General features: G+C 48.9%; 3 protein-coding genes, 2 long non-coding RNA genes and 1 pseudogene across 6 annotated transcripts in view; 4 read left to right on the top strand and 2 right to left on the bottom strand.

The window, feature by feature from the left end:
* ELF5 (E74 like ETS transcription factor 5) overlaps positions 1 to 14,631 on the top strand; it is a 26,309-nt gene extending 11,678 nt beyond the window's left edge. For both annotated transcript variants that reach the window (XM_066251256.1, XM_066251257.1), the window contains exons 3-7: positions 5,792 to 6,025; positions 9,112 to 9,162; positions 11,556 to 11,624; positions 12,579 to 12,774; positions 13,225 to 14,631. In XM_066251256.1, coding sequence (XP_066107353.1) covers positions 5,792 to 6,025; positions 9,112 to 9,162; positions 11,556 to 11,624; positions 12,579 to 12,774; positions 13,225 to 13,321 — 647 coding nt within the window. In that variant the 3' untranslated portion in view covers positions 13,322 to 14,631. The remainder of the gene's footprint in view (positions 1 to 5,791; positions 6,026 to 9,111; positions 9,163 to 11,555; positions 11,625 to 12,578; positions 12,775 to 13,224) is intronic.
* Positions 14,632 to 21,997: 7,366 nt separating this feature from the next.
* Positions 21,998 to 52,207, bottom strand: CAT (catalase). Its single transcript, XM_066251260.1, has 13 exons — positions 52,040 to 52,207; positions 44,253 to 44,424; positions 43,097 to 43,207; positions 41,828 to 41,958; positions 41,282 to 41,386; positions 40,577 to 40,702; positions 38,771 to 38,962; positions 37,800 to 37,952; positions 33,670 to 33,811; positions 29,835 to 29,968; positions 24,426 to 24,533; positions 22,996 to 23,079; positions 21,998 to 22,703 (listed from the first exon to the last, which is right to left on the bottom strand). The coding sequence occupies exons 1-13, from the start codon at positions 52,103 to 52,105 to the stop codon at positions 22,638 to 22,640; spliced, it is 1,590 nt and encodes a 529-aa protein (XP_066107357.1). The 5' UTR covers positions 52,106 to 52,207; the 3' UTR covers positions 21,998 to 22,637.
* Positions 52,208 to 52,346: 139 nt separating this feature from the next.
* LOC136318646 (uncharacterized) lies at positions 52,347 to 58,949 on the top strand. Its single transcript, XR_010728106.1, has 3 exons — positions 52,347 to 52,710; positions 54,485 to 54,603; positions 58,033 to 58,949. It is a non-coding gene; the product is annotated as an uncharacterized lncRNA (long non-coding RNA).
* Positions 56,281 to 57,173, bottom strand: LOC136327176 (thyroid transcription factor 1-associated protein 26 pseudogene; annotated as a pseudogene).
* Positions 58,950 to 61,919: 2,970 nt separating the features above from the next.
* Positions 61,920 to 86,737, top strand: LOC136318647 (uncharacterized). Its single transcript, XR_010728107.1, has 3 exons — positions 61,920 to 62,187; positions 64,029 to 64,157; positions 85,247 to 86,737. It is a non-coding gene; the product is annotated as an uncharacterized lncRNA (long non-coding RNA).
* A 12,892-nt stretch (positions 86,738 to 99,629) lies between these two features.
* On the top strand, positions 99,630 to 280,773 carry ABTB2 (ankyrin repeat and BTB domain containing 2). The gene is made up of 17 exons (XM_066251255.1): positions 99,630 to 100,990; positions 232,963 to 233,109; positions 239,860 to 240,073; positions 258,858 to 259,010; positions 260,339 to 260,504; positions 263,483 to 263,572; positions 264,089 to 264,190; positions 266,163 to 266,259; positions 266,505 to 266,640; positions 270,495 to 270,724; positions 272,428 to 272,606; positions 273,052 to 273,157; positions 273,368 to 273,470; positions 274,286 to 274,376; positions 277,176 to 277,244; positions 277,818 to 277,931; positions 279,210 to 280,773. Exons 1-17 carry the CDS (start codon positions 100,108 to 100,110, stop codon positions 279,405 to 279,407), a joined length of 3,078 nt encoding a protein of 1,025 aa, XP_066107352.1. The 5' UTR covers positions 99,630 to 100,107; the 3' UTR covers positions 279,408 to 280,773.
* The last annotated feature ends 5,618 nt before the right edge of the window (positions 280,774 to 286,391 follow it).

Genomic DNA, 286,391 nt, shown 5'->3' with positions numbered 1-286,391 from the left:
TGATAAATCATGCTAATTGCAGTCTGGCTGTCTAAGTCGGGCCTCCTCTGATCCAGACTGCCCGTCTCCCCCTCGCCAATCCCTGTGTTCCCGTTGTTCTGATTGTCCTTTAGCTTGACTAAGACCCCAGTACAGAAGGCCTCACTTCCCTGAGATCAAATGTAGACCCAAAATAACAACCAATAACAGGTGGCATATTAAAAGCTTACTATCATCCAGATAACTGAGTTAAGTTTTTTATATTCATCATTTCTTTTCCTTTTCAAAATTCCTAAGAGGTAGGTACTATTATTATTTCTCTTTAACAGATGAAAAAAGCTGAGGTCCAGAGAGGTTAGGAAACTTTGTTAGGATTGCACAGCTAATAAGTTGAAGAGCCAGGAAGGCTCATCTCCGCAGCCCAAGCCAAGCTCAGTTACAACTCCCATTGGAAGGTCCCTTCTCTCCAGGTCAGTTGACAGAAGCCTAGAATGAGGAACGGGAACAAGAGACTGGCAGCTTCATGTAGCTTCGCAAACTTTCCCATCTGTGCTTCCCAATCAGCGGAGGGGAAAGGTCAGGTTCTCCTGCAGAGGCTCTAAGGACATAAATCTCTAAATTCAAACTACTTTTGCAATCCACAGACTTTGCATTCTGCTGCGTGTCTATTGTGTTGTAAATTTTAGAAAGTCAAAAATCTCCCCGCAAATTCTTGCGTTAAGTGAGGCTCCAAGAAAATGAATAGTGTGGGTTCCAAAATTTCTGTACAGGAAGGGCTTAGGGGCAGCAATCCAGTTAGGAGGGGTGGCGAAGGGACTTGCCTGGAATGTTTTAAAGCACCTTGTATAAGACTGAGAAGACATTAGAGGTCCGTAACAAAAAATGGAGGTGAGAGATTAATGGAGCCATTCTCTGGCATTTCCACCAAAGATGCTCAGGCGTTGTCGTGTGGCTTACACACCCCTGTCACCTGCTGTTCACGTGGGGACTGAGCACTTTCCCTTCCACCCCAGTGTCAGAAGCATCATATCCTGACTATGAAACATTTGACAATGTCACACGAACTCACCTGTGTCCCCATATTTTGAATAGCATTGGCCACCTTATTCATGATCGCAGTACAAGGACAAATTAGCATGGTTAATAATATAATGTCCTCATTTTTTATAAAGAAAATAAACCCAAAGCTCTGGAAGGGAAAAAAGCTGTTGGCCCACACACATACACACACACACAGGTTGTGGTGGGAGGGAGAATGTTAGACGTATTTGAGGACATGCATTTAAAGCCCTGGTATGGATAGCCCCAATATTAACAAGTTAAAATGGATTGTATTTAATGAGCATCTACTATGTGCCTGCCCTTGTTCTAAGTGCTTTCTATGTTTGGATTCACTTAATCCTCTCAAGAACACAATGAAGGAGGTCCTATTACTCCTACTTGGCAGATGAGTCCCAAGAAGGCAGGACCACTAAGTGTGAGACCACATACCTTTCCAGCCTTTAGGCGGAATCCAAATAGCAGGAGCCCTGGGTTCAAGTTCCAGGGCAAGGGTTTTCCAGCTGCCTGTGGAGCTACGCAGGGGAAGCCAGCTAGCACCTTCACCTCAACTCCCAACAGAGCAATGCTGCTTTTTCCCAAATATATTTTAATTTAAAGAAAACATTATTTAATGAAAAATAAAATTTAAACTCTTAGCACGCCCACTCTAAATAATAATCTCAAAGGAGACAACTGTCCAAAAACGTGTGAAGTTCTCCATCACAAAGTGACTTCCAGGAGGGTCCAGCCTATGAAAGAGTTTAATTGGTCATCAGAGTGTTTTTTTTAAGAAGTTAAATAACTTTTCAGCTCCTAAAAAATCCTGAGATCTCACATAACAATCTGGACATGGCAACACAGGCCCAGCCTCCTGCACGGCAATGGCCAACTGGAGTTGAGCAGCAACTGTTCACTTGGCCTGAACTTTCCAATTCTCACTGCCCCCCCCCAGGACCCCTTCAGGCATGGACATTACCTGCTGACCCTGTGGGCATTTGAGTATGCCAGCCCAGCTTTCAAAGCTCAAGTCCTCGTTCTAAATGCGAATGTGTCCCAGGTTATAGCACCGCTTGTCGGAATTCTTCCAGAATCGTGCCTTTTAGCGCCTCCGTTCTTCTTCCCAATGCAGCTGGCCCTTTAAACAGGTGCCCTGACCCACGTGTGCTGGCAGGCCTGCTGCTTAAGAGTGGCCTGTGGACACTTGGATTAAATCTACCAGGTACTGGATGCCACCTATCTCCAACCGGTGGATGGTTATAGAAGGGCCTCATATCTCAGCTTCTCCAAAAAGTGTAGCTCATTTTATGAGGGTATCAGCCTTTTTCCCTCCTGAGTTCATCTCTTCCAAGTAACAAAAGGGTCTTCTGCGGGTCCCTTACTATGGTTGCAGATCTCGTTATCATCCGTCTCTCTCCTCCTTTTTCAGATTTTTTTCAAACCTAGATTTTATATATGCATATAATCTGTCTTCCTCCAAACCTTTTTTAGTCAGCCTTTAAGATGTGTATCCAGCTTGGTCCTCCCCAACCCAGAAGAGTGATGGGGTACAAAGCTCCCCCAGGCAAAGAGGGAAGAGTTAGCATGGGGCTAGTCCCTCACTGACTAGCATGCAACCTCCCAGAAGCTCCCTGTCCTCCCCTGCAGGGTGGGGCCAATAATCATCAGTCCTTCGGCCAGTCCGATAACCTCCTGGAGCACCCACACCCACCGTGGGCCAGGCCTGGCTCCAAGCCCTTCGGATCCTGGCTGAACCAAGCAGAGGTGGCCCCTTCACATGGAGCACAAGGTCTGGACAGGGAGCGAGGCGGGTGTGAATCCTAATGAGAAGGCCGCCAAGGCAGCTGAGCAGGGAGGGGAAGACTCTGAGGGTGGGGATAGGCGGGAATGAGTGAGAAGAAGGCAGGTGAGGACCTCGTCTTAGGCCAGGGGAAGCGCGGGAACAGCTGCTGAGTCAGCGGGCGATGCGGGGTCACAAGGGGTGAAGCAGGCCTTCCTGTCCTCTGTCGGAGTCCCCGCTGTGGTCCTCACTCTCATAAGGAGAGGACTGTGGAGACACGCCACTACCCAGAAGCACCCCATGTCACTGAGATCAGCCATGTTCTCTCAGCCCCCTGGGCTGTTGGAAGCACTTCCCTGGGGAGGGGAGCCGCCATGCCTGGCCCTGGCCTGGCTCTCCTCCAGGGGCTGGAGCCGCACACAAAGCCTGCTCCATAGGGAGAGCAAAGGAGAGCGCCTCGGAGCAGGGGCCTGTGCCAGCGCCCCCGCCCGGTATCAGCGCCCGCCACCGCCCGGGCATCGCTCCGAACTCCTTCAGCCCTCCTGGCTTCCAGAAACAGCACGGCCCTCTTCACATGCCAAAAAAAAAATAACAAGGGGGTGGAAGTGGAGAAGGCAGGGGATGGGGACCTGGAGACACCTTTCGGTGAAAAGGAGTGAGCTGTCCCCTCACTGCAGGGCACCAATAGCCATTTCTGCCAGATCTTAGCTCGGGACCCAGGGGGCAGAATTTCAAGGCTCATGAAAATCCCTTGTCAGAACGCCAGGAAAGGAAAGGGCCCTTTGGATTCCTCACGTCAGAAGTCAGTCCGTACATGAAAGCACACATCCAACTCAGGAGGTGGCACTATTTTCCCAGGGGCCCTGCGGACCACCAGCTGCCTCCCACCAGCCGGGGCCAGCTCCGGCCAGTGGGCCAGTGGCCCAGGGAAGGGCATCGCCACACCAGCCCCCTCACTCGCCTCCCCACCAGGTAGAGGCAGAGACATGGGCCTCGACCACCTGACACAATGTCAACCCTTTCATCCACCTGCATACAGAATTTGGATTAGAGATTTTAAATAAATTTAAACAAACCTATTATTTAAGTTTGACTGCCCCTCAATCCACTCCAGGGGAGGAAAATGAACTTCTGGGAGGGCTCTGAGTTTTAGGAGGAGCTTCCGTTTTCTTCCTTCCAAGTAGCGCAATCATCCCTATGTGGGAGGATGTGACAACCTGGAGAAGCTGGCGTGTGGGGGTGCTCAGGGAGCGGCACCCAGCAGGGCAGAGGACCCCTGTCTTTCCTGCCTGATAGAGGCACCACAGCTCCACTGGGGACAGTGGCAGCAGATGCAGATTTAAAGGGGGAATCGGAATGACCTCCTTGCCGTTTGCTGTGGAGACTAACCCGTGCGTGACCCTTTCTGTCCTCCGCACAGCCTGAGCCAGTCACTGTGTCATCCTCTGCTCACGCCTTTCTCCCCAGGCCTTCTTCTTGCTGGCTCTCCGACTACGGATCTCCTCTCTTTCTGTGCTGAGCCTCTGAGGGCCCGTCTGATGGGATGGGAAGAGTAATGACTTTCATGTTCTGATTGGGGTTCAAATCCCAGCTCTGCCACACACTGGCTGTAGGATCTTAGAAGCCAGTCCTCCATGACCCTCCAGCTGCTTACTTGTGACCTCCCAAGGGACAGAGACCAAACCTCTTATTTACCATGACTCCTTCACACACTGTTTCTTGCTTTACATATATAGTAGGTCTTTAGTGATGATCTTAATAACAGCATTAAAATCTTCCAGGCTCTGTTCTAAGTACTTTTATATATATTAACTCATTCAATCCACAGAACAATTCTATGATGCAGGTGCTACCATTATCCCCATTTTACCAGTGAGGAAACTGAAGCTCATTTATTGAATGAGTGAACACATGAATGAGCAGCATGGCACTGCAGGAATTATTTATGTCAAAGAGCTGACGTGGTGCCTCACCTCTTCTGTATCCCGTGTCTGCCACCCTTTCTGTTTCTCCTGGCATTGGAGCATGGCTATTCAGCACCTGATCTCTGCCTTGGGCCAGGCATAGCCACTTCCCAGCCTCCCAGAGAGGCTGGCACCCACCTCTGTCTGGCTGTGTACAGGGTTCCTTTGAAGGAATGAAGGGGCACTGGTCATAGGATAAAAATTCTTTCAACCACCACCAAAAAAATAAATAAATAAAAGGCAACCAACGACCCCATTCTCCCTTCCCGCAGAGGAGTCAGCTATGGTGTCCACTGTCCGTAGGACTCTGGGCAACGTCTCACCAGCCCTCGGGCCTTGGCACAAAGTGGCCAGAGGTAGCTCACAAACCAATAGCTAGCACTGGCAACTGCCCACAGAGCAGAGGGAATCAAATCAGCTTCAAATGGTGCCTGACACACATTAGCCCATTTAATGACTATGGAACTGATTGATAATTTTCTGTGTGCCACACAGCCTATATACATGAACCCCAAACTGCAAAACAACCCTGTACATTGGGCATATTATCCCCATTTTACAGATGAGGACACTGAGGCTTAAGTTCCTATGGACCTGGCCCAAGTGGAAAATGGCAGAACCAGGATTTGAACCTAGGCTTGTCAGGCTCCAAAGCCTATGATCTTGACACCACTTGTCTGAAACTGAATCATTGAATGGCCTTGTTCTTTCTCCTTCTGTACTAACTGCTCTCTTTCTAGGCACCAGAACTAGGCCTGGACACTCTCAAGCCATAACTGAGTTTCTCACCCCAGGCATTCCCTCCCCTGCCCTAATGTCCCCCTGTAGGACCCAGTCCCATCTGGTTTTTACTGCAGAAGAAATTATCTGGACCCCAAAAGAATATCCCAGGGTGGAGGCCCTTTCAACTCACTGGACAAGGGATGAGGATGTTATAACCAGAGCTCCTTCGAGAGGGGAAGGGAGGGAATTCCCAAAGGGTCTCCTAGGGGGCGCCATCCCTCACTTCTCTCTCCTCCCCCCGGTGTAGCCTGCGACTCCTACTGGACGTCCGTGCACCCCGAGTACTGGACGAAGCGCCATGTCTGGGAATGGCTCCAGTTCTGCTGTGACCAGTACAAGCTGGACACCAACTGCATCTCCTTCTGCCACTTCAATGTCAGCGGCTTGCAGCTGTGCAGCATGACGCAGGAGGAGTTCGTGGAGGCTGGCGGCCTCTGCGGCGAGTACCTGTACTTCATCCTCCAGAACATCCGCGCTCAAGGTCGGTGTGTGTGTGTGAGGGCGGGCCTCCAGGGGCGGGCAGGGCCAAGATGGGGACCCAATGCCCTCGGCATCCCCGCCATGTGACTCCCACAGTGGAATCTCCTTCACTGGGACTTTCTGTTCCCCAAAATCCCCTGTTCACCAAAACCCCTCAGGAACTGGATCTAATCCTCTAGAATTGGAGATTGTCAGCAAAATGGAGCAAGTTACAGGAAAGCAAGTGAAGCACATTTTTCAAAGGAAAAGAAAAATAAAAGCATTCCGAGACCACGCAGGAACCAGGCTGATACAACAAAATGTATTAGGTTCATAAAATCGGCAACTAGAAAGGGTGAACACAGAGAGGTTTCTGCTTGACCTTTCATTAAGCGGAAAGAGAAGGAAATTAGTCATTTCCCTTCCGATTGCCAGAGGAGCCAGTCTGTCATTTGGTCTTAACACATTCCTAATAGGGACCAAACAGCCAGAAGGTGGCTCGAGTCACATAGATAACGCTTCAGCCTGCTCTGCAAAAGTACGATGTTGGACAAGTTTTTTAAAGCCAGAAAGGTTTTTTGGGGGGACATATAATTCTATATCCCCGTGTCACAGATAAAGGAACGGGGTGGGGAGCCCCAAGCAGTTACGAGACTTCTCCCAGGTCATGCAGCCAACAGGGCTGGTGTGTGGAAAGTCAGTACAGAGCAGGGGCTTTAAGATCAGAAGGGCCTGCACCCCAATCCTGGTTCCGACACCTCAGACCGACCACAGGACCTTGCTGCATCTCCACTGCCCAGTCTGTCCGATGGCATGAGATAGCCCTTCACAGGTTTCTTGAAAGGAATCTGGCACAGCAGTTAGGCACCCCAAACCAGTAAATGACAGCTGTTCTTGTCATTGTGAATATACCCAAGAGGCAGACATTTTCTAATAAATTAAAGGAAACACATCTCAGCTCAATTTTAGGTAAGATCTTTCTAAAAGTTAGCACCTTCTTTTGAAAAGGCTGCTTCAGTAGATACCAAAGACCGGAAGCCCCTGTCACTAGAGATAATCAAGCAATCTAATAGCCCCCTGCTTGATGGGGGGCTGGGGCGGCCTTCCTGTTTGAACAGAAAACCAGAGACCTTCTGGGTCTAGGACCCTTTGCCCTTCCCTTGATGGTCACCCATCACGAGAGCCTGAGGGCAGGAGAGCTAAGGATGGTGGCCCTCGGGCACTGCTCAGCTTCCACCCTGAGAGCTGTGACCCACCAGGAACACAGAAGGAACAAAGACAGCTGCTGTCCATTGGTATCTATTCTCTGCTTAACTATCACCAGTGACAGTGACCTGCCAGGAGCTGGGAGCAGAGACTGGCACTTAAAATAAGGTCTCCCCACAAAGAGGCAAGTCTGAGCACCTCACGGTAGCTCAGGAGGAGTGTGGGGCTCCATTCAGAACCCCTCTGGGGGATGACATTGCACAAGGGTCCCAGGGCCATGGAGAGCGTCTGCCATCCTGGAGTAGAAGGCAGCTGGCACCGCTAGCCGTAGCCAAGTGTCTAGTCAATCAAGGTCATCTCTAGGCCCCAGCAGGCCCTGTGTTGGGGCATCTCAGCTCAGGTACCTCCTCCCTTTCCTGGTTACACAGGAAAAAACAAATAAAAACAAAGCCGTCCTTGGTCCCATTACCTCAGTGTCTGAGCAGAACAAATAAGCTAAAAACCAACTGTTTCTGAAACGGGCCATAGTTGCCTCTTCCTAGTCTAAGGAATGTCTGAAGTCACAAAGCCACCTGGAATGGTGGAGTTTCCGGCTTCAGACCAGGGTAGTTATGATGAGCAGTAAAACCCTCTGCTCCATTCCCAGATTCTTCCTTTAAGGTTCCACAAATGGGAACGTGTATTGCGTATTGAAATAAGTGCATTCTGACCGGAGTTCACAGTGCCCCAAGGGTACGTTACTTTTCTCTGTTATCCTGGACTGGTTGATTGGCGCTGTTTTTCATCCTCAGAAGCATCTTCATTTTGGACAATCAAGTATAGGGTGAACCGGTTGTTACCCAGTTTAGGCTTTCTATTACCCCCTAGATTAGGGCTCAGGCAGACAAGGACACAGAACGAATAGTTACTGACAAGGGGAGGAGCTCAAGGGACTGTAAGGCATGACAACGTGCTGTCTGGCTCAGTAGGTCTCTCAGCAGGATTAAAGGGCCGGAAACATGGGACACTGGTCCCTGGAAGGTGAGGTCAGCAGGAGAGGCAGGGGGCGGAGGGTAGCATTCACAGCGGAGCAGAGGAAGAGTCCTTTGCCAGTCCCCAGCCTGTTCTCTGGCCGCCTTTGGACAGAGTGAGCTGAGGGGCCCTGGCTGACCAGAACCAATCAGAAAATGGCACAGGGAATAAACAGTCACAAGCGTGCCAACCCTGTGCCAGGCTCCTTAGTAAATGGAAATCGGTCCTCACTCTGGCAGCCAGTTAGAAAGCAGGTGTTCTTTGGCTGCTGTCATGAAAACATGATCTGAAACTCGTAATTCGCCTCCAGGAGTCCACCTATGTTTCAGAGAAGCAAGCCACGGCCCAGCAGCCTCCCAAATCCTCCTTAAATCCTCGTCTCAGGTGGTGAACTCCTTGTGGCCTCCTATGTCCATTTTCTCCTTTGACCAGCACCCAGCAGGCAGTCAAATCCCTGAGGAATTAGAGGCCAAATCACAGACTCTTAGAGCCAAAGGGGAGCTCAGTGGTGGTCTGTCACGTGTTGCCCGGGACTGAGTGACTACACGAGGCTTCGCAGGGGTCAGTGGCCCGGCCCAGTTTGGAGCCCAGGCCTCTTGGGCCCAAGCCAGGACTCACTCCCCAGTGCCCACTCAGAAAATCTCAGAGGCTGCTGGGACATCTGGCCCTGGGGTTTTCTCCAGGTGGCCTTTGAAAACAAAAAGATTGTCACCTCTCAGGGGTGGCTTCAGAGTGGCCCTGTAAAGGCCAGGTGGTCTCCAAAATCCCTTCAGAAATAAGTGCCCCGCAGAGGAGGCAGTCACTCCCCCTCTCCCCGGCACCTCTCTCCAGGCCTGGCCGGGGAAGCCGGGATCGCGGGGTATGAGCTCCGCATTTCTTCTTCTCCCCCAGGTTACTCCTTTTTTAATGATGCTGAAGAGACCAAGGCCGCCATCAAAGACTGTAAGTAGCCAAGTTCAAGCTGCCCAAGGCTCTGTGAGGCTGCTATTGGGCACGTGAGCTTGATCGTATTTTTAGGACCACACGAAAAGGTTGGTGGCCTGACACTAGCACAGACTCGGAGCAGAGAGCGGGAAAGATGTAGTGGACAGAGCCGGGGCCCTGGGCCAATGATTCCTTAGCCTAGCCCGGGCTCAGTTTCCCTATCTCTAACATGGTATGTGTGTTCCAGCAACTGTGCATACAAAGTGCCTGGCATGTGCCACAGCCCGGACGCTCCAAAAACTGGTATCCGTTAGCAATAATAATCGTAATTACTAACCATTAGAGCCTTGCGGTTGACAGTGTCCACAAAGAATCTGAGCTCAGTAAGCAGCTCAAGTTTATAATTATAGGTGGTGGAGGACCTCAAATGGCCTTGTTCGTTCTGAAAAGCAACCCTCCCTGTTTCGTTCTTGCAGATGGAGCAGGTTTAGGACAGGGGACTTCGGAACTTTGATTTTTTTAATGATGATGAAAGCTGTTAGTAACTGAGCCCCACGCAAAGGCTCTGGCCTGGGGACCAGGCTGTGGGTCCTGGGCAGGCCCCTTCCCTCCTGGGCTGTAGCACTTTCATCTGCAAAAGGAGGACAGGGTGTGTGTGCTCCCCAGAGGCGCAAGCTGAGGGGCAGACGGATGGATGGTTTCTTAGAATTTATTTTTCTCTCTTTAAAGTTCCAAGCAATAAACTGAGGATTCAGATTATTTGGTTAATAAAGGATTTTTTTCAGAGTTTTAGTGCAGGAAGACAGGCCCATGAGCAACGTGCTATGATGGGCTTAGGCAGGCGCCCTGTGCCCCACAGAGCCCACATGCCGCCCCAGAGCTGCTCTGCACTTCGTGTGAACAGAGCTCCCGCAGAGCTCCCTGCTCCGCTGCAATCCCTCATCTGTTCACAGCCACCAGGCTGGGCGTGGGGTGCAAACCCCACCTTTCACCACCCAGCCCAATCCAGGCAAAGGCCCTGGAATGGAGCCCACCGAGGCCCAGGGACCATTCCTGAGTCTGAGGCCCAAGACTGGAGCTCAGGGCAGGCCCTTGCTGTCTTTTCTAAGCAGCAGCGAGTTTGGCCTGACCACCCCTTTCTCAGGGTCAATATCTCCACCTATAAATGGGTGGCTATCTGTCAGTCTGCCTTCCTCACAGCATAGGAGGATGAGGAGCCAGGAAGGATTCTGTGTCCCGTAAGTTCTTTAGAAGGTGTTGCTTGAATACATAGCTAGCCACAATTAGAGTCAGTATAATAATAACAACAAAGCAGCTAGTATTTATTGGGTGCTTACTATGAACCAGGCCTTGTACTAGAATCTTTACAGGCCCTGTCTCGAATACAGGCTTGTCTTATAATCCTATAAGACAAGTTCTAGCATCATGCCCTTTTCACAGGATATAAACGAAGGCTTAGCAGATAAGGTGACAAGCTTACAAGATGACAGGTGACCACCGGGTCTAAATCTGAAGCACTGAATTGCTTTGCTTCCTTCATCCATTTCTTCCTTTCTCTTTTCATTCATTCATTCATTCATTCATTCATTCATTCATTCAACAAACATCTATTGAACACCTACTACGTGCCAGGCCCAGAGCTAGGCACTGGTCTCTTCGCTTTTACCTGTGTTCCTTCCCGTCTGCTCTCCATGCACTAACCAGAGGGGTCTTCTTAAAATGTGAAACTTGCCAAACTTCGAAGTCTTTGCTTTACTTTTAGAATAAAATCCCAAGTTCTGCAAAGAAGGCCCTCCATGGTCTGCCAGCAGCCGGCTTCCCAGGCCCTGTCCCCCACCACTCTCTCCTGGGCACACTGTGCACCTGCTTCATTGACCCTCCCTCCATGCTTGGCTTGCACATGCTGGAACTCTCTGTCCCGTCTCCTCGTGTGGCTCCTCCTCACCCTTACGCTCAGAGTGATTGTCTCCTTTTCATGAGGCCCTTCCGGACCCCCTGTCTACAGTAGGCACTTCCGTCCACTTCACTCTCTATCCAATCTCTTGTTTCCTTCACTACACTTAGCACCATGGGCCATTTGTTTGTTTTCAATTATGTTTCACCTTGGCCATTAGTCCTTAAATGCCACATGATCAGGGACCAAGTCTGTCTCGTTTGCTCTTGTGTCCCCTGCTCTTAGCACAGAGCTCAGAAACTGGCACAGAGCAAGTCCCCGGTGTTGAATACAAAGTCTCCTTAAAGACAAAGTCTCAGGCATCTTTGCACCTCCCACCTACTCATTACCCCCAAAGCGCCTAGTATGGTGTCTTCCACTGCAAAGATGTTCAATTAATATTTGCTTGTCTGGGTGTGAGTGAGATCTGAATGTGGCTCTTGACTGCTTCTGACTGCTGTAAATCTTTCCTTTTCAGATGGCGATTCTGGTTGCTTGAAAACAAATGGCATCAAAAGTCAAGACTGTCACAGTCATAGTCGAACAAGTAAGCGTAGACACACCACTTTTCGTTTCTAATCTCTTAAAACCATGCATGAGACAAAGTAATCTACTTTCATGAGCTTTGAAACTGAATGTTCAATTAGGACCCGTTATTTCCCAAAGAAAGTATAAAGAAATTGACGATTTTTATAAATGTTATCAAATTCACATTTATTTCTTTTTTGCTTGGAAATGGTGCTATAGGAATTTTGATGTGGAAGTAAAATTTTCTAACCATGTCCATTTGTCCTGAAGTACTCAGGGAGAATCGGAAACACCACGTGTTGGCAATTGTTAGCTTTTCCCCGAACTAAGACAGATCTGCCCGGCGCAGAGCCAGCCTTCTGGGCTTGGTTCTAGCCACCAGATATGTGTTAAATCATAATCCTCTAACCTCTGCTATGAAGTGGGTACTGTCATCATCCCATTTTACAGATAACTAGAGGAATTACGGTTACAGGGCTAGGAAGAGGTGAATTCATGACCCAATCCCAGGCCGTTGGACTCCTGAACCAGTCTTCTAAAGTGGAACAGGAGAAGTACCAGTTTCCATGGAAAATATAATTGCAGCACTGGCTCACCCAGCCTGCTGTGGCTGTGGGACCTTCCTACAACCATACTGCTTGTCAGAAAAAAGAATGAATTATTTGACAGTCATGGCATTAGTTCCCTAAGAATTAGTCTGTGGTTCCACAGAGCGAGGACAAGGCCGTGCGCCAGTGTTGCCCGTCAGTGTGGGTTTGGTGGCCCTGGATGCCGGTTTGTAATTGCTTTACTACAAGACAGGTGTTTCAGAGCTCGGTAAGGTTTCCAGCAGAGCATTCCATCATACCTGTGGGAAATACCCCCCCACGAAGCAGCAATTCTCATGGGGTAATGAGAAGTTGTACAACTCGTCTCATCTTTAAAAAAAATGTTTGTTTTTTTTTATTTAAGTAACTTTTTTTTCCTTCAAAAGGCCTCCAAAGTTCTCATCTATGGGAATTTGTGCGTGACCTGCTTCTGTCTCCTGAAGAAAACTGCGGTATTCTGGAATGGGAAGATAGAGAGCAAGGTATTTTTCGGGTGGTTAAATCAGAAGCCCTGGCAAAGATGTGGGGACAGAGGAAGAAAAACGACAGGATGACGTACGAGAAGCTGAGCAGAGCTCTGAGGTGAGTCCGCCGCCCGCAACGCCACGAGCCTCCGGGCACTTACATAACACGGCCAGCCACAGCCCAGTGAGCTGTTCCTGCAGCCTTCTTCTTGACAATCGAAAGGTCATGAGACACTCTGGCTCTTAGTTACAGGTGGGATTATGGTCTGTAAACGGACACGCCGTCCTTTTCATTCTTGGCCATGTTCCCCGGGGATCACTGTGAATCCGGGCACACACACACACACGCACACACACACGCACAGAACACGCTTTGAACTGAATGTGGTTGAGGTGCAGTCTTCAAGATGTCTGGGAAAGGTTTAAGTGTAAGTTGATAACAGGGTGTGAAAATACCAGAGTAACCAAAGACCAGCCTTGGCACCTGAGAGTGGGGAGTGATTAGACATTCTGTTGTTGTCCCAGGGTGCAACCCCCCTCCCACTTTCTCTCCTGCTGTCTTTCTCAGGTACTACTATAAAACAGGAATTCTGGAACGGGTCGACCGAAGGTTAGTGTACAAATTTGGAAAAAATGCACACGGGTGGCAGGAAGACAAACTATGACCGGCTCCAGCGTCTGGCTCACGCTATGGATTTGTCCTTTAAAACAATCAGATTGCAATAGACATTTGAACGTCTTGGTTTTCGTTGTTTTTGTTTTTGTTTTTTAAACCTGCAAATGTGCCGATAAAATTTCTCCCCATCTCAGCATACATTTGGATTCAGAGTTGTTGTTGTCTACTTGGGGGTAATGGCAGCAACCCTTAAGGAATTTTCTTTTTTTTTTACCCGAGGGGAGGAGGGGGTGGTCTTTCCTGGTACCTTGAGCAAACATCACTTCCTTCTTCAAGAGGTGCAGGACCACATCAGCCAGTGCATCTCAGAGAAGAAATGGCCCCGTTCTGCCTCTAGACTCACCCGGCGCTCCCATCCCCAAAACTCACAGGTTTCCACACATTTAACTTTGGCAACTCACAAAGGAAAAAGGTGGTTAGTTGGTAGTTAATTCATAGGAGGGGGTGAGAGGTGGGTAAGACAAATGTGCTGTAGATTTTAAATCATTAAAGTCAAAGTCCATAGAGAAGTTTCTTGTTTGGTAAAAGAACCAGGCCATCGAGCTGGTACCCCGCCGGGTTCAGCATAGGTGAACAGTAAGTTTCCTAACTGGAGCATCTCTGCGGCCACTCGGCAAAACTCCCGTGGTCGCCCTTCCAGAGTAACACGCTTAAAAGGAGACACATTCCTAATTCTTGCTGAGTTTATTGCTACCCTCTTCTCCTCCTGATGGGGACATCAGATAGGCAGAGACACTTGCATCCATGTCCAAATCACCGCTGTTTCTATCACCCAAGCTGTCAACACAATAAAATTGTAATTCATTGATTTTGTCCGTAGCTATGATGTTAAACCTTTACAGAACTGGAAGTGTCCTGACAGCTCTGTAATGGCCAATTAAATCATGAGTCTCTTTTGTTTTGTCTTCCTACCTGACATGCATGCAAGCTCCAAAACACATATTTCCTTGACAAAAATAGCGACAGTGAATTTATACCACCAAATGTTCACGGGTTCGAGTCTGCACTGACATGATCATCAGCCACTGGTAGGTAAGCCATTAGTGACCTACAACTAGGTGGGCTGCCCGGGACTTCCGTTTCCCCAGAGCAGGAAGCTTTGTGTGGCGAGGCACTGAACCACACATAATACCGGCTGAGGACCTCCATGCTTCGAGGACCTCCATGCTTCGAGTTTAACTTCAAAAGTTAACTTGTTTAAAAAAAAAATGTGAATTACTGTAAAATAATCTATTTTTGGACTCATGTGTTTTCCAGGTGGATATAGTTTGTAAACAATGTGAATAAAATATTTAACATGTTAAACTGTCTCTACTGTTAAATTCAGCAAGGCATGCCCAGCAAAGCACTGACAGCCTAAACCCTTTCTGGACCCTTCCACTTCCTAGCTTTAGGAGTTGGAGATTTTTAAAGTGCCCCAAAAGTTGCAAGAAATATATGCAGTAATCTGAACAAAAGCACGGGGCAATGGGGCCTACAAATATGTGTTTGTTTGGTATATACACGTACGCACACACAAATTTTTGTTTTTTGTTCTGAGGTTTTGTTTTGTGTCTTACTCTAACTTAGTTGCCTTGCTTAAAAATCAGGAGATTGCCCTGGCCGGTTGGCTCAGCGGTAGAGCGTCAGCCTGGCGTGCAGGAGTCCCGGGTTCGATTCCCGGCCAGGGCACACAGGAGAGGCGCCCATCTGCTTCTCCACCCCTCCCCCTCTCCTTCCTCTCTGTCTCTCTCTTCCCCTCCCACAGCCAAGGCTCCATTGGAGCAAAGATGGCCCGGGCACTGAGGACGGCTCTGTGGCCTCTGCCTCAGGTGCTAGAATGGCTCTGGATGCAACAGAGCGATGCCCCAGAGGGGCAGAGCATCGCCCCCTGGTGGGCATGCCAGGTGGATCCCAGTCGGGCGCGTGCGGGAGTCTGTCTGACTGCCTCCCCGTTTCCAGCTTTGGAAAAATAAAAAGAAAAAAAATAAATAAATAAAAATCAGGAGATTTACAGAAAAATCTAGTTTTCTAGCTTCTTAAAAGAAAATAAAATCAGTTCTGGCAGGACGAGTTTCCCTGTGCCTGGAGCTAAGTGGAACTGTCCCCTTGGGCAGAACCACTAGTCACCACTTTCTACGCCCTCCAGAGGCTCAGCTGCGTTCTTGCACTATTGTGGGTTTGTGTGTGTGTGTTTCTTACATCTAGAAAGCCTGTACATTTTGAATTTTAGACCTGTGCCCTGGCCACCTAAAGAGGTAAATACCATATTAATGGACTGGGTCAAAGCTCACAGTCCAGTTGAAAGAGATTGTGCAAGAATTTGGAAATTAACAAAGAAGAGAGGAACTGGGAATTTTCAGGCAAAGAACTTGGCAGAAGCAAGCAGCTCAAGGGATCATGGGGACTGAGGTGGGGGCAGAGCAGGCAGCAGTGGATGGGACCGAGGGGTAACATACCACCTAAGAGACACTGTCCCATCCCCAGAGGGGACAGCAGGCATTTCAGAGGAAAAAAAAAAATTGAATCCCTCTGCTACTCAAGAAGTTTTCATTTTATAAAACCATTAAACCAGCATCCTTTGCATTAGTTTCCTCGGGCTACCCAAGACAAACTGTGACTTACAACAACAGAAATTTATACTCTCACAGTTGTGGAAGCTGGAAGTCTGAAATCAAGGTGTTGGCAGAGCCGTGCTCCCTCCGTGGGCTCTCGGGAGAGCCCTTCCTCACCTCTCCCTGCTTCTGGAGGCTGCAGGCGTTCCTTAGCTTGTAGCTGTAAAACTGCAGTCTCTGCCTCCAGCTTCACAAGGCCTGCCCCTCCTGCTCCTGCTCCCCTTTGCTCTCTTAGGAGAACACATCATTGGGTTTAGGACCCATCTGGATAATCCAGCATGATCACATCTCAAGACCTTTAACTTAACGACACCTGCAAAGACCTTTTTTCCAAAAGTCACCGTCACAAGTGCCGGAGGTTAGAACATGGACATACCCTTTGGGAGACCATCATTCAGCCCATTGTAGCCTTTAAAACGTGGGTTTTACTTGCCTGACCTGTGGTGGCGCAGTGGCTAAAGCATCGACCTGGGACACTGGGGTTGCTGGTTTGAAACCCTGGGCTTGTCAGGTCAAGGCGCATACAACAAGCAACCAATGAACAGCTAGAGTGAAGTTAACTACTTCTCATCCCACCCCCTGTAAAATCAATAAACAAAACCTTTAAAATAAAACATAGTTTCATAGTACAATTCATTTAAGAAGAGAAAATGCCAAGGACTGTTCAAAATACCACATTTTAAACAAATACCAAAGCAAAACAACAAAAAATACAGACAATGCAAAATTCACTTCTCAAACGGTCAAGCGAGGGAATCCGTGTGTCCCTGGCAGAAAGGACTGCAATGAAACTTTCCTTAGCAAACTTTCCACATGTTAAAAGATTGTTTAAAATTCTCAAAACTCCAAGACCATACAGAACTGTTTTAGTTCACCTCTGCTAACCCTTCACATCTTTAAAACCTCTGAAAAGAATTTTAAACCTTCAATTTATCTTACAGAGGAATTTGGGCCTTGGCTTTTTGGTACTACCATTAACTAGATGCAAAGAAATGGCCCAGTGAGTAGCCTGCTGTTTCTCTCAGAAAAGGGAGTGCTGAAAAGTTCCTAAAACTCATTTCCCTGGTTTCATCGCCACAGGGGTCTCCCTTGTGCTGTATCTTTATAGTTCGACCTTCCCTCAACCTTAGCCCTGACGACCACTGATCTATTTTCCATCACAGTATTTATGCGATTTCAAGAGTGTTATATAAATAAGATCATGCAGTCTGTAACTCAGTATCTTTGAGGTCCATCCAAGTCACTGCGTGGATTAGTCCATTTGCTCCTTTCTGTGGCTCAGGGCATTCTATTGCGTAGGTGCGCCACAGTTTGTCACCCATCTGCCCGGTGAAGAACGTCTGGGTTATTACCCGTTTTAGGGTGTTACAAATAAATTCCTATGCTATGACTATGCCTGTAAAGAAAGAGAAACTCATTTCCTTAGAAGAGATTACAAACTAGAGTGAGGCCCCTTTATCAGATAAAGGAAAAAATTAATGTGTTTTTTTAAACCAGAAGTCTGACATTAAATTTGAAATGTAGGTAATTGTTCACAGTGCTTCTAAAAGCCCAGACTAAGTTCTTCTTTCAGAAGAGCAAATAAAAGAAATACCAAGAATTTAAAATACCAAGAATTTTAATTTGTGGTGGACCAGAGGTAAGTGAAATATCTTTTAAGATGAGGAAGTAAGACATGAAAACATGTCCACACAGAAACAGGTACACAAATACCCACTGCACTATTCATACTCGCCAAAGGTGGAGACCACCCCAACATCTCTCCACTACAAATGGGTAAATAAAACATGGCCTATCCATACAATGGAATATCATTGGGCAATAAAAGAAAATGTAGGCCCTGGCAGGTTGGCTTAGCGGTAAAGCATCAACCCAGCCTGTGGAAATCCCAGGTTCGATTCCCGGCCAGGGCACACAGGAGAAGCGCTCATGCTTCCCCACCCCACCCTCTCTTCTTCTCTTTCTCCTTCCCCCCATCCCACAGCCATGGCTCATTCAAGTAAGTTGGCCCTGGGCGCTGAGGATGACACCATGGCCTTGCCTCAGTTGCTAAAAAAAACTAGATTGCCAAGCAATGGAGCAATGGACTCAGATGGGCAGAGTATTGCCCCCTAGTGGGTTTTCTGGGTGGATCCCAGTCAGGGCACATGTGGGGGTCTGTCTCTGTCCCTCCCCACCTCTCACTTAATAATTAAAAAAAAAAAAGAAAGAAAATGTAGTACTGATACATGCTACAAGAACCTCGAGAACATTATGCTAAGTGAAAGAAGCCAGTCACAAAAGACCGTGTATTATATAATTCCATTTAAACAAAATGTGCAGAGTAGGAAAAATCTAGACAGAAAGTAGATTCCATTCATAATGGCCAAGGGTGGGGGGCAGGGTTAGGTTGCGGAGAATAGTGAATGGGCACAGGGTTTCTTGGCAGCGGGTGATAAAAACGTTCTAAAATTAAATGTGGTGATGATTGTATAACTCTGTGCATATGCTAAACACCATTGTACCATACAGTGTAAGTAGGAGATTTATATAGTATATGAAGTACATTTATCTCAAAAAAGCTGTTATTAAAAAAAAGAAGGTATCAATGATCAAACACTATGGAGGCCATGTAAGACCAGAAATAAGAACAGACCATTGCATTATTTTAACTGTGGTCAGATATACATAAATTTATAATTTTAACTATTTGTATATAGAGGTCAGTGGCATTAAGTACACTCACAATGTTGTGCAACCATCACACTAGCCATCTCCAAAACTTTCTCATCTCCCCAAACTGGAACTCTGTGACCATTAATCAACAATTCCCTACCTCCCCCTCCCACAGCCCTTGGTGACCAGTATTCCCCTTTCTGTCTCTGTTTTTTCGACTCTTCTAGGTCCCTCACATAAGTGGGAGCTACCATATTTGTCCTCCTGCCTCTGCCTTATCTCAGTTGCCATAGTACCTTCAAGGTTCATTCGCACTGTATGTGTCCAAGTCTTCTTCCTCAATGAGGCTGAATACTATTCCATTCGTCCAGCTGTACCACGTTTTGTCTATCCATTCATCCATCAGTGACCAGTGAGGTTGTTCTTATCTTGTGGCCATTATGAATAATGCCGGAATGGACACGGGTGTACACATCTCTTCAAGTCCCTGCTGTCACTAGCTGGGACCATACAATTTTAGTGGCAGGTAAGTCATTGGTGACTTTGGCAAGGGCAGCCTGGACTGGCGTAGGTTTAAGAAACAACAGAGATGGTGGAGGTGGCAAGGTAAAGGCAACTCTTTGAAGATATTTTTCAATAAAGGGGCAGTAATGGGAGAGGCCCATGAGAACCAGAGAAGATCTGCACTGTAAGAGTGACACAGAAAGAAGGGAAGAGCTGACGGTGCGATAGGACAGGGAGAGTCCCGGAGCGGCCGGCGGCAAAGGGCAGTGCGCCGGGGGCTGAGCGTCCGTGGGAGCAGAGCCATCTGTCAACCACACGGAGCGAGGCGCACCTGCTGTCCGTGCCGGCAAGCTGGAGGGTTTTGGTGGAGGAGCAGATGAGGCAGTTATTTTATCCTTCGTGAAGTAAGGAGCTGAGAGGGAGGAGAGACATGTGGGAGAGTCTACTGAGGAAGGGAACACAGCTGTCCACACGGTGCCAAGGGTCCACTTGAGGACTGAGGTCAAATTTGTAAAAGGCCGGTCAGTAGGGCAGTGTTTGCTCCAGCCACAGTCATTCTGGTGCAGGAGCTAAGCAAGAGTCTGGGTTCTGGAGTAAATATGACGTTAAACTATAAACTCTAAACAGAGCGAGAAGGGAAGTGACGGCATGAAGAGGGTGATGCCCAGTGAACTAGTGCTGAGGCACTGACGGAGGGGAAGTCTGCACTACATCATCCAGGTCTGTTCACACGCACACGTACACGCACACGCACACGCACGGGTAGGGTCCATTTCCTCACGCTCTGACTCTGGACTCGGCCGTGTGACTTGCTTTGGCCCATACCGGTGAGCGTGACACACAGAAAGGCTTGACACACACCTGGACTGCCACTGCAACCCCAGTTTCCTGAGAGGAGAAACGGGAGGTTCCTTCTCTTTCATCCCTGCACTTTGCATCAGTACTTCATTACTGGCTGGCCACCGCCGTGGGTCCCAAGCATGCTAATGTCACTTAAAAGGAATACAATTGGACAGTACACCCCAGGAAGTACAACCTAATCGGGGAAGTTAACCTCATCAGTACTTATCTTTGAAAATTACAAAAGAGGTCTCCAGAATAAAACTGGAGGCACTTCCACGTGTCAGACTTTTATACATAAGAAACATGGTAGATACCTGTGATCTTTAACTATAGACTTATTTTTACACTACAGAATAGAACAGAGCAGAAAATTATCTCAAATATTCGGTCTTTCTGTTTATAACAAATATTCAAACCTCCTTCCCGTTGTCAAATTATATTAATTTTTATCAGTTTATCTTATATATTTAATACTATCAAGAGATATAAATATAGTAAAGTTACTACTGTATATTGAAAGAATTCACCATTGGGTACAAAAGGATAAATTTACTTCCTATGTGTGCAAATATGACAGTTTCCAAGCACACTCAAACACAGGAGGAATTTGGGCAGGAGAGTCTGACAGGAGAATAAAGAAGCTGTAGCGGAAAGACTGCCAGTGTGTTTACTAGAAAGACTGGGAATCTGTTTACTAGAAAGACTGGGAGTGTGTTTACTAGAAAGACTGGGAGTGTGTTTACTAGAAAGACTGGGAGTCTGTGTTTACTAGAAAGACTGGGAATCTGTTTACTAGAAAGACTGGGAGTGTGTTCACTAGAAAGACTGGGAGTCTGTGTTTACTAGAAAGACTGGGAATCTGTTTACTAGAAAGACTGGGAGTGTGTTTACTAGAAAGACTGGGAGTCTGTGTTTACTAGAAAGACTGGGAATCTGTTTACTAGAAAGACTGGGAGTGTGTTTACTAGAAAGACTGGGAGTCTGTGTTTACTAGAAAGACTGGGAGTGTGTTTACTAGAAAGACTGGGAGTGTGTTTACTAGAAAGACTGGAAATCTGTATTTACTATTTACTAGAAAGACTGGGAGTCTGTGTTTACTAGAAAGACTGGGAGTGTGTTTACTAGAAAGACTGGGAGTCTGTGTTTACTAGAAAGACTGGGAATCTGTTTACTAGAAAGACTGGGAATCTGTTTACTAGAAAGACTGGGAGTCTGTGTTTACTAGAAAGACTGGGAATCTGTATTTACTATTTACTAGAAAGACTGGGAGTCTGTGTTTACTAGAAAGACTGGGAGTCTGTGTTTACTAGAAAGACTGGGAATCTGTATTTACTATTTACTAGAAAGACTGGGAGTCTGTGTTTACTAGAAAGACTGGGAATCTGTATTTACTATTTACTAGAAAGACTGGGAGTCTGTGTTTACTAGAAAGACTGGGAGTGTGTTTACTAGAAAGACTGGGAGTCTGTGTTTACTAGAAAGACTGGGAATCTGTATTTACTATTTACTAGAAAGACTGGGAGTCTGTGTTTACTAGAAAGACTGGGAGTCTGTGTTTACTAGAAAGACTGGGAGTCTGTGTTTACTGGTGGTCGCAGGGTTTCCTGAAGCCCAAGGTTCAGGGCATTCTTAGGAGTAAGTACAAACTGGTTTTGAATATCTAGGGTGAAGGGGACAAGGATTTAAGAAATACAGGTTTTCATTTAGTACTCAGAATTTAACTTTAAAGTGTTTCACTTGATTTTCAAGCATGATAGGCAAATATGGGTTTTAGAAAAAAACTTGTGTTTCTGAGCCCTTATTTTTAAAAACTCATAAGCAGATAAGGAGGTAAGCTAATGGAAAAGAGAGCTAAGTAATTTTCAAAGGTGGGAAGTTTGCTATTTCCACTACCGAATTAAAATTCCGTTCCCAGTGTCTAAAGGCTACTGGCTTAAACAAGCTACACAGTACCCTCCTGACTTGGCATTTTCAATTTTAGGGATAAGCCCCTGAAAACAGATGACATTCAGATTAAGAGTCTGGTGGGACACTCCAAGTTATACAGAGCCAAAAGAAATCGAATACCGTTCTTCTTATGTATAAGATTATTTTATTGTAAAAATGTAATAATTACAAATCCATCTGTTGAAAAATCAGTGCTGTATTAGCATAAGTGTAATTCCAAGTTTTTAAAAAATCTGATCAATTCCAAGCAGAAATAAGAAATAAGTATAAGCCATGATGGTAATGAAGTTGTTTTCAAAAGACAGTAAGGCATTAAGTAACTTAGAAAAATTAAAATTTCTGAGTGGACTAGATTACCTTTACCTTTTCTTCTTATATAATCACAACCATATTTTATATAATAGATGATATGTAAACATACTAATTTCACCAAGATGTTTTCTTACCAAATAAAATTATATTTCTGCTGGAAACTTTCATTCTAGTCATTTTAAGCGAATAATCCAATCAATTACCAAAACCAAATACATGCTTCTTTAAATGACTGCTAAGCCCTAACCTTCATTTCCCCCTAGGAAAACAGCATTAAAGCCACTACTATATTACTGGTTACAGAAGCCTGGATTATCATTTTAAAGACTTGCATTTGTGCCTCCAGCACAGAATAATCTTCCATCCAGCGATGAGTGGATTACCTGCGTGAACACCATGCTATGCTCCATAGGCAGAGAGCAACGTGGCCCCAGCCCAGGGCCCCGAGCCTCACAGGTTAGACTTCTCCCTTGCAGCCAAGTGAGACCCATGCTGCACAAAGGTGTGAATTGTGCTCTGTTTTAAAAAAACAAGACAGGGGGGTTAATTAACTCACTGGGCAGCAGCATCCTGTTTTTTATCCTAGCTTTAATGGGTGCTCAAATGAAAATAACAATTCAGAACTCATTCACTTTAAACTATCTTCTATTGTCCAGAGCAGGGGAATTCTATCTCAGATATGTTTCTCAACAGCTGCTTAAGAAATCTAATAGCTGTCCCTGAGGAGAATCATCCTAAAGGGAAACCAAACCACGCCCTGTCTAATGCAGGACACGCATGCTCTGCTCAGCCAGGCCGCCGGGCTCACCTTAGGCTTCTCAGCGTTGTATTTGTCCAAGAGAGCCTGGATGCGGGCCCCATACTCAGGGTGGACATCACTGAAGTTCTTGACCTGAAAGTAAATGTAAACATCACCTTAGTCCCTACCAGGCTAGTCCCCAGTGTCTGTCCCTGTCTCAGGTGTCACTCCAAGGGAGGAAGGACACTTCCGCGGGAAATAGGCGGCACAGCGATTAACAACACAGAGTGAGACTGGGCATCCAGTGAGAACTCGGACATACACTGAATAACCTTAGACAAGTCATTCTTTTGAGCGTGTCCACCTCCCCTAAGATGAGAAAGATGATTTCACTCACTTCATAGGATATTGTGAAAAAAAATGCATACGAGACAAACTGCAGTGACTGCAGGGAAAGAGCTGGCCTCCGAGTAACTCAAGTCACAGAGGTCCAGACACTGCCTGAATTTAAGGTGAAAGTGTACGAATTCCACACACCTCAGGCAGGAATTCCCAACCAGGAAAAGGGTGGGCGTCATAAATCCATACGAGATCTTACAGCTTTAATGCCAAGAGTTGGCTCCTCCCCTGCCGTCTCAATCACTCTTACCAGTAAGATAAGATACAACCCACCCAGTTAGCTCACAGAGCAATGTCAGCTCTCTGCTGGAGAGGGCAGTATGTGACAGTGCCACAAAGACTTAAAGGAATATTTTTACATACACACTCATGAAAGACAGTTACAAAGAGCTCTGCCTACAAAGAAAGCTGGTACTTGTCTCCGGACCTTCAAACACATCCCAGACAGCTGCTAGTCCAGCTGCCCTATGGACGTACAAGCAGCAACCAAGAGACAAGGAAATAGCAGTGTTTCCTCATTTTACAAGAAGTTCACCGCTGTGGCGGACCAGGAAACCACAAGTGAGGAAACATCACACAGCACAAGCGCTGCCATCAGAAATACCATGGCACCTTAGCTCAAAAGTTCCGCCTCAGTTTTGGAAGCAGCCCAGCTCCCACCCCTGAAAATGTGCAAGTTTCAGTTGCTTCTGAAAGAGGGTCTGTATCATGATATTACGTGGTTAGGAGGGCTTGGAACCACAGCAATGTATACTCTGAATTTTTTTACTATCTAAATTTGAAACAAAATTGTGACAGGACCCACATTTTGATATTGAATATTATTCTCTTGCAAAGAACTTGGCCACAGTCAAATTAAACAGCATAGCAGAGAATTCACCCTAAACTCAACTAAATAATCACACATTGGACAAAGAGCTAAGGTCAGTGAATATGCCATATTCACTGGAGAGAAAGTAATCAGAGGCTGATTGGGGCTTAGTTAAGTCCACTTAGCTCAAGTGAAATAAAGGACACCTGTCCTAAGGGTTCTCTCACACAGCTGCACTCTCTTCTCCAGCCAGCAGATGTCACCCTTCAGCTTCCAAAGCATCACTCACCGCTTTCCTCTGGATGAAAAGCTGTGCGTCCTTTAGGTGGCCGGCAATGTTCTCACACAGGCGTCTCCTCTCCTCTTCATTCAGTACTTTGGTATAGAACGTTCGCACCTGCTCAGTGAAGATACACAGAGTGGGAAAAACCAAATAACCACTTGATCACAGACAAAATCACCCCCTGTGCCATTTTTAAAATGAGAAAGTGAGACTTCCCATTGCATGTCAGTTTTTAAAATTTAAGAATTATTTTAAATTATACTTGAAATCATCATTTGTGTTGAATTCTTCACCTTTTATTTTTTCTTTTAAGCAAAACAGAAGGAATTCAACTGTTGATAATAGCTTATAACTGCTATTTAATAATGTCCTTTGTAGTCAATGCTTATAAATCTTATATAAGGCAATATAGCCTACAGCTAAAAATCCCATCACATTCTTAATTCTCACAAGTCCAGAATGTGCAAACTATTGTCAAATGTACAATTAGCACAAGACATACTCTATTCAATTCACCCAGAGCCACAGAAGAAAAAAACCCCAATTCATTATTATAGCCATAGTTATTCAAAAGCCAAGATATGTTGAGAAGACAGATGTTTGTAGTAATATTTTCATTAGATTGTTAAGTTTGCCTCTAAAATGAATAGCAACAGATTAAAATGAAAAATAGGAACTAAGTATCGGGTATGAGTCCTAATAGTCTCTTCTCATTTCTGAAATCAACCATTTCTAGGATATAGGTATATTTTTATTCTAACATCTTATTCATTCATTCATTCATTCAACAAATACCTATACTATAGCAGGTGCTGTTCTATTAATGTTTTTAAAGTCCAAATATATTCAACTATCCAAAATACCAACTTTATAAAATAGTCTGATAGTCATAGGTTTTTTAAGTCATTACAAAATAGGCCATAACGTTTTTTTAAATTTAAGCAAAGTTTATGATACAAAGTTTAAGATTCACATTTTGCTATTAACATAATCCAATCATATTATTGTATAATGGGATTTCCTCAGATCTGTCTCCAATTCACTAATTTTTTCTTCAGATGTATCTAACATTATTTCTTTTTATATATACCCACTGATAGCTCAACCACATTATTTTTAATGTAATTTTTAATCTAAAATGTATGTGAGAAGTAGAAAATAGACCTACTACATCACCTCAATCTACCACCTTGAACTAAAAGAAATTTGGTCCTGCCTGACCAGGCAGTAGTGCAGTGAATAGAGCACTGGACTGGGATGAGGAGGACCCAGGTTTGAGACCCCGAGGTCGCCAGCTTGAGCACCGGCTCATCTGGTTTGAGCAAAAGCTCACCAGCTAGAACCCAAGGTAACTGGATCGAGCAAGGGGTTACTCGGTCTGCTGAAGGCCCATGGTCAAGGCACATAAGAGAAAGCAATCAATGAACAACTAAGGTGTTGCAATGCGTGACGAAAAACTAATGATTGATGCTTCTCATCTCTCTGTTCCTGTCTGTCCCTGTCTATCCCTCTCTGACTCTGTCTCTGAAAAATAAAAATTAAAAAAAAAAGAAATTTGGTCTTGCAATTCCAATGGTGTGCTGCAGCCATAAAAGCAAACTATCAAATTTTTAGAAATTCTGTGAATAACCTGTTAAATACAGCCATTACTAACAATTAAGTTATATAAACTTACAAGTAAATAAATTATATTACAAATAAAAGTAATAAGCCCTCAAAACATATCATTTCCTAATAAATACATATTACCTATATTCTTGATATTATTTGTGTCTACTATTATCTCTATAGTAGAAATACCATATAAGAGTGGAATAGTGAACGTCACTTCCCAATGCCACAGGTTAAGTGACATCATGTTGGTAATTTGAAATCATCTCTAGGGAATATTTTCATTATATGAATTAGAGTTGTTCCCCATTCTTACCAACACTTGGTATGGTCAGTCTTTTTAATTATAGTCCTTCTGGTGTATAGCTAATGATATTTCCTTGTGACTTTATTTTTCATGTCCCTAGCGAGGTAAACCATCTTTCTGTATGGTTTTCAGCTATCTGAATATCCTATTTTATGAATGCCTACGCAACTCGTTTGCCAATTTTTCTATTCATTTGTCTGTATTCTTCTTATTGCTCTATAGTTCTTTATATATTCTGCACGAGTCATCTGTTAGATAAAATGCAGATACATTCTACCACTCTGGGGCTTGCCTTTTCAATCTCCAAATGGTGTCTCATAATGCAGAGAAGTTTGTTTTCTCTTCATGAGCTAGTCTCGATAAGATCTACTGCTCTATGTTCCAATTTACTAATCTCTTCAGTCATCTTTAATTTCCTTTAAACTCACTTACTAAATTGTTAATTTCAGTTGTTGGTTGTTGCATTTTCTAGTTCGGTATGTTCATTCAATTCTTTTTTTTTTTTTTTTTTTTTTTTTTTGTATTTTTCTGAAGCTGGAAACAGGGAGAGACAGTCAGACAGACTCCCGCATGCGCCCAACCAGGATCCACCCGGCACGCCCACCAGGGGCGACACTCTGCCCACCAGGGGGTGATGCTCTGCCCCTCCGGGGCATCGCTCTGCCGCGACCAGAGCCACTCTAGCGCCTTGGGCAGAGGCCAAGGAGCCATCCCCAGCGCCCGGGCCATCTTTGCTCCAATGGAGCCTTGGCTGCGGGAGGGGAAGAGAGAGACAGAGAGGAAGGGGGGGGGGGTGGAGAAGCAAATGGGCGCTTCTCCTATGTGCCCTGGCCAGGAATCGAACCCAGGTCCCCCGCACGCCAGGCCGACGCTCTACCGCTGAGCCAACCGGCCAGGGCTCATTCAATTCTTATTGTATAAAGTTCTCTTGTTAAATTCTCCACGTTGCCATCTATTTTCTTGAACATATTAGTCACAGTTATTTTAAAACCTATATCTGACAATTCCATTATCTGGATCTCCAGCAAGTTTGTTTCTGTTGCCAGGTTTGTATTTTTTCCCCCTTGGTTTCAGTCATAAAGCATTATGTCTTAGGTTTTTCTGGTAACTTATTGAATGCTGAACATTTGATATAAAAAAAATGTAGAGGTAATTTGAGGCTCTACTTTTCTCCAAAGAGTTATGTTTGCTTCTGGTACACAATTAGGATAAACTGAGATCATCTTAATCTAGTTTGAAACTGAGCTGATCCAAAGCCATGTCTGTTTCTGTGAGGGTAAGTGTATTTCGAGTATTCCTTCACTCTTAAGCATGGCTTGTCAGGGATTTCAACTGAAAGCCTGGATGTTGCAGGCATCCCCAAACTACAGCCCGTGGACCGCAATTTGCCCCCCTAAGGCCATTTATCCAGCTCCCGCCGCACTTCCAGAAGGGGCAACTCTCTCATTGGTGGTCAGTGAGAGGAGCACTGTATGTGGGAGCCCTCCAATGGTCTGAGGGACAGTGAACTGGCCCCCTGTGTAAAAAGTTTGGGGACCCCTGAAGTCTAAAGGCCTCCTCCTCAGCAGGCCCGGAACTCCAACATTTATCCCTCCAGACCCATAAAAATACTGTAAACTCTGCTCAGCATCTTGGCCAATGCTTACAAAATTATAAATGCCTTATTAGAAAGGACACCTAATGCCAAGCTCACATCTCTGCACTACTTTTCTGTCCTAGATCTCAGCCCTCAAATCCTTGCTGCTTTGTTAGCTTTCCAAAGCCTTTAAATAGATGCTTTCTGTATTTACCTCGCTTTCCAATATCTTTCATGAAAGGATAGGCCTAATGCAAGCTAGTCTGCCATAAGCCAGAAGTGGAAGTCCAAGTGAATCACTTTTAAGAGTATAAATCTGGACCTTCTTATTTATTTCCTACATGAAATAAATATAGGTTTATGCTACAAACTGAGCAGCAGTACCATGACTGCTTAAAAACATGAGTTCTATTTAATGATGAGAAAAATCTCTCAATAAAATAAGTAGTACATTTTAACCCTTTGAGTGGTACAAACATTCATGTATGTCCTCATGCCTCCTGACCATCCAGATAACAAAAAAATTTTATTTTAAAATTGTAAGGCAACATTAAAAAAAGGCAAATGTATGTTCTTGTTTCTATAAATTGGTTATCAAACAAACATGATTTTAAGTTAATAAAACTGTAACTGGACCTTTCATTTTTTGAAAAAAACACTCACTCCCAGGTGTAAGCGAGCATGGAAAAAACTCACTACTCAAGGGTGGTGTGTAAGCACTAGGCAAAGTCCTGGGAGGCAGGAACTGTAGTAGCTCACTCAGTCTCGCCTGCACACCGGGAATGATGCAGTTACTCTAACAGGCCTTTCAGATGTTAGACTGCAACTAAATATGGTTTGTATCCAACAACAAAGTAACTTCTGTTTTATATACACATATATGTATACTCACAAATGCCTTTCAAATAAAGTTATCTTCCCAGTGAATTAATTTATGTATATATTTTACTTAGAACCCATAGCTACAAAGTGAGAAAGCAGAAATAGGTCCTATTCTCATTTAAATGATGTTAAATACCAACTAACCAAGCAGAGCTTTAGGACAACTATACTTTTAACTATATTTTTTCCCTTATGTGCGGTATAAGTCACACTGAACACTTTAAGGAGGTGGCTGCCCTTCAAAGCCAAAGGGCCTCTTTCACTGCAGCTACTGAAGGAACAGTCCTCAGACAGTCACGGGTCACTGGAAAGAGGATGGAGACAGGACCCAGGGCAGTTAACTACAGGCTGGTCAAAAGCCAGTGAGCCAACCTATAATGAAAAGATTAGTCAAGTCAATCCGATATCCTCCCTCTGGAATCGGGTATAGAAATATTGAGAGAAGCAAAAGAGGTTCTCTTCCCAAAAAAATGTAATATAGGGAGAAAGAAGCCATAAAGAAGCGAAGCCATGATCACAGCAAAGCCACACAATGTTAAGACAGAAGCTATGAGGCCAAGAGGAGACCAGCATTAGCTAGCAGGAACAGGCGGAGAGTAGCAGAGTCACGAGAACGGTGCGCCCCAGAGTGGGGACGCCTACACGCCTGCCACTGCGGCTCCTAGAGCTGTTCTGAATCCAGCTCCAGTCCCTTCAATCTGTCAAGCCTGCCCAGATTCTCAGATGTGGCTGCACTTAAGCCTTATTTGCCGGTTTCTTAGATTTCCATGAAATCACTTCTTCCCCAATGGCCCCACCTTCTCCCTTCAATAACATCTGGGGGAACTGAAATGAGTCATACCGTGTACTGAAAGAGCAGAGTAACACAATTCTTCAACTCCACCTAATGAAAGGACTGCTTTATGATTAGCAATGTCCTCCTGAATTTAACGTTAGGCACATCAGACATGTTGGGGGGGGGGGGGGGAGGGGATAGGACAGCAGACTCTGAGAAGTGGAATGAGTAAGTGGCTCCCACAGCAGACAAGGAAGCTGTTACCTGAGAGACGTTATCTTCATCGGAGGAGTCGTAGCGCCGCGCTTCCCCAGAGAACCGGGCGCTGTGCTCCAGGGCGTACCTCGGTTGCTGTTCTGGAGCACTGAAGCTGTTGGGGTAGTAATTGGGAGCACCATCTTTAAGACAAACCACACAGACTCACTTAGGGAGATAAAAGATGGAGAAAGTCTACAAACAATGCAATATGAAACAAATTCAATTATATGAATGTGTATGTATACACATATACACATACATGATATATACACATACATATTACAAGTTGTACACATGTTATATTTAATGTACCGTATTTACCTACAGGCAATACTCAGATTCTTAGAGAATACTGCCATCTTCCAAACGCTTGCCTGGGCTGTCTCACTCTGGGTCTTAATGAAGAGATCTTGAATTCCCTTTGAACACTTTAAATGAGCAAATCTGTGAAATCTGATGCCTGCCAGATCCCCAAGGATCTTAAAAACAGGCCCTGACCAGCTGGCTCAGTAGTAGAGCATGGGCCCAGCATGTCGATGTTCCAAGTTCGATTCCCAGTCAGGGCACATAGGAGAAGTGAACATCTGCTTCTCCACCCCTTCCCCTCCCCCTCCTCTCTCTCTCTCTCTCTCTCTCTCTCTCTCTCTGTCTTCTCCTCCCACAGCCATGACTCAGTGGGTCAAGCACATGGGGCTAGGGCATTGAAGATGGCTCCATGCAGCCTGCACATCAGGCACTAAAAATAGCTTGGTTGCTGAGCAATGGCCCTAGATGGGCAAAGCATTGCCAGTAGGGGGCTTGCCAGGTGGATCCCAGTCTAGGCACATATGGGAGTCTGTCTGTCTCCCCTCCTCACTTCAAAAAGAAGAAAAAGAAAAAAATCCTCAGGGATCTTATCTCTCCTTTATTGATTATGGCTTTATTCTATTCTAGCTTCACCTTTCTCTCCACAGATAAATAAAACAGGAATTTTTAAAGCTCTGCTATTTCTAGTATGTTAGTACTCATTTATCTGGACAAAACACCTTTTTATAATCACTTTTTTCCATTCTGGCATATTTATTTTTCTAACAATACTCTGCTCTGATATTTGCAGAAGCTTGAATTACTTGAACAAACATTGCCTAAAATATGGCCTAGAAACATATTGAGTGGTTTGAACAAACCAGTCTGGGGTTGGGAATTTTACCCAGCACACTGTCAGAATAGATTGATCACAGAGTGGATACTCAAGAGGTGCCTACTAATCACATTTATGAAGGTACCAAGGGCTTGCAGAAAGAGGGAGGACAGCATACTTTTATGGAGTCCAATCACCAGCTCAAGAAATTCATTCCAGGTCAATCACGTCTATACTAAAAGTAAAGTGCTCCAGCCACCACAGTGGTTTTCTGCATTAAGTGTTAGCTCTTTGAAATTTGCCTAGTTGAGTAATTTTTAAATTCTATTTCAAAATAAGCTCTGGCCTTTACTCAAAGTGGGAGTTGTCTTCAAGTCTTTTGTGTGTGTGTGTGTGTGTGTGTGTGTGTGGCAGAGATAGAGAGAGTCAGAGAGAGGGACAGATAGGGACAGACAGACAGGAACGGAAAGAGATGAGAAACATCAATTCTTTGTTGCGGTTCCTTAGTTGTCCATTGATTGATTTCTAATATGTGCCTTGACCGGAGGGGGGGGGGTGGCTACAGCAGATCAAGTGACCCCTTGCTCGAGCTAGCGACCTTGGGCTCAAGCTGGTGAGCCTTGCTCAAACCCGATGAGCCCGCGCTCAAGCTGGCAACCTCAGGGTCTTGAACCCCGGTCCTCCGCGTCCCAGTCCAATGCTCTATCCACTGCACCACCGCCTGGTCAGGCTTCAAGTCTTGACTACTGGGAACAATTAAACACTTTCATTGAACTTTGAGAACACAGTTCAAATGCTTTACTTTTAAAACAGAGGCATAGGGTATATATATCAAATGCATCCATAAGTAGTTTTTCATATGTATACCACTATAATGGTAAACAAGAATGGTAAGCAATTACTTATTAATGAAGTTCCAAAATACACATGAACTTCTCTGACTCTTCGTAAGTGAACAATCCTCAGTAACAGCCAGACTCAATAACAGAAGGACCAAGGAATAAAAATGAAAACAAAATCTCTTTAGGAAAAAAACACTGTAAACAGATACAAGAAGTATCAATTACTTTGAGCAATAATACACCCCAGGCCTCTATAAACCTCAGAGAGCAGAAATATGGTAACCACCTAATACAATCAGTTAGTGAGCAGGTAAACTTGTTCAATACATGGATAAGGCTCAGTGATAAGGTAACAAATGCACAGCCCAAAATTATATACACAAAATAATCTTAAGTCTGTAAAAAATATTCACAGTTGTGGCCTTTGGTTGTGGGACTATAAATGTGTTTCTCTTCTCCCTTCTCTTTTACCTTCTAGTTTTAAATTTTCCTTTAGGGCACATGTACTATTTTTTTTTTTTTTAATTTTATTTATTCATTTTAGAGAGGAGAGAGAAAGGGAGAGAGAGAAACAGAGAGAGAAGGTGGGGAGGAACTGAAAGCATTAACTCCCATATGTGCCTTGACCAGGCAAGCCCAGGGTTTCGAACCGGCAACCTCAGCATTTCCAGGTCGACGCTTTATCCACTGCACCACCACAGGTCAGGCGCATGTACTATTTTTTATCATAGAAAAGTTAACTTTATTTGAATGCAGACATCTAGGGCTATAAATATAACTGAAAAGTAAAACTTCTGACGATCAGTGTAAGTAGCTTATTACTAAAACACACGTCCTAAATAGGAAAATAAAAAGGTTAACTAAGATCAACACTAAACTGTGGCACATTAAAAGGAAAAACATTATTTAAGCATTCCCTAATTAGAACAATTAGAAATAGAAGTTGTTTGTACATGGCACATAAAATGTAGTTAGAAGAAAAAAGACAAATTTGATAAATGAACTCCAAAAAACAAAATGCAGTAGTTCTCATCTCACCATTGAATCGCATGAATTCAGCTACAGTCATTTAGCAAAGCCCGGTGGGGGGAGCCCTTGATTAGCTGCAGATCCCTTATTTCCTCACCTGCCCCACCCCCTCCAAATTCTAGCCAGCCTTATTCCTCCACAGCCCTGGCAGAAGTATAGAGAAACTGAAGATATGAGCTCTTGGCTTTTGACTTTTGAGATTCTAAGTCCTAGTAATTTAAGGAAGTGTCCACTTGTGAAGAGTCTTTAAAACCTAACCCCTCTGTCAGATGCTACTGTAGTACAGTCACTGTGAAAGCTGTTTCTCCCTGCCTTCACCATAAGATGGAATAGCAAGTAGAAATCAGAGGTGGAACTCGCAACAAAACATAAAAAATAGTTAAGTCTGGAGAGTTAATAGTTAACACTCAGGCAGTTTAAACCTTCACTGCCGGGCAAAAATTATGTGGTTGGCAGGAGCACCTGTAGAGCACCGTCCCAGAGCGGGAGGCCGGGCCAGACTGAACACACCCGCCGGCGGCCCCGCCCCTCGCTCAGCAGCACCCTCGCGGGAGGCTGGGGACCAGACTGAACACACCGGCGACGGCCCCACCCCTCGCTCAGCAGCGCCCTCGCGGGAGGCTGGGGACCAGACTGAACACACCGGCCGGCGGCCCGCCCCTCACTCAGCAGCGCCCTCGCGGGAGGCTGGGGACCAGACTGAACACACCGGCTGGCAGCCCCGCCCCTCGCTCAGCAGCGCCCTCGCGGGAGGCTGGGGACCAGACCGAACACACCGGCCGGCGGCCCCGCCCCTCGCTCAGCAGCGCCCTCTGCCCTCGCAGCTGGGGGACAAGTGTCTCAGACCTACCCTGGTTGTTGTCGAGAACGGTCATGGGGCCGTCACGCTGGTAGTTGGCCACTCGAGTACGGTAGGGACAGTTTACAGGGATCTGAAGATAGTTGGGTCCCAGGCGGTGGCGGTGAGTGTCAGGATAGGAAAAAAGGCGGCCCTGCAGACACAAATGAAACAGATACTGTGTGCGGTAACAAAAGGAAGCAAACGTCTAGAAAACCAACAGTATAGTAAATTATATAAAAAGCAACTCTCATGTTCATTCTAATTAGTGTCAGAAACACTTCCAATCTCTGAGACTTTATAGATATAAACAGTTGCTACACAAGGAAAGCTATGGTTCAAGATGATGACCTACATACAGTACCACAGATCCTGAATCAAACATTAAATTAAGTTACATATTCACCAAGGCAACATGGCAAGCGTTTTAAAATTTCTGTTAGTGTTGAAACAAAAAGCTTTAACTCTACATTAATCTTAGTAGCCAATTATCTAAATATTCTCATTACTCAAAGCTCTACACTGTGAGCAGTCTTCTCTCACTGACTTTACAACTGACTTTGAATCTGAAAGAGTATTATTATATCCCTAACACTATGAGCCAAAACAAAAATCAAATTGAATAAGGGAACTTATGCAATTATTTTGTACCAAATCACCCATACCAATGAATGCTGAATCCAGTCTCATTGTTCTGCCAAAACTTTGCTCTTGGCTGTGTGACTCTGCCAACAATACTGAGAGAATCATTTCAAATAGTCTAGGGTAATATTTAGATGACTGGTCATGCAGTCATGATGGAGGCGAGGTCCATTAATAGTTTGGAAGCCGATTGCCTCCTTTAGCTCAAAATAGACTAAGCTGTGTTGTAAATTTACCCACAGGACAAAAGATACTATTAAGTCATATACAGCTCCTGGATGTAGCTTCTATCATTTAATTACAGGTGAAGAGCCACGGTTGGGAAATGGGCACAGCAAGGCTACACCCTGACTTCAACTTGAATCGAGGTCGCACCCTGGGCCCTGAGCCTGAGCCCTCGCTGTACCCGGGTCAGCAAGCAGAACACAGCTCCCTCGCTGAGCAATCAGGCCAGTCCTCCCCTCCTGGGACACTGCAGAAAGTGGGAGTGGAGAGAGGCACCTGCACCATCAGGCACTCGGGACAGTCTCTCAGCACTTTACAGTAGTAGACCAGTTTGTCTTTTACCATGGTCTGGCTTAACACTTTGGATAACACAGTTTAAAATTTAGTAACATGATCTTGTTGAGAGGTAACTGAAAACACTGTCCATTAATATACAACTATAATCCACAGACGCTCACTTGTTCTCATCGGAGTAATTCCGAAGTCCTTCTAACTGGCTCTCCACTCCCAGTACCCCTCCCACACATTATTTTACACATTCCTGCCAAAAGAGTCTTCCTAAGGCCCTACGCAGGTTACGCTACTCACCTACTCAGAAATCCTTAAGTGATTCTTCACTGGTCACCAAACAGCTAAATAAGAATGACAGCCTTTCCCTGCCTGACCCCTAACATACCTCATGGCATGAGTATTCACCACGGAATGATCTAAGAAATTGCAGGACAAACTAGGCGCAGAACTGACATCTTGACTGAACCTAACAAAGCTCTTTCAAACACTTTTTTAAGTCAATTGAAAAATATATATATAAATACAGCATGTGAAATTTACAATATGTTTGCCACAACTGAAATTAATACTAATACTGTAGTAATTATACAATTCATTTATAATGTAATTCACTAATTATAGGATTTCCACTTATCCTTTTTCAGAGTTCTCCTCCCCATGGTTTCTGTGAGATGCCTCGCGCACCTGTCGCGCCTGAGGGGGAGGGCCCCGCGCCCCGTCTGCGGCTGAGGGGGAGGGCCCCGCGTGCCCGTCCTCGGCTGAGGGGGAGAGCATGCATTTGCCATGTGGTCCTTTCCCTGGACGCAGGCCTCCATCCTATGCTTCAGTGCTCTTCTAAGTGCATGATTCAGTGCTGCTCACTGCACCAGGTAGTCCCAGAGACCCATGGTGACCTGGGTTCTTTTGAAAGCTTTTGGGTGACCTTTTATTCCTGAGCCTGTTCCCCCAACATCAGGGTTATGCAGTCTTAGCTCTCCCCAGGACAATCTAGTGCCTTGGCAAATCCCAGTAAACACTGCTTCACACAGTTAAACTCCACTCCAACCTCCACATGGACGAGGCTCAGGGCCCAGGGTCACACTGTCTATGCTTCTTCTTTCAGAGTGACCACTTCTGTTTATCCTGTACATGGACAGTAATCTGCTCGACTTCCCTTTGCTATCCCCGACCCCCAGTTCCTTCTTCTATTTATCACCAACCAGAATGGTTCCACTTGATAAATACTAGATCACATTCTCAAAAATAAAGAAAACTTTTCCTAGAAGGGACAATTGTACAAACTTCTACTCAAGCATTAAGGTCCCCTATATCATATGCTCAATGTACCCAATCCTATTCCCTCTACTTTAGGAGAGAGTGACTGTTTACGGTTTAAATTCACCCAGCACAGCCCACCTTTTTGCCTACATTCATGTCCTTCTCCTGCCTCATTTTATTTCTGTGGAAAACTGAAATCCTATCCATTCTTCAAAAACCATCTCGCCCCTGGCCGGCTGGCTCAGTGGTAGAGTGTCAGCCTGGCGTTTGGAAGTCCCGGGTTCGATTCCCAGTCAGGGCACACAGGAGAAGCACCCATCTGCTTCTCCACCCTTCCCCCTCTCCTTCCTCTCTGTCTCTCTCTTCCCCACTCACAGCCAAGGCTCCACTGGAGCAAAGTTGGCCCTGGGTGCTGAGGACGGCTCCATGGTCTCCGCCTCAGGTGCTAGAATGGCCCCAGCCACAACAGAGCAAAGCTCCAGATGGGCAGAGCATTGGCCCCTGATGGGCGTGCCGGGTAGATCCCGGTCAGGGCACATGCAGGCGTCTGTCTGACTGCCTTCCCACTTCTAACTTTGGAAAAATACAAAAAAAGAAATAAAAAGAAAGAAAGAAAGAGAGAGAGAGAGAGAGAGAGAAAGAGAAGGAGGGAGGGAGGGAGGGAGGAAAAAAAAGCCATTTCAAGGGCTGCCTCATTATAAAACCCAATTTGGCATCATCCTCCCAGCAGACAAGATTTCTCCTGAGTCACCACAGAATCCTGACTTAGGTGACAGTTGTCTTGTGTTTCTGTATCTGTTATAGCAGCCAGGACAGTCTATCATACACAAAGGCAAGCATTCAATTTTTATTAGTTAATAATATAACTGAAACTAATAAAAAGCTTATTTTCTATTTAAAAAAAAGCCTCCGATGTTCTCAATGTCAAAGCAAAAAAGTCATCAAATAAACAGGGTACTCTTAGCTTGCCACCAAGGAGTGACGCCTGAGCTGGACCCATGCGGCCACAGCAGTGGCCAGGGGTCACCACAGTCTGACCCAGGGTCCGACCTTTACCTCCTGTTTCATGACCACTGTCCAAAAACATAAAAGACTGATTTATTCAATAATTATTAAGCCAATTATTTTCCTACTGATGTCTAGTCTAAAGAATTTCCACCTTTGTACACTCAAAAGAACATACTGGATGGAGAGTGATGAAAAACTACCCAATGCCTAAGAACATTACCGAGACAAATGGTTAAATTAACCCACGGCCAACACAAACATAGTCTCTCATGTCTAGGTCTCTTTTTACAGATGGAAAAATTCAAGCATCAACATGGAAAAGGAAATGAATAAAATGACACTGACCAATATGTTACAATTAATTTAAAATACTCCTGTCAGTTACAGACTGAACAAAGAGTGCTTTCTTTACAAATTATCTGTGGCATTTTCTAATATAACTTCTTTTAAATTAAGGAACTAGATGTCAAAGTCTTAACATATTTTGAGGAACTTGACGATGAAGTTGGTTTGCACTGTAATGCCCATCTCAAAATGTTTCAGTAAGTCCCATTGAAACTAAGGACTCAGATTAATTTCAGTTTAACTGATGTTCTAGTCAGTCCTTCATACAAAGATCGTACCACACTACACAGTGTGTGCTTGAGTCTGTGTGTGTGTGTGCTCATGCGCACTTGCGTGTACTCCTCCTTCAGCACCTCTCAATCCACCAGGCTTACCTGGAGCATTTTGTCAGGGCTGGCCTCGATGCCAGGCGGCATGTTGCTTGGGTCAAAGGCCAACTGTTCAACCTCAGCAAAGTAATTTTTTGGATTCCTATTTAAAACCAGTTTACCAACTGGGATGAGAGGGTAGTCACTGTGAGGCCAAACCTAAAAATAATGGGACATTCAAAATTACCAACCAACTGAAGGAAATTAAAGTATTCACAAAAATGCCATCTTTCAAATATAATGAAGCCAATAAGAATAAATGAAAGTAATAAATGATAAGAAGTTAAGGTAGCCCTGGCCAGTTGGCTCAACAGTAGAGCATCGGCCTGGAGTGTGGAAGTCCTGGGTTCAATTCCCTGCCAGGGCACACAGAAATGTCCATCTGCTTCTCCACCCTTCCCCCTCTCCTTCCTATCTATCTCTCGCTTCCCCTCCTGCAGCCAAGGCTCCATTGGAGCAAAGTTGGCCCTGGGCACTGAGGATGGCTCCGTAGCCTCTGCCTCAGGTGCTAGAAAGGCTCCAGTTGCAATGGAGCAAAGCCCTAGATGGGCAGAGCACCGCCTCCTGGTGGGCATGCCGGGTAGATCCCAGTCGGGTGCATGTGAGGAGTCTGTCTCTCTGCCTCCCCATTTCTCACTTCAGAAAAATACCAAAAAAAAAAAAAAAAAAAAGTTAAGGTAAGTGCATTGGTTAATCTTTCACAATAGTGAACAGTAAATACTGACACTTTCACTGGTCAAAAATACATCAGCTTTTCAAAATTTATTCCCTGTTAATAACAATGTATCAAGCCACCTAGGTAAACTCAGTGAGCTTACAGGAAGTGGAAGTGAGGCACTAGGGAACACTGCTCCATAGTGGCCCCACTGCATTTTGCCCATGACTTCCCTGCCCTGATGAATGCTGGATGGAAAGTTGTTAAAATTAGGTACAAAGAGACTTAAAAAAGAAAATAATTTCCTTGTTAACTGACTTACCTTGGTAACATCAAATGGATTAAATGAACAAGTTTCTGCCTCCTTAAATGTCATGACCTGGATGTAAGAAGTCCAGGATGGATAGTTGCCTGTGGCAATGGCATTAAAAAGATCCCGGAGGCCATAGTCAGGATCTTCCTGAGCAAGTTTTGCTGCATCTTCAACTGAAAGGTTTTTGATGCCCTGGTCAGTCTACAGGATGAAAGGAAAAAGTTCAAACTGAAACTTATAGGCACAGTTAGCAAACTCTAATTCAGGGGTCCCCAAACTTTTTACACAGGGGGCCAGTTCACTGTCCCTCAGACCGCTGGAGGGCCGGACTATGTGCACACTGCACATATCTTATTTTAAAGTAAAAAAACAAAACGGGAACAAATACAATATTTAAAATAAAGAACAAGTAAATTTAAATCAACAAACTGACCAGTATTTCAATGAGAACTATGCTCCTCTCACTGACCACCAATGAAAGAGGTGCCCCTTCCGGAAGTACGGCAGGGGCCGGATAAATGGCCTCAGGGGGCCACATGCGACCCGCGGGCCGTAGTTTGGGGACCCCCTGCTCTAATTAGTAATTCATTGCAGTATTATAAGTAACACTACTCAAAGACTGGATTGCCCCTCCAACAATAATCCCACTGTTCAAATCTGACACAACTATGAATTTATCAAAAAGAAATTTTACTTAATTATTCTGACTCTTTTCAATGTCCAGGGAATCCCTCTATACAATTCATATTTAAAAGTAGTCCTATATTGCCCTTTTTGTAGTCTATATTATTTGCATTTTTAAAATTATTGACATATAGTTTATTTTCTATTTTTCCCCCATATAAAGAATGCTGGCCCTGGCCAGGTAGCCCAACTGGTTAGAGCATTGTCCCAATATGCAAAGGTTGCAGGTTCGATTCCTGGTCAGGGCACATATAAGAATCAACCAATGAATGCATAAATAAGTGGAACAACAAATCAATGTTTCTCTCTCTCTCTCTCTCTCCCCCTCTCCTTTCCTTTTTGTAAACAGTATTTTTTTAAACTTTTCTGACATTTGTAATTGATTTTACTTATTTGCCTTATTCACAATACATCCTCTATAAATGCTAAAAAATGGATGAATAAATTAAAATGTTCAGACATATTTTGACAGTAATGATGAGACAGGTATTATAATAGAATGCCCCAATCCTGCCTTAGTCCCCTCCTGGACCCCAAAGGAGATCTCTATTCAGAACAATGACTCAGGGCAAAGCATACTACTGTTTGCTAAACCTTAACTCTAAGCTCCAACTAAGAACTCTAGAAACGTAGGCTAAACCAGGCAGAAATCTCCTTTGCCCTAGCCTGGAGGCCTGTATTATCTCCTTATATTTAAGCCCAAATCAAAATCTTAGCTCTTCCCTCTTCAGGAAGTAAAGAATGTCATTGGGCACCCGCCAGCACCAGAAACATTAAGCCAGAAAGCCGGCACAAGAGGAGCATTTCCCCAAATACGCATGGCAGTTTCCAGGGTCCAGAAGGAGAAGAAAGCTTAACTATGGACAGCAGCTATGTTGTCTCACCCTCTGGCCACATGAAGAGACCAAAAAGAGACCACACACAGTTCTTCTAATTTGGCAGTGAAAAAGGTGGTGAATAACAATATACTCATGGCACTAATCAAATAAATCAATGCTTCTCATCCTTGGGGGTGGACGTAAGGGAAAGGCTAGACAGGCCTTGATCTTTTTGACCTTTGCTCAATACTCAGAAGTAAGGAGATGGGGGTGGTGGGAGCCTTTTAACTCTCACCCCAAAGGCAACATGTACCTTATGATGGAATTTGCAATAAAACGCCTCTCCATTCCCATTGACCAGCTTGAAAGTATGTGATCCAAATCCATGCATGTGCCTGTGTCCATCTGGAATCCCACGATCACTGAACAAGAAGGAAACCTAAGGAACAGAAAAATAAAGCCCTAAATCTTTCTGTTTAAATCAAAACATCCTAGATTTTTAAGACACTTCTAAATTTCCAGAACGTCCCTAGAATGGTACATACTAGCCAAGTGTTACCATTATCATCATTTATTTTTTAAAAAGGAGAATTTTAAAGCAGAATGATAGATAAATCATTAACTTCATGGCTCAAAATTTTATAAAGAAAAGCTAAAACAAATATAAAAACTAGCCTAAATTGTTATTCAAAATGTATTTTAATAGTAAAATTTATTTAGTATTACTCTCCCCTCATTTCCCTAACATTGCATACTAGATAAAAACTTGAATCCTTAATATTGCTAAACACCAATTGAAACGTTTCTAGCATTACTTAAGGTCTATGAATGGGGGAAGATTAATAAAATTGGTCATTATAAAGCTATTCAAGATCAAGAAATCTAAGGAAGCCTCCCAAAAGGAAAGTGAAAACCTAATTACAACAAAATCATCAAAACTAGAGAAACACATTATGAGGCATAATTCCTGTTACATCACAGGTGATACACTATAACTTAAGGAAAAAAGTGTTCCCACCTGATGCAGAGACTCAGGACGCAGGCTCCAGAAGTCCCAGACCATGTCGGGATCCTTCAGGTGCGTCTGAGGGTTTCTCTTTTGGCTGTGGATAAAGGACGGAAACTAAATGGAAAAAAGAGAAAATAAAAAAAACTAGGTTGACAGGAATTATGGCATCCTATAGTACACAATACCTATTGCTAGGTTTATGAGTTATAATTCTGAATATCCTCCAAGAATTTTAAATTGCCAAACCCTAAAATAAAATTTACCTTCTACCTGTTTTTTTTTTTATTTTCCATGCTCTGCAAGGAAAACTGAACCATTCCCATTGTCAGTGAATCCTAAAATACCAAATCCAAGACCAATGGTAACTGTTATAATTTGATCTTATAAAAAGATATTAAATTCAGAAAAGTGAGTTTCAAAGCACAATCCCTCCGACCCAAATTCTCTTCTCTCTGCCTTTCCCAGGAGTTCCCCTTGATGTCAACCTATACAGAGTATTAGAAATCAGTTTAACTCAATAAGTATTTGCAGACTGTAAAAAACTGTATCACATACCAAGATGGCATCCCTGATGAAGAAAATGGGGGTGTTATTCCCGACAAGATCCCAATTACCATCCTCTGTGTAAAACTTCACTGCAAACCCACGGGGGTCACGAACTGTGTCAGCTGAGCCCGATTCTCCAGCTAGAAGATTCAAATGGGGAAAATGGAGCAGAAGCAGAGGACTTTGCATCCAAGAAGCCTAACGTCACAGAGAACATAGGTATCTAGCCTCTCTGATCCATTTCCTAGCAGTAAATTAGGTATTTAAGTACCAGGGTTATTATTTCTACCACCCACAAGCTAAGCTGCTCCACAAATCAAACAAAATAATTAACAGAGTAGTAAGAGAGCACAGGCATACCTCGTTTTATTATGCTTCGCTTTATTGAACCTTGTATCATAGTGTTTCATTTTTTACCAATTGATGGCAAGACCTTCCACCAGCAAAAAGATTATGACTGGCTTTATTGTGATATTGCTTTATTGTGGTGGTCTGGAACCAAAAGCACAATATCCAGAGATATGCCTGTATATGTAATAACAGCTAAAAAGACTATCCATTCAACATAATGAGAAAGCTTTGTTCAAACAGGAAATTAAAATAAGAGAAAAGCAAAATTATGAAGATTAAGGTAGTGAAGAAAGAGAATAAAAGTTATCAAAATTATGAGGTTAACAGAAAGAAAATGAGTTAAAATATAGGTTCTTATTCTTAATTTCATTTATATTTGCATTCCAAAGTATTTTAGAAGTGCATACTGATTGAAACAGAATCAGAATCACAACACTGTAGTGTGTTAAAATGGAGGACAATCTAATTCTTACTAGCTCTGCTACACAAGAAACATCACTTAACCTCTCTGAAATAGAAGGAATCCCACATTGCAAAGTAAATCTACAGATCAGCTTACAGCTAATGTCTGTAAAGCACGGATGGCACAGAGTCAGTTCTCAATAAAGGGCAGCTGTTATCATGTTATTGAATAAGAGCACCAACCCCATGCTTCCGTTTAAGGCAACCACTTGTAGAAAGTTCTTTCGAAATGTCACAGAATTGCAGAGGTGGCCTCAGCGTAAGTGTGATTTCCTAAGACCTCAACAAACAGAATTATATGTGTTTTCCTACATATTTCAAAAAATAGTCTTTCTACTGTAAAACCTAGCTATAACTTGGAGAAGTGCTTGTTTTCTATCTTCTAATAAGGTTTTCTTAAAAGTAAGTTATAAATGCCCCCAAATAAAGTACAGGAATGCCAGTCATGAAAACAGACAGACTTACCAACAGTGGAAAATCGAATTGCAATGGGAGTCTTCTTTCCAATATGCTCAAACACCTTTGCCTTGGAGTATCTGGTAATGTCATGTGTGACCTCAAAGTAGCCAAAAGCCCCTACGAGAAGGACAAAGACATCCTCATCATGAGACCATCACTCAGACTATCAGACCCTCAACAGGCATCTAGGTAACAAGAGAAACGAACGGTTTAGCAATGGCGTTCTGGGAGCTTCCAAAACCATGGGGTTAAGGGAGCTGTCCAAACACAACATGATGAGAGCAAAATTCAAAGCCCCACTGTCATTCAGTGCTAAACTGAGCTGGAGTCAGAGGAGGAGGAGATGAGCGGGGCGGGCACACTAGCCAAGGTTGCCCCAAGGACACAGGGCTGGGAGGGCCCTGAAGGACAGGCATGACCTAGGAGAGAAAAAGAACAGAGAGGAGAAAAGAAAACGCAGGGAAAGAAAGAATAAACACTTAAGAAGGACACCACAGAGCCAAAAACAAACTGAATAACATATCAAAGTCATCATGGAAAAGCCATGCAAAACAAACAAAAATAACTGGAATAGATGGAAGAAGAGGAAACAAAGAAATCAGGAAGTCCTAACTGGGAGTCAAAGTAAGCAGCTAAGAGAGAAACTTTTTCTTCTTTTCTCCCAAGCTTTCCTTTTCCTATTGAGTTTTTAGCTTTCTCTTAAACACCACCTCTATCTTTTTTTTCTGTAATAAAAGAAACATAAAAGTTTTACAGAAGTTTTGGACAAAACAGAAAAAGGACCACAAACGCACCACCCCAACACCATATGCTCAGTTCTGCACAGCCCATTCCTTTATTCCTTCAGGCAGTGCAGCAGCAAACCCAGTTACGGGTGCAGTATGTCTGTGTCTGCATGTCTGTATTTTCATTTCTTCACTAAACTGCATCATGAAAATAAGTTTTATTTGAAAAATTCCAATAAAATATTTTATATATACTGTTCCATCCAGGGAAATAGGCATCACTTAATTACTAATTCCTATCTTTTCAGACATTTTTTCCTTTCTCCCAGGAATGGATATTTGGCACTTCGCTAAAGGAGCACCAAGCCTTTGGGAAATCATTGTCAACCCCGGTTCTAGGAAACAAGGCTTTCACAACAAATGGGCCCAGCGCTCACCTGCTCCTTTAGCATGCACGACTCTCTCAGGAATCCTCTCCCGGTCAAAGTGTGCCATTTCATCAGTGAATACCACATCCTGAACAAGAAGGGGTCCCCGGGGACCCACTGTCATGGTATTAAGTTTGTCTCCTATTGGATGACCGGCCCCGGTGGTGAGGACATCAGGTTTCTAGGTGGACACAAAAGGAAAAAGTGCAGCAGTGTTAGAACACCGCCAACAGAAACAACAAAAAATGTTCATTTACACTGTCATGGGTACATCATTTTGCAATTTTCATACTTTTGACCCTAATTTCTTTTAAATTTCTTGTGTCTGAAGTACTGAAATACAAGATACATGCCACTGCATGAAATTTATAGTCAGGTCTCAGAAGTCCTTGACAATCTCAACAGCAATCTGTTAAGAAATGTGCTCTGAAGAGCAGAAAGATACACAGCCTGCCAACCAGTTCAGCTCCTGCTCTGGATACAGCCACGCTCCACACAGGATACCCCCAAACAGAGACCCCAAAAAGGGATCATATGTGCTTAACACTGAATGTCCAAACTAATCGTGAAAAGATGGTCTCTAGAGAAGCAATGCTAGTTAGTGCCTTACTCAGAACTCACAACTGCTTTATTACCACCATAAATGTTAAAGAGGGTCACCCTGTTCTCAAGCAGTGTATACCAGCTATTGGCACCATCTCCTTCCAATTAGAAAAAAATAGGGAGGGATGGCTGTTATAGTATTAATTTTCTAAAGATATCAAATGTCTCTGAAATGGGATAAGTTCTTTTACTGTAATAAAAAATTTGCTTAATCCATTCAATTCTCCCATTTCAGTTATACCACAAGCCTCTCGGCTGTCCCTTCCCTGGGCTGGGAGCAGAATTTTCTAAGCCCCTGATTCTGGGCAACTCTTAGCCTCATCTTTTTCCATCATCAAGGGAGATGTGTGGGCAAAGCAAGGCTAACCCACCTCCATCCTGAAAGGACAATTCAAAAATGGCTACCGATCAAAGTCAAAGGTACCAATTTCACACACCCAAGAGCATTATGGGCCCTGGCCAGTTGGCTCAGCAGTAGAGCGTCGGCCTGGCATGTGGAAGTCCTGGGTTCGATTCCCAGCTAGGGCACACAGGAGAAGCACCCATCTGCTTCTCCACCCCTCGCCCTCTCTTTTCTCTCTATCTCTCTCTTCCCCTCCCACAGCCAAGGCTCCACTGGAGCAAAGTTGGCCCGGGTGCTGAGGACAGCTCCATAGCCTCCGCCTCAGGCACTAGAATGGCTTCAGCCACAATGGAGCAACGCCCCAAATGAGCAGAGCATCACCTAGTGGGCATGCCAGGTGGATCTCATTCTGGGCACACACAGGAGTCTGTCTGACTACCTCCCCACTTCTAACGTCGGAAAAATATTAAAAAAAAAAAATACAAAAAAAAAGAGCATTATGCTCAGGCTTTCCACAACCTGGATTGAAATACAGTGTGTCCGTAAAGTCATGGTGCACTTTTGACTGGTCACAGGAAAGCAACAAAAGACGACAGAAATGTGAAATCTGCACCAAATAAAAGGAAAACCCTCCCAGTTTCTGTAGGATGATGTGGCAGCATGTACACATGCACAGATGATAACGTAACATTGTATATACAGCGGAGCAGCCCACGGCCATGCCAGTCAAGATGTGGACGGTACAGAGAGAAGTTCAGTGTTCTGTGGTCGCTAAATTCGAATCCATGACCAAAGTGCAAAGTGAATATTGGAGCATTTATAACGAAGTGCCACCACATAGGAATAACATTACTCAGTGGGATAAGCAGTTGAAGGAAACCGGCAGTTTGGTGGAGAAATCCCATTCTGGTAGGCCATCAGTCAGTGGCGAGTCTGTAGAGGCTATACGGGAGAGCTGCCTAAGGAGCCCTAAAAAATCTGTGTGTGAGAGCCCACATCAAACTACACTGAATAGGTATAAAACTGTCCAAAGGAAGCAAATGAAGAGTAGTTTGATGAAACAGTTGACCAATCAATCAACCAACTAAAAAATGAGATGGTCTTGCCTGATGAAAATAAATCATGGAATTTTAGAGTGGGAACGCTGGAATTTTGCCACCATTGGGCCTCCTTCCCACCAATACAGGTATTGCCTCCATAACACCAATCCTATTTGGAAATGTAATGTGGGTAACTTACAAACAGCATTCACCATCTCTAATTCCTTACTCTAATAAATCACTTGTCCTAATTTTTTAGCAGCTTTCCTCACACAAGCTAATATACATGGTTTGAGACATCAACAGTGGGTCTTAGGACATACCCTCTGCAGATAAGGGGGACTGCTATAGTTCCTCATATTGTTTTCCATTGCTCTTGGTGGGCTGCCAACCAGAAATGATCAAATGTTGCCAGTGGTTTTCAATAATTAGCAAACATTTAGAATAATACTGTAAAAAATAAAACCTTTAAAATGCACAAAATAATAACTATTACAAAAGAGGTGTTCACTGTCATGAAATTGTCTTTATTAAATAAGTCTGAAGCACTGAGAATTGGCATGGTCCTTCAATTTAAAAAAAAAAGGATTAAGAGGAAGGAAGAAAGAAAAGCTCAACAAATGAAGAATGATCAATCCACAAATGTTTGCTCTTTGTAATAGAAACTACAGTAGTCACAATACTTAGTAAGATAATAAAGAACAAAAACAGAGAAAATAAACAAAAATATTTGCTTGTTTTATATTTTGCAATCAGCCTCTGTTTTCTAATCTGGATAAAAATATGGCGTGGTCTAGATGTTGGCAAATAGAAATAGAAACTTAGAAATTTTTATTCCATCACTCATAATGTGTCAGCCTCTCTCTCTCCTTCCATCTCCTTCCCTCTCCCCTCTTCCCTCTCTGTATCTCTCTCCTCAACACGATGACTCAGCAATTCCATTCCTAGGTAGTTCCCAAGAGAATCCAAAGCACTTGTGCACAGGAAATTACATCACCACCATTTCTCCATCCCAAATATTGGCAGTGTTACATCAATTTGGTTATTAAGTTACCCTAAAAAAATATAGACCTTCACAGGCAGGTTTTATGATTCACTGAACAAAAAAAAGGGGAGGGGGATGAGCTAAGATCCAACCTCTCTCCATATAAAAAGGGAACTGTTTTAAAAGATAGGCCTGAAATATTCAAAGTCTCCAATTTTTAAGGAAACAGAGGCCATTAATTAAGCATAAGTATCCCAGTGGAAGAGCCTGTGGCATTATTAGCAGCAAGCAACAAAGTTTCCATTTTTGAGTTCCATCCAAGCTGACTGGGAATACCTGCAGAATCATCTCCTTCCCCTCAGTGTATTTTAAGAGAAAGAGAAGTAAAGATCTTTACAAAGATACAAGTCATACCTAGGAACATACTTGACTCAATGCTTACTTATTAAAGTTTACAAAGTTCCCAGCTCACTTGTCAGCAACAAAATCTGAATACAAGCAGAGACGCCCAATAAACTGTTTCACATTGGTTAACACTGGTTGGAAGGATACACCCAGCTTGGCATTCTGCATCTGGTCTTGAAGGAGGAGACAACATGGTGCCCTCAGATAGCAGCTCCAAAACTTAAAGCTTGCAGAGCCCAGTAAAAGTAAAAACGACTTGGGGAGTAAGAGAGAGGATACTGATACAGAGCTGTCCACTAATATAAAAGCATTTGTCAAGCAAAGGGAGAATTAAAAAACGTATCATATGTTACTGCCATAATTTTCTAACAGAAAGAGTATTTTAATGTCAGAAAGTAAGAAGAAAATAATCTTTAAAAAGAGATTGTCTTTTTGCCTTTCACCACATCACAAGATGGCTGGATAGATTTTCGCCAAACACAGAATGTATGGTTTGCATAATGTGGTAGGGTCAGCTACCTGGACTCAGAGGTGGACTACATTTCCCAGCTTCCCTCATAGTTCGTTTTCGGTGTGGCCAGGTGACAGAGTTCTAGCCAATGGACTGTGCATAGAAGTGACCTACACCACTTCCAGCCTGACCCCTAAGCCTCCCCCACACACCCTCTCCATGCTCTTAACAGTCTGTGGCTAGACAGTGACACTCAGGGCAACCTTAAAAGTCATGGGATGACAAAGGGGAAGCCTCCTTCAGCCTAAAGCCTTCAATAACTATGGGCAGAAGGATACTCACTCTCCCCTTCAACCTCAAACCACTTTGGCTCATCATGTAATAGAGAAATAAATTCCTAATATGTTTACATCATTATATATTTTAAGATCTAGATCTATTATTACAGCACTTAACCCACACATGATTCAACGTAAACATGGGCTATGAATCAATAATAAAAAGAAAATCCAATTTTTAAAAACAAAGGATTTGAACAGATACTTCCAAGGAACATATATCAACAGTCAATAAGGACATAAAAAGGTGCTCAGCACCACAGAGCATCAGGGCAATGCAAGTTAAAACTGCAATGAGATACCACACCCACCAGAACAGCTAAAATTAAAATACTGACCACACCAAAAGCTGACAGATGTGGAGCAACTGGAACTCTCATCCACTGATGATGGAAGTGTAAAATGGTTCCATCGCTTTGGAAAAAGGCTTAGTTAGCAGTTTCTCAGAAACCATTCACATACCCTGCGACCCAGCAATTTTACTCCTAGGTATTTCCTAAGAGAAATGAAAGCATACGTGCACATAAAGACTGGTATAAGGTTTTACACAGCAGCTTTATTCACACTAGCCAATCCCTAGAAATAGCCCAGGTACCCAGCAACAGGATGAACAAATAGTAGCATATTATTCAATAGAATACTACTCAGCAATTAAAAAAAGAAAAGATTGATATACAACATGAATGAATCTTTTTTTTTTTTTTTTTTTTGTATTTTTCTGAAGCTGGAAACGGGGAGAGACAGTCAGACAGACTCCCTCATGCGGCCGACTGGGATCCACCCAGCACGCCCACCAGGGGGCGATGCTCTGCCCCTCCGGGGGGTCGCTCTGCTGTGACCAGAGCCTCTCTAGCGCCTGGGGCAGAGGCCAAGGAGCCATCCCCAGCGCCCGGGCCATCTTTGCTCCATTGGAGCCTCGGCTGCGGGAGGGGAAGAGAGAGACAGAGAGGAAAGGGGGGGGGTGGAGAAGCAAATGGGCGCTTCTCCTATGTGCCCTGGCCGGGAATCGAACCCGGGTCCCCCGCACGCCAGGCCGACGCTCTACCGCTGAGCCAACCGGCCAGGGCCATGAATGAATCTTAAAAAACATTTTTTGCAAATAGCCTATGAGGGTGCAGTAGACACAGCATTGACCTGGAATGCTGAGGTTGTCAGTTCAAAACCCTGGACTTATCTGGTCAAGGCATATCATACAAGCAATCAATGAACAACTAAAACTGTGGCAATTCTGAATGGATACCTCTTGACCCTTCCTATCTCCCATAAAATCAATAAATAAAATTTAAAATATATATATTTTTGCTGAATTAAAGAATCATTACACAAAAAAGTACATAAATCAACAGTTAAGAAAAAAGATCAGCAGTGGCTGCATAGGGTGGGATTCCAAGAGATGTTTGAGGAACAACGTGAGGGAACTTCCCAGGGTGGTGAGAATCTTCTGTATCTTGATAAGGCAATAGGATTCAGAGGTGTATATATCAAAGAATGACCTACTTATTCGTGCATAAGTATTACCTTAAAAACATAAACACTGAACTTTGTTCATGGGCATACTTAGTGTTTAGGGGTAAAGTCTACTGATATCTACAACTTTCTCTGAAATGCATCCTAAAATAAAAAAATGGGTTAATGAATGTACTAAGGGATGGACAGACGGAACACATGTAATAAAACATATAAAGCAAAATGTCCATTGTAGAATCTAGATGGTGGATATATGGGTATACACTGCCTAATTCTTTCAACTTTTCTGAATGTTAGAAATTTTTTATAATAAAGCATCTGAAAATTATACAGGCTTTGTGACATAAGCAAAATTCCTTTTGGGGGTTGGAGGAGGTCACTTCAAAAACTAAGCTGTTTGCACTCAGAGCAGCTACAACAAGTCATTAATGGGACTGCCAGTCAGGACAATGTACACAGTGCATTACAATACCATGGCAAAAGAGACAGCAGTGTTTCTACCATGAGTCCCCAATGACAGAAATGCTTTGTAGGCCAGCTATTTCTGAAATAGGCAATCATTTAGGGCAAATTACCAGCAGGGTCTTAACAATTTAACAACAGTCAATGATTCTCCCTAATAATGAAGAGGCAAGTTAGTCTCATAATAAAGAGGAGTCCTTTAAAAAGGAATAAATTGTGTTTTATGAAAAATTCATTACATTATTCATATTTTCCTCAATTCACCAAGTATTCATGAAAACTTCTAGGATTTAGCAACCACTGGGCACAGAAAAAGTTCTGCCCCCAAGAGCTGAGTTCTGATTTTGATTCTGCCACAAACTAGTTGTATGTGTTTGATTAATAAGACCCAAGTCTCTCTGGTTCACTTTGATTAAAACCTCATAAAAACTGAACTAGCCTCCTGGCATACAATCAAGGACAGGATGAGAAGAGACTTGCCAGGCCCTTAATAGCAGCCTTCTCACAAACAGGGAATGAACTGAAGCAATTCACGTGCAGTTAGCATGAATAACCCATTTCATGAATACTTAGAAGAGCACTAGGCAAGATGAGGAAAAGCTCTACTCTAGTCTTCTCTCTGCCATGAACCTGCCACCACCGGAAATGGGCAAGTCCCTTAGACTCTCTGGGCCAATGTGATAAAAGATGACTCAAGACTACATGTGCTCTTATCTAATCCAGCCTCCTCAAAGATGCCCCTTAAAATTCTGGGTACTGGCTAGGAATGCCTCACCCACCACCACTGGGATGAAATCCCACCGTACCTTTAAAGGTCTTGTTCAGATATCACCTACTTTGGGAAGCCTATCAGGCAAAGTAGGTCCCTCCTTTTACACTTTACAGATTCCTCCATAAGAGCCCTCACCACAGTGGATGGTAGTCCACTGTTTATTTATCTTGCCTCCCAAACTAGACTTTGAGCTTCTTCTCCACATCACAGATCTGGCCTTGCTGAAATCTGTACCCCTCCCCCCTGCACCGTGCCTAGCACATGCAGGCACTCCAAGAAGATCGGTGAATAAACGCATTCACTAATCGCTGATACCACTTCTAGCTCCAAAATGCCAGGTTTGATATTTTCCCGTGCCCGTGGAATAACGGGTGTGTGTGTGTGTGTGTGTGTGTGTATTTCATTTACTCGTTTAATGCTGTGCGTACCAAATATCAGTCAGCCACCGTGATTGGTGCTGGGATCACCGAGACAGCAAAGCACAGTCCCTAATCCCACGGCAGCCCGCTAAAAGGGAAGCTTGTAGCGATTGTCCGAACAAAGTCAGAACACAGCCTGCTCCCACTTCCCCCTCACTTCCTTTCTTGCAGCTGCCGTTCTCTGCCTCCTTCGCCACGCGCCTCCATTTCTCCCTCAAGCTGCGACCTCTGTCCCAGCTGGCAAAAGAGCACAATTCTGAGCCAACCACCCGCGAGTCCCACAAGCCGTGAAAACCTGCACCAACCAACCCACTCGGGACAAATCCTGCAGGCCTGCTGCCCCCGCCTCAGAACCCTCTCCCCTCCTCCCAGCGAATGTGACCCCATCGGGAACGACCAGCAGCCCACCCCCAGTCCGGGATCAAGGGGACGGCCCCCGCCACGTCGCCGCGCCGGGAAGGCCAGGGCCGTTATTCAGGGACGCTCTGCTTTCGGGGAGCGCAGGGTGTACCTCCTTGTTCCGCTGCTCCTTCCAAATCTTCAGCTGGTCGCGGGCTGGATCCCGGCAGTCCGCCATGGTGTCAGACTTGCTTTACGGAACGCTGCAAGCGGCCTCGGCTGGCGCGTCTCCACCTTCAGCAGGCCGACCGTCCGCGGACCCGGAGATGAAGCGGGCGTCTTCAGAGTCCGCCAATCAGCTCCGCCCCCTCGTCCCTCCCCCTCGGGAGGACCGCCTCCTGATTGGCCGCTCGAGCGCCAGGCCCGATGGGATTAAAGCCAAATAAGGGCGGGAGCAGGGGGGGGTGAGGGGTAGAGGGGTGAAGAGCACGGGTGGATGAGGAGCTCTGTCTTGCGGGAGGAACCACGCCCTCCGACCTCCAAGCCCCAGGCTTAATGAACCCGGGGCGGACACCCGGGTGCGGAGATCTGACCCGCACTTCTGGTTATCAGCATCTTTCAGGCTGCCCTGGGACGCCGCTGTTGGTGGCCTGCAATTCTGCTGAGGCCCTGCTGGGTGGAGCTTGAACTCTGGAAATAAACTCGCAGCTCTTAAAAGTCAAAATACTGGTTAAATTTTTCTCTGGAGAATGAACCTTTGACATACATACTCTAAAGTTAGTATTATTTTGCAACTGAAGAATTGATGGAAATTTGGAAGAAATGCCGACCCTGATAATGCAAGTAAGATTCATCTGGTAATCTTATTTTCAAATAACTTTACGTTATTTTTTCTTTAAGACAGACTATGCACAAAAAGTGTGCCATTTTGAAAAACATAGAAAAATGAAACATTGACAAGTTCTTGATGGCCTTAAGAGTTTAAAATCCATAGCAAAAAAGATCAGCCTTTTACCATCCCCTTTGGATTAGCAGCTCCCTTTTTTCATCATCTACAACTATGTGCTGCCAGAGGATGCTAGACAGTTGCCAGACTATCACTTCATCTTAACAATCTCGTGGTGTAAACTTTATTCCCGTTTTAAATATGAATAATCTGCTTAAGAGAGTTGGAAGAATTTGGCTAAAGCTTTAAAGCTAACGAAATGTTAGAGCTTAGATACTTGGTGTTCCGATTTTAAAGCCTGAGACCCTGAACCACTCTGTTAGCCTGCCTTTCTAAGAATATTGAAAAATTCTGTGTCTTTAAAGAATATTATAGTTGAAAAATAAAATAAGTATTTAATAAGTGATCAACCAATTTGTCATTGTGAGCAAATAGATTGAATGATTTCCTCCTTCAGGTGCTAAGATTTAACTTTAAACATCTTGATATATAAATATATTATCATCTTTAAATTAAAAGTTCTCAGTGTTTAAGTTTGATTTTTTTAAATTAACCTACATATAACCGGTATAAGTTTAATAGTGTAAATTTCAAATGTTCTTGATTTTACAAAAATGTGATATCAAGAATCTAAATCAGCAATTTTCAACCTGTTTCATCTCATGACACACATAAACTAATCACTGTACTAAAAATCTGCAGCATACCAAAAGTATAGTTTTTGCTGATCAGACAATAGCTTTTTTTTTTAAGAGAAAGACATCGATTTGTTGTTTCATTTATTTGTTCATTCCTTGGTTGATTCTTGTATGTGCTTTGACCAGGAATTGAATGCAACCTTTACATTGACACTCTAACCAACTGAACTACCTGGCCAGGGCAAAAAAAAAAGTATAATTTTGATTCATTCACACCAGACAGCTAATATTGTGTTAGCTGTTGTCATTTTTTTATTTTACAATCTAAGAGAAAAGAGGTTGGTGCTTCTGACTAGTCAGGCATTGCATGTTTAAAAAATTCTTGCTGCCATGGCACATTGGTTGAAAATTGGTGATCCAAATTATAAAGATTTAACTTCTGTAGTTCATTAAAAAAACAACAGGTTGATCTTCATGGCCCTATATTTTTCCTTCATTATACTTAACACATTTGTAAAGATGCTATCAGCTGTGTGACTGGTGTGATGTCTCTTGCTACCCACTCCATCCACACTGCCACTAGAGTATAAACTCTGTGAGGGCAAGGCCCCTTGATTTGCTCTCTGTAGTATTCCTGCACACCTAGAATTAATTGAGTACTCTGTGCCAGGAACTGTTTTAAGCTTTTTGTGTGCATTTTCTCAGTTAACTCTCCCAACAATCCTATGAGTTAGGTACTAATATTATTCTCATTTTACAGATTAGGAAACAAAGGCATAGAGACATTAAATAAGTAAATGGTCCAAGGTTATGCTATTATTAAGGGATAAAGCCAGGATTCTAGTCCTGTCTATTCATGTCCAAATAAATATTGAAAGAATCAAACCAATCATTTTCTTCATTAACTAAGATTAATATCAACAAAGTAAATAAAAAGACACCTGGAGTCACGTGTTAACCTTTGTTCTTTATATAAACATTGTCCTGGGTTTTGTTTTGTTTTCTCTGTTTCCATTATTGTTGGATTCCTAAGGACCTGTTTTCAGTGAAAGAGAAATGGAGAAGCAAGACACTTTCAGATCATGTCATATCTTGCATGTTAAAATAAGGTGTGTGCTTACAAGTAACAACAGTGAAATTTATATTGGCTACGTAAGTAGAATTTTATTCATTGCCTTTGTGACTATAATTTACATATAGATCATTGTAAACACTTCTAAAAATAAGCCCTACCTTAAAAATGCATTAAACCATATACAGATGATGTATTATAGAATTGTATACCTGAAACCTGTGTAATTTTATTAGCCAATGTCATCCCATATGACATTAAAATATAATACATTAAAGTTTAAACCGTATTTGTTTAACTCCTAAAGGTAATTCCAAATGATTGGTTCAGTAAACAAATTTGGTCCCAGATTTTTATATTTTATTAATATAAACGCATGAATATTTTGGTTCATACTGAATGGCATTGTTATTAAGAAAGTGCTGTTCTCTGATTGTTCAGAACCTAATGAAGTAAAATGTACTGCCACAAAAGATATTATTAATTCTAATATCACTAAATCAAAAACTAAGCTTACAAAGAGGGCCATATATTAAACATTTAAGAGGAAAGATTGAGTACTCAACTGGGAAACTTTATAGACAAATTTTCTTTCATCAGTATTTGAGGGTGGAAAATTGAGAGAATGAATTATGTCTTGTTGGATGACAGGTATATAAAGCAGCATAAGGAGTAACAGAAACTTAGGTAATCTTTTTATTTCTGTTCTGATTCCACCCACGCTCAGAGGAATGAGAATGTTCTACATATATATTTCAATCTTATTCTCTTCACAATGTCCTTGTGTTGTAAAGTCAGGGTTAGGGAGGAAAGAACGAACACCATATAAAAGAAAAGAGATGTGTTGCAATCCAGAAGGCCTTTGAGGGAAGGACAGTGAGCATAAATCACCGCAGTTGTATGTTCAGCCCACTGCAGACTGGGCCTGCACAGGCTGGAGGAGGAAGTAGAATTTACATTAAAAAGTGCCAGCAGTTTTATATGTGGTGATGGCATGTACCCTCTGCTCTACCTATTTTACTTTAACACATCTTACTCCTACTTTAATAAGAATAATTATTTAGAAGGAAGTAGCCCAGATGTCCACTGGGGTCTGCTAAAGGCCATAGTTGAAACTGTCCTAAAGGGGAAAAGAATCCATGAGCCTTCTGCATGTGCAATGTTATTTGACCTGGGTGTTTGGGAAAAAGTAAACACAGAAACAAGAATTTGGAATTTGTTATTACCTTAAATTCTTTTTTCTGATTTTAAAAGTAATGTATGCTTACTAATGGAATCTTGGAAAATACAGAATAATATATAATATAAGTAACCACCCATAGATGGTAATACATATCTTTCTTAACCAATATTTTCTCTCGTGTACATGTTAGAAAGAATCATATAAAATATATAATGTTGTGTCCTGCTTTTTTTCATTTTCAGAACATTTTTTTTCACCTGAATATCATATGGTACAAAAGTATACATGCTTGAAACTAACCCAGATAAAAGGTTCCTTCCATTCTTCAGGTCAGCCTTCCTTCAGAGGCAAACAAATAAAAGACAAATCATATTGTGTAGAACATGTATAGAAAATTTTCTTTTGTAAGAATAAAAATATTTGAACATTTTTATATTAGTACAGTTTAGCAACCCAGTTTATGCTGATAACTTGAGTTGTTAGGACATACATTGCATATGCCAGAGAACTCAATAGACAGACAGAGGGTAGTTTAACCCTGGATTAAGCACAAAACGTCTGATTTAATTTTTTTCTAATGTGTTTTAAGAAGATTTTTCATTTCTAAGTTCAAGTTTGCTTGGCCTTTTTAGTCTTTTTGCTCAATATTTTGACCACTTCTGTTTTCTTCCTTTTGCAGAGTCTGAGCTTTTCTCTCTTTCTCTCAAATTCTTGTTTCTTAACCCTTTGAGTAGGGAGTTTTTTTCAAGCTCACTGACCCCTGGGAGTGAGTTTGTTTGTTTTTTTCAAAAAATGAAATTATTTCCAGTTACAGTTTCATTAACTTAAAATCATGTTTGTTTGATAATCAATTTATGGAAACAATAAGAACATACATTTGCCTTTTTTTAATGTTGCCTTACATATTTTTATAATAAAATTTTTTGTTATCTGGATGGACAGGAGGCACGAGGACATACATGAACATTCATACTGCTCAAAGGGTTAAGCAGTATATTTAGCTGTATCTGTTCATATTCTTCTTGAGCTTTTTGATTCGATGTTTTTTTTTCCCATTTTCTTGGGAACAGTCATGGGTTTTCTCTTTTGCTATGATGTTCTGCAAAGTCTGGTCAAGGCTACATTGTACTTCTGGCAAAGGCTGATCAACTCATTCTGACAATGGCTGGTCAACTGCTAAATTACTTCCTGAGTCTTTCTTCTTAGGAAGACAAATTAGAGAAGTTTCAGATGATCAGATATCAATCTATGAATTGGGATTCCTGTGAGGTTCCAACTTTTTTTTTTTTCCTCCATAGCAATTTCTTGAAATTTTGCTGAATCTTTTGTTTTTTCCAAATTGCAAAGCCTTGTGCCTTGTGAACACTCCCCAGGAAGGCACTGGGGTGACTAATTTGCCTCATCCTTTGTGTCACGTTCTTATACTTAAATCCAACTGGATAAACCTTTCCACCACCCATCCCAGAACTCGACCCACCAGCCTCATGGGCACCATGGCACAGCAATTGTGCCCTGTATCCTGCTTTTTTCACTTAACATTATAGGATGATATTTTTCTCAAGTAATTAAATATTCTTACACAATGTGACATTTTCCCCCATGGCTGCACAATATGCAATCAAAGGAGGGTTCCTTCACTTACACATTCCCTTACTGGGAACATTTCATTGTTTATAAATAACAGTATACTCAACATCCTTCCTTTGTATTTGTATTTATTTTCTTAGGATCTATTTCTATAAATAATTTTTGTCCCAAATCATAGGAACATTTAAAGTCTCTTGCAACACATGTTCAATTGTTTTCTGCAAAAGTTGAGCCATTTTACATACTCACCAGCACTGAATTTGTGAACTGTTAATAAAATGTTAAAGTAAGTAGTTAGCTGCTAGATGCCTAAAAACTGCCTAGTTATTAGATTCTTCAGAATGGGCATCTCTCATGTTGTAGTCACAGCCATCAGCACCATCCCATGGGATTCAGTCCATCTAGTGAACGTCGACCATGTCCTAGGCACTCTGCATGCTTGCTTCTGGGGACCCAACACTGAAGGAGATGGGTATAGGCACAGCACCGGACAATGCCACTGTGTGAAGAGCATTCTAGAGGAGAAATACAGTTGCTGTGGTAATACCTAAGCAGCTCCCCTGTCCTGAACTTGAGAGGCCATGGGAGGCTTTCTTGAGGACGCAACAGCCAAGCGAATCTTTGGAGGATGAATAGCTGTTAAGTACAATGCCAACAGTGAGCACAGTGTGATCCGGATCCACCTGTTACCACAGAAGTCTGAAGAGATTTCTTCTATTTTTTATTTCTTCTTAAACAGCTAACTTCATTATGAATCATAGTACTTTGACACCTTGGGTCGGACTGAGAGAGCAAGCAAGCATCTGTAAGCAGGCCATTTTCAAGTTCTCCCAAGGACACTGGCCTCTGTACCTGACTCGGACTGGCTTTGACTCCTGCTGCTTACACTTTCCCTTCTCTCGGCTGGGACCCTGCAAAGCCTGAGCCACCCGATCGTGTTTACCACTGGGATTGCTGGGCCTGGCTTGAAGTGATTTCCCAATGCTGCTGTCTTTGAGATAGCTTGATGATCTCCCTTGTATATGCTGTTAAATATTGTATCTGTGCTAACCCTGGGTTTACATCTATCTGTATGCAGAAACCAGCCATGTGCTCTTAAACTCAATCCAAAATGTGACAGATCCTTGGAGATAAAGCAACACATTCCATATGGACAAAGACGACACAATTATGTATCTTTGAAGAAGTGAACACTTATAAAACGCACATATTGGGGGGAACCATTGGTTGTAGCTGGCAATGGTAGACTAGGAGGACTGGGATAGGTGTCTCTCTCCTCCTGTTCTTTCCTATCAACCCAGATCATAGGCTGGCAGGATGTCAGGAGGCAAAACACCAGGATGCACAATTAAAATTCCCTGCTCTAGCTTCAGAGCACTTGGGTTCGAATCCCACCACAACCATTTACAAACTGTGTGTCCTCAGGCATTCATCTATATGTGTGTGTGTATATGTATGTATCTTTATACATAATCATTCAGTAGCTGACTGAGAGCCAGAAAGGGGCCCAGTGTTAGGCCATATATGGGGGTAAAGAAGTAGCAGGACCAAGGAAAAGAAGGCTGAGGAAGTGGAAGCCACTGAATTTAAACTTTTCCTACATTATAACCTTGCCTTGAACCCAGTGATTTCTTTTTTTTTATTTTGTAGGAACAATTTAAGACACAAAGACAGAAGTTAAAAAATAAGAAGATAGAAATTCAGATGATCAGGCTACATAGAGAAATGGTCATATGGTTTTCTTAATTCTTATATATATTATAAGGTTTAATGTATCAATAATTATAAAACCCTGAGCCATATGACAAAATATACTGTGAGCTTACTTTATATTATTATCCTGAGATAAGGATAATTACTTGACCATGAATATTTGTTTCCAACTGTTTCATTACTGTATAATTAGTCAATATTAATTTAGTAAATACTAGATGTTATCTTCAAAAGAGGCACTGATTTTATGGCCGCCTTTGGTGGTGTTTAGAACATGACCTATCTTGCTGTAGGATCATGTTGTTTAGGTTTAAAGATTACTCCGTTTACTGTTCTCTTGACAGTAACCCTTCCAACACAAGTCTTGATGTCTGAAGTTAATTAAGTGTGAGAAAAGCACTGTACTTATAACAACACACTTTCCTTAAACAGTCTGAGCTTGTATACCCAAGTATCTACAGAAAAAAAAAAGAAATCAATCATAACGTAAACCTTGAACAAAGGAAAGTATGATGATGTTGGAAAGGGGCTGAGGCAGCAGAAGCTCACCATGAACAAAAGGAGCCAAAAGTATGTCACCAAGACCCCTCACACCATAATGAACCTCATGGGGAACATCAAGGTGGGAAGAAGGATTCATCAGTGGCCAACCATAGGCTGCACAGACAGGGCATTCAGCAGAAACTATGGACAGAAACATTGCATTGGTCAGGGGGCAAGGGAGGTGTGTGGTTTGTACCAGGGAAAGCGGATGTCCCCTTACATCCTATTCCCCCACCGTGTTTTACTCTTTGCCCCTCCCAAGCATACCAGGGTGAAAGCCATATGCCCTAAAGATGAAAAGAAGTTACTTGTAACTCTCAGAATATTATGTAACATGAAACATGATAATCTATGAAGTCAGTCATATAAATTATGAAACCAAAGTCAAAGGTCTAAGTGTTCTGTGCCAGTGTTTAAAAAAAGAAAAAAAAAGAAAGACATAAAATTATAGAAACTAAAAAAGCAGAAAAATTTTTTGAGTACAGACATGTGAAGAGCACTCCATGTCAGATGACGCAGACATCCCTCTCACAACCATTTCAGCCACCCTGTGCCTCTGTTTATGACTATATCCAGGGAATGAAAAGCAGATCACTACCGCCAATGTTTGTAGCAAACAGCTCTTTCCTTCAAAGCATTTGAAATTTGTGGTTGTGGAGCCAGGAAGACTGAATCATAATTAAATGCAGATGTTTTATTATTTTATACTCTTGTGGACCAAAAGAAACGATGACCTGGGTACAAAAGCTAGTGCCTTCCTGAGAGAGTCCCAAGTGACACACTGGGCTGTGAGAACAGACAGATTTAGCTGTGGGGACTGGGCTATAAAGGAAGGCTCCAAAGGAACTAAGGAGATGGTGGTGAGTAGATGGAGATTACAGAGTCTACCCTCATTAGGAAAAAATGGTGGTGGGGAGGAAGGAAATGAAGGGGAGGGGAGGGGAGGGGAGGGGAGGGGAGGGGAGGGGAGGGGAGGGGAGAGGAGGGGAGGGGAGGGGAGGGGAGGGGAGGGGAGGGGAGGGGAGGGGAGGGGAGGGGAGGGGAGGGGAGGGGAGGGGAGGGGAGGGGAGGGGAGGGGAGGAGAGGAACTAAAGGAAACAGAAATGGTGATCAAGACTAGATTTCACTTGACCAGGCAGTGGGTGGCGCAGTGGATAGAGCGTTGGACTGGGATGCGGAAGGATCCAGGTTCGAGACCCCGAAGTTGCCAGCTTGAGCGCGGGCTCATCTGGCTTGAGCAAAAAGCTCACCAGCTTGGACCCAAGGTCACTGGCTCAAGCAAGGGGTTACTCAGTCTGCTGAAGGCCCGCAGTCAAGGCACATATGAGAGAGCAATCTATGAACAACTAAGGTGTTGCAACAAAAAATGATGATTGACTCTTCTCATCTCTCTCTGTTCCTGTCTGTCTGTCCCTATCTATACCTCTATCTGACTCTCTCTCTGTCCCTGTAAAAAAAAAAAAAAAAAAAAAAGACTAGATTTCAGCCTGACCAGGCAGTGGCGCAGTGGATAGAGCATCAGACTGAGACGCAGAGGACCCAGGTTTGAGACCTTGAGGTCACCAGCTTGAGCGTGGGCTCATCTGATTTGAGCAAAAAGCTCACCAGCTTGGACCCAGGGTCGCCTGCTCGACCAAGGAGTTACTCGGTCTGCTGTAGCCCCATGGTCAAGACACATATGAGAAAGCAATCAATGAACAACTAAGGTGTCGCAACGAAAAACTAATGGTTGATGCTTCTCATCTCTCTCCATTCCTGTCTGTCTGTCCCTGTCTATCCCTCTCTCTGACTCTCTCGCTGTCTCTGTAAAAAAATAAAAAAAGACTAGATTTCACCTTGAAAATGTTGAGGAAAGTTCTGTTTGCTCCAACAAGGTCCAGAGAACAGTGGCTGAAGCAGGGACTAGATGGAGAGGTAGAGGAAACAGAGCCTGTCCTAGTGGAAAGGAGAGCCTTTCACTTAGAGAAATGTCCAGTTAGAGCCACACTCGCCTAGGAGATAGCAACACAGAACATTATGTAACTAGTTCTCAGCCACTGCTATTAGTTAGGACCATAAACTTAGAGTGCCCCAGGTATGCCAGACCCTCAAGAAACCTAATTGAAACCTGTTTCCTGACCAGTGAACCACAGGTCTAGTGTTAACCAGCAGACAAGCCGATGGACTCGTTTTCTATCCAAGTGCTAGTTTCCCATCCTTAGTAAACCCCCTTGGCAAAACTACTCAGTGAATTCTTCTCTAAGGTGTGTTTCATTGCCTGCCAAGTTTTTTAAAAGTTTTTTATGTTTAAGGGATTTTTTTTTTTTACACAAGACCATAAATCAGAAAGATAAATGATGATGTGTATATAACCAAAAGGTGACTCTAGTCCCCAAAAAACCAGTAAAACCAGATGAAGTCTGGAAAGAACCAGCTAATGCTTCTCCATTCCAAGTACTCCCAAGAGGTGAAGACCAAGTTCGCAAGAGCTGAATAAAGAAGCCAGCAATCAGGAAGCAAGCAGAGGCGAAACCACAGGAGAAAACAGAAAGGCAGCCCTCAAGATGAGAAAAAGAAGCCGAATATGAGAAGGGCTCTCCAGAACCTGGAGATCACAGGAGACGGCAAAGAAGCAAAGCATTAACAAGGAGAAGCAAAGGTAGGAGAGACCAATACAGGAATGCAAATCGATACTGCATGTCTTCATAAGTCAGAACAGACTTTTAACTATACGATATTTCGTACTTAAAATTTTGAATATAATTTTTGTGTATGAAATGTATATTCATATTATAGAGAATAACAAAATCAAACACCCATAGACCCACCACTCATACTAAAAATTCAAACATTACCAATGTGTGTAGTCTTTTATCTATCCGTCTCTGACGCTCTGCTTCCTCTCCTTTGATTTCTTTTATAGTTTAGCCAAACACAACACATACGAGTTCTGTAAATAATATATAGTTGAGGGGTCTGCATGTTTCTGTTCTTTAAGTAAATGCTAGCACACTGTATGTAACATGGAAACTGCCTAAGCAGAGTCCATCCTTAGAACACAGAATGCCTCATTAAGGGTGGGCAGGCAAAAGGGAAATCTCTTTGCTTGAGAACCAACATGTCTCCTATTCAGATCTTAGCTGAGTACACCATTGGGAGCCAGATGTTTCTGGGCATGCCTAGTAAGCTGGTGGCAAAGGCCAACACAAAACTCTTTGCAGAGGTTCTGAGAACCCTCCTACAGAACAATGCAGCCTAAAAGAAGACGAATTCAGTCATGAATTAATTGTAGGACCCAGGAACAAAGCCTGAGTTATCAAAGAGAAGCGATGACTCTGAATATATAAAGCATGAGAACTGTGATGTAACCTTTGGGTGCAAGTTTAATTCCAACAGTACTTACTGCAGGATAAAAGATTATTCATTTTCTATATCTGGAACACATAAGAGCCCAGGCAATACTGTCTTGACATACCACCACCAGATTGTGACATAAAGAGGGAGAGTCATTTTTCGTCACTCTGCCCAACCTTGACCCTGTGCAGGTTCGAGGTACATGGCAGGAGAATATGGTGAAGCCCAGTGGCACCACTGGAAACACAGAGAGCATCCCTGTGCACAGGGGCACCCAGTAAAGTGAAATAGCAGCATCCGTGGCTGTCAGCTCAAACATCATTTCAAGACATGAGGACACTCAATGGCATTCTCAGAAATATTTGGAAGAAAAGTCGGTAGAGGTTGGACTTCCTGTGTCTGATAAGCTAGTGAAACTGAGGTATGGCTCCATTTTTATCCTCAGACTGGTGAGGTCTGAGGAAACTTCAAGTTACAACCTTAATATGTCAGAAGGTGACCCAAGGTAGAATGAAAATACTGTATGGGGAGCACAGGATAATTTCGTTTGCCTGGAATTTAGGATCATGAAAGTTACTAGAGGTAAGTCAGGAAAGGTAGGCTTCTCCTATGTGCTATGGGAGCTGGACAGCCAGTTCAAGGGGTATGAACCTCTAACACTTATTCAGTAGGAAAAGGAGCCCTGCTGAAAACGTTTTAACGTTCAGTGGCATGCCCAACAGTGTGTTTTAGGAAAAATAATTTGCCAGCAAGATTACAAAGAGAGAGGGAGAGAAAGAGATCATAAAATGGAGAGTAGAGATCAGAAAACAAGTTAGAAGGCCATGGAAGGAGTCCGGATAAATGGAATAAGAGCGGTGACCATGGGGTGGATTCTAGAGTGACTGTGACATGGAATTAATGGGGACTGGGCCCCACATCAGGCACATCACTGAATGATGTTTGCAAATCGTGATAAACTATGTAACTTTAACAGATATTAAATTTCTGAAGTTTACTATCATTGAAATTGAAACCATAATGACACCTGGAAAGTATGTAACTCTGAATTTTTAGTGTTGTCATAACTATAGTAAAAAACTCTAAAAGATAAAGGCATTTTTTACACACACCCTCTACTTTTTTCCTTTTCATTTATTTAAAAAGATTTTTTCTGAGAGAGATGGGAATAGGTCATTTTCCAGACCTTTAGATTGCCACACCGGTCATGTGAAGAGAAATCTGAAACTATCCTGGTGCTTTGTTCTAAGGAATCCGAGAAGCCAGACTTCCAGGGTAAGTTCTCCAAATTGTATGTGTTGTGGGTTTGAGTGAGATCCGAGGTGGGTCCCTGGTCACACGACTACCAGACATCTGGGGTCACAGCTGCTGCTGATTCACAATACTACAAGCAAGGAAACTGGGTTACATATGGATTTTACGCTCAGAGCTCTGTGAGTAGGATGAGAGCGAGGGCCAGGCCTAGCATCTTCCTGGCAGAGAACCAGGGACTCTGTTTTGAGATGGTGGTATCCCCAAATTAGAGGAAAGGGATTTATTTATACCTCAATTGAATAATTTATACTAATTTATACTAAGTGACCCAAAAGAGATGAAGAAAGTGGCTAGTAAACTCAGTAGTTACCCATTCATGTGACTCATCTCCTGTTGGAAAGCAGTTACCAAAGATGACTAAGAGTTGATGCCCCCTTGCTGCTGATCCAGCCTCTCTCCAGCCTTTGTCTCAGGATTATGATGTTGTGAGTACACTGAGTGTATAACCAGTTGGGGAAGAAAAAGGCTTTCTACTTTACTTTCTTTGAACTGTAAAGTGATCAATTTATACTTTAGCCATGGGTCTTTTTGTCTGCTTTTAATTTTATAAGAACAATACATGCTTCTTATAAAATAGAATGCAAAAAGATAAAAATGTACTAAAATGCACAAGAAGTAAGAGTCCTTACCCCTCACAACCCACTCTTATGCCAAACTCATCTCTCCTCTCTCCCTCTCTCTCTCTCTCTCTCTCTCTCTCTCTCTCTCTCTCTCTCAGAATATAGTATTTACTAATCTGCAAATTGTTTATTTCACTCAAAAATATCTTATGCCACCTGACCAGGCAGTGGTACAGTGGATAGAACATTGGACTGGAATGCCAAAGGACCCAGGTTCGAAACCCAGATGTCGCTGGTTTGAGCATGGGTCGCTGGCTTGAGCCAGGGGTCACTTGTTCTGCTGTAGCTCCCTGATCAAGGCACATATAAGAAAGCAATCAATGAATAACTAAATTGCCACAACGAAGAATTGATGCTTATCTCTCTCCCTTCCTGTCTGTCTGTCCCTATCTGTCCCTCTTTCTGTCTCTCTCTCTGTCTCTGTCATAAAAAAGGAAATATCTAATGTCACCTATCTTTTCATGTTAATATATACAACTACATTTATTCTTTTCAATCACCACTAATATTGTAGGGTAAGCACACCATGTTTTTAACTGTTGCCCTACGAATACACATTTAGGTGGTCTACAATGCTTGTTTTTATAAGCAGTGCTGTCATGGACAGTCTTGCATGCACAACTTTATGTAATTTTTTTACAAGTCTTCGGTAAGATAAATTCCTAGAAATTGAACTGCAAAGCTCCCTTCTTTTATGCATGAAACTCCCACGCTGGCCAAATATTCATCATACCAGCCGTAAAAGTCAGGCATCCACTGTTTCTCTCCCCCGCTCCCATCCAGCTCCTACTTCCGTCCACGTGCTGCCACCAGCCAGTCTTAGTTGAGGCAGCTTATTTCAAAGGCCCCTCATTTTATGTTCAAGGGATCTGGCTGAGCAAAAAGAAGCAAAAATTGAAAGAAGCTTTCAAAATGATGGTCTGAAAAAGAGGCTATGACAAATGAGGAGTAGTAAAATGGGTTCTTTTTGGTCCTAACAAAAATGGCTTCTCAGAGTCCCCACTAAGTTCTCAGTTTTGATCCCTTGTCTCATTGCTTTGAATACTCAGTGTTGGGTAGGAAGGATTTCTAAATATCTGGTAGATTTTAGTAGATTCTCTCTTCTAACAGATAGACTCTTTTTTAAATCACTGTTTATTTTTCAATTACAGTTGACATACATTATTATACTAGTGTCAGGAGTACAGCCCAATGATTAAACATTACATAACTTACTAAGTGATCTTCCTAATAAGTCTTGCACCTGACACCAAACATAGTTATTAAAATATTATTGAATATATTCCCCATGCTGTACTTTACATCCCGTGACTGTTCTGTAACTACTAATTTGTACTTCTTAATCCCCTTCATCTTTTCACCCAGCCTCCAACCCCCCTCCCATCTGGCAACCATCAAAATGTTCTCTGCATCTATGAGTCTGTTTCTGTTCTGCTTGTTCATTTATTTTGTTTTTTAGATTCAGTTGTTGATAGATAGGTATTTGGTGCCATATTATTATTTTTTTCTTCTTCTTCTTAAAGAAGATCCTTTAACATTTCGTATAATACTGGTTTGGTGGTGATGAACTCCTCTACCTCTTCATTATTTGGGAAGCTCTTTATATGTCCTTTGATTCTAAATGATAGCTTTTCTGGGTAGAATAATCAAGGTTGTAGGTTCTTGCTTTTCATCACTTTGAATATTCTTGGCAATCCCTTCTGGCCTGCAAAGTTTCTGTTAAGAAATCAGCTAAAAGTCTTATGGGAGCTCCCTTGTACGAAACTAATTGCTTTTCTCTTGCTGCTTTTAGAGGTCTCTCCTCGTCGCCTGACTGGTAGTGGTGTAGTGGATAAAGCATCAACCAGGAATTCTGAGGTCCCAGTTTTGAAACCCCAAGGTCACTGGCTTGAGCGCGGGCTCATCCAGCTTGAGCATAGGCTCACCTGCTCAAGCATGGGGTTGCTGGCTTGAGCGTGGGATCACTGACATTATACCATGGGCACTGGGTTGAACCCAAATGTTGCTGGCTTGAAGTCCAAGGTTACTGGCTTGATCCCACGGTTGCTGGCTTGAGCAAGGGGTGACTGGCTCAGCTTGAACCCCTCATCAAGGCACATACGAGAAGCAATCAATGAACAACTAAAGTGCTGCAATAACAAGTTGGTGCTTTTCATTTCTCTCCCTTCCTGTCTGTCTATATGTCTCTCTCAAAAAAATAAAATAAAATAAAGATTGTCTCCTTGTTTTTAACCTTTTTTATTGTAATTATGATTCGTCTTGATGTGGGCTTCTTTGGGTTCCTCTTGTTTGGGACTCTCTGTTCTTGCTGGACTTGTATGTCTATTTTTTTCACCAAGTTAAGGAAGTTTCCTGTCATTTTTTCAAATGGGTTTTTATTTTCTTGTTCTCTCTCTCTTCTCCTTCTAGCACTCCCATGATGTGAATGGTGATGCACCTGAAGTTGTCCCAGAGGCTCCTTACACTATCATCATTTTTTTAAATTTCTTTTTCTTTTTGCTATCTAATTGGGTTTGTTTTTTCCTTATACTCCAAATGGCTAACTTGATGCTTGGCTTTATCTACTCTACTATTGATTTCCTGTAAATTATTCTTCACTTCAGTTACTGTATTCTTCATTTCTGAATGGTTCTTTTTTATGATGTTGAGGTTCTCATTAAGTTCATTGAGCAACCCTATACCCAGTGTTTGGAACTCTGCATCTCATAGACTGCTTGTCTCCATTTAGTTTAGTTTTTTTTTTTTTCTGAGGTTTTATTCTGTTCTTTCATTGGCGACATGTTTCTTTGTTTCCTCATTTTGACAGCGTTCCTGTGTTTGTTCTTATGTATTAGGTTGAGCTGCTACGTCTCCCAAGCTTGGTAGAGTGGCCTAGTGTAGTAGGTGTCCTATAGGGTCCAGTGGCACAGCCTCCCAGATCACCCAAGCTGGGCACTTGAGGTACACCTTCCGTGTGGAATGTGTACACCCTCCTCTTGAAGTTGAGCCTTGTTTACTCTTGGCACATCAATGGGGATTTACCCCCATGCCAAGTAAGAACTGACTGCACCCACCAACCACTGACCTCTGATCACCATGGAGGATCAGCTTGCAGGGGCTCACTCCACAGAGTAGGACTTACTTCTACAGAGCCCTGGCGCCCACTCAGTCAGCCCCTTGAGTGTGTCTCTTGTGGAGGTGGTTAGGTTTTGGTGCTTTGATGTGTTCTAAAGCTGTCCATTGGGTGCACTGGCTCGGAGGCCTCCCAGGAGATGCAAGACAAGGTCAGGTGCCACCTGTGTTCTGCCCAAGGCCACCTGGCATGAACTACAAAGCAATTTGCAGCTGTCTCCTTCTTGTGATGGGCTTGGAGGTACGCAGATGAGGCCAAGCTGTGAGGCTGGTTACAGCTAGTGCCAAGCCTGGGGCCACTTAGCAAGAGATACAGGGCATGCCAAAGCCAGATGCTGCTTGTTTGAGAGATTTTAGGGAAAATCTGAAGTATGAACTAAGGCAGGCCCTTTTGTATGAAAAAGCCTTTGGAAAGTGCTTGGTTGGGCCTGAAAGTTGAGTAGGGTGGGGCCCCAGGGAATCACCAGGGTGGGGCAAACAGTGTGATCCAGGTTGATGGAGGCTCAGACATGTCTCCCGCCTGACAGCTTTGTGTGAGGAAGGGAGCATCAAAGGAAAGGTGGTCTCTGCCAGCACTTCTGTCTGGGAGAAAGTCTCTCACTCTGATGCTGGACAATTCGGTTCCTCCCCATATGTCCCTGGCCCGGTGTTGGAGCTCGAAGCGAGTGAGTCCTAGAAGTCCATGCATGGGCCCTTTAAGAGAAACTTCCTGAGACTCCAGCCACCCTCTGTCTCCCTCAGCCTCAATCCCCACAAGCTTTTATAGCCCAAAGTTGTAGGGACTTTTCTTTCTGGCATTGGAACTCTGGGCTAGAGAATGTGATGTGGGGCTGGGACCTCTCGCTCCTTGGGCGGACTTCTGCAGCCGATTTTTATTGATTTGAGAGAGAGAAAGAGAGAGAGAGAGAGAGAGAGATCAATTTGTTGTTCTACTTATTTATGCATTCATTGGTTAATTCTTGTACATGCCCTGAGCAGAGATTGAACCCACAACCTCGGCATAGCAGAACAATGCTCTACCCAACTGAACTATCCTGCCAAGGACCCTCCCAATCTTTATCCCCTACACGTGGGCCTAGGACCTGCTCACTCTACAAGCAATCTCAGTGTGGCTTCTTTAAGTCTCCAGGTGTAGGGCTTCCATCCAGCCAGATTCCAGGCAGTTCTGAACGATGGTGATGCTGTAGTTTATTTGTAGTTTTGATGTGATTGTGAAAGAGGCAAGTACAGCAGCTACCTACATGGCCATCTTGACGGGAAGTCCAGATAGATTCTTCATGGGATGATTGTGCCAAGTGTCTTCATCAGGAGAAACAGATGAACTGGTGCCAACTGTTTGCCATGAAAGTGGATAGGTTCTTTTTCACACTACAAATTCATTTAATCCTTGCAACAATCCCGGGACGGTCAGGTGACATAACTGAGACTCAGCGACTAGGAGGTGACTAGCTCAGGTAGTAGGTGAGGTCCAGGATTCTAAGTCAGGTCACCGTGACACCAAAGCCCCCCCCCCCTGTTTGTTTCCCATAACCCTGCTCACATGTTTTGTATAGGACTTCATGAGAATTCTTTCAGAGGTCCCTTCAGAGTGTGCTGTTTCCTGCTGGGATCCTGACTGATACAATTTGTGGAAAGCGAAATAATGTGATGCATTTTATAGGAGAGTTTCTGGAGACACCACAGCCCTGTCTTGCTCAATGCTTATGTCCAACCAGCACAGTGGAGGGCAGTTGTTCTCCTCAAGCTTTTGAATTTAGAACCCACTTATACTCTTGAAAATCACTGAGGAATCCAAAGAGCTTTCTTCTGTTAATGTTGGAATTTTATATACATACACATATATAAAAATTACAACTGAGGCCCTGGCCCGGTTGGCTCAGCGGTAGAGCGTCGGCCTGGCGTGCGGGGGACCCACGTTCAATTCCCGGCCAGGGCACATAGGAGAAGCGCCCATTTGCTTCTCCACCTCCCGCCCTCCTTCCTCTCTGTCTCTCTCTTCCCCTCCCGCAGCCGAGGCTCCACTGGAGCAAAGATGGCCCAGGCGCTGGGGATGGCTCCTTGGCCTCTGCCCCAGGCGCTAGAGTGGCTCTGGTTGCGGCAGAGAGATGCCCCGGAGGGGCAGAGCATCGCCCCCTGGTGGGCAGAGTGTAGCCCCTGGTGGGTGTGCCGGGTGGATCCCGGTCGGGCGCATGTGGGAATCTGTCTGACTGTCTCTCCCCGTTTCCAGCTTCAGAAAAATACAAAAAAAAAAAAATTACAACTGAGATTATTTAAATATTTATTTATTTAAAAAAGTTAAAAGCTCCCTGGCCTGTTAGCTCAGTCAGTTAGAGCATCATCCTGAAACACCAAGGTTGCGGGTTCAATCCCCAGTCAGGGCACACACAGGAGGTGACTGATGAATGCACAACTAAATGGAACAACAAATGAATGCTTCTCTCTCTGCCTTCCTCTATCTGTTTCTCTAAAGTCACTCAATAAGAATAAATTAAAAAGTTAAGCTTAATATATATTAACATAAATAACAAATTGTTATGGAAAATATCTATATATATTTTTTAAATGACATCTTTTTATTATTAAGATAATTTTTACCTCTTCGACTCCCAGAAAGTGCTTTGAGGACCCACAGGGTTTCTGAGCCACACTTTGAGAATCACTGGTATATAGAAATGGACACTGGCTTAAGAATCAATATTCTTTTTCAGTTTTTGGTCCTAATTATGCTATCTCCCAACAATGTGGCCTGCAGGAAGTTATTTTACTTTTTTAAAACACAGTTTCCATATCTACTAAGTGAAGGGTCCAAACAGGAGAACTAAGAATATTACTAATACTAAAATTACTTAAATTCTTTCATCTGTAACTTAGTATTTACTAAAGGAAATAATAGTAATCTTTGAGTCACTTTAGAAGTTAGTTAATGAGATGTCAGTACAGTCGATCTGAATGCTAATATAAGTCAAGTGCCATGGTGTTGAACTTCACTTCCAAAGTCACATATCAGAAACATAAAGAAGGCAAAAATTATGACACATCTAATTATGACTTATTTTGTTGAGAAATTAATATGTATTTTGAAACTCTCAACCTCAACATTGCCAAATATCATTTAAGATAGAATGTGTTTATGATGCAGCATGTTAAAACTTCCTGAGAAAATTACAATGATTCCTAACTTTCCATTAGGTAGGAACTTAAAGAATTGCAAATATGTGGCCACCCTCAAAGATACTCGACATGAATGTTTTTAGTGCTTAAAAAAAAAGTAATTGTGAATAAAACAATATTATTATATACTGAGGGTAGAAGTTCTCCTAGTGTGAGAACTGTATTTAGAAAAAACCAGTTCCCTCTCTTGCTTACTGGTTGCATAGTACCAAGGGCACTGATGGCTTCTGTAACTCTCCCCACCCTTCCTGAGATGTGTCCAGCCCACTGATAGCCTTGTTATGGAATATCCAGTTATACTGGATCTCTGGGAGAGGGGCTGAGGTTGCACTTTCTCAATTTAAGAATTTTCTCAATTTAAGAATCTTTGCTTTTCCTTAATATTTCCTAGGGTTTGATCCCATATCTGGACCCACAGAAAATTACCACTTGCCTGACCAGATGGTGGCGCAGTGGATAGAATGTTAACCTGGGACACTGAGGCCCAGGTTCAAAACCCTGAGGTCTCTGCTTGAGCATGGGTTTATCTGGCTAGAGTGTGGGCTCACCAGCTTGAGTGCAGGGTTGCTGGCTTGAGCGTGGGCTCTTGGACATGACCCTATGGCCGCTGGTTTGAAGCCCAAGGTTGCTGGCTTGAGCAAGGGGTCACTGGCTCAGCTAGAGGCCCCCCACCCTATCAAGGCATATATGAGCAAGCAATCAATGAACAACTAAGGTGCCACAACTATGAGTTGATGCTTCTCGTCTCTCTCCCTTTCTGTCTATCTGTCCCTGCCTTTCGGGAAAAAAAAAATGCCACTGGCACGTGGGAGTGGTTAGATGATGGTTGATGTGAGAAGGAAAGGGTAAGAAAGAGTCAGGATCCACTGGAGAAGTCCGTTATGAGTAGATAGATCAACATCACTACCATAGACATCTGTTCCACTGAGAAAATATCTTTGTTTAACTTATGGGGCTTTCAGTATAAGTCACACTCTTTGGGTACATCAGAAATGATCTAACCTATAGATCAGGGGTCGGGAACCTATGGCTCACGAGCCAGATGTGGCTCTATTGATGGCTGCATCTGGCTCACAGACAAATCTTTAATAAAAAAATAATAATAACATTAAAAATATAAAACATTCACATGTATTACAATCCATTCATTTCCTACTGCTCATGTTCATGGTTGCAAGTGGCTGGAGCCAATCACAGCAAATTTTTATTGGATAATGCATAACATACACAGGTCGTTGTATGGCTCTCATGGAATTACATTTTAAAATATGTGGCGTTCATGGCTCTCTCAGCCAAAAAAGTTCCCGACCCCTGCTATAGATGGTAGATTGGAGTGTTGGGGTTATCAACCCTGACATCAATAAAATCTGTCATTGCAGATTTTAGTTACCTTTGTGTTTTCTCCAAATGTGTACTGGTTATTTTTAGAGTCATAGCTTAAGAGCTGTAAGTACAGCTAGCTCTGAAATGAAAATCAAATTCTGCTGGCTGGTCAGTCCTCGATTGTTCATCATTCCAAAGGTTTTCATTGTGCAGACCTTGAGGGTTTAATAATTAATAAATAGTCAAGATTCCTGCCCAACAGACCTTATAATCTAGTGTTTCCAGATAGCAACATCACACTTTCAGGGATCTGTTTCCAAAGGACAATACACTGAGATTCAAGAAGCCATCCAACACTCTTATGTTATCAATTTAAAAGTAAGGAATTAATAACCAAAATATATTTTAAAAAACTCCTACCCCCAGTAGCAAAAAAGACAAATAATTCTATTTAAATGTGGGCAAAGGACCTGAATAAATATTTCTCCAAACTAGACATACAAATAGCCAACAGATATACAAAGAGTTGCTGCACATCTCTAATCATCAGGGAAATAAAAAATTAAAACTACAATGAGATATCAATTTATACCTTTTAGGGTGGCTATTATCAAAAAGACAAGAAATATTAAGTGTCAGTGAGGGTGTGGAGACAAAAGAATGAACCCTGTGAGCTGTTGGTGGGAATGTAAACTGGTACAATCGTTATGGAAGACAGTATGGAGGATCCTCAAATATTAAAAACAGAACTACTATATATGATCTTGCAATCCCACTTCTAGGTATATATCCAAAGGAAATGAAATCAGTATCTCCAAGAGAAATCTGCAACTCCATGTTCGTTGCAGCATTATTTACACTTGCTAAGACAGAAGATAACCTAAATATTTGTTGACAGATGAATAGATAAAGAAGATAGGAAGTAGAAAAGTGATAGATAGATAGATAGATAGATAGGAAGATAGAAAGATAGAGAGAGAGAGAGAGAGAGAGAGATAATAGATAGATAATAGATATAATGGAATATTATTTAGCTCTAAAAAAGAAGTAAATCCTGCCATTTGTGATAACATGGATGGACCTGAAAGATGTTATGCCGCCTGACCAGGCGGTGGTACAGTGGATAGAGCATCGGACTGGGATGTGGAGGACCCAGGTTCAAGACCCCGAAGTCACCAGCTTGGGTGCAGGCTCATCTGGTTTGAGCAAGGCTCACCAGCTTGAGCCCAAGATCACTGGCTTGAGCGAGGGGTCACTTGGTCTGTTGTAACCCCCAGGTCAAGGCACAATATGAGAAATCAATCAATGAACAACTAAGGAACCGCAACGAAGAATTGATGTTTCTCATCTCTCTCCCTTCCTGTCTGTCACTATCTGTCCCGCTCTCTGACTCTCCCTGTCTCTGCCACAAAAAAAGGTGTTATGCTAAGTGAAATAAACCAACACAGAAAGATAAATGCTATATCATTTCATTTATATGTGGAATCTAATAAAATTGAACTCACAGAACAAAAGAATAGAACAGGGTTTCCAAGGGCTGAAGGGTGGGGGAGATGAAGAGATGTTTATCAAAGGGTACAAACTTTTTCAGGTACAAGATGAGTAAGTTCTGGAGATCTAATGTACATCACGGTAAGCAGAGTTAACAGTACTATTTGCTGAAGATGTAGATCTTAATTTCACCACTACACACAAATGGTAAGTACTGTATTCCCCATGTATAAGACGCAACCTTTTTCCAAAAAACTTGGGGTCTAAAAACTGTTTGCGTCTTATACAGTGGTTGTAGAAGAGTGGCATTTCAAATGCCATAGATGGAACTCAGGATGAGGCAATATATGAAGACAGTGATTCGTCATCAGATATGGATGAGGACAAGCTAATGGATGGGAGTTTTGACAGTGATGAGGAGTTGTATGAATTTTATGATGAACAAAACTTGAGTTCAATAACTTTATGTAATATATATTTTTTCAAATTTCAGGCCCCAAAATTAAGGTGTATCTTATACATACATGGAAGTGTCTTATATATGTGGAAATATGGTACTTGAGGTGGATATGTTAATTAGCTTGACTGTGGCAATAACTTACAGTGTATACATATATTAAATCAGTGTTTTGTACACCTTAAAAATATACTGCTCACAAAAATTAGGGAATATTTTATTACTTCATATTCATTTTGAAATATCCCCTAATTTTTGTGAGCAGTATATATATATTTTATTTGTAATTACACCTCAGTAAATATGAGGGGAAATAAACAACTGAGGTCCTGAGAAATTATCTGGGATTCAAAACTAGTTAGAAAGCCATGACCAGAACCCAGAGACAGACTCCCACACTTACCCTCTTTGGTGATACTCTACTTCCCTCCATAAAAATAAAAAGCCTGGTTTCAGGTTGTAGACTCCTCAAACCAGTAAATATCTGTTGTCATGCAGAAATCAATAACCATTAACTCTGGCAAAAGCAACATGCTGTTTGTCTGGTATATTGGCCAAATGCTGGAGTTCAGTTGTGACATAAATTTGTTTTTCATGAAACTTTGTCTATTTTAAAACCAAAGTCCAACAGCCTGACTTGTGGTGGTGCAGTGGATAAAGCATCGACCTGGAACGCTGAGGCTGCTGGTTTGAAACCCCAGGCTTGCCTGGTCAAGGCACATATGGGAGTTGATGCTTCCTGCTCCTCCCTCCCCCTTCTCTCTTTCTCTCTCTCTCTTCTCTCTCTAAAAATGAATAAATAAAATCTAAATAATAATAATAATAATAATAATAAAACCAAGTCCGCCTGACCTGTGGTGGCACGGTGGATAAAGCATTGACTTGGAATGCTGAGGTTGCCGGTTCAAAACCCTGGGCTTGCCCGGTCAAGGCACATACAACAAGCAATCAATGAACAACGAAAGTGAAGCAACTATGACTTGATACTTCTTGTTCTCTCCCCTCCTCTCTCTGTAAAATCAATAAATAAAATTAAAAAAAAAACAAAACCAAGTCCAACAGAAAGCTGAACACACGAGAAGTATTTCACATACAAACTTTAATTGATGGATGGATTTTAAATGGAAAATATTAAATAATGGCATTAATTCTGTTGTTTTATATGTGTCAGGAAAACTCCATTAAAATTCACCTTTCATCAACAAGTAATACGCCTTTAAGTTAATTTATAAAATTGCTAAAAGGTCCTAACATAACCTTTGTACTAGTAGTCATTTTTAAAATGTGCAAGACTGAGGCTAAGTTGTGAAATATATTTAGGACTAGGAAGAAAGGCTAAAGTTTTCTATTCGTTTATTCTTCAGGCATCCAGGGTGTTCAGTATCCTTTAGCTTGGGGTACTAGGTAGAGCAGTTGAATTCACACAAAAATTGTTAAATAGTCAACGTTCTAGTTGATTCAAAAAAAATTTTTTTTGAAAAGAAGACCCAGGAAAAATGCTATCAATATAAAGCATTGAACACTCATAAGGAATGCAGGCAATACCCAGAATGTGTGTTTGTGGGGGTGGGGGAAGCTTGTGGGCCAAACAGAGAGAAGTGGGCAGATGGAAAAGAAGTAAAGAAGTCTACCATACATAGCGCTGAATTTACTTCCACGAGCCCTCTCAGTCCAGGCGGGGAGGACACTGATACCATTCCTATACCACAGGTGAGAAAATCAAAGTTCAAGTTTGTCCCTTGCCAAAGGGCACATGAGAAGAAATGCAATGCCTGGTCTGATTTACGTTCCTATGATTATATCCATATGCTTTGCACTAGCCAGGCTTTACTACTCTATTGGTTGTACTAGGCATGCATATCCAGTATAATCTTTAATTCTCACAATAACCCCATGACAGATTATTCTCAATTTCAAAATTCAGAAACTGCCTCAGAAAGGTTAGGTCATTTTGCCCAAGGCCCCACAGTAAATGAGAGAGCATTTAATAGTAGGTGAGTATAAATCTATGGCTTATGCCTGACCAGGTGGTGGCACAGTGGATAGAGCGTCGGACTGAGATACAGAGGACCCAGGTTTGAAATCCTAAGGTCACCGACTTGGGCACAAGGTCAGCAGCTTGAGCACAGGGTTGCTGGCTTGAGCATGGTATCATAGACATGACCCCAAGGTTGCTGGCTTGAGCAAGGGGTCACTCACTCTGCTGTAGCCCCCTGTCAAGTCATATATGAGAAAGCAATCAATGAACAACTAAGGAGCCACAACAAAGAATTATGATTCTCATCTCTTTCCCTTCCTGTCTGTCTGTTCCTATCTGTCCCACTCTCTGCCTCTCCCTTTCTGTCTCTGTCACATAAATAAACAAACAAACAAATAAATAAATAAATCTATGGCTTGTGATTTCTGTGTTTCTCAAACAGACCACAAGAGCCTATAGACCTATTTTTAGAAAATATTAAACATTCTCTTCAAGAACTTTCCATTTTTGTATTTTTATTTTCAAGATAATATTTAGGAATTAGTAGAAGCATATTTGGGATAGCCAAGAAATGCAATGACAATTCAGTACAGGCATTTGTGTTCCTGATTATAATGTGGGTAACCTCTAATAGTTTTAACCTTGAATGTGTTGACAAACATGTTTGGTTGCACTGGGTTGGCATGACCTCATATCAAATGATAGCAACTCCCCACATTTACACCTAGAGTTATTTTGTGTGTGTGTATGAATTATAAGATCATAATTCTCTTTTGCAAATTTATAATTGAAAGATTATTTGAATATTAAGTTATTTAATATATCAAGACAGTAACAGTTCTTTAATTTCTATTTAAATGGCTTTAGTGTGTTGGAATGAGAAGCAGTTAGAGTTGTCTTGAAGCTTCATGACAATGCAGTTATAGTTTTGACATAATTTGTATGTTAATTTTGGGTGGCTGGAGCAAGAAAGAATTATGATGAGACCAAAATCTTCCATTTTACCCTTGGGAACACCACTACATAGAGACTTTGGTTTGACATTGTGAAAATGTTTAATAGTAGACAAGAGAAGTAATTTAATAACAGATTAATGATAAGAAACTATGTAGACCTTAACACCTATTGCATACACATCAGTAAAGGCCAACCAATGTCAAGATGCAAAGCACAAAGGAAGTTTTACCACAGTTTAAACGAAGAGAAGTGCTGCACCATTACCAGGCATAAAGTACTACAGTCAAGTGAACAGAAGTTAAGATGATCTATTGCCTCAATGGGCCATTGTCCGAAAGACTAAATAATACAATTACTGAATAAACGAAGATCTGAGCGGCCAGAAAATTGCAGAGACAATTGGAAGCAATGCTTTAAAATGTGTAAAATTGTACATTTCACTAAAAGTCATTGGCTTCCTTCTCATATAATTTTACCAAGTTTTGTTCATCAGTAGGCAGTAACCAAAAGTAGCTTTTATTATAACTATCTCACAGAAAGAATTTCACAGCAGAGATCTGCTATTTTGCCATCTGTTGGTAGAAGATCCTGATTTCCATGAGCATTCAACGTTTTCCATGCGCCCCGTGTGGCTAGTGGCTACCACATTGTACAAAGCAGAAGAGAACATTACCATCATTGCAGAAAGTTCTTTTGGATAGCACTGAGATGATGTAAAATAGTATTTATTATCATCATCATAATCAGTCATCATTTTCAATCACTAGAAGGAAGAGATTTTCTACAAATAGAGTCCTCTACAGAGCATAGCTATCTCCTAGAAAATCTTTTAACACTTTAATAAAATGATCATTATTCAATTACTACTTAATATCTTTTCCTCTTGCAAAATCATTGAAAACAAAGGGCCTTTCTCCCAGAGCATTACATAATGCCTCTGTTCTGGTAACTGACCCTTTCCCAATTGCTTAGCTTAAATGTAGGAAAACCTAAAAAGACTCAACCAGGGGACATAGGTAAGGTGCTTACCAGAGCTTTGCCTCCAGGAGTTAGATCAGCATTGAATTTGGAGTGCCAAATGGTGTAGGAACGGTATAGATTTTAATGGGTAAACTCACATCCTTTCTCTTTCTAGACCAGCCCAGGCATCCTTCCCAAAGGGCCCCTGTCCGTGTCCAGCCTGCACAGGCTTCGTCCTGGGTCCATCCTCCAGACTGTAGCCCATGTTGCTGGTGTTTTCCCTGAGCAGTGGCTATTTGAGGGGAAATGGCCCAAGCCTAGGCGTGCTGGGATGTTCGTGATTGAATTGTGAGGCTGTGGAGGAGGGGCACAGGAAGCAAAGAATGGGGTGGATTGGGAGTGGGAAGGGGTTAAGCGTGCAGGGTCCAGCTCTCCCCAGACTCCTGCATTCTGGTGGGGAACCAGAAATCCCAGAATTGTATTAATACATTTCAACTTGGCCTTCTAGGCTATTGTGAAAGCATGTTTGTCAAGATAGAAGGACAGTACAAATTTTGTTTAATCATTTGTTAAATATTCAGACAATTGTTATGTGGGCCCCCTCTTCTTATTCCTGCCCTGCTCTGGGCCCTATAAATTTTTAGGGGTGAGTCCCTACAAAGGGGACATGCCTCAGCTGGCCCAAGAGTCCTCCTGTGCTGAGCTGGAACCGGCCAGAAGGAAAGTTCACTGGGAACGTGCAGCAAGCCTGGCAAGGATGTGCAGTGGGAGGCTTGAGCCAACATCTGGGTTACATTGAAATGTTTGGAAGGTATCAAAACATGATAAGACTGAACTCTATAAAAAAGATGGCTACAACCCCAGAAAACTTGTAAACACATTAGAGACCCTGTAAACAAAGGCAAATAATACACTGATGACAGTTTACTTTATATATTGAAGCATAAGAACTATTGAATACTCAAGCAAATTCAGTACTATCTAAAACATAGAGGGCACTGCACCTTTTTTTCAGTTTTTCGGCCAATAGAGAAGTAGCAAAAACTAGAGAGAATTACCAAATAAATTGCAGTGGTTCTGTACTTGAACTTTCAACATGAAAGGTTACAATACTATTACAACATCCCAGTCACACCTCTGTGTGCACAGAAAACCGCAGGCCAAGTGTTCTTTTCTTCACAAGGTCAGAAAGTCCTGACCAGTCAAATTGGGAATATACTTGCTTTAAACACCATCAGGTTTTTTTTTTGTTTTGTTTTGTTTTTTGTATTTTTCTGAAGCTGGAAACGGGGAGAGACAATCAGACAGACTCCTGCATGCGCCCGACCGGGATCCACCCGGCACGCACACCACGGGGCAGCGCTCTGCCCACCAGGGGGTGATGCTCTGCCCATCCGGGGCGTCGCTCTGCTGCGACCAGAGCCACTCCAGCGTCTGGGGCAGAGGCCAAGGAGCCATCCCCAGCGCCCAGGCCATCTTTGCTCCAATGGAGCTTTGGCTGTGGGAGGGGAAGAGAGAGACAGAAAGGAAGGAGAGGGGGAGGGGTGGAGAAGCAGACGGGCGATTCTCCTGTGTGCCCTGGCCGGGAATCGAACCAGGGATCTCTGCACGCCAGGCTGACGCTCTACCACTGAGCCAACCGGCCAGGGCCACCATCAGGTTTTTTTATTTGCTAAATTCAGTGGCTGTTAGAGGTCAAGATCAGCCAGATTGATTAGGGGCAGCCTGAAGTATAGAGTGTTGTCCCAGGAGACAGAGTTCCCTGGATTTTAATCTCAATTCTGGTCTCTAGCAAGCTGTGTGACCTGGGGAAACCGTTCAACTTCTTTGCGACTCATCTTTAAATTATGACTGAAAGGGCTTCAGCACACCCATTCTATGGTGTCTATGAACATGTCATTGTCTTCACTCTTAAAGGATTGCTGTGGATGGTATTTTTTGCTATTTTCTTTTTTCTTTTCTTTTCTTTCCTTTTTTTTTTTTTTGAGACAGAGAGAGAGTCAGAGGGATAGATATGGACAGACAGATAGGAACAGAGAGAGATGAGAAGCATCAATCATTGGTTTTTCGTTGAGACACCTTAATTGTTCATTGATTGCTCTCTAATATGTGCCTTGACCGGGGGGCTACAGCAGACAGAGCAACCCCTTGCTCGAGCCAGCAACCTTAGTTCCAAGCTGGTGAGCCCTGCTCAAACCAGATGAGCCCGCGCTCAAGCTGGTGACCTTGGAGTCTCGAACCTGGGTCCTCTGTATCCCAGTCCGACCGCTCCATCCACTGCACCACCACCTGGTCAGGTTATTTTGCTATTTTCAAAAGCATTGACACACATCATTTTTACTGGTGAGAATATTGTGGCCGAAGTTCAGACAGAATCTGTCTCAGTGAAGCTTTACATAAGCAGAAAGGGGGAAAGGGGACATGCACTGACTTGACATTATTAAGTTCTTGGATAGGCAAGGTTTTCAGGCACACATTCTTCTAGGTTAAAGATCAATGGGGGTGTGCCTGGTACCAGATGCTGTAAAATCTAGCCCTTCAAGCAGCCACATTGAAAGAGTGAGGACAGGACATTTTACATGACCCCAGGGGATTTGTACCCTCCTGATGCCATTGCTACCAACCACATAATGTACCTACTTGCTGAATGTAAAGCTCAGATGAGGTGGCTGTCTCAGAGAGAACCGGAATTCAGGATGGCCCCGTGCCCCTGAGGAAGGCTGAGCAACAGGACAGGCTGGTATGGACGCTAGTTTTATTTACCTTTCATGTCAACACACATCCACGTGACAGATTGTGTGTTCTTCCACTTGTATTCCCTCTGGGGTATGTTGAGTTACAAAACATTATTCAGGGATAACATTTCAAATTTTCTGTTCTGGAATGAGATAAAGGGACTTAAATTTAGACAATCAGATTTACCGATTTCTTTTATTGATTGATTGATTTTAGAAAGAGAGGAAGGGAGAGAGAGACAGAAACATCAATCTGTTTCTGTATGTGCCCTGACCAGGGATCGAGCCGTTGACCTTTGCATAGCTAGATGATGCTCTAACCGACCGCGCTATCTGGCCTGGGCCATTACCTGACCTGGCATGTCAGAGCTGGATGGCTAGAGTAGCGCTGGGTCATGTGGAAAATGCAGACCTTGGAGAGAAGGAGATATGAGTCTCAGTCCCAGTTCTGACACTCCAACGATGTCATTTGACCTTATTTTATAAATATGTATATTTGTAACTGCTTCTTAAGGTCATTGTGAGAATTATAGGGATAATTCATCTAAAGCACTTAGCACAATTCCTAGCACTTAACAAACCAAATTGAATTACATAAACCAAATACACCTAACAATCAGCAATTAAGATTGGCTTAATTCCAAATAGCTGTAGCAGGGGTACCCATAGTAGTAAAGAGCTAGGTTAGCGTAGTAGTATAGGAGACATTCTTTTAGGCTAAATCTAGTAAACACACGGCAGTTTTTCTCTGAGGAGTCACCTAGTCTCTGCCCCTCCCCCACCCACCCGCTGCAGGATGAGTAGATGCCGCACCCAGTTCCAGGACTGAACACATGACTAAAGTCTAATCAGTCAGGTCATTGTGTTCCACTGGCATGGTGATGACATTAGGAACGGGAATGTGACCCAACCACAGCCAATCGGCTATGATGGCAGTTTTACTGGGAAAGCTGAGAGAAAAAAGCCTAACCTTATTCTGTTGAACTTGAATCTTTAAGCAGGTGCCCCATGACTTTTGTTCATCACCTTGCCCCAGATTGGGGGCTTGGGGGTGGAGCCACCACAGAGAAAAGCAGAGCGCAGTGATTGAAACAGAGTCCTTATAACACAGGTTAAATGAGAAAAGTTCCATTCTGACTTATCTTATTTTTGCTATCAAAAAATCCTGAACTGATATACCCCAAAATACATGTTTCAAGATATTTATATTCAAAAATAGGCTTAACAACTCCCCAACTCATTTTCTGAGGGTAGCAAATAAATAAATTAAACAGAGGAAAAGCATATATCATCTCAATAGATGCAAAAAAAAAAAGGGACTCGATAAAATTCAATATCCATTGATGATTTTAAAACAACCTCTTAAACTAAGAATGGAAGGAACCTTTTTTAATTTGAAAAAGTATAGATAAAAACAAAGAAAAAGCACATAATAAACTGACTGAACCATTAAAATCGTTCCCTTGCAGATTGGAAATAAGACAAACAGGGCTTCTATCACAACCTTTACTTAACATTGTTGGGTATCCAGGAGGCCCTGGATGGGGCAATAAAGCAAGAAAAAGAAATAAAAATACATCAATTGGAAAAGAAAAGAAATGTCATGTGTAGATTATATAATAATGTTATTTAAAAATCCAAGAGAATGTGCCTATCACATTACTTGGGTAGTAAAAGATTTTATCAAGGTTGCTAGGATAAAAAGTCAACAAAGAAAAATCAAAAGCATTTCTAAACCAACTTTCTAAAGCAAACACCTAGAAAAGTGATACTAAAAATAATAGCATCAATAATATTAAGTACCTAGAAATAAATTATTTTTAAATGTATAAAAACTTTACAGAGAAAATTATAAAACTATATTGAGCTATAGTAAAGAAGACCTGATTTAAATGGGAAGAGAGACCATATTCATTAACTGAAAGACTCAACCAAAATCAGGGCTTGGTTTGACAAGCTAATTTTAAACCACATATGGTCATGCAAATGGCCAAAACCACCCAAGACAATCTTGAATAAGAAGCAAAATGTCAGAGGATTTGCTCTGGCAGATATCAAGATATATTATCAAAGCTACAGTAATTAAAACAGCATGGAATTAATACAGTAATAGATAAAGAAACCAATTGGTAACAAAGGACATCCTGAAAAGGAGCCCACACATAGGTGGACTGTGATTTAGACAGAAGTGGTAAAACAGGGTAGAGGGAAAGGACAATATGTTTAATAATGATGTGAGACACCTGACCATGTATATATGGGGAAAATGAAACTGGGCCTGAAACGGTATTGATCTTATTGGTAAGCAAGAAAATGTGGTTTAAAAATCACAAGGAAATCCCATTACACACTCATCGGGATGGCTAAAATGTAAACATCTGAATACTAAGTGTTGGTGAGGGTGTGACGCAACATGTATTCTCAGGTACCATTGATAGAATGTAAGTTGGTTCAATCACTTTGGAACACAGATTGGCATGGTTCATTATAGAGGTAAAAAATGCACAGCCCGTAACCCAGAAATTTAATTCCACTCAAGGCCATAGCCTACAGCACTGAGTGAGAGTGCCTCTGTGCACAAGCATACACAGGGAAGCGTGGACACAGTTTGTAATAACCAAAAGCTGGAAACAATCTAAACATCCAGCAACAGCAGGATGAAGTTTCTAAAGTGTGGTATGGTCCCATAATGGAATACTGTATAGCAATGAAAATTAACAAACTAGCTACATATGACATGAGTGGATGTCCAAAACAGGCAAAAAGCAAGACAACAAAAATACGTAGTGTGCAATTCCCATTTTACATTGAAAATAGGCAAGACTTAAAACCTATTGTTTAGGATGCTTACAAAGGGAGTAAATTATAAAGAAAACCAAGGAAATGATTGCTATAAAAGTAGGGAAGGCAGGAAGAAAAAGCATGATGGAGAGAGAAGGAGTCTGGCATTGGCAACATTCTGTCAGTGCCATCCCGATGGTCTTTCTGTGGTGAGGAGCATTTTTTATACCTCAGCTGGCCAATACTGTAGCCCTTAGTCAATTGTGGCTACTGAGCACTTGATATGTGGTTAGTGTGACCAAGGAGCTGAATTTCCATTTTCTTTCATTGTAGTTAATTACAGTTAAAACTTAAATAGCCACAAGTGGCTACTGTCTTGGACAGTGCGGTATCTAGTTTATAGCAATCCAGGTTGCAATGGGAAATAGGGGCTTACTCAAAATAGGGTAATTTGAGGAGGGTTCATGTATAAGACAGTAATTACAAAGGTGCAGGTGTAGGGGAACCACAATAGAGATGACAGGTCTGTCAGCCTTCCCCCAATTCAAACTGGAACAATGGGTGTCGGAGACCCTCCTCTCCCTTAGTCATCTCCATCCTATAGTCTTGCAACCATGCAACCTGGACACCAACCATTTTCTCAGCAGCTGCTGGGGCCACCCGCTTTCGCGTTTTTTTTCAGTGGCTGAAACCTCTGTTCTGGCTTAAGCTGCCGCCAAAGCTCTAACAGGACTGTATTAGACCTGCCGTCTAATTTTCCTCTATCTGCCCCAGCTGTGATCAAATCTACCAACATCTGTGTCTGGGTAAACTTTATAGGCCTGTTTCTCATGTTGATGGGGCAGCAGCATGCTGCCTCCATCTCCCCCAAATCTGCCACCACCCATGTAACAACAGCATTGATTGGCTGCCCCACATGGGGACTCAACATAGCCACTAGTCACCCAAAAAGGGCTCACAGGGTGCTACAGGGCCCCTCATCCTGGTCATAAATATTTCCTCATCTGGCCCACAGGACCTCAGGTTGGAAGCAGCATTCCTCATACCTATGGAGGACCAGCTTCAGCTCAGTATACAACTGCCACCAACTCACTTCCCCTGGCAGGTCTCCAGCATTCTGCCAGACCATATGAATGGAAGCCATCACCCATTCTAATAGGGTATTACTGTATTTTTTTTCACTCCATGAGATGCACCTGACCATAAGACACACCTAGAGTTTTAAGGAGGAAAATAAGAAAAAAAAATATTTTGAACCAAATGGTGTGTTAAAATATTTAATAAAATACCATATTTTTTTGCTCCATAAGACACACGGGCATTTTCCCCTCCACTTTGGGGAGGGGGGAGTGCATCTTATGGAGCAAAAAATATGGTATTTCCTGGGTTTTCATGGCAGTTCTGAAGACACTGCCTCAAGGAGGAATGTGTGGTAATGGCAGCTAATTTTTCCATCTCTGTTCCAGACAGTATGATGTCATCCACCCCTATGTTCTACAACTGAAGCAACCAAACTGCCAGGGACTCAGTGGGTTTCTGCCTGAATTTTGCCCCTAACTCCATCAACTCTGTCTGGGTATAAAGTCGGACCAAAAAGTGCTCAACTACTTGTGGAGGGGGTTGTGTGCCTGCCCCTGAGGCACTTTTGGCTGCTGGGTTTTTACCTTCTGGGTAGCCACTAGCCAACTCTGAGTCTGCTGACAGCAGTTTCACGAACCTCCTCCTCCTTAGAGAATGAGGAGCTGGAAACACCTGCTACCGCTGACTCAGAGTCATTCTGCTGGTGGGACTCCTTCAGTGACCGCTTCAGCTCTTACGGCTGCCAGCTCTCTGCCTGAAGCTGAAACCAGAGCTCTTGAATCCACAGTTGTGTCTCTAACAACTGCTACTGCCAGAGGTCAGCTTCTAGTACAAATTGGATCTCTCAAACCTGCAATTCCTTCTCAAGCAACCATTCCAATTCCAGGCGCCGTTGGTGCTCAGCCTGCATTTCAAATTGAAGCTCTCAAAAGCAGTCAGCCTCCTTCTCTAGCACTTGTTCCAGTTCAAGCTGTCATTGATTCTCAGCCTGTAGCCTTCACTGAAGTTTTTGAATTCGTAACTCTCCAGTGACTGTTACAGCTCACGCTGTTGTTGATGCTCAGTCTGCAGCTCATCCTGGAGCTATTGACCTTGCACAGCCTCTCACAGAGAGCTTTCAGTTTCTTCTCACAGAGCTGTAAAAAACACCCAGCCCATGCCCCCCAACAGGATAGCCACAGGGAACCACATGCTCAAGAACAGCAAGGGTGCTGGCAGCTCCACACCAGTCTGATTCAAATCCTGCCCACTACACCAGATGTAATGCTGGTGGCCGAGGCCAGGCAGGTTCACAGTGGATTCAGGCAGACGGTAGAGGAACTGCAGAGACAGAAAGCATTGAGCCATTCCCATTTATTAGATTCCCACAATAGCGGGCGAGCAGAAAGGCAGGGGAAAACCTCTTCTCACAGCGGAGGGCAAGCAATCTGTGCCAAGGGAAAGCACCTGTATCCTTACATAGGCTATACACACGTGGCTCTGCCATGTGCTGACACACTAATCATGCAACGTGCAAGCCTAACACAGCTGTTTTCCCAACACCTACGTTTGAGAAACCATTGCTTTTTTAAATTAAAGTTTGTTTTAATACAAATAAGTACATTGACTACATTCCGGTTAGAGAAAGGCAGATGGTATAATTGTGAACGGCATGCCTTGAAACTAAAATTGAAATCTTTCAACACTCTTCAGTGTGGTGTGTACTCAATTATTCAACATTTACTCACCATCTATTAGATTCCTGACCTCTGTGCTAGGGATATACAGCTAGTGCCTGACTGACGACCATGATTGGTTCCGACAGACCGGTCGTAACAGAATTTGGTCATAAATTGAGTAGGCTATATGTACAGTACCTGTGAAATGATGTTATAAAAATCTTTAAGTCATATTTTATCATAATTTTATTTCATTATTGTTATATATCATAATTTTCTTGTTCATTTTATGCCATTTGTATCATCTCTACATCATTTTGTTTCTTAGTTTTACATTTGTCAGGTTTAAGTAAAACACTGCATTACCAGTACAAACTGGTTTATTATTTGCAAAACATACAAAATTACAAAATACAGGTACATACAAAAATACAAAAAAATAGGTATAAAAAATACCATAGGAAACATTTTCGCAATTGCAAAGCATATCAAAATATATAAACATGTACGAGACATTATTGGCCGCTGGTGCTTGGCTGCGGACCGTTGATGTCATCATCTGAGGCAGCAGTTGGGGTTACCGGAGTTGGTTTTTCATAAACATGTGTGATCACATTCACTTTCTTTCCTCCTTCGTACTTGTTCATTGATTGCTTTCTCATATGTGCCTTGACCAGGGGGTTACAGCAGAGCGAGTGGCCCCTTGCTCAAGCCAGTGACCTTGGGCTCAAACCAGCGACCATGGGGTCATGTCTATGATCCCATGCTCAAGCCAGCGCCCCTGCACTCAAGCTGGTGAACCCATGCTCAAGTCGGATGAGCCCGCACTCATTTTCATGTCGAGATGGATAGCCTTTCTTTCCTTCTTGGCAGGCTGAGGCATAGACAAAGACAATTTCCTCTTGGTGGACATCTTGGGAGGGGTTTGATGAAAAATATCCAAGACACAAAACACAAATTGCTGTACCGAGTCTGGGATAACAGTTGAAATGGTGCATGCGGAGATGGTAGTGCTGCCGGAAGCTGGTCCGCACTGTCGTACGCCCAGCTGGGCAATGCTTGCACTGCCAGACGCAGAGCAGTCGTGGCTAGCGATTGTGGTTTTAAAGTCAAATGGTTGCATAGGTTGTAAATCAATCAATATCTGTAACGAGTGATAACAATCCCAGCCTGGGAAGAGCTTGGGCTGAAGGGGAGGCAGATAGATAAACAGATAAATTACAATGTGAGTGAAATATGCTATTAAAACCTTTTTTCCACACGTCATAAGAGCACAAATTGCTATATGGAGAAAACTGGACATTATATAACCTTTGGTTAGTTCATTTATTTCCATAATACCAATAGAGCCCAGCCCTGTACTTTTATTTTCAAAATTTATTATTTTTATTGTAACAAAGCAATACTTACTCATTTCAGAAAAGGCAAACAAGTGAAAGAAAGAAAGAAAGAGAGAAAGAGAAAGAAAGAAAGAAAGGAAAGAAAGAAAGAAAGAAAGAAAGAAAGAAAGAAAGAAAGAAAGAAAGAAAGAAAGAAAGAAAGAAAGAAAGAAAGAAACAGGCCTGGCCTGTGGTGGTACAGTGGATAAAGCATCGACCTGGAACGCTGAGGTCGCCAATTCAAAACGCTGGCTTTCCTGGTCAAGGCACATATGGGAGTTGTGTTTCCTGCTCTTCCTACCTTCTCTCTCTCTCTCTTTCTCCTCTCTCTAAAAATGAATAAAATCTTTAAAAAAAAAAAAAAAGGAGATACTTTAAAACTGTAATCCCATCTACTTTATCTACCTTCAGCCCCATTAGCACTTTAGTATTTTGTTTTCTATTTTTTTAAACAAAAATGAGATCAAAACGTACATCTTTTATAATCTGTTTTTTCATTTACTATATCATGAATATATTTTATGATAAAAATATATTTCTACTACATCATTTTAAATAGTTACATATTATTCTACTACATGGATATTCTATTATTTTAGCAATCTACTATTATTAAACATTTTCATTGACTTTATATTTTTATAATTACTAACAATCCTGCAATGAATTTTTTTGTTGTTGCTAAATATCTGTGCTCATTCTTGTTTTCTTACCAGAAATTCCAAGGTATGATATCATGTAACACTTGAAACGCTTCGCCTGTAGTCAGATTGAGAGACGATGGCTGTAATGGATACCTCCCAGATCAGGGGCTGTTTGTGCTCTTGGGTTTTAGAACTAGCTGCTGTAGATTAAACTTGATCAAAGGGGCATGAGCCAGAGGTCAGTGGCTTTTACCCATGCAACAAGCTGGAGGTATCACCTTGCTATATAACACAGGATGACGCCTAGTTCCGGAATGGAATGTCTTCCTAAAGCCTGATTGACAGGCTGCCCAGGATAACTTGCAGAATACCTACCCACTTGTTTTTTGTTTGTTTTTGAATATTTTTTTCAGATGCTGATGATTGTATCTCAAACTATGTTAACACACTCTTGGCAAGGTTCTTCTTGGGTCACATGTAGCTGTGACTAGCCAAAGCCATGTGTATCTTTTCCTTCTGCAAACTTGAGCATAACCTTACTCTGCTCCAAGATGATCAAATAAAGAGAAGTTTGCTCTTTGAAGACTATATTCTTATTCAAGAAGATGAGAAGCAGGATAACAAGGTGGGGGACCCCTTCAGTGACAATCAGCCAGAGACTCTGTGGCAGGTCCTACGTGGGCATAATAATACAATGGTTCCAACACAGCTTGCCTAGATCTTCTGGTTTCCAGGGTGCCCCAGTGGATCAAGTATTAGAAACAACCAGGAGTCAGATTACAGATAACTAAGACATATGGTCCCCAAGAGCTCCTCCAGACACCCTTAAATTAGCAGCTTCCAGATGAAGTCTAAGCAAAGGTCGATTTTATTCCTCTCTTTAACACTTTAAAAAGTGAATTCTAACTGTATGACAGATGAATTCCAACTGTCACTGGCAAACGATGAGACTTTGGTCCTTGTCTTCCTGAAGGAAAGACTTCAGTAAGAGACAAAGTGCAGCAAGCTGAGCAAGGATTTACCGGCCGTGGGAGAATACACTCCGGAGGGGCTGGGCGGGCAGCTCACTGGAGAGAGCGAGTGCCCGGTTAGGTACAGAGCTTAGGTCTTTGTAAGGCCGGTGGCCGAGGCCAGGCAGGTTCACACTGGATTCGGCCGATGGTAGAGGAACTGCGGAGCTGGACAGTGTCAGGCCATACCTGTTTATGGGAGGCTCGGGAGCAAGGAAAACAGTGGTAGCTGGTGGGAGAGTGATCTGGGAGAATCGCCACCCAGGGGGAGCACCCATAACCTTTTTTTTTTTTTTTTTTTTTTTTTTTGAGAAGGGGGAGGCAGTCAGACAGACTACCACATGTGCCCCACCAGGGTCCACCTGGCATGCCCACCAGGGGCCAATGCTCTGCCCATCTGGGGCTTTGCTCCATTGCAGCCAGAGCCATTCTAGTGCCTGAGGCGGAGGCCATGGAGCCATCCTCAGCACCCAGGGCCAACTTTGCTCCAATGGAGCCTTGGCTGCGGGAGAGGAAGAGAGAGATAGAAAGGAAGGAGAGGGGGAGGGGTGGAGAAGCAGATGGGCGCTTCTCCTGTGTGCCCTGGCTGGGAATCGAACCCAGGACTTCCACATGTCGGGCCAACGGTCTACCGCAGAGCCAAGTGGACCCATAGCCTTGTATAGGTTATGTGCACGTGCCTCTGCCATGTGCTCACGCACTAATCAAGTAAAGTGCTTGCAGCTGGTAAACCCGCGAGCAAGCCTAACAGAACTGCCCCACATTTCACCCCTTCAGGGTTGCTTGTCTCAATCTACATGGCAGGTTGCTTTCTCCCATGATGGTCCCTGTGTGAGGAGTGAGGTACATTACAAAAACCAAAACAGTACAGTCTATAGCAACAGAATTACAAACACAGCAATGGGTGAAAAGAGAAAGTGGTCAGCAGTACCAAGAGAGGCAAATCTTTTCCCTCTGGCAGAATACAGGCCAGGGTTCTGTCTGCAGACAGCACAGTAGCAGGTACCAGAGGCCGCCCTGGGCGAGCATACCAAACCTTATCGGCCTGTACACTAGGATCTGCTGGTTCTATGTGCAGCAAAATGGGAGAACACATTATGGGCCATAAAGAAATGACAAAGGTTCCCTTCATAATGCTGTCCCCCTGAGCACTTCTACCTTAGGTGGCCAGGTGCTGGTGGCCCAGGGAGTTAACTGGAGATCCATCTCTAGCCCCTTACCCCACGGTGCCAACAAGGCCACCCATCTCAGATGGAGGCCTGTACAGTCCAGGGCCATGTCCATTGAAGCCAATGTCCTTTAAGGAGGGCTGTTGGGGCAGGCAAGAGCACTTTGCCCTGCCGTCCAAAGCCTGGCTTAAACAAAGCGTCCTTGGTGCGTATCTGCCACTGAATGGGAGCAGCTGCCTGGTGCGGCAGGGCCTCCACTGGAGCTGCCCCCCATCAAGGTCTTTCGTTCAAAATCCGGAGTACTGTCCATAAGCGGCGTGTCCATCCAGTAAGGGAGCTGGTGACCCCCTCTTGTTGCAGGCTCTGCTTTAAGAGTCCATGATAACGCTCAATGATGCCAGCAGCCTGGGGGTGGTAGGGGACATGGTACTTCCGGTCCACCCCCAGCTCTTGAGCCCATTGCCTCACCATTGAACCAGTGAAGTGGGTACCATTGTCACTTTCAAGGACCAGCGGTCGCCCGTATGCAGCACTCAGGTGGTCCAGAGCCTGTATGACTGCCCTCTGGTCAGGGTTACAGGCAGGTAAGCAACAAGTGGACCGGTGGTAGTATCTACACAGGTGACTGCATACTGGTACCCGTCCGACTTTGGTAAGGGCCCAATGATGTCTATCTGCCACTGTGTCAGTGGAACATGACCTCTCTGGATCTGTCCAGGTGACACCAGTGGTCTCTGAGGGTGCTCCTTGGAACATACTGCACATTGCTCACAGGCTGCAAGTACCTCTGCACAGGACACAGGCAAGTTCCACGCCTTAACAGTAGCCCATATAGTTTTTTGTCCTGCATGGAGCAGACACCGGTGGAACCACTATGCCATGTTACCTGCAGGCGCAGTCTCCAACCATTGCACCCTCACCAAAGTGTCTGCTTCATCATCCCCAGGATAGGCTAGAGGGGCATGCCCTGTGACATGGTATACTGTCACCTGTTTCTGGTTTCCTGTTTCCCATAAGTCCTGCCACATGCCTGACCCCATAGCGGATGGTGCATTACCATCCACTGGTTAATGTGCCAAGTAGCAATCCAAAGGGTCAGTCCACGATAGCCCAGCTGTCAGTGCAAATCACCAGAGGTGAAAGTTCATTACAGGCAACTAGCCATGCAGCTCTTAATTCCGCCCCTTGGTCGCTCTGCCCTATACCTGTGTCCATCCAAATAGTCTCAGTGGCCAGATGGAAGGCTATGGCCCTCCAATTGGCTGGTTGGCTCCTGCTAGAACCATCAGTATACCAGGCATCCTCAGGGATGGACATTTGCCCCTCCTGGTAGAGACTGACTTCAGGTTCTGTCTCCTGAGCCCTACCTGCACCTAACTCTAAGGTCGCATATGTGACTGGGCCCAAGACTTCCTGTAGTTTTGCTCTTAATGCGCAGGTGCTAAGAGCACAGTGTTGTTGCAAGTATGCACCGCAGTTGCCCAGGGTGGAGGCTTGGGCCATACCACTATGTGGTTTGGCCACCCAATCTCTCACTCATCCTGCAATAGGATATGTGGTCTTCACCGTAACTGGAGTTGTGGTTGTAGTATTGTCAGTGGCCAGGAGGGCAGCATACACAGCTGCCAACTGCTTCTCCACTAGTGAGTAACAGACTTCAGCGCCTTTCCGCAATTGGGACCAAAACCCAATTGCGCTCTGTCCATTGCCACAAGCTCTGTCCATTGCCACAAGCCCCATCCAAACCCCTCAGGGTCTACATGGACATCAAGCTCACAGGGCCTGGCAGGATCAAACACATTCAAGGCCTGTGCCACTCTGACAACTCTCTTAGCTGCTGCAAATGCACCTTGTGCCTGCTCAGTCCAATCCCAGCAAACCTCCTTCTGAATAAGGTGATATAAGGGATGCAGTAACTGAGCTAAACGGGGTATGAATGCTTGCCAACACCCCAACAGACCTAGGAATTCCTGTAACCGCTTTACTGTAGTGGGCACAGGGTATGCTTGGATCTTATTTATCTATGACTGCATCAGGGATAACCTTTGTCTTACCCGACCAGACAACTCCCAAGAACTTAACAGTTAACCCAGGTGCCGTGGACCAGCATAGCTAGTAATTGTCCAGGTCCTGAGTGAGAATGGTGTGGAATGAAGAAATAAACTCAGGGAGAAAAAAGGATGGAATAGGAGGTCTCTTTGCAACACAGGTAGCTAGCTTGCAAGAGCTGAATAGAGCCCCCAGTCTGCTTTATTATATAGCACAGAGCCATATGCCAATAAGGAAGTATCCAATACAAAGTCACACATCTCTAAGGCAACCCAAGAATTCTCCCAAGTGCAGAAAACCCTCCACCCTGTATAACTGAAATCAACCAACATCAGAACAAACAAAGGGTGAGAAGAAGGGCATGTAAACTGCCTCTAGCAATTTATTAAAGCAAGTGAGGTGGGGGGATTGGACAAGTGCAAATACTCAGCTTCATAGCCAATATGGAGTGTGGGGGAAGAACTTAGCCTTTGGCTAAACCTTAAACTGCAAGGGCTTTGCCGCCTTTCAGTCTCCCACACCCAGGTCCTTGTAATTTGCCCTCTTTGATCGCCCAGTCACACGCTTTCATGTGAGGTAGCAGGGGAGGGACTGCTTGCTCCAATTCTGGAAGAGAATCACTAGTTAGCATAATGTCATCAATATAATGATACATAGAAACTGCCTCTAGTTGTTTCCATTTATCCAGATCAGCGGCCATTAGCCTGAGATGTGCTTTTTAAAATCTGGAGATGGGGAAGTAGGCTGCAGTGTAAACAAGGTTGGCCAGAACTGATCATTACTAAAGCTGGGCCAAAGGTACTTGGGGTTCATTATAAAATTCTATATTTGTGTATGTTTGGGTTTCATAGAAATAAAAAGTTTTTTAAAAGTGTATAGCTAAGATTATTCAACTAGATAGAGGTCCATAAATTTTGGGTTTTACAGGTATCTGATCCTGCTTTGCTGACCAAATTAAGCCATGAAAACTTCCTGTACCTTACTGTTTATCTGTAATACAGGGTCACTCCTAATGCCCACTAACCTCTTCAATTCCAAATGAATTTCTTACTTTGATTTGAAGTGTTCTTTTTTTTAAAAAAAAAGAGTAAAATAGGGTTCAAATTTTAACCCTTTGGTGCTAAATTAAGACATATTCCCACCATATTTTTAGCTTTAATTGTCTTCAAATTTATCTAGCATTTAGAAGGCTGAAGAGACCACTGTCTGAACTCAGAGGACCATTTTCTTTCTCTGGTCCTATCTGCAATTCAGCCATCCCTGTGCATGGGGCTAAAATCGTTCCTAATACTGAGCATCCCTGCTTTTGGGAAGACAGAGACAGCTTAAAATTTGGGAAGGAATTCATAAATTCACAGCTATTTGGTCCTAGATCTAACCCAGCTCCTGAGTCAAGAATCGGGACTTTTGGGGAGGCAAGTTTTTAGCAAAATGAACGAGAGCGCCACCTGCTGGGAACACTGGAACTTCCTGGACTGGCAAATCGCAGAGCAAGTTTTCTGGACTCCATGCTTTTGAATCACTTGACACCTGCTGGTTAAAAATGAAGATTTCTCGGCTCTAATCCTATTGAATTAGTATCTCTGTAGGTGAGGTCGAGAATTAGCATTTTAAAACCAGTCCTAAGGTAGTTTCAGATTTAAGAGGCAAATGCCTTAGTTCCCAAACTTGCCTGATAAGACTCATGTGGGAATGATTGTTTAAAATACTTTCACCAAGCTTACTTATTGAATGAGGACCTCCAAGAAAAGAGGCTGGTCCTTTAGATGTGTAATGAGAATGTTAGGTGAGTGTTAGAAGATGAACATTTGGTAAATATTGTGGAGTTGGATGTTACACTTAACTCTAGAAATCCTCTATACCAGGATAGCGGAGCACAATTGAACTTCAGTGATAATTGGTATAAAGAACACCCAGATGTGGGGATCCAGCAATAGTCCCTGGGTTTTCTGCCTTCCTTGTCATTTTAATTCAGTTCTGCAGTTTGAAGTTCCAGCCCATCCTGTAAAATTCTTGCCCTTAACCCTCAGGCTCCTGATGGCTTCATTTATAATTCCAACTAATAAGTCTGTAATGCCAACTTTCTCTCTCCCTCTTAGAAAGACCCGACCCCCCCCCTTTTCCATTCTGTGAAGGGGTCAGATGGTGAACCTTGCCCTGTTCTTGGATTTCTCTGGATTTCTGGCAAGAGTCCTGCCCTACCACCACTGACTGAGCAGACATATAAAAGATGGCCTTGTCTTTTCTGCCTCAAGTTCAAGAAAAAGCTCCAATTGCTTTAGAGCAGCTCTGTAGCAGTGGGGAGAGTTCTCTGCCCAGTTAAGCCTGGGATATACTGGGTTTGAAGAAACATAAATGAAGTCTTAAATAAAATGTTGTGCATCAGGAATATACCACAGGGAGAAACAAAATTCAAAATTTCCCAAACTTCACTACCAAATCGTTTCTTCGCCTGGCCTGTGGTGGTGCCGTGGATAAAGCGTCGACCTGGAACACTGAGGTGTCTGGTTCGAAGCACTGGGCTTGCCTAGTCAAGGCACATATGGGAGTCGATGCTTCCTGCTTCTCCTTCCTACTCTCTCTCTCTCCCCTCTCTAAACTGAATGAATAAAATATTTTTTAAAAATTCTTCATTTTTATGTCCCACCTATGTATGGAATGAGACTAAGAGACATGTACAAGAGTGTGGTGGTTACGGGGGGGGGGGGGCACAAAGAAAACCAGATAGAAGGTGATGGAAGACAATTTGACTTTGGGTGATGGGTAAGCAACATAATTAAATGTCAAAAATAACCTGGAGATGTTTTCTCTAAACATATGTACCCTGATTTATTCATGTCACCCCATTAAAATTAATTTTAAAAATTCTTTTAAAAAATTTTTTAAAAATCTTTTCTTCACAGACCATCTCGTGAGAATAACTATTCTGCAGAGCATGCACTGGGGAAGTGTAATTTCTTTTCCCCTTAGTTCATCTCAGAGCTCTCTTTTTCAAATGATCTATGTGCCTCTTTAGTGGTGAGGTCCAGAAAACAATACCCATGTCAGGAATGGGCTCTTGACCAGGCAGTGGCGCAGTGGATAGAGCGTCAAACTGGGATGCGGAGGAATGGGCTCTATCAGCTGTGTTAGGCTTGCTCACTAGCACTTTGCCTGATTAGTGCGTGAGCATGTGGCAGCACCACCTGTGTATACTCTATGTAAGGCTGCGGGTGCTTGCCCTCAGGGCAGATTGTGGATTGACTGCTCACCACTGTGGGGAGCCGTGTTGGGGGGGGGGGTTTGCTGTCTGTTTGCCTGCCACCGTGAGAAGAGGTTTTCCCCTATCTGCTTGTCTGCTGTTGCGAGACTCGATTAAATGATAACGGCCCAGTGCTTTCTGGCTCCACAGTTTCTCTACCGTCTGCCCCAAACCAATGTGAACCTGCCTGGCCTTGGCCTGGCATTACCCCTGGGTTGTATGGAATGCAAAGATGGCCTCACAGTTTTCACCCCATCAGTTCCCTTTTCAACAATGGAGTGTTCTGCTAACCATGGCACACTTGTTTACGTACCAGCACTCTTTTCAGCTGTTTGCATGTCGCAGAATATTTCTTTCCTTGTGTTTGTACTGCTCTTTCTCTAAATTTATCAGCCTGTGTGGAAAGTCAAAGAACTGGTGGCGGCCTTCGGTGTGTGGTTTTGGGCAGGTCTGCAAAGCATGTTTTGCAAAACAGCTAGTTTCACATGCCTGTCTCTACATGTTGGCCACGCTTTTTTTCCTTTTTCTTTTTCTTTTTTTCTTTTTATGCCAGGGACCTTGTCCAATGCACCTCCATGGTGCCTAGCACAGTTTTAGACCCAGTAGGTATAATAAATGTCACTGAGTATACTAAACATGATCCACAAACTAAATTAAAACTTGGCCACTGTCCAATGTCAAGACCATAATCTACCTTTCTCATAAGCATTGTGTCTGTACTTAAATAATTGGGATTATAACCCCTTCACTTTTAAGATAAATTCTAGAGTATTTTGTCCCCTAATCTCCAGAAACAAATATGAGAACTTGCCCAAAGTATCATTTCTAAATTTTATTCCAAGCTTTCTCCCTTACATAATTTTTGCATGGGCAATCCCAGGTCTGTTAATTGCTCACTCCTCTGGGAATTCTCCCAATATTTGCTATGGTTTCATCGTGCTCTTTTTAAAACTTTTTCAGCTACGTGACAGTTGTTTTTCTTCAAAGATTATATTTGGGCTGGGCCTGAATTGGGATGACTCTTCCTTTTCTTTTAATGCAATCTGCATTCCTAAGATTAAACACATTACTACCAGATTGCCTTGATTAAATGCACACGTATGTATAAGAAGCCGCATCCTTTTTCTTTCTTGACACGAAGTCTTGTTACTTCACCCACCTGCCAGCTTCCCAAAAGATGGAGTGAAATCAATCAGTCGGTTCATTTCTAAGAAGACTCAGTGTATCCTGCCCACTATCTCTCTCTCTCTCTCTCTCTCTCTGTCTTCCTTTTCTTTCTCCTCCATTAAACAACATACACACATACATTCTGCGTTTACTTTGTACCTCTAGTTTTCAAGTGGACCCTAGACCACCCTGGGGAATGTGTGAAAGACAAGAGATTTAGTCTTAATCATTTTCATAACTTTCTAGCCCCTTTATCAGATTTTTCATAAGAATGTTTCTCCTTTTTTAATGAAGAACATTATAAGACACTTATTTTAGTATGTGCCTCCCAAAGATAAAAACATTTAATAAACATAACCTCAGTACCATTACCACATCAAAAAAGCAACAATGATTTCATAATAGCAAATATCCAAGCAGTGTTCCCGATTTCCAATAGTTTCATGAGGTCAAATGTTTATTGACTTTTTAATAAAAAGTCAAATGCCAAAGAACTTCCACACGTTGTGATTGGTTGATATACCTTTTAAGTCTTTCTGAGTGTATAGTTTTTCTTTCCATCTCTTTCTCTGTAATTTATTAATAAAATTCAGTTGTTTGTTCAGTAGCATTTCCCACAGCTGAAATTTTCTGAACAAATCCCCGTGGTGTGGTTTAACATCCACAGGAGTCTGAAACTTGGTTGTGGCCCTGGAGAAAAACTTAGGTAGTTTCCTAGATAACCTCTCCATTCAGTAAGTTCCCTATGGTAAATTTCTAGTTAAGTAATTTTTGTTACTGTACTTTCAAGGGTCAGCACAACAAAAAGGAAAAAAATAGGAAAACAAACAAAAAAACTTGGGGGAATTTATTTCCTCTAAACATCCACTAGAGGGCGACATTTGCGTTAATATTATATTTTCCCTAATAAGTTTTAAGTTGCATCAGATTTGTTTTCACACTTTTGTCAAGTTGAACCTCATTGCCTACTTTGATTCCTTATCCCAATTCTGTAAGATATAGTCATATCTGTGTCCTGTTAATTTGTTCTCTGTAAAGTTGGTTTCTCATATTACCGGTACTTGCATCGTTGACTCCGTTCCCAGTTCTAACCATGTGGCGGCGATCTTGCATAAATAAAGACCTGCAGAAGGGAAAAATTAAGCCAGAGCTGCCAAAGAAAAGGGAGTTTCACAGGCAAAGGGATATTAATTTAAGAAGGAAGGAGACAAACTAGACATTAGTAGTTCGTATTCAACTCACGGCCCAAGGTCAGAACTGTGTAAGATACAGCACAAAGGACCTATTCAGGAGCGCCAAGGCTGACTTGGGAGAAACGCGTGCATAATCTCCTTGGTTTTGCGGTTCTACTGGAGGGAGCATATGCACGTTCGTGCACGTGTGTGTGAATAGTTAAGAGAACAGCGGCCGGACAGAGTGGACTGGGCGTGAATCTGCTAGAGCGAATAGCGCTCTGACTGACCGTCACTGGACACACGCCGGGAGAGGATTACAACAGCGCTGCTTGGACGTCAGCACTCATTTTTCCACGGAGAAAACAAGTCCGGAGGGGGCTTACGGCTCCCCCATGAGCGCACCGTTAGGAGGTGGTGCATTCTGCTAGGTATTCAAACTCAGGTCAGTGCATTTCTCACCTTCGCATTCTTCCTGTAATAACCCGACAAACAGACATACCCGACAGTCCCACCTGACAGCAAGCACTATTGTACGAATAGATGTAACCGGGAAGTCACGGATTCTTGAGAATTTGATCATTTAGGACCCTCTCCCCAGAGCAATACTCGGAAAACTTCTTGTTGTAATTTCAAGGGGGAGTGGGTGGGTCACAGGCCTCCTGTAGTCCGTCCGTTTACCAGGTTCCAGGTTAAGAAGCCTAGATAGTGAAATAAGGAACTAGACGAATTTGGGAGGAGGAGCAAGCAGGGGCGCCCCTCCTCCCTCTAAACGTAACAGGAGTTTCGTCTCAGAAAACGGGAGGGGCTTGGCAGAAAGTCTACAAGAGAAGTGGAGAGCCTGGGTTGGGCCCCCTCCCCGCTGGGCCACCTCCCCCTTTCTCCTGTCTCCTCAACTCCACCCCTGAACCTACACACAGCCAACGGTGGCGCTGGTGGCCGGCTGCTGAGGACTTGAAAGAGAACTGAGACCGACCCTGGACCGCGGGAAGGGAACAACACACAATCCCTTTTCCTTTAAATCGTCAGCTCCCTAGACTAAGGCTAGGACCCCTTACTTTCCCGATCTCTGGTCCCACCTCCCGCACGTTCCCCGCTCTTTCTCTCTTCCCCCTCCTCCACCATCACCCCAGCCGCTGCACCCGACTCTCGGCCTCCAGCCCCGCCTCCGCCGCCAAGAGGTTTCAACCGCGGCAGAGTGAAATCTACATAGTAAACGCCCCTCCAAGATGTCATTGGTTTAGCCCCTACCCGTCGCGGCCGAGGATTGGTGAGCCTCCCGGTGTTATTTGCATGCCGGCGGCTGCGAGGTACCCAGCTGTGCAGGCGGCTCTCGTCCAACAGAAGTTTGCCCAGCGCTTTCTTGTCCGCTGGTCCCGGGCTCGCGCTGCGCCGGGAGCCGCCTCCTCCTGCCGCCGCCCTGTTCTCTCAGGATTCCTTGTCTGTGGAGGACAGACGCTCTGCTGGCGAGAACTTGAAGTGGGCAAGGGGCAGTGCTGAAGAGCCGCGGCGGGGGGCTACCCCGGTGACAGTTTGCGTACCAACGCGGGGCGCGTGGGGCTCCGGCCGCGACCAAGCTCACCCACCTTCCGGCGGCCGACAGGCGGGCGGGCGGGCAATGCGGCCGCCGAGTCCCGCAGCATCGAGAGGAAGGAGGGCGCCCCGGAGAGCATAGAGCTTGCTTCTGCCCACTTGGAGAAGGGAGCATGGAGTTGTGAGTACCCCTCGTTCGGCGAAGCCGCCCCCGGCAGGCTCTCCATGGCCGGGACGTATAGCTCCACTCTGAAGACGCTGGAGGACTTGACCTTGGACTCCGGGTATGGGGCCGGGGACTCGTGCCGCTCGCTCAGCCTCTCATCCTCCAAGTCTAACTCTCAGGCGCTCAACTCTTCGGCGCAGCAGCACCGCGGGGCGGCCTGGTGGTGCTACTCCGGCTCCATGAACAGCCGCCACAACAGCTGGGACACGGTGAACACGGTGCTGCCCGAGGACCCCGAAGTGGCCGACCTCTTCTCGCGCTGCCCGCGCCTCCCCGAGCTGGAGGAATTCCCCTGGACCGAGGGAGATGTGGCCCGGGTGCTTCGCAAAGGCGCCGGCGGCCGGCGGCTGCCCCTCTTCTCCGCGGAGGCGGTGAGGCGCCTGGCCGGGCTCCTCCGGAGGGCGCTCATCCGCGTGGCCCGCGAGGCGCAGCGCCTGAGCGTGCTGCACGCCAAGTGCACCCGCTTCGAGGTGCAGAGCGCCGTGCGCCTGGTGCACAGCTGGGCGCTGGCGGAGAGCTGCACGCTGGCCGCGGTCAAGGCGCTGTCCCTGTACAGCATGAGTGCCGGCGACGGGCTGCGGCGGGGCAAGTCGGCGCGCTGCGGCCTCACCTTTTCTGTGGGCCGCTTTTTCCGCTGGATGGTGGACACCCGCATCTCCGTGCGCATCCACGAGTACGCGGCCATCTCGCTCACCGCGTGCATGGAAAACCTGGTGGAGGAGATCCGGGCCAGGGTGCTGGCCAGCCAGAGCCCCGACGGAGGAGGGTCTGGAGGCGGGGAGGTGTCCGCGGAGGCCCTGGAGATGGTCATCAACAACGACGCGGAGCTCTGGGGCGTCCTGCAGCCCTACGAACATCTCATCTGCGGCAAGAACGCCAATGGTAAGCGCGCGGGCCCCCACCGATGAAGAGGGTGGGAGACAAATCCCTGCCTGGTCGATTCAGGGGTGAAATTTTTTAGGAGGAAGTTGGTGGGTGTTCCAGGATCTGAGAGAAAGCGGTTGATCTGTAGATGGAGGAGTTCATTAAAGGGCTTTTGGCGGAGATTGTGCTGACTTTTGGAGGCTGAAATCGTGGTTGAGCTCCACCCTTTTTGTGTCATTGCCACTTTCTCGGGCTGATCACTGATCAAACCTCTTGACCAATCCTTTTCTGAACCTCTCTTGGAGTGAAGCTTACTGCCCTGCGCTCTTTGCCTTGCTTGAGTGGACCCATAGTTGGCGTCTTTCTCAACAGCTGGGCACACTGACTGTGGTTCTGCTCTCTGGGTTTCTCCAGCCTAATTGCAGCCATGTGGTCCAAACTCTTAAGACACAAGCCTTGGATAAGTGAGATGGGAGGAAGGGAGCAGGAAGCCTCGGACAGGTGTTGCCTTTCTGGGCTTTGCGGGATTGAAGAATGCCCATCAGGCCCTCTCCAGGAAGATGAATAGATAGTGGTGGGTTTTTAACTCTGTGTTTGAGAGTGATGGAACCTGGTGATTCCTGAATCCTCGTCTCAGAAATGGAACCACATATAGGCTGGCTCTCAGGGCCTGACTGTCACCAAGCTGTCACCAACCAAGTGAGCAACTGATTAAAGCCCTGTGCTGTATGCACAAGCTTATGGGCTTTCCTGACACAAATGACCACCCAGTGAACCACATTATGGGGAAAAGATACGGGTGAGTGGGCAACTGCATGGTGTCAAGTCTGGGAAAGAAACCTTTGGGTAGTGGAATTTCTCTGAAGGATGGCATGGCTTCATGCAAAGGGTGGAAGAGAAGCGCTTGACCTTCTGCCTAGAAAGGTTAGGGTGTGACATACATTCAACAGTAAACTGCCTATCAGACTCCAGTTTCAGGAGTCAGCAAACCATAAATTATTTAGAATGGTACTATGGCTAGACATCCTGGCAATCTGATTGGAAGGCCATTTAGGGAGCAGCTTTCAGTGGCAAATAAGCAGCCAGTGGAAGGGGTCAGGCAGGTACTGGGAGGCATAAAGGGAATCCGATTTAAACATTGTCTGACATGGTCATAATAGCTAAAGTTTTAAATTTTCACTTCACAGTGTTTCAATCTTTGTTCTTAGCATTTAGTATGTTAACTCAGGTAATCCTAGCAACCTTATTCGGTAGACACCTCTAGTATTATCTCCATCATACAGATGGGGAAACTAAGGTACCTAGTAGTTAAGTAATCTGCCCAAGATTACACAGATAGTAAGTGACAAAGCAGGAACTTTAACTTAGGCAGGCTCTGGAGTTTAAGCTTTTAGCCACTGGAGAAAAGGACACAACTTTGTTTTTATTAGTCCCAATTCCAAGGAGAGCAGTTGACTTCTTAGGCCTCATTTTAAAGACAGTCTGTATATATTAGCATCGCTGACACTGACTTTTCTTGGTTTTGTTTTTTAATTCTACCACGGCTAAAGGAGATGCCTGGGATGGAAGAGCATTTGCCTTTTAATTTTCCCCTTTAGGTCAGAGCTGAGGTTAGTCCAGAGTCTCAGTTGATGATGTCACAGCTGATAATGGTGCTTTTGCCCTCCAGGGCTGTGGCATCAACACCAGGAATACACTACCCAGCTCCAGGAGAGGAAGTGGAGGGCAGGGGGATTTCCATCCAGTAGTCAGAGCCCAGGGGAAGCGTTCTGAATGTTTGGTGAGGGGAGGCGCAGACTGAAGTCCAAGAAGTAAAGACTCCTGGGAGAAAAGACCAAGGCCCTGACCCTGTACCCCAGGCTAGAGCCCAGGTGGACCGATGGGTGCCAACAAACGAAGCAAAACAAAAACACGCCCTTCCCAGCAGAGCCGGTGCCCTGCTGGTGGAGAAACATCTCAGTTTTTCTTACTACAAACTGAGGTTGGTAGGAGCAGCTGTCTCTCTCAGGTCCCCTGAAACTTACAGAAATTGCTAGAACATAGATGTCTTCCACTAAAGGGCGATTTCTTATCTGGGGTCATCACTCCTTGGGATTTTCTTTACATGGGTTTTTGACCCCATGATTTGACCTATTCCCTACTCTTCTCCCCCACCGCATGCAATCCTTTTCAAAGCTCTGATAGTCAGAACAGCAGGACTCTATGCAATAGACGGCAAGTTCCCTGAGCTCTGAACGGATGTTCAGAGCAAGTGTCTCCCTCTGAGCATTCCCTGGTCTCCAGGGAACTCCCTTGAGGCTGAGGTGACCATTCACTTCCACTTAGTACCATGGATGCTCATTTTTTATACATGAAAACCTGGAGGTGGCCTCCCTAAACAATAACAAGGCTGATTTATTAACTCTCCATAGACAGAGTGAAATGAATGTTTAGTGGTGGAGCAATGAATTACTTATGCCTGCAAGCTGACTTCAGAAGGAAGCATAAACTGCTTAGAAAAGAAATGGGGAGATCCAACCCTTTGTTATACTAAAATAAGCCCGGCCAGGTTACTGTTTACACAGCTGAAGTCTAAGTGGGAAAGGGCTGCACAGAGGAGGGAGAGTGCTGGTTCAGAGTCTGGTCCTGCTGGTCTTCCCCTGAAATTATACATTCATTGTTGTTATGCCTGCTAATTATATAGCATGGGCACATGCATTTGACTCAGCTATACAGGGCTCTTAAATTTTTAATGTCTTCCAACTAGGAATTTAAGGGCCCTAATCCATCTATTCCTGTCCATTACTCAGAGTTCTGGGCAAATATGGTTTTGCTCAGTCCAAGATGGATAATAAAAGTACTGTAGTGTTTATAAAACATGATCTCATAGAGCAGCAGGAGTTATATATCACTTGGTCATTTGGTATCGATGTCCCTGTTCCCAGGACAGTGTCATTAAGTGATGACATCTTTGTGGCACTCTTATGGGAGGTGGGGTAACCACTTTAATAGAGTAGTATTTGTAAACACAGAGCTGACAGAAAGTAGAAACTTCTCTCATATTCTCTCCTCTCTCTCTCTCTCTCTCTCTCTCTCTCTCACACACACACACACACACACACACACACACACCCCTCTGTATGTGGATTTGATGCTGGTCATTACTTCTGGGTTTCTTCTTGGCCATTTTTCTTACTAAGCTTTTATGGGTTCCTATGGCATTTGAGAACTTCTCATCAATTCTGAGACTCTAAATTAAATGGTAAGATTTTGGTGAGAATATTCTTCTCCTAAACAGTAATCAGGATGTCCGTGAGGATGACTGTCAAAGTGGTAAAGAGTGCAGACTTTGGAAGCCAGTGAGGGTTTGAAGCTCACCTTTGCCATTCATATGAGTGACCTGGAGCAAATTTCTTAACCATTCTCAGCCTCAATTTTGTTATCTGTAAAATGGGAGATAATGATAACACCTAACTCATGGGTTGAATGAGGATTAGATGAGATCATAGACTTAAAATTGTAGCACATAGTAATGCTCGATAGATAATAGCAAGTCACTCAGCAAACATTTATTGAACCCTGACCCTATGCCCAACACTATTAAAACTGCTGCAGATTAAGTGGTGAAGGGAGAGGAAGGGTCTTCATGAAGCTTACAAACTAATGGAGGAGGCAAGAGAAAATAAACAGATAAGGATATACTTTTAGAGGTCAGTGTTTCTTTTTTTAAAAAAAAGGGCCAAGGTAATGGGGTGATGCGACTGGGCTAATTTAACACCAACCAAGGAAGACTTCTCTGAAGTTTTATTAGCAATAGGCAGTATATCAAAACTACTGCTATCTAAGGATCTCTAGGCAAAAAAAAAAAAAAAAAATAGTGACTGAGGACTTTGCAGAATGATTCAGTTACCAGCTGAGGCAAGTCTTAACAAACAAAATGTTGCAACCAAGAAATAAAAGGTCTGCCTCTCTAGCATGAATGAAAACTCTTCTAGCTGTAGTACTCATTCAGCGAGGAGATTGTAGGATGGAGAGCCACTGAGATCATCCCCCAAAGGGCCGAGGGTTCACTGAGCTGCTCGTTGCTGTCTGCTCAGTGTCCACGCCTGAGTCATCTAAGGGAGGAGGGCAGCTTTCCATCTCTATTTTATTGAAGGCAAAGGAGCTGGTAAAATGGAAACAAAGCAAGCTTTGGAAATGAAAACTTAGTTTTTTGTTCCCCATTGAGTGTCTGAGAAATGCAACCCAGTAGTTAGAGGAACAGGTGGAGTTCTCCCTCCAGAGCTACACCTGACTCCACCCCCAGCTAGCGGAGCCACCTGTCCTCCTGTCCCAGCACCCAGAGGCTGTCCTGGGATCACTTCCTGCTGTGTCTGTCTCTCCCATCGAACTGGGAGCTTGGGGCGTCGCATCTCCCCTGCGCCTCACACTGTGTTGGGCACTCCGTAAATGTTTGTCAGGCAGTTGATGGATCCTCCTGTACAAAATGTTGAATTCCAGAAATTCAGTTTGAAACCCCTTGACCCCTTGGAAGAATCTTCCCCTTTTCTACCCTGGCAGGTGGGAATGTCAAGTTCTCGATGAACAGGGGCAGCACCTGGGGGTGGCGGTGGGGAGGACATGACTCAGCCTTTTGACACCCTAATTTCTAGCAGGGTTCCCTTGGGCAGCTGTGATGACTAAATGTAAATGGGAAGCATTTCAGGTTAGGGGGATTCCTTCAGTGTGAGATGCCCAAAGTGGGGGTTTCATAGCAGAAGTATAATAGGCAAATGACAAATCCGCAGGGGGGACTGAGGTGAAAATCAGAGGCGCTGAGTTCCCCTAAGAATAGCAATACCAACCCCCTTGCCCACAGCTGCCCAGAGGGCAATCTCTCGAAGACACTTGCTCATAAGAGGTTGGGTCTGTGTTCCACCCACCTGCCTCCAACCTGAAAATGGAACGAAGGCAGTCGACAGCCGAGACATGCTGGGATGCATGAACAATGCCCAAGGGGCTGAAGGGGGCCAGGGCCACTTTGCTGCTGGCCCACGGTTGGTTCTTATCCCACCTCACCACCATATCTAACTCATAAGGTTCAGACTGTGGATGGCTGCTTTGGCTTCTGTTTCCACACTTCTGCTGACCTTTGTGCAACACCTTAAACTTTTTATCCTATTTGCTCTCACAGGGTCCCCACAAAAATCCAGTGAATGGAATGCCCTCTCACAGAAGGGCATCTGAGAGCCCAGAATTCACAGCTCAGTAGTGGCTGGGCCAGGACCAAGCCCAAGCCCATAATGCTGAAGCCTCAGGCCTGTGCTTTTCCTAAGAAAACAAAGGTTGTGAGGAGCAGGTCAGCATTTGACCCTCTTCCAGTGGCAGCGAAGGTCAAACTTGTAGCAATAGCAGTACTTAACGATCTTGTTTGTTAATGGCCGGCTGTGTCTGGGCACTCTAAATCCATTAGGCCCGCGAGTCTCCACAAGCACATTGAAGTCCAGACATCGGGGTGCAGGCCTGGCTCGTCCTCCACAGGACGCGGTGTGGCTGGTTAGAGGTTGCTTGCCTGCGATCCCAGAGTGTGCCCTGTAGGTGCCATTGATTTTAAGGAGCCATTACTGCTGCTCCCGAGGGATCGGGAGCTCTGCTGCCCAGGGTGGGCCGCACCAGTGTCAGCTGTTGGGTGATCAGTAAGCTTCTCCGGATAGAAAAGCTGAGACTCGTCCGCAATCATCTTTCATCTTCCGTCCCAGGGGCGAGTCTGCCGCGAGGGGGGGCGCAGGGAGCCAGGGTCTCAACCACTGGTCTCGGGGGTTCTTGCTCTCTGCAGTTGGCAGGAAAGCGTCTATGAAGGGGACTGGGATGTCCTCAGAGTCCACTACAGTGTCCGGCCTCTGATGAAATCTCAGTGCTGGCAGCACAGGGAGGGGAATCCTCGTGACAAGCGCAGAGATCCTTCGGCTTTGACGTTGGAGTTGGGTCCCATGTTGCAAGTCACTTGAAGCTGCTTCCATGTCTCTACCGTGAAATCAGGGAACGGGGAGGTTGTGCTTGGTGCACACTCAGTGATCGGGGACGTTAGAGCTACTGCCGGCTTAGCGTCAAGAGCGAACACTCGGTGCCATTCCCGGCTCCCTTACACCTGAGCTGTATGGCCCTAGGCAGGTGGTTTCACTTCTGAGCCGGGGTTTCTTCCTCTGTAACAGGATCTCTCAGCCTTGCCACTGCAGACATTTCGGACTGGATGATTTCTGTCGTGGGCCTGTCCTGTGCATTGTAGGATGCTCAGTAGCAACCCGGTCCCTACCCACTAGAAACCAGTAGCCTCCCCCACCTTTTCTGCTTGTCATGACACTCATAAATGTCTCCAGACATTGTCACATGTGCCCGGGGGGTGGGGTGGCAGGGCAAATTGCTTCTGGTTGAAAAACACTGCTCCACGGTAGGACTGAAAAGAATAGTCAGCTGATAAGACAGTTGTGAGGATTTAATAAGATTCTCTGTAAAGGACTTCGCACTGTGCCCGGCACATAAAAATGTTAATTCTAATTATAGCTATATTTCTGCAACTGTGTGTTGGATGCACTAGTTGTGTTCACTTTGGCCAAAGTGGAAGTCTCTAGTTCGGGGGAGGATCATGATCCAAATCCCAAGGTGACCAGGGTCAGTCACAAGGCTTTCCTTGGTGACAGTAGGTAGGAGGAAGTTATGGAATCTGGAAAAGCACCCTGCTCCTTTCTGGCCCGGTTGCCCCCGCAGTGAGGCGGGCTGATGGGATCAGACCCCGCCCTCCCATCTCGTGCCCACCCCCTCGGGATCATGGCGACCCTGCGAAGGGGGAGCTCCAGGCCCAGGCAGCAGTGGTGGATACTGGACCCCTCGTGTTGCAGCTGCCAAGTCCGGAGCCGCAGCACAGCAGGTGTTTTGTGTTTTGCTGGCCTGTCATGTAAACAGATTTTGTGGTTGTCTTGCTTGTTTTAAAAAAGACCTAAATGGTTTTGCAACTTTGATGGTATATTTGGAGCTGCTCGCTGAGTTGAGAGGAGCAGCTTAGGAAACACAGCCCAAGTGAGCCTGAGAAATGCCACGCTGGCCACATTAATCAGCTACTTACCAAGCACCAGCTACATACAAGGCAATGGAGACAGCCCGCAGGAGGGCAAGAACCGATCTCGCCTGTCAAGGAGTTTCGAATCTAGCAGGGAAAACAAAACACACACATGGGAGCCTAACAAGGACGTTGGTGGTTGCTGCATTCATCTGACAGGGACAGCGCTGACCACCTCCTCTTCCTATGTGCCACTGCCGTGATGGGTGCTTTTCATGAGCTTTTAAAAAATTATTATTTTTATTAATTGATTTTTAGAGAGAGAGAGATTTGTTGTTCTGCTTATTTATGCAGTCATTGTTTGGTTCTTGTATGTGCCCTGACCAGGGATCGAACCTGCAGCCTTGTTGGATCCAGACCATGCTCTAATCAACTGAGCTACTCGACTGGGGCTTCATGAGCTACCCCCCCCCCCCATTGATAGAGAGAGAGAGAGAAAGGAAGGTAGGGGGAGAGAGAGAGAGAGAAAGAGAGAACATCAGCTCGTTCCACTTTAGTTGTATACTCATTGATTGCTTCTTGTACATACCCTGACCGGAGGTCAAGCCTGGGACCTCTGTGCCAGGACGACGCTTTACCCACTGAGCCACCTGGCTAGGGTGTGAGCTGTTTTATTTCATCTTCTTGTGCCCCTCTGTATGGCAGGTATAATAGTCCGTCCATAGATGGGACCTTGAAGCTTTGGTGGCTGGAGAGCTCAGAGAGGAGAGATGAGCCCAGGGTGAGGGGGAGGGAGTGGGAGAAGGTCGGGGCTGCTTCCGGGAGAAGGTGAGAAGGTGGCAGGTGAGCAGTGGGGTTCGGGCAGGTGGAGCTGTGACAGGGAAGGGGCGGGGGTGCGGAGCGCACGGGGGCTCCCAGCCAGAGGGAAGCAGTGTGAGCAAAGCCCTGGAAGCCCAAGTGCGTGTTTTGGAAAACAGCTAGTGACCCTGTTGGGCTGGAAGGTTCAGAGGCATAACAAGGAGGAGCAGGGCAGATAAGACAGTGAGGAAAGAAAACTTTCCCACATCTTTTATCCAGATGTTACGGAGCCTGCCAGAGTGCAGGAAGAGAGTTTTCCAAAACTTATTTTTATAATTCAGAAATTTAGTTTGTCTGCTCCCCAGCTCATCGTAACCACAGTCCCAGACCTCCCGTTACCCCTCCTGTCGAGTGAAAGCTTGACCTCAGAAACGCCCCGGTCCGCTGCCCTAGCAACACCAGGAATGACAGAAGACTTGAACCGAGCACACTGAGGTTGAAAGGACACATGAGGGACAAGGCTTCGACCAGCTTTATTTCTTCTTTTGAATTTGGCTTCTGACTTGGCAGTTCTTCCGTGGCCCTGAACGCAACATTTCAGGGCAATGCAGTCCCAGTACAGAGCGAAGCTTAGGGCTGACAAACTCATTAAATGAGGCCATTGGATCGGCCCTTGTCAGAGCAGGATTCTCAAACATGGAGGTGGAAAGGGACATAAAACAGGATGTGATAAGGGGTTCCCAAAGCTTTCTTTGGGTACAAGTTTGACTTGCTATGTTCAGTTTCCAGTTTAGAGTTTTGGAAAATAAAAACCTACTTCTCAGAGAGAGTTAGTCACTTTCTAATTCTTGGCAAAGGTGTCTCCAGAGGATTGGTAATAGGGAGTCCAGCCATTGTAACGTTTGATATTGCGGAACCACCTTATGGCTCTGTGCCATCTGGATTAGACTTCCTAGGGTCTAGCTGAAGTCTGCTGACGCTCATAAAATGTGATAGTTCATCAATGGCTTAGCTCATAACTTGGGTGTTAGTCCTTTCCCTAACCCTAGTGTTATAAAGGAGTCTTCTTGTCACTTGAAAAAGAAATCTCGAACATTTTCCAAAAAGCATACCTGTAGCCATTTTTGGCTCATAATTTGGGGCCCATTGTTTGCTTTCTAAAAGTGAGCTGAGGTTGAGGGGTGGGGTCAGGCCCACGATGGAGAAATTAAACAGGAAAGTTGAACTTGGAAATACCACAGTTACAAGGATAGGGGTTGGGGGGGGGAGCAGATTTATGTTGGATCACAAAGCATCTCAACAGACCTTTCAGTACATGGAAATCATCCCTAAAATTAAGGCCAAGCTTTTGTTGGACATGTAAGGGTTTTTTTGTGTGTTGTTTTTTTTTAAGTCTGTAACTTTTAAAATATGAAAATCAGTATTTGCTGTGAGGAAAGTTGTTAATAATCACGAGCTGAGGCTCATGCACCAAACCGAGGGTATGGGCACAAGCTTCTAGGACAATCAGCGCAGAGAATGAAGCATTTGGATCCAGAAATTCTGGGTCGGATGGACCTTGGCCCCTCCGTGACCTGGCGCGAATAACTCCATCTTGTTGGCTCTCTGTTGCTTTATCTGTGTTGTGAAGAGGCCGGACCAGATTCTCCAAGGGCCCTGCTGCCTCCGATAATGTTTCTAGACCCCACATGGACACTGTGAAATCATCTCTTTGCAGTTGAGCCTGATAATTAGTATCCTTGGGAAAAAAAACACCCCAGATGGAGCTGGCGTGTTCTCCGAAGGCCTGGCTGGGCCGTAGGACTGAACACCACCCTTTTTATATTGGGATTAACTGCGATGATTGTCCTTCGAGTCTTTCTTCCCCGCTCCCCCAGAAGGACGAGTGCTGTCTGCTTTTGGCCGACCCGACACTCCGGCGCTCGGCAGCTGCGTCCGGGCCCTGGCAGGCCTGCTCTGTGGTGAGCTTGGCTCCGAGGTGACTTCATCCTGCCGGTGTTTGCAGCCCGCCTACCCAGACTCGGGTATTTATAGCAGGGGAGCTCAAGGAAAAAAAAAAATTAAATATGCTCCACCCTTCTCTAGACTATGTGGGACAGAGATAGGCATTGTGAAGAATTTAGAAGGCAAGGCTGCATAATCCAGCAGGATATTTTTAAATGCTGCTTGTTGCAGTTGGCGGGGCCGGTTTTTCGGAGAGGAGGGGAGTGAGAGTCAGTGAGGATGACAGGCGGCCAGGAGCTCTGCGGTCCGAGCAAGACGTGGAGCTCCGAGGTGGACAGGCTGTGAACACCCCCTTACCTCAGTCACCAAGCTTGAGTGGGGCTTGGGGAAGGTCACCACGACAGGCCAGGTCAACGGATGGCTCATCACCCCTCTGCCCTGCAGTGCCTCCACCCTTCGAGTCCCCAAGTTGAAAATTAAGAAAATGTTCTGGAAGCAGACAGAACATAGAGCCAAAAGCAATCGTGTCTGTGAAAACCAGGTCCGGTGCTGCTGTTGTAAACTCGTCTCAGCAGCTGGGTAAGTCAGGTTGCACGTGGGGACATCATTTGGAAGGAGTTGCACGCAGCTGTTCTTCTGGACGCAGTCCTCCCAGGACGAGCAGGCAGGCCAGAACTATGCTGGGACCCAGTTCAGTAGCAGGTGAGCAGGCCTCCGGGGCGCCTAGAGCCGCCTCTAGAAAGCATCCCGGTGACACCCCCCTCCCCCCACCTGTCTGGCGGGTGCTTGTAAAGTATCCCGGGAAGGGCTGGCATGTTTTCTACCATGTTGGTCTTTGAGGAGACAGATGGTGGTTACAGTGGGAGGTTCTGGAGAATAGGAACAGGGGAGAGGCCAAGAGTCTAGTTTGGGGTACATCCACTTGTCCATTCAGCAAGTATTTATTTATCAAGGACGGGCTGTACACCAGGCACTCTTCCAGGTCTTGCTGACAGAGCAGTGAATCGGAGAGACCCGAAGGAGAGGCGGGTGCAGGCCGGTGGACGAGGAGGAGGAAGGCTGGAGGAAGCACAGTGAGGCCAGCCTGGCTGGGGGGGACAGAGCTGGGTGGAGGTGACAGCCGTGCTGGTGGGTTCCGGGAGACCAGTGTGGCTGGGATGGAGCGAGCGTGATGGGGGGGCACGGGAGTGTAGTAGGAGATGTGATTGGGGAGGTGGTCAGTCAAGGGGGGCCTCAGTGACTGTTGTGTGGTACCTTGGCTCTAATCCTGAGTTCTGCTGGGAGCTACTGGAGGGACTTCAGTGACATGATCTGATTTGCATGGTGACAAGATCACCCCCTCTGGTGTGTTGGAAATGGACAGTAGCATTGAGTGTGGGAGCAGGGTAACCGCTTCAGAGGCTTTACAATAATCCAGGTGAGACAGAATGAAGGCTTGGACAGCGTGGATGTGCAGGGAATGAGTGTGGAGTTAGTACGACACCAGGCTTATGGTCTGAGCAACTGAAGGAATGAATGGCCATCAACTGAAATGGGAACATCCAGGTAACAGAGAAGCAGGACCGAGCCAAAGAGCTGAGAGTGAGGTTGATTGTTTGTCTCAAACTTAATGTACAGAGATGCCAAGTAAGAGGTTGACCTCCAGATCTCCTTAACTCGGAGGAGAGGGCTCCTTGAACATGCTTAATCATATGATGGGTTTAAACATAGCCCTCCTTTGTCCTACCCAAGGGTAGGCATAGTCCAGCAGGGCTGCGCAGGGCCTCAGGCAGTAGAGATTTAATTTCCAGTCTTATATTCTTTGGTTGATGACCTTAAGAGACCCTGAATATTGCTTTCTAGCTTCTTCGCAGGCAGCCAGCCACCTTTTAATGAAGATCGTCAGATCTGTGGTTTCTTGTCATTAGCAAGTGGTCTGTTTAATTAGGTCCAGTTGTTCTGTGGATCCCTGGGACTTAGTGCTGTGTCCTTCAGTTCTGGGAAAGTGAGACTCCTTTTTCAGGCAGCTTTGGATTCCTGGAGGTCAAGTCTAGGTCAGAAATCTAGTCAGAAAGAGACCTGTCCTGGGCGCTCTGAGAAGGCACGGGGCCTGTGGTCATCTCAGAAAGGCCTGGGGAGGAGCCAACTGCCCGATGGCGGTGTGCCCTCGGCTCCTCCAGAGAGCAGTGGTGTCACAGGGTGGCTTAGAGACGGAATGTGGAGGAGTCACCCCTGCCCGATGGTGGTGTGCACTCGGCTCCTCCGGAGAGCAGTGGTGTCACAGGGCGGCTTAGAAATGGAATGTGGAGGAGTCACCCCTGCCTGTCTGCCAGCTAGTTACATAGTCGCTGGACCTCGGTTTTCTTTTTCTGTGTAATGGGTATATCATGATTCCTATCTCAGAGTTGTTTCGGTGACTCACCCCTGGATTCACATTAGAATCACCTAGAGAGCTTTAAAAAAATAAAAAACCTGTGTGTGTGTCTGTGTCCTAAGGCCCCCACCTCCAGAGCTTCTGGTGTAAATGGTCTGGAGCGGGGCCCGGATCCTGTGGGTAGAGTTCTTGGGAGAGTCTGGTGCTCAGACATTAGCTATTACTCGTGGTAAAAGAATCATTGTTCCGGAGTGCTCGTTTGGCCCCACCCTGGACAGTGACTTGCCTTCACTACACAGCTATGCTGCCTTGTTTTGGCTCGCTCATCTGGAGGAATCAAGAGAGAACACCCAAGAGAGGCTTAAATTATTAGGTTTGCATGGAATAGGGCAGAGGAAGATCTGGAATGGTGGCGGCACTGTATAATTCATTCGTCCCACTGGCAAACAGAGTGGGTGCTGCTCATTCCATCTTTAATAGGGGGAAACTGAGGCACAGAGAGGTTAAATAACTTGCTCAAGGTCACACAGCTAATAAGAGGTAGCGACTGTAATGAAACCCAGGCAGCCTCACTCCAGATCCTCTGCTCCCCAACCGTGCTCTGCCCCCTCCCCAGCCAGAGAAACCAAGAAACCTGAATTCTCAGCTCTGATCCCAGCACGGTCCTCCCATGAGCCTTTACGAAGTACCAGGCGTTTGCTGTGTGCTACACATGTGTGATATCGTGTCATTGCTAACTTCGCCCAGTGAGGTATGTATATACTCTTCTTACTCCCGTTTTATAGTCGCAGAAACCGAGGCTCAGAGAAGTCCAGGTGACATTGCTAGTAAATGACACAGCAGGATTCAAGCCGAGTCCTCATTCGCCCTGCTGCCTCTGTCCCCCCCTGCTCTGTCCTCCGGAGCGGCGTGGGTGGGAATGGAACTTACACAGTGATTTCCTGAGCAAAGAAATGAATGGACAGTGAGAGGAACTGAAGCAAGTCCGTCCCTCCCTGCTTCTGAACCGCCGAGCCATTTAGGGTGCCTTAAAATAGTACCCTGGCCCAGTGGGGTGGCTAACCTGCCAGGCCTGTGGCCGTGGTGTGGGTATTTGCTTCTCTGCGTGTTTCAAGATAATCCTGAGAAGCTGAAGCCGCTTTTCTGTTGGTGTGAATGAAATACCCTCTGAGAGACTGTGTTGGTTGCTTAAAATAGTTCGAGAGGAAGAACGTTTGGAAGCTGTTCGCTGCTTGAGTCTGTTTCCTCTCGATTAATGACGCCTTGGAGAGTGCTGGGCCTCTCCTCGTTGACCCCCTGGCTTTTCCTTTCCACCGTATTTTCGCCCTCGTGTCATCATAAGCTAGGGGAATTTGTCATCAGAAAATGTGACAACCTTTTCCAAGTCATTGGAGACTCTCTACACATTTAATTTTGTCTCTTAAAAGAAAAAAAAAAGTGTGTGTGAGAGAGAGAGGTGAGGCCATGCGGTGTAGAACAGGCCATTTCTCTCTTCCAGCTGCAAAGGTTCCAAGATCGCAGCAATGATGTTTGCTCTGGGGCGGGAAGACTTATTTTATTCCTTCACACTACAGCCTGTTCTGGGAAGTCGGAGCTTCCTTACAGCCGTCATCGTGTGGTGCCCAGGAGACCTGCCGTGCCGTGAGTGAGTGGAGCAGCTTTGCTCAGTACTGTAGCCACTAGCCATGTGAGGCTATTTAAATTTCATAACAGCCAATAAGGTTAAAAAATCGTTTCCTTTGTCACACAAGCCGCATTTCTAGTGCTTCCTCATCACATGAGGCTGGTGCCTACCACGCTGGACAGTGCCGATATAGAACCTCTCCATCATCACAGACAGCTCTGTGGGACACACGGCCATTAGAACGGGTCAGCGGGAGGTCACTTGGGGCCAGCTTTCTGGGTTTTCGCAGGTCTCAAAATTTTAACCATTGTGCAGGTTCTCTGAAAGGCCTCTGTTTGCAGAAACAAGAAGATTCGTGGAAGTGAAGAGGAAGGCCATTGATTCTTGTGGCTCTAACCTCTGGACCCTTAACACAGGGTCAGGATTTATGACTTCCAAGCTGCAGAGCCTAGGGCAAGCCACTTAGCCTCACTGATGTTTTCTTGTCAGCAAAATGGTGATTTAAAAATAGCCTCCTAGGGATTTGGGGAGGATTAAACAAAATGACGAAATATGCATAAAACACTTCGCAGAATGCTGGCCACATAGTAAGAACCGACATGTGTTACAAAGTTTTCTATGGGCTTCCTCATCTGAGCCATACCTATTCTCCGGAGGTAGACATTGTTGCTATTTTCAGGACGATGAAACAGTCTAGTGGGAGTGCTATTGCTGCTGTTACTGCTACTGAGTAGGACTTGAACTTGAGTTCTGCTTTTGTTCCTCCAAGGCTCTTCTGTCCTCCTGGGCTGTTGATTGACCCGTTATCATAGGTCAGAGGATGTTTGTTCCTTTGAACTAGGAACTCTCGTGAGCTCCCTTTTCATTCAGGAACTGCCTGGTCCTTCCACCTTGAGGTGAGCTCTTTTCAGAGCTGTTTTGCCTGAAGCTGGCCTGTCCGTATCCACTTGGAGAGCTGCCACCAGGAGAGCCACTGCCACAATCTGTGGCTCCTTGGAACTTGAGTTTTACCCAAGAGGTTAAGGTTTTAGTACTTCCCATGCCCTGCGGTCCTGGTTCTTTCACATCCTTTGTTGTGCGGGACAAGCCCAAGAGAACCCTCAGTGGCATCCTGGCAGAGGGTGGCTTTGAAAGGAGCGTCCCCTGAGAAGAGTGGGACCCAGAGGGGACTCTTAGCTGGGTAAACGGGTCTGAGAGGATATTTGCTCACACAGGGGGCCTGAGTTCAAACCCTGACTCCACTACTCACTTCCCCAGACCAAACAACTAGTTATTTAACCTTTTGGTGCCTCGATTTTTCCATCTGTAAACTGGGGATAATACTAGAATGGACCCAGCGTGGTAGGTGTGAGGATTAAACAAGAAAATGAAGGGGGGGGGGCGCTTAGCCCAGCGCCTGGCATGTGGCACCTACCCGATAGAAACCGCGGTTGCATCCTCATCGTCCTTGCTTCCCGGCAATGGCATTCGGTGTGTGTCCGCTTTTATGTGTGGTAAGCACTTTCTACTTGAGGATGTGTTATTTTTCTAGTCAAAAGGAGTGAGTCGGAGGGTATTAGCCCTTGAATACCTAAGTTGTATTTGGGTACCATGGCCTCCACATAGTCTTTCTCCTCCCCTTCCCTTCCTTCCTTCCCTCTTCCGAGGATGATGGGGGTAAACATGGTTCTGTGCAGGTGTCGTTTTAGTACCTTACAAGCTGACCAGCAGCCTGCTCCCCTCCGCTGGTCTGGACTGTGTAATCAGCGCCACCCAGGGAAACTGTAATCACAGCTGCACTGTTTCTATAGGATTAGTTGGTAGTGTGGAAGGCCAGTATAGTCATGCAATCGCTGCTCATTTGTCCACACCCAGAATGTGCTAAAGCTGCCACTTGCAAGGAAATCCAAATAGCTCGGAGCCATTTGTAAGGATCCAGTTATTTTCATCACAGTTATGACAGGAGATGGGCTTAAATTAGGGGGCTCCAGAGGCCACTGAGAAATGGTGAGATTCCTGCTTTCATGGGGCAGCTGGGTCTACTAAGGGAGGGACATGTCTCAAAGGGAAGAAAGGAAGGACGTGGGGACAGGACGTTGCATTGTCACGCTGTCATTGGTGTGACTGGGCCCCCTTGTGGGACACGCAAGGCTGACAAAACCGGTGTCCTTTGTGCGCCTTCCGGGGCATGGACAGATCACTCCTGGTTAAAGGGTAACTTGGACTCTTCTTCACAAGTAGTTGCTTTGTTAGTTATCTGCTCTGTGGTTTCCTCCACTTCTGACGTGGCCCTTCAGACCTCAAAGAACTGTGTTGGTGTGTGTGTGCGTGTGTATATATCTGTAGCACGAGTCCACACATCTCCCCCCTCCTTCTTAAAATGCAGGAAACTTTTAAATCAGTCATTTCCAGACCTGGCTGGTTGCTGAAACATCTTGAGTTACTTTGAAAATCCATATTCTGGGACACACCCTGGATATATTAAGTAAAAAAACCTCTAAAAGCGAGGCGAGAGTACTTGTATTTTTTTTTAAAAGATTTTACTTATTGACTTTTAGAGAAAGAAGAGGGAGAGAGAAAGGTGGAGGGGGGAGCTGGAAGTATCAACGCATAGTTGTTTCTCCTATGTGCCTTGACCAGGTAAGCCCGGGGTTTTGAACCAGCGACCTCTGAGTCCAGGTTGAACCCCTAACCACTGCACTACCTCAGGTCAGGCAGAATACGGTATTTTTTAAAATGCTCCTCAGGTGATTCAGACTTGTGAGTCCATCCTATATCACTTGGAGTCGGGTTTTGACTTCAGGGCTCCTTTGAGAGTATTTAGGGGGCAGAGGTCCCCTTTCAGAGAGAGATGGCATGTGAGCTGGTCCATGAGGGTCTCTGAATGGTAGAATGGGGACCATTAGGGAGACTGAGCAGGAGGTGGGGAAGGATGTTGCCTTGGGAATGATGATGATAGTAGCCTACATTTATTGGATGCCATCTGGTTTAATCCGCTTCACCAAACTGCAGAGATGGTGGTGATAAAATTAAAAAAAAGGCTGATGTTTATTTTACTCTGAGATGGAGCAAGGTTCTAGATGATTTGCTTGGGTAATCTCATCGGATCCCCATGACAGCCCATGAGAAGTAGGCAGTCTTACTCATCACCACTTTGCAATGAGGACACTGGACCTTTGGGACAGTTAAAATAATTTGTCCAAGGTCATACACACAGCAGGTGGCAGAGCTGAGATTGAGGGTTGTGTGTAGGACCTCAAAGCCCATGCCTTTTGTTGCTGGAGGTTGGCTGGAGTGTTAATAACAATCCTGAGGCTATTGGGAGCAGGTCAAGTAAAAACTCTGGACTGTACGTTTGTCCAGTAGGAGGCTTTGTGCCCTTTTCTCCCTGAGGCACTGCCCTTTGGCCCTTCCAGCTTTCAGAGCCTGGTCATTTCCCTCCAGAGACCCAGGACCGTGTCTGAGACCAGCAGCTGGTCAGCCGGGCCGCTCTTGGTGAGGCTGTCTGTGTTCTGGTCTTTTGCTCCTTCCCTGTGCTCTTAGCTCTTCTCCTGGGACAGGAAGCGCGAGTTGGGCTTCCCCGATGAGTAAATGTGTCAGGTTCTGGGAGTGCTGCAGTCACCACCCAGGGTGCCCGCTCGGCAGGACCTCACCTTAGCCAGCATCGTCTTTGCCTCTTGGATTCAGATGGCTGCTCTCTGTAGACTGAGAGGCATGCACTTCGTGACTGAGGGTGTGGATGTGCCCCTGGGCCACCTGCATTTAAATGCTGGGCCCACTGCTTCCTTGACAAGTGGCTTCATGTCTCTAGGCCTCAGTTTACGTGTTCGTGCAATGGAGATAATACTGCCTGCCTCATAAGGTAGTTGCAGAGATGAAAATAATTATATCCTCTAAAATACTTGAAACATTTAAGTGGCCAAGTACGGTGGCCATTATGATGATGACAAGGATGTGATGACAATTTTGGGGGGGGAGGCTTTGGTGACCCTTCTGGTGGTGTGATGTGGACACTCATGTACGAGGTGAGCACATCCTGAATTTACTCCCAGCTAAGCTGATTTTTAAAAACTGTGATACCGAGCAAGCCCCTCAGCCTGTCGGTTTGTTTTGTTTTGTTCTTTATTCTGTAAAATGGGGATGACTGCAACACCCGCCTTATGATGTCGTAAAAACGAAATACAAACTCCAACACCAAGCTGCTCACGATGTACATGGGCTCGACTGACAGTGCATGAATAGGAGAGAAAGCAGGAGCTGAATGAACCTTAGCAATATAATAAGCAAGGGGGGGAAATCAATCTTAGAAGGTTACACACAGCACGATACAGTTTTTATACAGTTACACTTGAAAAATGTACTGAAGGATATCCCACAGGCCCAGTAAGTAGTATGTAAGGGAGGAAGTGAGGGGTTGGGAAACAGGGGTGGTGTACACCATGTGGGGACAGGGAACGAGGTGGACTGGGGGAGGGAGGAGGAGGTGGTGGAGACAGAGAGGCTTGTCAAGGCTCTGGCTTTCGCTTTGGAGGTGAAGTCACATTGTAATAACGCAACAAAATGGGACACGAACCAGGGATTATGATGCATCCACTCTGTGCACGTGAAGTTAAAATGTTAGTGGTTCTCAATAGGTGTATTGAGCTCTTCGTGTTATTAATTCATGAGCGTCCTGAACCACACCACAGGCCACCAGTTTGGGATTACCTGTCATCTGTGCTAACCATCTCTGGGGAACTGGACTTTTTGTCCTCCGGCCCAGGCAGCCTCCACACGGGGAACTTGGAACAGCAGGGATATTTAAGTCGCCTTATTTCATAGGTTGGTGCAGGTCTTGGGCATAAGCTCCTGTGTGTGTCTAAAATATCTGAACAAAGACAGGGTTGTTTTTGTCCTTTCCGTGCCAGATATAAAGGCTTTTATTAGGATCGCTTTAGGAACATTCACGTTCCAGGAGACTTTCTTTCCAAGGGAAGGAAACGTTTGGATTGGATCTGGTGGTGTTTGCCTTGGTCTGATCTTAGACCTTCTCTGCTTTCACTGCCACCACCGAGCGCCATGATCTGGGCCTGTGGCTTTTCTTTACCTGCTGTTCCCTCCCTTGACAGAAAGGGTAAGCACAGAGGACACCGAGACACCATTCGTGTGCGCCCAGGCCTGTGGCATTGGGGTAGAAGTGATCCTCCCAACATCCACTCTCCTGACTTTTCCAGTGTGAACAAGGTAGGAGCATAGGTTTTGAGGTTATGGAGATCTAGTTTCTATTTGGGGATCTTCCCTGTGTGATCTGAGGTAAAGGCTTTATTTGTTTTTCCTTATTTTAAATCGAGGTGCGTAAAGTGCAAAATCTTACATTCCGCTCCATGCGATGAAGTTTCATGCAGACGTTCACCTGTGAAATCACCCCCAGGTCGAGATCAGCATCTACCACACTCCCCTTCCAGCAGATGCGCTCATGGTGGTTGCCGGATTCTGACTTTTGTCACCATCCTTCAGATTTGCTTATTTTTTAACTTCAAGGGGTGGGGACATTATCAAACCTGTCTGAGCCTCAGTTTCTTTATTCTAAAAAGTAACACTGCAGTACTTGCAGCATTAAGAGCATTGAGACAACACACAAATATTTGTAAAACAGTTAGCACTTAATCAGGTAAAGTGGTTTATTGTTTATTATTGTAGTGGTTGACTTCAAAGTCTTTGCCTGTTTCTCACCCAGAGAGAGACGCGGGCGGCCAGCCCCTCTACCACCTGCCCCCCGGTGCTGACTGTAATTCCTGTGTGCCCTGTGCCCTCCATGCCCGGGGACCCCGGACACACTTCTGAGATTGTTCCATCCGCGGCTTTCAGGGTTTCTTACTGAAACCAGTTCTTCTTGCTTAATAAGGCAGAGGAAATGGGCAGGGAAGCAGGGCTCTGCTGCTTTGCCTCTCTTTCAAAGAGGGTCTGTTTGCTCTATTAGCAAAGTCAACAGCGCATTGCAGGAGAGCTGGCTGCACAAGACCTGCTCCCCCCCCCCCGGGCGTGGGGGCTGGGTTCCCTGGACGCCAGGTTTGCTGAGTGCCAGAAGTCAGTCCTTGTGAGGTTACAGAAGCAATGGGAGGAGCCACCTCTTCCACTTCCAAAAAAAATCCTTCACCGTGGTTGCCTGAAATTCTATAATTAAAATTTAATTCCTTAGGTCAAGGAGAGGGGGAGCAGAAGTATCCTGAGTTAGGGGTGGGGAGATTGTTGCGGAGGGGGCATGCTTGGATGATGTATCCCTTTGACCTCAGTCTGAGTGGCTTCTGTCATGCCCCTTCCTGAGGGCGGGTCCTCTTGCAGGAGGAGGCTGAGTTCTGCAGTTGGGGGAGGGGGGGTACGGGAACAGGAGGCAGCGAGGTTGCAAAGGCCGAGTCCTGAGTCTGTGATGTGGTCTGTGGCTAGGTCTGCCCCCAGATAGGCCATGCTGCACACATTTCCAGAACACCTGCTTGATGTCAGGTGTCGTGTCCGAACACAGGTGAAAAGCTGCAGTCCCTGATTGTCAGGGAGAAGCTGTGAGTTGGGGAGTGAGAATTACAGAGGCATATGTGCCAAACTTGGTAGCCACGCCCCCTGCACCAGGTTGGGGGCACAGGGTTATCACGGTCCTAGAGGCAGGGTCATTGTGGTTGAGATCGGAAAGATAAATAGAAATTAGCCCTCAGACATTGAAAACATTGACTCACATCAGTGTGTCCTGGGACACCCCAGAAATATATACATTCCCGAGGATAACTTCTGTCCACCCCAAAAATGAGACTTTGTATCTACTCAACTGCCTGGCACTTTTGCTGATAGCAAGACCATTGACCCCCGTCCCCAGCAACCTTGCAGCCCCTCTGACCCTGTGCAGTGGATCTTTGAATACCAGATGGGTTTTCTGACTTGTGTACAAGACTTTCACTTCCCTGTGAGGTGGGTAAGGGAGGCTGCATAGGGAGATCCATTTGTAAACTGAAGACTTTGTTCCTAAGAATTTATGAGCAAGAGAGTAGCCCTGCCGCAGAATCAGAAGAGAGAGAGAGGGAGAGAGAGGGAGATGTTTGTTATGGAAGAAGATACCCGCTTGGCATCCCTCGTGTGGCCAGTCATTGCATATGGGGCCAGCACGCCAAATCTCTCCAGTTACCATGGGACCCAGACTTAGACAGGAAATCATGGTAGGATGGGCAAGGGTCCAAAACACACACGGCTGGTATACAGGCCACAGTTAGAAAAGAGAGCAAGAGAACAATCTATCTATTTTCCTGAACAAGGACTGCAGAATCAAACGGGGTTGTTTTTCCAAGTCTCCTTACATTTTATGGACCCGATTTTTCAGGCTTTAATTTTTTCCACATTAAGCAATGCTCAGGTGATTTGAAGTGACCCTTTTGTACGGTTTTGCAGTGAGCACCTCTTAGGCTTGTTCCGTGCGTTTTCTAAACTGAAAAAGAAAGGAAGAAAGACCCCATTCCCCTTCAGTCTGGGGGGACTTGGTTCTCCAACACCTGGAAGGAATCTCTCTCTGGTTGCACCGCAGCCGTTTCTTTTCTGGGAGCAGCCCGCTGGAAACCCAGCACTCCCTCGCTCTACGGGATGTGCCAGTGGAAAATAGGAGGGGTCCAGCCTACAGCAGCCCTCCTTGCGGCTGGGTTTCTTGGAAATCGCGGCTGCCAAGTCCAGCAACTGAAATTTCTCATTCATAAAGCAGCACATTTTCATCCCGCCTGTGAAGCTGTTAAAAGAAATTGAAAAATCAGGAAGGGATCTTAACTTGCACTTTTGCAGATGTAGCTCTGGAAAAGTTCGACTGTTCACGGCTAGGGAACAGTTCCAGGCCTCCAGAGGAACATTGGGTAGGTTGCTATTGATAGCATTTTCCGTGAACAGCCCTGGTATATTTCTTGGGGAGTGTGCAAAACCATTGAGGAAATGACAGTTATGGGGTTTGTACCCTTGTGCCCCGTTGACAACTAACTAGCTCTCTCTCTCTCTCTCTCTCTCTCTCTCTCTCTCTCTCTCTGCTGGGTCAGGTATAATTTATTGGTTAGATTCATTTCATTGAGTTTATTGTCTCAACCACACACTATGACATCACAATCATGGCCAGTGGAGGAGTGAGAGGGGAAGATAATCTCTGCGATTGGGTACAGTGCCTTGTGGTTTTTACAAAGTACTTTCACACTCTTTCTCATTTGATCTCACAGCTGTTACAGCTATCCCATCAGATCTCTACTATATACCAGGTACCCGGCTGAACACTTGACAGATTTTACCTTATGTCATCTTTAAAATGACCCTTTGTGGTAATCCTCAGTTTATTCCCATTCTGTTGACAAGGAAACTGTGACCCAGAGAAATTAAGCCTCTTACTCAAGATCATGTAGCTAGTTGAGGGTAGACTAGGGACTTGAACCCCAGTCCACCCAACTCAAAGCCCGTGTTGCTGACTACCCGGTGACACTACCTCCCATTCTCCTGTGTGAGAGACAGATGGCTTCAAGCTCCTGTAGGAGAAACTGAGGCCCAGAAGAGTTTGTGTGAGGTCCCAAAGCCAGTAACCCAGCTTGGACCAGAAGTCGGGTCTCCTGAGGGACCAGTGCTTTATTATTACCCAGGACCCGGTCACCTGAGCAGTATCACCCAAGCAAGGCCACCGCACCGGCATGTCCAAGTCAGCAGCAACTTGGTTGGAAACGGCCAAGTTCTATCTATTCTCATGGTTCAGAATAGGCAGATGTTAAGGAATTCTGGGAATCCAGTGCTGCCTTCTCATATTCCAAGTAATTCAGCTGAACCTAAGAAGCCATAAAGTTGCTACTTATAAGTACACTTCTTCTTTTTTTTTTCTTTTTGTATTTTTCTGGAGTGAAAAGCCGGCGGGGGAGGGGGGCATGGCAGACAGACAGACTTCTCACATGCGCCCGACTGGGATCCACCCGGCATGCCCACCAGGGGGCGATGCTCTGTCCATCAGGGGTGTTGCTCCGCTGTAACCGGAGCCATTCTAGCACCTGAGGCAGAGGCCACAGAGCCATCCTCAGTGCCTGGGCCAACTTTGCTCCAATGGGACCTTGGCTGTGGGAGGGAAAGAGCGAGATAGAGAGAAAGGAGAAGGGGAAAGGTGGAGAAATAGATAGGCACTTCTCCTGTGTGCCTTGACTGGGATCGAACCCAGGACTTCCACACGCCAGGCCAATGCTCTACAGTGAGCTAACCAGCCAGGGCCATAAGTACACTTCTTTTAACAGTTCTGTATCAGGACACTTTTCAGGTTGCAGACATATTTCAAATCAATTAAAGCAAAGGAGTTTACCTAAAAAGCACCCTAAAGGGTGCTTTGATTCAGAGGTCCAGTGATGCCTCTGGGACTCTATTTTCTCTTGTTTACTTGTTCCTCTGGATTCTGCACCTGGGCTGGCCTCATTCTCCAGCAGCCCTTCTCTTGTGATTATAAACTGCCTGCAGCAGCCTCAGCTTACAAGCCTCATAGCAAAGGAAGTCAGCTTCCCGGACAGCTCAAACAAAAGTCCTGATTTGAGTATCCTTGGCTCTGTTTGGCCTGACTTAGGTCATGTGCCCAACATTGACTCAATCATTGAAGTCCAGAGGCCACATGCTTTACCCGTGCTAGGAGGGAGGGCTGAGAGCATTCATGGTTTGAGACCCGTAAGTGGGGTGTGGGTAAAAGAGGAAAGAATGGTTGCTGTGGAGATAAGATGCTAGGGGTGGAGGTAGACTGGGAGACCCAGAGGGAAAAGGAGAGTGGAAAAACCAGTCTTATAGAGAAACACAGCTGCCACATTAGGCTGGGCAAGGGTAACTGCATTTATTTGAAGAGAGTTTCAGCAGACCATTAATGAGAACAAGTATCTTTTTGTCACAGCTCTTAAAGCAATTATTATTTATTATAGTCACTGACTTCAGCATATATTTTTTCTACTATAACCCTCTCTGGAAGAAAAGCACTTCTTTGGAATGCCTCTTACATATTCAGATTATAGGGGGAGAGTCGTTTAGGTCCCGAATAGCTGGGGACTGAGCTTATTGCTGTCATTAAGACAGAAATGTCATATCTTAAATTGTGCCAGATGAATCAAAGTGTCACTTCTCTTTTCTTCCAATCTGCCTCCAACTTGATGCCACCTTGACGTGCTTCAAGTTTTAGTGAGACTGTTTGATCTAAGCTGCGTGTTGTCAAATACTAGACAAGTTCATCTCACAGATCCTTGTTTTTAATCAGCTGCAGATGCAAATGGGAGGTGTGACAATATTAGAGACCACATGTTTTCAGGATCCTGGACGTCTTGGTGGCTAATTTGCTTTCTATTTCAGAACTAAACCAGACAAGGAGGGGTGTTATTCAATGTGCCTTTTGAAGTACCTGCAGTTAACTAGATCCAGATAGTGCGGATGTTTAGCCAACAAGGGTTTCTTGAACGCCTGCCCTGTGGCATCTTGTAGGCATCATGGAGGACACAGAAGGGGTGGTTTCTATGATCCTGTCGCAATAATCATAGGAACTGTTTATTCAGCAGTTACTCTGTGCTAAGGACGTGGCATACATTGTTTCATTTAATCATCACACCACCAGTACGAGGGCAGAGGAAGCATCAGAGGCTCGGGGAGGGGAAGCAACATGCCCCAAGTTACCCAGCAAATGAGCTGCGAAGACAGAGCCTGCGTCTCTCACCGCAGTGTCATGGATGGAGACTGTCATTACAGGATTTCTCAAAGTCAAGAAAACGAGTTCTCCCCTGATAGCAGATTTCATCACTCATGAAACTGCAGGCCTGGGAAGAGGGAAGATTGCCTGACTGCTGAGGCCAGAGCCTTTCCGGGAGGAGGGTACTGGGTGGGCCTCCTGCCAGCCTGCCTGACCCATGTGTTCCTTCCATCTGTCTGACTCCCAGCTCCGAGCTGCTGGTCCAGCCTGTCTGCAGCCCAGACAGCAGGACCAGTCCGGGCACGCATCAAACCTTCATCCGAGGGCCGGGTGGAAGCAGAGCTGTCCAGAGCTGCCGAGACCACCTTAATCTCAGTCTTTTCACACGCCGTCCGAGATGACACATTGGAGACAGCAGGCGGCGTGGGGGTTGGAGGTGTTAAACAGACTGCGAGGAGCTGGGTCTGGGAGGCCAGCCGGCAGACTGTGCGCATCCCAGCCACACACACTCCAGCGGGGGCTTGTTCAGACCAGGCTCTGCAAGGTCATAGAAGCAGAAAACGTAATCCAGAACCCTTTCTCCTGGGCAAGATCCTTTGGTTTTCAGGTTTTCTTTTTTCCCTATATAGTTTCTCTTGGGAGAAATACACCGGAAGAGGGGGAAGAGTAGAATTGAGGCAATGTTCGTCCCAAATCCTTAACAACGGGATGCAGAGCCCCGCGTGTAGTATGATGCTACCGAGTTGAGAATTTACCCCAACGGGTGTAATCACGGGCGGTGGATGGCTTTTGCAACAAGGTCGCGGACTCTTGTGGCTTTTCAGGTGGCTTCCCCTCAAAGGCTGAGATCAGACGGGACTTGGGAGTGAGGGCTGAGCGGGCCTGAGGACTGGGGGGGGGCAGGGGGAGCCAGGAAGCCTGCTCCCGCTCCTGCAGCAGTGGGGTCCTTGGTGGGTGGGGAGCAGAGGCGCTTCCAGAACGGCGCCCACCCCACTCCCCACCCCTCCACCAGAAACATCATTTTCTCCAGTGTCTTCTAGAAACACTAGTGTTGTAATGTCCCTCCTTACCCCTAATAATTGTCTTTGCTGTGAGGTCTACTTTATCTGAAATACCTTCAGCTTTCTCTTGATGCATGTTTGTGTAATCTGTTTTTCCGCACATTTAATTTTAACTGGCTTATGTCATATACCAAGTGAGTTTCTGATCCTTGCATTTTGTTTATCTTGTTTGACAACCTTGATATTCTGCCTTGACTGGTGTGTTCAGATAACTTACATTTAATGTAACTATTGATATGTTTGGATCTAGGGTCTACCATTTGATATTTTGTTTCTGTTTGCCTCCCCCCTTTTTTTGTTCCTCTCTTCCCCTTTCCTGCGTTTAGATTCTTTGAACATTTTTTAGTGTTCCATTTTAATTTAACTATTTTTGACAAGCTCTTTTTGTGTAGTTTTTAAGAGGGTGCTCAAAGGTTTAAAAAATACGTAAGTTTTCACGCTCAATTTAAAAAAATCAGTATTTTTCCTACTTCAAGTGCAGGGTATAATGTTCACCACTATACAGATCTCTTTACCCTCCATGTAAAATCTAGCTTCGGAGGAAACCATTCTAACCCATCAACCCGAGGAGGAAGACCTGGAAGGAATGAAGTGGTTTTATCCCATCCACTCCATTCCATTCATTCAGAGTAACATTTATCCAGCAGCTGAGGAGGGAGCGGGATCCCCTCCCTTCTGAGCTGTATAATTCAAAGATAGTACGAGTAGTAATAGCTAACTATTAAGCAGTTACTATGTGTCATGCACTGTTCTAAGTATTTTTCAGTCATGATGGAAGTATTCCAACACACTGTACTGTGCGTACTATAATTACCTGCATCTTCCAAGTGAGGAAACTAGGGCACTGAGCGTTTAACTTGCCCACGGTCACCTAGCCGCTAAACAGCAGACTTTGGACTCATTGATTTCATCTCATTGTCAGAAGGTCTTGTTGGGGGAAGAGCACAGTGGAAGCTGTACAAACTCCTAGTCTGTCTTGAGGACCTTGAACTTTCCACCATGTTGAAACCTTCTTCTGCTGGAGCTACTGATGGTCCATTTCAGAGGCTCCCTTGTTTCCTAACTGGTTGTCTTCCCATCCTCCTATAAACATTGATAGGAGACCCTCTCTCTGCCAGGGGTTATGCACATGGTACCAAAGCTATGAAAATAGACCTTAAATCTGAGGTTAGAGCCAGAAGGGACTCTACACGCGGCTTTAAGTGGTGCCCTTTTCCGATGTGGAATATGAGTTGGGAGGGGTAAGGCAGCCTGCCTACGGGCACGCCTGGAGAGGCAGAGCCTGGCCGGACGACATAGGCCTCCTGACTCCTGGTTCTGGTCTCTGTGCCTCCGTGTGCCTTCTTGGCTGAAGGGTGTGGGAAGCTGAAGAGTAGCAGAGCTGGAAATTCTGATGCGTAGCTGACAGGGACAGCCAGCGGTCCCCACAGGGGAGCCCTTCCTTGCATGCCAAGCCTCAAAAGGCCTTGGCAGCTGGGCTGTGCTATTTAATAACCTTCTGGAGGCTGATCCCGTGGTCTGGCAATATCGTGCATCAAGGCCAGGCTTTATTTGGAGCCTTAAGTTTTGTATTTCTTGAAGAGGCAGAAATGGGCTTCAGAAAGAACTATAGGGAAGGGTAACATGGTCACACCAGCACCTGCCTTTTAATAGCAAGACCTAGTATGGGAACAGCAAGTAGATATCACCTTGGCAACCAAACCTAATCAATGATAGTGACTGCCTGGAGCACTGTATTGCATGTAGGCTCAGCAAAAATAATTTGGGGATCTATTGGTGACGCCTGTCACAGGCTGAGGAACCAACTAAAGGCATGTCTGCCAGGTCGATGTCACCTTAGGTGTACGGGTTAACTGGGCCTCGGGTCTTAGTTGTAGCACAGTAATTTCTGCCCTCATAGGATTACTGTGAGGGTCGAATAAGAACATGTGTGAAGTGCTCATTCAATGGTAATCGTTTGGTTTAGTGTTGGGAAGGGTTTTCAATAAGAAAATTTATCTTATTCAAATATTTGAGTGGCTTCTCCATGCCTGGTCCTGATTTGGCACCGAGGAAAGGTTCTACAAGATACACCAGGTTACCCTTCTCGAGAAGGTTGTTCTAGATGGAAGAACTAGATAATAAGTAGGATAACTTCAGGTAATTTGATAAGAGCACTGAACATCAACCAGACTAATAAGGTAAAGAAGGACCACAGGGACAGTAAAGCCGATGTGGGGAGGTGACCTCTGCACAGAGGCCTCAATGTAAGAAGGAGCCAAAGTGAAAAATAAAATCCAGAAAGAAGGGAGAAAATGTGCAAAAGCTCTCAAGCCCCGTTGAACAGCTGAAAGACAGAGTAAACTCTTCGAAGGTAAGGTCGGCGATACCATGTCTTACTTACTAAATACTTTTAAAACTTTTGTTATGAAAAATGTCCAAACATTAAAAAACATACTAACGTATGTCATGAACCAGTATATGTCCATCACCCATGTTCAACAATTACCACCATTTTGACTTTCTTCGTCTATTCCAGTGGTAGTCAACCTGGTCCCTACCGCCCACTAGTGGGCGTTCCAGCTTTCATGGTGGGTGGTAGCGGAGCAACCAAAGTATAAATAAAAAGATAGATTTAACTATAGTAAGTTGTTTTTGAAAGATTTATTCTGCCAAACTTAGCGAAAATCTGACATAAAGTACTTGGTAGGTAATTATTATTATATGCTTTAACTTGCTGTAACTCTGCTTTATAAGTTTTATAAAGTCAAGTTACTTCCCTTCTTTATAAATCACCGTTACTGTGGAACTGGTGGGCGGTTAGAAAATTTTACTACTAACAGAGATACAAAAGTGGGCAGTAGGTATAAAGAGGTTGACTACCCCTGATCTGTGCCTTCCTTTTTTATTTTTTTTATTTTTTATTTTTTTGGCTGAAATAGGTTAAAGCAAGCCTAGAACATTATGACATTTTTATCCCTAAATATTTTAGCCTGTATACTTTTAAAAAATAAGGATTTACATACATGTTAATGTAATTTCTTTTCTCTGTCACAATGTTATCATCATTCTTTAACATAACCTAGTACCTAGATCATATTCAAATTTATCGGGTTGCCTCAAAAATGTAAGTTGGTAAGTTTGATTCAGATTCCAAACAAGGCCCCCGCGTGACAAGTTGGTGTTCATGTTGAGCATGATGAGAAAGGTGTTCGGCATCAGGCCCGCACTGTTGGGATGGTTTCTGCAGGTCTTTCGGGCCTGATGTGGAGTTTAAATTGTTAGGAGCCCTGGAAGACCGTGCACGACTGCAGATAGTGTTGGATCGTCTCCCAAACTGCCATCAGAACCCCCACCCCACCCTTTGTTCTTGCTAGTGGAACTGTGGCTCTGTTTAGGGACCAGGAGCAACGTGCATTATGAGTCTGGGCTTCCCCTGCTGGCCCAGAGGTGAGTCCTGACTCTCCTAACTGATGCTTCTAGTCCCCCGGTGACGTAGGAATGGATCTGTGACTCAACTCAGGCTACTGATGGATGTCCTAGGTGGGGCATCCCTCTCTTGAAGGGATGATCCAACTCTGGAGTCATCGTCTTCTCAGACTCCTGGATGATCTATGAGGACGTCTGGAGCTGCGGTAGCCACCATCTAATGATGGTGCGGAGAGAACCACTCAGAACTCAGCAACCCGAGGCAGACTGACGGGGGGTGGGGGGAGAGGACATCACTTGAGTCCTTGATAACAGGGTTGAGTCACACAACTAACCCACCCTGACACCACCCTACTCCGGATGTCTTCTTATGAGATAATAATGCCCCTTATTGTTAAAGTCACTTTTTATTGCTTTTTGTTTTGTTATCCTCAGAAGCATCCCGATGACACATACACGCAATGCCTAGCCATGTTTCTGGAGAAAGAAATATCACCCCTAATAGGTTTTCATTTTCTTTGGATCAAAAAAGGGAAGTTGACCTTCAAGCTCTCTCCTTATCCTCCTGCTTTAACCTCTCTGTTTTCCATTGTGTTTGTTTAAATTGGTTAGGTAATGTTTCTCTCTTTCCTTTGAACTCCTGGCACCCTGCTCTCTATGACTTGTCCAGAAACATTTATGAAGGGTTGACTTCTGTGGAATGGAAGATAGTCAAGTGGTCCTTCTCTCCTTGCAAAGACTTAACCCAAACCATCTTTAAATAATGTAAAGTAAAACTTTGTGGAAGATTTTTAGCACTCCTGGCTGAAAGAAAGATACAAACTGTGTGGGAGTGATTGGCAGAATTGCATGTGCTGCTTATTAAAAGAATTGTGGTGTCCTTGGGTGAGGGAAGGCTTGCCCAGGAGAGATTAAGGTAGTGCGCTATGTTCTGGGAGAATCCAGCAGCCCTCAGGTGTGGGCTCATGGTGCTCATGGAATGGAAGAGGCATTCAGCTCAGCCTACCAAACGGGACCACTGGGCTTCTGGGTCCTACTTTGCTTTGGAGAAAAGATGCTGCTGTAGCGAGGCATGTCCATTCAGATGACCTGTTTTTTTTGTTTGTTTGTTTGTTTTAAATTATTTATTTATTTATTCATTTTAGAAAGGAGAGAGAGGGAAAGAGAGAGAGGAGAGAGACAAAGAGAGAAGGGGGGAGGAGCTGGAAGCATCAACTCCCATATGTGCTTTGACCAGGCAAGCCCAGGGTTTCGAACTGGCGACCTCAGCATTTCCAGGTCGACGCTTTATCCACTGCGCCACCACAGGTCAGGCCCCAGATGACCTGTTGACATAAATCTATATACCTATGGGGAGTTGAAATGGACCATGACCTTTCAATTTGGGGGTCATCGAGGACAGTTTTTCATCAGCAGCTGGACCGCTTCAGCTACAGAGTACACTTCTAGGTCCCGCCTTCTGACATGGATTGCTCGGGAAATACAAAATATTTAAATGTTGCCTCCAGCCTACCATCCTTAAGAAAGGAAATTTGCTCCTTCCCCAGATAAAAACATCAATGACTTCCAGCGCTATAACTAATTCCCGCTTAGGTCACTTATGCATGTACTGGTGGTGGTGGGGTGGACATAAATCACAAACCACTCTGTTAATAGAGATCTCAGGGAATAAGATGAGTGTTAAGAATAAAAATAAAATTAGGTAGCATGTATTAAAAAATTGACATGTTCCAGGTATTGGGCTAAATACACTCATTAACTCATTTGAATATATCCGTACTCTTAAGAAAGAGGAGGTATCGTATTTTTCACGTGACAAAAATGAGACTCTCGAGGTAACAAGTGATGGTGAGGGGATTCACACCTAGGTCTGGCTCAGTCCAGAGCTGCGTGTCAATGACTTCCCAAAGGTGACAGTGTGTTGCTGGACATTCTCTTCTTGCTCACAGCCCATCCTTGTCCTGGAGCTGTCGCAAACCTAGGTTTCTTCTCCTCTGCCTCTTAGACACCAGCCAGCCCAGGATCCAGTTGGTCCTGGTTGGACCTCCCCTTATATAATAAGGTCAGAGGAAAGTCCAAATGAGCCTTGCTGAGGACAGACTCCGTGACCTTTGCCACCCAGCTGTAGAGTGACCACCGGAAGTCAGTGGGAGGGTAGGAAAGCCGGCTTGAACCAAGGCTCCCTGTCTGCCAGGTCCTGGCTACAGAATTAGATCCTGCCTTGCCCCCTGTTGTCCGCCCCTGGAATTCGGGGTGCTCTGTGCCCCGGTACTCTTCCTGTACTATGCAGAGCTGACAAGATGTTGTCCCCAGCTGCAGGAGCCTTTGCTGTCACTTTTGCTAAGGCAGTGTTGGTCTCTGGATTCAGAACTTTAGGCTGGGGAAGAGATCCTTTGGCAGTCTGGCTGACTCAGGCCAATACCGGGGCGGTATGCCAGCCACCTTCCTGAGCCCGGAGGTGATACCTCTTGGTATCATCTTGTTTTTCTAAATGGTGGATGTTCTGAAAACTTGGGCAGCTGGTGGTTAAGCTGTCCAAGGAAGACCTGAGAGCAAGTTGGAGGATCCTTATCACATGATGCATCACCTCCCAGCCCAGAACATCGAGTTCCACCCCCCAGCTGGCACCCAGTGCAAAATAATCCCCTGGGCTTTTGTACGGAGTACTCACTTGCTGATTCACAATCGGGTAGAACCACCTGCTTTCCGACTACCCAGAAAGCTAAGTTGGAACTTTGATGACTTGTTCCATTGTGAGGTTAGTGGCTGAGACTCCTAGTCACATCCTGGCTCTGCCACCAGCTGACTAAATGACCTTTGGCCAGGCTTTGCCTCCTCCCCCAGAGCCCATGTTTCTTTCTCGGGAAAGTGTCGAGGCATGACTCCTCTGGATGGTCTCTGGGCTCCCTTTAACATCAGTGATTTTAACGCTGTTGATGGAGAGTTTCTCTTCCTATTTCTCGCGTTTGTTCTCTCGGTCAGCACCCTCTCAGCGAGCACTCGGGAGGGCCAGAGCCTGTCATGGGAAGTAGGACTACAATACGAGGGACAGGGCCAGTCCCAGCTCCCTTGCCGCAGGGCAGACAGGCCTGTCAGCAGTACACTCGGGACCATGATGACACTGGACAAAGGGCATCCGAGTCAGAGGGCAAGGATTGCCTAAGCCAGGCCTCGCCAAGCAAGTCGAGTGTCAACAAACCTCACAGGTGACGTGGGTAACCTACCCAGGACCAGAAATAGTCTCACTAAACATCCGAGAGTCCACACTGCGAAGTACTCAGGGTTCCCCCACGCATTTCTGATTGGAAGGACTCTCGCTCTGGTGGATCTGTGGTTTCTGCCCAGTGGCAGCCCTCTCGTCTCCCCTGGGCAATGATTGCAGGCTTGACGGGGGCTGCGTGTTGGGCTCACATCTCTAAGTTCTCTCCCCTGTGCCTTTCTGGGCTTCCCCATGAGGTCACTGACATATGGAGGGTGGGGAACTGTGCCGTAAACTGCTCCTATATCCTTGGTCTCACCACTGCCTTAGGCGTGTAGAGTCCTCAGTATATCCTTAATGTAGTCGATTAGGGCGGGCCCAGCTGAGCTTTATTTATTCCTGGAAACTTCGTGTGCAGTTTTTACTGTTGCAGCTTTATCACATCCAAGTACACAGTGTATTTAAATAGATCTCTTCTGAGGCTCACAGATTATCTGTGACGTTGGGTTGCAGCAGCGCCTGTGGAAACAGTAACTTGGCATTGCTGTTTGCACCCCTCAGCCTGGTGCATTAGTAGTTGATGATGAAATATTTGTGGCGGACACATGTTTGCACCAGGTCACACTGACTTACGCCTGTGGGTTTGAGGGAGGGGAGCAAATGAGCAGAAAGTAGGAGAGGATCCAGAGAGTAGCTTTGCCTCCCAAAGGATCAGAAAGCCCAGGCCATTGGCTGGGCTGGACCTGGAGCTGAGTTTAAAATGAAATTTCTAGAAAGTGAGTGCTTAGCTACTCTAAGGAGTTCTTGTCTATTCAGAAGGCCTCCGGTTGCTGGTGTTTTAAGGAAGGGTAAAAGGAAGCCTTTTGCAACTCTTCAGATACCCATGTGACAGGTGCTGCTGTGATAGCCAGAGGCCGTGGGGCGACCACAGCACACACTCCTGTTGGCTGCCCCAGTGAGAGGGGTCCCCCTGGGGCCTCTCCTCTCCCCACGCCCTGCCCCAGGGAGCACCCTCCGGCCAGAGCGGTCATTTCCATCCCCACTTTTAGCCCTGTTTTTAACAAATCGGGTCACTTGGTCTCCAGGTTGGTTCTGGTCATGACAAGTGTTGGATCGAGGCAAAACATTTTTTTTTTCCTTCCCTTAAAACTTTAATTGCAAACGTTTAGCAGCTTTACACTGCGTGATTAGAAATTGCTGCCTGCGGCTGCTTGGAGAAAATCCCACACCCCCCCCTCCGGTCCCTTCTCCGTAAGCGCAGATGTTTGGGGATTCTGTGTGTCTGAGACACTGAGACGCTGCCGCCGAGGATGGCAGCTTCTGTTACTGCTCACGTGGAAAGGGAGACTGCATTAGAGGAGACCTGTGCCCTGAAGAACCGGACCCCTCAGGGAAAGAAGCCTCAGCGCCGTGGCCGGCTGCCGGGTGCCCTCTGCTTCTGCTGCATCTGCTGAGGCTGTGGGTGAGCTGTGACCTGCGTAAGAGGAGGAGAAATGGAGAAAGAAGCTGGAGGGGGGTTGGGTGGTGGAGAACGGGAACCCAGAACTCGCCCCTGGAATCAGCCTCATCGTTTCCATCCCTCCCAGGAGTGTCTGGCGCTGTATTCCCCAAGCTTTACGAGTGCCCAGAGACAGCTTGTATTGTTTCAGAGTTTCCCAAAGATTGGGTGTTTGAACGAACCTCGGACAGCCAGCCCTCAGACCCCTCTGAGCTCCAGGTCGGAAAGGGCCTGGATGCAGGTAATTTCAGATAGACTCCTTTCTCTCCACCAGCAGACACCAGCCAGCCTGAACTGGGTGTGTTTATTCAGTGAAATCCAGGAACCTCAGACCACTGATTTTAATCGGGACCCTCGCTCTGTGGTAACTGGGGCTGCTCGATCCAGGATCTGGTCCCACTTGGGTTTCCAAGTGCCAGGCATGCATGTTCCCACAGATCGAGCGTCAGCCACTCACGTGGCCTCCTGCAGACGCAGCCTGTCCGGAAGACAGTCGCTCAAGGGCAGGCTTCCTTCCAATGTGGAATTTTGAAGTCTTCTGGCAGGGATTTTCCAGTCTTCGTTTTTTCAGAGGAGGGTAAGCAATTACGCAGCAGCCTTTCTGGAGAAGTCGTTTGGAGAGACGGGCTGGGACGTGGCAGAGTGGGAATCCTCGGGACCGTGATGGGGCTGGGACGTGGCAGAATGGGAATCATCGGGACCGTGATGGGGCTGGCTTTGTTTTAAATTCCCATCTCCCTTGGGTTCTCCAAGCCAGCCCCTCGAGGCAGGGCCAGTGTCGTGGGGCTCCCACTCAGAGGGCCCCACGCTTTACTTAATGACTTGTCACTCCCTTGAAATGCTTCACTTTTGAATGGGGAGTCCTCCAGGTTCATTTATTTCTGGGCCCCACAAGTCATGCAGCCAGTCCTGCAAAGAGGGCTGAGGAACCCTGGGGCAGATCCATGGGGCAAGGCTGGGCTCTGCCACTCATCAGCTGTGAGACCTGGAGCTAAGGGGACAGATGTTCTCTTTCAAATGAGAACACCTGCACCTCTCCCCTAGACCTGCTGTGGAGAAAAGAGAGGGTAATGCGCTCAGCACTTAGCACGGTGTGTGGCACATAGTAGGCCCTTAAAAACACACGCATCTGGCTTTCCATTCTAGTCATTTCTTTCTCTGGGCAACACGTACTATAGGACACATAGGCTGTGTGCTGAATTGCCTCCCCTCCCCCACAAAGAATTTGTATGTTGAAACCCTAACACTCAAAGTTGCTGTATCTGGAGATGGGGCTTTAGGAGGTAAGTAAGGCTACATGATATCATAAAGGGGCCTTAATCCCATAGGACTGGTGGCCTTCTAAGAGGAAGAGGAAGAACCTGACCAGGTGGTGGCACAGTGAATAGAGCGTTGGTCTGGGACGCTGAGAACCCAGAGTCAGAACCCCCAGGTCATGGGCTTGAGTATGGGATCATAGCTGGCTTGAGCCCAAAGGTCACTGGCTTGTGCCCAAGGTCTCTGGCTTGAGCCCAAGGTCGCTGGCTTGTGCCCAAGGTCGCTGGCTTGAGCCCAAGGTCGCTGGCTTGGGAGTCACTGGTTCTGCTAGAGCCCCTCCACCCAAGTCAAGGCACATTTGAGAAGCAATCAGTGAACAACTAAGGTACTGCAACTATGAGTTGATGCTTCTCTCTCCCTTCCTGTCTGTCCCTGTCTATCTGTCTCTCTCTCTCTCTTAAAAAAAAAGGAGGGGGGGATTAGAACCATAAGAGCTCTCACCAGAAACCAGACTTTGATAGACCTTGATCTTGGACTTCCAGAACTGAAAAATATATATATAAATTTCAATTGTTTACACTTCTCTGCCTGTGACATTTTGTTAGATAGCTGCTGGAACTAATACAACGTTTTGCAGGCCAGGCACGGGGTCAGTTGGAGTATAGCTACCCCACTGAAGGAAGAAACAGGGTCCCTGCCTTCATCAAGGATGGAGTCTAAGCTGAGACCCACTCATCCCTCCCTGAACAAATGGCAGAATTCTCTGTTGTGTCTCAGTTTATCAGGGAAGAATAGCTTCAAATTCTGGTGGGGCCAGAGGGTCCACGGTCCTCCAGGCCGTGAGGAATGGCAGTCCATTCAGCCTTCCCCATAGCCCTCAGGGGGGCCCTCACTGGGTTTGGGATGCTGGATACCAGAGAGTTAAAGCTACAGGAAGGGGAATATTCCAGGTAGCATCTTCCAGGGCCACTCTCCCTGGCATCAGCCCTTCCCCTTTGCTGTTGTAAGTTTTGGGAACTCAAGCCCTCTTACTTTCTGAGCGAGTTTGTTCATTTATCCATTCACTACACCACGGGTGGAGCCCCTCCCCCAGCGCACCATCAGCCAGGTCATGCCCTCGGGCCCCACCCCCCACTTGGAGGAGAACTCAGGATGTTGTGGGTACGAGGGAAAGTCCCTTCCCCAGGCAGTGGGGTTGCAACCTGGCACAGCGACTCTGACCACAGGGGTAGTGATAGCAGGAACGACAGCAGCACTTCAGTTAGTGTTTAGGTGCCAGGCACTGTTCTTGGTGCCTCACACGTGCCGACTCATTTGCCATAGAGTTGCCAAGACCTGCTGTTAGCCCACTTTCACAGATGAAGCTGAGGCAGGTGAGCACTCACAGTGGCAACTCCCCCACTCCCATGGCTGATACTATCGTGTGTGTGTGTGTGTGCGCGCGCGCGCACGCGCTGTGTGGTTCCGACTCCATATCTATATTTCCCATGTTTGAGGTGACTTCTCTGTCAGATGCCCTTGGTTGCAGTGACTAGCTGTTTACAAGGGAAGGCAGGGCCTCGGCTTTGCCAGGGAGCTTCCTGACCAGGAGGTTGGGCTCCTCTGATGAGCCTGATAGTGACGCAGGTGCTGGCTCGCCTTCTGAGCCAGGTGGCCAGCAAGGAGCTACCAGACACTTGAAAGAATGTGGTCAGACCACATCCTCCCCAGGAGACAGCTCGGGTGCTCAGGAGCTAGCCAATGAGATGCTGCCCCTGCGAGCCAGCCCTCCGCCGCCGTGTGCATCGTCCACAGTGTCTGGTCTTCCTTTTACTGCTCACCCCTCTGCCAGCCGCTCGCCAGCTGCTGACCTCATTCCACAGGAGGCTCCAGAACCCCTTGAGCAAGAAAATGCAAATGTTCTCCTGTAGAAATTGCCCCACTGACAAATGGGTTAACCCTTTCTGTGTCTGGCCCATTTCCGAATCAAGACTATACATTGGATCAGGGGTCCCCAAACTTTTTACACAGGGGGCCAGTTCACTGTCCCTCAGACCGTTGGAGGGCCGGACTAAAAAAAAAAACTATGAACAAATCACTATGCACACTGCACATATCATATTTTAAAGTAAAAAAACAAAATGGGAACGAATACAATATTTAAAATAAAGAACAAGTAAATTTAAATCAACAAACTGACCAGTATTTCAATGGGAACTATGCTCCTCTCACTGACCACCAATGAAAGAGGTGCCCTTTTCGGAAGTGTGGCGGGGGCCGGATAAATGGCCTCAGGGGGCCGCATGTGGCCCGCGGGCCGTAGTTTGGGGACCCCTGCATTGGATTTTAGCGTAGCGCATTTGTCAAGAAAGATTTCTTTTTAAGAACATGGGTTTTAGAATCACTTAGGCTTGTGCTTGAGATCCTGCCCGCTCTGTGACTAAGACGAGATGTCCTCTCCAAGGCTGTTTCCTCCTGTCGAGAAGAACAGAGGCTGTTACGTAGGGTTGTTGGGGGGACTCAGTGTTCCAGCGCATGACACGCACTTGCATCGTAAACATGAGCTGCTGCTGTTAAACGCAGTCTGACACAAAGGAACATCTTTGGGGAGGCTTATTTTTTATAAATCAATGGAGAGAAGGAAAAGGAAATGGGAACTGAAGATTGTAAACCAGTTTGCTACGGGGGACGTTTTTAGAGTGGTCTTTTGGATCTAGAAATAACAGAGTATTGAACACATTACAAAGGGCAAAATCCAGAAACCAGGTTCCGATGCAGCAAACGTTTGCTCAGCCCAAATGTCTGTGGTTCATCTGCTGTGACCCTCAAAGCAACCCCCCTAAAGGTAGTTACCCACCCCCAGATCCCCGTTGAGAAAACTTGCCCAATTTTGCAGATTTGAACCCACAGCTTCTGGACCCAAACCCAACGTTTCTCACTTCTTTGCGACCCTCTGAAAATGAGTGGGGAACGTGGGTTTTCCTGGGACTCTGGTATCGGACCGATCAGGGAACGGCTGCGAGTGCCTCGATGTGCCCAGTCGATTCGAAGACGCCTTTTCGAGCAGAGCCACCTGTTGCTCCTCGAGGTTATTTTGAGTCACTTTCTCTGAATGAACCGGCGATTAGAAAAGACCTGCCCCAAGAGCTGATCACCCCTCGCAGTGCTTGCTCCTTCCTCTTCTGTGAGCTCGAAATGGTGGAAGTGCCCTAGGCAGATGCTAGTAACCAGGGCTGTTTAAGTAACTGTCTCCCACTAGAAATGGACACCTTTTAAAACATTTTTCTCTTTTATATTCGGCCCTGGAGAGAAACCGCAGCTACTATCCCTGAAACAAATGTACGTGTTCATTCTCTCTCTCTCTCTCTCTCTCTCTCTCTCTCAAATATCAGCGGCTTCTTCAGAATTTGTACTTAGGTAAGGTTCTTAGTCCAGTTTCAGGGAGTGGCAGAGAGATTGGCTTGAAGCTCTGTGTGCACTGCAGGCATAACGACCCTCCCCCCCAGAATAAGTTGGTTTGGCACTAAGGGTAACCATGAGGACAGCTGATGCCTTGTCTAAACCACCCTGGTGCTTGCACGATTAAACATCACCTTTGGTATTTTTAGACCACTCAGAGGCAGACAAATTTAGAAGCACTTGCGATGTGTTCTCCTGGGTCTGTAGCCTGGAAATGTTACGCTCCTGTCCAGCCTCACTCCACAGGTCACAGTACAGAGGGGCGGGGCAGCCCTTCCGGGGCCTGACAAGCCAGGGTGCAGATGAGGCCTGCCAGGATCCCCTGGCAGGGGTGCGGTCCAGGGCCCCGGAGAAGGCTGACAGGCAGAGAGCTGAGAAACAGAAGCTTCTCACAAGACAAAGGTCAAAACAGAGGGCAGAGGAAGGGGGTGGGCTGTGTGGGGAGCCCCTTGGGAACAGAGAAATGACCTCTCTGCATGGTGTCCCTCAAGATTGTCATTTTAAAATGTCTGACTGGTATCCTCCCTCAAGACCTGGGCTGAAGGGAGGGACCTGCCTTCCTTTCAAAAAAGTCACAGCCCTGTGTGCATTTCTTTTCTAAGAGGTGTGGTAGGGACTGAGGATATGGAAGGGCAGGGCGACAGTGTGGTTAACAGTGGGGGGCACGTGAATTAAACAGCATAACTGCTATGCAGACCACTTACCCTGGGAGGAGACCTGGGTGCCACTTGAAATGGGTGCCAACCCAGGTGGGTCAGGAAAGGCTCCTGGCACCAAGCTCTGAGGATGGAGGACTTGCCCGGGAAGAGTGTGGGTGCGTGCAGGGAAAGGGTCCAGCCTGTGCAAGGGCCCTGGGGCAGAAATAAGCAAGGATTTGCAGACTGGAATGGCTGGAGCTGAGTGCAGGATTCATTAGGGTAGGGAGGTAGATGCCACTAAGGACTGGCATGTATCTTGAGGCAGAGGTTGACAGGGTCAGAACTTTGCTTTGAAAGAAAGGCTTGTTGTAGCTGGAGGATGGAAGGGTATTTAGCAGAGGTGAGTGTGTGAGGAGGTCATGGGGTGCCCCAGCTGAGGGTGAGCAGGCTTGGGCCAAGATGGCAGCAGAGATGCAGAGAGGTAGATGGTTTAAAGGACACCACAGGGACAGATCTGGAAGCTGATTGAATATTAGCAGTGTTAGGACGAGAGGTTAGAAAGGTTGGTCAGGACGCAGGTTGCTGGCATTCCCTGCAGGGTAGATGCAAGCACAGTGGGAACTTTCATGTGGTGGGGGGGTGCACCCAGGGAAAGGAGCAGGCCCCGGGTTACTGAGATTGGGGTATCTGCGCCATTCCCAAAGAAGGAAATAGGAAGTTGGATAATGATCTGAAGATAAGGACTTGAAAGTCATCAGCATGTAGATGAGCAGTTTTTAGAGGCACTACTTCTGGAGTCCTTCCTGCTCTCAGCCCTTTCTGTGCCTTATCTCATTGCACGGACAAGCAGATACACACACGTGGGGCTTATAGCCCCTGAAGGAGAGTGGAGGCCCCTGGGTGGAGGAAGGCGCCTCCCGAACACATGGTGAATGCATCCAGGGTCAGAAGCTCACACTGCCGTGGTCAGGGGCGACCCAGGTTTTGTGAGGCCTGTGGGATATATAAATAGATTTATGAAAAAGAATCCGAAATTACGAATGAGAAGTGAGGCACAACCGTGAATTTTTATTTAGAATGAGAAAAAGACTAAAACACATTTTTAAAAGTTGACACATGTCACAAAAATCCAGAAAACTCGGTAACAGCCTGACACACCTTGACAGTATTTCCCCCCCACATTTTTTGGCTTTGCTCACATCTTCATCTGGCAATCATTCGATGCTCTTGTCTATAGAAATAATTCCGCCCTCTCTTTAGAATAACAGTTCATCAAAACTGGTGTTTTTCTCTTATCATTGGTAGCTTAGAAAACTTTATTTTGACTTCATAATTCATTATTGGTGCTGTCAAGTATTTTATAGGCTTGTTGTCACATTTGGGGAAATGGTAATCATATTTCCTTCACTTAGAGCAGTAAGGTCTGGAAGATTTTCCCACAGACCAGCTCCTGGCTCCATGCATGCTGAGCTCCGTTCATTTCTTCTCCACTCCTCACATGGGTAGCGCCAAGCTCTCTAGTACACATCTGTATCCTGATGTGACCTCTGGCCCTGCGCCCCATGTCGGGACACATTTGACAACAGGAGTGCTTCTTGATATCATTGGTGCACTGGAATGGTTAGTGATGTATGAACTGTGCAGAGAAATGACCCGTAACCACCAGACCCCACTGATTATGTCCCCAACTCCGCTTCCCTTTCACTGACCCCCAGAAATATCGACCTAATGCACGGGGTAGGTCACTTACTAGTGGGTCAACGGAGTGAGAATAGACAGCGATTGAAACTGATGTGGTTAATTGTATTTTGGTCAAATTTATGAAAACACGTGGCCACCTGAACGTGTGGCCACCCTCCCAAAGGGTCCTGGAAGGGGCCTGTGCAAGTGGGGGTTGCCCAAAAGTTTGAGCTTCCTTAACTTCACAGTGAATCTGCCTCTGCTGACATCTCAGCCCCTCGGACCATCGGGGCCAAGTCATCTGGGGCTGCGGCATATTCATGTCCTATATGCGCCCAAACTCTGTCATTACATTAAAACTGCTTAACTGTTTAGGAGCAGAGTATTGTAAAAGCATTTCAGTTTCCTGCTCTCTTAAATAGCGAGAGCTATGTTCTTAATGAGTCAAGGTGTGAGTGCTCTTATATCACGGAGCTTGCTCTAAGGAAGAGATTCACTCAGGGACCCCAAGATGTGACCAGGTGTTGACCCCAAATACCACATGGCTCCACACTTAGTCTTGTTTTCAGTTTTTATGTCTGCTTTCTCTTTCTAAATTATAAAGCCCTTCTGAAGCTATCAGCCATAACTTCTTGCTGCTTTGAATAAGCTGCGGTCTGAGAAGCAAAACCTCCTCCTTTCAGTCAATAGGCTCTCCTGAGTACCTGTTCTATGTCGGGTAATGACGGGCTAGGAAGTGTTCCTCTAGTCATAGTGATCAGTGATTAACGAGCATTGAATGGGTGCTTGCTCTGTATCTGGGGTTCTGAGTGCATCACATATATACACTCATGTGACCCCTACAGCAGTCTGTGAGGCAGGTGTGCCTGTTACCTTGTGGGGGAGGCTTAGAGAAGTGAAGTGACTTGTCCTTGGTCATGGAGCAAGAGGTGCAGGGCTGGGATGCCATCCCAGGCAGCCTGGCTCCACAGCCACACTCATAACCACAGTGCCCCACACTTCTCAGGGAGTGATCCCTCACCTCACAGTACCCTCGAAGGCAGTGTTTTGTATGGTATTTTAGGAATGAGGAAATGGAACCTCTGAGAAGCTAAGTAACTTGCCCCAGGAACTGATTCCTAAATACTCACCTGATTTTTTCTACCTTGTTGTAACTCTTAGGGATTTATCTACGGTGGGGCCAGCCTCATGACCAATGATAACGTATGAATCAGACCCATAAAGCATGATGTGTCCCCAGGGAAATTACACCCTCGAATGTACATGGAAGAGCTGTGGTGTGAGATCCTAAAGAGCTGTCCTGTGAGAGCCGTGGCTTTTGTTGACTGTTCAAACTCTTTTCCCTCATTATGTGATCATTGCTGAGTTCTGGATGGTGGAGATGGCCAAAGATCTGGGTTCAGGGTACATGAGATGTCGAGTTAGCACAGAGTTTTAGGATATAGTAATAATGCAGGTTATGCATACGAGGCGGTCGGGGAAGACCTAGCAATAAATAGGTGATCTGGTTGAGAGAACACAGTTCGTCATTTCTTGGTTCTGATCTCAGCGGCGCTTTAGAGAATGACCTAGTTGCTCTGAACTTCTGTCTGTGACCCAGTGGCGGTTATCCTCTCAGTGTCCTGGGAGCCTGAGTTCTGTTGACCGGTTCTGGCAGCACCAGGAGGGAGTGTGGGTGGTTCAGGACACTGTTGTAAGGGTTCTCAGGATGCTGAGCTCTGAATGAGTGATTCATTCAGAAAAGCATGCGGGAACATCAGCCTCACACTCAGTGACCCACACTGCGTCTTGCTTGAAGTTCTGTTCCGCCTTCGTGTGTGTGTGTGTGTGTGTGTGTGTGTGTGTAAAACTTTTTATCATGCCATGAGCTATCATTTCTTGCTGTGTGATCAAGCTTTGATTCGGTCATTAGGCACTTCCGAGTACCTGCTATGTGTTGAACTCATTGAAGCGCTCATATAGCAGGCCCCTCTAAATATTATGAAGTAATATTTGTGTATAAAGAGAAAAAGATGACTAAAGAAAATGATTCACCCTCCAGTCTTTCTTCTCCTAAAGCAGAAATACTTTTACTGCAAAATGCAAGAACACAAGCAAATAATGGGATATCTTTTTAAGAACAGATGTGTGGTGGGATCTATATATGTTGAGCTTTCTCCCCCTCCTGGGTCTGCAGTGTTGTATAATGAAATAATTAGTTCAGAGTCATGGTGCTGAGACATTGCAAATAATCATCATACAGAAATTATTTTCTCCAGTGTACTGGACTTAGAAAGTGGACTCTTACATTTTAGAATTTCCTTTCCCTCTAACAAATTCATTGAATCCACATTATATTTTAATTCATTGAGATTTTGCTGACTCAACATTATTAGAAGTAAATAGAATGTGAGTTGATACTAGATAACATTATTGTGTCAATATTAACTTTGAAATGGCAGTGTTACATAGAAGAATGTCTTTCATCTTAGATGATACATGCTGAAATATTAATAAAGGAAGCCACATGTCTGCAACTTCAAATGGTTCACCAAAAAAAAAAAGAGAGAGAGAGAAAATAAATGCAGTAAAACTAACGATTGATGAGTCTAGGTAAAGTGTATATGAGGAGTCTTTGTATTCTCCTCTCCATTTCTCTGTAAATTTGAACATTTAAAAAAAAAAGTTGGGAATAAAGTAAAATTGTAGTCCCTTTGTCCTCTGTCTCTGGAGGCAGAAATCATCACGCATGAAACATATTGAGATATCAGATCTTTATCGCCTCCTCTTTCCTAACTCTGCTCCGTTCTGGTCAAGCCTCGAAGCCACGGTTAAGTCTGTATTTATATGATGTGCAAGATTCTTTTCTGCCAAGAAGGCGAATCTCAACAACTGTCCTGCTGACTCGATTTCCTGGGAAGGAGGTAGGAGGTGTTACCGCCACCCCTGGTGATCCCTTCACAACTATCACATGTTTCCAACTGTAAGGTTTTCTCCTCTAAGGAGAGAGTGTGCTGCGTGTGACAGAGACGTGGGCACGTGGGAGCAGGCTTGTCCCTCAGGGGCTTCACCACGCACGTCGGGAAAGCACTGTCAAGAATCCCCATTCAGGCCCATGCACGGCCCCTCGGCTGTGTGTTGTGAGCTTCTGTGGCGACCAGCTCAGCGTTTTGATTCTCAGCCAGGGGATGCAGGGGCCTCCTCTGGGCCAAGTTGCACTTAATGTGGGGCCTTCATTTAAGAGTCTGCATTTTCTTCAACCTGAGTTGTATCCTCTGATGTGGTAGCCAGTTGTCCTCACTTACGTGCCGTCCCAGACGTTGCTCCACAGAGTCTTAACCTCATTCAGGTGTTAGGCTCATAAAGTACACTGTGAGAGACACCTGGGAACTCAGGCCAATAGGGAGTGCAGGCTCACGGTCCCATCCCGCATTCCCTCTGGGGCCTGTGCACTTTGAAGAGAAAGGCAGTTCAAATGCCTGTTGGCAGGGCCGCTGCTGCCTCCTGGTTCGTTAAGAGCCCTCTGAGCTGCACCACCTGGGTTCAAATCCTGGCTGTGGCACTTCCTGGCCTTGTGGCCGTGGACAAGTTTCTTGAGCTCTGTCCATTTTCTCATCTGTGAAACGGGAATTATACCTACCGCACAGGTCATTAGGAAGAGCATATAAGCTCTTTCAGAGGAAGTGCTTGCAACGGTGCTGGCATGTAGCTGGTTTCAGATAAGCATTTGCTACCAGTATTTCTTCTCTCCTTCCAAGTGTTTTATATTGGTGCTCTTGTAAGTTAATGCGTTTAAAGTGTAACTCTGCCATAAAGGGTATACAGGGTGTGCTTTAGAGTTGGCAGTTTAAAAAGAAAAATGTTTGCTCCGTTCCTCCCGTAGACAGGAAGCTTCTACACTAGGCCACTCTTGTGTTCCCTGTGATCGATGAAGATAGCCGCAGCGTGGGGAGGCAGTGTTTGATCCCCGGCTAGTGTAAAGTGACACGTGCTTGGCTGGTTAATAAAAATGGAAAACGGCGTTAGAAAGGAAGCCTTTGTAAGCAGTCAGGCGGGGCTGCCCAGTGTGGCAGCGCTGGGGGTTGCTGGGTGCTGCTCTGAGAAGGTGCTCAGCACAGCAGGTGACATTGACACCTATTCCTGTGCCTTCCGTAGCTCTCCCCCTTGACCAGTGAAGGGAGCTGACCACTGCCGTCTTCCTAAGCACCGTCGTTCACTGGATTGTGGGGAGCGGGAGATGCTAACTGTGCAGCCCCTCTATTTGGTTCCTACCTGAGAAAGCGCCCTGTAGCCTCTGACTTAAATCAAAGGCTAGAGGGACAGGCAGGTTGAGAATGAAACCCAGCAGAAATAAATCTGCCAGAGATGGGAAATTGAGTTGGAGGTATCTTATCAGGTGCCGATCTTAACCCCTGGCCTCCCAGAGGCACCAACAACCTGAGACACAGATGTACAGATATGGTTTCGCAGCCGCAGACCCCCAGAAGCCTGGAACCCCCTGGTGAATCTGTGCTGCCTTCTGGGTAACAGATCAAACTGCCAGGAATGTCCCAGCTTCCCTCTGACTGAGGCTTTGGGGACAAGGGTTCAAGAGGTCCCGTATCAGAGGGCTGAGGACCCCTGAGCATGAGCGTCTTGATTCCTTGATGCTCTGAGGTATTTTCAAGGCCACAAACACTGAATCATTCAAGGGCCACAGCCCCACTGGCTGACATAAGGTGGTGACAAATAGCTGGCCCAGACCAACCCTTGGTTTCAAGTCTTGGTAACCTCTGGCCTGACTGTAGCGTGAGCCCTGGGTGTGTTTGTGTGTGTGTGTGTGGGGGGGGGGGGGGGGTAGCCAGCAGGCCATCTCGTACCAGAGACTTCCATGCAAGAATTCCTGCTGTCCCAGCAAAATGTCCTCAGGGGATTTTCATCTGGTCATGGATTTGAGAGAGAAAGGTAAGTGTTTAATTTTAGTGAAGAAGCTAGGAAGAGATTAAAATGCTGTCTGTGTATTATCTGAGAATGGCTAAATGAATCACAGCACTTGGGTATGGTGACATTTATGCAGCCATTAAAGAGTACATTTCTGAAGGAAATACAAGGCCTAAGAAAATGCTAATATTGAGTCATGGTGGATGAGAAGGTAGGGACAGGAGACTCTATATGCCATGTCCAGTTCTGTAAAAAACATATACATGTCGTGTATGTGGAAGTGTACCTGTTACCAGTGATTACTTCAAGGGGGCAGAAGCACACAATTTATTTTCTTTATACTTTTCCAGAGCTGCCAAAGTTTGCGTCCTGATCATGGATTCCATTAAAATGCTTTCTGATGTTAGGTGCCCTGTAGTGAGGAGAGATTGCAGATGTCTGACTCCTCAGTGATAGCTCCCTCTCTGGACCACACACAGGGAGGGGGGATGCTGAAACGAACATGGTCACAGAGTGGCGAGGCTCAGCAGTGCAGCCCCCCACCCCCGTCTCCCTCGGCAAATCGAGGCTGGCCTTCCTGCGTTGCTGGTGGATGTGACTGAACCCATTTAAGCGCATTGCTTATGCTATAGTTTTTTGACAGGCAGGAAAAGCACACACTTCTGGATTTTAATTTTTTTAAAAAATCTTGACATAGTCAAGATGAGCAGTGGGAAGATCCATTTCAGGCCCACAGGCCCCCTTCTGCCATCCCATTACCTGAAAACACAGTGTGTGTGTGTGTGTGTGTGTGTGTGTGTGTGTGTGCGTGCGCGCGCGCGCCCTCACACCCGCAAACCAAAAGGGTGGAAGCAGTTACAATAGTTACAATTACAGTCCTTTAAGGGGCTTGTTGTAACTTAAAATCTCTTCTCATTGGTTACCTTTATTGAGGGTACCAAGAGTTGGAGCTCAGCCCCCCCCCCCCACTTTCCTTCTTTTAAAGAAAAGATGAAAAAGCAATGAGGAGGCATATGAGCTCTGGTGATGCCCAATTACATCTGGCAAGCCCAGGACAGAAATTAATGGGACCAGATTATTCTTCTGCGGGAGATGCCATATTGCCCAGCCTAATGATTTTACTCTTGCCATGCTGTAGATTGTCAAACAAATTAATAGCATGCTAATGGGTGCCTTTCAGGCTCCTCGTTTATATTAATGAGTTCCCCTCCGTCCGATAACCAGTGATTTATAGTGCTGGAACTTGGAGCCTGGCTGTGCGGATGGTCTTTGTCACTCTTTCTGGGGTGGGGCAGCCACCTAACAAGCTAAATGGTAGGGTTTTGTAATTGAATTCTAAAATGGAAAATGCCTGGTGTGAGAACACTACATTCTGATCATGGCCTTCAGTACGTCTGAAAAATTGAAAGGCCTTCAGTACGTCTCCCACTACCCAGAGCCGAATGCGGTCTGATTTGGGTTTCCACAAGTTGTGAAACAAGAGTGTGACGTGTTTCTTTTTTTTTTTTTTTTTTTTTTTTTTTTACAGAGACAGAGAGTGAGTCAGAGAGAGGGATAGACAGGGACAGACAGACAGGAACGGAGAGAGATGAGAAGCATCAATCATTAGTTTTTCATTGTGTGTTGCATCACCTTAGTTGTCCATTGATTGCTTTCTCATATGTGCCTTGACCGCGGACCTTCAGCAGACTGAGTAACCCCTTGCTGGAGCCAGCGACCCTGGATTCAAGCTGGTGGGCTTTTCCTCAAACCAGATGAGCCCGCACTCAAGCTGGCGACCTCGGGGTCTCGAACCTGGGTCCTCTGCATCCCAGTCCGACGCTCCATCCACTGCGCCACCGCCTGGTCAGGCTGACGTGTTTCTTAATGCAAGAGTGTTCATACTTAGCTAGCATAGCAGTTAGCTTCAGTGGGCTGTATAATATTGCCTCTCACATAAAACGATATTTTTAAAAGCCATTAAAGAAACCCCTTTCTTACCTTGAGAGTACATGCATCCTTCCCCTTCACCACCCCCCACCCCATCCTCACCAACCAAGGAATAGGAGGCAAAGAGTGCTGGTTTTGCACCAGGCACCATGCCTCCCTAGTTCATTCCTGTCTCATTTAATCATCCTGATGTGTCTATGAATGAGGCAGTAATGTTATTCCCATTCTACAGAGGCGAAACTAGAGCCCAAAGAGGTTAAAGATCTGACCCCAGTTCTTGGAGCTGGCTGGCAAGTGGCGGAGCCAGGGTGCCCACCTGCGCAGACCCTGCTGCCTCCCAGGTCGCCGGCTCCCTCTGACTTCCCTGAAAGAGCAGGGGGGCAGGATGAGGGCCCCCGCTGAGCAACCTCAACATGCCCTTGGCAGGAGGGCCCAGAGTGTGATGCTGTCAGTGCTAGTCTGGGGAAAGAAAAACCTGTTACAAATGAAAAGGCTCATGCCCCTGAGGGCTTCAGGCAGGGTTCAGTGAGTGGCCTAAAACAGCCCTTCGGGAGTGATGGGCTGGCAGGCCCCCGCGGCAGCCAGATCTGCAGGGCTGCAGCTTCCCTGGGCTTTGCAAACAACTGCCTTCATTGTTTTCCATGAGGCCTGTGCAGTCCTTCCAAACAAGGCAACCTGATCCGCTCGGAGACCTTGGCTCAAACATCACAGGAGTGTCTTACTTAAATGATTATTATTATATATATTTTTTTCACATCAATTTGGGTTCATTTTCTGTGGTCCGTGACCACCGTGTAGCCGTGTCCTAGAAGTGATCCGAAGACAGCTTATTTTTCATGAGCAGCGGTCTGGATATTTAATTGATATGCCGTTCCTGCCTCCCAGTCCAGACCCCTCAGTTTGTTCTCTTTACCAACTTCGACTTTGATGCTTGTAGTTCTTCCTCTTTTACAATCACCAGCCATTCCAGAAAAACATCTGCTAAAGAGATCCGTCCTCCTGTAGTGGGAATTAAGTACATATTTCCACTTCAGACAATTTTACTTCGTGTTTTCTACATTGCGCGGTGCAGGGGCTCAATGCAGACGTCCCCCAAAAGCTGCTATGAAACCTTAAGCCGCATCTTCAATCCCTCAAGCCGTTCAAGGGCCGGAATTTGAAAGAGGGTGAGGAAGTACCAAGAATAAAATTAGAACAGGAATCTTTGTTAATTGAAACACGTATGCCGGCCCACTTGTGTGTCGGAAACACTAAACTCTTGTGCTTTGAGGGACCCAAGCTGAACACTTTTTTATGGGAAGACCAGGAAGTACAATGGCTTTTCAAAGTAATTGCTTTAAAAAAAGTGATATACCTGACCACCCCCCCTCAAGTTTTCTTCTGTAATTTTCTATGTTTTAAAGGTAGAAATGAAGACCCGAGTTTTATGCCAAGGACACGCCAGGAGTGATTGAGTCTGGTCATTAATGTTGCAGTGAAATGTGGGCATATGTAAATCAGAGTGGCCACGAGTCCTGGCTCCGTTTCCTATCCACCACATGTGATGTTGCGCAAGTCACTTGGCCTCTCTGAGTCTGAGTGGGATGGAAAAAAAAAAAAAGGACAATCTGTCTGCTTACACTCACCTTGAAAATGCTCCAGATTGGTTTTGTCTTCATGTTAAGGGATTCTACTCTAAAGCGCATTAGAAAAAGTTAATTGGAATTTGGCTGGCATTCTTTAAGCTGAGGCTTAAAAAGAATGTAGAAAGATAGCACAAGGCACAAGAGGCTTCAGAGAGGCACAAGGGACCTTTGAGGAAAAGCAAATTCATTCCTAAGCTTACAGAGCACCTACCGTGTGCCAGGTACAAGGCTAACAGGTGAGGCTATGACATGAATATCTACATAGAGTGCCTTAGTGAAATGCAATAGTCCCTCCTTATAATCCGTTGGGATACATCCCAAGACCCCCAGGGGTGCCTGAAACCACCGACAACACTGATCCCCACAGTGTTTATTCCTGTGCATACATACCTATGCTCAAGTTTAACTTATACATTGGGCCCAGTAGGAGAAGAACAACAACTAGTAATAAAACAGAGCAATCACAGCAATTAACTATAATAAAAGTCACGTGAATGTGGCATCGTTAAGTGAAATAAGTTGAACACAGCGTGTGACGCCACCGTGGTCAATCTGACAGCTGAAACAGCTGCTGAAGGGCTGGCCGCAGCCTGTGCAGACACTGAGGACGCCGGGGAACGGATGACTCACCTCCTGGGCAGGACAGGTCAGGGTGACGCGAGATTTCATTAGGCTACTCAGAACGGCCTGCAATGTAAAACTCATGAATTGTGTATTTCCAGAATTTTCCATGTAATAGTTTAGGACCGTCGCTGCCCACAGATAACTGAAAGTGCAGAAAGCAAAACTGTGGGTAATGGCGGACTGCTATACTTTCAAAAGGTGTTTCCTTCGCCTAGTAAACCACATCTGCATAGCTAAATTGTATATGTGAAGAAAAGACTAACTTATTGAAAGTCTTCTCAAAACTCATGAGTGGCGGTAAATTTTTCTAGGTCCAGAAATCCAGGGTTTTTGGCTTTTTGGGTTTTTTTTTTTTAACATTTCCTTCACCACCTTGCTGTGACTGACCTGCCTGTGTCCGAGGACATTACTGTCCCTGCAGTCTTGGCAAACAGCAGCAGTTTATTTCCCCCACACCCTGTGGACCTTGGGCCTGATACAGGTCAGGACTCTCCCTTGCTCCATCTTGTCATTTCCAGACCATTTCTTCCTGTTTCTCCTTAAAAAGTAAAATAATACCAAAAAACAAACAAAAAGCCAGTTCCTTTGGAGCATACAGCATTTCAGAGCATGTCGCCTGCCGTCCCCCCTCCTTTCGGGAATCTGCAGGCCACCCCGTTGCTCAGGATGTCGGCCCTGCCTCACTGCCGACATCTCCACCTCACTTCTGCCTCCACAGAAGCCACGGGGCTCTTGGTTCCTTTGCCACCTCACTTCAATGGTCTTGTTCTTCATCTGATGTCCGCCACCTGATCTCAGGCTCGTACCTGGGGCCTTCTCATGGTCAATAACGGAATCACCTCCGAAACCATCATTTTCAGCTTCTCTCTCTGGCCTCCACCTCCTGTCTTTCCAGCTCAGTGCTCTTGGTCCTAACACTCAGGTGATTCCTCCATTCCAGTGGGACCGCCAACCCATGGACCCCACTGCTCATGAACACCTTCATCCTTTTCTCCCCTCCCTCCCCACCTTAGATTTCATGGCCCATCTCCTGCCTTTCACTTGTAAGCAAATCCCAACCTTAGCGAAACCCAGCTCTGCCCTCTCCACACTGCCTTCCAAGCAGCTCCTCCAGGCTGAGAGCACGTCACAACCGTGCCAACTGGGTTCCCTTTGGGTTTATGGCCATACCCCCCCACGGAGCTTCTGCTTTGCCAGGCGGTTCTTCTACATTCCACAGTCAGTTCCCTCTCTTATTTTCCCACACCTCCTCTTCTCTCTGAAACCGGAACACCTACTTACTTTCTCCTCCACATTCAACTGTCTATGGTTTTATAGATCGCTGTGAAAACAGGAGCAATCCGAAAGGAATCCTCCTTCTACTTCCTTTGCCAAATTGAGTGCTCTCTTGCATCGTATGCGCACACTCTGCCACTCCGCCAGCGGCTGAGCTGCCTTCCTACCGGTGGTCAGCCCGCCACTTAGACATCAGCATCCCGCCACCTGTCACCTGTGTAGCAGCTTTGTGTCTGTGCTTCTCTCATCTCTGCTAGCTTATTCTCATCAGCAGACAAATACACCATTTTATATAGGTACCATCTTTAAAAAATTGTTTTGCCTTCACCCCATGCTCACTGTCCCCTCCCATTCTGTGTTCCGTTTATGGGGAACCCCCCAGAAAGCATGGTCTCTAGTTAGTTTTATCATGTTCTCACTTCTCTGTTGGGCCCACCAGCGATCAAGGTTCATCCACATGACCCCACGAAGTCGCCTTTGTTGGGGTATCAACAACTTCTGTGTTGTCAGATGCTGGTCCGTGTTCAGTTCCTCATCATACCAGATCTTTCAGAAATAGCATTTTAACTTTTATTTGGGCTGAATTTCATGTGCAAAGTGCCAAGACTAGAATAAAGAATTTCCATGTATGTTCCATCCAGATCCCGACATGTTGACATTTACCATGTTTGCTTTATCCTTACCTCCATCTGTCTTTCACTGTGTGTGTGTTATGCATATGTGCAAGTTTCCTTCTCTTTTCACGATGTCTTAACAACATTTGACACAGCTGGCCACTCGTTCCTTTTTGGAACAGTTCCGTGACTGTTGGGGCACCCACTCCTGCTTCCCAGTCCCTCTTGTGAATTCTTCCTCCTCCTCCTGAGGACTCAGACAGCTCTCCAGCTCAGCCCGAGGACCTCTTCGCCTGTGCTAATTCCCCAGGTCATTTCACTGGGTTCTGAGACTCTCACGTTCTACCTCCAGACTCTACTCCTGCCTCTGGATGTCTCTCTGTCAAATGTCACATGCCCCAAATTGCAGTCCTGCTGTCCCCTTTGCAGACCCTGCATCTTGCCCCATGCCTCCCCGTATCAGCAAATGACACATTCTAGTCACTTTGCCAAAAACCTAGCAGTTACCTGGGATTCTTCTTTCTTGCATCCCACATCCAATCCGTGAGCCAGCCTGTTGGCTCTGCCTTCAAAGAATCCTCATTTCCACTGCTGTTTCTCTAGCCTAAACTGCTGTCTTCCTCGACATCAGCACCCTCCTAATCCGTGTCACACCACCACTCTTGCTCCCTGAAAGACAGAGTTTGCCATGCCATTCCTGTGACCAAAGTCTTCTCATCACACTTAGAATAAAATCCAATGTCCTTTAGTGGCCTACAAACCCTTAGTCATCTGGCCCCTGCCTTCCTGGGTGACTCCTTGATTATCACCCCTTTTGGCTTTGTACCTGCTGTTACCTTCATCCAGGTGAACCCATCCCAGCCTCCCTCACTGTGCGCAGGCCTCTGCTTCATTGCCACCTCCTCCAAGAGGCCCTCCTTGACTTTCCTATTAGAGAACCACATTCCTCTTCATTCTCTTGCTTGAATTTTCTTCATATCATGAACTATCTGCTATGTATATTTTTGCTTATTGTCCATCATGCCCCACCCCACCCCTTCCGCTAGAATGTTAGCCTTAAGGCAGGACATCGTTTATGTTCCACTGCCCTGGCAGATAGGAAGTATTCCGTGAAGTATTCCGTGTTCCAGTGGGGCAAAGGTAGACTGATTACTGGTCTCTTTAAAAACTTTATTGAATTTATTGGGGTGATATTGGTTCATAAAATTATAATGACTGACTGATTTCTGAGAAGAGCGGAGATGAGTGGCCCTGGCCAGGTAGCCATGGTCCTAGACCATGACTAAAAGAATCCTCTGGTTAGGGGGGCTGGTTTCACGCTGAAGGCAACATTTTTACCAATTTGCAAAGTAGGAAAGATCATCTTGTACCACAAGGCATGTAGCTTCTTGCAGCTGGTTTCAAAGTTTCCAAGTAAGTCTTTGCTAAATTGTTGCCAGTCCTCTGGTGGAACACTGTGGCTTTCCCTTCCTTCATGACCAGGTAGGCAGCCAGCTGGACTGTTAGGTGAACAGCTGGAGTGGTGATGGTCCAATGGACTTGAGACCGGGTCTTGCACAGAATGAAATACCGGTTTGATTTAAGGTCTGCTTAGAGTTGCCTCCCACCTTTCCCAGTTTATTAGATCTAGAAAATAAGTGGGCTGGACTTGGGACATAGCACATTAATATATAGAGCCTGTGTTTTAGATGTGAAAAATCAATTGAGCTCAGATTCCTAATGCATTCTTTTAAACAGTACCTTTGTATGATTTGTGTAAGTCACTTGAAAGACCTTAAAAAAAACAACAACCCAGAACTCTAATTAGCTTCAAGTTGGGATGTTTCTTTTCAGACCATTTGACCCAACTGAAAGCCCACTGGTGTAAAATCATATTAAAAACAACTTAAAAACTATAGACATAATTAAGGTCAGTTCTGTGTGCTGCCCCCAGAGAGCGTGGAGCCATCTCCGTCCTAGCCTGTGAACTTCCAGAGGAGAACGGCCAGTTTTACAGCCCCTGTGTACTCGTGACAGAGGGGTCTCCCCTCTGCTCCTTGTGGCCTGGGATGTGTTCGCAGACCCCCTCACCCCTTGTGAGAGTCTGGCTGGGAAGCTGAAGTTGGTCCACTTGGGATGAAGACATCAAAGTGGATTCTGATCCAATTAGAAAAAGATACTATTGTCCTCGGAATTCCCCAAGATAGCAGGCTGTTATAAACACTTAGCCAGTTTCCTTGGGGATGGCTGTGGCACTGACTTAGATCTGGAGCTCACTGATATGTACACGTAACAACAGATTCCCCATCTCCTGGGTGGAAGGCGCCTGGGAAACCCGGGAACCACAGCTCCCTTTTCATTAGGCAGGGGAAGGTTTTCAGGGTTGCACGGTGGTGGCTCTAAGACGCTGCTTTCCTCAGTTGCTCTTAAACGTATGTTAATCTCTTGCGTCTTAGGAGGAAGAATGAGAACACTTTATTGGGGGAGAAAATGGATAACTGTTTCCATTTATAGCACTTCAGAGAGTGAACATGGGAAATAGTTTAAGCCAGTAATTTTCGCTGTTAGTCCTGGCTGTGGAAGTCCCAGAGACACTTACCCATCTGTGTTCAAATCGCAGGGATTCTGGCCTCTCTGGCACAGACGTCTCTTTTGTTCCACATTGTTTTCCTCTGAAGCTCTTCTGAAAGCCACCTGTCCTTGATGATGTGTAGATGATTTTCGTATCTGCCATATGTGGCTAATGAGCTCCTTAAAATCTCCACTTCCTTTGACTGCTGTCACCTACGACAGAGAAGAGCCACATTTGTAAAGTTTAGAACGTATTTTCCTGGGGTGACATGAATTGGCATGGACCACTGAGGTCAGGGAGAAATTCAATATAATCTGGACCGGAGAAAGTTGGGATTCTCTGCTTCCTGGCCACATGTACCCCTGAACTCCAGCTGCCGTCTGGAACACCCAGGTTACTGATCTCAACTGGGACCGAGCGAGGAAGGGTAGCTATGTGGCCCTAAGTGCAATCCCACTCTGCAAAGATACATGCCCTCATCCGGTTGTTCCTATACTTTGATCGTTCTATGATTTCAAAACTATTGTCTGACTTTGTCCCTATCTAAATACCACTTGACTACCCTGTACTCGACATTTCTCTTAAAAATCAATTTTTAAAAATTGAACTTGAAGTGACACAGCTATGAGTTGATGCTTCTCATCTCTCTCCCTTCCCATCTGTCTCTTGCTAAAAAAAAAAAAAAAAAGAAAGAAAAGAAAAATCAGCCTTTTTCTGACTAATAGCATTTCAACAATGCCAGGTTTGAAGGGCTTGTTCTAGTTTATTTCTAACACATACACATTACTATTAAAATTTTTTTAGATGTTAATCCAGGTTCCACTGGATTTCCACGCACAGCACTTAGAGTAATATTTCTTTAGTAGTTTAAGTGCTGTTTTTCTTCAATAATTTAGAAATAGCTTTGGGGGAGTCAGAAGGTTTGTATTTAGAGTATGTATAAATTATAAGCCCCATTCTGATTTCAGAAGTGCAAACACTCAAGGACATAAGCACAGTGTGGCACCATACAAAAGTGCAGACTCGCAGGGCCCTCTCTGAGCACAAACAATACAGCATGTGGAAGCATTGTTCAAGATAGAACCGAACTAAAGACTAGAATAGAATTATTAGGACCTCCACACTAATATGTTTCATTTTTCAACTTTAAAAAAGGTGGCTAAGAAAATGCTTCATTCAGTCTGACAATCTGTCATGGAGAATTACCTATCTGTACTCTGCTGTGAGCGTATCTGGATCTCTCTCTCTCCCTTTCAGATAAGCAGGACTTCAGTGGCCCGCACTCGCACACTGTCACCAGCGCGGGGGTCTCGGGTGGAGCCTCTTAGCCAGCTCCCCTGAGCAGATAGTACCTCACCCAGGAAACTCCTGTCAGTGTGTGATCCCAGAGCATATCCTCAGAGCCCTGTTCAACTTCCCATCTATTCCCAAAGGGGTTGTCTCTACTTATGTTTCTCTGATGAAATTCAATCATCATAAAAAAGAAATTAGAGCCACCCAGAGCAAGCGTCTGACCCTCCGAGAAACACCCACCGCCTAGCAGTTTTCATCCTGCCTATCTTGTCATTGTTTCTTCATCTTTTAATATTTTTTTGAACTGCAGTGGAAACACATAAAATGTACTTTGTTAATCATTTTTTGGCATATAGTTCATAATGTTAAATATATTCACATTGTTGGGAGATAGATCTGTTGGACTTCTATCTGGCAAATCTGAAATTCAAACCCATTAAAACAACTCTCCTCTCCCCCTCCCCTCAGCCCCTGGTAACCACTCTGCTTTCCATTCCGATACATTGGACTACTTTAGATTCCTCTTTTAAGTAGAATCATGTGGTGTTTGTCTTTTTGTGGCAGTTTATTTTACTTGACATAACGTCCTCAAGGTTCATCCGTGCTGTGGCATGTGACGGGGGGGGGGGGTCTCCTTCCTTTTAAGGACAGAATAATATTCCATTATATGTGTATATACCACATTTATCCCTTTGTCCATTAGGAGATATTTGGGTTCCTTCAACCTCCTGGCTTTTGTGAAGAATGCTGCTATCAATATGGAAATGCAAATTATATCTTCCAGATCCTGTTCTCAATTATTTTAGATCTATACCCAGAAATGGGATTGCTGGATCACATGGATAGTTTTATTTTTAATATTTTGAGGAACCTCCATACTGTTTTCTGTAGCAGTTGTACCAGGGTGAAACCCACCATCGGTGCACAGGGGTTCCAGTTTCTCCACATCCTCTCCAATACTTGGTATTTCCCCATTTCTGGATAGCAGCCGTCCTGACGGGCATGAGGTGGTATATCTCACTGTGCGTCCTTCCTGCCTTCATACGTCCATGTAGCACGCACCTTTAAAACCTAAGTGTGGGCCCTGGCCTGTTGGCTCAGTGGTAGAGCGTCGGCCTAGTGTGCGGAGGACCCGGGTTCGATTCCTGGCCAGGGCACACAGGAGAAGCGCCCATTTGCTTCTCCACCCCTCTGCCGCACCTTCCTCTCTGTCTCTCTCTTCCCCTCCCGCAGCCAAGGCTCCATTGGAGCAACAATGGCCCGGGCACTGGGGATGGCTCTGTGGCCTCTGCCTCAGGCGCTGGAGTGGCTCTGGTCGCAACATGGCGACGCCCAGGATGGGCAGAGCATCGCCCCCTGGTGGGCAGAGTGTCGCCCCATGGTGGGCGTGCCGGGTGGATCCCGGTCGGGCGCATGCGGGAGTCTGTCTGACTGTCTCTCCCTGTTTCCAGCTTCAGAAAAATGCAAAAGAAAATGCAAAAAAACAAACAAAAAAAAACCTAAGTGTGATCATGTTATAGGCACTTTCATTAAAGAAAATGGCCTCTCTTTATTGCTATGTTTTGGTAAGAAGCTATTAACTTGCATGAACTTTTTAACATTATTGACAAGGGAATAACACAAGCTAAAGCAGAAGACTAGGTTGGGTTCTGTTTTGATTTCTTTGACCAGGCATCTTAACCAGTGTATAATGAATACATCTGGAACCCTTTCTAATTCTATTTTTGAGTGTGAAAAATTTTACACTAAAAGCTTTTCAATATGCTAGTGCTTTTAGTCATGTATTTTCTGACCTTATGAGAACAAAAATGGAGTGAGCTAACATTCAGCTGCTTGTTTGCCGGCTCGAGTTGGCATGCTTAGAGAAGTGTTAGCTTGTGAGCAAACATGGAAATTGGTATTGTGAGAAAGTCTGGGGTGGGGGCCTGGGGACCCGTGAAGTTTAAGGAAAGTATGAGGAGCATTTGGGGGCCGGTATCAAAATTCCGTGGTGGGGTCGATACAACTGATTTGCTGTGATTTAGGCGTCCTGCTTCAGTGTCTGCAGGGACAAGGCCATTCGTCTCTGTTCGTTTGTTTTAATGAAGATGTTGGAGGTATGGCTGTGGGGAATAGTGGGTCCTGTAGTCTGCTATGGGCCCTGCCTGAAAGCTATTCAAATTTAAACCTAAAAAAAAAAAAAAAAAAATAGCAAGGCTGTGTGGGCCAAGCAACACGCTTCTGGTCTAATTGGCCCCATGAGTACAGTTTGACATCTGCTATGGAGCTGGTTCTTTATGGGATATTCTTTGCCTTGGGGGTCAGTTCACCATCTCTCGGGTTTTAGTCACCTGCCCCCAGGACTCCCTTGTTCAGGCTCTCTATAGCCTGAGGTCCTGGCTCGTACCTCCCGTGGCTGGCCTGCCAGGAAGGAGGTGTCTCATCAGGTGACTTTAATAAATCATTTGTATGGGGAGGAAAGCTTGGCGTCAGGATAGCTTCTCGAGTTATGGCCTGAGCAGAGGAGGTTTGTGGGAGCTCAAGAAGGCCGTGAGTTTCCTGGCCGCCCTGGAGTCCGGCCCACTGGGTTCCAGCTGTGCTGCTGGCAAGCTCTAGGAGGAAAGTTGCTTCGCCTTTCTCAGCCTCATGCTCTGCGTCTGAGAATGGGGCAGTAATGGCCGTGATAAAAGGGTCGCCGTCAGATTAAGACGGTGTAGCTGAAGTGCTTAGTACAGAGCCCAATATGTAGTTGGCCCTAGATTAGCATTAACCATGGATGTTGGGATTTAGAAGCATTGTGGATGTTTCGTGGTGAACCCCTAAAATTAGGTTGATATGCACTTCGTCTTTCCCGGGGAGAAGATCCATTACTTTTCATCGGATTCAGAGCATCAAACAAGACAGAGCAGGACCCCTGGTGTTAAGGGAAACTGAGGAAGCTGGTGCAGGACTCAGGCCGGAGACCTGACAAGCCCATCCTCCTGGGCCTGGAATACACGTCATGTGGGCTGAGCTCTTTCTGTCCTCATCAGAACTTGACTGATCATAGATTTATGCCATTCTTCAAGGGCAGAGCCTATTTTCCAGGCTGTGCTGATGTCAGAATTGGAAAAGCAGGTTCTTGGTCAGCCAATGTGACCCAAGTAAAAATGGCCCAGTTGCTGGGTTTCCATTGAAGGCAGGAGTCTCAGGGATGGGGTTTATGATGGACAACCCCAGAGGGACTGTGAAGGTCACTGCTGATGTTCTGAGCAGATGCAGGAGTGGCCAGAGGAAGACTGTGCTCCGTGTCAGGGCAGCAAAGTGAGCGTTTCCAAGTATATGCCGCTGCAACCCGTCCCTCAACCTTCCTCATGCACCCAGGGGGCGATTTAGCAGCAACACAGAAGCCCGGCTTGTCGGGCAGTGGCCTTGGACACGTGGCTGAAGGTCACCCTTCACTGTCACCCCCCGGTGGAGCCGGGAGTCGCTAGTCACCTCCTCCCACGTCGCCATCCTCCTGGGCTGAACACATGACTGAGAAGACTAACGACACAAGGAGCACGTAGCACACCTATGCCCTGTCCTTGGAAACCTTTACTTCTCCTTGCACTTAGGATAGCTCTGAAAAGTACCTTCCTCTCTGGTTCATTTCCTTTGTCTCTGGAATATGGGGTGTTGTAGATGATTGAATAGAAATTGGTGCAGAAAGAGTCAGTGGGTTAAAGGATGGAGAAGAGGGATAGACAGATGGATAGGTAAGTGATAATACAAGTATATCAAAATTACAGGCTGATCTAAATGGGGTTTACAATGTCCCCTGTAAAATGCTTTCAACTTTGTTGGATGTTTGAAGATTTTAATAATCAAATGTTGGGGGAAATGAATGGAACTTTTGGTTTTAAAACTTCTAGAAAATGGCAAAAGAATTAATGGATCTGTGATCCTTCCTCCCTCCCTCCCTCTCTCCCTCCCTCCCTCTCTCCTTCCCTCCCTCTCTCCCTCCCTCCCTCTCTCCCTTCTTCCCTCTCTCCCTCTCTCCTTCTCTCCCTCCCTCTCTCCCTCCCTCCCTCTCTCCCTTCTTCCCTCTCTCCCTCTCTCCTTCTCTCCCTCCCTCTCTCCCTCTCTCCTTCCCTCTCTCCCTCTCTCTCCCCCTCCTTCTCTCCCTCCCTCTCTCCCTCTCTCCCTCTCTCCCTCCCTCTCTCCCTCTCTCTCCCCCTCCTTCTCTTCTCCCTCCCCCTCCCTCCCTCCCTCCCTCCCTCTCTCCCTCCCTCCCTCCCTCTCTCCCTTCTTCCCTCTCTCCCTCTCTCCCTCTCTCCTTCTCTCCCTCCCTCCCTCTCTCCCTCCCTCTCTCCCTCTCTCTCCCCCTCCTTCTCTTCTCCCCCCTCCCTCCCTCCCTTCCTCCCTCTCTCCCTCCCTCCCTCTCTCCCTCCCTCCCTCACTCCCTCCTTCCCTCTCTCCCTCCTTCTCTTCTCCCTCCCTCTCTCCCTCTCTCCCTCCTTTCCCCCACAATCATTTCCCGTTTTGTTCAAGCTCTGTCTTCTCCACAGCCTGGCCTCTGTTTTGGGCACGTCCTAGGTGATGTGGATGTGACAGTGAGCAGGACGGTTCTCTGACTGAGAAACACACATTCTTCCACTCTTCTAGAGGGCGGACAGACAGTGATAGTGAAAAGTTTTATAAAAGGAAAAAATTTTTTAAAACATTGGAAACGCAGAATGAGGAGGGTTTCGAGCAGCTGTGTATTGTGGGCTCAAGAAGGACTTCTCTGGGGAGGAGATACCTGAGCTGAGACCCAAGTGAACAAAATGCAGGTGCAGAGGCCCGGAGGGGGGCCCAGCATGGCATGTGTGACACAGGGAAGAGGTTGTATGGGAGGGACAGGAGGAGTGGCAGAGGGACAGGTTGGGGAGGTCACCAGAGTCTTACAAGGTCAGCCTGGAACAGTGTGACTCTGATTGCCGGAGCCCAGCCAGGTCCTGTGGGAAGATCTCTGGGTACCGTGAACACTGCAGCTGATGAATGGGGGGTGCCCAAAGGCAAATGATGCATGTAAGAGCCCCTCGCTTAGGCAGAGAAGCTGTGGATATTGTGTAAAAGCTTTGAAGAAGTGGCTCTCCATGGTGGCCTGGATCAATGGATCATTCATGATTACAGATTCCCCACCTCCATCCCAGGAGGGAGGCCAGTGCTGTTGGTGCATATATTTTTTAAATTATCATATGGTAAAATTGGCTCTTGGGGATATACAGTTCTACGGGTTTTTAACACATGTATGCATTTGTGTAATCACCACAATCAAAATACAGAACAGTTTCCACCGCCCCCAAAGCTCCTCCCTGCCATGCGCCATAGTCACCCCTCCCCCATCTGGCAGCCACTAATCTGTTCTCACATGGAACCCTGCGGTCCGTAGTAACCTTTTGAGACGTTCTCCTTTCCTGTAGCGGGATGCGTGGGAATCAGTGTTTAGGCCTCCAAGAGGACATGTTGAGAATAATGGTTAAGTGCCTTTTGTTTTGCTGGGAGTAAGGGAAGGGGAAGAAGGAGGCTGAAAACAGGGATGGGCGGTGAGGACCAGAAGAGGAGTGATAGACCCCCCCAGGGGGGGGCGCTGGGGAAGAATCGTGGGGGAATGCACACAGGTGCCAGGGGGACCGTGGATAAAGTTGTCTTCCATAAATGAGCAGTGTAAGCGCCTAGACTTTACCCCAGGAAACCTTCGATGCTGTTGGGCTGTGGAGTTGAATTTATGTGGGAGACGAACCAAAAGGCCAAGTCCTCCCAGATGCACATGGGCCGAGGACAGAGGCTGCCCACGGGGTTCTAGTCGTCCAGAATAGAAGCTGCGGTGGGGGTGAGGGCGTGGGGGAGGGGGGCGACTGTGTGCTTCCACAGGAAACAGGAACGGAAGGGTCAGAAGCCTGGCTGCCTCCACCGTGTCCTGGGCCCACGTTCCTGAAAAGCAGTGAGAGGCCAGCTGCCCTGGGGCGTCGTCTAGGGCGGGGCGAGGGGCTGGTGAGCTGCCCAGCTCTTGAAAAGTCTGGAACCCGAGTAAATCAGCAGTGTGTGCACATGGGTGAAGGGGTGAGTGGAGCAGCACCAGAGGGTGAAGTGGTGAGCCCCCGCCTTCCCGGCTCAAGCATCTGGCCTCCTCTGGCCTCCGAGATCCCATGGACAACGTGGCTTTGTAGGCTGCAAACCTATTGTGGCCTTTTATTGTTAATGTCCATATCTGTACCTTCCTGGCTAAGGGGCCTGCAAGATAACTAAAGGAGGAGGGGCTGAGAGGCCAGCCTGTTTTTCCATTGGCAAAGATGTGTTACCGTGTTCCTCCGGCCACCGCCAGAGCAGAGCACACGCCGGGTCCTGCTGCATAATGAGGAATCCCCAGGGACCCCCGAGGATGATCGATAGCACCCGCCTAGCTCTGGGGCTCGAATAATGAGCTGTGCAGCCCTGTCAGTGTCACCAGCCAGCCTCGGGGAAGCCTCCCCCCTCCCACTGTCCACTTCTTCAACAAATGTCCCCTCCCCACCTGACACCTCTGTTGGGTTTCCCTTTGATTGGCAGAGGCCCTGGTGTTTCCGCCTGGGTTGCCTGACAGCCCCTCTGCTGGTCTAATTATGCCGGGTCTATTCTCGGGCCCCCTCAACCCCAGGAAGGCTTTATCAGATTGTCCAGCTGACCGTGACCAGATCTCCAGCACCTGCTTCCCTTGCTGACTGAGAATGGAAGGTGTTTATACACAGCAGAGCCGGGGTCTGATTGACCTGCCAGGGTCCTGGGCTGAGGAGTGCCCGTCTGAGTGTCAGTGATGAAAAATGGAGTCGCCTGGCCACCCCGTCTCATTAATGCCCCTCCTGGTGCAGGCAGTGTCAAGTGGCGAGTGTGCAAGCACAGCGCCTGCTGCCATTGTTCAGGCCCTCAGGGACAGGTTTCCGGCTGCAGTGGTGTCACTCGGGTCCACCTCCTGCCAGTTGTATTGTCCTCTGCCCCCTCCACCCTCCCCTGTTACGACCACCCATTCCCCACCGCCGGCTCCTCCTCGTCTGACCCTCCCTAAGTGTGGCCTCTCACCTTTGTCTTCAGCACACACACCTTCCTACTCATGTCAGCTTTCATAGGAGCCACTCAGAATTACTGTGTGAGGTTGATTTACTGGTGTTATAAGTGGTCTGTTTCTGAACGAAGTGTTTGCTGCTGCCTCCCCCTTTGAGGCACCCAAGGGTGGTTCTGGTTATCCGGAGTTCCTGTAAGGCAGCCAGACACAGGGGCAAGATCCCTCTGGTGACTGCAGCAAATGACCCATTTTGATAGGAAGATTATATCATCAGTGTCCTTTAGGGCAGAGGTCCCAAAACTACGGCCCGAGGGCCGCATCCGGCCCCGCTGCACTTCCGGAAGGGGCACCTCTTTCATTGGTGGTCAGTGAGAGGAGCATATTGACCATCTCATTAGCCAAAAGCAGGCCCATAGTTCCCATTGAAATACTGGTCAGTTTGTTGATTTAAATTTACTTGTTCTTTATTTTAAATATTGTATTTGTTACCGTTATTTTTTTTACTTTAAAATAAGATATGTGCAGTGTGCATAGGGATTTTTTTATAGTTTTTTTTTATAGTCCGGCCCTCCAATGGTCTGAGGGACAGTGAACTGGCCCCCTGTGTAAAAAGTTTGGGGACCCCTGCTTTAGGGTTTCATTTGGATCATTTGCTGACTGATCCCTAGTGGCCTGAGGAGGCAAGAGTTTTCTAGAAGACAAATTGTATGACAGGATTGGGCCCATTGTCTCATTTAAGCTCAGCATCGCGGGGTTCACTTCAGTTCTATCTGAGAATCGTGGCTAGGGCCCTTCTGCTCGGAGTGTGGCCCCTGGACCAGCTGCAGCATCCGCAGGGATGCTTGTTAGAAATGCTGGTTCTCAGGCCCCGCCCCACCCACCTGAAACAGAGTCTGCATTCTGACGGAATCCGGGGACTGTGTGAACGGGGTGGTGTGAGCAGCTCTGAATCAGGACATTATACATCCAGGTAGAGAAGGCCTCTTTTAGATTTGCCAAGAAGGAAGAAAACTCAGCAATTGCTGTAAAATCCGCTGCTGAAGAGTTCTCCCTTTCTTCTGACTTCGGAGGAGTCCTTGATAGGAGACAAGAAAACCAGTTTGAGGCCTGTTTGCTGAGAGTAAGGAACCAAATGTGCACCTTGGAGCCCTGGAGCCAAGTTTCCTGTTAGTGGCTTCTCCTTATTCTCGGGGAACTGTTGTGGTGTTGAAAGACCACCTACAAAATGTAGTGTCTTCTAGGACCACCTTGGATGATACTTTGGACCGGTTGGTATTTAGTGATCATTTTCCATCTCGACCCATGCCCTAAATTACTGCTATTTGCCTTTGGTTAATTTGAAACTTTGAAGCTTGAATTTATGGGATGGTATTTTTTTTCTCAATATATGTTTTTACGCTTGCTAATATATGTTTTTACATATGCTACTTCTTTAATGAAAAGGAAACTTTTATAATAACTCTTATTATACAACTAATTTGTCCAGTGTAGATAAACTATTAAAATATGACTATCAAATAGATGGGAATTGTATTTATATTAAAGCAGAGATAGAGATTTTCTTTACAAAAACATCATCTTTCATACTGTTTTATAACCTGCTTTTCACTCCGCATATTATAAATATCTTCCCAAGTTAATAAATACAGCTCTTGTCCATATTTGTTCTTAATGCCTTACAAAGCATTGCATTATATAGGATGTGTGTGTAATGAACAGATTAATGTAATTCATCACCTGTTACTGGAAATTTTGGTTTACAGCTTTTTCTCTGTTCTATCAACACTGCCATGGACTTCAGCGGTAGCAAAATATTTGTACATTGTCTAAAGCCTTGGTTTAGGATAACTTTTTGGTTACATATGTAAGAGTGTTACATTTGGACTGGAAAAGAAACTCAGTTCCAAGAACTAGAAGGTTGACTGAGATTTGACCCACCCTATGATGTAACTGTGTCTTTTCATTACAACTACTACAGGCAAATAGGCTGTCAGGCTGCTGGATCTAGGCAGTGCACCTTCTTTGTGGCACATGGCTCTTAGGAATAAGCTGGTTTTTCTGAAGAAAACAGTTCTTTGGGTTCTAGAGCTCAGTATCTTGCATAATGGGCAGTCACAAAAGGCTGTGCTGGAATTTCAAAGCATGGTCTGCAAAGCATGGGTGATAGCTATAGGACTGTCTTGCAGAAGGGTCGGGGGAGGTACAGAGGCTCTTGCAAGTGGTTGGAGAGCATGACACAGTATGTACGTACTGGGGCCGTACCCCGGAGCCCAGAGCAGATCCTAGGCATGGGTGTGGGCAGCTATGCTAAAAGGGGAACTTGAGGTGGCTTCAAGGCATTGCAGAGCTGGGTGCCAGGATCCAACAGTGGAGTAGCCTGGACCGTAAGGGGCAGATCAGACTAGGAAGCCAGCTGGGTGGAACCGGGCCCTGCTCTGCCTGAGAAGGTCTTGGAGAGCTCTTGCCAGGGGAGCGCTGCAGGGCTGTCTGAGCCCGCCTGCAGGAGAGGGGCACCCCCCGCCTGGGAAGGTCTCCGCTGGGTGCTGTGCTGTTGTTGTGACTGTGGTTTTGGGTGGAGGTGCTCATTCCTGGAGTGCCTAGAACTTAGCTGCTCATCACAGTGTGTTCTGGGCTCCCCTATGTAAGGCAGCTGCGGTCACGTCAAGTGCTACCTCCTCTGAGCTTGAAATAACCTCTCCTGCGTTGCTTTGTCTGTGTCACAGCTGCAGCATTTCCCGTTTTCTTCGCTATAGGGCGGTTAGTTACATGTTTGTCGGAGGAAGAGCAGTGGGGTGTGGGGGGGGCACCCGGGGTTACGCATCCAGCAGCCCTTCACGTGGCGTTCTGCCTCCTGTAGTTACTGGGTCACTCTCGGGTAGGTTACTTAACTTCTCTGAGCCTGAATGTCCTCACTTGTAAAACAGGGTGGTTGTAAGGATTAGAAGTAATGACGTAAAGTACCCCACTTAAGTCTCCGGCCGGATAGTAGGTGATTAAATTGTCCATTATATTTGAGGGTTTAATGTAGTCCTGTCATTAAGGATTGACGGGTCTTTGTCTGTGTCCAGATCCCACTAGACATGCCTGTTAGGTTAGGTTAGGTTAGGTTAGGTTAGGTTAGTAACAGGGGCCCTGAGGTCGAAAGGCTTAGGATAGCTATTGTGCCACCCCCCAAGCCCAGACCTGGGCTGGGAAAGCAATCACTGCCCACAGGTTCTAGAGTGGGGCCTTCCTGAGACGGCAGCGGGAAAGGGAGGGCCCCGGGCAGCTGTTGGAGCCAGGAAGGCACTGGGCAGCTGCAGATTTCGAGAAGGTCAATGTGAGCAGACAGTGACAACTGTGTGGTGCTGTCCTCTCCATCCTGTGTGTCGGAACGAGCCTGGCCTAGCAGGCAGGCAGCAGAGCCACGGCCCAGAGACGTGCCTGGCCTCGCTGTCCTAGCCCCAGACCCTCCCCCCCCACTGCTTCCTGTGTAGTGCTGTGCAGTATCGTGGTCCAGCCTGCACATGCGGGGGCCCGTCCGTCCCAGCTCCACCCTTTCAGCTTGTGTGGCTTCAGGCAACTTCTTAACCAGCTTGTCACTCAGTGTTGCCAACTGTCCATTGGGCATAATAGTATCTACCACATAGGGTCCCCTTGAGGACCAAATGAGTTTAAGAAAAGCATTTAGGCCCTGGCCAGTTAGCTCAGTGGCAGAGCGTCAGCCGGGTTGGAGCAAGTTGGCCCTGAGTGCTGAGAATGGCTCCATGGTCTCGCCTCAGACACTAAAATAGCTCGGTTATGGGGCAACGGCCCCGGATAGGCAAAGCATCACCCCATAGGACCTTGTTGGGTGGATTCCTGTCAGGACACATGTGGGAGTCTGTCTCTCTGCCTCCCTGCTTCTCGCGTAAGAAAGAAAAAAAGTATTTAAAATAGCTACTGGCGGCCCTGGCCGGTTGGCTCAGTGGTAGAGCGCCAGTCTGGCATGCTGGAGTCCCAGGTTCGATTCCCGACCAGAGCACACAGGAGAAGCGCGCATCTGCTTCTCCAACCCTCCCCATCTCCTTCCTCTCTGTTTCTCTCTTCCCCTCCCGCAGCCAAGGCTCCACTGGAGCAAAGTTGGCCCGGGCGCTGGGGATGGCTCTGTGGCCTCTACCTCAGGTGCTAAAATGGCTCTGGTTGCAACAGAGCAACGCCCCAGATGGGCAGAGCATCACCCCCTGGTGGGCATGCCAGGTGGATCCCAGTCGCATGCATACGGGAGTCTGTCTGACTGCCTCCCTGTTTCCAACTTCAGAAAAATACAAAAAAATAAAAATAAAATAGCTACTGGCTATAGATGGCATTTTTAAAATAAGTTATTGTGACATCTGGGGTTCCGATCTGTCTTATCTCAGGCCTTTCATCATCTGAACATCTTCATGAGAGCAGAATCCCCAGGTGATCCACGTAACCCCCACAGTGCAAAGGAAGGATTCCTAAATGCCTGTTGGATTGATAGGCGGGGGAAGCTGAGGCTGTGACACCAAGTAGACCTGAGTTCAAATCCTGCCTTGCCCTTGTGTCTTGGACTGTTAGCTTCTCTGGCCTCATTGCCTCATCAGTAAAATGGAATAGAAGTTTAGACCCCTCACAGGTCACTGTGAAGGTGAAGCTGAAGAGCAGCCGCGGAGCAGGCGACAGCAGCCGGCTCTCAGCAGATGGCGGTGCTGAGGGGTGGCCAGCTGCCTCCGCGCTGCTCATCTGCCACATCAGGGCGGTGGCTCCTGCGTTCGTTCAGGTTTCCTGGTGAAGCAGCCGATGACTTCTGGTTTCTGTTTAGCTCTCCCCACTGACTGTCAGAACACAAGGGAACAAGCAGGACGCTGGTGCTCAGGCACCCCCCCCCCCACCTCCTGCAGCCGGAGCTGCACCCTTGTATGCAAGGATTGCATACAAGCCAGTGTCAGGCATTCGACCACCCCGGGGGTTCACTGTGGTCTTTGCCGTCCACCGCACGTCCACAGTGGCCAGGATCACTGGGCATCTTTCCAGCCTGTTTGTGGTGGTGGCCTGACTTGGAGCACACCTCCCAAGTGTTTCCAAGTTGGCATTGACTCTCCTGCTTGGAAATGTCAGCTCACAGCTCTGTGTGCACGATGATTTAGTGCTCATGAAGGCGCCTGTGAAATGTCCATGCCCACCGGGGTACGGGACATTTGGGAGACCTGGCAGGCAGTAAGCCGGGTTACTGACAAGTCCAGAGGCTACAGAGTACTGTGAGCAGTCACAGAGAGGACAAGATTCTGTCCATTGTCCATAGGGCCTGGTGACACTCACATTCCCTCAGTGCCTCAAAAGGGAAGCCAGATCATAGAACTGCCTTAGCTTCCTTATCTGTGAGTTGGGATGATGACTCTTAAGCAGAGGACTTAAGTAGCAACCAATCCCCAAAGTGACTCTGAGAACACCGGTCATGCACAAGTACACCACAGGGAAAGGTTCTGTGGCCAAATACCTTCGGAAGTGCATTACACTGTCTTTCTTTCTTGGCATTTTGTAAATGCAGACATTTATGTATTCAAGGTTCTGAGAAGTCCTGTTGTAAAGAGACAAACTTAACGTGTTTAATCCAATAGTGCCCAAATCAATCACCACAATTTTTTTTGCCATATAACATCTATTATCATCCCTAGGAGCTAGGTAATAACACTGAAGAAATTCTAGGTTATCTAATTATCTCAAAAGAGTTTAGGCCTGACCTGTGGTGGTGCAGTGGATAAAGCGTCGACCTGGAAATGCTGAGGTCACCGGTTCGAAACCCTGGGCTTGCCTGGTCAAGACACATATGGGAGTTGATGCTTCCAGCTCCTCCCCTGTCTCTCTCTCCTCTCTCTCCTCTCTAAAATGAGTAAATAAAAAAATAAAAAAATAAAAAAAAGAGTTTATATAACAGATAATAATGTGAATATTAAAAAAGAAGAATCTGTTATTTTAAAATAAGAATGTGGTGGAATTAAATGTATTTTGCAAAAATTAAATATTTGGTTTTTGTTGGGGTTTTTTTTATAGCCAGTCACTTAGATTTAATTTTAAAATACTCAATGTCTCACTGTTCTCCTGAAATACAAGGGTCATGACATGCTAGAAGATGCTCCAGGAGGGGGTCAGACTTGGATTTGAGTAAGGAAGGTAAAATTGGATATTCCAGAGATGTTTCTTAAGAGACCCTGGATTAATGAAGATTGCGTATTCAAGCAGTTTCATTTGAACCTTTAAACACATTCTCAGCCGAGTGGGCATCTCCCAAGCCAGCCCCTCACCTAGTGGTTACAGCTTTCAGACAAAAGTTCGGAGCAGTATGAAAGATCCAGGGCAAAGGGTTTATACTGAAAAGAATTTTTCATCTATGTTGTGTCTTTGGGAATAGCACTCACTCACAAAACTGCCTTGCACTGGAATTGCTTTGACAAGAATCATTTGAGAACATGAGGGTCCTCATCATGCTGTACTGTGGAAATCTGGGCGAATTACCAGACCCCATGGGTCTCACTGCCCACTGCCTCCAACTGTTCTGATAAAGGGTGGCAACGTAGCTCTGCAGGCCAGCATTATCCTGCGTCTGAGGGTTCATTAGGTCACTTCTGAAACCTCGGTGTCAGCTAAACAAGAAACAACGGACCCACGGCAGGCTCTTGTTTATTATTGCAGTCCTCCAATTGTACATCTTTCTTACCCCCTCCCTCCTGCGGCTGATCAAGCTAATTTGATTTGACATCCTGGCATTCGAGATTTGTCAAGTTTGTAACCCTAAGCGGTACTAATATTGAAAACCATACTTGAAATTTATATAATCCAGATGTGCGTGCCAATAAAGCAGAGAGATGAAATGACAGGCTTGGGGGGGGGGAGGGCATGGGGGTGAGCAGGGGTGGGGGCAGGGGTAATATGTGTGTATGTGTAAGAATCTTGTTACTCTATATTTTTTCCACATGGTCTATATAGCCAAGACGGATTTTATACATTAATATTTTCCCTTAAGAATAGTAACTGGATTATAAAGCATAGTTTTAAGTAAGTACCAGCATCAGTTTATTTGCAGCCAAGAATAACTAATTAAGTTTTGGGGAGCAGGAAGGCAGTCTATTTTAAAATGCTTTTGAAAACTTTTCAGTTGGTCAGGACCCTTCAACAATGTGGTCGTAGGAATTATTAGCCAGGCTGAGTAAGGCTTTTAGACATGTCTCTCCTTAACATCGAATTTATTTCTGGTTGAACATGTCAGTTTTCTTATTTGAGGGCCTTTGGTGTCATTCAGAATTCCCCCTTCTAAGAAACAGGGAAACAGAGGCTTTGACCCCTGAGACGTCAGGCCAGAGCCCGCCCACATTGGTAATGCCCAAATGCCATTTCTATTTTCTGGGATTTCAATGAGTACCTGAATTAAATCTGAGAAGTTCTCTGTTCAGGTATTTGACAGTGGCCTGATTCGAAGAGTGGAGTGTCTCCCCTCTCTGCCACTCAGCAGTTGTCCCCTGTGTCACCTGCAGCAGGACAGTCGGTCACCTTCTCTGGCCATGGCCTTGCTCACCCGTGAAGGCCACGAGGCTTTGTCCAGGGAACCCGACAGGAATAGTTTCTGTAGCTGATCTCACAGGGAGTTCTGAGTTGAAAGTCTTGATGTTCTTGACATGTAAGCATGGCTGAATGTGTAATTACTCCTTAGCATCACGTTGTGCATAATTAACAACTACTCTGAACTAGACCCACTAGCCCCGGGAAAACTGGTCCTACAAGCCAGCAAAAGCAGGAAAAAAAAAAAAAACAAGGCAGAGAGGGAAGCCCAGAGTTGGAATCCACATAAGTGGAAGTGACTTCTGGTAGACTGGGCTGTTGATAAAAACCATGGCTGTAGAAGCCCTGGCCGGTTGGCTCAGCGGTAGAGTGTTGGCCTAGCGTGCGGAGGACCCGGGTTCGATTCCCGGCCAGGGCACACAGGAGAAGCACCCATTTGCTTCTCCACCCCTCCGCCGCGCTTTCCTCTCTGTCTCTCTCTTCCCCTCCCGCAGCCAAGGCTCCATTGGAGCAAAGATGGCCCGGGCGCTGGGGATGGCTCTGTGGCCTCTGCCCCAGGCGCTAGAGTGGCTCTGGTCGCAACATGGCGACGCCCAGGAAGGGCAGAGCATCGCCCCCTGGTGGGCAGAGCGTCGCCCCTGGTGGGCGTGCTGGGTGGATCCCGGTCAGGCGCATGCGGGAGTCTGTCTGACTGTCTCTCCCTGTTTCCAGCTTCAGAAAAATGAAAAAAAAAAAAAAAAAAAAAAAAACCATGGCTGTAGTTGGTACCAGCATCATCATGTGTGACTGTGGCCGCTTTAAGCCCCTCTTAGGGCAGGATAATAGGGAAATGATGCCCGGCATTCGGGGGAAACTTCTGGTATGCTTTGATCCCCACAAACTTCCTTCACTAAACGGTTCTGGAGAAAGTCTCACGTGCAGTTTCCGAGGCAGGGATAGAGTGCTTTTCACTGGGCTGGGAAGGATGTTTCCCGGCTTTTCTTTTGTCCTAATTCATAGCCGTAATTCCAAGGGGGGGAGAAGGAGGATGGCTGCAACTCACACTCTCTCCTGAGCAGAGCCTCAGCCAGCGGGCTGCAGCCCTGCCCTGACGCAGGTCTTCGGCGAGGAATGCTGTCGTGGATCCAAGCCAGATAGATTCCAAATGATGCAATCCGATTTTCCCTGTTGGGCTTTGAGCCAAAGGAGTCAGGTTGGGTGTGATTAGGTCCCCATGGTTTGTTTACCTCAGGGACACTCAAGGCACAGGTTGTGGAATGAGGGATCTCAAGTGGGCTTGGCCATAGTGGAGCACAGGTGAGTCACCGCCACCTGGAAATGACTGTCTCCTTTGCTCCCCTCCCCCCCCCAACGAGGTTCAGCAGTGCTGGGACTGGGGCCCCAGGCCGGAGTCAGTCAGTCAGGGCTGCTGGTCCAGTTCTCCCCACTGACATCACCACCCACTAGTCTGGCATGACCAGCAGCCTCTGCCTGAGGACGAGAGCAGGCTGGGAGTGTGAAAGCAGGAAATCTTTCCAGGGCAAGGATGCACCGTGGATCTCCAAGGCCGTTTGCACGGGATTGTGGCAGGCCACACCAGTGCAGCTGGCTCGCGCGTGTGACAGGGTCCCAGGACCGCAGTGGGGCTCTGCACATCCACTGCTCTGACCTTGGACTTCTCAACTAGAATAGAGTGAGACCTACTTCGCAAAATAAATAAATAAAACCTGTCTTTTTTCTTTTCTAATGTTAATCCAGCTGAAGTGTACTACTTTTTTGTTTGTTTGTTTAATATATACCCAAAAACCCATTCCTGTTCCCTACACAATGCAGGTAAGCATAAGAATATACTGAAAGGGCTGTAACAAGAACGAAACCAACCACATGGGTTATAGCATCCATAAAGGGCAAAGTGAGAGCCAGGCTAAGAGGACCTGCAGTCCTGGGGTGGGTGGCTAAGACCTCCAGCGTGGAAGTCCCATGTGCCTGGTTTGAATCCTGGCTCTGTGGCTTATTAGCTGTGACCTTGGCCTCTCCAACCTTCTGTTCTCTCACTGTAAGGTGTGGTGATGGTACCACATCATAAGTTGGTTTGAGCATTGAGTGCTCCCAGCACAAAGTAAGTGCTTAATAAATGGTAGCTGTTAGCATGACGAGTGTCATCCTTCTCCCATAGCAACAGCCTCTGTGGGGCGATGCCCTCCACACAGATGAATATGTCTGATTTCCTTCCTCTTTTCTACATCGTTATGCCAGTGATGTTGCACAGGGGATGTACGTTCTTAGGAATTCGACCTTGAAGCCAGACTGTGCGGCCACCATCAGTTCTCTCCTCCCGTGGACTTGTTGTCAGGATTGGGGTCTTGTTTCATCCATCTCCTTCGAGGTCTGCTAGCATCACTTGGCTGTGGAGCCCATCTCCGGGCCACCGTTCGAATGGATGGAGGGGCGGGGTCTTTCAGAAAAAGTGTGAGCACTCTGGGATGGCATTATCTGTGGTCAAATGCTGGCCTTGGTGGGGCGGAGAGGCCAGCAGAGCTGGCAGCCCTGCCCCTCCCTCGGACCTCACCAAGCAGTGAGTCTAGAGCCAGCTGAGGGTCCCAGCACAGGCCCCAGGCTCCTAATGCACTCTCAAGCCTAGACTGCCTGCGTTTCCCTTCCAAATTGCAACGTGGCTTTAGTCCAAAGCAAAACAACAACAAAAGCAGACCCCTGGTGTGTTCTTGGCTCACTTCTGTGAAACATCATGAACATTAATCACGGGAAAAGAAAAGTCTGAGCCCTGTGACAGATAGAAGTCAGGCCAAAATTATCACCCCCCCCCATCCTTTCTTGGGACCAGGACTAGTAAAAATAGTGGACATCATAATTGCTAAAAATCATGGAGTGTTTACTGAAGTGCCTGCCTGGTACTGGCATTTGAGATATATTAAGTTATTTAATCCTCCGAAGAACCCTGTCAAAGGAGTGCTATTATTGTTGCTCCCCTTTTATAGATAAGGACTAGGGCACAGATCAGTTAAGTAACTTGCTGAAGGTCACACAGCTAGTAATGTCCAAACCAGGTTTAGAACCCAGACAACCTAGAATCAGAGTCTATACACTTAACCACAGGCCTGTACTGCCTCTCATGATAGTGGTATGTTATCATTATAAAAATAAACCGTTTGCACTTGTGATAAAATGACATAGAACTAGACATACACCTTATTGCAATGTCAATTTCCTAGTTTTGCTATTGTACTATTGTACTGTAATTATGTAAGATATAATCAATCACCTAGGGGAATTGGGTGAAGGGTACACAAGCCCCTTCTGTATGATTTTTGCAGCTTCCTGTGAATATAAAGAGTCCAAAATAAAAGGTTCCAATGAGTAAGTAAACTGCTGCCAACTTTGCATTGAATTCTGATTGTATGCCAAGTACTGTACCTTCATTATCTTATATATTTAATCCTCCCAGCAACCCAGTGAGGTGTAGGTGCTTCATTACCCCCAGTTACAGATGAGGAAACTGAGGCTTGGCAAGGCTCAATAAGTTGTATAAAGTCAGTGGGAAGTGGTGAGGCCCCTGGGTCTTTTTGACTCCAGAGCACAAACTCATAATACTTTTTGGAAGTAAGAATAGTTAGAAGATGTGTGATGTGGGGGCCGAGCTCCATGTTAGGCTCAGCCACAGAGCGGATCCAGCTCCCCAGATAATAGGAAACTCCTTGAGGCAGCCTTGTGACCTTATTTCATCTGTGACGGACCTGAGAGGGAACTGAACCAGTGTCCATCATCTTTCTACCTCCCACCCCAGTCTTCCTAGAAGTCCCCTTCATTCCGTGAAGGATACACTGGCTATACAAAATCAGTGACCCTGGGAGGGATGTCTTTGGGGTCGAATCACTAGTGCTCCTCACAGTGGAAGAGCAGACTGTGGGGTCATACCTTGGTTTAAACACTAGCTTGACTTCTCACTAGCATTTCTCACCTTGAAAAAGTTACTTATGCTCTCAGAGCTGTTTTTCTTTTTAAATCTGTACAACTGGAATAACAGCATTACCTCCATGTTTTATTCACATGCACCAAATGCAGTTAAGCACCTGGGGCAAGGCTGTTCCACGTGTTGATTTCCATGTGCTTGCTCAGCAAACCCGGGGCCCACTGGGTGCTCCATCCAGAACTGCGTCAGCCAGTGAAGCCTCTGCTGAGGTTTGGCACACATGCGCTCAGGGATACAAGGACGATGACGATGACGACGTGGCTCGTCATCATCATCAAGGAGCACCACCGAGGAGCAGGTACTGCATCATGGTGCAGAAAGCATTACAAGTATCGATAGAGGGTGAACGGGGCAGGGCGGGGGGCAGGTACCCACCGAGCCTGGAGCACCTTCCTCTGGATCCAGGGGCTGGAAGTTGAACCCACACCAGGCCCCTTTCTGAGATTCAAGGACACGGATGCGACTTGGAAGAGGGAGCATTATCAATCACCATGTAGGATGGCATCCGTGATTATCTTCGTTTCCATCAAAGGTGTCTTGTGACAGGGCATCATCAAGTTCAATTTAGTCTGAATCAGGACATGGCAAGGACATATTTTTTATTTCTGCCCTAGGCTGAACCTGCCTTGAATAATTCAGTGTTCATCAACTTCTGAACACTGGGCTTCTTTTTTTTTTCCCCTGTATTGCTTTACTCAGGGTCATGTGGCTGCTTGTTTCTCCCTGTCTTCTCTGAAAACACACCCACCACACCCACCTCTGGTTCCAGGAATGAGCATGTTTTAAAAAAGAGAATCAGCTTTGTATATATACTACAAAGTAGAAGAAACTGCCTAAAGTCTAGGGACAGTCCTCAGGGCAGAGGCTGCCCATGGTAGCCTCTGGCTATCTTTTGACCCAGCATTCTTTGTGGAAAAAATATTCTTAATGCTGTCATTCAAAAATCAGGAGATTTCTGGATCTGGCAACCATTAGCTAAAGCTGAGTAGCATCGGCCCCTTTAGATGAGCAAACATTCTCCAATTTGCCGTGGCCTTCATCCCCCAACTTCATTAGTTTACTCGTGTCTGGCCCCCTCGGCATCTAGTTGCCCGTCCACTCCTGCCACAAACGAACAAGGAAAATTCTGTTTCCAAAGGTGCAGCTGATTAGGAACCTCAGGAGCTTATGGGGCCACAGTGTGAGCCCCGAGCCCCTCGCTGTGTGTGGTCGCAGCAGAAAGCACAGGAAGTCCCTCCTTGTCCTTCCTTCTCTTACGTCAGTGTCACACCAAGTCGTCTTAGTTAGGAAACTGGGATTCCAGAGAATTCTCGGCCCTGTACCAATCCCCCCTCCCAGGCATGGGGCAGGATTCCTGGAAAAGTGACCTGGGTGGTGACACGCTGACTCGGGGAGCTGTGCGGACACACACACCTCTGTGGGGAAGTAGCTGGCTGGAGGCATATTTGGGTGAAGTGGAGTACCAGGTAAGGACTCAGAAGTGGTATGTTTCAGTCTGGCTTTACCACTTGCTAACTGGGCATCGACTTCCTGAAGCCCTGCTTTTCCCTTCTGTAAAATGGGGATAATGTCCAGTGTGCCTGTCAACAGGATCAGGCTGTGGGAACTGATGAAAATGTGTTACGAAGTATCAAGTTGTGCTAAAGTTAGGCGGTAGGACAGCAGTGGTGGGCTGCGGGAGAGCACAGCCTCTGAGATGTTTACAGCATGGAGATCAAGCTGGAGCCCACAGGACAAAGCCTGTCCTCTAAGAATGGTCTCTACATTTTGAAGGGGTTGGAAAACAATCGAAAAGACGATGTTTCGTGGTACATAGAATTTCTATGAGCTTGGAATTCCAGTGTCCATGAATGAAGTTCCCTTGGCACGCAGCCACGCCCGCTTGTTTCTGTGTCGTCTGTGGCTGCGTTCACGATACAGTGGCGGAGTTGGGACAGAGACCAGATGGCCCCAAAATATTTCCCATCGGACCCTTTACAGAGAAAGTTTGCCAACTTCTGGGGTAGATCGTGGAGGGACAGGGGCTCAGTTCCCCTACTTCTTTCTCCTCGTTTCTTCCACGACCCAGTCAGGTGCTGTTGCAGACCGGTGACCCCGGGAATATTGATGGACATAAAACCATGGGGGCAAATCCTCCAAGGCCCCCAGCAAATCTGCCCTTCACGACAAAGCCAATTTCTCTCCATTTAACTCGCAGGCAGCAGCAACCCTCCCATCCTCTGGGCTCCAGCTAGGGGCACTTCCTGATGAAAACCACAGCGTTTTTCATAAAACCAATCCCCCTTTTAGCAACAACCACAAAAAGAGAAGAGGCTGTTCCTGACACAATGGGCATTTCTCCAGCACATGAACTGCGGAACGTGCCTGGTTGCAGAGCTTCCTCCCCTCGCCCGTGGCCTAACAAGTGGCACAGACGACAGCTCCTGTTCCGATAAGCCTGTGAGGGCAGTGTTAGGGCTGAATCGTGTCCCCAGAAGGAGATGTTGAAATCCCGACCCCCAGTGCCTCTGAATGTGGCCTTAATTGTGAACAGGGTTATTGCAGGTGCCATTAGTTAAGTAAGACTAGGTCCTAGTAGAGTAGGGTGGACCCTTTATTGAACATGATTGGCATCCTTATAAAACAAACAAAAAGGAATCAGAGACATGCAGGGAGAATGACAGGTGACAGGGGTGGAGACTGGAGTGATGCATCTATAAGCTAAGGAATGCCAAGGACCAGGGGCCACCACGAGAGCTAGGAAGAAGTAAGAAAGGAAGGATTCCACTCATCATCTCAGAAAAAGCACGGCCCTGCTGACACCTCGATTTCAGTCTTCTAGTCTCCAGAGCGTAAAGTAATAAGTTTCTGTTGCTTACAGCCACCCTGTTTGTGGCCTTTTGTTACAGCAGCTCTCGGAAGCACGTACAGGTTGCTTGCCCACCTTTGGCGCAGCCTTCTAATACCTTTCAAGACCCTCGGTGCAGCTGGTTTCGGTGACCTGCCCAAGGTTTTGGCTCATGGCAGAGCAGGAGTCAAACCCAAGCCTTCTGATTCTGAGCAGCTACAGTGGATTGCCCAGCAAACGGCATTCCTCTGGCTGGTCCTCAGCATCCCGGGGAGGGGAGGGTGGGTTCTCACATTGATGATTTCTCCTACCTCACGTTCCTCGTTCCAGGAGTTCTGTGGAGAGGACTTCACTGTGCTCACCTGAACTTGTTTATTTGAGGTCTCAGATGTGCAAGAAGAAGAGTCAGTTGCTAACTAAAAAAAAAAAAAAAAAAGATGGATCTGTTCGGCATGTCTGTGCCTACAATTGTAAGTTAGGCAAGAAGTGACTGTTTCTTTCATAGCCACCTTATACCTCATCTGAAGAATGTGCCTAATAGATCCTTGAGGAAGTACCCCACATAAAACCCCAACGTGGAAGGCGGTCTAGCAAGCAGAGACTCCTGGAAAGCATAAGAACAGGGATACTTCTTTCTTTGGTAGCAACTGGTTGGCCAAGCTCTTGTGTAACACGCACATGAGGTCAGCCCCACACACTCCTGACACGCTGGGGACCAATTCCTCTAACCTCCCCGCTCACAGGCCGGGAAGGAAGCTCAGATAGCAAGTGCAATCTTGCCATTGGAAGTCTGGGGTTTTGTTTAAGGTTGTCTTTTTCTCTCTTATGACTATTTTCAAACAGACGAGTGTAAAGAGTTGTATGAAGGACTCCAACGTACCCATCGCCCAGAATCAACGGCGTGATTTTTGCCCTTCACCCGTTACTTTGTCTCGTGGTTGCTGCTGAAGGGTGTGAAAGCACATCCCGTATCTCATATCATTCTCCCCCTTCCTGCCGTAGTGTGTGCCTCGCTACAAATGGAGCGTTTTTTTATACGCACACTATCATTATTGTGCCTGCGCCCGTTAACGGTGATCTCTGCTGCTACCCGGTTCACGTTCAGAGTTCAGTCTAGAGTTTTAAACAAGGTGGACGGAAGTGTGGGCTGGGGACAGGGAGCAGTGCCATTTGAGACTGGCAAGAGGCTGAGGGTGGCGTCCCGGAAAGAGAGTTTGAGGAAGTCCCCTCGAACTGCAAGGGGCCTTCAGAAAGTCAGCGACACTGAGCCCACGCAGGGTGTCCCTGGCCAGTGCTGTCTCTGCCCTTCTGCTGTGGTGACCCAGGTTTCTCCATGGAGTTCTCTGCCAGCGCTGGCTGGCTCCTCCAGGGCCGCTGCCTCTCAGACCCCCGAGAGTCGGCTGCCCGGCCCCAGTGTTGGAGGACTTAGCATTCATGGCATATGCTGGCAGCCCCCCACCCGTGCTTCTGGTTGCTGCCAGGAAAGAGAATTATTTCTTTCTCTGAACAGTGTTCATTTACATTGAGAGAACATCCCTTTCCTACCTCCACCCGCTCCTCCCCCACCCCACCCCCCAAAAGAGGGAGGGAAACTCTTTTTGGAATTTGTTTTTAGTGGGCTCCCTCAAAAGGAGCTTTATGTTTATTTTTTTGAGTAGCTCTCTGCACTGTTGTGTCCATTTATCATGCCTTGCTTCCAGCACCGCCCCCCCCCGCCCCCGTCTCTCCTTGACTCTGCAAACCTAAACTTCAGCAAACTGTCCCTAATGACTACCACATGTCCACTGAAGACGCGGGGGGCGGGGGAGGTGGGGGCTGGGAAATGAAGAAATCCTCCAAGGAGCACAGTAGCATATTAAAATTCAATGGCTTAGTCATCAGAGTTTTCAGCCCAAGCACGGAAGAAAAATAAATGAATGTTCTGTAACAGTCTTGTGGATCTCGGAGGAAGGAGGTCGCAGGGGGAGGGGCGGGGGGCGAGGAGAGGTGGTGGTTTTTAGAGAGAGGAGTTCATGCCTTAGAGAACAATTGGGCTTTTGCTCAGAAATAACAAGACACACTGCTGTTTTCCTGCTCCATAGAGGCGTGCACAGGGTCAGCTGGAAGGGACCGCTCCGATCGGCGAGCTCAGCTCACACAGGAGGAAACTGCGGGCCGGGGCAGTGACTTTTCCACTGTCCTGTGAGGGATCAGTGATAGAGGTGGGGCTAGATCCCAGCCTTCAGCCCTTCTCAATCAGTATCTTCTTCTTGCTCAGAAAGGGCATTTTCCTTTTGCTGATAGGTCTGCTTGGAGGTCCTGGTGAAAGGGACCCCTCTGGGCTACCTCTGGGGTTTAAGAGCCTTGCTGCTTTGGCCCTGGCCAGGAGTTCAGTAGTTTAGAGTGTCGTCCTGATGTGCCAAGGTTTGAATGTTCATCCCTGGTCAGGGCCCATACAAGAATCAACCAGTGACTGCATAAATATGCGGAATAACCAATCAGTGTTTCTCTGCCTCTCATTCTCCCTTCCTTTCTCTTTACAATCAACAAATAATAATAAATAAGAAAAAGAGCATCACTGCTTGGACCGAGAGCTGCCATGGTGTCCCCGAGATCTCAGGGGTTCATCTGTGCTTCGTGGACTGTAGAAAGGCTGGCACTGCCGCCCCCACCTGGCCTTGCTCTCGACTCGGGAGTGGGGAGTGACGCTGCCCGGGTTGAGAACCGCAGAAGGCCTGCCTCTGAAACTGTTGTCTGCTTCGGTTCTTCTATCCCTGAATCTCCCCAAGGGAGGAGAGGCCAGCCTGCCCTTTCCTTTGTTCTTAGGTGAAGCAACTGAGTCAGCGGATGTTGATCAGTGGAAAAGCTGGCTCTGCGATGCTCATCTCCTCATTCCCAGCCCTTCAAGCTGGATGCAGTCCCTTCTTTTATGACCAAGGACAGTGAAGGGCAGAGGGACTGTGTAAGGTTTAGGCTGGGGAGGTTGTAGAGGAGAGCAAGGGAAAGCCCCTTATTCTGAGGCCTGGTGGGCGGGGCTGCTTCCGCCTGTGCCCTGCAATGCCCGTCCAGCAGAAGTGTCACGTCCAGCCAGGACAGTAGCCCTGGGACACACATCAAACAGCTTTGTTTCCCCGGGGGAACTGGTACTGACCTCTAGAGCATTGTCGCTGACTGTTGGCTTGGAGTTTCTATCTGATTTCCCAACAAAATCTAAAAGAGGTGGAGAAAGGGACCAACCAACTCAGCTAAAGGTTGGTGGCGACACGTCAAACAAAATCAGATTTCCTGAGCAAGGTTGAAAGGTCCCCCTCAGGTCACTGGGCAAAGGCCCCAGGATTTGAGCCATGGAATGACATTTCCAAGGGCATTCGCCCATTCTCGCTTCCCCCTGTATTGTAGAAATGCCACCTGTATCCCGACTTCTGATCGCCCCTCTTGCTATCCACAGTCCCAGGGAAGTAGGCAGGGTTCACGGGACCATGTGCCCTTGGCTTGCTGCACTGTGTGCAGCGTAAGCTGACGCTCTCATTTCACAGAGGAAGAAATAGGATTGAGAGAGCTCAAGGGAGAGTCCAGATTAAAATCCCAGCCCCTGGTTCCCTGCCTCGCCCCCCTGGGTACTGTGCTCCCCTCTAAGCTGCTGCTGGAAGACCAGGCGGGCTTGCCGACCCGGCTGGTGGAGCTGAGACTCCCTCCCGCTTTGTCCTGCTGCAGAGGCCTGGTAAGGCCTGGGTGACCTCCCTCCGAGAAGATGCTGAAAACTTTCTCTGGCAGACTGTTGATCTTACAGGGCATAGCCAGTCGAATGTCAGACTCCACGAAGATGTCGGAGCAGACAGGAGAGCTGCCTGGGCCCACAGCAGTCCCCCTCCCCTGACACACGCACCAGCCTCCACCTTCTCCCTGCCAGGCCTCAGATCACAGCCCACCCCCCCCCCCCCAGCCAGTGTCAGCAGGAGGGCAGGGTCCGGCAGGGTGGGCGTGGTCTTGCACATGTCAGATGCGCCTCTAAGCTTTGAGCATGATCTTGCTCTTTGGACTTGGAGAAAAGGGCTTCTGGGGGCAGGTTCAAACGTCTTTGTTTCCCCACGTGGCCCAGATAGAGTTCAGCTCTGTCCACAGAGGTGTTCGCGTGTCAGTCCTGTGCAGGTGTGTGCCTCACCCTCCTGCCTTCCTAGCCTCTCCAAGAACAGATCAACCAGATACAGAAGAGCCTCAGGGAAGAATCCTTCTGACCCAGATAAGTTTTGACCACCTGGGCCCATCACAGGTGACAGTAAAAGTAAAAGGTGAGCAGGCCTGCCCTTTATAAGGGTGGGGGTAGAGAGCTCTGTTCTGAGGGGTGTGCCAATTAAAAGCTGACAACCTGCAAATGAACTTATGTAAAACCCTCCCCCCTCCACATCCATCCTGCCGCATCTGGCTGATTGCTTTTGTTTCTGTGTGAAAGAGACAGAGAGAGGGGACAGACAGGGACAGACAGACAGGAAGGAGAGAGATGGGAAGCATCAATTCTTCGTTGCACCTCCTTAGCCTCCTTAGTTGTTCCTTGATTGCTGTCTCATATGTGCCTTGACCAGGGGGCTACAGCAGAGTGAGTGACCCCTTGCTCAAGCCAGCGACCCAGTCCGATGCTCTATCCACTGCGCCACCGCCTGGTCAGGCTGGCTGATTTCTTTTGTTGCAATAAAAGCCTCTCTTTCCCCTCAACCAAGCCTCTGTTAAACACATTTCTAGCCAGAGTCCCAAGTTCGGGGATGTGAAAGATGAGTCTGGCTTTTATGAAACACATGCACACATGGAGCCCCACAGTCCAAACACACAGTGACTCTGCTCTGTGTCCCCTCCGTCATCACAAGCAGGGTTTCTCGAGACCTGAACCCTTAACCTGTCAGGGTGTCCACAGGCCCACAGTGCCTAATGAGAACCAGAGCTACCCCTAAGCATGCCTGATGTCAAACCATTCCCCGGGGCCGTTGAGCTCTAGACCCTGGGCTGCTAGTGAGCTCAGTTCAAAACAAACCTGGGGTCCATTATCTTCTTGGCCTGGTTTTGTCTCCTGTGGCTGCCTTGTTAGTGCTCTGCTGACATCCTGATTGCTGTGTTGGACCCTTCTCCGTCCAATTTTCCGGGCCTTTGCAAACCCAGTGAGATGGCGTTTGGGCAGTGCAATGTGCAGGGCAGTGCTTGTGTACCAATGCTGGGGCAGCTGAGGGTTCGCAGGTGAAAACCGCCCACAGAGGAGGCAGGAAGTAGCATGGCATTGGTCTGGCAAGACCTCGTGGAGGCTCTTGAGAAAACAGTATTGCATTATTGTCACCATTAATAATAGCCTTTTATTTGAGTCTTGTTAGGACAATGCTCTAAACAAAGCTGAGAGGAAGAAACAGTCCCTGCCGAGGGGCCTTGTAATTCATCAAGGCTCGCGGAGGAAGAAAAGGCCCTCTGGGGAGGTTGGAGGGCTGGGCTGGGCTTTCCAGTCCCGGAGGTGTAATTGGAACGTGCCCACAGCCTCACTGTGCATCCCTGTTTGCTTTGTTGCAAGAGCATCATGTCTCCAGGCCCTTCTTCGTCCTGTCTGTGTCACCAGATCTGAGCCCCCTCAAGGGCTCTGAAAAGAGAGAATGAAGTTAGGCCAGCTGAAGTCTAAATCCTGCCTCCAACCCGGCACTGTGACCTTGGTCCGGTCCCTTCATTTCCGAGCCTCAGAATCCTCAGTGGCAGGGAGGCACCCAGCCTGGCGATCTGGGAGTACCAGCCCTTTGCATCGCCCGCAGGGTGGCGGCTGCCCGAACTACACAGGAGGCGACGGTGCTGATGAGAGAGGACTTGCCGGAAGGGTCTCGGCACCCCTGAGAGGGAGAGTCCAAGTTCAGTGCTTGGCCTTAAGTGATGCCACCATTTGCTGAGAGCCCACTGAGTGCCAAGCGCCTAACCTGTTGCCTTCCTGGACCTCGTTCACTTCTCTGTGAAAGACGGTCACAGGAGAGACGGCCTTCGCGCTCTTTCAGATGAAGATGTGAGTCTGTCTTGTTTTCTCGTGGGGTGCCGGGCTCACTGTACCAGGGGTGGCATGGTAGCATCTGGGGGCTCAATGACACCCAGCAGCCTGCCCTGCCAAGTCGGAAGTCCTGCTCTCCTCCAAAAGTGCTGGCAGCCAGGAGCTGCAGCTGTGTTGCAACAAGTCTGATTTAATGCGGGGGGTGGCACAGACAGCACTGTGTGGTACTTGTGAAAAGCCAGAAGAATGCAGCTCATTCACCCGTCTGTGGAAATGGCTCTGCCCTGGGTGGGGAGAGCCGGAGGAGAATGTGTGATAGCATTCGAAAAGAGTGCAAATGATGATCATGATAAATTTGTCAGAATGCTCATTATGCATGAGCTCTAAGTGGATTAACTCACTACAGCTAAGGAAGCGGCAGGTCTTCCTGAGGCCTCTTCTCTTCCAGGGTGCTACTTCTGTATCTGACCCTCCCCTCCTTTATTAGTTTGTAAGATGGGCATCTAATCGTCAGCGATCATTCTCTTCCTTCGTCCTTTTATCATCACCTTGGTTTCCCAGAAATAAAGCTTAGAGAAAAAAAATTTTTTTTTTAACAATAATGCAATTGATATAAACCCAAAAACGTTGGAGTGGGGAGGATTTTTCTAAGTTCAATCCTCTTTCAAAGGTGAGAAAAACGGGCCTCTTACTAGACTCCTATGGTAAATAGTTTCGTATAGCAGAGAAACATCCGTGCGGTTACCTCTCAGGCGAACCTGGGTTTTCAACACCTGCGTTGTTACACCGCACACTCGAGCTGACGTGCCGGCCACGCTGGCAGTATTCCTGTGTTCACGTTGTTACATCTTTTCTCTAGAAAATCCTTTGGTTATTAAAGCTAGGGAAGAGTGATGAGGCAGACGACATGAGCGGGCCTGATGAAGCATCACTGAAATGTAAGGATACTGTGGACTCATCCAGGAAAAGACATTTGGCGGAAATGCGACTGTGGTTAGGTCGGCTGACAGAAACCTGGAGCAGACCTCGGGAGCGTCAGTCTCCCCTCGGCTTTTGTATGGCCTTGCCCAGGACACGTGGTCTCTGTGGGCATCAGTTTTTATATCTGTGAGATGAGGGATGAGAATGTTTAAGAAAAGCCCATGAAATAAGTAACTGTCATGGAACTCTTCCAAGGAGACAATGCCGGGCCAAATGTCCATTTAGAAAAACTGTTACTCCCTTGTTATCAGCCCAGATTTATCCCTGGAAATGCGGAGGCGTGTTTCTGGATGGCGTTCAGGGGAGGAACCCGATCCGGGAGTTCTGTGTTCTGGGGGCCCTAGAGCTGCAGCGCGCAGAGATGTGTCCTCTGCCGAGACCCCTCATTGAATTACACTGTGATCAGCTGTGGGGACCTGGCGCGTGCATTATTCAGCAGCCAGCACACGCCCAGGTACTGTATCCTCTGGGATCGGATGGGTTATTGAATTCATTTTGTATTCGGCTTGCTCCTCCCTGCTCCACTTGACCACGGTCCTCATCGGCTCTCTGGGCATCTGGGGATTTCACGGAGATGTAATTCTGTCCACTGTGCACCTGGGCAGGGGCACCAAGCAAAGCAGTAGCTCCACAGCCTTACTTTTAGCAGAGATCTTTTTTAAGTTCATTTTGAGAGAGACCTCTGGGGATTTACTAATGCTAATACTCCAGGGGTGCTGAGCTTTGGAGAACAGCGGTAAACATGACCCTGTGACCCAGCCAGTAATGAAAAGCCATCCAATAGTTATGAGCATTTTAGTGTCATCAGTCACCACTTTGTAAGGCTCCAGGCTAGATCCCACCTGCAGAAAGAGAGCAGGAGACAGACAGACAACAGATAGCCTACAGATCCTTGACTGTCAAAACAAAAGGCTGACTTTGGACCTGCCCAGAAGGGAAATGTTTGTTTGCTTGTTTCTGAGAAGGAAGGGGAGCTCAGTGGGAAAGGATTTCAACAGTTAGACATCCCGCTCTCCCTCCAAACAGAAAGCTGTGCTTTTGGAAGGTTCCATGGTGGTTTTTACCCATTCCCCAAACTACTCATAGGAGTTGTAGGCTGTTTCCTCCTTTACCTGCCCTACTTCCTGGTTCATGCTGTGAAATCACCACACCTAATTCAAACCACAGCTGTAGAATCTGACCCTCCCAGCTTCATTCAGTCTCGAAGGCGATGCCACCTCACTGCAGAAGACAGGTGGGGTACCTGAGGTGGGTGGGGCGTTAAGACCCATCAGGCTATTAGACCAAACCGCTAACAAGCCTGAAAGGACAGTAGCAGCAAACACATCCTGAACACCTAGACTTTGCTGAGCCTGTGTTAAACTCTTCACGGGTCGGATAATGTGAGCAGAGCAATGGTATATGTTTATGCAACCAGGTGTGCAGCCACACACACACACACACACACACACACACACACACATTACAGCCTTTCTCAAGAGCAGATACTTGTTTAGAGCCTTCTCTGCTGGGCTCTAACAGTTCTAAACACTGTTCCTAATCTAATTTACAACAACCCCAAGGGGCGGGTGCCGTTATTCCCATTTTATGAACAACACTGAAGCACACAGAGGTTAAGTAATTTGCCCAAAGCAACACCAGATTATCTTCAGTCTTCTTCTGGGTCATCAACCCCACCTTCATCAGCCCTTGACCCGGTCGGTGTGTTTCTCATCTATAATACAGATACGACAGTACCTCCCTCAGACTCTCTCTCTCTCTCAAAGTGCGGATTAAATGGGGACATCACCATAAAGTGGGACAGAAATTCACAAATTATTCCATATTCAAATGAGCTGTGGGGAAAACGGGGGATGCATTAATGGTCAGTAACTGCTGGACTGAGGGACACAAAGCCTACAGGACGACGTGGCCATCATGAGGTGTGCTGTAGGACTTCACTCGAGATGAGGATTTGAGATTTGTATGGGACAGAGCAGGCTGGAGTTTTTTGTTTGTTTTTTGTATTTTTCTGAAGCTGGAAACGGGGAGAGACAGTCAGACAGACTCCCGCATGCGCCCGACCGGGATCCACCCGGCACGCCCACCAGGGGCAACGTTCTGCCCACCAGGGGGCGATGCTCTGCCCCTCCGAGGCATCACTCTGCCCGACCAGAGCCACTCTAGCGCCTGGGGCAGAGGCCAAGGAGCCATCCCTAGCGCCCAGGCCATCTTTGCTCCAATGGAGCCTTGGCTGCGGGAGGGGAAGAGAGAGAGACAGAGAGGAAGGAGGGGGGTGTGGAGAAGCAAATGGGCGCTTCTCCTATGTGCCCTGGTCGGGAATCGAACCCAGTCCCCCGCACGCCAGGCCGACGCTCTACCGCTGAGCCAACCGGCCAGGGCCCAGACTGGAGTTTTTTTTTTATTTATTTATTTTTTTTTTTTTTACAGAGACAGAGAGTGAGTCAGAGAGAGGGATAGACAGGGACAGGCAGGAATGGAGAGAGATGAGAAGCATCAATCATTAGTTTTTCATTGTGCGTTGCAACACCTTAGTTGTTCATTGATTGCTTTCTCATATGTGCCTTGACCGCGGGCCTTCAGCAGACCAAGTAACCCCTTGCTGGAGCCAGCGACCTTGGTTTCAAGCTGGTGAGCTTTTGCTCAAACCAGATGAGCCCGCGCTCAAGCTGGTGACCTCGGGGTCTCAAACCTGGGTCTTCCGCATCCCAGTCCGACGCTCTATCCACTGCGCCACTGCCTGGTCAGGCCAGACTGGAGTTTTTAAGAGAACCCCTGAGTGGAGTTTCTGGAGTCAATAGCCTACTCTGCATGAAGGCCCCAGAGGGAGCCAGGATGCTGGCTCTGCTCCCGCCCCGCCCCCCCTCCCTGGGGGACCTGGGGCTGGCTGGGGAGAGTGAGACAGCATGGCCCTTGATTGGTCAGGATGAGCTTTGGAGGGATTTGGGCTTCACAGCGTTGCCAGCATCCCTCAGGTAGAGAATGTCCCCTCTTGGCTGGAAGGCAGCTGCTCTCCAGCCCCGCTGGTTTTGTGGCTCAGTGTCCTGGTGTCAGAAGATATGAGCTTGACCAAGTGGGCCTGAAGGCCCAGGGTCCCAGTGGCTTTAAAAGGAAAGAAAAAGAGGGACTGTTAGATCATTTTGCTGGAGATAACTCGGGTTTTTTTTTTTCATAAATGGTAATTTGAGGTTCAGTCTGATTATTGTGCTATCTAACACAGTAGCCACAAGTCTCATCTAACTATGTAAATGTGTGTTTTAATTAATACTGCATAAGATTAAAATTTTAGTTCCTCAGTAACACGAGCCATATTTCAAGGGCCCATAGCCAAACATGACTAGTGACCACTGTGTTAGCTCAGACACAGAACGTTTTCCCCACTAGAGAGGATTCGAGAGGTTACCCGATTCTTCTGGGTAAATATGGCAACAGGCCTGCTCTGTCCTAGGCCGGGCTCTGGGGCCCCTTCCAGTCTCGAAGCTCGTCTTCTCTTGGTGTCCCGGAGGCCTCCTGGAGATTTACTCGCTCTGTTGCTTTGGACAAGTCCCCGCTCTGAACACTTCAGTCAGGTGTTCTGTGTATTCTCCCCTCTGATCCGAAGAACCAGGTCTTCCCGAGCCACGCATGGCTCTGGGGTTCTTTTCCTCTGGGTTCTGCTGTCTTCTGTAGCGCTCGTCCTCTGTGCGTGCTCAGAATCAGTGCAGCTCACTCAAGTCTCAGAATGGCCAAGTCACTTAGAATTGAGATGTTGGTCTGAAGACCTTGCCTCACAAAAAACCAAACCTATTTTGGGGGGGGGGGCAGGGCCTACTGCTCTTCAAACTTGCTCTTAGCGAGCACTTCATGTATGAGGAATAATGAAGTTTTGTTGTCTATTTGGAATTTTTACATTTCTTCAATAAGCTTGTATGTAAGCAACTAAGCTACCGAGAAGGCATTTGATTACTGTGAGTAGCCCCAGTGTCTGGGGGAGCCGTGTTGTGGTAGCAATTCAGAGCAACCCAAGATATCTTAGGCAACAGACAGGGCAAATTCTGTTTGGTTCTCGCAGCTGCACAGCTGTGACAGTTCGAGACACGGAGAACTCACCAGCCAGGTTTTCTCAGGATGGGGTTTTCCTTTCGGATAGTCCCTGGCTCCTCCATGCCATCCCCTCTGGGGAGAGAGAGAGAGAGAGAGAGAGAGAGAGAGAGAGAGAGAGAGAACAACTGGGAAAATAGACCTCATGAAACATTTTTCACTTGGGAGAGAAAAGAATCATTGGTGATTTTGCCTTGAGAGTTTGGAACCCGACACCAGCCTCATTTTCCTCCATTGAGCCTCCCAATGTCATACTGTCCAGGTTGCCGACACCGTGTCTCATTACCAACCTAACCTACCCCCGTACCCCCCAGCCAGCCCCCTTTCCCAAACAAACCCCTCACATTTCGAAGGTCAGAACCCCGGACAACTTTCTACACAGCCACCATATGGTGTTTGCTTTAGCGTAGATCCACAAATGATGTGTTATTACAGTGGAGGTGCAGAAAATTATACAACAAAACCGGGTTTGTTTCTCTGCTAGAAACCCCAGGCTGAAATACTGCAGTATTCCTTCAGGCCTCACTCAGGAGACGAAGGGGAGCCTTTCCCAGAATCAGGGGGCATTCACCAGGGACCAGAGGGGGAAAGAAATAACATTGCCCTGATCACTGGTGGCTGGGCTAGCGGTTTACTTTCTGTCTGTGTTTTATTAAATTCACGTTTTCCATTGGACTGTTCCTCCCGTGATTTATTTCTGCTCTCGATGTCCCTGTCCCTCCCCACCCACCCACCTACCCAGAGACTACAAACTGACTGTCGTCTGGGCAGAGCGTGATTATAAGCTGACTGCATGTGGGCATCACGGTTAGCTGAGCCCATCGATCGGGTTTCACGAACGGGAATGAGTGTTGGGTTAGGGCCAGGGTGCTTGGCAAGCACTGTGCCCACCCAGTGGATTATACGATCTTGGCCCAATGGCGACATCCTGAGGATTGGGTTGATCCCAAAGGAAATGGCCAGGAGTTGGGTTGCCTTTAAGGCGGCATTGGAATGTGGTGGAGGCCAAGGTGGGGTCACACCTTTCTTCCCCTAATTAAGGCTCCTGGGACGAGGTTGGCGGAGGAGGGAAAGAATTTATCTAATGTCTGCCTCACCTCACTCACTTTTAGAAAAGCCCCTTGGAACCACACAGCAGCTCAGAGGATCTGGAATCCTGACCATGTGTCCCTTTGGTCAGAGAAACTCAGGCCCCAGACTTTCTGGAACCTTCCACCGTGTGGGCCTGTCCCTCTGACTTCCCAGGATAGAGGAGAGGATGGTGAGACAGTTCATGGTGGAGCCGGGATGGGGCTCACTCAGGGACCTCTCTCCTGGCCCCAAGGTCAGAGGTCAAGTTCAGGTAAAATGTCAGGTAATGGATATCATTTGGGAGCCTAGAAAGTAAAGTGTTTAATCCGATTCAGTTTGAACAAATCTCTGAGCTTCAGTTTTCTCATCTGTAAATGGGGTAAATTTTACATGCCCTGCTTGCCTGAATATTGAATAATATGGTACATGTGGAAGTCCAGTGTGGTAGCCAACGGCCACTCGTGGCTATTTAAGTTAAAATTAATTAAAATTAAGTAGTAGTACAGATTTAGCTTCTGCTAATCACTGGCCTTCTTTAAAGTGCTCGATAGCCACGTGTGGCCGGTGGCTCTCGTGGTCACCAGCGCCCTGTAGACGGAGGTGAGGGGGTAGGCGGTTAGGAGAAGCAGCTCCCCCACTTAGGAGCCTAAACTCACGCGGAGGGGGCAGCACAGAAGATGGGGGTTGATTCCAGGCTCGGACCATGGAATCGTGGGCAGGTTGCCTCACTTTCTGAGCCTCCGTTTACTCATCTGTAACGTGGGAAACGGACTCGTACCTTCCTTACGGGGTGGCTTGGAGGTTCAGTGAAGTCGTCAGCTCAGTACCTGGCGCTTCCTGAGTGCTCACATGATTCTGAAGTCATTTGAACTGTGAATGCTGCTGTCACTGCTAGGACTCTGCCGGTGGGAAAACCCAAGTCCACTGCACGGCCGGTGCCCTTAGGGTCCACCCAAGGAAGGATGGGCAAACTTCCCCAGGGGAGGGGAGGGGAGGAGTGTGGCCATTTTAAGCCCAAGGGGTTGATGGGAGACAAGGCAGTTTTGTCTCAAGTGCCCTAAATACCCATGAAGGAGCCCTTCCCTGGGAGAGTAAAGAAAGTGGTTGGCTCCCTTGCAATGCCCGGGGAGGGTCAGGGCACGGTCCCAGGCAGGGAGAGGCTGAGATAAGCCCGGGCGTTTTGCTTCCTCTGTGGCTCCCCCGGAATCAGTGGTGGCAGCTCCACTCACTCAGCCGGGCTAGCTTCTCCGAGCTGGGCATGCTGTCCGCAGTGGGCCCGGGCCAGGGGTGTATGTGGCTGCATCGTGAGCCCTGCTCCCAGCGCTTCTAAAGGAACGGGGCGAAGAAGCCCAGGCCTCCGATGTCTCGTGGCCCAGGGCAACCTGGGTGCAGGGGATGAAGTGGGAGACAGTGGCAGGGGTGCTCTCAAGCCCGGGAGGGCCCAGGGCGTTTGGTTTAGCAGCTGGTGAGGCTTGTTGTCATCTGGGAAGAATGCTGAGGAGATAACCGGGGCTGGGGTTCCCCTAGGGTGGAGATGGGGATCAGCCGTGGAGGAGGGAGCTCGGGGCCAGCACTAGTGGGAGGTGTTTGCACTGAGGGCCACTGCGAAAGCAGCCCTTCCTCTTGTGATTGCAGGGGGTGGATTAGGGTCCTGAGCCGCGCATGGGCCCGGTAATGGCCGCCTGAGGTGAGGAGTGACAAGTCCAGATGTCCAGGACCTTATGGCTCCCTGGAGGCCACCCAGCCTCGTTTGGCTCAGGCACTGGGTTAGGGAGGACTCTGGTGATTGCAAATTATAGAGATATATTTGAGTATAGGTGGAAATAAAGAAGGGGGGTTATTAGAAACAGGTGGAGCCCAAGGGCAGGAGAGCTGAGCCTTGGGCTAATGCTGGGATCAAGGACCTGCAGGAGACACACACACACACACCACCCACTTTTCCCTCCTCCCTCCTCCCTCCTCCCTCCTCTCTCCTCCCTCCTCCCTCCCCCTCTCCCTCCCTCTCCCTCTCCCTCTCCCCTTCCCTCTCCCCCACCCCTCCCCCTCTCTCCCTCCCTCTCCCTCTCCCTCTCCTCCCCCTCCCCCTCCCTCCCTCTCCCTCTCCTTCTCCCCCTCCCTCTCCCTCTCCCTCTCCTTCCCCCCTCCCCCTCCCTCTCCCTCCCTCCTCCCCCACCCCTCTCCCTCCCTCTCCCTCTCCTTCTCCTCCTCCCCCTCTCTCTCCCTCCCCCCTCCCCCACCCCCTCCTCCTCCCTCTCCCTCTCCTTCTCCTCCTCCCCCTCCCTCTCCCTCCCCCCTCCCCCACCCCCACCCCCTCCTCCTCCCTCTCCCTCTTTCTCTCTCCTCTCTGCCTTCCTCTCTTCCATGAGTTTCTGTGTGAACCGGGGCACATTGTGGTTGGAGGCAGAGGATTCCTTAAATGCACAGGTTAGGAATCCAGTCACTCTGCCTGGTCCTGGTTCCTCGTTCTCCAGGAAGGGGTCAGCGGCCCACCCACAGTCTAGTGGGGGCTGGGGTCATGCCATCTAAATGGTGCCCACCCACTGGGACCCAGGAGGGCTAGTTGAGCAGTGGTCATGATGAGCTGCCCAGACACCTGAAGAGGTACCTCCTCCTGAGGGGAAGTCAGTCCAGCGAGGGTAGAGGCGTGGCCCCTTCCAGGAATAAGCAACAGGGAGTTTTTAAAGTTGCTCTGGCATATACCTCATGTCTGTGTAGTGCTCCAGTTGGAAGAATGTATTAACCTATTTGCTTTGCACCTGGTCCCAGAAAAAAAGTCTTACAAAGATGCATATAAAAAGATAAAGTGAGTGAAGAATTCTCCTGTTACCCTTCCAGTTAGACCATGCCTTTATTACAGCTCAGAGAGGGAATGTGGCTTCCCGCAGATCACCTGACATCCTGCTGGGCGTGGGCTTAGACACCTGGTCGCCAGTGAGTGTGAGCAGGAGGCGGCGGACAGGGCCTTGTGAACAAAGCCACAAAGCCAGTCACCCGAGCATCCCTTTGGTGCTCAGGGGAGAGTGTGGGGAGGGGTGCAGTGTGGTGTACTCGCGTGGGCTCCTGGTTGTGTCTCTCTGTGCACCCTCCTCTCTTCCCCTCCCCCCCCGGGGGCTCTCACAGGCAGAGCAGAGACACTGTCAGGCTGTCTGAGCAGACACCTCACCCTTCACCCAGCAGGCGTGACTCACCCAGGAATCGAGCCCTCTGAAGGCAGAGCGTGGAGCCCACGCCCACCAACAAAGCCTCTATTTAGGTTTTGGTTGTCATAGTAGAAGGAAGGAGCCACTCTCCTGGTCTCTGAGAGGCTACTCCTACTTTCTCTCTGCCCCAGCCAGGCCAGCTCCTGCTCCCAAGACAGGAGCTGGTGGGACATTGATCTCTCAGCCCACCAGTTTCTACTTGCCAGTTCTGTGGGCACCTGCCCTCCTTCCCTTCCTCCTTGGTATAATGTCAGAAATTCAGGGTGGAGGGGAGGCATGGAGATTAAGAACATGCACTTTGATGTCAGACTAACATGAGTCCTGTTCTGCCCATAATCAGCTGTGTGACTTCGAGCAAGTTACTTAACCTCTCTGAACCTCAGTTTTTTCATCTATAGAATGGGGATGGTGGTACCTACCTCTCCACATTATCCTGAGGATTAAAGGAGTGTGTGTGTGTGTATGTGTGTGTGTGGGTGTTTTGCAGAGTGTCTTACAAGTGTTGTGATTACAGAGTGTTGTGGTCAGAGCACAGTCATGGCAGCTGCAGATGTATTCAGGGAGGCCCCTGACCTTGGTGCTACAGGACGAAACTTGGGGTTGGTGTCGTCCCTCTTCGAGGGGTGATCTCAGTCAAGGCTTCTGGGGCTTGGGAAGAACTGGTGTGGGACTGGAAGGATGAAATGTCTCTTTGCCCTGACTGCTCACATTCCACATCGCACCTCCTCCCTAGAGCTAAGTGACATCCCCGTGGAGGCAGGAAGCTGACCCTAGGGGTCATTTAGAAATTGTTTTGGTTGGCCAAAACCCTGTCTGATATCTATAAAGTCCCCTTTTCCACAGGAAACCCTTGTCTCTTTGGGCCAGGAAGGAAGGGATTCTGGATTGACATTTGTCATTTCATTATTTGGGAAGTATTTACTGTATGTGTGCCATGTGCCGGGCATTTTCAGGGGTGCTAGGAACAATTCCCAGACCCCTGTGAACCCTACAATCTGGTGGTGGTGCTACAGGACTCATGGAACTCTTCTTACTTTTTTTTTTTTTTTGGAGAGGGAGAGAGAGACAGAAAGGGAGAGAGATAAGAAGCATCAGCTTACAGTTGCATCACTTTAGTTCATTGATTGCTTCTCAAATATACCTTGACTGGGGAGCTCCAACTGAGTCAGTGACCCCCCCCTCCCCCGTTCAAACCAGTGACCATGGGATCATATCAATGATCCCATGCTCAAGCTGGCAACCCCATGCTCAAGCTGGTGACCCCATGCTCAAGCTGGTAAACCCACACTCAAGCCAGATAAGCTCACGCTTAAGCCGGTGACTTTGGGGTTTTGAACCTGGGACCTCAGTGCCCCAGGTTGACGCTCTAGCCACTGCACCACCACCAGTCCGGCTGGATTCGTGAGTCTCTTTAAGAAGAGAAACCTGGTAGCCTTGTCTCTGCACTGAAACCTTCGGTGCCTCCTTATTGCCAGCAGATGAGATGCAGGCTCCTTGGCTCCTGATTCCCCCTCCCTCCACTCACGTCGCCAGCATTCCCGGCTCCCTACCACCCCTCTTCTCTCTGTCCCAGGGCAGCTTGCCCCTTCCTGGAACCCATACTCCTGCCTCTCTCTGCCTACGCTTCCCAGGTCCTCCGAGGCCAGCTCAAGTTGTCACTAAGTCCCCTGTGAAGCGACCCAGCCACTAAGAACAGTCGAGGGTTATTCTGCCAGGTTAATGGATATGCTTGACATTGGCGAGGTCTTGTCTTACCAGCCACGCTGCCGGCTTTGATAGCGGGACTCTGAACAGGGCTCCTTCGGCTCTGCTGATGGTGTGCAGTGACGGACACTTAAGACATCTTTCCCTGCCTGGGACAGAGCTCTGAGTTAGGCGTTCAGGTGGGGTCAGGCTCAAATGGCCTTCCCTTTTTCAGAAGGTCCCGCAGTGACCTACCCAGGGGGCCTGCCTTGTTGCCAGCGTTCTGGGTCTTAGCAGTCCGGCCCTGTTGGATTAGAGGATATTCCCAAAGGACTTTTGATTCCTTGAGCCCTTAAGCTCTTAGAGAATCTGATTTCAGTGTTCACCCAACTATGGAGATCTGGGTGTAAAACCAGTATTTCATCACTTCTTACCAACTTTTTCCGTTGCCCATTCATGCCTGTGTTGTCCTACATTGACCACAGCTGCAATTCAGGGACATCCCGAGACTCGTCCTTCCAGGCATGACCACTGACTCAGCAGTGGTCCCACTGGTCCCGACTCCAGTCCACGGCCAACATTCGCAGGCGCACAAGTCGTGACCACCTTTGCGGTGAATTCACGTTGCGTGTGTGTTTTTATATTTACAGAACGCATCGCCCTCTTGAGTATCTTAAGCCATCAGACCACGAGCGCGTCCATGGATTTTGCCATGGAAATCGCCCCACACTCAATGCATCCCTCTTTAAAAAGTTGTAAACCTGTGTTCACTGATGAAAACCACGCTTGTGAACAAACTCACTTGTTTCACATTCCTAAGCGAGCTGAGGGGAGGGCGCTGTGAGCCGGTCGGAGGCCTGTGGTGCGGAGCAGAAGGTTCCCCCGGGAGGCGGGGCCACCTGGGCTGCCTGGGCTACAGCCCCCCTTCACGTTCCTTCTAATCATTCTGACTTTGGGGAACAGCTGTTTTGGTTTCTAGGAATGTGGGATGGAAATGAAGTCATAATGAAAGGTAGCGAGGCAGTTTCTACAGGAAACTCACAGTTAACCCTTTTAAAAACGAACCGTCGCTGTTCACTGTGTGAAAATCTGGGTTTCCTCTTTGCGAGATCACAAGTGGAGCTGAGATGTGCCCCCCCCCCCAGATGTGGCCCCTCCCTCTCCCTGGGCTTGCTTAAGCACTTAGCACATCCCCCACGCCTTTAGCCTTGCTTAGAGCACCGGGTGCTCAGATTTAAGTTTCTCTTCCTCCCCTGTGCCTCTGAAGCTCTTTCTTCGTGTGCAAAAATAGTGCCACCAAGGGCTTCTCTCCTAGAGCCATCGGGAGAGCTGAAGGAAGTGAGGCCTGCTGGGTGTTTAGCAGAGCGTCCGGCTTGCAGGAAAGGCAGAGTCCGAGTCAGCCGTCACTCTGATGAGTGTCATTGGTTTGCTTAGCTTTCTCAGTCTGCTCTTTGGCCCCGAATGGACCTTGACCTCTCTGCAGGTGGGTCTCCAGCGTTCATCCCCCCCCAGGACTGATGAGGCAGGGGTGGCAGTGCTATGAGAAGCCTGCCGGGCAGCCCGCACCAGTGGCAGCCACAGCTCCAGCAGCCAACAGGCCGAGGCTGAGTCAGCAGGCCTTGGCCTGGCTTTGTAAAGAACCCAGCTGAGAGTCCCGAGGCTCAATACAAAGAAACTCACGCACGTAATGTAGATAGATATGAATGTTATAAAACGCGCTGAAGAAATCAGTGAGGTTTTGTTTCTGTTACAGGAGGGTACAAATCAAGTTGGGATGGCTGGATGTGCATTATGGAGAAAAAGGTTTAGGGAGACAGGATTTGTCTTTTAAAAAGCAAACAAAAAGCCCTTTTGTCCCAAATTGGACAAGAGCCTGCCCCACCTTGGACACTCCCGTTGAACTTGTTTAAGAAACCCACATAATAGCCTGACTAGTTTCTTGCTCTTTTGTTTGACTGGAGAGTCTCCATTTGAACAGAATTCTCTTCCTTTGGGAAGGAAGACAAGAGTGAGAACCAGGTGCTGACACCTATTGCTGAGATCCTCGGCCTCCTGGTCCAGCACACCCCGCCCACACCCCGCAATCCTCCGAGGAGCTTGTGCCAGGCACGGAGGCAGCACTGGGGAATGGGCCCTGAGTAGACTTACTGGCCTGGCTTCCAGTGTGTCTGGTGGGGAGTCTGCCACCCAAAGGCTACATCCTGAGGGTGTGGGTAGGACAGAGGCAGCCCCAGGCAGGAGCTGCTCCATCAGTATTGAGAGCATCCAACTCAGCGTGGTGGGGTGGGGGGAGCAAGAAGTCTAGGGTCCCAGCCAACTCCTCTGTCCTTCCACTGCCATTTGTGTGGCGGGGTAAGGGTTAACTGCTGGAGGACACACATGGCCAGGAACTGACAGCAAAGACCCACCCGTGCAGGATGAGGAAGGCCCAGGATGAGGAAGGCCCGTCTCCTGTGCTGGGTTCGTGCCCTTCTGTGGCTGGAGCACAGAGGGCTGCGATTCCTCCCTGGTTTGCAGTATAGCCCAGGACAGCTCAGGGCTGCAGACACTTGGGGACAGCCTTGGAGGGGAGCTGCTGTGCCCTACACTTTCAAGCCATACCTGGCTTCTGGATCTTTTAACCAGTTTTCTACAAATAAAGCCAACCACAATTGAATTTTCAGAAAGAAATCTGCCTGGAGGAGCCTCTCTGCCCCTTAAGAAGAAGAATTGTGCAAGGAGTGACTTCTGGGGACGGTATGGTGTATAGCAGTGGTCCCCAACCTTTTTTGGGCCACAGATCGGTTTAATGTCAGAAAATATTTTCACAGACCGGCCTTTAGGGTGGGATGGATAAATGTATCACGTGACTAGGACAAGCATCAAGAGGGAGCCTTAGATGAATGTAACAGGGAATCTGGTCATTTAAAAAAAAATAAAACATTGTTCAGACTTAAATATAAATAAAACGGAAATAATGTAAGTTATTTATTCTTTCTGTGCAGACCCACGGACCAGTATGTGGTCCACGGCCCGGGGTTTGGGGACCACTGGTGTACAGGACAGAAAATCGGCTCTGAAACCGGAGGCTCACATTTGATCCCGGTGTGGCTGCTGCTTAGCTGTGGAAGCTGGGCCAAGTTATGTCATCTCTCTGGGCCTCAGTTTCCTCATCTGTAAACTATGGATGGTGACATAGCGGCAAACACTCAAAACCCTTTCTGTGTGCTGTACTCGGTTCTGAGTACTTTGTCCTGCAGTTCCTTGATCCCTCACACCCACCCTATGAGGTGGGTCCTGTTGTTATCCCCCGATCACTGTGTTAGAGGTTCAGTAATCAAGCATGTCAACAACTTACAGTAGTGCCTGGGTCATAATACACTCTCAGTGAGCATCACTTATTTTTAATTTTCTGCTGGTTGCTTCATTCTGCCCTTAAACCTCACAGCCAGGGTTAGACTTGGTTTGTTTGTTTATTTATTTATTAGACTTGAGAACCCTCAAGGGGACATGGCTGATGAGAGGCTGTGAGGGTCAGGCTGTAGAGAGCAGCTCTCCCCCGGGCAGTCTGAGGTGGAGATGCCTGTGGCAGCAGCCAGAGTCCCGGAAAGCGAGACCAGGCGTGGGTGTTGCCCCTGCCCGTGGAATGGTCCCTCCAGGGGAAGGGCGGCTACAGTGCCTTCACCCTCCCTCCTCTAGGGACCGGCTGCCAGGAAGCGAGTCCCTGCCACTCTATTCCCCTTCCCTTGTGCCCCTCAGGCTCCAGGGGGCTTTCTGTGACCCCCAGGCCCAACGAGCTCCTCCTCCGCCCTGAGGGCTCACAGTACCCCCACTTCCCTCTCGTATGTAGTACTCATTCATCTCATTCATCCCTTCATTCATTCACCTCTCTGCCAAGAGCATGGATGTGCCAGGTACAGTTTTGGGTGCTTGCGATATATCAGAAAATAAAACTCACGCAGAGCTCAGCTTTTACCCTCTAGCGGGGCCAGGGAGAGACGAGAAGGCGATCACAGTAAATGCAGTAGGGGAGGAGGGCATGGGGGGGTGGCAAGGCAGTACAGGGCACAGGGTGAAGCTGGGGTTCGGAACAGGGTCATCCAGGCACGTCTTGATGATGTTAGAACCCAGGAGGGACAGGAGAGCCCCTGCCGTGAGGAAATCTGGGAGAAGAACATTTCGGGCAAAAGGAACAGCCTGTACCAAGGGCCAAAATCCTGACAAGTTCTGGTAAGGGCTGGAGGCAGGGAGGTCTGAGAAGCCTGGTTGGCAGCTTGGAGGCCATTTTCAGGACTCGACTCTACATGAGATGGGGGCCCCCCAGGGCTTCGAGCAGAGGGGTCACTTGATCTGAGGTCTTCTGTGAATGGGTCATTCCGACTGCTGTGTTGAGTGTAGACTTGGGATGACCTTGTAAGAATTTCTTGCTCAGTATCTTCTTAGACTGGAAACCTCCTGTGGGCACGGCCAGGGTCAGTTTGCTGGTCTAACCCAGCAGCTGGCAGAAGGTCATTTGTTTTCCATGAATGCATAAGGGAAGTCTGTGCTGGGGCCTTCTGTCATGGGGTGGGGTGGGCAGCACCCTGTGAAATCACCCTTTTTCCCCCTGGCAGCGGGCTGGCTCTGAGTTCTGTCGGTAGCAGCCAAGATGTGGCCCAGTGCTCAGGGTGGAGGAAGCGGTCCACCAGAAATCTTCTGTTTCTCATAATTATGAGACTCTGCACTTTGGAAAGGAGTCCAAGCTACACAGAAGCGAATGAGAAGCCGCCAGAAGGAGAGGGCGCTGCGGTCAGAAGACGGGCTCCCCACGCGGAGCCCAGACATCAGCTCCTGCTCACCCGCCCTTCCCCAGCCTCCTTTGGAGCAGAGGAAGAAAACAAGCAAAAGCCAACACGACTAGAGCACGCTGCTGTCTCAGACACAGCCGGTCCCAGCAAGTGCCGGAGGTGTGTCCCGCTCTGCAGCCCGTGGCTTGGCCGGTGAGAGCCAGGCCTCCCGTCTGCCCACCAGCCATTTCCAGTCTGCAGTCTGCCTGCGTAGAAAGATCCCACAGTGGATTCTCGTTCCTGGACCATTTGCTTCCGGAGTTGATTTCCTAATGGGAAAACCCAAAAAGAGCCAGCAGCCCTCTGCCTTGCAGGAAGGTTTCCCAGGGTGGCCTCTGGGCTCTCACCCACTGTCTCCAGGGAGGCAGTGTGGGGCGGCGGGTGGTGAGCACCGGCACCCATTTGGGGAGGAAGCCGAAGGAGTCCGAGGCGAGTCTGACTTCGGGAAGTTTGAGTTTTTATCACGTGTAAAATAGAGGAGACACACGTCAGTCACGGGGTCGGGTTCAGTCATCATAATAATAACACTCCCTAGCGTTTCCTGAGGACCTGTGCGGTGCTGTCTAGCGCTTCATGTGGATTGATTTATTTAACATTCACAACAGTCTTTTAAGGTAGGCCCTAGTACCCCAGTGTTACAGATGAGGAAGTTGAGGCCTAACGAGGTTAGACAGCACGTCCGAGGTCACGCAGCCAGTGAGGTGGGGGTAGGGAGACTGGCTAAGAGTGAATGTTTAGAGCAAGCCAGCTGGCCTGACCCTCATCCAGCTCTTACCCACGATGGCGGGGAGGAGATGTGAAGTGATTGGGCAAAAACAAACAAAAAACCCTTCATCGACACAGAAATAAATGGTGATGGAAGGAGACTTGACTTAGGATGGTGAACACACAATCCAGTGCACAGATGATGCATTATAGAATTGTATGCCTGACACCTATATAATTTTATTAACCAGTGTCACCCCAATAAATTCAATAAAATGTTTCAAAAAATGAAAAGAGATGCTCTGAAAGAAAGGCTTCCTAGAGGCACAAAGGCAGTGCTCGTTCCGTTAGAACGAGGGCATGGGACAGCTCTGCTTCCTGGACGCTCTGTTCTCCTGCGTTCTGTGCTAGGCGCCCAGCCGCGGACTGTTCCAGGCACAGGCTAAAAATGTGCAGGGTGGTCAGTCTCTTTGTGTTGCTGGTAAAGCTGCTGTTCATCGGCTTTCCCCGCCGCCCGCCAGCTTCCACTTTTCACTCTGAGCTTTCAAAGGTCAGGGGAGTCCTGACAGATTGTGCCCTTATCACCTCAGTGTTTTAGAGCTGTTTATTCATTCAGCAGCCAGAAGTGATGTTTAAAAAGAGAAAACACCTTCTTTGGTCAACAGTGACATCTCCAGAGGCCAGCAGCTGGTTCCCCGGTGGCCAGGTGCACTGCTGCTGTGGCAGCTGCTGAATAAGAAGCCAGTCTGGTTTCTCCTTGTATCTCCAGGGCTGGGCAGGGCCTGGCAGGGGACCGGCTAGGAGGGAATCGGGTCGTTTGTCAATCACAGTCGTTGGGGCCGTTTGCAGTGCTAGACTTAGGAGCCAAAGCTCCTGATTCCATCTTTTCTCCAGACACCTCCACTCTTCTCCTAGGGTCTGATGGGTCTGGGCCACGTTCAGGAGGGGTCTTGCAGGGTTCTTGTAAGCCAGTGAGTGTGGTCTGCTGAGTCACTGCACGGCACCTGCGGCTGGGCATGTCCTGGAAGAAGGAGCCCTGCTCTGGACGTCTCAGGGGCTCCCTTCTGGGCTGACCTGGTGCTTGACCTTCGGGCTGTCTGTGGCTTGAGTTTCTACCTTTCAAAGGCTGAGTGTATGCCAGGAACATTCCGTAAATGATCTTATTGAATCTTCGGAGAAGGCTTGTAAGAGAACAAATGTTGTTGTTCCCATGTTCACAGATAATAATCTGTAAAACAGAGATAAGACTAGGACCTGTCTCCTGGGATTGTTTTTGAGGATTCAGTGAGGTATTGAGTGGGAAGCATTTAGCAGGTGTGATAGAATATACTCATTAGATGTTGGTGATTTGTTGTTAGAGGGTGGAGGAGGAGGGAGAGGAAGGGGACAGAGAGAGGGGGGATAGGGTGGTTATGGATGAGCAAAGCGGGATTTAGAAGTGTTGAATGATTCGCCCGCTGTCTTGAGGCTAGTCCTTGGCAGGCAGGATTTGACAGGTCTTGTACCTCACACCTCCATTTCCTGTTCCGTGTTGAGATAGCAGCCCCCTCTGCCTACACCTTCCAGATGCTCTTGAGAAGCCAAGGCTTTCCAGTGAGTGGCAGCTCCTCAGAAGGGACCACGTTCCACCAGATGTTTTCCTTTCCGCTGCTTCCGCCTCCGGCTCCTGGAGGTAGTTACCTGTGAGCTGAACAGGGCAGGGGGAGATGAGAAAGGGGAGAGGCACCCTGGTCCAGGGGCAGCCAGGGTACCTTCCTCCCTGGCCCTGGTGCACCGGGGATCAGGCAGTTCAGGTCTGACGTCTCTAGGCTTCAGTTCCCTCTTCTGGAAAGTGAAGGCGATGGTTGTGCCCCTCCTGTAGAGACTTTAGCAAAGACTAACTGAGGCAATGCACACACGAACCATTTAACTTCTGTGCGAGATAAGGGTTCATAAGCTTGCAGTGATTAGCAAGATCTGTCACACAGCCTTATGACCCCAGCTGGTCACTTTTCCCCACCGGTCCATTCCCCTCCACTCTCCCCGGACACCAGTCCCTCTCATTCCCTCAGAGTCAAGGCAGTTACAAGTGCGGGAGAGCTGTGGGCACAGGGGTCCTCCCCCTCCTGCCACCGCTCTCCCCAAAGAGGAACGCTGTGCTCCAGCAATAGCTGCCACTCTGAGCTCTGTGTGGAGTGGTGGTGGTGGGGGGCAAGCACAGTGCAGGTGTGTGCCGTGTCATCCTCGCCATCATCGCCGCTGCCACTGCTGTGTGCCAGGTACTGTGTGCTAAGCACCTGCAGTCATTATCTCATTCAAAGACCAGACGACACGATTCGAGAGTCGTCAGCTGCCTGGGAATTCCTAGGGCTGGCCAATGGTGTGCCCTTGGTTCAGTAATAGTGCCTTACTAAGAGCAGGAGGGCGTGGCGAGGTCTGACTCACCGTGACACAGAACTGCTTCACAGATACACAGTCCTAACAAGAAGGCAGCGTCTCGGGCCTGAATGAATCCTGGTTTCATTCATAAAAGGCAAAAGCCCACTCTTTCTGTGAGAAGTTGTAATGCAGCATGGGAAGTGGGGGATTCCGGGAGCATGGTTAAAGTAAATACCAACTTTGCAGAGTGATTTCAGAGGTGGGGCCCCAGCAGTATCCTCTGCTTCTCAGTTCTCTCACTTGTGAAAGCAAACAAGTGGCTGGGAGGCAAGAACAAGGGGGTTGTGGGGGGGGATCAACCTGGGGGTTCTCTCTCTCTTTTTTAACCCATGAATTCTTCAGAAGCAGTAGGGTTTAGCTTCACACAGCAGGCTTTGTGGCCTTCTGCTGACAAACTCAGCCTTGGATCCTAAAATGTTTACATATTAGAATAAAGATAGGCCTGACCTGTGGTGGCGCAGTGGATAAAGCATCGACCTTGAATGCTGAGGTCACTGGTTCGAAACCCTGGGCTTCCCTGGTCAAGGCACATATGGGAGTTGATGCTTCCTTCCCCTTCTCTCTCCCTCTCCCTCTCTCTCTCTCTCTCTCTCTCTTCAAAATGAATAAATAAAATCTTAAAATATATATAATAAAGATAGCCAAAGTTACCTTTTCTCTAAAGAAATACATAAGATTGGCGGAATCTTTTCAAAATAATAATAAATGATCAACATGGGAGCTCTAGATGTGGGAGAGGCAAGATAAGTCCTGTCTCAGGACCGACTCCAGAGGATGCCTCTGTGGTTTATGATGTCCCTCCACTGCCTTCCGCTCCCCATTCCTTCCGTCCTTCCGGGGTACTTGGGCAGCAGGCGTGTCATCTGGCAGGGATTCAGAGGATGGTGGAGACGTCTGTGGTCTGTTGCTGGGTAAGCGCCGCCCCTCTCCCCGCCCCTCTCCCCGTCCCTCCCCTCCCCCTGCCCTGGAAGTGTGGGCAGGTGTTTGATTAGTGCTCTGCTTCTTGTTGGGCTTTAAAACCAAGGTATTAACTCACTCCTCACAACACCCCGTGAAGGAGGTCACTCACCGCTCTTCCCACTAGAAAGATGAGGAAACTGAGGCAAAAGGAAGTTAAGTAATTTGCCCAAAGCCACACAGTTACTGGTGGAGCTAAGGCGGAACTCACACCATCTGGCCGGAATCCTCCTTTTAACCACCGTGGAACTCTAGAGAGGAGGCAGCTTCCGTGGAGAAGCCCCTTCTTTTCAGCAGCTCCCTCTTTCTTTTGGCCCAAAGCCCCATGAACTTGGCCTCTCAGAAGATGTCCACTCGGGCACTGAAGAGCAGGATCCTTTGACAGGACAGGGCACAGCTCTCTATGTGCTATTACTTTATTATTAGGAAGCCTTCTCTGTCTCCAGTCACTCTGTTCTGATGGGGCGGGGCCTTCTGGGGGGCGTCGGCAGTGAAGGGAGTGAAGTCCTGTGCTTGGGGCCCCGCTCAGGGGTGAGGTCACCCCATGTGCCCCAGCCAGGTGGGTTGTCAGATTCCCTGGAATCCTGGCTTCCCGCCTTCAAGCTATTCCTGTCAGCTGTTGGCCTCATTGCCAGCAAATAAGTGGGTCCGTCCAATGGAAACACTTTGGAGCTGTGGGAAGGAGGGCGTTTGCTGAGAGCTCTCTTGGCTCTAAGCTTTAAGGGAGTGGTGGGGGGAGGGCACACAGACAACCTTTTTCTTCTCATCTGTTCTCAGAAGCCCGGCGGTGGGGTGGGGGGAGTGGAGGAAATGGGCTGTAATGAGTAGCAATTGAGATTATGATGATTTTCTTATAAATTGTCAAGGCTTCTGTGTCCATTAACTGTCTTTTGCGGTGAGGAAATTGTGTGACTGAAAGGAGAAACTCTACCTGACTATTAAGTGATAATTCAGTCCATCAGCCTCTTGGCTCTTTATCCAGTACGGGCGAGTGGGGGGCGGTGGAGCTCTTTGGAGGTAGACAACTTGTGTCTCTGGAAAAATGGTCAGTTCAGACTAACATGTCTTCCTGCCTTTTGGCGAGCACGGGATCCTTGCCAAGCGGCGGCGCTATGGTGGGGAGGGGTTTGGGGAGAGTGACTGCTGCAGTTACCCCCTATTATCAGTTCTTCCCAGGCCCCCATCGGAGACTTGCTGGTACTTCCCTGCATGCCGCAGGGTTACAGGAAAGTCTGTTTAGGTAGTTGTTCTCTGCTGGCAGAAAACCCGGGTGGGGGTGGGGGTGGGGGAGGTAGAGACCTGAGAGGGAAGTCTTGGTTTGCTCAGCCTCAGGGTAAACTGCTTTACTTGCCTCTAGAACGCTCTGTAGGTGGGAAAGCATCCCAGGAGCTAGAGAAAGGGTGAGGCAGCCAATCCCCTCTGACTCCTTACCAGATGTCTTCATTCCACAGATACTCTCTCAGCACCTCCTAGGTACCAGGCACTGTCCTGAGCTCCAGGGACAGAGTGATAAAGGGGCCAGACCCAGCTCTGGGACTTCCAGGCCAGCAGGAAAAATAGGCACCAGTGATCACAATAGGATGTGATGAGTAAGGAGACCAGACACAACTACAAGTCACTTAGCTTCCATGCCTCTGCTTCCGCATTTACAAAGTGGACCTTGGGCCTCCCCTCATGGGCTGTTGTAGGCTTAATGGGGTCGTGTATGTTAAGTACTTGGCATATGGTAGGTACTGGATTAATTTTTTATTTATTTTTTTATTTTAGAGAGGAGAGGAGAGAGAGAGAGAGAGAGAAGGGGGAGGAGCAGGAAGCATCAACTCCCATATGTGCCTTGACCAGGCAAGCCAGAGTTTTTGAACCAGCAACCTCAGTGTTTCTAGGTTGACGCTTTATCCACTGCGCCACCACAGGTCAGGCTGGATTAATATTTATACAAATGCATGGATGAATATGAGTAGGGTCATATGGCAAATCTTCATCCATTCAATATTGAGCATTTACTGCATCCCAGGCATTGTTCTAGATGCTGAGAATATAGCAATGAATAAAACCGACGGAAGTCCTGCCTTATGAGGACTGCGTAGTATTCAGGAAATAAAGTAATGTAGTAGAAGGCACCATGTATTTAATGGTAAGTGGTGCTCTGGAAAAAAACGCAGAAAATGTGGTACAGTTCCGGGAAGACCTCACTGGAAAGTGACATTTCTGAAAAGCACTGAAGAGGGAGCTAGGCATGTAGGTACCTGGGAAGGAGCATTTCAGGAAAAGGAACCAGTACAAAGGCCCTGTGGTCACATCCTGCCTGGCATGGCTGAGAACAGCCAGGGGGCCAATGTGGTGTTGCCAGAGACATGGGGGTGTGGAGGACGACATGGGGCTTTGAGGCCAATTTAAAGACCTTCCCAAAGTGTTGTGCAGGGGGAGGCACGCAGGTGTGTGGGGTGTAGGAGGGCTTTGAATAGAGGAGCGGCATACTCAGAATTGGCATTGTCAGGGCTGGCTTCCAGGCTTTATAGGACCCTTCTCTTTGTTCTCTTGGGAATAGAACACAGAGAAAGAGGCAGGAGATCAGCTCGGCTATTCCAGGAGGCCAGATGAGCCACCGTGGTCTCTTGGACCAGGTGGTATCAGGGAAAATAGGAAGATGGACATTGACTTCCTGAGGGAGGACAATGCAGTTCTGGGCAGAGGAGCCTGCCCTGTCCCATCCTGACCTTGCTTCTCGGATGCCGGAGGAAGTTGATGATAACCACAGTGCCATGACCCTGGGGTGCCCTGGCTCCCTGCCCATTCCCCTCGAGAAAGCCAGAGTGGCTCAAAAAGTCAAGGGCAGACAGACTTTTTCTCTCTAAATAAGATGAGAGCTATAGAAATACAGGTGAGCTGCTTGGCCTGGCCTGGCCTGGCTTCAGAAGGGGGTGTTTCCAGGATTGTATTCCTTTGAGTGGGGGCTTTTCCATCCTTCACAGTTGTCACATCCTTTCCCCCACAGCTAGCTGTAACTTAGGGAAGGAGCCAGAGACCCTGAACTACCTCTAAGAGGAGAACTGGCTTCTTTACTGTGTAGCCTGGGACTCTTCTTGTGTGTGTTTGGGGGTGTGGGGAGGTCCCCATGTAAGCCAGCCTGAACTAGGCAAGTTCAGATTTATATAAATGATAATTCAGAAAGTGAGAATTTAAAAAAAAATTTTTTTTTAAGATTTTATTTATTCATTTTTTAGAGAGAGAGAGGAGAGAGCAAGAGAGAAGTGGGGAGGAGCAGGAAGCATCAACTCTCATATGTGCCTTGACCAGGCAAGCCCAGGGTTTCAAACTGACAACCTCAGCATTCCAGGTCAACGCTTTATCTACTGCGCCACCACAGGTTAGGCACAAAGTGAGAATATTTTTATAAACAGCATATTATGATTATCAGGACAATCATAAGTAATTTGGCAAAGGAATTTATAGAGATAACTGGAAAACAAGTAGAAATCAGAACATCCAGATATATCAGGAGGGCACAGTTGCAGTAATCATTATAAAAAATAGCCAATATTGAGCGTTTACTCTGTATTCATGAGCCCATTTAATATATTTGTAACAGCCCTCTAGAGGTGGTGCTTCGGACTCTAGCTTACAGATGGGAAAACTCACCCACCCCAGAATGATTCAGAGGTAGATGATCTGTTCCCAGAGCCCCCTGCTCTGGCCACATCTCCACAAGTTACCACTAAACAGCTTGCTTCCCTCGTACAGTTGAAATGATTTTAAGTCTTTATGTTTATATTCAACTTTCTCATAAACTTGGGGATCACGGACAATAGCTGCCAAAAACATTTCCACGGGATCCCCGAGGGCTTCCCGGCTGGCTCTGACAGGCCGAGATGCAGGGGCTGACTTCCAGGATGATTAGGGCAGAGGCGGGTGCTAATCCATCCAGCAGAGGTGCTTTGCAGCCGATGTGAATTCGCTTATCTACCCCCCCTCCCTGCTCTTTGTCTCTGTCCCCCCTGCTCCCTCGCAGCCCTGCGGACAGGCCTGATCTATCGGCATCTCAATCATTTCTGCTAACCCCTGGAGATCAAGGCCTGGCCCTGGGCCCTGAGGCCTCCCGGAATAAATCAGTAAATTAGGGGGAGGGGAGCAGGGGAAAGATCAAAAGAGAATGGGGTCCTCCCTGCTTCCAGCTACCTATAATCTGCTGTTACCCCCTCCTGTAGACAGAGAACAGGTCTGTCCCGCAGGACCTGGAAAGAGGCTTCCTCAGGAGAATCTGGGGGGTGGGAGGGGGGCGGGGCAAGGTCCTTCTCCAGCCCTAGAAATAAGCTCTCTGAAACCCATCCGATAAACCCGCTCAAATCAGGAACAATTTCTTTTTTCATAAAAAAAAAATGCATTAAATCAAATCCTGTGGTTCCTGCCCTTCACACGAGGCCGGAGGGGAAGACAAGTGTGCATTCGCCACACTTCTGCCGCAAGAGCAAAGGAAGGAGAAAACGGCCATTATCCTCTCAGCAGTTTCAAAGTGCACTTTTAAAAATTTCAGATGTAGACACTGTTCCAAATGACCTGTTTTCCAAGGGAAACACCTCTATTTCAATTCTTTATATTGTCCTTTCCCCTGTTGTCTGGCCTCTGTCTCTTTCCCCCCCTTTTTTTTACTGAGACAGAGGGATAGACAGGACAGACAGACAGGAACGGAGAGATGAGAAGCATCAATTATTAGTTTTTTGTTGCGCATTGCGACACCTTAGTTGTTCATTCATTGCTTTCTCATATGTGCCTTGACCGCGGGCCTTCAGCAGACCGAGTAACCCCTTGTTCGAGCCAGTGACCTTGGGTCCAAGCTGGTGAACTTTGCTCAAACCAGATGAGCCTGCGCTCAAGCTGGCGACCTTGGGGTCTCGAACCTGGGTCCTCTGCATCCCAGTCCGATGCTCTATCCGCTGCGCCACCACTGCCAGCGAGAATCTTCAGCGACTGCCCACCAGGTCCTCTCCATTGCAGATTGCTCCCTGCAAGCCCTCACCCAGTGGCATTTCTCTCCCTGCCAGGAGACTAGCCTGCCCCTGGGCCTGGGCGGCAGGAACCAGTGCTGCTCTTGCCTGGCCACACAGCTCTGCAGTGAGGGCTCTGTCCCCGGAAGGTTTGTGTCAGGGAGGGCGGGCTTCCCTCTGCCTTCCTGGCTTTGTCTATGACCTGGGGTGCAAAGGCTGATCAATTAGCTCACAGCTGACCTCCTGCAGCTAAATTAGTGCCTTTAGCTGGACTGAGCAGCCTAGATCAGGAAAAGCTTTGCAAAATGGCAGTCAGTGATGGATTGCTTATTGCTGCTCCCTAGGAATGCTGTCGGCAAGGACCTGTGGTTTGCAGCTTATGAGCAAAACAGCCAAACGGCCCAGCCCCTCTCAGACAGGGTCCTGGGTGTCTCTGATAGGCAAATCCTGTTAGCAAGGTGGGATCACGGGCACCAGTTCCTTCTGATCTTAGGCTCTGTCATCCTGTGGGGCTGATTGAATAAAATTTATTAAATACCAGGGATAGGGCAGTTTACTGAAGGGCCCTGAATCTTTCTCACCTCTGACGATGATGACGGAGAACCTGTGTGCTGGTGGTTTATTGAACTCTTACCATGTATCAGGCATTGGGCTTAGGGCTTTATATGCATTTTGACCTTTTTAGTAGTCACCATAACCATTAGAAGCCATCTCCATTCTACAGATGAAGAAACTGAAGTCTAGAGGTCAAATAACTTACCCAGGGTCACAAACAGCTAGTTGATGGCAATCACTTTTTTCCCCAGAAGAGAGAGAGAGAGAGAGAATGAATCTACTATATACCTCCGGCCATTATTTAAGCAACTCCTGCCAGAAGGCGTTTGCCATGGAGGGGGAGTACTGACCATGGAACAGCTAAGCAAATAAATAAACAGCAATCTCTTTATAAGTGCTTCACGGAGATGAAAAGGACACTTTTCCATGGATTCCCAGCCCGAATTCCCAGAGCTCTGTGAGGCTGGCAGGAGCACAGAACACAGGAGAACAGAGCGTCCAGGAAGCATTACCTGTAACCTGGGGCCTCAACAGGCAGAGTGAGTCACCTGATGGCCCCACGGCTAGCACTGCCTCGTGGCATGCGTTTTCATTGGGAACCGATTCTGTGCAAAGCACCTTGGCCTTGTTTCCTGGGAGGCAGAGGCAGAGTCGGCATGCATGTGTTCCCACGACGAGGGCACTTTGCAAGAGGAAATTGCATTTCTCTTCCTGAGGGGGAACCAGCGCTGGTGCCTCACCTCGGGGTGTTAGTTGTTAGTCTTGTTACCAGTGAAAGTCACCCAGGAATTTCCCTTCCCTGGAGGGGAAGCCCTGGGTGATTCACAGGAGTTCTGATACTCTGGTGACAGCTCTGCCCTAGGAAGGCCAGGGAGGGGACAACCCAGGTGTTCTCATCAGCTGCTATGACCAGTTCCCCCTTAAGATGGGAGCCCCCATCTCTTCTCTCCTGCCTCCCTGAGCCAGAGCTCTCCTGATAGCGCCTCAGTTTGGTTTTCTAGGGAAGCTCCTCCCCCCCCCTCCCTGTCTGCTCTGGGCGCCTCCTCCCGGGAGAGGCTCTCACCTCGGCCCCACCCCAGCAGGGGAGGAGCCAGGAAAAGGGGAAGTCCCCGTGGAAGACACTTCTAATCCCAGCCTGACTGCTTCAAGTGCCTGGCACTGCCAACATCACTGGGCATCTAAGAGGCAGGGCCAGCTGTGGACACGGTTCAAATGTGAGGCCATAGAATACTCCGCAGATCTTCAAACACACCTGTAGCCAAATGTACTGACCTGAAAAAATGTCCACAAAATATAGGATTCGGTGTTAGGTGAAAAGTAATATTATTATGATCCTATCTGGGAACAAAATATTGATATATTAAATACATGCACACAAAGAAAAGGCTATTTGAAGAAAAGTATATATTTTATTAATAGTAGTTATCTTTAGGAGGTAATAGTATAGGAAACAAACATTCTTTCTTTTTATTCATTTTCCCTTTCCGGTTTTAAAAGAATAATCATACAGAGAACAGACTGATGGTTGCTAGATGGGAGGGGGGTTGGGACTGAGGGAAAAGAGGGGAGGGATCAAGAAGTACAAATTAGTTATAAAAAATAGTCATGAGGCCTGACCAGGCAGTGGCACAGTGGATAGAGCGTCGGACTGGGATGCTGAGGACCCAGGTTCAAGACCCCAAGGTCGCCAGCTTGAGCGCGGGCTCATCTGGTTTGAGCAAAAGCTCACCAGCTTGGACCCAAGGTAGCTGGCTTGAGCAAGGGGTTACTCAGTCTGCTAATGGCCCACAGTCAAGGCACATATGAGAAAACAATCAATGAACAACTAAGGTGTCGCAACGAAAAACTGATGATTGATGCTTCTCATCTCTCTCCGTTTCTGTCTGTCTGTCCCTATCTATCCCTCTCTCTGACTCTGTTTCTGTTTTTAAAAAAAAAAGTCATGGGGATGTAAAGTACAGCACAGGGAGGATAGCCAATGATACTGCAATAACTATGTACAGACTTAGTTATTGTGGGTGGGTACTAGACTTATGGGGAGATCACTTTGTAAGTTATATAGATGTCTAACTGTTATGCTGTATACCTGAAACTATGTAATATAATATTAAATGTCAGTGTAATTGAAGTTTTAAAAAATGAACTGGGAAAAATATTATATTTACGTTTGTAATCAGAAAAGAAAGGATTTTGGGGGGGGGATCCTAATAACCCAAGCCCAAGTGGCCTTAAGGCTGTCAGCCTTGTTAAATGCCTGACAGCTACCCAAAGGTGACCTTTAAATGCATGGAGCAAGTGGGACGGACTTACTGTTCACCCAGCAAATGTGAACTGTCTCCCCTCACGGGCCTCCGGCTTCGTGGAGAAGGGAAAGCACCTGTTTCCTTGGCCATTGCATCGTTCAGAGCTGGCTCAGTGCCTGACCCCAAGTAAGGGCTCAGCAAACACTCTGAGTGGATATGTACATGAAGAGATATGGTGCGATCATCTGTTACAAGTGCTGTGTGAGATGAGTGTCTGCCAGTTTTGGTGGCAGCTTAAGGGAATGAGGAAAGTCCACGTGATGTTTTTTGGGACATTCTTTTTTTATCTTAAGGACTTAGGTATTTAATAACAATCAACTTTTTAAAAAATTTCAGAATCATTTGACTTACAGAAGAGTTGCAAGAATATTACAGCCAGTTCCCCAATGCCCCACACCCAGTTTTCCCTGTCATCATCTTACATTTGTCATGTGGTACATTGGTCACAACTGTTTAACTGATATTGATAATTGTTATTAACCAGCATCCATACTTTTTTTTTTTTTTTTTTAAATAAATTTTTATTAATGGTAATGGGATGACATTAATAAATCAGGGTACATATATTCAAAGAAAACATGTCTAGGTTATTTTGTCATCAAATTATGTTGCACACCCCTCGCCCAAAGTCAGATTGTCCTCCGTCACCCTCTATCTAGTTCTCTGTGCCCCTCCCCCTCCCCCTAACTCTCTCCCTCCCTCCCTCCCATGTCCTCCCTCCCCCCCCACCCTTGGTAACCACCACACTCTTGTCCATGTCTCTTAGTCTCATTTTTATGTTCCACCAATGTATGGAATCATGTAGTTCTTGTTTTTTTCTGATTTGCTTATTTCACTCCTTATAATGTTATCAAGATCCCACCATTTTGCTGTAAATGATCTGATGTCATCATTTCTTATGGCTGAGTAGTATTCCATAGTGTATATGTGCCACATCTTCTTTATCCAGTCTTCTATTGAAGGGCTTTTTGGTTGTTTCCATGTCTTGGCCACTGTGAACAGTGCTGCAATGAACATGGGGCTACATGTGTCTTCACGTATCAATGTTTCTGAGGTTTTGGGGTATATACCCAGTAGAGGGATTGCTGGGTCATAAGGTAGTTCTATTTGCAGTTTTTTGAGGAACCACCATACTTTCCTCCATAATGGTTGTACTACTTTACAGTCCCACCAACAGTGAATGAGGGTTCCTTTTTCTCCACAGCCTCTCCAACATTTGCTATTACCCGTCTTGTTGATAATAGCTAGCTAATCTAACAGGAGTGAGGTGGTATCTCATTGTAGTTTTGATTTAACCAGCATCCATACTTAATTAGGATTTCCTTAGTTTTTGCCTATGTTTTTCTGTCCAGGATCCCATATGACATTTAGACATTATGTCTCCTTAGGTTTCTCTTGGCTGTGACAGTTCTCACACTCCCGTTGTTCTTGGTGAGTTTGATAGGTTAGCAGTTTGGTATTCTGTGTTGGGGACCAGTGGACCCCAACCCCTGGGCTGCAGACCGGTACCGGTCCGTGAGCCATTTGGTACCGGTCCGCAGAGAATTAATAAATAACTTACATTATTTCCATTTTATTTATATTTAAGTCTGAACGATGTTTTATTTTTTTTTAAATGACCAGATTCCCTCTGTTACATTCATCTAAGACTCACTCTTGACGCTTGTCTCGTAAGTTCGACAATTATATTTAAAAGTACGACAGTTTTTACGCTGGTTGCATAATTTTATTTTGTGCATTTATCCATCCCACCCTAAAGGCCGGTCTGTGAAAATATTTTCTGACATTAAACTAGTCCGTGGCCCAAAAAAGGTTGGGGACCACTGCTGTAGACTACACTTCAGTTTGGGTTTATCTGGGGTTTTTCTCGTGATTAGTTTGGGATTGCCGGATTTTGGGGAGGGAGACCACAGAGGTCAAGTACCCTTTTCATCACATTATATCAAGTTTACGTGCTATCAACATGACATCACTGATGATGTTAACCGTGGCCATGTGGCCGAGTCATGTTCCTTGGCTACATGGTTATAAAGGTACTAACTACTCTTTTCCCTCCTGCTTCTGGCACTTTCCATACTGAACTGCTTAGAATGAGGTCACCTGGCACATCCCAGCCTGAGGGAAAGAAAGTATGCCCCGCCTCCTTGAGGGGGATGGAGCATAGATGAGTTGGGATTATTTTGTATGAAAGATTTTTCTGTTTAACATCAATTTGATTGGTTATTTGATTCAGTCATTCTATCATTATTAATCAAATGGATACGTGGGTATTTATACCTTGGATTAGGATCCAGTACTATGCTATTCATTTCGTTGCACAAACTGTTCCAGCTTGGGCCACTAAGAGCTCTTCCGGTTGGTCCCAGCATCCTTTGACATGCCCCATCACTTTGGTGTTTTGATCACATTCCTTTTGGCACCTGCAGTGTGTGCCTCTTGTGCATTCCTGGCCCGTCTCTAGAATCTGCCATTGCTCCAAGGGGCTCTGGGTCCTTTTATTGGGAATGGTGTTGGAAACCAGGACCTCAGCCTGAGACATGCTCATTGCTCCAGGGCATTGGGAACAGGAGAGTTTTCAGAAACCAGGGAAAGAGGAGCCAACTACGTACTAAAGTTTTGTGATAAAAATAAGAGGGAAGGGGCTAGAAGAGGCAGTCACATCCACAGCTTTAGGTGGCACCATGCAGGGTCATGGCCCCTGCCTTGGGGCAGGGTGGTGGTGGTGTCAACAGTCCAGTAAATGGCCACAGATGCTTTAGGGAGGGGGCTGCCATCATTCAGGGTTCCTAGGGGACAGGCTTCCCCATCACCCATGTATTACACCCTTCCTTGCCTATCCTGTGGCTCCAGGGACCATTTTTAGCCTGTCCTGTGTTCCAGGCACTGCTCTAGGCTCTCACGGGACCCTCACAGCACCCTGCAAGGTACTGTAGATATTGTTGGTCCATTTTACTGTTGAAAGGCTGAGGACTTGTCCGGCATCCCTGGGTAGGTTACATACCCGGCATTCAAACCTCAGTGAGGCCCTTGGATGCTCCTTCAGTGACCTGTGCTGTCTCTTCCTGTGGTCTGTGAGCCTGTCAGCTTTGAATGCAGACGTGGGCTGTGGTGTCCCCAGGTCCACAGGCATGCCCTCTCTGCTTTCCCTGGTCAGAAGGGTTGTCACAGGGAAATGTAAAAGCAGTGTGTGCCCGCACTTCCCTCCGAAAGTAGATTCCTGGTTGCCAGGGCCGACGGGGGAGACTGAAAGGTGGAGAACGGGGTGTGACTACTGGGGCACACGCTTTCTTCTGGGGGTGACAAAATATTTTAGAATCAAATAGTGTAGGATCAAATAGTGGTTATGATCTCACAATTCTGTGAATACACTAAAAACATCTGAGCTACATTTCAAAGGGTGAACTGTATGATATGTGAATTACATCTCAATTATTAAAACCCCACCAATATTGACCCACGCCTGTGGGGCCCAGAGTCCCTGTGGTGGAGCAGGGGAGAGAGTGCGGGCTTTGCCGCTTTCTAGCCCTGTGATCTTGGACGAGTTGCTGAACCTCTTACGGTGTCAGTTTTCTTATGGTAAAATGGGGACACCATATCCTTGCAGAGTCCTGGGACACTTTGTTCTGACCCCATGCTCCTTCCCCCTGCCCTCCCTCCTCTTGTCTCCCCCCCAAGGGGGCAGGTTTGTCCTCTGTGTCAGCGGATCTTGGTTTTGCTTTGCATTCCCATGGGACAGCCCCTCCACGAACACCACCTCATCCCAGAGACTGGACTCCCGGGTGGAGGACAGAGGGATGGTTCATCCTGCCAACCCCTTTCCAATGTTTATTTGCAGAAACAAAAGTCATATAGGCAGTGGCTTCTTCTAAATCTTGTAGTTCATGGGAGTGCCGCGGGGCTTCTAAGCTCAAAGCACTCCTGTAGCACGTGTGTTTATTTTTCAGAAAGTTTATTTTTCTTCTCTGTGCCCTTCTCCTTCTTCCCTCCTCTTCTCTCTCTTGCCTCCTTCTCTCTTTTTAAAGCAAAAGAGTAGAAGAACCAGGGGCCACGAGGCTGGCTCTGCAGTCCACAACCCCGCGTGGAACCAGAGCTGTTGTTTACAGCCTGGGACTGCACCGTGACAGTGGTGGCCTGCCCTGCAGACCACATCTCAGGGCTCCCCTCCTTCTGTTGGATCGGGACCGGGGCCGGGGTGGGCCGGGCTGGGCTCAGAGGCCAGACTGCCATGTCCTCTCTCTTTTTGTTCTGCTCTGCCTGTGCCAGAGTCATCAGTTCCCGGCAGGCCTCCGCCCTCTGACGTTGGCCCTCCAAGGTGGCCCTCTCCGAACTCGCTGTGCAGCTGGAGGAGACCGGTGTCACAGATCTGGCTTTTTCCTTTGATTCTTAACGACCTCTGAAGCCAAAGCCATTATTTTGGTTTGCTTTAATACTGAGAGTGTGTCCGATTTTTACGCAGGCTTAAAGCTAAGATAAATTTGTGTTTTCTGAACATGGGCTTTCATACCTCCTAAGCACCTAGCAAGCTCTTAGAACTGGAGAGATGGCGGCAGGAAGGAGTAAGATGACAACTGCAGCTCCTGCTCGTCACAAGTGACCGCCTAGTGGGAGATCGGCAGCAGCACGAGTAATTCCTCCTTGGAGCCCAGTACCCGGGGAGAAGAAGAGAGGGCAAGGTGTTACGAGGTCACAATGAGTGTATGGGGACAATGGCATGGACAGGGACAGCCTCTCTCCATTGTGTGCCCATGCTGTGCCCAGCACTGCTGAACTCACATCTGTGTTGTTTCGGTCGATCCTCACTCACTCTTGCTCTCTGAAAGGAGGTGTTATCCCCATTTTACAGATCCCCATCTGTAAACGGAGGCTCAGAAAAGGTGTCACATGTCCGAGGCAAGTAATGGTGGAGCCAGGAGGTGAGGCTGAGTCTGCCCAGCTCATGAGCTTATGCTCATAATCACCTCACCATGGTCAGAGGAGCCACTGGGAAGAAGGTGGTGGCCAGTTACTGGGCAGAGAGAGGAGGGGCAAAGATGGGGGAAGCCTCCAAGGTTGTGGCTACAACTGTGAGCATTTCAGAATTTGGAACAAGGAGTGTGGATCATCCTCTTCTCTTCTGAATCAGTCAGGATAGACACACACACACACAACACACAACACACATTCACACACACATACACCACAGTCAGAGTTGTGCGTGAGTCCTGGGCTCCCAGATTTAAGAGGGGTGGAGCCAGGGCAAGTGAGGAATCTTTGATGGACGTAGGGGCCCCGTGGTGGGAAAGTCCTAGGTTTACTAGTATGGACACAGGACTAGGGGTAGGAGCTGCAACAAGACAGCATTGAATTAAATAAGAACTTTCTAGCAGTTGGAGCTGCAGGTGGGCTCTGTTATGAGGACGTGAATTCATGGTCACTGGGACTGTGCCCTCAGATAACCACTTTAGGGTGCTGTGCGGGGCTGTCAGAGCCACAGACAGTGCTATGTTTTGAGAGGTGGTGTGGTCAATATAGATTACAAATGGACCGTGGGTAAGCATGAATATGGTTGAAGGCTGTGTGGTTTCTGTAGTCCCTTCCAGCCTTGGCTCTATAATATATGGTATGTTCTGCTGACTTATTTGGGGGGGGGGGGCAGGAGTAGGAGAGGTGTTATCTGTGAGTGATTTAATAAAAGCGCTGGGACGGAGAAGTTATCTTCTGAAACTTAGCCAAGAAGGTTAACAGATTGTGATTCTTTCTCACCTTCGCCATCTGGCAGGTGGCTCGAGGGGTGGACAGGAAGATCTCCGAGGTGACATATTGCTTCAGCCCTGGTGTAATTTGAGGCATGCTGACTAGTCAGTGATTCGGGTAATGAGAGCTGATGGGGAGTGAGGGACCGCTGTTTTGTGCGCTGCACTCACCCCAGCCTCCCGCCTACCAGGCACGACCCCTCGCACAGGCACACGCTGCAGAGCAGAGGTGACAGTTCTGAGAGCTAGAAGCAGAGGCCACCCCATCAGGAGAAACACCCCTCTAGGAGTGAGAATGTGTGTGTGTCTGGAAGGGAGGAAGTTGTAGTGTTGTAGTGGCAGCTACCTCTGCTTATAACGATGACTGGGGTGAGGGTGTGTAAATACAGTGTGTCCATAAAGTCATGGTACACTTTTGACCGGTCACAGGAAAGCAACAATAGACGATAGAAATGTGAAATCTGCACCAAATGGAAGGAAAACCCTCCCAGTTTCATACCTATTCAGTGCAGTTCGATGTGGGCTCACGCACAGATTTTTTAGGGCTCCTTAGGTAGCTATCCCGTATAGCCTCTACAGACTCGTCACTGACTGATGGCCTACCAGAACGGGGTTTCTCCACCAAACTGCCGGTTTCCTTCAACTGCTTATCCCACTGAGTAATGTTATTCCTATGTGGTGGCGCTTCATTATAAACACACCGATATTCACATTGCACTTTGGTCACGGATTCTAATTTAGTGAGCCACAGAACACACTGAACTTTCCTCTGTACCGTCCACATCTCGACTGGCATGGCTGTAGGCTGCTCCGCTGTATACACGGAGTTACGTCATCATCTGCGCATGCGCACATGCTGCCACATCATCCTACAGAAACTGGGAGGGTTTTCCTTTTATTTGGTGCAGATTTCACATTTCTATCATCTTTTGTTGCTTTCCTGTGACCGGTCAAAAGTGCGCCATGACTTTAGGACACACTATAGAACTGGGATGCTTCAGATAAAGAAGTGAGAAAAGACTGAGGGACACAGGGGGTCCCCCGGGGCAGCATGCTTCCTCCTCTGTCCGTTGTGCAGCTCAAGTCCAAGAAAGATCCAGCCCAGCTGTCTTGGAAGGACAGACATGCCTGCCTCTCGTCTGGCCTGTGGCCCACGCAGCTTTGATCGGGAAGGGGGGCTGGAGAAAGGGGCTCTGCCCAAACAGGCTGATTCACTGTTTCCACTGGATCCAACGCCGTCTTGGTGGGCAGATCACACGCCAGCCTCATAAACTCACTCCCTGCTTGTCCGTGTGACATTTATAGCCCCACGGGGAGCTGGCTTTTTAATGAGCCTAATTTGAGACTATAAGTAGGAGTTTGTAAAACAAATAGCGAGGGAGTCCGGCCAAAGCCCAGAGTTGCAGTTTAAGCACACAGGGCCACATAGAACTCTGCAAAGAGACTGAGGCTCCCCAGCCCTGGGCAGAAGGACAGAGGTGCTCTCCTAGGGAAAGCCTCTCTTCTGGGGAACCTTGTGGCAAACCCCGTCTTTGCCCCCAGAAAACCATGGAAACTTAGCAGGAGACCTTCCCGTTCTGGTTGCGTGGGAAGCCCTGGAGCGGCCTGGCTTTCCCAGGGAGGAACGGACCTCCTGGGCACCGGCCCTGGGTTCCATTCCCGGGCTACATGTCAGGGGACTCGAGTGCTCTGTGCTTGGATACAGCCCCCCAGCTGGTCCCGCAAGCCCTCTGGGGGTGAGGGGCTGTGATCCAAAGTCACCTGTGGGGAAACCCCCACATCTTCCTGTCGCTCTAATTCCATTTGGGGGAGACCTGGTTTTCAAATTAAGAATGAGATGGAGGGTACTGATGTGTGTCGCAGGGTCCTGTTAAGGGCCCCTCTCTCTAACAGGTCCCAGGTAGAAGAGGAAGCCCCTCTACCCACTGGGGAGTCATATTAGAAAGGTCCCTCCTGACTCACCCGATACAGCAGCAGCGGGTCCTTCCTTACCCATTAGCCTCGAGAACGATGCGTGCTGCTGCCATTGGAGGCGATGGTGAGAAACACTGTTTGGGACCATGGGAAGACGTCCACGAAATACTGCTAAGTGACAAAGGTCAGGAAGGGTAATGTGGAAGGGATCCTTTTTTTAAATTAAAAGCAGAGATGCACAGCCTGACCAGGTGGTGGCGCAGTGGATAGAGCGTCGGACTGCGATGTGGAGGAGGACCCAGGTTGGTTTGAGACCCCGAGGTCACCAGCTTAAGCACGGGTTCATCTGATTTGAGCAAAGCTCACCAGCTTGGACCCAAGGTCGCTGGCTGAAGCAGGGGGTTACTCGGTCTGCTGTAGCCCCGCGGTCAAGGCACATAAGAGAAAGCAATCAATGAACAACTAAAGTGCCACAACGGAAAAAAATAATTGATGCTTCTCATCTCTCTCCCTTCCTGTCTGTCTGTCCCTTTCTATCCCTCTCTCTGACTCTCTCTCTGTCACTGTCAAAAAATAAATAAATAAATAAAAATAAAAGTAGAGATGCACAATTCAAACACACAGGTGCATATTTTTTAAAAAGTCTCAGAGGCTATAAAACCATAATGTCAATGGTGACTATCTCAGGGGGATAAAATTATAGTGGTTTTTATTTTCCTCTCTTTGCCTATCTGGATTTTTAAAATCCAGATTGTCAGTGGGGTTCCGCAGACAGTCACCTGGCAGCAGCTGAGTGGGCTGCCTGGAAGAGCACCCCGTGATGGACAGACACGGGGGGAAAGCCATGTGAGGACACAGGGCGAACTCGGTCATCCCGAAGCCAAGGAGAGAAACCTCGTAGGAACCCAGCCTTCCCAACCCCTGATCTCGGGCTTCCAGCCTCCAGAATGATGAGACAGTACATTTCTGTTGTTGAGGCAACAGAAGATCATTTTTGTCCTCTAACGAGAAGTTCAAGGACTGGCAGCTCCCAGGCGTATTGCGCTGCTCAGTGAGTCTGTGAGAGGCCCGGTCTTTCCCTACCTGCTCTGCCATCCTTAGCATGCTGGCTCTGCTCTGGCTCTTGTCCCTGCTCACAGACCCACCCGCTGTCCACTGTAGACCGTGGGAACGGTGCTCTAGCTTTTGCAGCCGTTGGCCTGCCTCCTGGTTGCATAGTGGCTGCTGCTGCACCTTCTTCAGCTTGGTGCCACATTTGAGGCAGTAAGAGGAGCAAACGCCTGGCCAGCCAGGTGGCCTTTCACCTCGGGTGAGGAAAAGCAACATTTTCCGGACCCTCTGAAGTCTTGGATTTATATCTCATTTTCCCAGACCTTGTTGTCCAGCTATAAGGGAACTGAGAGAGAGCATCCCCCAGGGTTTGTGTCACATAACCATCCGGGACAGAATTGGAGTCGTTAGCCAGGAAGGAGAGGCAATGGCAGTGGGTAGGCCCCTGAGCACATCAGCACAGTGTCAAGCCACCGTGACTTCTCATGCCTCTTAGCAGGGAGAGGCTGCAGTGTCCTTCCAGATCCTGGAAGTGACCCAGCAAGGTTCGGAACGTCCCCATCCTGGGAGTGAGCGTACTGCAGGCACCTCCTTTCCGTAAATGAGCTTCCCTCCCCCACCCCGGCCCCTTCAGCTCCCTCCGGTGTTGTGTGATGTCGCTCAGTCATGAGATGATCGGGACCTGTTAGCATCTCATAAAGCCTGTAAGGCCCCGTTGGGGTTCTCTGAGTAAGTGGGGGCTTTCTGAAACATCCTGTTATTTTTCCTCCCTTGCTGATGAAAGCCCTTCTCTTCAGACTCCTTCCCAGCCTTTTGTACCTACTGCGGACTCCTCCTCTCGTATTTATCACTGTGCATTATCAATTGGTCTACATGTTCTTCCTCCCCTCTGGAGCAGGCTCCTGCGTCTCACCTCTGTACTCCTAGCACCGCTCCGTGTAAATAATGGGCATGTGATGAACCCTTGGTTAGGTGAATGAATGCTGGGAATTGCAGTGTGAAAATTCCCCTAGCCTACTTGGAGAGTCATTCCGGATTTGAAACCATAGTCAACCTTGGCACAGAGGGTCCCGGGGCCTTGGAGGGTGTGTTCTCTGTGTGCAGGGTGTGTTAACTGCCTGCAAGCAGCCCTTTGTGTAGGGGGAGGTGGGTGTGTCTGTGTGTGCTCTGTGTGAGTTGTGAAGGGAGTGATACTACTCCTGGCCCATGGTGTCCCCAGCACACTCAGCACTGGGGTGTCTTTGTTCCTTCCCAGGTTTCAAGGCACATGTTGTACAAGCTCTCCTGTTCTTCATGAGTTACCTTTTTGAACTTGATAGATTGAAATCTACTAACTGCTTCAAGTTGATCCAGGAATATCACCAATTTTAAAGACAGTCAAACATGATTTTCACGTATTTGGGTTTTAAAATGATCTCTTCATGAATTTTAGTTCCAAAAAAATATAAATCTGCTACTTATGTCTCTGCTGTTTAAGTACTTAGTGCAGGATCTAAAAGCAATGAACAGCGTCATTGGAATAAACCCATGCAGCGGCCTGGGTGGATTTGGGTCTGTGGGAGCCATGGCCCAGGAGGCGGTGACCAGCCCACAGCGGCTCTGGTGCTGCTCTCCCGGCCCTTCCCACACTGCTTCCTGGTTTATCTGTCTAAATGGACGCAGAACCCTGTCTCTGAACTGCTTGAACCGCTTCCGTGGGCCCTGGTTGCGCTCAGAGCAGAGTCCCAGCCCCTTAGACTCTGTGACCGGCACTGTCCACTCCGGCCCCTCCCCAGGAAGCCTGCTGTGCTCTGCCCATCACTCAGAGCTTCTCTCAGCCCCTCCAGGAAGCCTTCCTTGACCACGAAGCCTGGGTAGTCTGGCTCAGGGACCCTTCCTCTGGGTGCCTTGTCCTGACTCCGCCGTAGCCAAGTCCGCACAGCATTGAGTTGGCTGGTCTACTGTCTGCCCTCATTCACTAGGCCGCAGACGTCCAGAAGGTAGGACTTTGTCTTGGTCATTTTTACATCCCCAGAGCATAGCCACTTCTGGCACATTATTAGATCGCGAAAATAAGCAGCTGTTGAATAAACGAGCGAGCGCATGACTGCGGAATACATGACCCGTCGTTGGGAAGTGAAGCATGATTCTTACATAGAGTAGACCGTGGAGGCCTTTAGGAAGATAATAGGCTCGATTGGCCTTGGGTCCATCCTTCCTCCTGGTGTTGATACGTACTTTGTAGGGTCTCGGATGGCTTTGTCGGATGACTTTATCCCAAAGCCATTGACCCCCATTGGGGATCAGCAAGGCCAGTTATAAGAATATTTTCATTTTACGTGCTTTCCATGTGTCATTTTGCTAAATGCTTTCTTTCTTAACTTCCTTTGATCTTCAGTCCTGTAAATCAGGAGCTATTATTAGACACAGCCAGATGAGTAAAGTGACGCTCAGAGAGGTTAAGAAACTAGTGCAAGGCTTCGGAGCTACTAAGAGGGAAAGCTGAGTGTTGAATCCTCTTGTCTCTGTCTCATGCTGTTAATTATCTACAGATTCTAATAGTCAAAGCCCTTTGAGATGGAAACCAAAGCTGCCTGAAACAGGTTACATTTGTTGGAAGGGCTCTAGCGCTATAAATTTCTGACTAATGCAGTCATGTTCTATTAATAAATACCTTGGCATCTGCCCTGGACCTTGCGACATATTGCATCTTTAAAAAAAAACCCAAAAACCCCAAGTAGGTGTTTTGTGCTTATTATGGGTGCTTGGGCTCACTTCTCATTTATCCCTCCCCTGCTCTCTGGGCTGACAGTTTGCCCACTACTCAGTTTTCCCTGCTGGCAGCGTTGCCCCCTGGCCTGGGGGCAGCTCAGGAGTCCCTCCCAGCACGAGCTTCGCTTCCTCCACTGGCTGCGATGAGGCCCCTTTTTCACGAGTGGTGATTCCAGCCGTGTGGTGTGAGAAATTTTCCAGCCACTGCAGAGGTTGGAGGTTCAGGCCGCCACGTGGCTGCATCACGATCCCACGCTCAGTGCAGCGGGGACACAGCTGGTTGGCGAGATGCCACAGGAAGTCCTACTGCTGATACAGCCCCTGAGTCACCCCACCTGGCCAGGCAAGGGGCTGGCACTCGGAAGGGCCAATTCTTGGAGTGAGGCATTGCGGACAAATCTCACTGCCTGGTTAGCCATAGAGAATGCTTTCTGTCCAAGTTTGTTCCAAAAGAATTACCCTTTTCCCTTATTTTATTTTTTTAGGAATATTTCTATAAAACAACCAGATTTTCCTTATTTACTTTTTATTTGCTTCCATGAGCTCACAATGGTTGTAACAATACTTTTGGTTTTTTTTATTAAAATACATTTTTTTCATCTTTATTGAGACAGAATTGACATGCAGCACTGTGGAAGTTTAAAGTGTACAGCATAAGAATTTGATTTGCATAAATCATTATTTAATCAGTAGAAAACAATAAGAAGAATTATGGAGGGAAAAAAATCATCTAAAATTCTCCTATGCAGAAATAACCTTTTTTGTGATTTGACCTCCATTCTAGGTTCTTTGCATGTAACTGGATTATTGTATTTTTCTTGAATGTTCACTTTTTTTAATATAAAAATGTAATTTCTGAGAACTAATTTTCTGCTGTATTTGAAATTATGGACATTTCTTTGCTCCAAAGAAACAATTCTGTCACTCTCTTTCCTTTTCCTCTAAATACATAATTCCTGTCCCCCCCTTTCTCTTACAATAATCACTTTTACCATACCAGTACATAATATTTATTTACAAAAGTTAGAAAGCATGGTAGTTCAAAACATTTTTATAACACTGGAATGGAGAGAACCACTCTTACCTTGGGGGCTGTGTACATTGTTTGGGGGAAAGCGCAGGATTTTAGGGTGATGACTTTATCCTTCTGTCTCCATCTTCAAGTCCTCCATTCAGAGAGAGAGAGAGAGAGAGAGAGAGAGAGAGAGAGAGAATGTGTGTGTGTGTGTGTGTGTGTTTTGAATGTGTTACTTTATACCAGAGTGGCTCCAGGTCGCCCTTGGCTGACAGGAATTCGTGTGCTCACCCACAGTGGGTCGAGGACAGCATTTGACAAAGGACCGTGGTCACATGGTAGATCTTTCTTTTTTTTAAGAGGCGGGCAGTTCCAAGACTCACGCTTCCTGGGTCACTCAAGTTCTCAATGTGTTACTTCAATACTTTGGAGAGAGTCCACCCAGCATCTCTTAAAAAGTATTCCAAACGCCACGGAGATCTTTCTCCACGGCAGAAAGCTCTGTCATTGACACTTGTGTTTTCTGTTCCACGCAGCCCGGTGTTGTGACTACTGCTGGTCTTTCCAGAGTTCACCTCTAGATTTAATTTCCTGAAACTGATCTGCTTGGTAACTCTGGCTTCATTTTACTTGCATGCAAAGAGGAGAAACAGCAATGGAGAAACTCCATTTTTAGATTTTTTTCTTAAAAAAAAAAATTAAGTAGGAACCTGTGATCCTGGCTGGTTTGTTCCTTCACGGGCACCCAGTAGCCATCCTCTGGGCCTGTGACAGACTCGTGTGCCTTCATTAAACAAACCACCAGAATGCGGGGAGCCCGCATTTGTAGCGGGGAGTCCAGGCTCACCCCCACTGCTTTGTTGGGCTGTTATACAATAGTATCACGGTGGCCCCTGTCCTCCCTCTAAATCCTCCCCCTGCCTGGAGCCCCTTGAGAGTTTGGTGAGCCAGCCCTGAGGTCAGAGGTCAGAGGGGCTCCTGCCGGCTGGAAGGGAAAGAGGCAGCCCCCCAAGAGCAGCTCCCCAAGCAGGTCCACCACCAACGGGCCCAAGACTGCCAAAGAGCCAAAGGGAGTGGAATTCCAGCCCAGCACACGCGGTGAGGTTTGCTTTTTACCATCTTTTTCAAGAGAATTGGGGATGCTGGCAATGAGCATGTTGCCTTTGATCTTGCCTCAGTTTCTCTGGCCCTGGGCTTCCTGGGCAGTCATAAATGTGCATTATGATTTTACTGTTTAATGGTGAGCTCTTGGGCCCTGGGCCGGAGTTAACTGAAAGACCACCTTTAGCTCGTGATACTCTGCTAACTTAGCCAGGGTGAGGTGTTAACCAGAGCATGATTATGTTTGCTTGTAACTTCTTGACCTTAAAGAAGAAAGAGAAAGTGCTGTCTAATGGGACTTGTGAGTAGTGGAGGAAGGGTCCTGTCCTTAGGTGTGAATGGGGGAGCCCCGTGTGACGGGTAGTGTGGCATGCTAGTTACCGTTGAGGACTCCAGTGTTGGACAGGCTGAGTCTGAATCTCCCCTCTGCCCTTTGCTGGCTTTGTAACCTTCGTCCATCTAAACCTCAGTGGCCCCCATTGGTAAATAGGGCTAGGAATAGTACTAATTACTAGGTAATAGTAGTAAGACCACTGCTAGGGTTTTTTGGGGGGGAGGAGGGGCTCAAGTGGTGATTCTTCCTGCTCCTGGAATAGAGTATACTAAATATGTGCTAGCCCCTCCCCATTCATTATTAACCCCCGTTAAATCTGCTTCCCACACTCAGTTTAGAACGCCTCTTCTCCAATACACATACACACTCTTTCTCTCCCTCCCTTTCTCTCTCCTTCCCTCTCTCTTTCTCTCCCTCCCTCTCTCCCCCTCTCTCCCTTCCTCTCTCCCTTTCTCTCCCTCCCTCTCTCCTTCCCTCTCTCTCCCTCTCTCTTTCTTTTCCTCTCTTTCTCTCCCTCCCTTTCTCTCTCCCTCCCTCTCTCTTTCTCTCCCTCCCTTCCTCCCTCTCTCTCCTTCCCTCTCTCCCTCCCTCTCTCTCTCTTTCTCCCTCTCTCTCTCCCTCTCTCTCATCCCTCCCTCCCTCTCTCCCTCCTCCCTTCTTTCTCTCTCTCTCCCTCCCTCTTTCTCTCCCTCCCTCTCTCCCTTCCTCTCTGTCTCCCTCTCCCTCTCTCTCTCTCTCTCTTTCTCCCTCTCTCCCTCCCTCTCTTCCTCCCTCTCTCCCTCCCTCTTTCCCTCCCTCCCTCTCTCTCCCTCTCTCTCTCTCTCTCTCTCTCTCTCTCTCCCTCTCTCTCTCTCTCTCTCTCCCTGCTTCCCAACAATTCTCCACACTTGAACTCTTGGGATTCAACAGTATCATGGTTCCATCTTCAGTTATTCTTGGTGAACTTTTTGCACATGGATGACTGACAACTTACCAGTGAGACATATTTCCAAGGTTTTCGTCTTACTTCCTTTGTCTTCCGGTTGCCTCGGCACCCTACCCCACCTCCATCCAACCTTTTGGGGCTAGAACCTTGGGAGCAGTACCATTCAGTGAAGTTGCTTTAGAATTAACTACCCTTATACATCATCTGCGTTTTCTCTGAAAAAGTACTCATGCTTGAAGTTTTGAAGTTTTCAGCACTTTGTTTCGGTATGACTAACATACAACGGCGCATTAAATGTACTATATATAAAAGTACAGATCAGAGAATGGAAACACTAAAAAAAATGAAAAGGGTTGAATTGTGTGGGCTGTTGGAAACCATTCTGTGGAGCTATAGAATTTTTATTTTCGGAAGCTTGTGGATTGAACCCCACCCAGCTCCCAGCCCCTAGGAAAACAGGCAGGAGACGCCGGCCACGTTCCATCACGGGTGGGGGGGGGGGGCAGCACCAGAGTCCCCGGCACCCTCGTGTTCATTCTAAAGAAACAGGAGGCAGGCGGTGGCCATGGCGGTCTTCACAGATGAGGTTTCCTGAGCCAGGCGGCCCTGGAGTCTGGAGGGGACTGTGGGGGGCAGGGGTCGGAGCGGGGATTTTCCACATAGGGAGCTGGGCCCATTATAGTCACGGTACGCTGCAAAGAGCGTTTGCAAATCTGGGGACAGCGTTGATAATGATTGATTGAGTTAAGGGGACAGTTGTGTTATATAGTCTTGATGGCTTTTGATGGCTGGTCAGAAAAGCTGAACTATAAATCTATCCAGTTTTCACCAAAAAAAAGAAGAGGATATTTTCTTTACATTTCAAATTATGTATATCGGTGGGGGTTGTTATAGCTGTGGGGGAAATTAAACCATAAGAAGTGATAGTGACGAGAGCTATTGGTCCCCACTGTTGACAATTCAAAAGTTAAGTGGTGGAATGAAGGGGGTGGGGTAGAAGGCTTTGAGGGGTACACTTTCATGCCGAGAACACAGGAGCTGGGTGGAGAGTAAGATCCCCCTGCTGGAGAAGACTTGAGAAGCCATCGAGTCAACCCCATGTTATACAGAAGAGAGACTGAAACAACACCTATTGATAGGGCCTTTGGGTTAAGCCCTGCTTCTGAAAAACCTTTGCACTCAAAGCCCGGTTTGTCAGTTGTCAACCCAATGTGCCGGCTTGGAAAAGCCAGCGCCTCTACAGGCTGAAACCCAGGTTGAGTTCCTGGTTGGCAACCACCAGCAAGGAGGCGGGGTTCACAGTCTTCTGCTCGCCAGGTGGGTCCCCTTTTAACTCGATGGCACCCTCTTTGGGTGCTGGTGGAGAATCACCTGAGAAGGAAATGGGTTGCTGATCCAAACCCAGAGCCAAGTGAGGAACCCGGGAAAACAGCCTGGAGGAAGGCGATCAGGTGTGCACAGGCTTCTTAACTGATTTCCTGGGAGGTGCTGGAGATTTGCCCATTTATGGACAGAAGGATTTGTGCTTCTAAATTTCAGAGAAAGAACTAAGAATGGCATCTATTTCTAACTGCGAAGGGGAGGGTAAGCTTCTTCGTAAGGGCAGCTAGGAAAGCCCTTGAAGAAAACAAAGCCCCAGAGGAAGGTGACCAGAGTAGACGGTGGCAGGGGCGGGGTAAGACTGGAGGCAAGGGACGAGTGAGGAGGCTGCCACCGCGGCCAGTGAGGCAAGACGGCAGCCTGAACTGGGGCGCGACAGAGACGGATCTTGGGAACCTTCAGGAGGACAAGGACCCGGACGTTGTGGAGTGGCTGGGCAGGAGGAGGGAGTGAGGTGATAAGGATGACTCACAGGTCTGTGTTGGGCAAGTGGGTGGACGAGGCTCCCTACTCAGAAAGGCCGGGACTGGGGAGGAGGTGGCGCTTTGGGGAATGAGATAATGAGTTCCCAGATTCAAGGGTTGGGCAACCAGGCTGAGACACACCGAGTGATGGAAGATTATGGTTCTGGGTGCACTCTGGGAAACGTGGAGGCTTCACATGCCCATTGGAGTGGCACACTGTTTCAACACAAGTGCTGATTTTATAGAAGGAGGCATGCTCATGGCTTCACACTCAGTCACGCTCATAGCTTCACACTCAGTCATGCTCATGGCTTCACACTGCTCATGGCTTCACACTGCTCATGGCTTCACACTCAGTCATGCTCATGGCTTCACACTGCTCATGGCTTCACACTCAGTCACACTCATGGCTTCACACTGCTCATGGCTTCACACTCAGTCACACTCATGGCTTCACACTGCTCATGGCTTCACACTCAGTCACACTCATGGCTTCACACTGCTCATGGCTTCACACTCAGTCACGCTCATGGCTTCACACTGCTCATGGCTTCACACTCAGTCATGCCCACAGCTTCACACTGCTTGTGGCTTCACACTCAGTCATGCCCACAGCTTCACACTGCTCGTGGCTTCACACTCAGTCATGCTCATGGCTTCACACTGCTCATGGCTTCACATGCAGTCATGCCCACAGCTTCACACTGCTCATGGCCTCACATACAATCACACCCACAGCTTCACACTGCTCATGGCTTCACATGCAGTCACGCTCATGGCTTCACACTGCTCGTGGCCTCACATACAATCACACCCACAGCTTCACACTGCTCATGGCTTCACATGTAGTCACACTCATGGCTTCACACTGCTCGTGGCCTCACATGCAATCACACCCACAGCTTCACACTGCTCATGGCTTCACATGTAGTCACGCTCATGGCTTCACACTGCTCGTGGCCTCACATGCAATCACACCCACAGCTTCACACTGCTCATGGCTTCACATGTAGTCACGCTCATGGCTTCACACTGCTCGTGGCCTCACATGCAATTACACCCACAGCTTCACACTGCTCATGGCTTCACACTGCTCGTGGCTTCACACTCAGTCATGCTCGTGGCTTCACACTGCTCATGGCTTCACACTCAGTCACACTCATGACTTCACACTGCTCATGGCTTCACACTCAGTCACACTCATGGCTTCACACTGCTCGTGGCTTCACACTCAGTCACGCTCATGGTTTCACACTGCAGAGTTCATTCCACAGTAGTGATCTGAGTGGTGCATGTGGGGTTTCTCTGTAACTTTTATGAGTTCAACAAGGGTAGATTTGGGGTGTCCTTGTTAACTAATAAAAAGATCAAGGGGGACATGCCAGCATGCTTTCTTTTCCTTCACGACTAAAATAAACAGTTTTTCCTAAGGATTGTACTAAACAGAGAAAATGTTCTCTCTTTCTCTCTCTTTGACAGAGTGACCGATTCCTAAGTCCATGTCATAAAACTGGGAATCTGTGCAGGGCAGAGAAGGCCTTGAGGTGTTAAGAGAACTTAAAGCAAATATTTTCCATCCTCCCTGAGAACTTCTGAGGAATGGACTCGTGTGGGAGAGAGAAGAATTCCGACTGACGTAAAGAACGCTGTCGGAAGGGGCAGATTTGGGAGGCCAGCTGTGGAACTGCATTCTGGAAAGAGCAGTGGGAATAAGAGACACAGCCTTGCATCTGTAGAGTTTCAGGGGAGACCTCCAGCGATCTTGGTAGGAGGCCCCAGAGGACCCGTTCAAAGGAAAGTCCTGTTTGTGGATCTTCCTTTGAATTTCCAAGTCTGTCAAACCACAGGCCCAAACAGAACCCCTCCTCTTGCGCGTATCCAAGTGCAGTGTGACTAAAGAGCCGGTGGCCAAAGTTAGAGCATTATTTTATTTCAGAGATGCAGAGATTGAAATGTTAACCCCTGGTCAGTTTCTGACCCTCAATACCCGAGGACAAGTCACTGCACTTTTGAGGGCCTCGGATGTCTCATCTGTAAGCTACCTCACAAAGTCTTAGAGGATTCTCTGCAGTCATGCAAATGAGTTATCACAGTGCCTGGCGCATAGTCAGCCCTCAGTAGTAGTCAGCATTATTGATGACGTGGCTATTAATCACAATGACGGCCCCACCTCCCTCGCCGGAGGAATAAATTACTAGATGTAAAAAACCTCTTAAAAGCAAAAGGTGTTATGCAAAAGCTGTGATGCTATCAATTATTATTAGTAGTAATAGGTTCATAATTACTTTTGCCATAGTCTTAAGTGAAAGTCCCTTTGGGTGGGTGATGACTGGGAACATGGGAACGGTTATTAATGGGGCTGCCAGCTCCTATTACCAGATCTGTGGACATAATATTTCTCTCTGGGAATCCTTTGACAAATCAGCTGAATTTCCTATTCCCTTGCCCTGAGCACTGTAAATTTGATCCACATGTCCCCAGTGTTGTTTCTGTAGATTAATAACGGAGGAAAGAGAGGAGCCAGGCCCGCACTAGGACCCGTAGCAGTGTAGAAAGTCCCAAGCGTTTGGGCTGTGTGTGTGGTTTAGCCTGTACTGTGCATGCACGATGTTCTCTCTTGTTTTACTTGTTTTAATGTTCCCCGCTCTTCCTGCCGGGTCCTCGGCTGTCAGGGAGAGTTTCCAGCTTGGGGAACAGGGCAAGGGGAACCCCATCATGTCCGCCGCCTCCTCCCACTGGACACAGCTTTGAGGAAGTGCTTTGATGCAGTGCTTTGCCAAATCAGTGAGCCGGATGTGAGGGGAGGGGCCGCTGCCATCAAAAGGACACAAAGAGATGGGGGGGCCGGCCTCAGCCACACCGAGGCCGTGCCCAGCTGCAGCGAGGCAGCAAGGAGGGCAGGGAGGCTGGGTCAAAGGAAGGGCAGGCTAGGAGGGCAGGGCTGACCATCGGCTGACCCTTCAGAGTGGTCAGAATCTGGGTAGGAGGACCGCCATGTGCGTTTGCCCCAGGAAAGAGAAGCACACAGGCTTAGCACGGGGCTTTCTGTGGGTGAGAGGGCAGTAATAATACCACAGTATTGTCACATGCACGAGCCACCAAATCGGGACAGCCGTCCGTGAGCCTGGCGGTGTGTTCTTTGGATCTGGGCTTTCAGGGGGGGTTACATGTGCACAGCCTCGAGTCAGTCAGACCCAGGTTCAGGTCCCAGCTCTGCTACTCGGTTAACACGTTCTTCCGTTCTCAGAACATCATTCTCCCAGTGTCTAAAATGGAGACAGCAGTGCCTACCTGGCTAAAAGAAAAATGAGATGCTGTCAACAAAGCCTACATTCCCAGCACATAGTAAGGATACCAGCCACAGCGCCTGATAGAGCGCTTCCTCTGAGCCGCACGCTGGTCCAAGCAGGGGCTCCAGCAGCCGCGTTCATCTTCACGGCTACCCTGGGAGCTCCGAACTTCCCTCGTCTCTAGTTAACACACGAGGAATCAGGCACAGAGAAATAAAGTAACGTGCCCAAGATCACACCATTGGTTTACGGAACAGAACCAGAATCCTAAACCAAGATGTCCTGGCTTGGAGGTGCTGTTCTAACTGCTCTCCTATAACCCATGGGCCTGTTGTCTTTGTTACATTTCCATGTTTAGGTTTGGGAAGTCTAACGCGCATCTGGTCACATCCTGGGGCCTCCAGTTATCTCAAGAAATGTTAAGAGATTTTCCCCAAAACTGCCTGATTAAATTCCTGTGGGTCTTTTCTTAAAAAAAAAAAAAAAGTTCAGGGTGGGTGGACAAAGAGGCATTGATCAAAGAAGGAGCAGTTACCAAACGCTGGGAATCCCCGTGACCACACGTTCCTAAGAACCAACACGTAATTTTAAGCCAGTCTGACTTTGCTTTCCTGGTGCTTTCTAAGAAGCCACACAGTGCGTTGGAGAAATTTACAGGCTGTCACACTCTGGGATTGACGCTGACAGCTCTGTGCCTCTGTTGCTGAAGTGCTAATGAAAAACACTAATTGGGCTTGGCCAGTGGCTGTGACGCGTCCCCTTCTTGGAGGGGTAGAGACAGCATCTCTTTGTGGTGTCTGCCGGTCCCTCTTGTGCTGAAGGACCGGGTTCAGCACAGAGTGAGGGGCCTGAGGGCGAGGCTGCCCCTATAGGCCATCTGGTGGAGGCCTACGTCCCACATAGCCATCCCCTGAGCTCCGTGAGGACAGAAACAGGTCTCTGTCACCCCAGCACCCTGCATGCCGCACAGCGCCTGGGCCAAGGGGGACACTCTGTAGACCAGTGGTAGTCAGCCTGGTCCCTACTGCCCACTAGTGGGCATTCCAGCTTTCATGGTGGGCGGTAGCGGAGCAACCAAAGTATAAATAAAAGGATAAATTTAACTATAGTAAGTTGTTTTAGAAAGATTTATTCTGCCAAACTTAGTGAAAATCTGACATAAAGTACTTGGTAAGTAATTATGATTATATGCTGTAACTCTGCTTTATAAATTTTATAAAGTAAAGTTACTTCCCTACTTTATAAATCACCATTACTGTGGAACCGGTGGGTGGTTAGAAAATTTTGCTACTAACAGAGATACAAAAGTGGGCGGTAGGTATAAAAAGGTTGACTACCCCTGCTGTAGATAGTCAGTGGATGAAGATGTAAAGGAGGGAGTGAATTCTTGGGTAGCCAGGTCCTTGTGCAGCTGCAAGAAAAGACAGTCTCCCTCAGCTTAACACCACATCTGTCAGTGGGCCACTCCTCGTCCTGGCCCCCTTCCCGCTGCCCACCGTCAGAAGTCGCTGTTCTCACGTGAAGCCCACTGACCCCGCTCCACCAAGGGCTTTGCGTCTTCCCTGAGTAGACCTGCCTGCCTTGTTTCCCTACAGGGGTCCTCTCCCTCCCGGCATACTTCAGCCCCTACAATGGCGGGTCCCTGGGCCACGACGAGCGAGCCGACGCCTACGCTCAGCTGGAGCTGCGGACCCTGGAGCAGTCCCTCCTGGCCACCTGCGTGGGGAGCATCTCGGAGCTGAGTAAGTGTGGCAGCCCTGTCCAGCGGGCTCTCAGGGAGAAGGCGAGGGGGAGGCTGTCTTCTGGATCCCGGCCCCCTCCGCCTTTCCACTCACTGAAAGCTCAGTCCTTCTAGGCCAGAGGTTGCAAGCCGGTGGCCCACAGACCGGGATGGTTTGGCCAGCATGGTGACTTAATCACACGCAAATCTGGAGAACTCAGATGACCTGGTGACACTTGGCTTCTGCGTGGCAGCCACGCAGGGGGAGGCTGTAGAGCAGCTAAGTGGGCCCAGGTCCCCTGGGGCATTGTCACCTGCCTCATTATGCTATAGCTGGCCTGTTTCGTTCACCTGTGTTACCTGTCTGGTCCCCAAAGTGATGAGTTAACAGCCACTATTCTTTCTTGAAAAAAAGCACTCCTGAAACCTCGAGATAGAAGAAGGAAAATCAAGGCTGCTCTGGCTGCAGGAGGGCATGGCAGGGCGGCCCTGAGAAGCTCCCTGGACTTCCGGGCTCTCTGGAGCCCAGCTGGAAGCCCTTGGTCTAGGTCATTACCATCTGACGGCTGCTTCAAAGGAGTCTGTTAGGGGGCGAGAAACTCTATGCATCTCCTGATGTCTCCCTCTCGTCACCCCAGTTATTTGAGAAATCAGACTGCGCACCCTTCCCCTTGGTTCTCCTTCCCTGTGCCGTGAGACCACCCCGTGGAGGGGGCGGCCTGTCCAGGGTCAGAGCACACGGTATGGAGACGGATGGAGTTTCACTCTGCTCCCACCTTTCCTATCTGTGATTCCTTTGAGTGTCCTGGCCCCTGAACAATGAATAACAAACCTTTCTGTTTCTTTAGGAGGCAGCATCCTCCTTCCCTTCCTCCCTTCAGTCTTCCTCCCCTTACCAGGATAGGAAACAAAGGTGCCTGGTTCAAGGTCACAGAGCAGATGAGTATTAGGGCTGGGAGAGAAAGCCGGACTTCCGGCTCTCTGTCTCCTGGACGATGGCAGGATGGCCACCTGGGTCCCCTTCCCCTTGAGGGGCACTGCAGGAAATGGGCTCAGCGCATGGATTGATCTCCAGCCCTGCCGATTGTCTTCTGCACAGTGTGGTGTCTTTGAGGCCAAACGCAGCCTGTTTGGTAAACTCTCCTGCCCTGAGAACAGCGAAGGATGCCGTCAGCCCTCAGACTGGTGGAAGGCACCTTGGTTTTATTTTGTGACACTCTACCACTGAGCCAACTGGCCAGGGCATGTTTTGCATTTTGAACTTTAAGTACGTACCACGAGCAAGGCACCACATGGAGCACTTGACTTACATGATCTCATTCATTCCTCAGAACAACACAGCAAGGTCTGTCCTGATGAGGGGACTGAGGCTTAGAGAAGAAAAGTGATTTTCCCTAAGACAGGTGGCAGAAAGAACCGGGTGCAGGCCGGACTCCGGGTGGGCATGTGGTAGCAGAGCTCTTTCCACTTCGCGCTGTGGGCTCTCTGGACATGGCTGGCAGCCCTGTGTTAACAGAGCTCTTTCCACTTCGCGCTGTGGACCCTCTGGACATGGCTGGCGGCCCTGTGTTAGCAGAGCTCTTTCCACTTCGCGCTGTGGACCCTCTGGACATGGCTGGCGGCCCTGTGTTGGCAGAGCTCTTTCCACTTCGCGCTGTGGACCCTCTGGACATGGCTGGCGGCCCTGTGTGGGCAGAGCTCTTTCCACTTCGTGCTGTGGGCTCTCTGGACATGGCTGGCGGCCCTGTGTGGGCAGAGCTCTTTCCACTTCGCGCTATGGGCTCTCTGGGCATGGCTGGTGGCCCTGTGTTAGCAGAGCTCTTTCCACTTCGCGCTGTGGACCCTCTGGACATGGCTGGCGGCCCTGTGGTAGCAGAGCTCTTTCCACTTCGCGCTGTGGACCCTCTGGACATGGCTGGTGGCCCTGTGTTAGCAGAGCTCTTTCCACTTCGCGCTGTGGACCCTCTGGACATGGCTGGCGGCCCTGTGTTGGCAGAGCTCTTTCCACTTCGCGCTGTGGGCTCTCTGGACATGGCTGGCAGCCCTGCCACCAGCACTCAGGGTTGCTGACATCGAGACAGGGCTTTGATCCTTTGTCTTTTCTCATGGTGGCCTCCGTGTCCATTCTAGTCCACAGCCAGGCTGGGGGAGCATTCAGAAGCTCTCCTCAGGAGAAGACTGGGCCTTACTACTCAGCCCAGACACAAAGTCCTATTGGCTCCACCTTCTAAAACTATCTCAAATTTTAGTTTGCCCCTTTTACCATCTCTAGTACTACCAATTCAGCCCAAACTAGGACCATTTAAAACACAAACTGGGTGATGTCACTCACCTGCTCACTACCCCCTCCATCCCTGCTATGGCTTTTCAGCTCACTCAATGAAATCCAATATCTTCATCATAGCCCCAAATCAAATGCATGATCTGGTTTTATTGCCTACTATTCTCTTGATGACTATGCTCCAGCCATCCCGGCCCCCTGGCCAAGTACCTCCTACCCCAGGGCCTTTGCACCAGCTGTTCCCTGTGCCTGTTACCATTCCCCTTAAATACTCAAGTATGTTGGACTTCCATTTTCTTCAACTCCCTGCCCAAATGACACCTTATTAGACAGGCCGTCCCTGAGCACCCTGCATAGATGAGCATCCCAGTCTCATTCCTCTGTCTCTTCCCTGATGGCTTTGGTTTTTTCAAAACCCTGATCGCCACTTGACATTTATCATATAGTCACATGTAAATAGTCTGACATCTCTCATCTGACTAGAATGTCAGCTTCGTGAGAACGGAGACTCTGTCTGTTTTGTCCCCTGCTGTCCTGTATCCCTAGAGACTGGAGCAGTGCCAGATGCCATTTGTGTGTATTAGTTCAAAGGAATGAGTTCTCTATCACCCAGTGTATGCCCCCTAAAACCCTCATAGGATTGGTCCACGTCCTGGCCCGGCCCCTCTCAGAGCAAAGGGAAGAAGCACCTCACGGCATCTTTCCACCGACGGCCGAGCAGGCTGTGTCTTGCTCCAGGTTGCCTGGGCTCCCTCGCTCTGGAAGCAGGGCTTTTGCTCACCCACGGTGAAGGCAGGAGGAGACAAGGTGGAGGCAGGTATTGCAATTTTTCTCTCCGAGACTAAAGCACTTAATGAGGTTAGTGATACTTGGCACGGAGCACCTTGTACCTAAAACTTTACCCCAGGTTTAACAGGCACTAGCTCCCTACACCTTGCCAAGACCAGCCTGCCAGGCCGGTGGAGACATCTCTTTCTTGCATCAGGCGCAGCTGTGTGGGGAGCCTGGGCACTGGTGGGGTTTTTTTTGTCCCTCTCTACCCGTGACAGTGTAAATGGCGAGGAATCAGAAGTAAACAAAACAAAACCCTTCATGTTAAAGGCAACCAGATGGCACAGGCCTCGTTTAGAAGACAACACTGAATCCCAGACTCCCAGCGGGTTTTATTGGATGGCTCACCACACGCGCTGGTCAGGCCAGACTGGAACCTGTAGCACCTCTGACATCAAGGCTCTTGTGATGAACAAGCCGCGAGCGCTTGGTTTTCATGCCCGGTGGGTGTTTCTGGGTTTCAGACTGAGGTTTCATCGAGCTTAGGATCAAGTGATTTTCAAGTACAAGAACTTCCCAGAAGCGGCTCCGAGTGTCCACCTGTGCTCACGCAAGAGCCCAGCCCTGTCTGGGTTGCAGCTTCTCGAACTCGCTGTGCTGACGGCGGGGATTCCGTCCGCCCTCCCCCACACTCTGTTCAAACTGAAACTTTAATAAAACACAATAAAAGTAAATGTCTAGAAAAGTGAAATTAAAGACATGTAAAATGCAAGCCAATTTTTTTTATTATTATTATTAGATAGACATTGGTATGGGAGTTTTTATTTTTAATTTCTGAAATTTCTAAAACTAACTTGTTATGAGCCAGGAACAAACAGTTGGCAGACCCGTCCCCGTGTGCAGACCACACTTTAAGTAGCAACGGCGCCAACAGCCAAGAGCGAGCGGTGGGGAGACGGCCCCGGTTGAGGGCCTGGCTAGTTCCCTTACTAGTTGTGCAACTGGGACAGATCATTTAACTTCTGTGAGCCTATTGCCTCGTAAAATGGAAATACCTCCTTTAAGCGGTGGTTGTAAAGACTAAATGAGACGTTGTCTATCTTTTCATGTCTATTACGAAGCCTAGGAAATCGAAGGTGGCCGGGAGGGAAAGCACTCCGGGAGAAGAGCCAAAGCGAGCGGCTTTCTTTGGCCATAAACGAGGGGTGCAGAGCAGTGCAAGCTTTTAGATGCTTGATCAGGGCTGTCTGCAGGCATCTGTCTTTTTGGTCTTTGAGAGAGACTGACAGCATGCAGCTGGGCTTGGAGCCCAGAGCCCGGCGACCCCACCTCTGGCCACTCTGCTACTTCCCGAAGGCCTCTCTGTTCCTGGCTCCGTGTTAGGGAGCCCTTAAGAGACAGTCCCGTTTCTTTCCAGATTTTTTTTTTTTTTTTTTGCCTGCATTCTGGCTGAAAATGTGCTGCCAAAGGGTTCTACACCCATAACAAGAAAACAGTCATAAGCCTAATGAATGATAACGACTTCTACCTTGTCTGCCCTGGAAAGGATCATTTCAACAAGACTTCTCTTTGATACTATCGTAGGCTCTCTGACTTCTCCTCCTCTTGGACCCGTGGTCCTGCCAGAAATGAGGACGCGTAGACCTGGAGAAGCAGAGCCAGGTTTCAGCTTGTGGCAGCCAAGCGCTGGCCTGGGGGTTGCCCCTGCCAGTTTCTACCACCCGGGAGCCCAAGGGCAGGGCTGGACCTGGCGTTCAGGACCTGGACTCCCATCCTGGGAAACGTGGGGCAGTGTTTGACTGTGGACAGAGGGCCTGGGTAGGAAGAGCACCACAGGAGATGGCCCATAGGGTAGAGTGATAATAATAGAACAGCAATCATAACTATGGTGTTATATTGACCCTTTGTCAAGTGCTTACTCTGTGCCAAGCATGGTGTTGGGTGCTTTACATTTATTGGAATCCTCACACTTTTTAGGTTAGGTATGATTATTTCCATTTTACCGATGAGGAAGCCAGGGCTCGGATCCGTAAGTTACATAAGGCACATGGGTAGGAAGGAGCAGAGCCCTGATTTGAAGCCAGGCATGTCTGACCCTGGGATCTAGCCTCTTAGCCATTTACCTGGTCATTCTCAGACCTGGCTGCACATTAGATTCACCAGGGGAACCATTACAAAGCACAGATGCCCGGGTCCTGCCCTGGACCAGTTAAATCAGAGTCTTGGGTTTGGGACTTGCTGCCCTCAGCCCTCTTGGCCCTGGGGCTTGCCAGAAGGCACCCGGGCAGCCAAGCCGTCACTGCAGAGGTGAACAGTCAGGCGTGTAGAGAGGAGTGAGCACCTGGGGTCAGGGAGACAGAGGGCTCTTTCCCAGTAGAGAGCTCCAATTCCAGGGGTGTCGTTGGCCCTGCTTGGAAGGCAAACACCATCGCTATGGCTGTCATGGAAAAATTGGGCAGCTAATGAGCTCAAATCAAGCCCCACAAGATGCTGTATTTTAAAATGCAATGAAGGTATAAGGCCATTTCTGCATTCCCTACATGTTCACTGAGCACCTCCTGTGCAGGGTGCCAGGGACACAGCGGAACGGAGATCAGACTCACAGAGCTGTGGAGTGAAGGTAAAGTGAGTAAGGGAACGAATTGGTTCTGCCATACATTGAATGACACTTGCCGAGTTAAAACCTGCTTATTTCTCCCTCCTCGGGGTCAGCTGTGTCCAGATGGGAAGTTGACCCACCGAGGAGGCACCCCGAGTTCCCAGGCCTGAGGAGAATGGAAAGGCGCCACTTTTCCCAGATCAGAGGGGCCTGCAGGTGCCTGGGCCGTCTGACCCGTCCTTTCTCAGCATTGTGGTCTCACACAATGAGGGGACGTTTCCTGCCCCGGCTGGGGGGACATTGAAAAGGCTTGACTTGGGCAGAAACACCGCACAGGATGTGGGGCCCTTAGAACCCCACAGACTGAAGGAAGGCAGGTGACAGCCCAGGCCAGAGCTCAGTTCCTAGACTTTGGACTCAGACAGGCTTTGATTCAGATGCAAACCCCACTATTTGCCAGCACCTGACCTTGGCTAACCTGTGTGCGCTGTGGCCTCCCTGTGACCAGGGAAATATGTAGGGCCAGTATTTGTCTACCTGATGAACCTCAATTTCTTCATCTGTAAAATGGGGATAATACTTGGCCTCCAGCATTTTAAGGATCAAATTCTATTTCTAGGGCAGTGCGTGCTTAGCACGTGGTGAGGACTCAATGGATGGTGGTGGTGGTGGTGGTTTTGCCTGATGTGATAAGGATGGAGGTGGCTTCTGTACAGAAGTTCCTGGATGTTTGCATAAGGCAGCACAGGTGTGTCACCTGGCGCTGGCTGTTAGAGGCTGGGAAAAGAGGCCCAGAGAGGTTCCCTTGGTGGACGGGCTGGGGAGAGGCCCATGGGGTGGTGGAGATAGTGAGGATGTCGAAAAAGAAACCACATTAGCCTAAATTCTGGAGAAGATGGGCCAGCCAAGAGTTTCATTCAGCTATTAAGGCGAGACTGGAAGTGAAAGGGAAACTGAATTGCTGTTGTGTGTCTAGGTGACAGCTCCCAGCTCCGCCTATTGGCTCCGGGGTAAATAGTAATTACGGAGGTTTAAGCTGCGCATGTCCTTGGAGTAATGTGGGCCATGAACTCAGACTTCATTTTCTCTTTTTCTCTCCCTCCCTTATGTCTCCCCTGCAGGTGACCTGGTTTCCCGAGCCATGCACCACATGCAGGGGCGCCACCCCCTGTGTCCTGGCTCCAGCCCCGCCCGGCAGGCCCGCCAGCCGCCCCAGCCCATCACCTGGTCCCCGGATGCCCTGCACACCCTCTACTACTTCCTGCGGTGTCCCCAGATGGAGTCCATGGAAAACCCCAACCTGGACCCCCCGAGAATGGCCCTGAACAATGAGCGGTAGGGGTCTTCCTCGGGCTGCGCACGTGGTGGGGCAGGCTACCAGCATGTGTTGACTGGCTGGCTGACCTACTGGCAGGGTGGACAAGCTCCCTGGCGCAGGGGGGGCTGGGAACGCAGTGGGATCGCTTTACCCGGGTTGATGCAGCAGGGGTCGGTGGGGATCAGAACGTGGACTTTGGCCTCTGCCTCGGGTTTGCTGGCTCTAGTGCTTACTTCCTGGGCTCTCGAGAAATTCAGTTGTCTCTTTTATAAGGTGAGGTATTCACACCTGCCTGGAAAGGTGGCAGTGAGAATGGAGTGTGATTAGGACAGTGTCTGGGTGTCATCTTCCTCCTTCAATGGCTGCTCTCACCTCTTTTGATGACAGTGGGGTCACTGTTAGGGATCTGAGGCAGACCTTTGCCCCACCCACTCACAAACAGACCAGAACTTCATGGCTCTGGCAGTAGGGTAGTGGTTGGATAGCCCCAGGATCCCGGCCTGGGGCAGGGCCGCCCAGAACCGATGTACAGGCTGCGCACTGCCCCAGGGGCCCAGCAGGGGGCACGAGTGAAGGACACGCACTGGCCATGTCAGCCTAAGAACAGGGTACCCTTTCTACTTGGTCAGAGAGCCACCTTTTAAATTTTTTCTGCCTAGAGAGGTTCTTTTTTGTAATTTTTCCTAAACACCATATATGCTGACATGAACCTCACCTGGAGGCCACCACATGGCCACCCAAGGCAGGGTCTGTCCACGGGCTCAAGAATTGTGTGCCGGAAGGTCCTGGAAGTGGGAAAGACTCGCTTTGGTTGAGGAAGCCCCGTCTGCCTGCGTTCCACCACAGCAGGGCCCGGAGAGGGAGCTAGTCCAAGGCCCATCGTGGAAGAAGATAACCTGGGGCCTGATTCAGAAGTTCCAGTGGGGCTTCCCAGGCCCCTGCCCCGGCTGCCCGTTGTCTCTGAGTGGCATTGAGTCTCAGCAGCTCTGTGGTCCTCACGCCACACCACAGCCACACCCACTTGTCCAATGCCTCCACAGTCACAGAAAGCAAAGGTATAACGATAGATTTCTGCACCCAGTTCATAAAAACAGCCACCGTGCCTGACCAGGCGGTGGCACAGTGGGTAGAGTGTCAGACTGGGACACAGAGGACCCAGGTTCCAAACCATGAGGTTGCCGGCTTGAGCACGAGCTCATCGAGCTTGAGTGTGGGATCATAGACATGACCCCATGGTCACTGGCTTGAGCCCAAAGGTCACTGGCTTGAAGCCCAAGGTCACTAGCTAGAGCAAGTGGACACTTGCTCTGCTGTAGCCCCCGGTCAAGGCACATATGAGAAAGCAATCATTGAACAACTAAGGAACCACAACGAAGAATTGATGCTTCTCATCTCTCTCCCTTCCTGTCTGTCTGCCCGTCCCTATCTGTCCCTCTCTCTGACTCTCTGTCTCTATTTTATTTTTTTCTATTATTTTTTTTTTTTGTATTTTGCTGAAGTTGGAAACAGGGAGGCAGTCAGACAGACTCCCGCATGCGCCCAACTGGGATCCACCAGCACGCATACCAGGGGGTGATGCTCTACCCATCTGGGGCATTGCTTTGTTGCAACCAGAGCCATTTTAGCACCTGAGGCAGAGGCCACAGAGCCATGCCCAGTGCCCGGGCCAACTTTGCTCCAATTGAGCCCCGGCTGCGGGAGGGGAAGAGAGAGACAGAGGAAGGAGATGGGAAGGGGTGGAGAAGCAGATGGGTGCTTCTTCTGTGTGCCCTGGCCGGAAATCAAACCCAGGACTCCTGCACGCCAGGCCGATGCTCTACTACTGAGCCAACCGGCCAAGGCCTCTGTCTCTGTTTAAAAAAAAAAAAAAAAAGCCATCGTGAACATGCTGGATATCCTGCAGACATACGTCAGACTGAGAGCTGGGAATGAGGAGTTAGGTGGCCTGGGCAAGGTTCCAACTTCCCAGAGCCTCAAGTTCCTTGGCTATAACCATGGGGCTGGTAATGAAGCAGTTGTAAGGATTAAATAATGACAGCATTTGCTGAGCACTTACTATGTGCTAGGCACAGTGCCGAGCACTTTCCACATGTTAGCGCCTCTGATGCACACACTTCCAGGACATGGGTGCTCTTTGCAGCCCCATTTTACAGATGAGTAAGTAGAGGCAGAGATTCAGTCCCTTGTCAGGGCCACATAGGCCCTGCTCGTAACCACTACATGTACTGCCTGGCATTACAAGAGACATGAAGGAGCAGCGACCCAGTACACGCATGTAGTCGATTCCCAGTAAATGCCGCCACAGTTATTAGTGGTACCATTATTAGATCGTCATTGTCTTATTCCTCTGGAGATGAACAGCGTTTACAGGATAGTATTTACAGGTCCCTCTGGGCCCATCAGGTGGTGGCCCCGGGTATCTGACGGAAGCATCTAGCAGGGAGGTGGAACCAGAGTGTGGGCCCTAAGCCCCAGCTGCTTCTACTTTGTGAAGAAATTGTTGTGGTTGGAGTGTGGCTGGAAGGGGAAAGGGCAAAGAAAACATTTGGGGTTGGGGAGGAAGAGGAGGCTTGCTTAGGGTTTGGTGAGGTCCCGGGGGCTCTAGACTGGGCCTGCTCACCCAAGCAGAGGCGGCTGGGGAAGAGGACAAGGCGCCTCCCTTGGACCTGTTGCCCTGGGCTGAGCTGCTTGGCCGTCCGGCTGTGAGCCTGGCTTCTGGCCGTGGGTCAGGCCAGGGAGGTGCTCCTCTGTGGGCGCTGTGCCCGGAACCCCCTGATGTCTTTCTGGTTTTCTCCTGGGAGGATTCCCAGTCCCGGATGCTCTGCATAGCATCAGGGTTTCTGAGGACCTGAGCTGCCTGTCTGCTAGTCTGTAATAGCTGAGCTCAAATGGTAACTCACACGTGTTCGTGTTCCCATACCTCAGCATTCAAAGTCCACGCTGTCTGTGACACAAAGAATTGAGTAGCAAAGGCGTCTTCACACGAATCATTTCCAGTGACTATCATAGACACGTGGGAAATTGGAACCACCATTAGAAAAAAAAAATCCCCAAATCTGAGATTTGGGCACTGACAGGAGGACCCCCTAAGGCCACCCAGGCCCGCAGACCGCCCGATAGCTCTGGTGGCCTGCCTCCTGGCTGCGGAAATGGATCCTGTTGCGATTGGACTCGCTCCTACGGGGCAGGTCCTGGGGAGCCTGGCTGGCCTTTCGTGGAGGCCACTGACCCCACATGTGACTGCAGGCTGGGCCCCGTGTCCCCTTCGGGCACTATCACTCTGATGGCCCTCCCCCCCCCCCAATTACAGTTGACATACAATATTATGTTAGCTTCAGGTATACAACATAGTGATTAGACATTTATATGCCTCATGAAGTGATCACCCTGATGAGTCTAGTAGTACCTTTCTGATCCAATTAGTTTCTCTTACAGCATTACTGACTCTCTGTGCCCCTCCAGTATCCCCACTAGAGCTCTGGGGAAAACCTTCTTGCACTCAAAGGAGCTAGAGTTTGCTAGAGCTCCCAGGTGATGGAGCTTTGCTCTTGAGAGTCTGGGAATCGGTGTCCATCTGTCTCTCTCCCTCTCTTTATTTCCTCTATTTCCTCCCTCTGGCTCATGTCAGGAGCGTGGGTGCCAGGTCCCCAACCAGAATTGGTCAGAACGTCTGATTCAGATGTGTGGCCCCAGAGACCTCTGTTTGGGGATTTGCTGGATTGGGCATTTCTGGGTCTGTTGGGAGTAAGTGACCCTCCCGCTGCCTTGTCCCTGTGGGCTGAGGAGCTCAGTCCGATGGTGTGGGTTTGGCCACCATTCACAGGGCCACTCAAGTCTGTGCTCATAGATTTCTGCTTTAAAGGAATTACCCTTCTTCCTTCCAATTGGGGGCCATGGGACCACATCCGAACTGCTAAGGGGTGGGACATGTGTTCACTCCCCTTGTATGAAGCTCGTCATGATGTTCCCTGCTGTGCCGCACTACGCAGTCTTAGTATCCCTCCTGCTCTGGGCCTGGGAGGGAGATGGTGGAAGGAGAGAGTTGTGGAAACAGGGGAGCTCAGGGTAGAGAGTGGAGCAGCTTTGCAGGGGACACCGAGGCTCTGTAATGTGCTCCCACCTTCTGCTACTGTGAGCCAGGCGGCACCGAGGAAAAGGGCACAGGCTTTGGAGCAGGGACCCTGCCATGCCTAGGACTCCTCGCCTGTAAAATGGGTCTAAGTGATTCCGTCCGGGAGGAGATAACATATGTAAGGGCATTCTACCCGCTTCTGTTTCTTTTGTTTCCCATGACAAACCTGTGAGGCAGGTGCCGACATTACCTCTATTTTACAAATGAGGGCACAAGGTGTGGGTGTCCAGCTGCTGAGGGCTGGATAGGGCCTTGAATCAGGTGTCTCTGGTTTTCTGGTATGCCTTTCACCATACCAGGCTACAGCCTGCCCACCCAGCTGCTGAGACCTGGTCCTGAAGTTCTGAGATGATCTGGGTGGGTCCCAGCCTTTGAGGCCAGCCCCACCTGCCTCTCCTCTCCCAGGACGCCGCCCTGGCCGCCCAGGGAGAGCCTCTCAGCTGGCACCTCCCTGCACCCTCCCCGGATGCCTCTCTGGCTGGCAGCCCCTGCATCAGCAAGGCACAAGGCAGTCTCAAATTCAGGGTGAGTCACAGCTGCTGCCCTGCAGAGCGTCTCATCACCCGAGACCAAGCTTGGAAAGTGAAAGAGCTCGCTGTTGGGGATCTGAGGTTACCCAGGGAGATGGGGAAGCCTCCTCCTCCCAGTTCCGGAGGGAGCGGACACCACCTGGCTGACTGCTGCCCTTGCTAGCTGTGCCTGCAGGCTGCGGGGTGCTGAGCGGGAACAGCCTCCCGGGTGGAGGGTACCTCCTCGGTCATCGGCGACCTGGGAAGGGGGAGACAGGCGGCGTGGGCACGCAGGAGCGGCAGGCGCAGGGCCGGAAAAGGCGTCACCAGGCAGAGCCCACGGAGGGAGACAGACACAGCGAGAGGGGCAGAAGGGGCTGAGGGGGAGAAGAGGCAAACCAGCTCTCTGCTTCAAAACCTTGGGTACCAGGGCCCAGCTCACCAGGTGGCATGACAAGTGTAGCTGCCAGCCGCAGGCAGAGGAGCCAGGCCCGTGAGGAATACCTGGGAACACTGGGAATGACAGTGGGCCACCCGTTCACAAAGCAGTCCACTTGCTTAAGCCTTGGCCCCAGCCCTTTGCATCTCCCTGTCCCCCATCCGAGCTGTGCCCCTTCGTGAAGGGCGGCATACTCAGAAGGCTCGGTGCCTGCCAGTGTTCAGGACACAAAGCCAGGAGAACCCTGGGGGCCTGGCCAGTCTGATTTGGGATGAAGCCTAGAAACGTATGGTGTCATCATTTCTTAGCCAGCCAGAGTTCTATCTGAGAGGAGGCAATTGCTACTCAAAGACGTGTGTTTGAGGTCTGACTCATATCTCCCGATTTGAGCACCTTCGGCCAGTCAGTCTCTGCAAAGCTCGTGTTCTGTAGACAGCTAACATTCAGTCCCTACAGCCACCTACAAGGCTTGAGGGCTCAATGAGTTAATATATGTAGCACGTTTAGAACAGTACCTGAGACACAGGGAACCCATGGCAGTGTTAGCCACCGTGATTAACAGTATGGTCACTGTATTAGGCAGGGGTGCACAGCACCCGGGAGAGACAGGGAGGAGCAGAGTGGCGGAGCCAGGGAACAGGAACGTGATGCAGAACTGAGCTGCAGAGGGAGCCCGACCTCGTGGGCCAAAGTAGGGCGGCTGAGCTGGCGGCCTGGAAGGCCCTGGCCCAGGGGGCCGGCTCGGTGGAGTCTGTGCTGGGCTGGTTTTTATTTGCTCCTCTCCTTGTACCTGAACCCCTCTGAGAAAGAAGGGAGCAGAAGGCTCCCGGAAGCCCCTCCTACACTGCTTACCTTGATGTGTGACGAGAGATGCTCCTACCAAGGGCCCCCCGCCTCCCACCCAGACACCCCAGCCTGGAGCTGACTGGTCTTCCTGCGCCACCAGGCAGGGTCAAGAGGAACAAAGTGATGGTTTAGTACTAATCTTAGCTCCCAGTTCCCATAAAGCTATTTTTTGCACAGGCTACCGGGGCTACTGCTCAAAGGTAGGAGCCGTGGTCCAGGTGAGATCCTGGCAGAAGATGCTGTGTGCCCGGCCCAGCTCTCAGCTGCCCTCTTCCCTGTCATGCCGGCCAAGACGTTTCCAGCAAATATGTGAACAGAACTTGAAGACGCTGCAGTGGGCAAAGGTGTCAGTCCTTATGGGTCCCATCCACTCCATCGGAAGTCCACACCGGTGGCTTCGGATGCTGCCAAAGGGTCATCCTGGAGGTGTTATTGCTTCTACCTTCCAGCAGTAGGACATGTCAGGTCATTTCTTGGCCGTACTGTCCTCGTGGGTAAAATGGTAAAGATGATAAGATGTCTACCAGGGTTAAATGAGATAAAACAGTAAGTCACTCAGCGCCTAGCACAGGAAGAGTACTATTAAATGAGGGCCGCCATCCTCTTCCTCCTCACAATTATAATGGTCATAGACATGTGTAGATGGCAGGTTTGACATCCAGAGTAGTCTTTCTTTGTTGCTGTAGGATGACATTTCTTAACATGTGGTCTCAAGGGTTGTCTTGGTTAGTAATACAATTACTAATACAACTATTGATATTAACTAATGTAAACCACTATGACTCACAATAATAATTAACAATGCAACTACTTGCAAACACTACTAATTACAACGGGCATCACAGGGCACATATCAATAGAGACAGATACCACCTCAAGTACTTTCCTTAATAACTCACATTTCTCCCGGGATGTCTGTGGATCAGCAATGGAGGGGCAGGAGTATGAAGAGGAGCTTATGTGATTGAGTCTGCAGCCTCCTGAGGGAGGTGAAAACAAGACAGAAGAAAAACGGATCAGCACAAACCAGCAGACAGTGCTGGGGAAGCTGGGCTGCATGGCTGATGCCTTAGGTGGACCCTCAGGCCCTGCAGCCGGCCCGGATCCAACCCCGGCTCTGCCTCTTAGAACTGAGCGGCCTCCATGGCGATGCCTTCGGTGGACCCGCAGGCCCTGCAGCCGGCCCGGATCCAACCGCGGCTCTGCCTCTTAGAACTGAGCGGCCTCCATGGCGATGCCTTCGGTGGACCCGCAGGCCCTGCAGCCGGCCCGGATCCAACCGCGGCTCTGCCTCTTAGAACTGAGCGGCCTCCATGGCGATGCCTTCGGTGGACCCTCAGGCCCTGCAGCCGGCCGGATCCAACCGCGGCTCTGCCTCTTAGAACTGAGCGGCCTCCATGGCGATGCCTTCGGTGGACCCGCAGGCCCTGCAGCCGGCCCGGATCCAACCCCGGCTCTGCCTCTTAGAACTGAGCGACCTCCGGTGTGTCATGCGGCCTCTGTGCCTCTGCCGGTTCTTCTTAGCTTGGGAATAATAGTGCGGACCTCACAGGGGTGTTGTGGGTGTTGACCGCGTTAACACTGTATGTAGAGCTTAGAATACTGGTTGGCACACAGTATGTGTCAGTCATCATTGTCTTCACCATCATCATATTCAAGAGGGTCCTTGCAAAGGCTGGAGCAGTTGGAGGGTGGCATCAGGACAGACGGGGACGGTTACTGGCCTTAAGAGACAGCTGCAGGCGATTGGGGCAGGCAGGGTGGCATGCACAGCAGAAGTCACAGAAGGACTGTTGTTGTTTGGAAGTGCATATTTAAGTCATCGCTAATTGTTGCTTGCGTAGGCAAATGCTTCCTGGTGGGGCTTCGTGCACCCTCAGAGATGCCCTGGATGAGGGTCAGCCCAGCACCGCTTCCTCCAGCTCTGTGATCGCAGCAAGGCCCTTTCCCTTCTGAGCCTCGGCTTCCTCCTGTGCAAAGTGAAGATCTGAGCAGTGCCAGCTTCCGGGGGGGTCCCCAAGTTCTGGGGAAATGCCCCCCACACGGGAGAGGTCCACAGTGAGGAGAGAGGCGCCTCTTTGTTCCTTTCCAGATGCAGAGGGGGATGTTTCCCTCCAACGAGCACTTTACATAAATAGGAAGCGCCCATGACGGGCTGTGTGCTCAGTCTGAAGAAGGGGGCTCGTTAGGCTTTTGCTCAGCTTGCGAAAGTGTTTTCTTATCAGATAATAGAGATGATGGCAGTGGTGGCTTCATGCTACTTAAGGACTTGTGGTTTCCTTAAATACCATTTCAAGAAGATTTGCCATGTTAAGCTCTTTTCTCTCTTTCCTCTCCTCTTTTTTGTGCATTTAATCCCCATCTGTTTGCCCAAAGTGGAAGCAGAGGAAGTAAGAATAGCTGCTGGGTGAGTTAAGTGCTTGTTTCCGTGTGTCCCCAGACTGGCGCGTCCAGGCGCCCCTGGCGTGACTTGCCGATGGTCTGCAGAGCGCCCAGGACGCTGGCCCTGCCTCTGCGGTCGTTCCTGTCACCTTACCGCTCTTTCGGTTTAATTCTGAGCACCTCCTTCTATCTGAAATCACATCGCTTCTGTATTTGTCTACTTACTTGTCTCGCCTCCTCGCCCCTCCAGAATGTAAGTGTCATGGGTCGTCCTTGTTCCCACTGTGTCCTCGGCATGCAGAGCAGTCCGTAGCACATAGTGGGCAGTTTAATGTTTTGCTCAGTTAGTGAAGGGGGCTGTAGAGCCTGAAGGTCAGACTCTGTGGGGTCTCTGCTGCCATTTACCAGTTATTTTCTTTGTGATATCGTTTCTGAGGCCTCGGTTTCCCCAGTTTTCATTGGAAAATGGCATGCCCTACTTCCAAAGGTTTTCATGGGAATCAAATGAGGTAATATATTGTATGTAAAGGGTTTCTGTGCAAACTGAACTCTTCATACCTGGCAGCTGCTGTGATCAGTACACGTATTTGTCACAAACCTGTGAAAGCACTAGAATTACTAAATCTTGTTTAATGCGTAAATAATTCAAAAACAGTGGTGAATTTGAATGTCACATCTACTCAGAAAGCATGTTTTCTCTCCCTCTCTTATACTCCTTCCTCCGTCCCTGCTCTTAATTCCCTCTTAACTCAGCCCTCAGTAGCCAGGGAGCCAGAGGTGAGGTAGACCAGATGTCAAAAAGGACTCATTCAGTGAGGGCTATTTTGGACAGACGCATGTACAAACTTTAGATTTGTCATAGCCTACCACCCTAGGATTTCAAAGAACTCCAAGAACTGGATTTCATCCAAAGACCAAGAAGTCAGTCAAGGGCTTTCTAAAGTTGATGGTGTCCCGTGTCCCAGGCCCCTGGCTTGTTGGTTTGGCCACAGTGCCAACATAGGATGGGCCGTCACTGCCGAATGTTAAGCTTGGAAGTGATATGACCTGGTTTATTTTTTACACGGGCCAGCGGCATCTAGACAAAGCTTTACTGTGTCTGAAGCACTTCAAATGTGCAGCTGTCTAACAGATCTTCTCATTAGCTTTTGGAGGAAGCCATGGTCATCATTTACAGATGAGCAGTCTGAGGCCCTGCAAGACAGAGGGGCGCCCAAGGTCACAGCTAGGAGGAGGCAGAGCTGAGCCCAGGCAGGGAGCTTCGATGATAGCAACACAGTGAACTCACCTGGTCCGCCTCCCAGGAGAGAGGAGGCAGGCCTGGAAGCCGGGCCTCCCGTCTTCATCTCCGCTGCCCAGCACGACTGAGTGGGCACCTGCTGGCAGCCTCTTCCCCAGCAGACTTGAGTTCACTGACCCCGGGTGGCCAACTTGAGAGCGGGCCTCTGTCCAGCATCCAAAAAGGAATGCTCCCGGGGTTGGGGGCATACAGAGGAAGTGGCAGTGCTAGGTAACGGGCTAGAGACAGCGCAGGATCCTGGCCAGGCGTTGACAAGTGCCCTCAGAGGCTACCTGTTGCATATGATTTCCTGTCCCATTGTTGAGCCCACAGGCCTCATGGAAAAGGGGAAGACGGGGAGCCGCCAGGCCCTGGGGCCCCGGTCATTCATTTGAAGTGTTTTTATAACACGGCAGCAACAATCCTCTTTGTCTACAATATCGCTGGAAAATCCCACCTCGAACGGGAATTGAATTTGCTTTCTTAAACAAGGTCTTTCTTAGAGAGGCTGGGCTGTTGACTTTCCAGACTGCGAGTAGGGGCAAGAGGAGCTCGGGGTCCCTGGCGGCGGGTCGGGCTGCTCCCTGGCCTGCTCCTACTTGCCCGCCAGGCAGGTCCTCAGATTTCCTCCCCACAAGACCAGCTGCCCGACAGCTGTCCTTGGACCGCTTTGCTGCTTTCGTATTTGAGACTGGGGAAGAAGGCTCTTAGGGGCACCCTCTGAGACTTCGGGGCCCAGCTGGGGTGCCGAAGCCAGAGTTTGAGCAGGGCACTGAGGTCGGCCCACTGAGCTGAAACTTTTGTCCGCTGTGCCCATCAGTGATGGGCTCAGAGCCTTTTTGAGGGTGCAGTTTCTCTTTTTAAGAGCCAGACAAATCATTATTGGCTTGCTGTGTGACCTCAGGCATGTCTCCCAACAGTTCAAAACCCCGGTTTCCATGTTTGTCAAATGCAGACTAATAACGATACCCCCACGGCAGGGCGGCTGTATCAGAGGGTCACATGTGCAGAACGGCTTCACGCTTACTGGGCACATCGCAGGCCCTCAGCACATCTCAGTGGTGCGGCCTTCTGCTCAGAGCCGACGCCGGAATCTCACCTGAGGCTGTGGTTGGACTGTGGGCGCAGAGGCAGGGACAGGGCCTGGGAGCCTGCACTGTCTTGCCCTCTGCCCCTGGTTGGGTTGGGTCAAAGCCGTGAGTTGCCAGTCAGGGGTTTCTCGTCAGACCTCCAAATCGCCATGCCCCTACCTCCTTCTAGAAGTTTCTGGAAACCCTTTACCGGGCAGTCCAAATAGGTCACCTCTCTGCTTTAGGCTGGGTGGGGAAGGTGGGTTCTGTGTGGTTTTGCTCAGCTGAATCCCAACAGGAATTCCTATCTGGAAACAAGAAACCAGAAACGCCCCCTCCCCCTGCTGCCGAGCAGGTGTCTCTGGGTAGATGGAGCACACAGCTAAGCCAGAGGGTCCTCCCAAGCCTGCCGGTTGGCAGAGGTGGGTGGGTGGTGACAAGTGCCCTTGGGAGGGGTGTGCCTGGCTTCCATATGGTGAAAGAGTGTGTGGTCTTGTCAGCCGCCACAGAGGCTGAGCCTGGGTGAAGAGGGCCGGTCTCTTGCACATGGCAGCGGGGCGCCCCGCAGGTGAGATGTGGCCTGCAGGCCCGGGAGCCGCACCCAGCAGAGCAGAGGGAGGCCCACTTTCACACCACGCCGTCCCGGGGGTGTGGGAAGCAGCAGTACTCTGGCCTGCTAGACCAGCTGCCCGCCTGCCCGCCCACTGGGCCACTGGGCTGGGAGCTAGGGCCTGAGAAGTGGGCCAGATGCCCTGGACCTCGCAGCACCCAGAGCCCTCCCTGCTGGGTAAGAGGGTGAAAGGGTGGTGGCCTGCATGCAGTCTCCACTGGAATCTATACCATCCCGCCCACATAAGATGCCACCCTGGGCTCAGGCCCAGTTACCAAAGACACAGCTGCGTCTCCTGCGCTGCGGCCCACGCCGCGTGGACATGTGCAGAACCACCTCTGCCAGGCCCAGGCCCGTTCCTGAGCAGGCTCCATCCCAACGTCCATCCCAGACACGGCCTGAGCCCCACCCAGTCAGCAACGCTACCCCCAGGATGCTGTTCCCAGTTTAAAAGTTTTTCTATGAATTGGTTGTCTTTTTATCCAGGAAGTATTTTCTTTTGTTCCTGAAGAGAACCATTTATGGAAGACAAAACAGTTCCCCATTTCACAAGCCCCTCTGCCTGACGTAGCACCCTGGGGCCCCACAGAGCATTCCGGAGTCAGCGCAGACCCTGCAAACCCAGGGGCAGTCAGAGGGCTTTGCCTCCAGGAGTGAGACATGTGCTACACCTTGCTGCAGGCCAAGGCTGGGTTGCGGATGTGGGCTCCTGTGTTGAGGGGTGGCAAATACCAGTAAACAAAACAGTCTCTGTCTTCAGAGAAATGAGAGTCAAGAAGCAGACAGCCATACAAATAAAATGATAACAATATGGGCTCAGCGCTGGAGAGCGAACAAGACCCCCTACAGGGCAGCGGGCAGGGCGGGCCTCCCACTGCCTGGGGGGGGAGGGGGACGGCGGGGGCCAAGCAGAGGCTCTTTATCCGGTACCCTAACACCAGGGTGACCAGATGTCCAGCCTGCCTGAGACAGCTCTCAATACACCTGCTGTCCTGGTGCTGTTGGTAATAGGACTCCTTTTCTCTCTCAAAAGTGGCCCGGTTTGTGTGACAGATTATTCGGTTACTGTGCCTAGTATCATCGTCCCTAAGAGGAAGGCAAAGGGGCAGAGTCCAGGCAGCGGAAGGCCAGGGCCCCTCCCTCGGCTGAGAGGCAGTGGAGTGTGCTCTTTAGGAGTTGACTCTCAAGGGCGTGCTGCCTGGGGTCACAGCTTGGCCACTGGCTAGGTGCATGACCTCCCCGGGCAGGTTGCTACACCTCTCCGGCCTCGGTTTCCCCATGTGTAAGGTGGGGTGGTGACAGAACAGCACCAGACGCTCAGCAGATGCCCTGCATGGTTAGCTGTTGTGCTTATCTGCCGTTCCTGGATGCCTGGGGGCCGGTCCAGGCATCCCGGGTGTCACACAGTCCACCTCGCATTCCACTGGTGACTTTTAGGCTCTGGTGGGGCCTGAAGGGCGGCCCCCGGGAACAGGCTGGGAGGTCACACACCGCTAGTCCCAACTTGGGTGTATTCTAAACGTATTTCCATACGCATATGCAGACAAGTAAGGGTGACCTAGTGTCTGTCTCCAGCCTGTACCAGATGAGCTCTAATAAGAAGCGTATTTTCCGCACAGAAAGCCCTAAGCACCGCCTTGAACAGAAGTCACCTGTCCGCAGACGGAGACGGTGCAGGGTTTAGCCCCAGTTCTGCGGCAGGGAGACTGCTGGAGCAGATCGGCCTGGGGGCCGGAGAACGATGTCTGCCCAGCTGCGACTCCAAGCTGAGCCAGACTCGTCTGGTTTACCCAGCAATTCTAGAAAAATAATTAGTCCAAGATGTGAATGGGGCTAGAATCGCTCCCTTTGTGCTCAGAGCACAGTCTGACTGCAGAGGACCAGCGTTGGTTTTATCCTCCTGGGACGTTCTGGCTTGGTGTCAGGTCAGGGCGGCGCTCTGGAGACACTGGGGAACCTGGGGCGAGGACCTCAGAGCTGCAGGGCAGAAACGACCTTGACCTCTCCAGGAAGTCTCTGCCTGGAGAGCTGTTGTTTGATTGGTAACAGTGTGGCACCTCGCAGGTTCCGCTCGCCAGCCCCAGCCCAGCTAGCGCGGCAGGAAGGGCGTGGGAGCAGCCCGCTCCACCGCAGGTCCGCAGGTCCGTGAGAAGGGCGATTGCTGGGGGAAATCACCCCATCAACCCCAGGGCTTGTGGTGGCTTCCACTGAAGGTGGAGCAAAGTCACTGGAAGAATTCAGGGCTCAGGATGGGAGCCGTTCTGGCCGCCCCCTCCCTTGATCATTACCTGCAGCTGTCAGGCTGGTCCCTGTGGAATTCTTCTCTTTGACTAAGTGTGCTCATAGCGCGGGCTGGGCTGTGCTTAGCGGCTGATGGGGAAATCTCATTAGGGAGCCAGCCTAAAGCATCCTGGACCTCCCCAGACCCTCCCAGCCCTGGGAGCCAGGCCCACACCCCAGGGCCCTCTGCGCTCCCAGCCAAGGGTGGAAGTTATAAGAAACCACAGCCCAGTTTTCTCAGGGTTGAGCTCCGGCCCAGGCTCCAGGCCCTGCCCAGCCAGTGGGCACATCAGGATCTGCCGGAGTACTCATACCCTGTTCCTTGTGGGTGGGCACAGAGGGCACATACCTGCTGGCCCCAGACTCAGCCTGCCAGTTGGGGACAGAGACACAAGGCCTTCTCATGCCTGGGGCTCGAGTGGCCCATCTGCCAACTTGATTCCTTCCCGGAGGCCCCTGCCCACCTCGGGAAAGAACAGAGCCTCCTTTGAGCTGGAAATTGGAGGCGTTTCCTGTTCTGTGTTGTTAAGACACCACTTATAGGACTGTAATCCCAATAAATCATGCTCGCTGAGTGGGGCAGGGTTTATTTTTATTTTTTTTTTCCAAGCTGCAGGGACCTCTTAAAACCAAAGCCTTAAGAAGTTTATTCTCTTTCAGTTTTTTAACAGGGAAAATGGCTTTTGCAGACCTGATCCTGTTGAAGGGCCTTAGGAGGCCAATGGCTTGATAGACTCAAGCTTATCTAGATGATTCGAGAGAGATGAGAAACTGAGTCAAGACACGTGGGTCTGTTGTTCGTGCCGCTGCTGCACTGACTCTCTGACCTTGGGCGCGGGGCTGGCCTCTCTGGGGCTGTTTCCTCCTCTGACAAGTTCTTCATGTAACAAGTTCTTGTTCATCTGAGTATTTTCTGGGTCTCTCCTCACCCCCACCCCCTACTGCCCCCACCCCACCATAACAATAATTGCTGTTTATGCACACAAAGGCAAATGCTACTCGTTGATGACCCTTTAAGTGGCTTTGTTTGTCATAGCGGGGACTGACCAGATGTGTTTGTATGAATGCGTGTGGGGTTTTGTGGGTTAGGCCACCAATAGTACTTGGTGCGTGCCGGGGTGCAGCCCCCTCTCAATGATCCCACGTCACCAGCGCCTCATATGTTCAGGACCAATGGGCCCCTAGGTCTGTGGTCCTTGTATTCAGTCCTTCCCTTGTGCGTCTGGGGAGCCCTGGGGTCCCAGAGACTTTCCAGAAGTTCACAGAGAGCCAAAGTGATTTTCATCAGAATGTGACTTGCCTTTCCTTCTCATTCTCTTACAAGTCCAGGAGAGTTTCCAGGGGGTGTGGGACATGCAGTTGTGTTATCACTCCGACAGCTGATGGGGTGCGAACTTCTGCATTCAGATGTCTTAACATGTTCTCAGTTTTCATTTCTGACACAGTAAATATCAATAGAATAACACAAATAAAAGCCCTTGGGAGGGCCTCAATTATTTCTAAGACTACAAAGGGGACCCTGAGACCAAAGCTTGGGAACCGCTGTTCCGAGGTACCAGGCCCGGCACAGGGGAGGCTCGGCAGCCGCGGCGGAGCAGAGGGGCTGTCGGCCCTGCTGGCGTCTCTGGCTCTAGCCCTGCAGACACCTGCTCCGGCCCCGGGAGGCTCCTGGCCAGGCGCAGCCTTGGGGAAAGGCAGGAGAGGAAAACAGCCTTTTTCTTTGGGAGGGAACGAAGCAGAGCGGAGCTGGGGACGATGCAAACATCCATCGCTCCCAACCTTGCTCCTCCGGGACCCTTTCACCCTGGACTTCGGACGCAGCTGCAGCCTAGGGAGTTTTTATAGGGATTTTCCAGCATGTCCAGTGAGGCAGGCCAGCTCTTCTCAGTATGCCCAGGGGGCTAGATGAAATTACCAGAAAGGAAATAGTAACTAGGAACCCCCAGGCCAAGGGTAGGATGTTCCTGAGAAAGCCCGTGTATGGCCCATCATCTCTCCTTCGCATGGATCACAGGCCCAGGGGGTGAAAGGCCTGAAGAGGTCCGGTTGGGGGCTGCCAGGACCTTGTCTGTGGGCAGGTGGGCGCCACCCACCACCCCAGAGACAGAGGGACATCTTGGCCCTGGAGGATTTCTGTATGTCGAGAACATCCATCTGTGTTCAAGTCAGGAAACAGAAACCACACCCTAGGTATTTTAAGCAGAAGGGATTTGATGCAGGGAATTAAGGCCCCAACGGAATCATTGAAACGGCCCAAGGAGCAGGTTGGAGGCTGAGCCTCCTGGAGCAACTGCAAGGACGATACAGAACTTGTCTGTGGGGGACATTGGGGGTGCTGCTCCCTCGGAAACAGCCCCTGGGGCTGCAATTCAGGATTGAAGCTGGAATCAAGAAGTCTTTGCTGTTACTTTCAGTGGTTCCACTTCTGCCTCTGAAGCGGAAATAGACATGGAATGCTCTATAGGAAAAAAAAAAAAAGACCCCCTGTTTCATGACCTGGCAGAGCAGAAGCAGACAAAGGGGGCACGGGGACGGTCTCTGCCTCACGCCCATAGGCCAGGTCTCATACAGTCTCCACTTCAGGTTGAAACCAGTTTTGCATACGGAACCCCAGCAGCAAAGGAGTCTGGGAAACGGAGTTTTCAGCTTCTCATGTTTCCAACAAAGATGGTGAAATAGAGGCCAAAAGAGCCAATCCTCAGTATCAAGTTGTAAGAGGCATAAAACAGAACCATCCTAATTTCCCAAGCTCCCTCTTGGATTTCCCCAGGTGCCACTGGGAGGTTGATGCCCCTTCGTGCTTTCGTGGCTGCACTTGGCTGTTTTGTTTCGTGCTTTGTCTTGGCTGTTGGCCACAGTCGGGAAGAATGGCTGGCAATTCCACCAACTGTCTCTCTGTTGACACTTCATTCTCACATGCTGGTGGTTGAGATGAGACCTTCCCCTTGGATGGAAAGGACTGACAGACAGAAGTCTGCCTTTGAGCCTGCCTTCTAGCAAGCTCAGAAATATTGGGGGGCGGGGATTCAAATGGGCACTTGTAATCAAGAAAGATCTCGTAAACAGGTAGTTCACAAATGGATTGTCGGTCCTTTCTAGAATCTACACATCCCCCCATGGAATCCTGGCTTCCCACTGCAGCACAAGAACACTGAGCCCTGGAAAATTGTATGCCATTCTTTTCTGGGCAGGACTGGGGCTGGGTCCAGAACTGAAAACTTGGCTGCATTACACTAAGTTCCTGATCCTCAGCCATACTTTTAGTCATTCAGCAAATGTTTATTGAGGACCTGCTGTGTCTAGGTCCCATGCTGGGGAAGGCGTTTTTCCCCAGGGCGGGATAGTCTAGTCGGGGAGAGACACATTCGTTGCTGGAAGAGAGTTCTCAGGGATCTTTGAGTAGGAAGAGATGATGTTCTTTGGAGAGAGGGGATCTGGTGAGGTTTCTGTAAGTGAGCCTTGAAGGGTAAGTGGCATCTGACGGGCAGAGGTGAGAGCCGGTTTGTGCCCGTGAGGAGGTAGGAATGGTCAGGCTGGGCTTGGGAAGCTTGAGTGCCCCGTGGTCAGGCATGTCCTGGAGAAAGGTAAGAGCCAGGGCTGGAGAGGAGGTTGGGGGGGAGGTTCCGGGCGTCCTCGAAGGCCAGGACTGGCCAGGCTCCCCCAGCCCACGGCCTCTTCTTCACCACACCAATCGCTACACTCAGTGCACCAGTTAAGTGACTCAGACCCAGATCTGTTTTTCTGAAATGACAGAATCAGAACATCAGAGTAACTTCCAAGTGAGCTACCTTCCAGATCCCATCTGATTATTCTATTTTAAAAAGAAATAAAAGCAACCTTTGCTCGTAAGGAGACAAGCTTTTAAAACTTTGGCAAGGACCTGAGCTGTGGGGAGCTGTGCTGTATGGCTGAGGGCAGCTTCTGCTGCGTCCCTGCCGTTGATTTACTGAGTAACTGGGGAGAGAGAATGGACGTCCTTTCCTGGTCAGAGAACCTCTCTGCATGTCTAGGGGAACGATGGCGGTGACAGCAGGGGCCTAGTGCTCAGGGGGCCCAGGGACCCGAGGGAGGGGTGTGTCAGGGGCCCGGGGACCAGAGGGAGGGGTGTGTCAGGGCCTGGCTGCCAGCCCCCGGCCTCGTTTAAAAGGAGGAATGGGGCCCTGGCCGGTTGGCTCAGCGGTAGAGCATCGGCCTGGCGTGCAGGAGTCCTGGGTTCGGTTCCCGGCCAGGGCACACAGGAGAAGCGCCCATCTGCTTCTCCACCCCTCCCCCTCTCCTTCCTCTCTATCTCTCTCTTCCCCTCCTGCAGCCAAGGCTCCATTGGAGCAAAGATGGCCTGGGCACTGAGGATAGCTCTGTGGCCTCTGCCTCAGGCACTAGAGTGGCTCTGGATACAACAGAGCGATGCCCCAGAGGGGCAAAGCATCGCCCCCTGTGGGCATGCCGGGTGGATCCCTGTCGGGCGCATGCGGGAGTCTGTCTGACTGCCTCCCCATTTCCAGCTATGGAAAAATTAAAAAAAAAAAAAAAAAAAAAAAGGAAGAATGGAAGGCAAGCCTCAGGAGGGCTGGGAGTACCCAGAGGAGTGGAGGTCAACTTTGGGGCTGTCACTGGAGAGGGTAGGCCCCAAGGGGCCGGGTTCCGGGGCTGCCTCACCCTGTCAACAGGCAGGGAAGCAATCCATCCATTCTGGGTAGAGCCGCTTGGGTGTCCATCAAGTCATAAGGCCAAAGACTGGCCCCTGGGGCTCCTCCACTGTGAAGTGGCCTCCTGAGCAGGTCTTCCCCACTGTAGACTTGTCAGAACTGGTGGGAGACGAGAGAAGACCTCTCCTCAGCAATGGGCAGGACCCATTGGTGGGGCAGACAGGGAGGGTGGGAGGAGTGGACTCCTGGTGGGGCAGACAGGGAGGGTGGGAGGAGTGGACGGGCCTGCACAGGGAGAGGACAAGGGCCTGAGGGGCAGAGCCCAAGTATGGCTCAACCCCAGGGGGGCACCAGTCTAGTCACATTTCTCATGAGTGGTGCCCCCTGGTGACAGGAGAATACCTTGTGAACGATGCCCCCTGGAGTTCGCAGCTCACAGGCTTTGATGAGAAGCCTCTCCCTCCTTCCCTCTAGTGCCCCACGCTGTGGCCATAGTATCTTAGTGTCCCACAGGCCACCTTGGCCAGCCTCTGTGGCCGTCCTCTGAGAGGACACGCCCTCTGGGAGCACCCCGCCTGGGCCTGACCCTTCTTCCCTGCTGCTCACAGGCCATTCATGCTGCTGCCCCCGCTGATGGAGTGGATGCGCGTGGCCATCACCTACGCAGAGCACCGCCGCAGCCTCACCGTGGACAGCGGCGACATCCGGCAGGCGGCCCGGCTGCTGCTGCCCGGCCTGGACTGCGAGCCCCGGCAGCTCAAGTATGGGACCCGGAGGAGCGAAGGCGGGAGGGCCCCGGCTCTGTGCCAGCCCCTGGCCACCCTTTCTGTCCCTCCCTCTCCTGGAGGCTGGGAGGGGGCACGAGCAGGGACGCAGCGTGTTCAAGCCGCCCTGAGGGCGTCCCCTGTGCAGCAAGCGTGCTGGAGCTCTCCTGGCCGCTGGCCGGGTGCACAGAGCAGACACACGTTTGGAGTTGGGCGGGAGAGCTCACAGTCTGTGATGTCTGCGGGGGGGGGGGGTAGCAGAAGTGGGTCCTTTTCTCTCTTCCTATAATTGCCGCCATTTTCTCAAGCACTTCCTACATGTAGGCGCTGTGCTGGCCTTTCCTTTCCACATGTGTTATCTTGGTCCTCGTGACGACTTTAGAGAAGAAGAAGGGCTATAATGCTCATGTTGCAGGTGGAGAACTGAGGATCAGGAGGAATGATGGTTTGCCTCCAGATACAATTAGCAAAGTGGTCAGGCCCCAGTTTGAGCCAAGTTCAGCATGGCCCCTAGCCTGGGCTCTTACTCTCCCTCCCCAGGAGCCTCACTCAGATTGGTCTCCTGGAGGAGTTCAGAGAAGGTTCCTTCTGGCCATGTTGACCTGTGCGATCTTTGCATCATTTTTTGTTTGTTTCTGACCTGCCCAAAACCCAGTTAGGGCTTTCTCCGTGTTCATGGCAAATGCCCGAATCTCATTCTAGAGCCTAAACTTGCTATACTTCGGCATGGCCGAGGCTCCTGGCTGACACTGCCCGTGGGCAGCCTGTGGTGTGCCCCCTGCAGATGCCCGGCTTTCCTGTGATCCTCACCGGGATGGCTTGCTTGCAGTGGGATTCCGGGCCGCTCCCACCACTGCCTCACCAGGAAGCCAGAGGGGAGGGAATGGGAGCTGAGGACGGGAACGGGGCCACAGCACCCTCTCCATAGGCCGAGTGTGGCCTCCTCTGTGCGAACAGGATTCAGCCAAGCTCTGAGGCCCAAGTCCACGCCGGACCTCCTCTTAGGAGGAGATGGTCTTAGAGGGGACCTTGTTTCCCGGCAATTAACAGCTCCCAGGTGCTCAGAGCACTTCTTTACCATGTTCCTAGAACAACGGAAGTGTGTGCTCCTCATGTCCCTGACCATGACCGGGCAGTCACTGCTGATCGGATAGCAATTCCCAGTCCTCCCCTCCCACCCCGTCTGCACGCCTCGCGTCCGCCTCGCACAACTGTGTCCCGTCTCGTTGAGAGGCGTTGTCCCCGCAGAGGAGTCCACACACAGTGACGCTCCCACTCATGTTCACGCTCTCGCTCACGCCCATGTCTGGGTCTTTCCTGCACAGGCCCGAATGCTGTTTCAGCTCCTTCCGGAGGCTGGATGCCCGAGCAGCTACTGAGAAGTTCAACCAGGACCTGGGTTTCCGCATGCTCAACTGCGGGAGGACGGACCTCATCAACCAGGCGATCGAGTCCCTGGGCCCGGACGGGGTCAACACCATGGACGACCAGGTGCGTCCTGAGAGCTCCACCAGCCGGGCGCAGGGGTCCGTGGGGATTCGTGGGGGCCAGAGTGGGGGCCGCAGTCCTCTCCGGCCCACTCCCAAGAGCTGCCGAGCTCTGTGCGCTGCTCTGAGACCGTACCTGCCTTTCTCGGCTGGGACGTCAGCTTGGAGACCCCCCTAGCGCCCTTTGAGAGAACTCTGTGGCGGGGACTCCGCTTCCTCTCCCCAGGAGGCTGGAGACCGACCGTCAGGGATGGTGCAGGGCTGGGAGAGGCCCAGAGCAGTCAGCCTGGTGGCAAGCAGTGGATAATAATCGCCAAACCCTGTGCCCAAGCACCTGGGACTGCATGCCACGTGCCAGGCCCGTCGACATCCTTGCCTCCGTGGAGTTAACAGCCGCGTGGGAAAAATCTGTAGTCATGAGAAATGTAAACATGTAAAGTATAGAGTGTTAGTAGGAAATGCTGAGGAGTAAAAGAAAACCAGAAATGGAAGTACTGGGGGTGTTTACAGTTTTAGATAGAATTTAAGAGTTTTTGGGTTGCTTTGTTTCGTGTGTTTGCCGTGAGCAACATTTTTTTTTTAATTTTTTTTAATTTATTTATTCATTTTAGAGAGGAGAGGGAGAGACAGAGAGAGAGAAGGGGGAGGAGCTGGAAGCATCAACTCTCATATGTGCCTTGACCAGGCAAGCCCAGGGTTTTGAACCGGTGACCTCAGCATTTCCAGGTTGACACTTTATCCACTGCGCCACCATAGGTCAGGCAATGAGCAACATTTCTAATAGCACCTGTTCCGTCCCAGGCATTGTGCTAAGCGCTTCACACAGATTAGTTCATTTAACCTTGATAGCAGCCCTATGGTGTGGGTACTGTTGTCCCTGCTTTATTGAGAGTGGCTTCCTCAGGCCACACGACAAGTGAGGAGCAGAGCCTCATGAGAACCCATGCAGTCCGGCTCCGTGCCCCTAACCACTCTGGGTGTCCGGCCTGTTTATCCAATGCTGTTCTGTGAGCACTCACCGTGCAGACAAGGGCACTGTGGTTGGAAGACCAGCCAGGAGCATGGGGAAAGTTAGATGGCAGCTAGGGTTAGGTAACGCTGTCAGATGGGGTGACAGCCTGGTCCCCAGCGTGACGAGGCACCAGGTGAACCGCGAGGCCAAAGTGGGCTTGGACAGGTGGGGCAGGAGCGGCCAGGGGGGGGCTTCCTCCAGGAGGGCCTGAGCCAGGCCCGAGGGAGGAGGGTCAGGGGCGGCAGACGGGTAGAGACAGCGTTCCGGGGAGGGGAGACGATGGGAGCATGCAGCGGGGACCATGGCGGCACGTGCTGGGACAGGAGAGCCCGGGAGACTGGGGGGCAGCGGGGAGGCCACCGGCTGGGGGACACGTCTGCCAGAGGCACCGCTGTGAACGCAGGTTCCAGGGCTCTGTCGGCACTTTCCTCGGCGGCGGGGGGCGTCTTCCTCGGGAGACCCGTGGCCCGTGGCTTCAGACACACCTGGGTTTCAGTTCCAAGTCCTGGCCATGGCCTCTTGGGTGAGCAGCCCTTCCCCTCTGAGCCTCAGTTTCCTCACCTCCACCATGGGGGATAAGAGTACCTGCCCGTAGGGTTGTCAGGAGGCTCTGCCCTCTGGGGAACGCTCAATAAATATTCATTCCGGCTTTTGTTGTCCACATGATGGCGACGGTGATTATCCCTGGAATCTATTAATCAGCCTCTTCCTATTCAGCCTCTTTATGTTCCTGAAGTAGGTAAGGGCCCAACACACACAAAAAAGTAGTTTCTCCTCACAGGCTCCTAGCCTGCTTTAAGCTCCAAATTGTGTACAGATGTGTGGAGAAGAAAGCCGGGCATGTGCGGGGGGTTGGGGAGGGTAAGGGGAACAGAGCCAAAATTTTGCTCTGTGGCCGTGGGCTTTGCTCTAAACGCGCGATCCTGCTTGTTGCCTCGGCCTGGGTATTTATACAGTGATCTGTGGGTAAACAGGCCTCTCACCCGTGATTAATCTCAGGCCATTTCTTTATCTCTGGGCATGAGGCAAGGATTTATGAGGTAAGGAGATCTTGTCTACACACAAATAACCCAATAAATAACAGCACGGGGCCCCAGACGACCGCGTGCCAGGACCCAGCTATGGAATAACACTTTCCACCGCTGCCTGTGCTGTTGCTGGCCTCGGAGGGAGACTCCTGGCCAGGAGGAACCCCGCCAGCCACCCACCGAAGGGCAGGGAGGGGCCTCGGCTTTCGGAAAAGCTCTGCGCTTCCTGGTAGCACAGGACGCTGCAGTAAAACACCCCTCCACCTTCCCTGAGAAGCTCCCGAGGGAGAGCCGCCCTGCTCAGGTGGGCCTGGACTTCTGCTCTGAGTTCTTCTCTCGCTCACTGTGAGGCCGTGGGCAAGGCAATGCCCCTCTCTGCTCCTCTGTAAAATGGGGATCACAATGGAACCTCCCCAGTAGGGGTGTTACGGTGATTTGAGATAATGCGTGCAGACCACTTCACACAGTGATTGGTGTGCACAGGGCCTGGGTCAGGATGTGGCAGTTAATACGGTAGCAGTGGCAGTGGTATCTTAGTTAAGGTAAGCTTGCTCTGTACTAAGCATTTTACACGTAGTAACTAATACCCTTTACAACAACTCTGTGAGGTAGATGCTGTTGTTCCCCCCCCCATTCTAAAGATGAAAACACTGAGGCACAAAGAGGTACAAGTAACTTGTAGATAAAGTTTACAACTCCCCTTGACAGAGGTGCCTTGCACCTGAGTCTGGCCACATGGCCTGAGCTGTCACCCGCCTGGTGTCCTGCAGTGCCCGTGGAAACACTTGCCCCTCACCCTCAGATGGCATATGTCCAGTGGGCCAGAGGAGGCAGACAGCCCACACAAGGCCCTTGGGCCTGTGGTTTCTGGGGCAGAGGCCTATGGAGTGGGTCCCCAGGTCCTGCTTCCAGGTGGTTAGCTGCTGCCTCTGGTTCCTACAGGGCATGACGCCGCTGATGTACGCCTGTGCTGCTGGGGACGAAGCAATGGTCCAGATGTTGATCGATGCTGGGGCAAACTTGGACATCCAGGTGCGTGAGCCCCACAGAGCTGCACCCAGGGCCCTAACCCAGCCAGGAGACCACTCCAAGGTCTCCACCAGCCATACTGCATGCTGGGTGCAGTGTCTCAGAAGGCTAGAAATACAAAATGCGTGGAGATCACAGTTAGCAAAGATTTGGGCTTTCAGAGAAGGGGTGCACCAAAGGAGGGGGTCGAGTAGAGAAAATGGCCATGATTCTATTACTGTAGCACCTTTTAGCTTTCATCAGCCTAATCCCCACCCATCCCTGCCATCCCCACATGCTTCCTGCTCTGCCTTTCTCTGAGGCATGAAGAGCTTCCTCTGCCCCGGGCGGACATCACTAATTGAACATCCTTTAGCACCTTGTCCACATGGTACTCCAGGCACACATTGCCAATTGAATGTGGGAAGCACCTGAGTTGATTCCTAGTCACCATCCCTGCAGGGTACCCTCTGAGCTCACTCAGTGCCAGTGTGACCTGCCTCACCCAAGAAACACTGACTGACTGTGACATTTCCCCAGGTTCCAAGCAATTCTCCCAGGCATCCCTCCATTCACCCCGACAGCCGGCACTGGACCTCGCTGACGTTTGCTGTGCTGCATGGACACATCTCTGTGGTGCAGGTGAGCTCCTGCCAGGTGTGCAGGCTACCCTCCGCTTGCTGAGTGGGCTAGGCCCCAAGCACAGCCCCAGCTTCCACCAGGTGAGCCGGGGCCTCAACTCTGAGATACCAGAGTCACTACGTAAGTACCTGGGCAGCAGGGCAGAGACCCACCAGGCTTGTCTATTGGAGAGGGCTTTAGTGTGAGGACGCGTTTGGGATGTTCAGGAACGGGGCCCAGGGGCAGGCAGCCCCGGGCCTGCCTGGCACCTCTGTCCTCGGTCGGTCCCAGGGCACGTCACAGCCTGAGCGTGTGTGCTCACTTTTCTCTCCGCCAGCCCTCTTTCCGACCCTTCCCCTTCCTGCTCCCTCCTGAACGCCCACAGAGCCACCCCCGTCCACACCGCCCTCCCGGTCCTGCCTCCCCCCATTGACAGGCTCGGAGCGCCCCTCTCCCCTCCCGAGGGAAGACTCAGATTGGCACGGCTCAGTTGAGCCACCTTGTTGGCCGCCGTGGCGGAGGCCGCGTGACTGTGTGGCTGGTGTGGGTTCAGGCCTGGCGGTGGAAGCTGTGGGCCGAGCAGCACCCGCCCCCCGCCGGGCGCCGGCCACACTGCCCGGGGCCCCCCCCAGACTCCTCCACTCCTCAGGCTGCGGGTCCTACAGGACCTGACGCTCCTGCAGGGAGTTCCTGTGACGCCCTCCTTGTTCACCAGACTGTGAGTCCTCTGAGGGCAGGGTTCACGTCCGGCTTCATCATCGTCGGCACAGCCCCGGCCTGTAGTAGGGACGCAGCGGGTGGGGGTTACCGGCTGGCTGCCACATCCCCCCGGCTTTTCAGTTACTGCCCTGCCTTCTAAGGACCCGGGCGGAGTTCCAGCCTGGCCCGGGCTGGCCTGCCAGCCTTCGCCCAGCCTTGCCTGGTCTGGTGCCCAGTTTCGCACCGACGCAGCCCTCACCTCCGTCGCCTTGGGGTGCTGGCTCAGCTGTGGTGTCTTGGCTGGTTTCTGACCGACAGCAGCCTCCAGGGGCAGCATCCCCTGCTCCCACATACCGCAGAGGGGCTCAGAGCTCAGTCGGGACCCCCCCCCCCCCACACACACACCTGGTCTCCAGGTGAGAGGCAGGTGGACTTTCCACAGACGGCCAAGAACAGGCTCTGAGGAGGGTTTGGTCTCCAGGAACCTGGGAAGGGTGGAAGGTGGCTCCCTGCAGGGCAGTCGGTCAGGAAAGGGGGAACGGAGCTGAGAGTCACCCGGTGCGGGGGCGGGGGCGGGGGGTTGCTGATGTCACCCCTGCCCCAAGGCAAAGCTGGCCCAGCTCCGCGGGAACTGCTTGCTACTGTTAACCCTGCCCCATGTGTCCTCTGGCGGGGCCTGAGAATGGTGTCCCAGACAGCAAGGTTATGCCACAGGCCCGCCACTTTTCGGCCTTGGGTGGCTCACTGAACCTCTGATGAGGACCCTAAAAGCCACTCGTTATTGAGCCCCTGTGGAGAGGCGAGCACCATTGCACCTAACCCCCAACAATGCTGCAAGGGAGGCCTCTCCCCATTTTCCAGATGAGAAAGACTGAGGCTGAGAGAGCTGAGGTGCCTGTCCCAGCTGACTCCCTGGCCCGGCGGCCTGCCTTAGACTCGGCTCTCTCTGACTGGAACGCCTCTGCCTTCACCCCCACCTCTGCTGCCGCCCAGAACCTCAGTTTCCCCAGCAAACAGTGAAGGGGACACAGCACTTTGCTCTGTTCATCCGCATGGGTCCTTAGGAAGGTCACTGCAGAAATAGCTCAGAGGTCCCCACAGCTTAAGGGCTTGGGCCAGGGCTGCAAGAGTGGAGGTGAACATTCCAGAAACTGGGAGCCCTGAGGGTAACCTGCAGTTCTGAAGTGCCGGTTCCTTGGCCGCCTGGGCAACCTGAGTCAAGTCCGTCCCCAAAGCCCCCTGATGCCCACCTCACAGCCCTCACCACACTGACACGTCCTCCCTGTGCCCACAGCTGCTGCTGGATGCCGGTGCCCACGTGGAGGGCTCGGCGGTGAACAGCGGTGAGGACAGCTACGCGGAGACTCCCCTGCAGCTCGCCTCTGCGGCTGGTAGGTCCAGGGCCGCCCTGCCCAGCGAGGGTCCCGCTGCCTTAGGCTCTACCTGCCCCTCCCCACTGCGTCCCCTACCCTGGCTGGGCCTATAAGACATCTCACACATTGACCCCTGTGGTGAGCATTGGGACCCCTCCTCGGGGGGCCCCCCTCACCCCATCCACCAGCGTGTCTGCCCAGACAGGCCCCAGGGACCTGGGACACGGGAGGTGGGAAGGTCCTCAGCCTGCCTTGTCCCTCAGGGAACTACGAGCTGGTCAGCTTGCTGCTGAGCCGCGGGGCCGACCCCCTGCTCAGCATGCTCGAAGCCAACGGCATGGCCTCCTCCCTCCACGAGGACATGAACTGCTTCAGCCACTCAGCTGCTCATGGCCACAGGTACCCGCCTGGGGTGGCTGCCCCTGGGATGTGGGGGGACAAGACGGGCCTCGGTCCCCCAGCGGGGAGAAGAGCTGGGCCTGGAGCTCCTCCCCGACGTGGGGCGGGGGAGCTGCTTGTGGGCAGGCCCGGAGACGCTGGGTGGCGGGGTCCCCGAGGCCCACGGCTGGTCCCTGGCAGGCCTGGGGCTGGAGCCTGGCAGGCCCTCTATCTTCCATAAGACTCTGTGCCCTGCCACTGCCAGGGGCCACCCTGGGGCCACGTCCCTTCGTGCTCAGACACTTCCGCACAGCATGTGGCTTGGCCATGAAGAGGCTCCCGGCGGCTCCGTGGGAGGTCACATTCTGCTCTGGGACAGATGGCGGGCCTTGCTCCTGGGGGCCAAGCCTGCCCAGGGTGTGGTGGGGCAGCAGCAGGCAGAGGCTAGAGCCTTTAGGAAGCAGAAGGAGACAGAAAGGAGGCTGTTAGAAGGCAGGGAAGGGCAGGTGGATACTTACTTCCGTTCTGCCCAGGGTGCTTTTTCCCCTTACTGTCTGCCGATGCTGCTCCCATGCTCACCCACCTACCAGCCTCGCCCCCAACTACCATCTTGCTCGTCGCAGCCTCTCTAAACCTCCCAGCGCCCCGCACTGTCCCCCACAGCAGCCTCTTCACCCTGCATGGAGACTGCCCGCTTACCTGCTTCTCACTCTCTCTGGGGTGTCCCTGGTCCCTCGCAAGGTCTCCGGGCCACTAGTTTGGCTGCCTGGCACAGCCTGGCCTTTATCACAGAGTGGGTTTCCCGAAGGAGGTTCGACCCCTGGTGACCTTTGGGCATACCCACGCCACAGGCACCCTAGTCCCAGCCACCAGGTGTGATAGAATGAGCCTGGGGCTTGGAGCCAGAAGTCCTGGGTCTGTACTCCTGCCCAGTGTGACCTTAAGTTGTATTGATCACCCATAAATAGCAATGTTCATGGGATCTCACAGGGTTAAGTGGGATAGCATATGGATCTCACAGGGTTAAGTGAGGTAGTATATAGGATCTCACAGGGTTAAGTGGGGTAGTATATGGGATCTCACAGGGTTAGGTGGGGTAGTGTCTGGGATCTCACAGGGTTAGGTGGGGTAGTGTCTGGGATCTCACAGGGTTAAGTGTGATAGCATATAGGATCTCACAGGGTTAGGTGGGGTAGTATATGAGATCTCACAGGGTTAAGTGTGATAGCATATAGGATCTCACAGGGTTAGGTGGGGTAGTATATGGGATCTCACAGGGTTAAGTGGGGTAGTGTATGGGATCCCACAGGGTTAAGTGGGGTAGTGTATGGGATCTCACAGGGTTAGGTGGGGTAGTGTATGGGATCTCACAGGGTTAAGTGGGGTAGTGTATGGGATCTCACAGGGTTAGGTGGGGTAGTGTATGGGATCTCACAGGGTTAGGTGGGGTAGTGTATGGGATGTCACAGGGTTAGGTGGGGTAGTATATGGGATCTGATCTCACAGGGTTAAGTGGGGTAGTGTATGGGATCTCACAGGGTTAAGTGGGGTAGTATATGGGATCTCACAGGGTTAAGTGGGGTACTGTATGGGATCTCACAGGGTTAGGTGGGGTAGCATATGGGATCTCACAGGGTTAAGTGGGGTAGTATATGGGATCTCACAGGGTTAAGTGGGGTAGTATATGGGATCTCACAGGGTTAAGTGGGGTAGCGTATGGGATGTCACAGGGTTAGGTGGGGTAGTGTATGAGATCTCACAGGGTTAGGTGGGGTAGCATATGGGATCTCACAGGGTTAAGTGGGGTAGTATATGGGATCTCACAGGGTTAAGTGGGGTAGCGTATGGGATGTCACAGGGTTAGGTGGGGTAGTGTATGAGATCTCACAGGGTTAGGTGGGGTAGTGTATGAGATCTCACAGGGTTAGGTGAGGTAGTGTATGGGATCTCACAGGGTTAAGTGGGGTAGCATATAGGATCTCACAGGGTTAAGTGGGGTAGCGTATGGGATCTCACAGGGTTAAGTGGGGTAGCGTATGGGATCTCACAGGGTTAAGTGGGGTAGAGTATGGGATCTCACAGGGCTAGGTGAGGTAGTATATGGGATCTCACAGGGTTAGGTGAGGTAGTATATGGGATCTCACAGGGTTAGGTGAGGTAGTATATGGGATCTCACAGGGTTAGGTGGGGTAGAGTATGGGATCTCACAGGGTTAGGTGAGGTAGTATATGGGATCTCACAGGGTTAGGTGAGGTAGTATATGGGATCTCACAGGGTTAGGTGAGGTAGTATATGGGATCTCACAGGGTTAGGTGAGGTAGTATATGGGATCTCACAGGGTTAAGTGGGGTAGAGTATGGGATCTCACAGGGTTAGGTGAGGTAGTATATGGGATCTCACAGGGTTAGGTGAGGTAGTATATGGGATCTCACAGGGTTAGGTGAGGTAGTATATGGGATCTCACAGGGTTAAGTGGGGTAGAGTATGGGATCTCACAGGGTTAGGTGGGGTAGTATATGGGATCTCACAGGGTTAGGTGAGGTAGTATATGGGATCTCACAGGGTTAGGTGAGGTAGTATATGGGATCTCACAGGGTTAGGTGGGATAGTATATGGGATCTCACAGGGTTGTGGGGTAGTATATAGGATCTCACAGGGTTAAGTGAGGTAGCATATGGGATCTCACAGGGTTAAGTGGGGTAGTATATGGGATCTCGCAGTGTTAAGTGGGGTAGTGTATGGGATCTCACAGGGTTAAGTGAGGTAGCGTATGGGATCTCACAGGGTTAAGTGGGGTAGCGTATGGGATCTCACAGGGTTAAGTGAGGTAGTATATGGGATCTCACAGGGTTAGGTGGGGTAGCGTATGGGATCTCACAGGGTTAAGTGAGGTAGTATATGGGATCTCACAGGGTTAAGTGAGGTAGTATATGGGAACTCACAGGGTTAGGTGGGGTAGCATATGGGATCTCACAGGGTTAAGTGAAGTAGTATATGGGATCTCACAGGGTTAGGTGGGGTAGTATATGGGATCTCACAGGGTTAGGTGGGGTAGTATATGGGATCTCACAGGGTTAGGTGGGGTAGTATATGGGATCTCACAGGGTTAAGTGGGGTAGCGTATGGGATCTCACAGGGTTAAGTGAAGTAGTATATGGGATCTCACAGGGTTAGGTGGGGTAGTATATGGGATCTCACAGGGTTAGGTGGGGTAGTATATGGGATCTCACAGGGTTAAGTGGGGTAGCATATGGGATCTCACAGGGTTAAGTGAGGTAGTATATGGGATCTCACAGGGTTAAGTGGGGTAACATATGGGAACATGCTCCCCAAGTCTTACCATTGTGCACACTCACTTATATGAACGGAGTCTATGTACCGTCCGTCTTGAGGAGGGAAGTCAGCGTGAGCACGAGCTCTTGCTGTGTTGCAGACTCTGCTACAGTGTAAGGCGGGGGCTGTTTCCGGGGACGCTGGGTCAGGCTCCACCTCTGGCGCTGTCACCCTGGCCCACATTAACTCCTGGAGAGGGTGAGCCAACGCCTTGTTCCACAGAGGACAAGCAGTCAGGGCCCAGACAGGGGGACAGCCCTCTGGAGGTCCCAGTCAGGGCAGCAGCTCGCCGGGCCCCAGAGCCCGACCTGTGGGCAGGACCCGGATGGCAGGAGGAGGGTGGAGTCTCCAGCGCCGTCCCCCGCCGCGCTCCGGCGTCTGGAGCTGGGAGGCACTGGGACCCCGGGCCCCCCGGGCCCCGCGGCCTGGGTGGGGAAGATGAGCACTTTGTGCCTGCAGAGTGGACCAGCTGGGCATGGGGCACTGGAATGCAGCTCATGGACCACTCCTAGGCCGGGGTGTCACCCTCCTTTGTCCCTTAGGAACGTCCTGAGGAAGCTCCTGACGCAGCCGCAGCAGGCCAAAGCGGACGTGCTGTCCCTGGAGGAGATCCTGGCCGAGGGCGTGGAGGAGAGCGACGCCTCCAGCCAGGGCAGCGGCGGCGAGGGGCCCGTGCGGCTGAGCCGGACGCGCACGAAGGCCCTGCAGGAGGCCATGTACTACAGCGCGGAGCACGGCTATGTGGACATCACCATGGAGCTGAGGGCCCTGGGTGAGGCCGCAGGGCGTGCACGCCCACGCACCATACATGTATCCCGCTGCCCTTCAGTGGCCAGACAGGGCCAGGGCCCATAGGGGCAGACAGGCCACCAGGCAGCGGAGCACAGGGCGGGCTGCCTACCCAGGACAGTGGAGGCCCTGAGCCTCAGGCTGGTCCTTAGGAGGGACTAATTTTTTTTTTTTTTTTTTGTATTTTTTCGAAGTTAGAAGTGGAGAGACAGTCAGACAGACTCCTGCATGCACCCGACCGGGATCCACCTGGCATGCCCACCATGGGGCGATGCTCCCCTCATCTGGGGTATTGCTTTGTTGCAACCAGAGCCATTCTAGCGCCTGAGGCAGAGGCCATGGAGCCATCCTCAGCGCCCGGGCAAACTTTGCTCCAGTGGAGCCTCGGCTGCGGGAGGGGAAGAGAGAGACAGAGAGGAAGGAGAGGGGGAGGGGTGGGGAAGCAGATGGGCGCCTCTCCTGTGTGCCCTGGCCGGGAATCGAACCCGGGACTTCCACATGCCGGGCCAACTCTCTGCCACTGAGCTAGCTGGCCAGGGCCCGGAGGGACTCATCTTGAGCTCATTGCCCAAGCCTCCCACTCTCTCAGGTCGGAGCGTTCTTGCTGCCCTTCCCCGGCCGTGGCCCCGGGCCGTGCGGCTCCGTGAGCATGTGTGGCGCTCACTAGGGGTCGGTTTTTCTGGTCAAGTAGATGCTCTGCTGTCCTCAGCCGACCCCTTCCCTGCTCTGGGTTTGCAAGTCTGTAGACTGCTCTCCTCCAGGGCTGCTCACACGGAGACCTGGGTGAGCCCTGCTGTGCCACATTGGCCAGCACGGGTGAGCCTCATCCAAGAATGTGACGTCAGCACAGGGAGCGCAGGGCCTGGCGCCCTCGCGGGGCGCTCCGCAGGGCGGCAGCGGCGTCACTGGTCGGGGCCACACACAGGCCACCCTGCCTTCTTGCAGCAGCCTTTGGTGTCTTCCCTGTAAACGGGGTGTCACTGCCACCACAGTCAGTAAACCGAGGATGCTCATGCCATGTTCAGGGGCCCCAGGGGAATGCTGTTAAGTCCATTTTTGAACCCACCGTTGCGGGAGGGGAGCAGTGGCTGTCTGGTCACTAAGGACAGTACTCGTTTTTGCCATGACCTTCACCAAGTAGTTTCCACTGCTCTGCGGCCCCACGGACATGGTCCAGGGAGCCGGTCAACAGCAGCTATGTGCCATTGGATGTCAACTAACAGACCAGTGACCTGGGCACTGGTAAAAGCCCTGTGTGATAGGACAGGGTTCATCTCAGGCTTCTAGGCAGCGTGGGGCCCAGATGTCCTGCTTATAATTAACGGGTCTTCCCCAGTAAGTCCAGGGCCCAGCAAGCCATGGGCCAGAGTGGCCTCAGGCTGAGCTGTGGACTCAGAGCCAGGGTCCCCGCATTTGGGTTGGAGCCACTCCTCAACCTCATCTGATGAGGCCCTGGAATCCCGTGACCTCTCGGGGGGCCCTTCAGGGAGACTGGGCGCTCTCCTGACCGGCCATGCAGCATGCAGGGCTGGGGCCCGGCTCCGGTCGGGGAGGGCGGGGTGCTCCGGGGCTCATCCTGAGAGAGCCTGCCAGGAGAGGGGGCCAGCGTGGGGCAGGCTCGGGGTCTGGGCGGGGATGCCCTGCTGAGGGAGTGACCGCCGCCCCCCGCCCCCCCGCCCGGTCCAGGCGTCCCCTGGAAGCTACACGTCTGGATCGAGTCGCTCAGGACCTCCTTCTCCCAGTCGCGGTACTCGGTGGTGCAGAGTCTCCTGCGGGACTTCAGTTCCATCAAGGAGGAGGAGTACAACGAGGAGCTGGTGACCGAGGGCCTGCAGCTCATGTTCAACATCCTCAAGACCAGCAAGGTGAGGGCCGCGGACAGGTCCCCACCCCAAGCTCAGGGACCCTGCGTTCCAGAGTCCGCAGCCCCCGACCCAGACCCTAGGACAGCCACGCAGACTGACACACAGGCAGACCGACCTGGACACACACACACACACATACACACACACACACACACACACACACACAGATGGATGACACAGGCACCTACCCCACACCCTCACGCACACAGGCACCTACCCACACCCGGACTCGCGCTGTCTGACTGCGGAGGGCGGAGGCCGTGGGTGTCGAGCCTGGAGCCGGGCCAGGAAATCAATTTGGGAAACCAGTGGGGAAGGAAGGTCTCTGGCCGGGGCAGGCCCAGGAGGAACAACACAGTGCCTGCTCCCGTCCCGGCCTGGACTTTTGAGACCAGCCTGACGTCTCTTCAGCTGTAACCTGGTCCCCGCCGCCTCTCCCCCACAGAACGACTCCGTCATCCAGCAGCTGGCCGCCATCTTCACACACTGCTACGGCAGCAGCCCCATCCCCAGCATCCCCGAGATCCGGAAGACCCTGCCGGCCCGACTGGGTGAGGCCTGCCCCCGCCTGCCCGCCGCCGCACCGCCTCCCCGCTCTCCCGCCCCCTCTCTGCCCCTCGCTCGTCTCATCTCTGTTCTCCTTCCCCTGTCCAGGGGTCCAGGCCTCAGGTCCCTGTCCCTCCCGTGTGTCCCACCCCGCCTTCGCCTGTCTGGCCGTGGGCTTCTCAGTCACTTCCCTTCCTCCTGCTCTCTCGGCACAGATCCTCACTTTTTGAACAACAAGGAGATGTCAGATGTGACCTTCCTAGTGGAAGGAAAGCTGTTTTATGCACATAAAGTCCTGCTGGTGACAGCTTCCAACAGGTAGGTGACAGACGTGCTGGAGAAGAGGGTGGGCCTACCCCTCAGCCTCTGCCCCTCAGGGTGCATCACGTAGCAGCCGACCCCCCAGAGCTCTCCCAGGGCACTGACCTCATAGTCTTTCTGGTCAAGTTATTGCTTTTGATTAGAAAACAAATACTGCCCTGGCCAGTTTGCTCAGTGGTAGAGCGTCGGCCTGGCGTGCGGGAGTCCCGGCCAGGGCACACAGGAGAAGCGCCCATCTGCTTCTCCACCCTCCCCCCCTCCTTCCTCTCTGTCTCTCTCTTCCCCTCCCGCAGCAGAGGCTCCATTGGAGCAAAGTTTGCCTGGGCGGGCGCTGAGTATGGCTCTGTGGCCTCTGCCCCAGGCACTAGAATGGCTCTGATTGCAACAGAGCAACGCCCCAGATGGGCAGAGCATCGCCCCCTGGTGGGCAGAGCGTCGCCCCCTGGTGGGCGTGCCGGGTGGATCCCGGTCAGGCGCATGTGGAGTCTGTCTGACTGCCTCCCCATTTCCAACTTCAGAAAAATGAAAAAAGAAAAAAAAAAGAAAACAAATACTGTGGAGTAAAGAGTCAGTTTTCCAGCCATGGTGTCATCATGGTCATGCATACGGGGCAGTGGGGACAGAACAGGGCTCGGCCCAGCTGTCAGCCAGGGGTGATGTAAAATGCCACTCACTGAGAATTATTTCGGGAGCCCAGCAGTGATTTTTGGATCACTCCGTCTCCCGGTCACCAGTCCGGTGACGGATGGTGCCATCGCCACAGAGAGGTGGAGTAGTCACATTCAAGACCTTGTTTAATCTCCTTGCTCCAGGTTCAAGACGCTGATGACCAATAAATCAGAGCAAGATGGCGACAGCAGCAAAACCATTGAGATCAGTGACATGAAGTACCACATTTTTCAGGTGTGTGGACCTCGGTGCTGCACGCCGTTGGGGGGGGGGGCGTCTTCCCCAGGGTCCCCGCCATGGCTCTGTCCGTCCGGGCTGCAGGGCAGTGTGTCAGCCGTGGCTCTGTCCGTCCGGGCTGCAGGGCAGTGTGTCAGCCGTGCCTCTGTCCGTCCGGGCTGCAGGACAGTGTGTCAGCCGTGGCTCTGTCCGTCCGGGCTGCAGGGCAGTGTGTCAGCCGTGGCTCTGTCCGTCCGGGCTGCAGGGCAGTGTGTCAGCCGTGGCTCTGTCCGTCCAGGCGCAGGGCAGTGTGTCAGCCGTGGCTCTGTCCGTCCGGGCTGCAGGGCAGTGTGTCAGCCGTGGCTCTGTCCGTCCGGGCTGCAGGGCAGTGTGTCAGGATGCCGCCCATGCCATCCCCGGTGCCTCCTTGTTCTCCTGAATCGGGTCAGGATGGAGAGTCCCAGTTTTCCCAGGAAGAGGCGGCCATTCCAGTGTCAGGCTGTGAACCCCTGGACAAGGGGTCTGGGCAAACACACAGATATGTAGTAACAGGCACTTGCACACGTGTGTGAGCCCCCGGTCTTCAGAGCGCGCCCGCAGCATGGACGTGGCCCAAGCCTGTCAGGAGTGCAGGGCCTCAGGCCTGCCCTCCCGGCCGGCCGGTGTGCGCACGGGCAGAGAAGCCCAAGTGCTGGGGCCTCGGTCCTCCCCAGCACCAGCCCCCGGCCGTGGCGGCCAAGCAGAAAGAGCCACGATGACCCCGTCCTGGTTGTGGAGGGTCAAGGTCAGGCCTTTGGGTCTCTAAGCTTTGGAGATCCTCGGAGGTTGCATAGTGGAAGCTGCGCGGGCTGGCTGCCGGCCGTGGCAGGCAAGGTCTGGAGGAGACGGCCGAGACCTCGGCCGACCCCAGCTCAGCCCCTTCCTGCCCAGTGGTGACTGCGGGTCTCTAGGCTGTGGGGGTCCTGGCCCTGCACATGCAGGTGTGTGGCCTATTGGCAGAGAGCAGTCTCCCAGAAGCCCCCGAAGCCGCCATCTGAAATGGCTTAGTCCCTCTCTCGGGCTTTTTCGTCGCTTAGCGTGCTAGGGAGGCAGCAGTGACAGGACCGGCCTGAGCACTCCGGGAGGCAGGGCTGTGACGTGAGACGTGTGGGGAAGCAGCGCGCCTGCCGGGGGCTATCAGAGCAGCCTGCCGGCCCTGGAAGCCTCCCGCTCTGGGAGGCAGATTCGAGTTCTGCCGGGGAGGCCCGGCCGTGCAGCCTGAGCCCATCACGGCCTGCTGGCCACCAGCTCCCTCCGCGAGGCTCCGCGGGAGTTCCGGTCTGACTGCCGTGGACTCGTGTATCCGAGGGACTCGGCCCCCAGGTGGCTGGCCCTTGCCAAAACCAACTCTGAGCGCAGCAGGAGGCTGCCTGCCAGGCCAGGATGGGGAGCTGCGGGCTGCCACCCCTGTCTCCCGGCCCACAGCCCTGGGCCCCCTCTGGCCCGGGGGCTGCCCTGAGGCGTCTTTTAGCAAAGAATGCTGGGAGATTTCACCTGCTCCATCCCCAGCCCGGGGCCAGGGGCTTCTATAGCTGTCTTGCTGGCGCCCAGGTGGGGATGGGAGGAGGGAGGGAGGGTGGAGGAACCATGGAGGAACCCCAGCGTGGGCACACCCAGGCACACACCGCCTGGAGGGACAGGCACATATGTGTAACGGTAGGATCGCTGTAAGAGGTGGCACACACCGCCTGGGGGGACAGGCACATACGTGTAACGGTAGGATTGCTGTAAGAGGTCCAGCAGGGGCCGCAGAGGCCTGTGGAGCCCCACTCCTCCCTGGGGGCGGGGGGCTGATGTCTCCTGGGACTGGCCTGGGCTGAGACGGGCTTGGCCAGCCCACCTCCCTGCTCCTCTCCCCAGATGTCGGGCTCCTCCCCGTAGACCCTCTGGTGCCTCTTCCAGCCTGGGGGCCCCGTGCGAACAGAGCCCAACTGTGCCGGCTGGAGCCGTGTTTACACACACACTTGCCAGCTCCTTGCTGGGCTGTTTCTTCAGCCAACCAGGGACATTTTTCATTTTTCCCACTGGAAGCTTCCCCAGGCTCCGGGGTGATGCAGAGTTTGTAACAGAGCACACAGCACTGAATGTCAAGGCCCCCTCCTGGGCCACCTCGTTTGATGTCCCAGGATGCTCTGATCCCAAAAGCCCCAGACGGGGCTGGGCCAGCCAGCCAGGTCACCTCTGGCTGGGACTCCAGCGGCTCCATGCTTTCTTTCCAAGGGCGCAAATCCAAGAGGGTCTGGGTCTGGCTGTCACCTCCACGTGGAGCCCAGCACAGGCGGGAAAACCAAGGCCGGTGTCCGCGCCAGCCGTTCGCGGTAGTCCTCTCAGAGCCCCGCCCCCCAGCTTCATAGTTAGGATTTGGGTCACAGGAGGAATGACCAGTATGGCAGCCGGTGCACTGGGAGGGCTCTGGTGTGGAAGTCAGGGGACCTGAGTGACTTGAGCCGCATCAGCTGAGGGAGCTGGTGGCAGCTGGGCTCATGGCTGTCGGGGTCAGGAGAAACCACCACAGGGCAGGAGACGGGTCATACGTGCACGGAGTCAGGAGAGAGAGACCGTGGGGTTGACTCGTATAGGTTGTGTTCCAGGGAGGAAACAAACACGTGAGTCAGCCTGAGCCAGAGCTGGAGGATCAGCGGACATCACCGCGCAGGGGGACGCAGGGCATGGCTGGGGTCCGTGGGGGGGAGCAGCTGGGGTGCACTCTGGGGGCCAGGTGAGGACTTGGCGCTGCGGCTCCGTTCGGCCTTCACACGGGGCCCCTTCCCGCTGCAGATGATGATGCAGTACCTGTACCACGGAGGGACAGAATCCATGGACATCCCTACCGCCGACATCCTGGAGGTGAGGACCTGCCGATGCACTCGGCCCGGGGCCCGGGGCCCGGGGCCCACCTGTCCGTGTCTCTCTAGCCTGAGACACCTGCCAGGTCTCAAGCTGGCTCTCAGCATTTGGAGAGGGGAGGGGAGGAAGGTGGCCTCCTGGTTTCCTGCTGGTCCTTTTTGTGTGACAGGAAGGACTCTTCTGAGACTGGGGAATTGTGCACCCACAGAGCCTGACCTGGGCCTCACCCGGGGGTTAGAAAGGGACTCCCTGGTGGGGGTGTAGGCCTAGGAGGATCAGAGGATGGCCAGGCCTCCCCCTCACCGCCTCACAGCCTAGAAAATGGACCTGCTGCTGCCTGGACCCCTGTGGACAGTGCAGCTTACGGTTGAAGACCACCTAAGGTCAAACCCCAGCTAGCATCTATCTGTCACCCATTCTGTGCCACCTGAGAGTCCCAGCAAATACTTACTTGGCCGAGGGGAGAAATAAATCAAGGCCATCAGACTTGTCCTGCTGACGTGGGCAGGGCCCCGGAGGCCCGGGCCGCAGGCTGGCCGTACATGCCCAAGGCTGCCCTTGCCCCCCCGCCAGCTGCTGTCAGCGGCCAGCCTGTTCCAGCTGGACGCCCTGCAGAGGCACTGCGAGATCCTGTGCTCCCAGACCCTCAGCGTGGAGAGCGCCGTGAACACCTACAAGTACGCCAAGGTGAGGACCCCAGCCGCCCGCCAGCCACCCTCCGACACGCACGCTGCTCCCGCCGGGCGAGGAAATGCAGGCGGCTGGGACCTGAGGTCCCTGCCGCCCAGTGGGGCCACGTGCAGCCTGGGAGCTGCGCATGGCACCCAGCTCACACTGCAGCTGGGCCACTGGGCTGTGGGCCCAGGGCAAACAGCTAAGCCCGAGTCAGCTCCATCCCACGGGCTCTCCTCAGCCGGTTCTCTCTGCCCCTCCCCATCTCAGCAAATGGCGCGGTCACCTGCTCAGACTCAAAGGAGGTATATTTCACTTTTGGAAGAAAATCTCCCACTTCTAGGCTCTCTGCCTCCAGAACATGTCCACAGGCTCTCCCCGCCCCCCATCGCTGTCCCCACCCGGCCAGACCCACCATTACCTCTCAGACTCCGCGCCGGCCGCCCCGCCCCCCTCCCCGGCTTTCGCCCTACAGCCCACAGCCTCTTTGGAAAGTGTCAGAACCACGTCACTCCTCTCCTTGAACCCTCCACAGGATTCTACTGCCTCCAGACTAAATAAAATGCAACCCCTTACCCTGCTTTACAAGGTCCCTAGGGCCCTGCCCACACCTCCTTCCGACACGCCCTTCACCCAGCCAGCAGCCTGTGGCTCTCGGCTGGCTCCCACACCGGTCCTCTGGCGAGAACCGGCCCCTCCTCCGGGAAGGCTCCTTCCCGAGCTCCTCACAAGACCAGCTGATCGCCCCAGGTCCCCGCGGCCTCCGGTCTCCGCACCCCACCCTCCCACCTGCTCCTGCCTCCTCACAGTGCTGACCGCTTCTGTGGTCACCTTACTGGTTTGGTCCCGTGGCTTCTCCGTCTCCCCCGACCCAGAACATCAGCTCTAAGAGGGCACTGCAGAGACCCTGACCCCAGAACCGGGTGCCCAGCGCTGTCACTTGGTATCTGTTGAGTTACAAGTTACTGAGCACCCACCCACCACGTGAACATTCATGTGCGGGGCCTTATGCTGGTAGCCAGCCACGGCCCGTCTCTGTCCTGGGTAAGGAGCTTCCAATCCAACAGGGACAGCTGCCATTCAACACCCTCCCCGCCACCACCACGACCTGGGACACCCCCAGAGAGAACAGTGGGGCGGGAAGGAGACTGGTGACGTCCCTGGTGGCACAGCTCGACGGGAACCCAAATCAATGCCACCCGCAGGAGGCGCATCGGGAAGGGACTCAGATAAGGGGCAGGGAGGAGGTCACCTCCCGGGCTGTGGTCTCACCCCTTCTCCCTGCCCCCACAGATCCACAATGCCCCGGAACTGGCCCTGTTCTGTGAGGGCTTCTTCCTCAAGCACATGAAGGCCCTGCTCGAGCAGGACTCCTTCCGGCAGCTCATCTACGGCCGCAGCAGCAAAGTGCAGGGGCTGGACCCGCTGCAGGACCTGCAGAGCACACTGGCCGAGCGCGTGCACTCCGTGTACATCACCTCCCGGGTGTGAGGCCGCTGGGGGACAGCGCTGAGCACACCCCCCGGGGGGTCGGGGCCTGTGGACACGCCAGGGGCCTGCTTGGCGGGGGCTGTTCTAGGACGAGCTCTTAGAGCCAGGGACATGGGGCTCAGTGTGTCCGTTTCCTCAGACATCCTCTGGTGCCAGTCCTTGGGCAGCCAGATGTGTCCTGAGCCCACCTGTCGCTGGGCAGCCCCACCCTCAACCCCTCCATCCCCGAGCTGCTTGCTCAGCCAGTCGTGGGCAGAAGGGCAGCTGTGGCTGAAAGGGGCCCTCCCCGCCCCCCATACCGTTTGCACCGTGAGAGCCGCTGGTTCTCACCCTTGTGCGCCCTCTGCGCCCCCAGGTTAGATCCTGATTCACCTCTGCCCCAAATAGCTTCCAACGATGCCCCCAAGCTCTGGCTCCCCCCACTGCCCTGCTGGGGCTCCTGGGCATCCTATGAATGTATAGAACGTGTACTCTGGGCCCCCGGCCACTTCATTCCAAAGCTGGTCTTTTTCGTGTCATGTCAGAAAGGCTACCCAAATCTCTAAACTTCTTCCTCAAAGCCGTGCCTTTGAAAGGCTTGCGGTGGGTCCCTGCACAGAGGGTCACTTTGAGTCCCGTTTTCTTTGGTATCTGGGCCCACAGCAGGCCTCTTTTGGGGACCACCAAGCTGCTCAGTTAGTGGTAGGAGGCAGTTCCCCTTCAGACTTCCCGAGTGAGCCACAGGCGGCAGGGGGTGTGGGGGACATGGAGGAGCTGGTGGCCTCAGCTGTTGCTGTTGCTGCTGGGGTAAGGGTCCCACTGATACCCCAGGCCGAGATCAGGCTGCCTCTGTGGACTCAGGAGGCAGGACCTTCATTGTGCCCCCCCCTCAAATCTCTCAAGTGAAGGACTTGGCCTGGGGAGCAGGGCACACACTTCCCCCTGGGAAGGGCGGGTCGTGGGAGCTGAGGGCTGGGAGACAAGGGCCTCCTGCTCCCCCTACCTGCCAACACCTGGAGGGCTCCCTGGAGGTGGAGGCGCAGTGTCAGGCCTGGACACCTGTCATATTTATGGACCAGACACTGGGGGAGCACGCTGGACAGCTTACTCTGGTGTCGCCTTCCTGAGCTGTCCGGCTGCACCTTAGAAACTATTTATTCACTAGACATCCTGGGCACTTCGGGCCGCGTCACTTCGGTCACCTTGAAAAGTCCCTGGGGACTTACAGTCCTGGAAAATATTTTTGACTAGCTGCTTGAGCTGGATGTACAAAGGAAGAGGCGTTATTTTATTGCTGTAATATTGTATGATACTGTAACTGTACATTAATGTCACTTATTGTAAATGTACTATGGTTTTATTAACAATAAACACTTGTTAACAGTGACCTTGGCCTCATCGCTCCTAGTCGAGAGGTGCTCCGAGATCAGAGCTGGGAGAAGCCCGTTTAGGACCAGGGCTGATTCCCTGGTTCCTCAGGGCTCCTGTCACTCAGGAAGAAAGGACCCCCCACCAAAAGCTGTGCTGCACCCCCACACACTCACTGTACCCAGGACCTGAGCCTGGGCCCCACCCTCTCCATCTCCAGGGCAGGGAGCAGGTGCTTCCCTTGCTGGGCCTTCGTCTTCCCCTCCTGTCAATGAGGGAGCTGATAGCATAAAACAGCTCCCATGTGGTAAGCACTCTGCGCAACTGAGCTGGATAGGCTGGGTCTGTGGATGAACCAGAGCCTGAGGACAGGAGTACGCTGTCGGAGGTTTAGGGGGTTTTCTCCTTTTCCCTAAGCCCAGACCCCCTCCCCCAGCCCCAATATGGTAGCTTTTGTTGGGGTCTTCTTAATACACCGTGTCCGTAAAGTCATGGTGCACTTTTGACCGGTCACAGGAAAGCAACAAAAGACAAGAGAAATGTGAAATCCGCACCAAATAAAAGGAAAACTCTCCCAGTTTCATACCTATTCAGTGCAGTTCGATGTGGGCTCACGCACAGATTTTTTAGGGCTCCTTAGGTAGCTATCCCGTATAGCCTCTCCAGACTCATCACTGACTGATGGCCTACCAGAACGGGGTTTCTCCACCAAACTGCCGGTTTCCTTCAACTGCTTATCCCACCGAGTAATGTTATTCCTATGTGGTGGCACTTTGTTATAAATGAGCCAATATTCACGTTGCACTTTGGTCACGGATTCGAATTTAGCAAGCCACAGAACACACTGAACTTTCCTCTGCACTGTCCACATCTCCACTGGCATGGCCGTGGGCTGCTCCGCTGTATACACGGTGTTACATCATCATCTGCGCATGCGCACATGCTGCCACATCATCCTACAGAAACTGGGAGGGTTTTCCTTTTATTTGGTGCAGATTTCACATTTCTATCGTCTTTTGTTGCTTTCCTGTGACCGGTCAAAAGTGTACCATGACTTTACGGACACACTGTAGTTGTAAACTCTTGCATAGTCCAAACCTGCATGGCCCAGTGACGCAGGGGCAGGGCCTTCTTGGTCCAGGTCTGGCCCGAGGACATGGAGGTTGTGACTCAGGCGAGCGCAATGGTTTCCTGGACCCAGTTATAGTTTGTTTCAGGTGCAAAGTCCACAGGTTTCTGCCTCTAGAGGAAAAGAAATTGCAAAGGCCACTGGGAATACTGGCCGAGTGGCTGTAGGGATTGGGGGACATGAGGATCTAGGGGGTCTATAAGGAAAGGTTCGTTGCCCAGCTTTGCGGGGCGGGGCCCATGTGGGACAGCTAGAGGCCCAACTTGGGGCCCTGGCCTTGGCAGGGAGAGGGCCCTGCATGGACACACAGCGCCCTCTGGGGGACACAGGGAGCAGGTGCGCCCACAGCACCATCCTCCTGGCAGAGGCCATCAGGGAGGTTAAGGGGGTTCCCCTCCCCATCTACAGGGACTGCCCTTCAGGGGTCTGGGTCTACCCTCCCACAAGTTCCCCCACCCCTGCAGGATACCCCTCAATTAGCAGTCTAAATGGCAAGATCCAGTTGCTAGCTGGCTCTGGGTGGGGCTCAGCCACTTCCTTTTCTCCTTTGGAGGGGTGGGCAGGTTAAGGGAGGGTGATATGGGAGAGGGGTGGGACCCCTTTGAGCCTGCAGGCAGCAGGAACACACTCTCATGAGAGCACTTAAATAATAATTAGAAAACAGTAAGACGTTCTCCAAGGGGCTAGGAGGCTCTAATGCAGATGTTCCCAAACTTTTTACACAGGGGGCCAGTTCACTGTCCCTCAGACCGTTGGAGGGCCACCACATACAGTGCTTCTCTCACTGCCCACCAATGAAAGAGGTGCCCCTTCCGGAAGTGCGGCAGGGGTCGGATAAATGGCCTCAGGGGGCTGCAGTTTGGGGCCGCCTGCTCTAATGGAAAGGAAGGTGGTCACATCACCTTCTCAGGGCAGGCGGCCAGACCTCCTCGGGGACACTGCGCTGGGGCCACTGCTCCAGAGCGGGGAGGCCAGGAGTCCTCCAGCCGCCTGCTTCAGGCCATCAGCAGCCAAGGACAGACTTGGGGAGAGGGAAGTGAACTTCGTAGCAGGAGTCCCTGGAAACGGGCTGGAAGCATCAGTTCTCCACTGGAAGGGTTTCATTCTTTCTACTCCAGCTGTCCCATGGGCGGTGATGAGCTTGTCCTTATGCGGTTGCAGCCTGGGCCTCCTCTCCCCCAGAAATCCCCTTTAGATGTGAGGGTGCCCAGCCCAGGCGGGCCGCAAGGCTAATCCTGGGCCTGCCCCCCACCCTGGGTCTCCTTCTCCAAGTACCTCCCTTTTCCCTCTGCCGGGTGCCTAATACCAACTGATGCCAGGATGAGCACAGCTCTCTCCTCCACGGAACCCCCTAAAGTGCCAGAGAAAGCCTCAGGCCTTCCCTTTCCTGCCCCACCCGCACCCCTTTGCAGAATCCACACATTTTAACCTTAACCAATTGTTTACAGAGTAGCAGTCCCCTTCCCCCTAGCCTGAAGTCTGAACCACGCTCTGGCTCGAGGGGATGCCAGCCCCACCCCCTCCCCCAGGCCCAAGGGCTGGCTGCCGGTGTAATGGCCTCAGATAATGAGTCTACATTTTTCCAAGGTGACAGTCACTCAGTCCCTCCCCTCCCCCAGCCTCAGCAGCCCCTTTTGTGCCGTCTCCTGGTCACTCCGAAGTCCTCTGGGACTGCGGGGCCAGATGAGCAGTGGAGGCACTGAAGCAGGCCGCGTGAGCCCCTCCCAGCTCGGCTGGGCTCTGGGGATGGAGACCAGTTAGGAATCTTCTTTGTTCAGGCTTCTCCGGCCCCTTCGCGTCCCGTCCCGGTGACAGCATTCATAGCCGGCCTAGCTGAATTCATTTCGCAAGTGAGATTTCCTGAGACAGCTGAGCTTTACAGATGTCACTCTGTCTGGGGGCCAGATGGTGAGGGCTGGGGGAGGTGTGCTTTCTCAAGTTTGGAGGAGAACCCAAGATCACAACCACTAAGTGCAGTGACCTGTTTAGAAATATTCGCTACGCAAATAAAGGGCCAGGGTGGGTGCTGGGCAGGCAAACTGTTCGCTTGCTCTGTGTGCAGACGGGAAGGCTCCTCAGAGAAGCAAACCTGGGTGGACGTCAAGCCGGACGGGTCTGACCGTGAAGTGCATGCTCCTCACTGCCACGTGCGGCTCTTCTAGCTCAGGCTGTGGCTGCAGAAGCAAGCTGGTCCTTCCTGAGCCGGCACCGGAGGGTAGCCACGCCAACTCCCCTGGTGACGCTCTGCGCCACAGAGCTCGGCTTGGTGAGCAGGTGTCTGCCAGGGTGGTCTCAGCTCTTCCCGTTCCAGCCCCACCATGGCCCTGAGACAGTACTGTTACCACTGACTGAACCCGGACAGCAGGGACAGGTGAGTGGCATGCCCCAGGTCACAGTGAGGGGCAGAGCAGAGCCAGGGTCAAAGCCAGGCAGTCCGGCTTCAGAGCACCTGTCCCTGCACCCTGGAGACAAGCAGAGGACAGGCCTGGTCTAGAGACACCGTGCTAGGGCGTGGTCGGTCTGGTGCCACAGCTGTGGGGCGTCAGACGACAGGGCTGCAGTTTTAGGATGCCAGTTGCAGTTTTAGGATGCCACCCGCTCTGCCCATTTGGGATTCTGACTTTGCTTTTGGCCACCCTCCTAAGAAGATCCTCTTGGAAAGGCAAGCTCAGGCACTGTCCTGAGAACAATACAGCAGGAATTTTCCTCTCCTCTCTTAGCACTTGGGCTTCACAGGGACTTCAGGCAGGAAGTCGCAGAGCCAGGTGACAAAAGGCCCCTGTGCCTACGGAGACAGGCGCAGGGACGGAGCCTGCCCTGCTCCCTGGGGCCTGCGTCCTGGGGGTGCGTGTCTAATTCCCCATGGCCCAGAAGCCCCCCTCTACTTCTCCGTGCATGCGTTAGATGTCCAGGAACCCGATGACTCAGTGACAGGGGAACTCAAGAGTTAGAAATACACCTTTAGGAATAGTCGCTTTTAGCTATAATCAATAGGATTAATGATTAATACAAGTATAAAGCTCTGTTCCAGAAGATGGATGCATAAACAGGCCTCTGTGCCTTCACGAGGCTGTAAGCAATCCACCTCCGCGGCCCAGGCCCAGGAGACCGCGGACACAATGGCAGCTAAGTCCCATGGGCCCGCTGGCAAGGATGCAGACAAGAAGTACTGGTCAGCAGATCAAAAAAACATCAGAATCCCCGGGCTGCAACTTTTACCTAATTAACTTCTCCCTAAATCCCAAACCCCTTACCTGCCCCCGATTTTCCCCTTATAAGAAAAGCTGGCTGAGACGAGGTGTTAACATGGTTTTGGGGTACAGAACCCCCATCTTCTCAGATCGCCAGCCATCTGAATGAAGTGCCCATAAAGATTCGATCCTTGTCTCTACTTATTTGAGTGGTGACAAGCAACACAAACAGAGATGCTTTTCTAGTTTCAGTAGAAGACCAGTCCCTCCAAAGTCTACAGAACACCAAGGAAGATCAGTAACCAAGGCCACATGAATGTTTCTGATAAAAATAAGAAGGGCGTAGAAGCTAAAGAGCGATGCGGCCAGAGCGCTGCAGACAGCTGCCGCCCCCATGCCGCAGCAGGAGGGCGGCCAGCACGCCAGCACCTGAGCTGCCCGCCTCGGGCCTTCCTCGCACCTGGTGACACGGAAAAGGAATCATCCCACAGCCGGTTTCAAGCACACAGCATCGCGCTTGGGACGGGAAAGTACATACCATCAAACAAACGTACCAAAGTGTGTGTGAAGCCACCACATAACTTCTGTCCCCAACAGACGGAAGGGACCAAACCACTTGACAGGAGCGAGGGCAGAAAAGAGGCCCAGCTAGCTGCTTCTAGGCACCCCTCCAAGTCCCTCGGAACGACACAGCGAGGGCCGGCCAGGGCCAGCCCCGTCTCCCACAGGCCCTGGGTGGGTAAGCCCAGCCCAGCCCAGCCCAGCCTCCACTCCAGCCTCCACTCCAGCCCCAGCCCCAGCCTCCACTCCAGCACCCACGTCTCCCACAGGTCCTGGGTGGGTAAGCCCCGCCCACCCAGCCCAGCCCCACCCCCAGCCTCCACTCCAGCCCCAGCCCCAGCCTCCACTCCAGCCCCAGCCCCAGCCCCAGCCTCCACTCCAGCACCCACGTCTCCCACAGGCCCTGGGTGGGTAAGCCCTGCCCGCCCGCCCAGCCCCAGCCCTGCCCGCCCGCCCGCCCAGCCCCAGCCCCAGCCTCCACTCCAGCACCCACGTCTCCCACAGGCCCTGAGTGGGTAAGCCCTGCCCGCCCGCCTAGCCCCAGCCCCAGCCTCCACTCCAGCACCCACGTCTCCCACAGGCCCTGGGTGGGTAAGCCCTGCCCGCCTAGCCCCAGCCCCAGTCCCAGCCTCCACTCCAGCCTCAGCCCCAGCCCCAGCCTCCACTCCAGCACCCACGTCTCCCACAGGCCCTGGGTGGGTAAGCCCTGCCCGCCCGCTCGCCCAGCCCCAGCCTCCACTCCAGCACCCAAGTCTC

This window comes from Saccopteryx bilineata, chromosome 1 (genome assembly GCF_036850765.1).
Source record: "Saccopteryx bilineata isolate mSacBil1 chromosome 1, mSacBil1_pri_phased_curated, whole genome shotgun sequence".
NCBI classification, from domain to species: domain Eukaryota; kingdom Metazoa; phylum Chordata; class Mammalia; order Chiroptera; family Emballonuridae; genus Saccopteryx; species Saccopteryx bilineata.
This window is presented reverse-complemented; position numbering and strand designations above follow the sequence as displayed.

What these genes read in the sequence shown, in the direction of transcription:
- CAT (XM_066251260.1), bottom strand. Translation starts at nt 52,105, where the DNA reads ATGGCGGACTGCCGGGATCCAGCCCGCGACCAGCTGAAGATTTGGAAG. An exon ending in CGTGCATGCTAAAGGAGCAG is followed by an intron (nt 43,208 to 44,252) that starts GTGAGCGCTGGG and finishes TCCTTCTCGTAG; the next exon opens with GGGCTTTTGGCTACTTTGAG. An exon ending in GTCCTGAGTCTCTGCATCAG is followed by an intron (nt 40,703 to 41,281) that starts GTGGGAACACTT and finishes TCTGTTCCTTAG; the next exon opens with GTTTCCTTCTTGTTCAGTGA.
- ABTB2 (XM_066251255.1), top strand. Translation starts at nt 100,108, where the DNA reads ATGGCCGGGACGTATAGCTCCACTCTGAAGACGCTGGAGGACTTGACC. An exon ending in CTGCGGCAAGAACGCCAATG is followed by an intron (nt 100,991 to 232,962) that starts GTAAGCGCGCGG and finishes GTTTCCCTACAG; the next exon opens with GGGTCCTCTCCCTCCCGGCA. An exon ending in ATGGCCCTGAACAATGAGCG is followed by an intron (nt 240,074 to 258,857) that starts GTAGGGGTCTTC and finishes TGCTGCTCACAG; the next exon opens with GCCATTCATGCTGCTGCCCC.